At 36.0% G+C, this 288,358-nt stretch overlaps 8 protein-coding genes and 1 long non-coding RNA gene across 11 annotated transcripts; 5 read left to right on the top strand and 4 right to left on the bottom strand.

Annotated features, from left to right (window-relative positions):
* Positions 1 to 37,087: 37,087 nt before the first annotated feature.
* LOC137388765 (uncharacterized) lies at positions 37,088 to 39,784 on the bottom strand. Its single transcript, XR_010978024.1, has 3 exons — positions 39,682 to 39,784; positions 38,423 to 38,578; positions 37,088 to 37,462 (listed from the first exon to the last, which is right to left on the bottom strand). It is a non-coding gene; the product is annotated as an uncharacterized lncRNA (long non-coding RNA).
* A 49,900-nt stretch (positions 39,785 to 89,684) lies between these two features.
* On the top strand, positions 89,685 to 133,126 carry LOC137387390 (putative amine oxidase [copper-containing]). Its single transcript, XM_068073801.1, has 15 exons — positions 89,685 to 89,766; positions 93,541 to 93,702; positions 100,926 to 101,129; positions 103,174 to 103,357; positions 107,809 to 107,964; positions 109,519 to 109,714; positions 112,287 to 112,475; positions 113,689 to 113,789; positions 119,558 to 119,690; positions 122,676 to 122,829; positions 124,161 to 124,328; positions 127,392 to 127,581; positions 128,907 to 129,053; positions 131,059 to 131,199; positions 132,760 to 133,126. Exons 1-15 carry the CDS (start codon positions 89,752 to 89,754, stop codon positions 132,861 to 132,863), a joined length of 2,244 nt encoding a protein of 747 aa, XP_067929902.1. The 5' UTR covers positions 89,685 to 89,751; the 3' UTR covers positions 132,864 to 133,126.
* A 2,432-nt stretch (positions 133,127 to 135,558) lies between these two features.
* Positions 135,559 to 166,340, bottom strand: LOC137387348 (uncharacterized). Of its 3 annotated transcripts, XM_068073741.1 has the most exons (4): positions 166,274 to 166,328; positions 155,392 to 155,461; positions 145,376 to 145,497; positions 135,559 to 137,632 (listed from the first exon to the last, which is right to left on the bottom strand). In XM_068073741.1, exon 4 carries the CDS (start codon positions 137,591 to 137,593, stop codon positions 135,830 to 135,832), a length of 1,764 nt encoding a protein of 587 aa, XP_067929842.1. In that variant the 5' UTR covers positions 137,594 to 137,632; positions 145,376 to 145,497; positions 155,392 to 155,461; positions 166,274 to 166,328; the 3' UTR covers positions 135,559 to 135,829. The 3 variants fall into 3 exon arrangements, with proteins under 3 accessions (XP_067929842.1, XP_067929841.1, XP_067929843.1); XM_068073740.1 differs by lacking the exon at positions 155,392 to 155,461 and having other exon boundaries at positions 166,274 to 166,340; XM_068073742.1 differs by lacking the exons at positions 155,392 to 155,461; positions 166,274 to 166,328 and adding an exon at positions 156,655 to 156,673.
* On the bottom strand, positions 159,324 to 159,701 carry LOC137387968 (general transcription factor II-I repeat domain-containing protein 2B-like). Its single transcript, XM_068074485.1, has one exon. It carries the CDS (start codon positions 159,699 to 159,701, stop codon positions 159,324 to 159,326), a length of 378 nt encoding a protein of 125 aa, XP_067930586.1.
* Positions 166,341 to 169,025: 2,685 nt separating the features above from the next.
* LOC137388780 (importin-9-like) lies at positions 169,026 to 200,507 on the top strand. The gene is made up of 21 exons (XM_068075231.1): positions 169,026 to 169,172; positions 170,459 to 170,607; positions 173,057 to 173,258; positions 175,247 to 175,643; positions 176,936 to 176,994; positions 179,998 to 180,149; positions 181,156 to 181,254; positions 182,006 to 182,112; positions 182,591 to 182,730; positions 184,518 to 184,596; positions 184,692 to 184,920; positions 185,214 to 185,292; positions 187,907 to 188,052; positions 189,049 to 189,174; positions 191,417 to 191,489; positions 193,289 to 193,491; positions 196,156 to 196,322; positions 196,673 to 196,800; positions 198,453 to 198,574; positions 199,822 to 199,909; positions 200,198 to 200,507. Exons 1-21 carry the CDS (start codon positions 169,052 to 169,054, stop codon positions 200,371 to 200,373), a joined length of 3,042 nt encoding a protein of 1,013 aa, XP_067931332.1. The 5' UTR covers positions 169,026 to 169,051; the 3' UTR covers positions 200,374 to 200,507.
* On the bottom strand, positions 200,421 to 225,534 carry LOC137388781 (phospholipase A-2-activating protein-like). The gene is made up of 13 exons (XM_068075232.1): positions 225,355 to 225,534; positions 223,133 to 223,326; positions 222,734 to 222,835; positions 220,547 to 220,666; positions 218,786 to 218,895; positions 218,307 to 218,503; positions 217,331 to 217,491; positions 214,252 to 214,403; positions 211,828 to 212,053; positions 210,118 to 210,279; positions 202,165 to 202,266; positions 201,596 to 201,745; positions 200,421 to 201,087 (listed from the first exon to the last, which is right to left on the bottom strand). The coding sequence occupies exons 1-13, from the start codon at positions 225,495 to 225,497 to the stop codon at positions 200,516 to 200,518; spliced, it is 2,391 nt and encodes a 796-aa protein (XP_067931333.1). The 5' UTR covers positions 225,498 to 225,534; the 3' UTR covers positions 200,421 to 200,515.
* A 369-nt stretch (positions 225,535 to 225,903) lies between these two features.
* On the top strand, positions 225,904 to 236,274 carry LOC137387967 (glutamate rich 3-like). Its single transcript, XM_068074484.1, has 11 exons — positions 225,904 to 225,936; positions 226,342 to 226,435; positions 226,565 to 226,762; positions 227,270 to 227,350; positions 230,859 to 230,944; positions 231,529 to 231,640; positions 232,073 to 232,234; positions 233,097 to 233,286; positions 234,710 to 234,997; positions 235,733 to 235,965; positions 236,209 to 236,274. Exons 1-11 carry the CDS (start codon positions 225,917 to 225,919, stop codon positions 236,272 to 236,274), a joined length of 1,530 nt encoding a protein of 509 aa, XP_067930585.1. The 5' UTR covers positions 225,904 to 225,916.
* Positions 236,275 to 237,841: 1,567 nt separating this feature from the next.
* Positions 237,842 to 244,692, top strand: LOC137387966 (dentin sialophosphoprotein-like). The gene is made up of 9 exons (XM_068074483.1): positions 237,842 to 237,848; positions 238,290 to 238,435; positions 238,839 to 239,447; positions 240,319 to 240,450; positions 241,890 to 241,981; positions 242,734 to 242,840; positions 243,130 to 243,221; positions 243,389 to 244,265; positions 244,395 to 244,692. Exons 1-9 carry the CDS (start codon positions 237,842 to 237,844, stop codon positions 244,529 to 244,531), a joined length of 2,199 nt encoding a protein of 732 aa, XP_067930584.1. The 3' UTR covers positions 244,532 to 244,692.
* Positions 244,559 to 257,440, top strand: LOC137387965 (uncharacterized). The gene is made up of 7 exons (XM_068074482.1): positions 244,559 to 244,601; positions 245,595 to 245,746; positions 251,137 to 251,262; positions 252,026 to 252,120; positions 252,615 to 252,751; positions 255,828 to 255,976; positions 257,057 to 257,440. The coding sequence occupies exons 1-7, from the start codon at positions 244,559 to 244,561 to the stop codon at positions 257,438 to 257,440; spliced, it is 1,086 nt and encodes a 361-aa protein (XP_067930583.1).
* Positions 257,441 to 288,358: the final 30,918 nt, after the last annotated feature.

Below are 288,358 nucleotides of genomic sequence, written 5' to 3'. Positions count from 1 at the left end.
ATAGGCAGCACTCTACAACTCATTATAATAGACAGCACTCCACAAGTCACTATAATAGACAGCACTCTATAAGTCACTATAATAGGCAGCACTTTAAATATCACTATAATAGGCAGCACTCTACAAGTCCCTATAATAGGCAGCACTCTACAAGTCACTATAATAGACAGCACTCTACAAGTCACTATAATAGACAGCACTCTACAAGTCAATATAATAGGCAGCACTCTACAAGTCACTATAATAGGCAGCACTCTACAAGTCACTATAATAGACAGCACTCTACAAGTTACTATAATAGACAGCACTCTATAAGTCACTATAATAGGTAGCACTCTACAAGTCAATATAATAGGCAGCACTCTACAAGTCACTATAATAGACAGCACTCTATAAGTCCCTATAATAGAAAGCACTCTACAAGTCACTATAATAGACAGCACTCTACAAGTTACTATAATAGACAGCACTCTACAACTCATTATAATAGACAGCACTCCACAAGTCACTATAATAGACAGCACTCTATAAGTCACTATAATAGGCAGCACTTTACAAGTTACTATAATAGACAGCACTCTACAAGTCAATACAATAGGCAGCACTCTACAAGTCACTATAATAGACAACACTTTACAAGTTACTATAATAGACAGCACTGTACAAGTCAATATAATAGACAGCACTCTACAAGTCCCTATAATAGACAGCACTGAAAAAGCAGCAACAATAAACAGCATAATGATCTCTACATACCTCGGCTGAATTTACTCAATTTGCTGGTTGAGCCTTGCGTAGATACCCTGTCTAAACATCTGGAATCTACTTGTTCAACATCACTCCCTGAAAAAGTTGCTGTTTTTTTAAACATTTATATTGAAATCATTTTATTACTGCAAAAGTCTAAACCTATGAATAGCCTGTACAATTATATTTCTGTTTGTACGCATACCGCAGGCCAACCTAAACCTACATTAGCAACAAAACATAGAAACGCACTTCATGTAAACCAACTTACTTGATGTTATAAGGGTTTTAGAGTCTCCAGCAGAAATGATAAAGGGTAGAGCAAGAACTCCAAGAAGCACACCATCAGTGTAATCATATCCATCTAAAGAATGATATTAATGGCATAATATGAGTAGCATTGAAACAGATTGTGTCTACAGATCACTTTCTGTTGAGAGATATCTTGTTCATAGAATACTTTGTCTTAACGCTTGTAAAGATCATGCATGTCTGTCATTGCTGACACGCATCTGATAATAAACCAGCAGTAGTACCATCATGGATGTCTCTGGTTAGTCAGTAGTACCATTCAGGCTGTGCCTACCTAGCTCAAGGGTAGCTAGATGTCTCATGCTGACACAACTGCTGCTCAAGTGCTGTGTGAATCCTGCTCATATGCCTTACACTGCTTACTGATTTAAACATAGACAGCAAACAGAGGGTAAAAGGCTACTGAAGGTTGTCTACTAAAAATGCCACAGATTAGATCGAAACCTAAAACTTTTATTCTTAGGGTTAAAGGTCATGTGTTATAATAGGTTTATTTTTAAGGTCATGTGTTCAAATTTTCTTATTTGACTGAGTCAAATCTACAAGTCAGCACAATCTCCTTTATCTAATGGAAAAGGTTTTATTGCTGCCGAGTTAGTCTACGGAACCGAATAACTTCTGAGTTCAACTACAACCTAGAGAATTCTGAGTAATGATGATAATTATAAGTGTATGTTAGTTGTTGGTTAGAGTTGTTGGTATAGCCCATGACATTCAACAAAAACCATGAACTAGTATAGTGAGTCAATGAGTACCAGGCCTGCCAACCCAAGAGTGGGGCAATGCTTGAGATTTGGTTTTGGGGCAATTGATGTATCAATGATAGTATATATAAAATTGTGGAAATTGGGGCAAAATCTCACACATTTCTCACTCGTTGTCATTTTTTATTTGGTGTGATTGCGTGAGTCTCACGCCCCATGCGTGAGAGTTGGCAGGCCTGATGAGTACAGCCAGCAAAGTACGCTAACCCTGAGATGAGATTACGCATTCGCATCCAATTGTCTTCTGTACGTCTCTAGTGAACTCTCCAACAGTCGTGGAACTGTCAAACATGAAGATAGACTGTCGTTCCTTCACGAGGAGTTTAACTGTACTACCTTCAATCTTGCCTGGAATAAATATGTAAATAGAGGAGTAAATGCATAGAGAAGAATCAGTTGACGCATACTGAAGAGAATGTATAATAACAGAAAGTTGTTTGCTCCTCACCAACATGATAGTGAGCGCATTGGAAATAACCGATGCCGGATAGCCGCTGCTAATTGATTGGCCTTGAACGCTGACCAGATGGTTTGTGCCAATTGCTATCTTTTTTTTTATTGTTTTGATGGGAGTTATTTGTATATCTATTAACTACCTTCACTTTTCTACTTACATGTTTGAAGTTGTCTGAGATTAATAAAGGGCAGGCGAAACAGACACATTTTAATTAGGTGTTGTGCTTATTTTTCTGCGAGAAGTTTTTCTTGTTTTGTACCGCAATACTCATATGAGGATAAACACCCAGTAAAAAAACATCAGAAAACTGATTGTGCAAAAGTATTAATTTGGGTGAAACCGTTTGCTCTTGACTATAGAATACAAAACTTTATATTGAAATATAATTACAGTGAACCCTGGGTGACAGCGTCCCTGTTTTACAGTTTTTCACCTTACCAAATAAAATCCTATGTATAACATAATACCATATCCAATCACTTGTTATGACATTTTCCCCATTATATGACATCAACATGTCTCTCCAATAATTGATATTGAAAAGACTCGCTCGGTCTTTCTTGTTGAATTAGAAAAACGTTTTAATAAAGTCGGCTAAAAGTTATAGTAAAAGTGAGGCCAAAAGCACCAATTCAGAAAGAGAAAATAAAGAAATAAGAAAATGACAATGTTTAAAGTCAAGTTTAGGGAAATGTCAAAACATAGCTTCGAGTGTGTGTGTGGTGTGTGTGCATGGTGTGTGCGTGGTGTGTGTTTGGTGTGTTTATGGTGTGTGTGTGGTGTGTGTGTGTGGTGTGTGTGTGGTGTGTGTGTGGTGTGTGTGGTGTGTGTGTGGTGTGTGTGGTGTGTGTGGTGTGTGTGGTGTGTGTGTGGTATGTGTGTGGTGTGTGTGTGGTGTGTTTGGTGTGTGTGGTGTGTGTGTGGTGTGTGTGGTGTGTGTGGTGTGTGTGTGGTATGTGTGTGGTGTGTGTGGTGTGTGTATGGTGTGTGTGGTGTATGTGTTTAATAAGTTTAACTCATTTACGATAACCTCAAAGTTTATGTTATGCAGCCTCACAAAAGTCTAATGCACAGAACGCATTGCTGTACAAGTCTGTCTATGAACGCGGTTAGCAACTATGCGTCTCTCAAAGGTGAGAAAGCCATACAGTACTGTACAATAAGGTTACATTTTATTGCAGATCGTAACTACCGAAAAGGTAGCAATTCGTGCTAATCCTACTAAACTATTTTGTTACTAATTTTTAATATGTACAGTAGCCTACGCATATAAAATTTTGACGTTTTCACTGGGAGAAAGGGAGAGGTTTGCATTGGATAATTAATATAGGTTTCTATACCTCTCCATACAGCATTGCTGCCTTATGATTCCAACACCAGAATGACTTAATGCCATATGGCGGGGTGCACTGTACCGCCAATGAAAATATCATCTGAAGCATTAATTCGTTAAGTCATTTTACTTTCTTATTATTATACTTCAATGTGTGATAAAAATGATAAATACTGAGGTATTTTGATTTGTCTCTGTTTGATTGATAAGAAATAAAAATAGAATTGCAATAATAAAAGTCTATTGATATATGTGATATGCAAAGCTCGGTTTAAAAATAGCCTGCAGTTACTTAGCAAGATTCATTGCCCGATAACGAACAAACGCTTCTGAATATTAGTATGAATGTATGAATTAATATTAGCTGTTTGAATATAAATTATGAGTATATGAGTTACTATTAGCTGTTTGATTATAAATTATGAGTATATGAGTTACTATTAGCTGTTTGATTATAAATTATGAGTATATGAATTACTATTAGCTGTTTGATTATAAATTATGAGTATATGAGTTACTGTTAGCTGTTTGATTATAAATTATGAGTATATGAGTTACTGTTAGCTGCTTGATTATAAATTATGAGTATATGAGTTACTATTAGCTGTTTGATTATAAATCATGAGTATATGAATTACTATTAGCTGTTTGATTATAAAGTATGAGTATATGAATTACTATTAGCTGTTTGATTATAAATTATGAATATATGAGTTACTATTAGCTGTTTGATTATAAATTATGAGTATATGAGTTACTATTAGCTGTTTGATTATAAATTATGAGTATATGAATTACTATTAGCTGTTTGATTATAAATTATGAGTATATGAGTTACTATTAGCTGTTTGGTTATAAAGTATGAGTATATGAGTTACTATTAGCTGTTTGATTATAAATTATGTGTATATGAGTTACTATTAGCTGTTTGGTTATAAAGTATGAGTATATGAATTACTATTAGCTGTTTGATTATAAATTATGAATATATGAGTTACTATTAGCTGTTTGATTATAAATTATGAGTATATGAGTTACTATTAGCTGTTTGATTATAAATTATGAGTATATGAATTACTATTAGCTGTTTGATTATAAATTATGTGTATATGAGTTACTATTAGCTGTTTGGTTATAAAGTATGAGTATATGAGTTACTATTAGCTGTTTGATTATAAATTATGAGTATATGAGTTACTATTAGCTGATTGATTATAAGTTATAAGTATGAGTTACTATTAGCTGTTTGATTATAAATTATGTGTATATGAGTTACTATTAGCTGTTTGATTATAAATTATGAGTATATGAGTTACTATTAGCTGTTTGATTATAAATTATGAGTATATGAGTTACTATTAGCTGTTTGATTATAAATTATGAGTATATGAGTTACTATTAGCTGTTTGATTATAAATTATGAGTATATGAGTTACTATTAGCTGTTTGATTATAAATTATGAGTAGATGAGTTACTATTAGCTGTTTGATTATAAAGTATGAGTATATGAGTTACTATTAGCTGTTTGATTATAAATTATGAGTATATGAGTTACTACTAGCTGTTTGATTATAAATTATGAGTATATGAGTTATTATTAGCTGTTTGATTATAAAGTATGAGTATATGAGTTACTATTAGCTGTTTGATTATAAATTATGAGTATATGAGTTACTATTAGCTGTTTGATTATAAATTATGAGTATATGAGTTATTATTAGCTGTTTGATTATAAATTATGAGTATATGAGTTACTATTAGCTGTTTGATTATAAATTATGAGTATATGAGTTACTATTAGCTGTTTGATTATAAATTATAAGTATATGAGTTACTATTAGCTGTTTGATTATAAATTATGAGTATATGAGTTACTATTAGCTGTTTGATTATAAATTATGAGTATATGAGTTACTATTAGCTGTTTGATTATAAATTATGAGTATATGAGTTACTATTAGCTGTTTGATTATAAATTATGAGTATATGAGTTACTATTAGCTGTTTGATTATAAATTATGAGTAGATGAGTTACTATTAGCTGTTTGATTATAAAGTATGAGTATATGAGTTACTATTAGCTGTTTGATTATAAATTATGAGTATATGAGTTACTACTAGCTGTTTGATTATAAATTATGAGTATATGAGTTATTATTAGCTGTTTGATTATAAATTATGAGTATATGAGTTACTATTAGCTGTTTGATTATAAATTATAAGTATATGAGTTACTATTAGCTGTTTGATTATAAATTATGAGTATATGAGTTACTATTAGCTGTTTGATTATAAATTATGAGTATATGAGTTACTATTAGCTGTTTGATTATAAATTATGAGTATATGAGTTATTATTAGCTGTTTGATTATAAATTATGAGTATATGAGTTACTATTAGCTGTTTGATTATAAATTATGAGTATATGAGTTACTATTAGCTGTTTGATTATAAATTATGAGTATATGAGTTATTATTAGCTGTTTGATTATAAATTATGAGTATATGAGTTACTATTAGCTGTTTGATTATAAATTATAAGTATATGAGTTACTATTAGCTGTTTGATTATAAATTATGAGTATATGAGTTACTATTAGCTGTTTGATTATAAATTATGTGTATATGAGTTACTATTAGCTGTTTGATTATAAATTATGAGTATATGAGTTACTATTAGCTGTTTGATTATAAATTATGAATATATGAGTTACTATTAGCTGTTTGATTATAAATTATGAATATATGAGTTACTATTAGCTGTTTGATTATAAATTATGAGTATATCAGTTACTATTAGCTGTTTGATTATAAATTATGAGTATATGAGTTACTATTAGCTGTTTGATTGTAAATTATGAGTATATGAATTAATATAAGCTGATTGATTATGAATTATGAATACATGAGTTTGATGTGACCTTATGGGTGCCTTATGTAAAACAACTCAACACTGATATAACGAATTACTAGAGAAGTGTATTTAAATCATCATGGTGACCACCTGTTGTAAATGTTCTTGTAAATAATGTGAAGGTATGCCACTTACCTTCATGCTTGAAGATCTGCACATTTGATAGTCCAGGTTCTACTTGGTTAAATAGATTAACAGAAGAAGCCCATTTCCTATTAAGCAATGCAGGAATGCTGGGATTATCTTGTGAAAAAGATGTATGAGATGGTTGAGAGGCAAAAGGAGCCTCTACAGTAGAAGGAACAGTTGTTGCAATGTTATCAAGAATGTTGCATGCAGTAGAATGTTGCGCGGCTGCAGTTGTGAAATGAGAGACTACTGTTGCTGATTGGCTTATAGGAACATAAGTAGTACATGTGCTAACAGGAGTGAAATTGTTAGCATTACAAGTTAGATTTAGTGGGATCATCATAGGGGGAGGAGCCAACACAGACAAATCAGTAGGAGATGAAGTGAAGTCATTTGCAGGTAAGATGGCTGCAGCAGAGTAAGTGTTCTGCAGACTTGAACCAAATGCCTCTTGGTCACTGGATTGGATATCCTGGATAGAACTTTCTAGACTTTAAAAAGGAAAGGAACCAAAGGGTCGCAAATCTGTGCTGCAGAGTTTGTAGCTGTGGATTAAAATGAGGGGATTCTGGGAAGGACACCATGCGGCTGAAAATGTGTGATATTGTATCATTGGCGTGAGCAAGTGGTGTCTTTCCGGTGCTGTCCTGTACCATCAGTGATGAATGTCTATTCTCTGGTGCTATGCATTCGAGTACATATTTCACCATAACTGCATCTCCTGATTGACTAGCATAGTGTAGTGATGTCATTCCTTTGTTATCCTGTACCATAAGTAATGCATGTCTATTCTCTGGTGTTATGGATTCCAGTACAAATTTCACTGTATATGCATATCCTGACTGACTAGCATAGTGTAGTGATGTCATTCCTTTATTATCCTGTACCATAAGTGATGCATGTCTATTCTCTGGTGCTATGGATTCCAGTACATATTTCACTGTATCTGCATCTCGTGACTGACTAGCATAGTGTAGTGATGTCATTCCTTTATTATCCTGTACCATAAGTGATGCATGTCTATTCTCTGGTGCTATGGATTCCAGTACATATTTCACTGTATATGCATATCCTGACTGACTAGCATAGTGTAGTGATGTCATTCCATTATTATCCTGTGCCATAAGTGATGCATGTCTATTCTCTAGTGCTATGGATTCCAGTACATATTTCACTATATCTGAAGAGTATAACCTACTAGCATAGTGTAGTGATGTCATTCCTTTATTATCCTGTACCATAAGTGATGCATGTCTATTCTCTGGTGCTATGGATTCCAGTACATATTTCACTCTATCTGAAGAGTATGAGCTACTAGCATAGTGTAGTGATGTCATTCCTTTATTATCCTGTACCATAAGTGATGCATGTCTATTCTCTGGTGCTATGGATTCCAGTACATATTTCACTGTATCTGCATCTCGTGACTGACTAGCATAGTGTAGTGATGTCATTCCTTTATTATCCTGTACCATAAGTGATGCATGTCTATTCTCTGGTGCTATGGATTCCAGTACATATTTCACTGTAACTGCATCTCGTGACTGACTAGCATAGTGTAGTGATGTCATTCCTTCATTATTCTGTACCATAAGTGATGCATGTCTATTCTCTGGTGCTATGGATTCCAGTACATATTTCACTGTAACTGCATCTCCTGACTGACTAGCATAGTGTAGTGATATCATTCCTTTATTATTCTGTACCATAAGTGATGCATGTATATTCTCTGGTGCTATGGATTCCAGTACATATTTCACTGTATCTGCATCTCCTAACTGACTAGCATAGTGTAGTGATGTCATTCCTTCATTATCCTGTACCATAAGTGATGCATGTCTATTCTCTGGTGCTATGGATTCCAGTACATATTTCACTGTAACTGCATCTCCTAACTGACTAGCATAGTGTAGTGATGTCATTCCTTTATCATCCTGTACCATAAGTGATGCATGTCTATTCTCTGGTGCTATGAATTCCAGTACATAATTCACTGTACATGAAAAGTATAACTGATTAGCATAGTGTAGTGATGTCATTCCTTCATTATCCTGTACCATAAGTGATGCATGTCTATTCTCTGGTGCTATGTATTCCAGTACATATTTCACTGTATCTGCATCTTCTGACTGACTAACATAGTGTAGTGATGTCATTCCTTCATTATCCTGTACCATCAGTGATGCATGTCTATTCTCTGGTGCTATGGATTCCAGTACATATTTCACTGTATCTGCATCTTCTGACTGACTAGCATAGTGTAGTGATGTCATTCCTTTTTTATCCTGTACCATAAGTAATGCTTGTCTATTCTCTGGTGCTATGGATTCCAGTACATATTTCGCTGTATATGCATCTCGTGACTGACTAGCATAGTGTAGTGATGTCATTCCTTTATTATCCTGTACCATAAGTAATGCATGTTTATTATTTGGTGTTATGGACTCCAGTACATATTTCACTTTATCTGCACCTTCTGACTGGCTAGCATGGTGTAGTGATGTCATTCCTTTATTATCCTGTGCCATAAGTGATGCATGTCGATTTTCTGGTGCTATGGATTCCAGTACATACTTCACTATATCTGAAGAGTATGACCTACTAGCATAGTGTAGTGATGTCATTCCATTATTATCCTGTACCATCAGTGATGCGTATCTATTCTCTGGTGCTATGGATTCCAGTACATATTTCACTGTATATGCATCTCCTGACTGAATAGCGTAGTGTAGTGATGTCATTCCATTAATATCCTGTACCATAAGTGATGCATGTCTATTCTCTGGTGCTATGGATTCCAGTACATATTTCGCTGTATCTGCATCTCCTGACTGGCTAGCATAGTGTAGTGATGTCATTCCTTCATCATCCTGTACCATAAGTGATGCATGTCTATTCTCTGGTGCTATGGATTCCAGTGCGTATTTCACTGTATATGCATATCCTGATTGACTAGCATAGTGTAGTGATGTCATTCCTTCATTATCCTGTACCATAAGTGATGCATGTCTATTCTCTGGTGCTATGGATTCCAGTACATATTTCACTCTATCTGAAGAGTATGACCTACTAGCATAGTGTAGTGATGTCATTCCTTTTTTATCCTGTACCATAAGTAATGCTTGTCTATTCTCTGGTGCTATGGATTCCAGTACATATTTCGCTGTATACGCATCTCGTGACTGACTAGCATAGTGTAGTGATGTCATTCCTTCATTATCCTGTACCATAAGTGATGCATGTCTATTCTCTGGTGCTATGGTTTCCAGTGCATATTTCACTGTATATGCATATCCTGACTGACTAGCATAGTGTAGTGATGTCATTCCTTTATTATCCTGTACCATAAGTAATGCTTGTCTATTCTCTGGTGCTATGGATTCCAGTACATATTTCGCTGTATCTGCATTTCCTGACTGACTAGCATAGTGTAGTGATGTCATTCCTTTATTATCCTGTACCATAAGTGATGCATGTCTATTCTCTGGTGCTATGGATTCCAGTGCATATTTCACTGTATATGCATATCCTGATTGACTAGCATAGTGTAGTGATGTCATTCCTTTATTATCCTGTACCATAAGTGATGCATGTCTATTCTCTGGTGCTATGGATTCCAGTACATATTTCACTGTATGTGCATCTCGTGACTGACTAGCATAGTGTAGTGATGTCATTCCTTTATTATCCTGTACCAGAAGTGATGCATGTCTATTCTCTGGTGCTATGGATTCCAGTCCATATTTCGCTGTATCTGCATCTCCTGACTGACTAGCATAGTGTAGTGATGTCATTCCTTCATTATCCTGTACCATAAGTGATGCATGTCTATTCTCTGGCGCTATGTATTCCAGTACATATTTCACTGTAACTGCATCTCCTGACTGACTAGCATAGTGTAGTGATGTCATTCCTTCCTTATCCTGTACCATAAGTGATGCATGTCTATTCTCTGGTGCTATGGATTCCAGTACATATTTCACTGTATCTGAAGAGTATGACCTACTAGCATAGTGTAGTGATGTCATTCCTTTTTTATCCTGTACCATAAGTAATGCTTGTCTATTCTTTGGTGCTATGGATTCCAGTACATATTTCACTGTATCTGCTTCTTTTGACTGACTAGCATAGTGTAGAGATGTCATTCCGTTGTTATCCTGTACCATAAGTAATGCATGTCTATTCTTCAACTGGATGCTATTCACAATGCACATGCACAGCTGTCTGTCAAATACAGCAGTTCGATGCAGGAAACTCACTCCACTTTCAAATCTGCTTAGAGCAAGTAAATAGCGTTTTTCTTCTGAAACCCTTTCTAAGGATCTGCTGAGGTCTGTGACAGTTAGTCGATGATATATGTACTCTTCTTCTGTGTACCTCCTGAGGAGGTCGTAGAGCGACCCTTCAGGCGTCATTCCTTGCCCTTCCATTCCCGCGGAAAAACTGGCTTCGTAATCTTCCATCCTCAGTACACTCTGAATCATAAATTGGTAATAGTTATTTATATTTTGACATACATGTATTACTTCTGTTTTTCACATTATGACCTGCTTTATGGTTATTTGTTTCAAATATGAAATACAAAAGAAATTTTAATTTTCAAACATTTGGTTTGTTCAGGATTGTTTTGCCAAAGGATCTGCAGTCAGTCAAATTAATTTACATAAAACTATTAACTTTAGTAAAACCCAACAAGTGTATCCTTCTAATCACCTCATCATATTATACAAGTTACTATTATCTCTTATTATCAATATGCCCCAAACCCTCCAACTCTGTCTCAGTTACTGCAGGCTAAACTTCTGTGAGTAGTTCTATGTTTTTAACACGGCGGAAAGATAGGTACATGCATATACAGCATTGACCATCTTCAGTGTAGTGTTTCAGCATAAATGTGCCATGGCTTAAGTAAACATGGAGAGATAGATAGATGTTGAGATATACTTCATAAGTGTAAATGTAGACTCGAGTTAGTCGGTAGTCCAAAACCTCCAGGTACATATAACTATCCGCAATTGTCAACTTTAAAATTAATTCTATTTAGATACCATGACCATAAGTTTTGATTAATGAGAGATCTTCTACGGTATAAATATGGTTGGATGTCATTGAGCTTGGTGGCTTTGCACCCTTAACAAACAGAAAAGTCACTAACTGCTGTTGAGAACAATGTCTTTGGAGATAGGAAAAATATTTTTACTTGACAGGATTTGAACTTCTGTTCTCCTAGATATAACCTAGATGTCATATTTAATACTCTCAAGCAGCTTTTCATAAATGTTCTAATCAAAAACAAGCTAAAATGATGCAATTTTTGCATACCGGTGGTACTCCTTTTTCAGAACTGTTGAAATGAACCCAGGTATATTTTATGCACCCATTCATAATTTATGCACTTAGTAAAATAAAACATACACCAGATAAAACAACTCCCACTGTTGTAGTTCGTATTCTAACATGGAATATATTGTTTAGTTTCCCTTGCAAACCCTTGTGTCCTTAAGTACTTCATAGCACTGAAAGGAATGGTCACAGACGTTAATAGTAGGCCTAACTGGCAAAGCAATTAGCGATCAAGCGTTGGCAGATAACAGATTGACGAGAGAATTATATTACTATTTCAACAGCAGTATAAAGCAGCACCCATAAATAGCAAAGAAATGATGGTAAATTGTCATTGTAGGTGATGAGCTCAATAGTGAACAGCAACAAATAATGTTACTATTAATACTGTATACTGTCGTGATTAAAACCTTATTTGCAACAATTCTCATCTGCACCAGTCTAGGAATATTCATCTACATGTAGGTAAAAACAACATAAATATCGATAATGATGACAAGACTATGAATATTGGTAAATAGCGTGCGATGTGTAGCGTGAAAGTTACTTGGGTTTTTTTTCGTGTGTTTTTAGCTTGTAAACTTTCGATGTGCTGCGTACAAGAATAATTTAATCGAGTGTTCGTTGTTTCGATCTCTATAGCAATCGCCTTTCATTCTGCTGTTCTACTTCATCACCCCAATCCTAAATTATAACTCCGTCCTTGGAGTTAGAACAGTTAGTAGAGTAGATATCTAATGACATAGACGATGTAATCTCCCAACCTTTCCAGTAGTCTTCTATTCTCTCTGAGCAGCGTAGAGTAACTGGAGATGTTGCAGTCATTTCCTCCTCATCTTCACTAGCTGAGTGAAAGCTGTTCTGGTCTGATTCAGACCCAACTTTTACTCGTGGGGAGGTCGATAGAGAAAAATCTGAGCCAGAAGGTGTGTCATCTGGTAAATTTGTAAGATCGGGATCTTTCGGGGGTTATGTCATTGTAATGGGGTGGTTACAAAATTTCATATATCATCATGGTGTCGGTCAGAGGGATAGAGGTCCTCTCAGTCCGCATTCATAAGTCAACTTCTGACACAGACTTATCTTCAGTAACGTAAAGCATAATCCCGCCTTCATGTTGGATTGTCTTCTTTTTTATTTTTTCCTCTTCATGCACCTGGTATGGTAACGTCGTCGTGATTCGGTATGGTCCAATAAACTTAGGTGGTAATGTTGCACCTTTTCCTTCGAGGAATGATATCAACTAGGCTCGGTCTGCATTTTTGAACAGTGGTCCAACACCTTCCTTAGCCCTTGCCTCAGTTAGTCGCGCTCTTGTAATTTTTCTGTTCTCTGTATTAGCTCTTGTTGATCAATGACGTACTCATTCTCCATGAACTCAGGGTAATCAGCAGGATGTAACACATCTAGAGGTAATTGTGTTTCTATGCTTAGCATAAAGAAATAGGCCAATCTCTTTGTCATTTGATGTGGGGTTTGACCAAACAGTCCTCATGATTTGTAGATAGTCGGTCCCATGTACTCGTTTCTTATTCTGCCGGTAAAGCTCGCAGATAATTCTCCACAGTCCTGTTTAGGCTTTCTACAATCGAGTTCCCTTGGGGTCGATAGGAAGAAGTCTGTTTCTTATCACACCGCCAGAGTTTACAGCATGCTTGGTATAGTTCTGATTGAAACTGTATGCCTTGGTCGAAATGTATGGACTCAGGTATACCGAAGTATGCGAAGAAGCATTTGTCCAGTACCTCGCCGGTTGTCATAGCCTTCCCATTGGGTAACAGGATCGCATGACTCCACCGAGTGAAATGGTCGGTGCGCACCAGAATTAGAGTGTTTCCATCTTTGGTAGTAGACCTTGATCTACACAGGTCAATGGTGACAACTTGCCAGGGACGGCCTGTGTTCAAATGGTTGTCTGCTCCAAGCCTGATTGGTTTCCTTGAAATACTGACAAACTTTGCATACTTGGACCCATCACTTGACCAGGCTTGTCATTCCTGGCCAGAACCAATCTTAAAGGTTGACTTGCAACAAAATTCACATTACAGTTATTTGGTATCAAAATATTCACCATGTCTTACTCTGCTTTGTTGAAGGTGCAAAATATGTAGAAATGTGATTACAAGCTCTTAAAAGCTCAAAAACGAACAGTTAATCGCAGCCATGACAAAACCGCCGTAGATCGGAATCAGTTTATTTCTCTGACGTAGTCATTACAATCGGTTATTGTTTTGTTACGTGATGTTTTTCCTGGTAAATTGAAAGGCCAATAAAAGGCTCAATATAAAACTTCTCGTAACACTAGTTTATGAAAACACTTCGGGTTTTACCGAAGAGCCCTTACCAAATATAGACGCTCGCTAGTTTACAGTTTCGTTTCAGCTTGGCCATTCCGTCCGACAATTCAAAGTACATGTACATGTCTGACTTACAGTCATAAAAATGTCAAATTCTGGAGAGTTAAGACCCTGGCGTTTCAAGCCTGATGCTCTATCTGAATAAGCTCCTCAACAGAATCAAATTTCCCAGCAAGTGAGCACCGCCACAAGCCAGCTCTTATGCGTCAAGCTAGCTAGTAGTAATAGTTATAGCTAAAGGGTGATAGAGCGAATATTATTATATACATGTATATATATGATTTTAATGATGATAATTATCACACTTTATTTTGTGAAAAAATACATATATATTTCTTTTGAGTGACGACATTAACAATTGTATTATTTAATTTTAAATCTAGTGCTGCACTGATATACCACAGTAAGGTGATGTCTGGAGTATGCAAACAGGTTAGAAAACATGTCGTCCTTGAAATGGCGAAAACAAAGGCAAGAGTAACGAGGCGAATAAATAAAGTTTTTCACATCCAGCTTCACCCAGTTGTTCCACTCCCGGTGAAGGTCTGGCCTTTTCTCTGCACTTGGCCAAAAAAAGGTGCTTCTCAGCAATGCAGTTGGCAGCTGCACAAACAAGTTATTGTGCGCTAGGCATAATGACGAATTGAAATTAACAAGTTTACTACGAGAGAGCGTGTCTGCTATTTGCAATAGGTCAAACTCGAACTGAAACTAACATAATCTGATCATGTGACTTACAATTCCCGCCATATGGCGCGAATAATTTCTACAGCATTTCTCGACCATCACAGGTGACCAACACGCTCATCATATTTATCAGAGGATGATATGCACTCCTTCGAGCTAAGGTTAAAACATTAAACGAATTGTTACAGTGGGTTTTGAGATATTAGTGCTCAGAATGACAGCATTACAATGATGATGAAATAGACGCGTAAGAACAATAGACATGGTTTAATTGAATGGGTGAAGTATATTGAAATATATGCATAAGTATATTGTATGCGAAAGTATATTGCGTGAAAATATTTTGACGAGTGAGGTTGCATGAAAGTGTCAACAGAAGCCATCTTGTACAACTACGTCCCATTTAAGCCGTTTTGGAAAGAGAGTCCGATCTACGGTGGTTTCGTGATAGCTGCGATTAACTGTTCGTTTTTGAGCTTTTAAGAGCTTGTAATCACATTTCCACATATTTTGCACCTACAACACAGCAGAGTAAGACATGGTGAATCTTTTGATACTAAATGACTGTAATGCGAATTTTGTTGCAAGTCAACCTTTCACGAATGGCGGCCATAACCTTATTAGCACCAAAATGCGCCTCCTGATGAGTTGACCCTATTAATGACTTTTGTTGATTACCTGGACAGTTTGTCCTCCTTTTTCCACCAGCTCCGGTGATCTGCACCTCCTCGAGGGTGTTGTAGCTCAAATGATTTCAAAGTCACCAGAGTTGGGTGGCTTCTTGACTCATGACTCTGGTGTCTAGTCTCTCTTGTTTCTGATTGACCTGTATTATCGGTCTCAATTTAGAGTCTTCAAGTTGTCACTGGCCGAAGTTGGACCTCCTGGGCACTCGTACTTGGCAAGTCAATTTCTCCTCCTGTTGAGATATTCGGATGCAAACAACTTTACTCCAAGTTTGACACTCTGGTGCGATGTTTAGAATATGTATTTTCTTTTTTTGCTTCTTGTTTGGGGTGCTGCTGAGCAGAGTATTTCCGGCAGTAGATGGCAGTTTAGTGGAGAAAGCTGGATCTCTCTACAAATTTTAGCTGTGTTGCCAGAATTTGACAAAAGCGGGTGGCTCAGAGGAACACTGCCGAGCTTGGAACCAAGGCGTCTTTACCTTTTGCATCATGCTTCCTTGAGGTTGGGGGGTTTTGAATAGGCTCCCCACGATGCCCATGATATGGGCTCATGTGGCGTATCTGCGATGGTGTGGTCTTGTTTCTTGGGGGAGCTTTGAGTTGATCGACGATTCCCATACACGGATCTGTGTCATCCATGTGGACGCGTTGGCGGCAGTCCTTGCATACTTGTCAGCTGAGTTCATCAACATTTTTTATAAACTTTCCTTTTTTGGTACTCGATCGAGGAATTATAAGGAACCAGAATTTCCATTCACCTAGCCAATGGGCTTGAAGGGTGGACTATTCGAAGCAACCAGGCAAGAGATGCATAGTTTGTGCGAACCACAAAATGTTGTTCAGATAACTGAGGTTTAAAGTGTAGCATTGTGTTGACTATCACCAATAGTTCTCGTTGGGTGACGCAATAGTTATGTTTCTCTGCAGACATCATTTTGGGGAAGTACTCTAAGACTCTCTCTTCTTCCTCTTGTCATTGAGATAGTATAGCTCCAAGGCCAACCGCACTGATGTTGGTGTCCAGTATGAATGGGTTTGTACAATCTGGATAGGTCGAAATCAATGCGGTGACAAGTTTCTGTCTCAGGGTGCCAAATGTCGATTGACATTCCTTATTCCCGCCAAATAGCTTGTTCTTAAAACTCATTTATTAGTGGTCCGAAATTCTCGGAATATCCTTGAATGAACCGTCGGTAATAATTACAGGCGCTGAGAAACAAACGGAGATCCTTCTTATGTTAGTGGCGAGGCCAGCTTTTTATGGTAGTGATTTTATTTTGGTTAGTCTCTACTCTCTTGACGAACACCTTGTGTTCTAAGTATTTGACTCGGACTATGAACAGGGCACATTTTTTGGCTTTGAGTTTAGATGAGCCGCTTTTAACTTTGAGAACCTTTAACCATTTTCAACCATTTTATGTTAGTATCCATATCTGGAGCAAAGAAAATGATATTGTCTAGATTGATTAAAGATGTACTTGTACAAATTTTTAGTTGGTTTTATCACAAGGCATAGTTATTATTCTATCATTTGCGATTGTTTTTCATGTTTGAGATGATCTGATTGCCAGGATGTTTTAAGATTAAAATCAACAAAACTTGATTGCGATTAAAATACTTAGTTTTAAGCGGTTGGTGAATCTACGACGTATCAAGTGACATATGGGGAAAGAGCCTATGAGCGATTAATGTATAGTCTTTTCTTTAGCCAATCATTAGCAAAACTTTTTATTTAGGTCATAATAAATATTACTGCTAATAAACTAGTGGTCTGTGATCATGAAGATTCTCGTTGTTAAAGAATTCACTTTCCGCAGTTAGACTTTGATAAATAAGGCATTAGCATAAGCAAAGATGGTCTCTCAGAAGGGGGGGGGGGCGTTTTAGGAAACTGTCTGGGAAAAACTTGAGGGGTGGAAATAGTAACACTACAGAACCGTTGTAGATTATGGGAGAACTTACTGATTTACTGAATTAGGACCTGCTTTAATCCAGATCTATTGAATAACAACAGAATTACAACCTGGCCTCTAGTTTCGGCGAATAAGCTTCCCATTTTTTTGAGCATCAGGTGGTGAAAGATTGGAGCGGACAGGCTATGGTTAGAGCCGACAGGCGTTATGCTGGTGAGGAAGATATGAACATGTAAGTAACTCTATCTTTGTGTTTGAGTTTCTTCTATCTACTAAACTAAAGTAAAAGGAATAATTTTACTCTTTTTGAATACATATTACTAACAAGAAACATTGCGCAATCGATTGTAGTAAGTTAACTCATTGTTTACTACTCAACATCTCTAGTTTTAACAATTTTTTGATTTTTTATCATTTCAACTGGCTATAATAAATTGCCATGAACAGGTAAGAGGAATGTACTAACAAGAAGCTTAGAGATTTGAGGTCAATAATAGTGATTGTATTAAACGATGTATACCATTTTATGCAGCTATTAATCAAATATTTTTGGGGCCTCCACTTGCTGTCTAAAAACTCAATTTTGACATTAACTAGCTGAAAGCTTTAACTTTAAGCCATGTAACTAGTTTAAATTTTTTTTGGTTATTTTAGCGAGTAAACTAGATTAATTATGAGTATTCAAACTCACTTCGCCGTTATAGAAATTTGAGGAAAATATATTGATCAATGGCCACAAACAAATCAATCCCAGAAACAAAGCTTCAAATTACTGCCTTGACCTACTTATATCTTCGTTAAATATGTGTTTATTTTGTAATTTTTCACTCTTGATCCATTTAATTCCCAATTTGAAAGCTTACAGTAAATACATGTTAGAATACCAACTAAATGCTAAACACGGATGCTTGTTTCTTCATCTGTTGAGCTGTAGTGCCAGTGTGGAAACTACCATGCATGAGGATAGAGAGAGATGAATGTATGATGCACAAACCATGATAGTGGTGTACTGTTCCTCAGATGGGTCTCCAGTGTGTTGCACAAGTGAGAAGATTAAAGACCTTATAACTTGTGAAATCAGGTTCATTGAGAGTGGCCCATTATAACTACCGACACTAACATGGTAAGTTTTGTAACTATATGGATTTAAGTTGCAGCTGTTTTCGCTAAATGTTATATAAATTCCAAACAACGTTCAATAAACTATCAAAAGATCCTAAAAGTTTAATAATTTGTTTGGATTCAAGTATTCAGATGCGGCAGTCTGAAACCTTCAACAAAACAACTTAAAAAAAGATGTACAGCATGGTATGTAAAGACAGCGGATGTCATGCACTTACGGATCATTGGTATTTTGGGCATACTCAGAAGGACTTACAGTAGCGGAGTGGTGATCACTACCAGCCTGCGTATATAACATAGTGAGAGCTAGTGCACATATCCTAGGACCAAAGATGAAGAGGAATATCCAGATACGATACATACAGTTTGAGTTTACTGCAGTAGAGTAATTTTTTGTGAGCACAGTAACTATGTGAGTGGTCACAACTTGGATGCAATTTTTTGATGAAATTTTTTTGCTGAGATGAAACTTCTTTGAAATAGAATAATGTTAAAGATAATGCAAAATGTAGTCTTAAAAATTAATCGCGCAAAATATCAGTTACATAATCATGAATGCAAAATGACTTGCAGCAATTACTAACTACATCTGGTCCTGGTTGTCATCTGTGCCAAAAACTTGTCTGATAGATGGGTTTATAAAGTGTAATCAGAGCTGTATTGGTAAGCATTTTTGCCTAGCTCAACTCAATTCTAATAGACTCTATATTGAGAACTACTCAAAAAATTCTATGCTCCGCACTACTGAATGAAAACAAGTGAGTCCACACCACAAACCACCAAACAGGTGCAGGAAGGGCTTTATTAACTCTTTGCCATAGAAGTTTATTTTCAAAGTTGAGTTAGTGAGTAAATTGATTTAAAATAAATTTTATTCAACTTAAAAAACCATTTGTTCCGTATTTTATCAATTAATCAAGTGATCAGTAAAAAATCTTCTACAAAATGATACTAATAATGAATAAATAACATTGATTATACATTAATTTTATGGATGCTGTTGGCTTCACCATACATGTGAACATATATTTTTTGAAGATCTGGCTTGCTAGTTTTTATCTAGTTACTAGTTTCCCGAGTGGGTAGCAACTGAGAACTTTGCTAAGACAAAGGCCAAGATAAATTAAGTTTACTTGATGACCTAATTACCATAGAATGGTAGAATTGTAGTCTGTTACTCATATGTTTACACGGCATTTAGATTAAACTAACAGGACAAATTTTAATTACCTTATTTGGGACATTTAAGCAATATTGCAATATATATGTAGCTAGATTTAAAATTTCATTCCAACAATCATAAGCAAATGCAAATTAAAATATATGCATGCCAATAGAGCCGCGTAGCACTCGACTTTGATAGCAATAGCCAATGTGAATACGAGCAAGAGACAGGCAGCCTTGCGGCTATGTACATCATTCTAGGCAAGTCTGGGCCCATCTTCTTCTGAGCGTTTTAACCGCAATAAAGTTTTTTTGATTTTAATCTTGAAACAACCTGGCAGTTCAATGAGAGGGACAGGCAGCCGTGATACTAGTGACATCATTATGGCACATATTATCTTACTGAGTATTTTAACTGCAATCAAGTTTTTTGATTTTAATCTTGAAATATCTTACCAGTCAGACCACCTCAAACATCAAAAGCAAATAATAGAATAATACCTGTACTTTTTGATAAAATCAACTAAAATTCTGTGCAAGCACATTTTTAATATGTTCTGTCGATGCCGACCTCTGAGGACTGGTTCCATTAACCTCTCAAATGTAAAAGGAGCCAAAGTTAAGTCAATGTGTAACACCTCCCTTTCGTAGACTCCAGGGCGAGTCGGGATAGCAGCCTCCTCTTTGACGACCTTGTCCAGCTCAACCTGCCAGTAGCCCCTAGTAAGGTCCAGGGTACTGAAGATAGTGTTGCAGAACTGTGTATCAAGGCTGTCATCTATCCTTGGCAATAGGTAAACATCTTTCAAAGTCATTTCATTGAGTTTTCTATAGTCTACACGGAAGCGCCAGCTACCGTCTTTCTTCTGGACTAGCACCACCGGCGAGCTACACTCTCTTTCTTTCAGTAATGAGGCCCTGTACTTGTACTTGTCATTCAATCTCTTCTCCTTGTCTCGGCCCATGTCTGTACAGGCATTGTTTGATGGGTCGTGCCCTTTTGACTAATAGCGTGGCATAGAGGTATAGCTTGGTGGGTCAAGTTGGTCCAGCCTGAGTCAAATTTTGAGGTGCTGAACATGTATTGGTGGCATGTCAGCATCTGCTGGTAGCACGTCTTTCCTTTTCAACTCGCTTTTCCGAAGCAGTTCTTCTAGTGTGGTGGGTCTAATGGGTCTCAGTGAGCTTCTGTGGGTGTGACTGATTCTATTGCTCTTCAAGCCTGCTCAAATTTTGCGATAGTTTTACCAGCTAGTATTTCAGCAATATTGGCTTTTAAATTGCGTACTCGGACTCACAGATGCCCATTTTGTAGCTTGCATATAAACGAGGCTATCCGAATTCGTGGGTTGGTGTTTTTTTCTTCGATAGAAGCTAGTTCTCCCTTCCAGCCTTGGTTCATGTGTCCCTAAATCATTAATTCTAAGAATGGGGTATTCCATTTACAAGCAATGTGTGAACCCCAACCTGTAATGGGCCCCATACTGGTCGCAGCATTTTATTGTTTCACCATTTGAGTCCAGCTGGGCTTTTTTTTAAAGTCGATGTATCAATGAAGAAGTCTGTCCTCGATAAAATATTTGCTTGTAAATTGGCAACGAGGGATTGGTGTGCAAATGATTGTTGGCCTTTGTCTGAGGGTCACAGGTTTCTCCTTCTAGGGGGAGTCTGCTGCCATTGGCTAGGACAACTTGGCATTATATGGGCTTGAGCAGGCTTGTGTGTTTATTTTTAATTTGGTCAAGTATGCTCCTTGTTAATATGGATTCGGGCAATTGATATTCAATAGGAAAGACGTTTTTAGCAGGCCCCACATGGCTCATCACATAGTATGCCCCCGTAAAATCTGTGTTTGACGTTTGGTTGATTATTAGTAGCAATTGTTGCTTTCCAGAGTTCCATGGGCTTAACTCTGAACAAATTTTTTTCTAGGCTTCTGATTTAGTTTCTGGTATGATGATAGGGGTAGCAAGTGGCAGTGTCTTGCCATATGCTCAACTCAGTTGCTGAGCAACAATACCTTGTTTACCTCCTTGGTTCTCGTTTTTTTTGCTTCTAGATTTGCTGCTCTTTGGTTGTGCTGATTCACCATTGACACTATCTGCTTTAGTGATTTTTGGGTTTGCAACTGGGTTTGCATGGGTCCTTCATACATTACTTGTGGCAATGTGTTTGTATCCTGTTCATTGGGGTTGTCTTCTTTCGCGATGTTAATGTATAGTATACCGGGGCTGCTCTGGTCGAATGCCTCTAGTTTATTTTGTAACTCCTTTACACTTTTTGACGATTTTATGGTCATCGTCCACGCAACAGGGTGGTTGGCTGGTAGTAATCGCAAAAATTCTGATATCACCAATTTTTCTTTGTATTGTTCACTCAACGTCATGTGGGCACTTCTTATAAATTCTGAAGTCAACTGGTAAATGCATATATATCCTCGCCAGGCTGAAAACATTTTTTCAGGAATTGATGCGCTTGTCTTTCTTTGATTCCGTATTTTTCTATTTGTGGTGTTTTTAATTTTTGGTAGCTAATTGTAGGTATTCCCTTCGCCACATCCCCTTTTAGTGCCAGTTTAAATGTTGGTTCATTTCTTTCTCATCTCATTGTGTGTCTAATGTTGTGTCTTGTCATTTAATGTTGTATCTGGACATCTCTTTGAATTTTTCCAGAAACTCGGATGCATCTGATAAGCCTCCATAAATTGGGCACTTATCTGTTGGCCTCCAGGTTGCGTTTTTCTTTCTGCTTGAAGTTTAAGGTAGTCCAGGAGTTTTTTGCATTCTTTGGAAGCCAAGGTATGTATTGTTTATAGGTTTGCATTTTAATAATAAACATATAACTTTATGTTTAGTATAGTTATATACTAGCTGAATGCCAGGCGTTGCACAGGTAATAAAAACCGTTGCTGTACTGAAAATTTATTTTTAATCAACATATTCAACATAAAGATTTACCATTCTAACCTTTAAATTGAAGTGTTTGTTTTCCGTGTTCTGCGCTGTTTATGTTTACTGATTATATTTTTGCGCAAGATATACCGTACCAGCTGTAGTGCCTGCTACAGAACTATACTGATGGCAATAGTTTTGTTGGCCATACGAGTTTAAGCATTTTTCTTCGCTTATGAGCAAGAATTTTTCCTCCGGTAAGGCTTCACAGATTTTCCTTCCGGTATGATTTTACACATAACGCTAGCCGCAGTGTTTAACGTGGCGCCATGAAAGATTGGCATGTATTCCAAGTATGTGCCAAATTTATTCCATAGTACAGACAGTTGGACAGTGTAGTGTATTGGATAAAAAGATGTCCGTAGAAATCCGCAGTCGGCAGTGGATTTTTCCTTCTTAAAAGATTATCCCTATAGCTGGACAAATGGAAGTACAGACGGACGGACAAACCTTGAGATATATATTGAACTTCAGAGGTGGCTCCATATTTTTGCACATGACTGTATTTAATTATGCTTTAATATTAACCTATAATATAGACATGAATAGCAACTAGCACAGCCATTAGCGATCAAGCATAGTCAGTGATTTGCAGATTAATGAGAAAATTGTATTACTATCTCAACAGCAGTATGAGGCGTCATTCATAAATAGCAAAAACGGTGATAATTCGTGATTATATGTAATGAACTCAATGGTGAACAGCAACAAGTAATGTTAATATTGATATTATTCGCTATCATGATTGAAACATTTTACAACAACTCTCGACTGCGCGAGTCTAGAAATATTCATCTAAGTAAAAACAACATAACCATCGATAATGATGACAAGTCTATGGATATCCGCAAATAGCATGTGATGTGTATAGTGAAAGTTACTTGGGCTTTTGTTCGTGTGTTTTTAGTTTGGAAACTTTTTATGCTCTGAGTACAATAATGATTTAGTTGAGTTCGTTGCGGTCTGCACAACGATCGCCTTCACTTCTGTTTTGTCAATTCTACTTCATTACCCTCTTCTAGATCATAGCTCCATCCTCGAAGTTAGGATGGTTAACAAGTATCTGACAGCATGGATCACGTAATCTCCCCATTTTTTCCCTCTACTTTAGTATTATTGGTTACTACTGTACATGCTGATAGTTCTACTGAATCCACTCGCAACATTTATAATGTCAACAGTAGTGTTGAACAACGTACATGTATTTACTCAACGCTATATGAAGTGTAAGTACGTAGGTGTGCAACAACATGAAGAGATTGTCTAATGCGAAGCATCTACATACTCCTTTCTTTTCATTGCCTAATTCTTTAACAATCATTACAGTTTTATATTGTTTCACGCAATGTCTATATCATTTGAGCTCTGTTAAGCTAGTGTCTTGCTAGTATGTAATTTAAGTAACACAAATATGAAGATTATACCCACGCGTTGGATGGTGTACCACCAGGAAAATCGATAGCGCGAGTACACTTTTGTAAGAGATAAGTAGTAAGCAGCGACTTCAAGAATGGCTACCTCAAAGCTTAGTCACGTGATAACAACAAGCTATTGTCATGCAAATTTCATGCAGTTTCTAAAGCGGAGAAAGGCATTGGGTATTTCCACTTTCCTTATTCACAAATGCGGTAATGGGAATTTCCAATATTGACAACAGATAATCTCTAATGAAGTTGAAACATGTAAAACTTTTTAGCATCTTTTCTAGTATGTAGAACATCAGGTAGGCCCGTGGGCCCGCTTTTCAGCATTTAAATGCATGTTTCACAGCATTGCAAGGTCTTCTTATAAACATGGTCTTCCTTTATACCCAATGATTTTGCACCTGCCAGCTAGGCTATTGACTGGCAGCAAAACTCCTTTACACAATCATGTGCAAGCATCATCTCTTCATATGCCCTTACTGATGGGTCACTGATTAAAAAATACAAGTGTCATCAGGGAATATATGAATATTTCAACACTAGATATGATATATTTTCACCATGATGCCAATAAAAGCTTTATAGTTGTGGTTAAATGCTACTGACTATCAAAATATAGGAATTACAAAGATTGAAGTAATAGCAGGGGAGATAATATTAAAACGAGTGATGCTATGCATAGCCTCATTGAAGCATGAGACATTTACGAGCTTTTGGATTCTGTGAACAAGTTGAATAGAGAGGTTGTTGTTTACTAGACTATGCTGATTGAGAAACTCAAGATTCCAGTTACCAACTAGTAGCTGATTGTACTTACTATCCTTCTAACCAAGGTCATGCATTGCTAAGATACAGATACTAAACTAGGGTATAGATACTATCAGATTCCTTAGCAAATGTCTTTTTCTATGGAAGCAAGGACTAGAAGGTACCGGCTTTCAAATAATTCATGGCACCTCTTATGACTATCAAATTTAATAAAACAGTTTGATGATTTTATTTTTAACTTTTAAAAGTCTGGCCAAGATTTAGCATTCATATACCAACATCCTTCCAGGCAAAGTAATAACCAATGAAAATTTTTAACAAGTGAGATCTTTGAAACATCTAATCTTGTTGCTTCATCTGAAAACATGAAAAGTTCAAAGATTTGTAAGTGCTCCAACAAATCATGTGTGAGCTTAGGTGACATGAAATCAGAATAGTTTGCCAGTCATCATGGAGTATTAGAGTATATATAGGACATGGTAGGCTTAAAAATAGCAAACTTTTCTATACCAATTTTTCTCATTTACTCAGATTATTCTTTGCTAGTTCACAGGCTATAGTTCACAGGCTACAGTTACAGTCTATAGTTCACAGGCTATAGTTCATGGGCTATAATTCACAGTCTATAGTTCAATGGCTATAGTTCACAGCCTATAGTTCAAAGACTATTGTTCACAGGCTATAGTCACGGGGTGCGGTTCACAGGCTATAGTTCACATGCTATAGTTGGCAGGATGCGGTTCGCAGGCTATAGTTCACATGCTATGGTTCGCAGGCTATGGTTCGCAAGCTATAGTTCATAGGCTATAATTCACAGTCTGTAGTTCCCAGGCTATAGTTCACAGGCTATAAAGTACAGAATCAGTAAACTTAAACTGTAATATCAATATGATATACAATTTAAAAGAGCATCAGTTCTACTGTTTATATTCCAGCTTAAATCCTATGAATTATCAAGTCAGTTGGTACATTAAAGCTTCAGGACTCGCTACCTCCATTCTTTCAGTGTAGCTTTTGGAACCAGGCAAGTGCATTGTTATACTGTTATATTTCTTCTAGTTTTATATCATTACAGCCATACCTCAACATACGAGTGCCCGATTATACAAAAAACTTGATGCGGTTAGTGGACAAGTATGCTAGAGGTCGTTTATGAGGCCAGCATCGCTCGATCTTCCTTTTTGGATCAGTTTTAAAAAGTTTAAAATATGTCTACTAGAGGTGAAAAAGAAAGTGAGGAAAAAAGTGCAGAGTCGGAACGGAAAAGATAATATAAAAAATGAAAATGAAGACAAAATTACAGTGTGATCCAATAAGACACTTCAATTTAGATATTTTTATTTGAATCCTTATCGCATTGTAGTCTCTAGTTTTTTTACATACGCTCCCTTCCATCTCAATACCCTGGTTTCAACTTTTTGCTAGCTTTCTGATGCCATTGAAATAGAAGGTTTTTGGAGTTGTGTGCAGCCAGTTTTGCACATGCTTGTCATCGTCTTCTACAGGTGAAAAGTGATGTCCGCACAAAGCATCCTTCATGGAACCAAACAGATGATTGTCACTATGAGTTAAATCAGGGCTGTAAGGTGAATGTCTGAGAGTATCTCAGTTAATCTTGGTGATCCTTTCTTTAGTGATTTTGGCTGTGTGTGGTCTAGCGATATCATACCAGAGAATGGCACATTTTGATGGGATTCCTCTCTCTTTGAACCTGATTTTAGTGAAAAGTTGGTATAGCACATCACAATATGTATTGCTGGTGACCGAATCAGATTAGAATGAAATATAAATGGGACCCTTCAACTCCCAAAAGATTCTCGACATGACCTTTTATAGATTGGCCTGCCTTTAACTTTTCTCTAGTAGGCGAGTTGGCATGCTTCTGTTCTAAACATTGTCTTTTGCTGTAAGGTTCAAACATGTACAACCAACTTTCATCTTCTGTCATAATCATGCTGAGGAACTAATCTCTCAACTTCTGCAGATACTCTTGACAGACTTCTAACCAGGTAGATTTGTGGACATCAGTAAGCATGTGCGGCACCCTTCTGCAGGACACTTTACTGAGCTCGAGATCCCCCTTCATATTTTTATGTGCTGTGCCAGTGCTTAACTGAGCTGCTACATCTTCAACAGTAAACCTCCTGTCAGTTACCACAAGGGATTCAACTGTGAAACTGTTGCAGAGATACTGGCATTAACAGGCCTCTCAGATCTTGTCATCCACTACATTTTCATGTCCTGCATTGAAGCGTTCTATTCATTTGTAGATATTTCTTCTGTTCATAGACTTACTCCCACACACTTTGGACAATCTGCAGTGTATTCCAGATCCACTTACTCCCTCAGTATTTACAAATCTTATCACAGCCCTCTGCTTTTTCCATGCGCAATGTCCATCTTGGTCATGTGACTACATAAAAAGCTGGGAGATTGTTAGGAGTTGTCTTTACTTGCAGAGATAGCCAAGACCTGCAGTTGGATACTGCTCAAGTTACTATTGTCTAGTCTAAATAGCATATTTATAAAGTCAATAGTGTTTTTACTCATTGAATCACTTCCGTAAAATTAAATTTGGTGTAAGATTAAAACTTATCTTAAATGTTTGGTTAGTAGGCCAAATTCATTTAAGTTAAATTTATAGTTCAGTTTATGTTATGCAATGTAACGAAAATCTACCTTACCAAACTTGTTGCCATCAAGTCTCTCTCACACCTTCATTAGCTGCTGTGTCTATTCCATAAATGAAAATTTGATTTGAAATATGAGATAATTGACCTATGACCTATGAGCTCAGCCCCTGAACGCATTGAGCTCGTATGTCGAGGTATGACTGTATAGTTTTACAGTGTTGTAGCGTTATATATATATATATATATATATATATATATATATATATATATATATATATATATATTTATATATATACAAAATAAACATAATTTTACTTTGTTATTTGTTTTACTATTAACAACCATCTGGGACACCATTCCAGCACAGGCATTGTCACAACATTACAAAGAAAAACTCTCGAATGGATAAAAGCGGAGAAAAATTAACCAATTGCAAGTTATGAGCAAGCATTTCTATAAAAAAATGGAATAACACACTTTATTGGCTATCAAATGATATTTTGAAAATAAGTGACTCTTCAATGCAGCAAGTACAAACTAGAATAATTATAATGAATGTTACTAATATCATATGAAAAAGCAAGATTTATATCTGACTGTAGTGTTACAGCACTCAACCTAAGCAAGGTTTACATCTGACTGTGGGGTTACAGCACTCAACCTAAGCAAGGTTTACATCTGACTGTGGTGTTGCAGCACTCAACCTAAGCAAGGTTTACATCTGACTGTGGTGTTACAGCACTCAACCTAAATGAAATCATCAACTTGCAGAAAGCAACAACAGTTTTTACAACACACCATATTAATATTTTATAACTTTATTTTTAGCAATATTATGCTGTATAATTGTAGGTAAAGTAGGGACTGAGGCTAAATTCAATGGTATGACTAATGTTTTTGCACAACTACACAGAATTGTCTACCTCGCTAAAATAGAACTTTCAACCATACAGCTGTGGCACCTAGCTCTAAAATATTGGCATTCCCGGTGCACTAGTATTTTAAATTTGTGCACTATTAATTAATAGTTGAATACAAATGTGGTACTAACACTAAACGCAGTAAAAAGTTTATAACTTTGCTCGACTTATCAGAAATTCATAAGGCTAAAATTCATAGACTCATAACTGACACTTGTCAACAAGTGGGTTTTCCCTTATTGGGAGTTAGAGTTACCCACTGTGTGTCACATGGTTAGACACATAAAGATACGCATGTTTCTACAATAGTAGCAAGCTGGGGGTGCTGTCAATCATTTCTTAAGCCATATTTAGAGATTGTCAGCTACTGTGAATATCGCCAATGTCACCTATTTCCACCAGTAAGCAAAGTTGTTGTAATGTTTATATGGAGGAGCAACTTTGGCATATTTAATTCTTGTGGCTGTCAAGCTAGGCTGTCACATCAACTAACAATTATGAACTGAAGTCTGTTTTCTTATGAGATATATGTAACTGCATAGACTTACACAGTAGGCAGTGTCTGTTTTAAGAATACTATAAAGTTTCTCACAACAGAAACAAACAAACGATGTTTAATATGATTAACATAATAAGTAATAAACTGTAGAGACTTTATAGTTTAATCTGATAATAGCAGAGCAGCTATACAAGGTTGACTGAAGTTTAACAGGAGGAATCTGAGGTGTGAGAAATATAGTGCCAGATTGACCAACTCAGTAGATTGTCAATGATCTGTTTCCTGTTTTCTGTTTTCTTCCCAGACATTTATTTACTGGACAGTTATCGAAGTATTTTTCATATAAATTAATTCTTGGTTAATTGGCAAAACTTTGACTAAATCGCATGGGTAAGAAATTGTTGCTGTAGAGTCTGATAGCCACAACATCATTAAGATTTTTTGCATGCACAAAAGTTAGTAACATCTAGCTAGTAAAGGGCTCAAACCAGAACTATTATAACTGACCAAAGGAAATCTGAAATGCTCTGAAAGAGAATTAACTGAAAACTTATACACTTTGGTAATCCAGATCTAATACAACATTAAACACAGACCAGAAAACAGTGATTACTTACTATGAAAATGCTTTTCAGCCCTCCTAATGTTTCATTGAGCGATTAATTTAAGGTTGTTGACTGTTAGTAATTAGAGAATGCACACATACAGATAAAAATGATGAAATAAATTTTGCATTAGTAAATTGTCTGCTCATGAAATGGCATGCACAACTTTTTTCAAGAGCAGGTAATTCCGTTAGGAAACTTCATATTGGTTATTTATTTATTATCATTTTACTGATAACTCCGCAACAATGTGATGGTAGATTACTAAATCATTGCTATTGTTGAATCTACTGCTTAAGGACTGCGGAGTGTGCATGAGAAGAAGAAACCTTTTTGAAAAAATCTAGGATTGCTGCCAACCGAGCGCCCTACGAGTAGGTTTCTCCATGTCAACAAACTGATGTGGTCCACATCATTGCTCTTAGTTTATAATACAGCTGTTTACAACTAACCTGCAGCTGAAGACCTCTTTAAATAGACTATTTTATTCAGCTAGAAATGCAACATGTTTTAAGTTACTAATTCTGCCTTACACTTAATGTTGTGGGTTCACCAGCCAATATTCAGTTATTAGCTCTTGCAATTTTTGTGGCTGACACTTTGTTCCGCAAATGAACACGCCGGTTGATCTTCACTACCGACTAATATTCCCAAGGCAATTGTGTTCATCATTTTTATCGGTTTTAAGTATCTGCATGAGAGAAACTTTATCGCTTCTGATTGGCTGTCGCAACCGAATAATCGCTTGCAAATTGAACAAAATTAAACTGTAGTTTAGTCATATTTTAGAATCAACTTTAGTGGAGTGAAAATAGAAATCTTTAAAATTTAACGGTCGGTTAAGGTTTCGACAAAATCAGCCTAAACATTAGCTAGTGTACAGACAGCTGAACCCAGGTGAAAACTCACTATGAAGAGCCATTGCATATGCAATATTTTTACAAATATAATCCTTATAAAAATATTAAATAACCCAGCTCAAAACCACTTGAATTATAAAAGGATTTTTTCTTTGTAGACTACCTAGGCAGCAGCTAACATACATTCCACTACCAAACTTTGAGAAAATATTAAAAATGGTAATCTGCTTGAGAGCTGAACAAATAAATTTTTAAATAAACTGAATTAAATGATTCATCAAAGGTTCAGGCATCCAACAAAAAATTTAAGTTATTCTTTTTATAATGTTTAATCGACACTCTGCTTAATTTTCAAGGTCACAAACACTAGAAATATCAATCCTACTTTATGTGTGTAATAAACTTAGCTGATGCCACTCTAATGACCATAACAACTCTGCAGTTAAAGAATTTATAAACCACATAACATAGTCTTACTGAACCTCATACCCAGTGTGGTGACCTTATAGAAGAAAACTTGCCGGTTGTTTAACAGTCCATGCCAAAACAAAAATATGAGGTCATTGCTAACATAGATTAACTGGGCATGCATACAAAGGTTATAGTTGAGCATTATAGGAATACAAAGAGAAGACAGAAACATAGAAAGACTAAATTAAAAAAGATTAAACTTCTACAACAAAGAAATGGCAGAGTAAAACCTAAACAAGATTGCTAATGCAATTGGTAAGCACTTACTGTCCATTTACAAGCGAACAGTGTTATCTTACATCATACATATGAAATAAATGTTTAGTATGAGACCTGTTGTCACTTAACCTGCTCATGGGAGTCAGGTCAGATCAACATAATCCCCTGTAAATGCTCTATAAGATGAAACTTGTTGAGGTTACACACAAAGCATGTAGGTAGCTGTACCACGAGTAAGCCACATGTCCCATGTGGCTTGTTACCACCAGTAAGACGGTGGTAAGTCGTAACAGTAAGACGTACCACCAGGTAAGTATACCACGAGTAAGCCATGAAAGAGAAAGTGGAGGCTGAGGAGAAAAGTCAAAACAAAGATACCATGTTAGTATGATAGAAAATAAACTAATCCTTATATAACTACAACACCTAACAACTGCAATCAAAATGGCTCCTCGACCTTTGTAAAGCTCACTTAAAATTTATTAGTGGCTTTTGGCTTGTAAGATTTTATTATTTGACAGCTCAGCCAAAATTCTACTAGTTGGTATGAACCCAAGCAAGCGCAGTGACACAAAAATGACAAGTAAAATGAAGCAAGCAAAGTGACACCGCTGTCGTTAGTCTCCTGTCCATGTTACCAACTAGGTCAACACATCACAGTATTGATAGAAATATAGCCATAGATTGTAGACTGACATCGCGCCAGGAATAGATGGAAAGGAAGGTGATCTCTTTATTAAAGATAGTTAGATTCGCTCTACCATAGCCATAGATATATAGTAAACCCTAGATATGCGAATAATCAAAATAAGTGAGACCTATATTTAGCGTGACGCAACGTCACGGTGATGTGTAGAGTCAATCAGCTGATGCATGAATTCCTATTGACTTAGCACTAAAACCAGCACAATTATTCCAGTTTGTGCATCTGAGACTGCATATTTTATTGAAAATATGTAAATCTTATATACAGTAATACTTCGACCTACGAGTGCCCTAACGTATGAGAAACTTGGGGTAGGAGCCAGCTTTTAAGCAAGTTTTAGCACTAACATCCGAGCTAGGTTTGAGATACGAGCACGTGAGTCAGTTGCCAAGTATGTCGGAGGTGTTTTATGAGAACAGCATCACTCTGTATTATTCAACTGCTCAGATTATACTTTTGTACCATGTTTTTTGTGCGCGATTTTCAGGGCAGAATTATGTGAATTAAAAGTACTGTGCGTAGACCGAAAGTTTGCCAGTAAAAGGAAAGATAATGCAAAAAAAAGCGAATGATAACAATTGATATTAAACGGAAAATTATTGAAAAATATGCAAAATGTATTTGCGTGATTGAGCTAGCTCAGCAGTATGACAGAAATACATCCACAATTATCAAACACAAGGATTATATTCAAGGCATTTAGTTTGCAAAAGGACTAACCATAGTTTCTAAACGGCGCAGCGATCTTCATGACCACTGTTGGAGAGACTGCTAAGGCTTTGGATCAAAGACAAACAATTGGCCGGTGACTGCGTAACTGAAAGGATGCTACGTGAAAAGGCCAGTGCTAACTATCAAGACTATAAAAAATAGACATTCGGACAAGTTGGCTAGTGGTCGTGCATTAACCCTTTGTGACGACACCTGTGTTCATCCTAATCGCAACATGTTGAGAGGGCGACAAAGGCAAACGTCATTGGATAGGTTTCTCTTAAAACGGCCATCTGGTCGTGAAAGCGAAACAAAAGAAAAATTAGCTTATCAGCGAGAAACTTAAAACTATGAATGCCGAAGAAATTTTAATTACGTTAAGTTAAAAATGAAAGTTTGCTTTTAGGTTTGCTTTTAAGTTTGTCTTTTCAGACTTAGATTAAATCCAAATTTATCAAAGCCAACTGTTGTAATGAATGCTGTTGTTCAAATACTAGCGTTAGCTGCTAATGTATGTATTTAATTTTACATTTTAATTAATCACATTTCCTTGCATTATTTTTTATTTGTTGCTTTTTGAAAGCATGTGGTAAATTAGGACAATAACTAACATGTTCTTTCTGTTACAATATATTGTTTTGAGTGTTTTATTTGCATGTTTTAGAGCATGGAAACCAATCAATATACATTTAATTGTTCTATATATAAATAAAGTGCACCAACATGCGAGTAAATTGACATACGAGCTCAGTCTCGGAACGCATTAAGCTCGTGAGTCGAAGTATGACTGTAATGACTTTGGATGAGAAAGGCAAGAATCTTGCACACATGGTAATGAATAATACCAATGATTTAGAAGCTTCTATATCATTGATAATAGAAAGAGTGACCAAATAGAAATTAAACTAATAACAAACTGATGAACCAAATGAGATTTAGAAGCAGTTACGCTTGACCACTGTATTAAACACCCATTAGACATGACTGAAAATAACTAGACGAGATAGTTTTTGTCTAAGGTTGGTTGAACTAGATTCCTGCTTTGAAGCAGCATAGTGTATTCTGATTTTAGTATAGCGACTAACTATAGTTTTGAGTAGACTGTTGGCATGCACTGTGCATGTAAAACCTTGATTGAAGTTATGTAATAACACATAATTATATGTTATTGTCTGTGATGTTACTTGTTTAAAAGCTGTCTGTGTGATACCATAGCTCTGCATGTGTGAACGTAAGCACTTTTCTGCAGCAATACATATTCGGCCTATCAATCTGGTCACCAATCCTCTTCTGTTTTAACTGAGATTAGGGTTATGTCATCACTATTGCTACTTCCCACTACTTCTACACCGGTCAAGAACTTGATACAGCCATCACATTTGAGTTAGAAAAAAATCCTCATCACTGAACTCCTCATCTTCACCGTCCTCAGCTTTTGTCTCTTCCTTCTTCTTTTTTCTAGCCAGAGAATGTAGCAGGAGTTGGCCAGTTTTTTCCAGCCCTGCTCACATCCAGATCAATACAGTTAGCATTGGGACTTGGTGTGATATCTGCTTTTATGAGCAGTGCTCGAAGTGCAGATCTAAAGCACTGCACATCCGGGTTATTTTTATAGCCACCCTTAGATCGTATTGTAGAAAACAGAATCTCAATGTGATCCTGGTTGATCCTAAAGGTTAGGAAGTAGTTGATGTAAGGGTAGTTGCTGTAAAGATATTGAGCAATGCCATGTACAGATTTGGCTGCTGACTCAAAATCAATGACGAAATGATGATGATTTTCTTATTATTTTCCACTAGCAGCTTTCAGCTTGGTGTCTTTAATCGGCATAGATAGTTTAGGTATGATATTGTTGAGAACTTCTTGTTTTGAGTTGAAGTCCTGTCTTGTTATGGGCAATTCAGGATATACCTGGGGTGTTGTGGTCTCCTCTGATGACATTTCACTAAGAATATGTCTTATTGTTACGTTTATGACTTAAAAACTAGCATGACAAGCGTGCTTCCACTACTAAACTTATTGCTCAATTGAAGGCTCTCACGCTACGATGCACATCACTGCGACCCACCGTCGTGAAAACAACAGCCAATTATAGGCCTCACTTTTGCTCCATTGTAATGTTAGCTATTCGCCAATTTAGGGCTTACTATATCTATGACCGATAGCTCTCATTCTTTCTGGTTAGGACCAGAAAAAGTCTGTTCAGACACATGTACACACGCACACACGCACATACACACATATACACACACATACGCACACACGTATGTGCGTGCGTAGTGACTTGTAGAGTGCTGTCTATTATAGTGACTTGTGGAGTGCTGTCTATTATAGTGACTTGTAGACTGCTGCGTATTATAGTGACTTGTAGAGTGTTGTCTATTATATTTATAGTGACTTGTAGAGTACTGCCTATGATAGTGATTTGTAAAGTGCTGTCTATTTCAGTGACTTATAGAGTGCTGCCTATTATAGCGACTTGTAGAGTGCTGCCTATTATAGTGACCTGTAGAGTGCTGTCTATTATAGTAATATGTAGAAATATTGCGTACAATTTATCTTTGTCAACTATTAAAGTCAGACATAATGTCCAAAGTAAACAGCAACAATGTGAACAGAATTGTATAAGAAACATGGATAGGTATATTTTGATTATTGATTGCTGCTATAGTAATTTCTTGCAAAGCAGCAATCTACGTACTGCTGTGTTCAGCGCATGGTTTTACCTATTTAACATGGTTGGCTTGCTACATAAAAACGTCTCTTAATGTTTTCTAAATTTGTATGTCGGTCAGATTTGTAAAAAGAAACAGCTCTGAATACTCATATAGTTTTATTGTTCCATTTTGCTCCGTATCATATCTAGTAGTACAACTAAGTTCACGGCTCTTTTCTTAGTCCAACTTATTTTACACAATTAACTTTGCTTCTTTTATTGAATGTATTATTAGTACTGAAAAGTACATGAAAAATTTATAACGTTCCAATTATCTTTGTAAGCAGGCTGCTTCAACATTTGTTGCCTTTTATAAAATGACAAGGTATAGGTGAGCTTATAACAGCAATAGAACATGGTGCGTACACACACATACACATGTACGCACATACGCACGCACATACACGCACATACACACACATACGCACCCACAGATACACGCATGCACATACACACATATACACACGTACGCACATAAGCACACACGCATACACACATGCACATACACACATATACATATACACGCACATAAGCACACACGCATACACACACATACACACACACACGCATACACACACATACACATATACACACATACGCACGCATGCACACACACACATACACAGGGACTAAGTTTGAGATTTATATACATAGAGTTAAGATATATGTGTAACTAAAAATGTATTTCTTTTATCTTGCCTGTTGTGGTGCAATATATCAAACTAGCCTGTTAAAAAAATTCACCAATTAGGTAAGACCTTTCTACCATAAAAATATGTACAAAAGATTCACTACATTTAATCCCAGATGAATGGCACAAGGACAATTTTATCACTCAACTGTAAGTGAATATTATATATCACCTATCATATAATATCATGTATGTATATATGTATTCTAGAAAGTACCACTGTTCTATAGGCTGTGCAAATATGCAATTTAATTAGCGTTCGAGATGAAAGAATCTGAGAAAATCTAATAATATTCCCGATACGTATCGTTAAGGGGTACATATGACAAAATATTGAAAATTACTTGTCACAGAATAAAGTACATGTACATGATAAGAATTTTTTAATCCAAAATTTATTCGTAACTTTGGAGTTATCTTCTACATGTCACTTTCATCAAATAGCAATAAATACAGAAATTATTCTATTGATTACCCTGCAGGAAAACCCAATAAAATCTTTTTTTTAGCCCTGACCCAACACATTTTTATAAGGGGAGTGTTTGGTTATTGTAGCCTACAAGCATTAAATTATTAATAAGGATATCGAGCTGAAGGTATTTACCGATGCATCAGTGTGTATGCACATATCCACTATCATTGGAGCTTAGTTGACATAGTTGACATGTAGTTCTTATGTACCTTCACAGACCAACTCGTGCCTAAAACTACTAAATTCTGCTCTTGCTATGGTTCACAATTGAAATTCCAATGACTCACCTGTACACAATCGTATCACATACTACTACATGTGAGGAATCCAATAGTAACCGTAGTTGTTGATTGTGAACACCTACTTTATGGTTATTTTATGGCTTCATGACATATTGATAGTTTGAGTCAATACATTTATTAATAATGTGTTAAACACACTACATTATACAAAGGTTCAAACATGCGAGTGTATACATACAGAGAACTCAAACCTAGATAAACTAGAGTAGATATATACAAAATATACATATTTATAAAAATATATACACACAATTTAACTTATATGCATAGTACAAACTAGTCATTACATAGATATGCAAAGTCATAAACTCACATAGACAATACACCAATATTAGACAATAACAACAGAATTGATTTGCAGTGCGTGCAGCATATCTGGTGAGATAACACGGGTCCAGACAAATAAATATAATAAAATAAATATAGAACTTGATTCATTGCATAAATCAATAAATTACTTTAAATAGATTGTTCATACACGTCTCAGTGAGTACATCAGATCAGGTAAAATTCTCTCTTTCAAATTTTTGCTGATGAAATTCTTGAGAAGAGCACTTGAATCCCTTTCGGTATCTCAGTTCTTACTATAACGACCAAAATCAAGAATATATCATAATCTTAAAACGGCTATGAATGAAGTGTTGTGTGTTGGTACTTTACAAGTGTTATCTATCCTCTTTTCAATAAAACTCAATGTAAGAGCAAATAACTCCCAAGTATTACCCAATCACAGTTGTTTTAAAGTTCTTTGTGCATTTTGCTTTATAGCTTTGAAAATGCTTCGGATATTCACAATAAGGTGATGCAATTTAAGAAAGTATGCGACAGAAAGGATTATTTCAAAGTATTTGTTATACACGCATGATTTATCAACTTCACCAGACTGTAGGAACTTAAACTAAACAGAGTTAGCAACATTGTATTAGTTTACATCAGTACTGAAGAACAGCTATACCTGGCTATATAGTAAAGTAGGTCCCGTAGCGGATAATTCCAAAATTAACTTCAAATCTGGAGAGCTGGCATAAATATGGGGAGTTATTTTTCCAAGACACATTAAATGCAAAACCAATTTCTGGTGTAGAATATAGCATTGACTGATCTTTAACTAAATACTTAGCAATAATAAGAATGCGCTATTGACAGACTGACATTTTCCTGCTTCACTATTAACATTGTATCTAGCGTTAATGATTGTTTATTGACAATAGATTATATCTGTTTAACTCAATCTATCCTTTGATTACAATAAGTATAACTATATTCACTTCATTTTACCTATTGAACAAAAAATTGTTTAATAGGTATTGAATTGTTTGAGTTGTTTTATTAAACGCTACTCAAGATTTTTACATAAATACTTTAATCAGGTGATCAGCTCACTAATCAGTCTATGACTTCATAAATAATTTGTTTGTCGCAGCTTTTTAGAAAACTAATTGAATCATTTGTAACGTATCAAAATGAGTGAGAGAAGACAACCCTTGAAAAAACAGCTGATTAAGAATTGCATCAATTTCAAAACATTAGTAGTTGACCCTTACTGTATTTTGTCAGTTTTTGTTTATGGCACCAAATAGAGTCACTTTTTTTTCTTCAGCTAGCTTTTTTAGAAGATTCCAGTCTACTTCCTTTTGTGCTAGTTTATCAAAGTCCTGCAGAGTTACCCGCTTGTCCTCACCACGCCACTGTCTCTCAAGCTATGAATAATAGTAACAAATAATCAATAACACATACATGTACATAATGCAGCTTACACCCTAGCCTTTGTTCCATTACAGTATACATGTATATGATAGCGAGATTTGGCTGATGACTTTGTAGATCAATTCATTTCAACAGTACAAGCGATTTGTATAGAAGCTGATTATATATCCTAACTATAGATTTATATAGAAGAAAAATACCCAGATTATTAAAGACCGTATATTGGTCTGATTGTAATCTATACATCGAAAAATCATTCAAATCTTAAACAACTAAATTGCAAGTATATAATAATTATTATTCGGCATATCATTGCTTTCAATGAAAGAATGAAAGACTTCATGAAAAGTCGTAATGACAGTAATGTAAAGTGTTGTTACCTTATTGTCACAGGTTGTTTTGGTATGTAGTGAGTGTTGTATTATGGGATTTGTTATGCTCAGGCTATATTGGCGTCTGAGCTTAACGAAGTACAGGTGATCTTAGCAATTACGGTGAGTGAATAAAGCTAGTGTATAAAGCTACTAGATTAGGCAGTATTGGGAATACATAACAAAGTGGAATGAAAGACAGACTCTCTTCTTCTCCTTTTTTGCTTCAGTTCATGTAAGGTTATTCATTTATACAACGGTGAGAACAGTGATGTATGAGTGTTACCTTACGGTCACAAGATGTTTTTGCATGCATTGAGAACAGTGATATATGAGTGGTACATAACTGTCACAGGATGTTTTGGTACGTAATGAGAACAGTGATATATGAGTGTTTCTTTAATCTCACAGACTGTTTTGGTATATTATAAAAACAGTGATATATGGATGTAACCAGGGTTGTTTAAAAGAATTCACAAGAATACTAAGGAAATTCAATGCATCAGGTTAGTTGAGTTGAAGAAAATTTTTTAAATACAACCTAGCGATAACTCAAAAATTTAGTATAAACTAATAATCGCATCCAGTTTTGACTGGTGTTCAAAGTTCAAACTTTAACTGAGTGAACCTATTAGCTACTCTTTCTAGCTTATACTAAGATATTACATGGGGTTACCAGCTTTAATTCTTCAGTAGAGTATTATAAAGCATAACTATGTACCAACCTCAGCCAACCTGCTGCTATTTGTCATGTTCAGATAATATATGTTCTTGAACCTTTCAATAGTCTTCCTATCCTTGCCAATCTCCTTAAGAGCAGCGTTGATAGTCCTACCACTTTTAACTTGTTCATGTACAGACTCGAATAACTCAATCACCTGTTTGATACTGGTCACTGTAATGGTAGATGCATTCTCATAAAACGGTAACAGTAGATATGAGTGAGACTTACTACAGTTAAACTAAAATTTACTCAAGCAGTAGCACTTGTTTTTCCAAATAAGCAAAAGTGTCTATCATACTATCTGTGTGTTATATGACATGTTTATACTCGTCAGTAGACAAGGTAACACCAACTTCTAAACCTCAAGTGACTGTGCATTTAAATTATTATTATCTGTAAAACACAATATAAAAATAAGGGGCACTTCAGGACTTGAACTGTTTACTGTGACCAACTAAAGAAGGTGATAACTTATCAGCTACTCGCAGTAACATTCTTCTGATACAATAACTAACCATGTTCTATTGCTGATATAAACTCACTTATACCTTGTCATTTTATAAAAGGCAGCAAATGTTTAAGCAGCCTGCTTACAAAGATAATTGGAACGTTATAAATTGTTTATGTACTTTTCAGTACTAATAATACATTCAATAAAAGGAGCAAAGTTAATTGTGTAAAATCAGTTGGACTAAGAAAAGAGCCGTGAACTTAGTTGTACTAGTAGATACCGTATATTATAGAGCAAAATGGAACAACTAAAACTATATGAGTATTCAGAGCTGTTTCTCTTTACAAATCTGACCGACATAAAAAATTTAGAAAACATTAAGAGACGTTTTTATGTAGCAAGCCAACCATGTTAAATAGGTAAAACCTTGCACTGAACACAGCAGTACGTATATTGCTGTTTTGCAAGAAATTACTATAGCAGCAATCAATATATAAAATACAACAATACACTTTTCTTATGCAGTTTGGTTCAATTGTTGCTGTTTACTTTGGACATTATGTCTGACTTTAATAGTTGACAAAGATAAATTGTATGCAATATTTCTAATATTACTATAATAGACAGCACTCTACAAGTTACTATAATAGGCAACACTCTACAAGTCACTATAATAGACAGCACTCTACAAGTCACTATAATAGACAGCACTCTACAAGTGACTATAATAGGCAGCACTCTACAAGTGACTATAATAGTCAGCACTCTACAAGTCACTATAATAGACAGCACTCTAAAAGTCACTATAATAGGCAGCACTCTACAAGTGACTATAATAGGCAGCACTGTACAAGCAGCAACAGTAGGCAGCATAAGGATCTCTACATACCTCTGCTGAATCTACTCAGCTTGCTGGTGGAGCCTTGCGTTGATACCCTGTTCAAACATCTGGCATCTACTTGTTCAATTTCCCTCCCTAAAAATGTTTGTGTTTTTTTGAAACAATTATATTGAAATCATTGGATTACTGCAAAATTCTAAACCTATGAATAGCCTGTACAATTATATTCCTGCTTGTACCCATACGGAAGGCCAACTTAAACCTACATTAGCAACAAAACATAGAAACGCACTTCATGTAAACCAACTTACTTGATGTTATGATGGTTTTAGAGTCTCCAGCAGAAATGATAAAGGGTAGAGCAAGAGCTCCAAGACGCACACCATCAGTGTAATCAAACCCATCTAAAGAATGAGATTTATGGCATAATATGAGCAGCATTGAAACAGATTGTGTCTACAGATCACTTTCTGTTGGGAGATATCTTGTTCATAGAATACTTTCTCTTAAGGCTTGTAAAGTTCATACTGGTCTGTCATTGCTGACATGCATCTGATAATAAACCAGCAGTAGTACCATCATGGATGTCACTGGTTATTCAGTAGTACCATTCAGGCTGTGCCTACCTAGCTCACAGGGCAGCTACATGTCTCATGCTGACACAACTGCTGCTCAACTGCTCTATGAGTCCTGTTCATATGCCTTACACTGCATAGTGATTTGAACACAGACAGCAAACAAAGAGTAAAAGGCTACTGAAAGTTGTCTACTAAAAATGTCACAGATTAGATTGAAACCTAAAACTTATTCATAGGGATCAAGGTCATGTGTTATAATAGGTTTATTTTTAAGGTCATGTGTTATAATAGGTTTATTTTTAAAGTCATGTGTTCAAATTTTCTTATTTGAATGAGTCTAATCTACAAGTCAGCTCAATCTCCTTTATCTAATGGAAAAGGTTTTACTGCTGCCGAGTTGGTCTACAGAGCCGAATAACTTCTGAGTCCAACTACAATCTAGAGAGTCCTGAGTAATGATGATCATTATAAGTGTATGTTAGTTGTTGGTTAGAGTTATTGGTGTAGCCTATGATATTCATTGAAAACCATGAACTAGTATAGTGAGTCAATGAGTACCAGGCCTGCCAACCCAAAAGTGGGGCAATGCAATCTCAAGCAATGCTTGAGATTTGGTTTTGGGGAAATTGATGTATCAATGATAGCATATCTAAAATTGTGGAAATTGGGCCAAAAGTCTCATGCATTTCTCACTCATTGTCATTTTTTATTTGGTGTGATTGCGTGAGTCTCACGCCCAATGCGTGAGAGTTGGCAGGCCTGATGAGTACAGCCAGCAAAGTACGCTAACCCTGAGATGAGATTACGCATTCGCATTCAGTTGTCTTCTGTACTTCTCTAGTGAACTCTCCAACAGTCCTGGAACTTTCAAACATGAAGATAGACCGTCGTTCCTTCACGAGGAGTTTAACTGTACTACCTTCAATCTTGCCTGGAATAAATGTGTAGATTATAGAGTAAATGCATAGAGAAGAATCAGTTGGCGCATACTGATGAAAATGTATGATAACAGAAAGTTGTCTGCTCCTCACCAACATGATAATGAGCGCATTGGAAATAGCCGATGCCGGATAGCCGCTGCTAATTGATTGGCCTTGAATGCTGACCAGATGGTTTGTGCCAATTGCTATCCTCTTTTTGAATGTTTCCATGGAAGTTATTTGTATATCTATTAACTACCTTCACTTTTCTACTTACATGTTTGAAGTTGTTTGAGATTAATAAAGGGCATGCGAAACAAACACATTTTAATCAGGTGGTGTGTGCTTATTTTTCTACGAGCAGTTTTTCTTGTTTTGTAATGCAATACTCATATGAGGCTAAACCCCCGGCCAAAAAATCTCAGAAAACTGATTGTGCAAAAGTATTAATCTGGGTGAAAATGTTTGCTTTTGACTATAGAATACAACATTTTATATTGACGTATAATTACAGTGGACCCCGGGTCACAGCATCCCTGGTTTACAGTTTTTCACCTTACCAAATAAAACCCTAAGTATAATATAATACCATATCCAGCCACTTGTTATGACATTTTTTCCATTATATGACATCAACATGTCTCTCCAATAATTGAATTTGAACAGACTTGCTCGGTCTTTCTTGTTGAATTAGAAAAACGTTTTAACAAAGTCAGTTAAAAGTTATAGTAAAAGCGAGGCAAAAAGCACCAATTCGGAAAAAGGAAATATAAAGTTAAGAAAATGACAATGTTTAAAGTCAAGTTTAGGGAAATATCAAAACATAGCTTTGAGTGTGTGCATGGTGTGCGTGGTGTGTGCGTTGTGTGTGTGTGTTTGTATGGTATGCGTGTGGTGTGTATGTGGTGTGTGTATGGTGCATGTGTGTGTGGTGTGTGTGTGTGTGCGTGTGTGTGCGTGTGGTGTGGTTATGGTGTGTGTGTTTGTATGGTGTGTGTGTGTGGTGTATATGTGGTGTGTGTGGTGTGTGTATGGTGTGTGTGGTGTGTGTGTGGTGTGCGTGTGGTGTGTGCATGGTGTGTGTGTGTTTGTATGGTGTGTGTGTGGTGTGTGTGTGGTGTGTGTGTGGTGTGTGTGTGGTGTGTGTGTGGTGTGTATGTGGTGTGTATGTGGTGTGTGTGTGTGGTGTGTGTGTGTGGTGTGTGTGGTGTGTGTATTTAATAAGTTTAACTCATTTAAGATAACCTCAAAGTTTATATTATGCAGCCTCACAAAAGTCTAATGCACAGAACACGCTGCTGTACAAGTCTGTCTATGAACGCGGTTAGATACTACGCGTCTCTTAAAGGTGAGAATTCCATACAGTACAATAAAGTTACATTTTATTGCAGGTCGTAACCACTGAAAAGGTAACAATTCGTGCTAATGCTACTAAACTATTTTGTTACTATTTTTTATATGTACAGTAGCCTAAGTATAAAAAATTTTGACGTTTCCACTGGGAGAGAGGGAGAAGTTTGCATTGGATAATTAATATAGGTTTCTATACCTCTTCATACAGCATTGCTGCCTTATGATTCCAACACCAGAATAATGACTTAATGCTGTATGGGGAGGGGGGGGGGGTGTGCACTGTACTGCCAATGAAAATATCATCTGAAGCATTAATTAAGTCATTTTACTTTCTTATTATTATACTTCAATGTGTGATAAGAAAATGCTAAATACTGAGGTATTTTGATTTGTCTCTGTTTGATTGATAAAAAAAAAAAAAAAAAATTGCAATAATAAAAATCTATTGATATATGCGATATGTAAAGCTCGGTTTAAAAATAACCTGCAGTTAGTTAGCAGGACTCATTGCCCGATAACCAACGAACGCTTCTGAGTATTAGTATGATTACGAGTATATGAGTTACTATTAGCTGTTTGATTATAATCTATGAGTATATGAGTTACTATTAGCTGTTTGATTATAATTTATGAGTATATGAGTTACTATTAGCTGTTTGATTATAGATTATGAGCATATGAGTTACTATTAGCTGTTTGATTATAAATTATGAGTATATGAGTTACTATTAGCTGTTTGATTATAAATTATGAGTATATGAGTTACTATTAGCTGTTTGATTATAAATTATGAGTATATGAGTTAATATTAGCTGTTTGATTATAAATTATGAGTATATGAATTACTATTAGCTGTTTGATTATAAATTATGAGTATATGAGTTACTATTAGCTGTTTGATTATAAATTATGAGTATATGAGTTACTATTAGCTGTTTGATTATAAATTATGAGTATATGAGTTACTATTAGCTGTTTGATTATAAATTATGAGTATATGAGTTACTATTAGCTGTTTGATTATAAATTATGAGTATATGAGTTACTATTAACTGCTTGATTATAAATTATGAGTATATGGGTTACTATTAGCTGTTTGATTATAAATTCTGAGTATATGGGTTACTATTAGCTGTTTGATTATAAATTATGAGTATATGGGTTACTATTAGCTGTTTGATTATAAATTATGAGTATATGGGTTACTATTAGCTGTTTGATTATAAATTATGAGTATATGAGTTATTATTAGCTGCTTGATAATAAATTATGAGTATATGAGTTACTATTAGCTGTTTGATTATAAGTTATGAGTATATGAATTACTAATAGCTGTTTGATTATAAATTATGAGTATATGAATTACTATTAGCTGTTTGATTATAAATTATGAGTATATGAGTTACTATTAGCTGTTTGATTATAAATTATGAGTATATGAGTTACTATTAGCTGTTTGATTATAAATTATGAGTATATGAGTTAATATTAGCTGTTTGATTATAAATTATGAGTATATGAGTTACTATTAGCTGTTTGATTATAAATTATGAGTATATGAGTTACTATTAGCTGTTTGATTATAAATTATGAGTATATGAGTTACTATTAGCTGTTTGATTATAAATTATGAGTATATGAGTTACTATTAGCTGTTTGATTATAAATTATGAGTATATGAGTTACTATTAGCTGTTTGATTATAAATTATGAGTATATGAGTTACTATTAGCTGTTTGATTATAAATTATGAGTATATCAGTTACTATTAGCTGTTTGATTAGAAATTATGAGTATATGAGTTACTATTAGCTGTTTGATTATAAATTATGAGTATATGAGTTACTATTAGCTGTTTGATTATAAATTATGAGTATATGAGTTACTATTAGCTGTTTGATTATAAATTATGAGTATATGAGTTACTATTAGCTGTTTGATTATAAATTATGAGTATATGAGTTACTATTAGCTGTTTGATTATAAATTATGAGTATATGAGTTACTATTAGCTGTTTGATTATAAATTATGAGTATATCAGTTACTATTAGCTGTTTGATTAGAAATTATGAGTATATGAGTTACTATTAGCTGTTTGATTATAAATTATGAGTATATGAGTTACTATTAGCTGTTTGATTATAAATTATGAGTATATGAGTTACTATTAGCTGTTTGATTATAAATTATGAGTATATGAGTTACTATTAGCTGTTTGATTATAAATTATGAGTATATGAGTTACTATTAGCTGTTTGATTATAAATTATGAGTATATGAGTTACTATTAGCTGTTTGATTATAAATTATGAGTATATGAGTTACTATTAGCTGTTTGATTATAAATTATGAGTATATGAGTTACTATTAGCTGTTTGATTATAAATTATGAGTATATGAGTTACTATTAGCTGTTTGATTATAAATTATGAGTATATGAGTTACTATTAGCTGTTTGATTATAAATTATGAGTATATGAGTTACTATTAGCTGTTTGATTATAAATTATGAGTATATGAGTTACTATTAGCTGTTTGATTATAAATTATGAGTATATGAGTTACTATTAGCTGTTTGATTATAAATTATGAGTATATCAGTTACTATTAGCTGTTTGATTAGAAATTATGAGTATATGAGTTACTATTAGCTGTTTGATTATAAATTATGAGTATATGAGTTACTATTAGCTGTTGGATTATAAATTATGAGTATATGAGTTACTATTAGCTTTTTGATTATAAGTTATGAGTATATGAGTTACTATTAGCTGTTTGATTATAAATTATGAGTATATGGGTTACTATTAGCTGTTTGATTATAAATTATGAGTATATGAGTTACTATTAGCTGTTTGATTATAAATTATGAGTATATGAGTTACTATTAGCTGTTTGATTATAAATTATGAGTATATGAGTTACTATTAGCTGTTTGATTATAAATTATAAGTATATGAGCTACTATTAGCTGTTTGATTATAAATTATGAGTATATGAGTTACTATTAGCTGTTTGATTATAAATTATGAGTATATGAGTTACTATTAGCTGTTTGATTATAAATTATGAGTATATGAGTTACTATTAGCTGTTTGATTATAAATTATGAGTATATGAGTTACTATTAGCTGTTTGATTATAAATTATGAGTATATGGGTTACTATTAGCTGTTTGATTATAAATTATGAGTATATGAGTTACTATTAGCTGTTTGATTATAAATTATGAGTATATGAGTTACTATTAGCTGTTTGATTATAAATTATGAGTATATGAGTTACTATTAGCTGTTTGATTATAAATTATGAGTATATGAGTTACTATTAGCTGTTTGATTATAAATTATGAGTATATGAGTTACTATTAGCTGTTTGATTATAAATTATGAGTATATGAGTTACTATTAGCTGTTTGATTATAAATTATGAGTATATGAGTTACTATTAGCTGTTTGATTATAAAATATGAGTATATGAGTTACTATTAGCTGTTTGATTATAAAATATAAGTATATGAGCTACTATTAGCTGTTTGATTATAAATTATGAGTATATGAGTTACTATTAGCTGTTTGATTATAAATTATGAGTATATGAGTTACTATTAGCTGTTTGATTATAAATTATGAGTATATGAGTTACTATTAGCTGTTTGATTATAAATTATGAGTATATGAGTTACTATTAGCTGTTTGATTATAAATTATGAGTATATGAGTTACTATTAACTGCTTGATTATAAATTATGAGTATATGAGTTACTATTAGCTGTTTGATTATAAATTATGAGTATATGAGTTACTATTAGCTGTTTGATTATAAATTATGAGTATATGGGTTACTATTAGCTGTTTGATTATAAATTATGAGTATATGAGTTACTATTAGCTGTTTGATTATAAATTATGAGTATATGAGTTACTATTAGCTGTCTGATTATAAATTATGAGTATATGAGTTACTATTAGCTGTTTGATTATAAAATATGAGTATATGAGTTACTATTAGCTGTTTGATTATAAATTATGAGTATATGAGTTACTATTAGCTGTTTGATTATAAATTATGAGTATATGAGTTACTATTAGCTGTTTGATTATAAATTATGAGTATATGAGTTACTATTAGCTGTTTGATTATAAATTATGAGTATATGAGTTACTATTAGCTGTTTGATTATAAATTATGAGTATATGACTTACTATTAGCTGTTTGATTATAAATTATGAGTATATGAGTTACTATTAGCTGTTTGATTATAAGTTATGAGTATATGAGTTACTATTAGCTGTTTGATTATAAATTATGAGTATATGGGTTACTATTAGCTGTTTGATTATAAATTATGAATATATGAGTTACTATTAGCTGTTTGATTATAAATTATGAGTATATGAGTTACTATTAGCTGTTTGATTATAAATTATGAGCATATGAATTACTATTAGCTGTTTGATTATAAATTATGAGTATATGAGTTATTATTAGCTGTTTGATTATAAGTTATGAGTATATGAATTACTATTAGCTGTTTGATTATAAATTATGAGTATATGGGTTACTACTAGCTGTTTGATTATAAATTATGAGTATATGGGTTACTATTACCTGTTTGATTATAAATTATGAGTATATGAGTTACTATTAGCTGTTTGATTATAAATTATGAATATATGAGTTACTATTAGCTGTTTGAGTATAAATTATGAGTATATGAGTTACTATTAGCTGTTTGATTATAAATTATGAGCATATGAATTACTATTAGCTGTTTGATTATAAATTATGAGTATATGAATTACTATTAGCTGTTTAATTATAAATTATGAGTAAATGCGTTATTATTAGCTGTTTGATTATAAGTTATGAGTATATGAATTACTATTAGCTGTTTGATTATAAGTTATGAGTATATGAATTACTATTAGCTGTTTGATTATAAATTATGAGTATATGAGTTACTATTAGCTGTTGATTATAAATTATGAGTATATGAATTACTATTAGCTGTTTGATTATAAATTATGAGTATATGAGTTACTATTAGCTGTTTGATTATAAATTATGAGTATATGAGTTACTATTAGCTGCTTGATTATAAATTATGAGTATATGAGTTATTATTAGCTGTTTGATTATAAGTTATGAATATATGAATTACTATTAGCTGTTTGATTATAAGTTATGAGTATATGAATTACTATTAGCTGTTTGATTATAAGTTATAAGTATATGAGTTACTATTAGCTGTTTGAATATAAATTATGAGTAAATGAGTTACTATTAGCTGTTTGATTATAAATTATGAGTATATGAGTTACTATTAGCTGTTTGATTATAAATTATGAGTATATGGGTTACTACTAGCTGTTTGATTATAAATTATGAGTATATGGGTTACTATTAGCTGTTTGATTATAAATTATGAGTATATGGGTTACTATTAGCTGTTTGATTATAAATTATGAGTATATGAGTTACTATTAGCTGTTTGATTATAAATTATGAGTATATGGGTTACTATTAGCTGTTTGAGTATAAATTATGAGTATATGAGTTATTATTAGCTGCTTGATAATAAATTATGAGTATATGAGTTACTATTAGCTGTTTGATTATAAGTTATGAGTATATGAATTACTATTAGCTGTTTGATTATAAATTATGAGTATATGAATTACTATTAGCTGTTTGATTATAAATTATGAGTATATGAGTTACTATTAGCTGTTTGATTATAAATTATGAGTATATGAGTTACTATTAGCTGTTTGATTATAAATTATGAATATATGAGTTACTATTAGCTGTTTGATTATAAATTATGAGTATATGAGTTACTATTAGCTGTTTGATTATAAATTATGAGTATATGAGTTACTATTAGCTGTTTGATTATAAATTATGAATATATGAGTTACTATTAGCTGTTTGATTATAAATTATGAGTATACGAGTTACTATTAGCTGTTTGATTATAAATTATGAGTATATGAGTTACTATTAGCTGTTTGATTATAAATTATGAGTATATGAATTACTATTAGCTGTTTGATTATAAATTATGAGTATATGAGTTACTATTAGCTGTTTGATTATAAATTATGAATATATGAGTTACTATTAGCTGTTTGATTATAAATTATGAATATATGAGTTACTATTAGCTGTTTAATTATAAGTTATGAGTATATGAGTTACTATTAGCTGTTTGATTATAAATTATGAGTATATGAGTTACTATTAGCTGTTTGATTATAAATTATGAGTATATGAGTTACTATTAGCTGTTTGATTATAAATTATGAGTATGTGAGTTACTATTAGCTGTTTGATTATAAATTATGAGTATATGAGTTACTATTAGCTGTTTGATTATAAATTATGAATATATGAGTTACTATTAGCTGTTTGATTATAAATTATGAGTATACGAGTTACTATTAGCTGTTTGATTATAAATTATGAGTATATGAGTTACTATTAGCTGTTTGATTATAAATTATGAGTATATGAATTACTATTAGCTGTTTGATTATAAATTATGAGTATATGAATTACTATTAGCTGTTTGATTATAAATTATGAATATATGAGTTACTATTAGCTGTTTGATTATAAATTATGAGTATGTGAGTTACTATTAGCTGTTTGATAATAAATTATGAGTATATGAGTTACTATTAACTGTTTGATTATAAATTATGAGTATATGAGTTACTATTAGCTGTTTGATTATAAGTTATGAGTACATGAATTACTATTAGCTGTTTGATTATAAATTATGAGTATATGAATTACTATTAGCTGTTTGATTATAAATTATGAGTACATGTATATGAGTTACTATTAGCTGTTTGATTATAAATTATGAGTATATGAGTTACTATTAGCTGTTTGATTATAAATTATGAGTAGGGGTAACGGGGGCACAGTGGGCCGTTTTTGACCTTACTCAAGATTTCTCTGCTCATAGTCGATCAACCAAGTTTAAATTGATAGGAAAGCAAAAGAAATATGTTCTCTAACATATCTGAAAGTCGTTTGGCTCTATGCCAATCCTTGTAAAAAATATTGCGTGTTACACAAGATAAAAATTTTGGACCACTGTGCCCCATGGCTGGGGTACAGTGGTCCATGTCATGGGGCACGCTGGACATCACTTATATTCCGTCATAATGTTATCAAGTCAAAATGATTTTAATGTGATTATTTATCTTTGTCAGTTATATGAAATTCTATTTATTATTTACTGGATAACAAGCAAACGTGTGACAAGAAAAATCAATGTATTCAGCTAAATGTCACTCTCTGTGTCTTTTCAAGTACCCGCTTATTCAATCCTCCCCAGCACATTCGTTGTCATCCCATCTGGGAGGATAGCTACAATGGTTTTGTTTAGCATAGGCCCGTAATAACTTTCTTAGTTGTTTCTCTGTCAGCCCTTGATGATGCCCTAAAGCTGTGAGCCGGTATTCTTTCAGTAACAGTTCTTGATGAACTGTGAAAACGGTTCTATTTGCTTCTTTTTGGTAAAGAACTCAACATTATTTATTCCTTTGTCTTTTGCCTTATTTACATAACGAGCCATGATTATTCTCAAAATTTTCAGGTTCTCAGTGACCCTGTGCGCTGCCAGGCCTTCCTCAAACACCATCTTTACGGCAGTCCTAATTTCAGCAGCAGGGTTCAATTTTTCTTATGGCCATCAGTCATTTTTTTTATGTATGCACCATCTCTCTCTTTTTTCAATAGCAGTATCAATTTTGATGTTTTTATTTAAAAATAATATATATAAACAAATGCCTTTTAAAACCTGTCTCAAATATGAGGGAAAGTAATTTTGAGCAACTAAACTTAGTGGGTTGAGGAGATTATTATTGGTACAAATAGGGCTGGAGATTTGAGGGGAAAGCGTTTCAACGTTAGCCTATTTGTATTTTAGCTTAAAATTGATTTTTCATTACCCTGGCTTTGGTGTAGGAGCATTGAGAATAAAGCGGGGTATAGTGGACCATGTTCACTGTGCCCCACTTCAAATTGTTCACTGTGCCCCAACCATACCTTGTGAGAGAAAATGAGCTGAAATTTACACAGCTTCCATCCATTGTTTATGTTGAATAATGAAAAAAGAAGAGAACATTTATGCCTATGTTTGTTTACATTAAGAGATACATACCTATGACAGTGTAATGTATAGGACCATTTTTAGCTTGCATTTCATACATTACTTTTACCATGAAAAATTACATTTTACTCACCTGAGATTTTCCTCTTTTAGCTATCTATTACCAAATAATAAAAGTAAACCCCTGCCATCATTTCCTATGAACTATAACTAGTGTGAAAACACTAAACTGTTTGTATTTCTGAAAAAAGAGGGGTGTTCACTGTGCCCCTATGTCCACTGTGCCCCCGTTACCCCTATATGGGTTACTATTAGCTGTTTGATTATAAGTTATGAGTATATGAGTTATTATTAGCTGTTTGATTATAAGTTATGAGTATATGAATTACTATTAGCTGTTTGATTATAAATTATGAGTATATGAGTTACTATTAGCTGTTTGATTATAAGTTATGAGTATATGAATTACTATTAGCTGTTTGATTATAAATTATGAGTATATGAATTACTATTAGCTGTTTGATTATAAATTATGAGTATATGAGTTACTATTAGCTGTTTGATTATAAATTATGAGTATATGAGTTACTATTAGCTGTTTGATTATAAATTATGAGTATACGAGTTACTATTAGCTGTTTGATTGTAAATTATGAGTATATGGGTTACTATTAGCTGTTTGATTATAAATTATGAGTATGTGAGTTACTATTAGCTGTTTGATTATAAATTATGAGTATATGAGTTACTATTAGCTGTTTGATTATAAATTATGAATATATGAGTTACTATTAGCTGTTTGATTATAAATTATGAGTATATGAATTAATATTAGCTGTTTGATTATAAATTATGAGTATATGAGTTACTATTAGCTGTTTGATTATAAATTATGAGTATATGGGTTACTATTAGCTGTTTGATTATAAATTATGAATATATGAGTTACTATTAGCTGTTTGATTATAAATTATGAGTATACGAGTTACTATTAGCTGTTTGATTATAAATTATGAGTATATGAGTTACTATTAGCTGTTTGATTATAAATTATGAGTATATGAGTTACTATTAGCTGTTTGATTATAAATTATGAGTATATGAGTTACTATTAGCTGTTTGATTATAAATTATGAGTATATGAGTTACTATTAGCTGTTTGATTATAAATTATGAGTATATGAGTTACTATTAGCTGTTTGATTATAAATTATGAGTATATGAGTTACTATTAGCTGTTTGATTATAAATTATGAGTATATGAGTTACTATTAGCTGTTTGATTATAAATTATGAGTATATGAGTTACTATTAGCTGATTGATTATAAATCATGAGTATATGAGTTACTATTAGCTGTTTGATTATAAATTATGAGTATATGGGTTACTATTAGCTGTTTGATTATAAGTTATAAGTATACGAGTTACTATTAGCTGTTTGATTATAAATTATGAATACATGAGTTACTATTAACTGTTTGATTATAAATTATGAGTATACGAGTTACTATTAGCAGTTTGATTATAAATTATGAGTATATGAGTTACTATTAGCTGTTTGATTATAAATTATGAATATATGGGTTACTATTAGCTGTTTGGTTATAAATTATTATGAGTATATGAGTTACTATTAACTGTTTGATTATAAATTATGAGTATATGAGTTACTATTAGCTGTTTGATTATAAATTATGAGTATATGAGTTACTATTAGCTGTTTGATTATAAATTATGAGTATATGAGTTACTATTAGCTGTTTGATTATAAATTATGAATACATGAGTTACTATTAACTGTTTGATTATAAATTATGAGTATACGAGTTACTATTAGCAGTTTGATTATAAATTATGAGTATATGAGTTACTATTAGCTGTTTGATTATAAATTATGAATATATGGGTTACTATTAGCTGTTTGGTTATAAATTATTATGAGTAAATGAGTTACTATTAACTGTTTGATTATAAATTATGAGTATATGAGTTACTATTAGCTGTTTGATTATAAATTATGAGTATATGGGTTACTATTAGCTGTTTGATTATAAATTATGAATATATGAGTTACTATTAGCTGTTTGATTATAAATTATGAGTATACGAGTTACTATTAGCTGTTTGATTATAAATTATGAGTATATGAGTTACTATTAGCTGTTTGATTATAAATTATGAGTATATGAGTTACTATTAGCTGTTTGATTATAAATTATGAGTATATGAGTTACTATTAGCTGTTTGATTATAAATTATGAGTATATGAGTTACTATTAGCTGTTTGATTATAAATTATGAGTATATGAGTTACTATTAGCTGTTTGATTATAAATTATGAGTATATGAGTTACTATTAGCTGTTTGATTATAAATTATGAGTATATGAGTTACTATTAGCTGTTTGATTATAAATTATGAGTATATGAGTTACTATTAGCTGATTGATTATAAATCATGAGTATATGAGTTACTATTAGCTGTTTGATTATAAATTATGAGTATATGGGTTACTATTAGCTGTTTGATTATAAGTTATAAGTATACGAGTTACTATTAGCTGTTTGATTATAAATTATGAATACATGAGTTACTATTAACTGTTTGATTATAAATTATGAGTATACGAGTTACTATTAGCAGTTTGATTATAAATTATGAGTATATGAGTTACTATTAGCTGTTTGATTATAAATTATGAATATATGGGTTACTATTAGCTGTTTGGTTATAAATTATTATGAGTATATGAGTTACTATTAACTGTTTGATTATAAATTATGAGTATATGAGTTACTATTAGCTGTTTGATTATAAATTATGAGTATATGAGTTACTATTAGCTGTTTGATTATAAATTATGAGTATATGAGTTACTATTAGCTGTTTGATTATAAATTATGAATACATGAGTTACTATTAACTGTTTGATTATAAATTATGAGTATACGAGTTACTATTAGCAGTTTGATTATAAATTATGAGTATATGAGTTACTATTAGCTGTTTGATTATAAATTATGAATATATGGGTTACTATTAGCTGTTTGGTTATAAATTATTATGAGTATATGAGTTACTATTAACTGTTTGATTATAAATTATGAGTATATGAGTTACTATTAGCTGTTTGATTATAAATTATGAGTATATCAGTTACTATTAGCTGTTTGATTAGAAATTATGAATACATGAGTTTAATGTGACCTTATGAGTGCCTTATGTAAAACAACTCGACACTGATATAACGAGGTACTAGAGAAGTGTATTTAAATCAGCATGGTGACCAACTGTTGAAAATGTTTCTTTAAATAATGTGAATATATGCCACTTACCTTCATGCTTGAAGATCTGTTCATTTGATTGTCTAGATTCTACTTGGTTAGAGAGATTAACAGGGGAAGCCCGTTTTCTGTTTGGAAAAATGCTTGGATCCTCTTGAGAAAAAGATGTATGAGATGGTCTAAAGGCAAGAGAAGCCTCTACGGTAGAAGGTGCAGTTGCTCCAAAGTTATCAAGGATATTCCATGCAGTAGAATGTTCCCTGGCAGTAGTTGTGGAATGAGAAGCTACTGTTGCTGATTGGTTTACAGGAACATAAGTAGTACATGCGCTAACAGGAGTGGAATAGTTAGCAGTACAAGTTAGATTTAATGGGATCGTCATAGAGGGAGGAGCCAACACAGACAAATCAGTAGGAGATAAAGTGAGGTCAATTGAAGGTAAGATGGCTGCAGCAGAGAAAGTGTTCTGAAGACTTGAACCAAATGCCTCTTGGTCACTGGATTGGATATCTTGGATAGAACTTTCGAGACTTTGAAAAGGAAAGGAACCAAAGGGTCGCAAATCTGTGTGCTGCAGAGTTTGTAGCTGTGGACTAAAATGAGGGGATTCTGGAAAGGACACCATGCGGCTGAAAATGTGTGATATTGTATCATTGGCGTGAGCAAGTGGTGTCTTTCCGGTGCTGTCCTGTACCATCAGTGATGAATGTCTATTCTCTGGTTCTATGCATTCGAGTACATATTTCACTATAACTGCATCTCCTGATTGACTAGCATAGTGTAGTGATGTCATTCCTTTGTTATCCTGTACAATAAGTAATGCATGTCTTTTCTCTGGTGTTATGGATTCCAGTACAAATTTCACTGTATATGCATCTCCTGACTGACTAGCATAGTGTAGTGATGTCATTCCTTTATTATCCTGTGCCATAAGTGATGCATGTCTATTCTCTGGTGCAATGGATTCCAGTACATATTTCACTGTATCTGCACCTCCTGACTGACTAGCATAGTGTAGTGATGTCATTCCTTCATTATCCTGTACCATAAGTGATGAATGTCTATTCTCTGGTGCTATGGATTCCAGTACATATTTCACTGTATCTGCACCTCCTGACTGACTAGCATAGTGTAGTGACGGCATTCCTTTATTATCTTGTACCATAAGTGATGCATGTCTATTCTCTGGTGCTTTGGATTCCAGTACATATTTCACTCTATCTGCACCTTCTGACTGGCACACATAGTGTAGTGATGTCATTCCTTCATTATTCTGTACCATAAGTGATGCATGTCTGTTCTCTAGTGCTATGGATTCCAGTGCATATTTCACTGTATCTGCATCTCCTGACTGACTACCATAGTGTAGTGATGTCATTCCATTATTATCCTGTACCATAAGTGATGCATGTCTATTCTCTGGTGCTATGGATTCCAGTACATATTTCACTGTATCTGCATCTCCTGACTGACTAGCATAGTGTAGTGATGTCATTCCATTATTATCCTGTACCATAAGTGATGCATGTCTATTCTCTGGTGCTATGGATTCCAGTACATATTTCACTATAACTGCACCTCCTGACTGACTAGCATAGTGTAGTGATGTCATTCCTTCATTATCCTGTACCATAAGTGATGCATGTCTATTCTCTGGTGCTATGGATTCCAGTACATATTTCACTGTATCTGCACCTCCTGACTGGCACACATAGTGTAGTGATGTCATTCCTTTATTATCCTGTACCATAAGTGATGCATGTCTATTCTCTGGTGCTATGGATTCCAGTACATATTTCACTCTATCTGCACCTCCTGACTGACTAGCATAGTGTAGTGATGTAATTCCTTCATTATCCTGTACCATAAGTAATGCTTGTCTATTCTCTGGTGCTATGGATTCCAGTACATATTTCAATATATCTGAAGGGTATGACCTACTAGCATAGTGTAGCAATGTCATTCCTTCATTATCCTGTACCATAAGTAATGCTTGTCTATTCTCTGGTGCTATGGATTCCAGTACATATTTCACTGTATATGGAGAGTATGACCTACTAGCATAGTGTAGCAATGTCATTCCTTCATTATCCTGTACCATAAGTAATGCTTGTCTATTCTCTGGTGCTATGGATTCCAGTACATATTTCACTGTATATGGAGAGTATGACCTACTAGCATAGTGTAGCAATGTCATTCCTTCATTATCCTGTACCATAAGTAATGCTTGTCTATTCTCTGGTGCTATGGATTCCAGTACATATTTCACTCTATGTGCATCTCCTGACTGACTAGCATAGTGTAGTGGTGTCATTCCTTCATTATCCTGTACCATAAGTGATGCATGTCTATTCTCTGGTGCTATGGATTCCAGTACATATTTCACTCTATGTGCATCTCCTGACTGACTAGCATAGTGTAGTGGTGTCATTCCTTCATTATCCTGTACCATAAGTGATGCATGTCTATTCTCTGGTGTTATGGATTCCAATACAAATTTCACTGTAACTGCATCTCCTGACTGACTAGCATAGTGTAGTGATGTCATTCCTTCCTTATCCTGTACCATAAGTATTGCATGTCTATTCTCTGGTGCTATGGATTCCAATACATATTTCACTGTATCTGCATCTCCTGACTGACTAGCATAGTGTAGTGATGTCATTCCTTCCTTATCCTGTACCATAAGTGATGCATGTCTATTCTCTGGTGCTATGGATTCCAGTACAAATTTCACTGTATCTGCATCTCCTGACTGACTAGCATAGTGTAGTGATGTCATTCCTTCCTTATCCTGTACCATAAGTGATGCATGTCTATTCTCTGGTGCTATGGATTCCAGTACATATTTCACTCTATGTGCATCTCCAGACTCACTAGCATAGTGTAGTGGTGTCATTCCTTCATTATCCTGTACCATAAGTGATGCATGTCTATTCTCTGGTGCTATGAATTCCAGTACATATTTCACTGTAACTGCATCTCCTGACTGACTAACATAGTGTAGTGATGTCATTCCTTTATTACCCTCTACCATAAGTGATGAATGTCTATTCTCTGGTGCTATGGATTCCAGTACATATTTCACTGTATCTGCACCTCCTGACTGACTAGCATAGTGTAGTGATGTCATTCCTTCATTATCCTGTACCATAAGTGATGAATGTCTATTCTCTAGTGCTATGGATTCCAGTACATATTTCGCTGTATCTGCATCTCCTGACTGAATAGCATAGTGTAGTGGTGTCATTCCTTCATTATCCTGTACCATAAGTAATGCTTGTCTATTCTCTGGTGCTATGGATTCCAGTACATATTTCACTCTATGTGCATCTCCTGACTGACTAACATAGTGTAGTGATGTCATTCCTTCATTATCCTGTACCATAAGTATTGCATGTCTATTCTCTGGTGCTATGGATTCCAGTACATATTTCACTCTATGTGCATCTCCTGACTGACTAACATAGTGTAGTGGTGTCATTCCTTCATTATCCTGTACCGTAAGTAATGCATGTCTATTCTCTGGTGCTATGGATTCCAGTACATATTTCACTGTATCTGCATCTCCTGACTGACTAACATAGTGTAGTGATGTCATTCCTTTATTATCCTGTACCATAAGTGATGCATGTCTATTCTCTGGTGCTATGGATTCCAGTACATATTTCACTCTATGTGCATCTCCTGACTGACTAACATAGTGTAGTGGTGTCATTCCTTCATTATCCTGTACCATAAGTAATGCTTGTCTATTCTCTGGTGCTATGGATTCCAGTACATATTTCACTCTATGTGCATCTCCTGACTGACTAACATAGTGTAGTGGTGTCATTCCTTCATTATCCTGTACCGTAAGTATTGCATGTCTATTCTCTGGTGCTATGGATTCCAGTACATATTTCACTGTATCTGCATCTCCTGACTGACTACCATAGTGTAGTGGTGTCATTCCATTATTATCCTGTACCATAAGTATTGCATGTCTATTCTCTGGTGCTATGGATTCCAGTACAAATTTCACTGTAACTGCATCTCCTGACTGACTAGCATAGTGTAGTGATGTCATTATTTTATTATCCTGTACCATAAGTGATGCATGTCTATTCTCTGGTGCTATGGATTCCAGTACATATTTCACTCTATCTGCATCTCCTGACTGACTAGCATAGTGTAGTGATGTCATTCCTTTATTATCCTGTACCATAAGTGATGCATGTCTATTCTCTGGTGCTATGGATTCCAATACAAATTTCACTGTATCTGCATCTCCTGACTGACTAGCATAGTGTAGTGATGTCATTATTTTATTATCCTGTACCATAAGTGATGCATGTCTATTCTCTGGTGCTATGGATTCCAGTACATATTTCACTCTATCTGCATCTCCTGACTGACTAGCATAGTGTAGTGATGTCATTCCTTTATTATCCTGTGCCATAAGTGATGCATGTCTATTCTCTGGTGCTATGGATTCCAGTACATATTTCACTATAACTGCACCTCCTGACTGACTAGCATAGTGTAGTGATGTCATTCCTTCATTATCCTGTACCATAAGTGATGCATGTCTATTCTCTGGTGCTATGGATTCCAGTACATATTTCACTGTATCTGCACCTCCTGACTGGCACACATAGTGTAGTGATGTCATTCCTTTATTATCCTGTACCATAAGTGATGCATGTCTATTCTCTGGTGTTATGGATTCCAGTGCATATTTCACTGTATCTGCATCTCCTGACTGACTACCATAGTGTAGTGATGTCATTCCATTATTATCCTGTACCATAAGTGATGCATGTCTATTCTCTGGTGCTATGGATTCCAGTACATATTTCACTCTATCTGCACCTCCTGACTGACTAGCATAGTGTAGTGATGTAATTCCTTCATTATCCTGTACCATAAGTAATGCTTGTCTATTCTCTGGTGCTATGGATTCCAGTACATATTTCAATATATCTGAAGGGTATGACCTACTAGCATAGTGTAGCAATGTCATTCCTTCATTATCCTGTACCATAAGTAATGCTTGTCTATTCTCTGGTGCTATGGATTCCAGTACATATTTCACTGTATATGGAGAGTATGACCTACTAGCATAGTGTAGCAATGTCATTCCTTCATTATCCTGTACCATAAGTAATGCTTGTCTATTCTCTGGTGCTATGGATTCCAGTACATATTTCAATATATCTGAAGGGTATGACCTACTAGCATAGTGTAGCAATGTCATTCCTTCATTATCCTGTACCATAAGTAATGCTTGTCTATTCTCTGGTGCTATGGATTCCAGTACATATTTCACTGTATATGGAGAGTATGACCTACTAGCATAGTGTAGCAATGTCATTCCTTCATTATCCTGTACCATAAGTAATGCTTGTCTATTCTCTGGTGCTATGGATTCCAGTACATATTTCACTCTATGTGCATCTCCTGACTGACTAGCATAGTGTAGTGGTGTCATTCCTTCATTATCCTGTACCATAAGTATTGCATGTCTATTCTCTGGTGCTATGGATTCCAATACAAATTTCACTGTATCTGCATCTCCTGACTGACTAGCATAGTGTAGTGATGTCATTATTTTATTATCCTGTACCATAAGTGATACAGGTCTATTCTCTGGTGTTATGGATTCCAGTACAAATTTCACTGTATCTGCATCTCCTGACTGACTAGCATAGTGTAGTGGTGTCATTCCTTCATTATCCTGTACCATAAGTATTGCATGTCTATTCTCTGGTGCTATGGATTCCAGTACAAATTTCACTGTATCTGCATCTCCTGACTGACTAGCATAGTGTAGTGATGTCATTCCTTTATTATCCTGTGCCATAAGTGATGCATGTCTATTCTCTGGTGCTATGGATTCCAGTACATATTTCACTATAACTGCACCTCCTGACTGGCACACATAGTGTAGTGATGTCATTCCTTTATTATCCTGTACCATAAGTGATGCATGTCTATTCTCTGGTGTTATGGATTCCAGTGCATATTTCACTGTATCTGCATCTCCTGACTGACTACCATAGTGTAGTGATGTCATTCCATTATTATCCTGTACCATAAGTGATGCATGTCTATTCTCTCGTGCTATGGATTCCAGTACATATTTTACTCTATCTGCACCTCCTGACTGACTAGCATAGTGTAGTGATGTAATTCCTTCATTATCCTGTACCATAAGTAATGCTTGTCTATTCTCTAGTGCTATGGATTCCAGTACATATTTCGCTGTATCTGCATCTCCTGACTGACTAGCATAGTGTAGTGGTGTCATTCCATTATTATCCTGCACCATAAGTAATGCTTGTCTATTCTTTGGTGCTATGGATTCCAGTACATATTTCACTCTATCTGCATCTCCTGACTGACTAGCATAGTGTAGTGATGTCATTCCTTTATTATCCTGTACCATAAGTAATGCTTGTCTATTCTCTGGTGCTATGGATTCCAGTTCATATTTCACTGTATCTGAAGAGTATGACCTACTAGCATAGTGTAGCAATGTCATTCCTTTATTATCCTGTACCATAAGTAATGCTTGTCTATTCTCTGGTGCTATGGATTCCAGTGCATATTTCACTGTATATGCATCTTCTGGCTGACTAGCATAGTGTAGTGATGTCATTCCTTTATTATCCTGTACCATAAGTGATGCATGTCTATTCTCTGGTGCTATGGATTCCAGTACATATTTCAATATATCTGCTTCTCCAGACTCACTAGCATAGTGTAGTGATGTCATTCCTTCATTATCCTGTACCATAAGTGATGCATGTCTATTCTCTGGTGCTATGAATTCCAGTACATATTTCACTGTATCTGCATCTCCTGACTGAATAGCATAGTGTAGTGATGTCATTCCTTTATTACCCTCTACCATAAGTAATGCATGTCTATTCTTCAACTGAATGCTATTCACAATGCACATGAACAGCTGTCCGTCAAATACAGCAGTTCGATGCAGGAAACTCACTCCACTTTCAAATTTGCTTAGAGCAAGTAAATAGCGTTTTTCTTCTGAAACGCTTTCTAAGGATCTGCTCAGGTCTGTGACTGTTAGTCGATGATATATGTACTCTTCTTCCGTGTACCTTTTGAGGAGGTCGTAGAGCGACTCTTCAGGCGTCATTCCTTGCCCTTCCATTCCCGCTGAACAACTGGCTTTGCAGTCTTCCATCCTCAGTACACTCTAGATCATAAATTAGTAATAGTTATTTATATTTAGACATACATGTATTACTTGCGATTTTCACATTATGACCTGCTTTATGGTTATCTGTTTCAAATATGAAATACAAAAGAAATTTTAATTTTCAAACATTTGGTTTGTTCAGGATTGTTTTATCAAAGGTTCTGCAGTCAAATTAATTTACATAAAACTATTAAGTTTAGTAAAAACCCAACAAGTGCATCCTTCTAATTACCTCATCATATTTTACAAGTTACTATTATCTCTTATTATAAATATGCTCCAAACTCTCTAACTCTGTCTCAGTTACTGCAGGCTGAACTTTTGTGAGTAGTTCTGTTTTTAACACGGCGGACAGATAGGTACATGCATATACAGCATTGACCATCTTCAGTGTATTATTACAGCATAGGTGTGCCATGATTTAAGTAAACATGGAGAGATAGATAGCTGTTGAGATGCACTTCATAAGTGTAAATGTAAACTTGAGTTTGTTTGTGGTCCAAAACCTTCAGGTAGGCCCTACATAAAACTGTCTGTAATTGTCCAACTTTAAAAATATTTCTATTTAGTGACCATGACCATAAGTTGTGATTAATGAGAGGTCTACTGGGTATAAATTTGGTGTGGTGTCACTGAGCTTGATGGCTCTGCAGCCTTAATAAAAAGCCGTCACTAACTGCTGTTGAGAACAATGTCTTTAGAAATAGGAAAAGTATTTTTACTCAGCAGGCTTTGAACCTCTATTCTCCTAGAGGTAACGTAGATGTCATATCAAATATTCTCAAGTAGCTCTTCATAAGTGATCCAATCAAAAACAAGATAGAGTGATACGATTTTTGTATACTCCTTTTTGAGAACTGTTGAAATGGACACAAATATATTTATGCACCCATTCATAAATGATACATTTAGTAAAGTAAAACACACCAGATAAAACAATGCCCACTGTTGCATTTTGTGTTCTAACATGGAATATATGTTCTGTTTCCTTTGCAAAATTTTTTGTCCTTAGGTACTTAGCACTGAAAGGAATGTGTCACAGACTTTAATAGCGACTGGCATAGCAGTTAGCGATCAAGCGTAGTCAGTGATTAACAGATAAATGAGAGAATTATATTCAACAGAAGTATGAGTCATCACTCATAAATAGCAAAAAGATGGGGATAGTTCGGGATTATTGGTGATACACTCCATAGTGAACAGCAAAAAATAATGGTAATATATCAATCATATGCTATTGTGATTAAAATATTTGTCTACTATAACTCTTGTTTGCGCCAGTCTAGGAATATTCATCTAGGTAAAAACAACATAAACATCAATAATTATGGCAAGTCTATGAACATCGGTAAATAGCGTGCGATGTGTCTAATGAAAGTTACTTGGACATTTGTTTGTGTGTTTTTAGTTTGTAAACTTTCGATGTGCTGCATACAGAAATAATTTAATCGAGTGTTTGTTGCTACAATCTCCTCAGCGATCGTCTTCACTTTTGTTTGGTCATTCCACTTCATCACTGCTTCTTACATCGTAACTCTGTCCTCGGAGTTAGGACGGTAAATTAGACCGATGGCGGAATAGATATCTGACGACATGGAAAACGTAATCTCCCCATCTTTATGGAGAGCTTCTATTTCTCTCTAAGCAGTGTAAAGTAAACAAAATTTTGGCGTTGTCTCCTTTTCATCTTCACTATAGCTGAGTGAAAGCTGTCCTAGTCTGACTCGAAGCCAACCTCTAACCGTGGAGACGTCGGTAGGACAATATCTGAGCTAAAGAGTGTGTCATCGGGTATGTTTGCAAGAATGGGATCTTCTGGGATTACGTCGTTGTTAGGGGTGGTCGGAAGATTTCCTTCGTTGTGATGGTGTCGATCAAAGGAGTGGGGTCCTTTTGGTTCGGAGTCGTGGGTCAACTTCTGACACAGACTTATTTTCAGTAACCTAAAGCTTAATCTGACCTTCTTGCTAGATTGTTTTCTTTCCTCCTTTCTTTATTTCATACACCTGGTAAGGTCTTCATGGTTCGGTATGGCTCAATAAATTTAGGTGGTAGTTTTGTACCGTTTCCTTTTTCTTTGAAAAATGATTTCAACCAGACTTGATCTGCAACTTTGAGCAATGGTACAATCCCTCTCTCAGTCCTTGCCCCAGTTTGTTGCGCTCTAAGCAATTCTCCTGTCCTCTGCATTCACTCTTGTAGATCAATGATGCACTCATTCGCTGTGAACTCAGGGTGGTCAACAGGGTGTATAACACATCGGGAGGTAATTGTGTTTTTATGCTCAACATCTAGAAATTGGTTGATGTCCATGTCTTTCAATGTGGGATTGACCGGACATCCGCATAATTTGTGAGAGTAGTCGGTCTCATGTACTCATCTCATGGCCTGGCAAGAACTCTCGCAGTGATTTTCCCACAGCACTGTTTAGTTTCTCTTGGAGTTTCCTTGGGGTCGATAGGGAGAGAGTTAGGTGTCTTATCACACCACTAGAGGTCACAGCATGTTTAGAACAGTTCTGATGAGAATTGTGCGCCCTGGGCGGAATGTATAGTCTCAGGTATACTGAAATATGCAAAGACGCACTCGTCCAGTGCTCGAGAGATTGTCGTAGCCTTTCCATTGGATAGCAAGATCACACCGAATGAAATGGTCAGTGAGCACCAGAATTAGAGTGTTTTCATTTTAGTGATAGAAAGATGTTGTACAGGCCAAAGGCAACAACTTGCCAGAAACGGTCTGTGTATAAATGGTTGTCTGCTGCGAGTCTGGTTGGTTTTTTGGGTCTGCTAACAATCTTTTCACACTCGGACCTGTCGCTTGACCAGGCTCAGCATTCCTGGCCAGAACCAGCCTTGAATGATGGCCATAACCTTGTTGGAGCCCAATGAAAAGACTCTATCAATGACTTCTGTTGATTACCCGGACAGATTGTCCTCCTTTTTCACCAGCTCCTGTCCTCTGCAGTTCTTCGAAGGTGTTGAGACTCAAATGAATTCTTTGTGGCCAGAGTTAGGTGGTTTCTTGATGCACGACTCTGGTGTCTGGTCTCTCTTGTTTCTGAATGGCCTGTATTATCGGCCTCCAATCATAGTCCTTGAGTTGTCCTTGGGCACTCGTACTTGATGAATGGGTTGTTCCTCCTGTCAAGGTATTCAGGAGCAAATGACTTCACTCTATGTTCTACACTGGTGTGATGTTAAAAGTTTGCATTTTCTTTTTTTGCATCTTCTTGGAGTGCTGCCAAGCAGGGTATCTTTCGGTAGTAGAAGGTGGTGTAGTGGGGAAGCTGGACCTTTCAGCGAATGTTAGCTGTGTTGCCAAGGTTTGTTGGTTTGGCAAGAGCAAGTGGCTCAGGAGACCACTGCAGAGCTTATGACCAAGAGATCTTTGCTTTTTGCATCATGCTTCTTTGAGGTTGGAAGTTCTGATTTTATCGAAAGGTATAGCTATCATTCTATCATTAGATATTGTTGTTTTTTAAGTGATCTGACGGATGTTTTAGGATTAAAATTGACAAAACTTTATTGCGATTAAAATGCTTAGTTTTAAGTGGCCAGTGCAATCGTGATGCATAGAGGTGCATATAGGAAAAGAGCCCATAAGCGATAAACATACAGTCCCTTCTTTAGGCTTTCATCAGCACAAGTTTTTTATTTAGTTTGTAATAAATGTTATCGCTAACGAACTAGTTGTTAGTGATCTTGAAAATTCTTGTTGCTAAAGAATTCACTATGCGCAGTTAGACTTTTATAAGTTAGGCAGTAGCGTAAGCGAAGACAATCCCACAGGATGGGGGTGTATTTTAGTAAACTCTCTGGACAAAACTTGAGGAATGGTAGTAGTAACACTACGAAACCGTTGTAGATTATGGGAGAATTCACTGATTTACCGATTGACGATCTGCTTCAATCTGAATCTCCTTCAATCACTGAATTGACATGATCTATTGAATAACAACAGAATTACAACCTGGCCTTTAGTTCCAGTAAAAATGTCTCAGACATTTTTGAGCATCGGGTGATAAAGATTGGAGCAAACAGCCCATGGTTACAGCTGACAGGCCTTATGCTGCTGAGGAAGATATGAGCATATATGTAAGTATATTTATCTTTGTGTTTGAGTCGTTTCTATCTACTAAAGTAAAAGGAATAATTTTACTACTCATGAATACATACGTGTATACTAACAAGAAACATTGCACAATTTATTGTAGTAAGTCAACTCGTTTTTTATAGTTATAACCCCAAATTTTTCATTTTTATCATTCTACCGGGCTATAATAAATTGCCATGAACAGGTAAAAAGGATGTACTAACAAGAAGTCTAGAGATTCAAGATCAATAATAATAATGATTGTTTTTAGTATCAAATTATGTGTACGATATTATGCAGAAACTATTTATCAATTATTTTTGGGGCCTCCACTTGCTGTCCAAAGGCTCGGTTTCAACATTATCTAACTGAAAGCTTTAACTATAGCCCATGTAACCAGTTTAGATTCTTTTGGTTGTTTTAGCTAGTATATTAGATTAATTATTAGAATTCATACGCACTTCTCAATTATAGAAATTTGAAGAAAACACATTGATCTATGCTCACCTTTTAATCCCCCAAACAAAGCTTCAATTTATTGGCTTGGCCTACTTATGCCTCTGTTAAACATGCATTTATTTTGTAATTTTTCATTGTCGATCCGCCTAACTCCCAGATTGAAAGCTCACAGTAGATATATGCTAGAACAAAAACTAAAAATCAGTAGATTTAGTTTTCTAGGAGTGAGCCTTCATCAAATAGGTCCCTTGTAAAATACAGTATTCTGATAACAAATTTGTTTTATTGATACAGAATGTTTGTTTCTCCATATGTGGAGCCAGTGTAGAAACTACCATGGATGGGAATAGAGAGAGATGAATGTATGATGTGCAAACCATGATAGTGGCATTTTGTTTCGCAGATAGGTCTCTAGTGTGTTGCAGAAGGGGGAGATTAAAGACCTTGTGTAACCTTAAATAACTTGTGAAATCAGGTTCATTGAGAGTGATCCATTATAACTACCGACACATGGTAAGTTTTGCAACTGTATGGATTTAGGTGGTAGCAGTTTTCACTAGATGTTATATAAATTCCAAACAACATTCAATGAACTCTGGACATTTCCTAAAAGTTTAATAATCTGTTAGTAATCAAGTATCCAGATGCATGAGTCTGAAACTATCAGAACGACTGAAGGAAATGAGATGTACAACATGGTGTGTAAAGACAGAGGATGTCATTCACCTACAGATCATTGGTACTTTGGAAATACCCAGGACTTACAAGAGCAGAGTGGTGACCACTACCAACCTGGATATACAACATACTGAGAGCTACATATCCTAGGACTAAGGATGAGGAGGAATATCCAGATAACAAAATAAAACAAATATAAAAGTGTTTAAATGTAAAGGTGAAATAATTAGCACGTAATAGCTAAATTAAGTCTGTTTTGTTATGATTACATTAAAAGCTGAGTTGGTAATAATACAATTAATACAAACAGAGAAAACAAAATAAAAACCCTAAATATGTTGAATTTATAATAAGAATTCGTGCATAGAAGTATGTGTGTGCATAAAAAGGTTACTGTTCCAGTAGAAGCTATCCATCAAAACTTTGAATACGACGATAATGGTACCTCTCGATACTGGTACAAATGTAAGAATGAGATATCGGACTTTCTTTGTCTGAACGAACGAAAAGAGAATGTAGAAGCTATTCCTACTCAAGATAATACAATCATACAAGCGAAAGGTATTGGCTTTGACCACGATTTAGCAATTGAACCTTACAAAAAACCGAAAATAGAAGTTCGCAGAAACACGAAAAAGATCGTTTTTCATAGAGTTATTAGAGTTAATAGAGTTTCAATTAATATAATACACCATTCAGTGTGTGAAATCGAGAAAAGAGTGTATACAGTACATGTATATAGTAAGGGCTACGAATCGTAAGAGCTTCGTAGCTAAGGGCATCGTAACCCGTAGTTGCTATGTATCAACTAATATATCATTTAGCGAGTGAAATCGAGAAAAGGGTATAAAGTATATAGTAAAAGCAATGATATCGTAAGAGCTTTGTAGACTTGTGGTTAGACGACTGGTTTGCAAACATGTGGTTGCAAACTTTGTGAGTTCAAATTTAGCTGGATACGAGATATTAGTTCCAAGATTGTTATAGCTATAGCCGGACATCCCGAAGTACATACATACACACATACACAAACTTTGAGATTTATTTTTATAATATTGGCTTTTAAATTACATACCCAGATCTAGAGATGCCCACTTTGTGGCATGTGTCTAGACAAGGCTACCCGGAGTTGTGGGTTAGTGTCTTTTTCTTCGATAAGGGTTTTTGTTTCAGCCTTGGTTCACACTTCTTGGAATCATTATTCCTGAGAATGTTTATTCCATTTATACGCATTGTTTGAACCCGACCTGGACCTCATACTGGTCGCAGTATTTTATTGTTTCATCATTTGATCACAGATGAGCTTTCTTAAAGTTGATGTGACACCTTTTATCAGTGAAGAAGTTCATGGCCAATAAAATATTTGCTTGTTAGTTGACAACGAAGAATTGGTGTGCAAATGATTGTTGGCCTAGTCTGATGGTGACATAGATTTTTCCTTCCAGGGGGAGTGTGTTGCCGTTGGCTAGGACACCTTGGGATCGCGCAAGCTTGAGCCAGCTTGTGTGTTTATTTTAGATTTGATTAAATATGCTCCTTTGGAGCATATTGGAGCATATGCTCCTTTGCAGGCCCGTATTCCCTGGGGCGGCTGGCCGGCTGTGCTGCTCCAACTTTTTAGGAATTTTCCACGGCTAAGTACAGTCAAACTCAAATAACTCGCCTTCGAATAAAATATAACATTTCATCTCGAACACGAGGTTAACTCGAACGGATTTGTTTGGTCCGTTCCCCCGCAATGATAAATTGCTTCAGATAACTCGACTTCAACATCATTTACTCGAACGGTTATTTGGCCAACGGCTATGGAGACGCTTTTTATCGCTGTAGAATATCACTTTATTCCAAGCCATATAGACAAACATCAACTTTTAGTAGTTCTTAGGTGTCATTATTATCATCAGCGGCAAAATATTCTTGTTAATGACTTTTATAAAGGTTTGCAAAAGGTCAAGTTTTACCAAACATCTGCTTGGTCTGTCCCATCGAAAGCGTAGAAACTTCCGAAAGAATTTAAAATAAAATCGGCAAAATTGGTCATTGTTAAAACGCTCAAAAGAAAAAGATGACTTTTTTCTGAGCGTTTTAACTGCGGTCAAGTTTTGCCTATTTTAACCTAAAAACGTCCCGGCAGTCACATCACCTAAAACCAAACAAATCTCAAAAAATAGAAAAATGTTGATACTTTCCGATAAAATTTTTAAAACTTCGCATGCCCGGCTGAGGCCCTACATGAAAGAAACCTGTTGAGGGCTTACACCGCCCCCTCCACACCCCAAGTGTTCATAACTAGTCGCCTAACATTAGCCGCCCCAACTTGCAACCAGTGAATACAGGCCTGATTACATGTCTAGCGGCGCAATCGCTAATACTGACATAATCAGGTCAACACCAACGAGTCATTGAGAATAAATTGTTCTTCTTCATTGAGATGTCTTCATATCTTATGTCCATCGTATAGCAGCGAGGCTGCTTATTTGGCATACATACAGGTTGGCAGTATGGACTGCGTTGAGATTGGTGACAACATTCTGTATTGCTGTGCTGGCAAAGAGAAAATTGGTGTGCCATCGCAGCAGCTTGGTGCTGCATAGCAACATCTTTGTTGACTTGCTGACACTTTAAGCTATTAAAATGTTTTCAAGTCAAGTATGACTACAATTAACATTAAAATAACTATTCTGTATTTGCATAACTACCTGAACATGGGTTTGCTCTATCAAGTAATCTCTTCTACTTTGCAACTTCTGACTGGTGTGACTTCACCACTCCGTAGGTTCAACACTTCAACCACCAGGAGAGTGAATAGAGCCGTACGCTTTTGTATGAGATAAGTAGTAAGTAGTCACTTCGAGGATGGCTACCTCAAAGCTTAGTCACGTGATAACAACAAGCTATTGTCTGCAGTTTCTAAAGAGCATTGGGTATTCCCACTTTCCTTTTACACGAATGGGGTAATGGGAATTTCCAATATTGACAAGAGATAATCTCTAATGAAGTTGGAACATACAAAACCTTTTGGGCGTCTATTCTAGTAAGTAAAACATCAAGTAGGCCCGTGAGCCTGCTTTTCAGCATATAAATGCATGTTTTACACCCCCTACGACCTTCTACGACTATCAAATTTAATAATACTGTTTGATGGTTTTATTTTTAATCTTTAAAAGCCTAACCAAGATTTTGCCTTCGTACACCAACATCCTTTATGACAAAGTAATAACCAATGAAATAGCAAACATGCAAGATCTGTGAAACATCTAAATTTGTTGCCTCAACTGAAAACATAAAAAACCAAAAGACCTGTTAGAGCTCCTACAACCTTGTGTGAGTTTAGGTGACCTTATATAACTTAGGGACCCCTTCATCTCCCAATATATTCTCAACATGACTTTTTCATAGATCTGCTGGTCTTGAACGTTTCTCTAGTAGGCGATTCATCTTCTGTCATAATCATGCTGAGGAACTCACCTCTCTCATCTTAAAATCTCTGCAGACACTCTCGACGACTTGTCGATCTGGTAGAATTGTGGACATCAGTAAGTACACACGGTACCCATCTGCAGGACACTTTACTGAGCACGAGATGCTCTTTCAGAATTTTATGTGCTGTGCCAATGCTTAACCGAGTTGCTACATCTTCCACAGTAAACCTCCTGTCAGTTACCATAAGTGATTCAACTTTGGAAACTGTAGCAGGTGTACTGACAGTAACAGGCCTCCCAGATCTTGTCACCCACTACAGTTTTATGTCCTGTGTTGAAGCGTTCTATTCGTTTGTAGATATTTCTTCTGTTCATAGACTTACTCCCACACACTTTGGACAATCTGCTGTGTATTCCAGATCCACTCACTCCTTCAGTATTTACAAATCTTATCGCAGCCTTCTGCTTTTTTCATGCGCAATGTTCATCTTGGTCATGTGACTATAAAAAGCAGGGAGATTGTTAGGAGTTGTCTTTACTTGCAGATATAGCCAAGACCTGTAGTTGGATACTGCTCAAATTACTATTGTCAAGTCTAAATAGCATATTTATAAAGTCAATAGTGTTTTTACTCATTGAATCACTTTTGTTAAATTAATTTTGGTGTAAGATTAAAACTTATTTTAAATGTTTGGTTAGTAGGCTAAATTCATTTAAGTTAAATTTATAGTTCAGTTTATGTTATGCAATGTCACGAAAGTCTACCTTACCAAACTTGTTGCCATCAAGTCTCTCTCACACCTTCATTAGCTGCTGCGTCTATTCTATAAATGAAAATTTGATTTGAGATATGAGATAATTGACCTAATAGTAGCTCAGTCCCTGAACGCATTGAGCTCGTATGTCGAGGTATGACTGTATAGTTTTACAGTGTTGTAGTGTTATATAAATATATATATATATATATTTATATACATGTATATATATTTATATACATGTATATATATATATTTATATACATGTATATATATATATTTATATACATGTATATATATATATATTTATATACATGTATATATATATAAAACCAATGTATACAAAATAAACTTAATTTCACTTTGTTGTTTGTTTTACTATTAACAACTTGCCATTTTGTTTATTTTCTACTAAACTACTTTGATACAATGTCCGACTAATGCTGCCATGAAGATGTGAATATCTGGGACACCATTCCAGCACAGGCATTGTCAGAACATTACAAAGAAAAACTCTCGAATGGATAAAAGCGGAGAAAAACTAACCAATTGCAAGTTATGAGCAACGATTTCTATAAAAAATGGAATAAAACACTTTATTGGCTATTAAATGATATTTTGAAAATAAGTGACTCCTCAATTCAGCAAGTACAAACTAGAATAATTATAATGAATGTTACTATTTATCATATGAAAAAGCAAGATTTTCATCTGACTGTGGTGTTACAGCAATAACCCAAATTAAATCATCATCTTGCAGAAAGCAACACAGTTTTTACAACACTTTAATTTAACACACCATAGTAATATTTTATAACTTTATTATTAGCAATATTATGCTGTATAATTGTAGGTAAAGTAGGGACTGAGGCTAAATTCAATGGTACAACTAATTTTTTTGCACAACTACACAGAACTGTCTGACTACCTCACTAAAATAGAACTTTCATCCATACAGCTGTGGCACCTAGCTCTAAAATACTGGCATTCTCGGTGCATTAGTGTTTTAAATTTGTATTAATTAATAGTTGAATACAAATGTGGTATTAACTCTAAACGCAGTAAAAAGTTTATAACTTTGCTGACTTATCAGAACTTCATAAGACTAAACTTCATAGACTCATAACTCACTCTTGTCAACATGTGGGTTTTCTCTTTTAGTGAGTTAGAATTAACCACTGGGTGTCCCATAGTTACACATACAAAGAACACCTGTTTCTACAATAATAGCAAACTGGGGGTGCTGTCAATCATTTCATCAGTCATTTTTAGCCAATGGCAGCTACTGTGATATTGGTGACAATGACAGCTACTGCCATTGTCTAGCATGGGCTCAAAACCAGAACTATTATAACTGACCAAAGGGAATATGTAATGCTCTGAAAGAGAATTAGCTGAAGACTTATACACTTTGGTAATCCAGACCAAATACAATATTAACATTAAACAAGGGAGTAAAAACAGTGATTGCTTACTATGAAAATGCTTTTCAGCCCTCCTAGTGTTTCATTGAGGAAATAATTTAAGGTTGTTAGCTGTTAGTAATTAGAGAATGCACACATACAGATAAAAATGATGAAATAAATTTTGCATTAGTAAGTTGTCTGCTCATGAAATGGCATGCACAACTTTTTTCAAGAGCGGATAATTCCGTTAGGAAACTTCATATTGGTTATTTACTTTATTATCATTTTACTGATAACTCAGCAACAATGTGATGGTAGATTACTAAATCATTGCTATTGTTGAATCTACTGCTTAAGGACGGCGGAGTGTGCATGGGAAGAAGAAACCTTTTTGAAGAAGTCAAGGATTGCTGCTAACCGAGAGCCCTACGAGTAGGTTTCTCCATGTCAACAAACTGATGTGGTCCACACCATTGCTCTTCGTTTATAAGACAGCTGTTTACACTTAACCTCCAGCTGAAGACCTCTTAAGAGACTACTTTATTCAGCTAGAAATGCAACATGTTTTAAGTTGCTAATTCTGCCTTACACTTAATGTTGTGGGTTCACCAGCCGATATTCAGTTGTTAGCTTTTGCAATTTTTGTGGCTGACACTTTGTTCTGCAAATGAACACGCCGGTTGGTCTCCACTACCTACTAGTATTCCCATCGCAAATACGTTCATCATTCTTGTCGGTTTTAAGTATCTGCATGAGAGAAACTTTATCGCTTCTGATTGGCTGTCGCAACCGAATAATTGTTTGCAAATTGAACAAAATCAAACTGTAGTTTGGCCATATCTTGGGAACAACTTTAGTAGAGTGAAAATAGAGATCTTTGAAATTTAACGGCTGGTTAAGGTTTCAGCAAAATCAGCTTAATCGTTAGCTAGTGTACACTGCTGAACCCAGGTGAAAACTCACCATTGCATATGTAGTATTTTTACAAATATAATTATTTAAAAAAATATTAAATAGTCCAGCTCAAAACCACTTAAGTTATAAAATGATTTTTTTTTTTGGAGAATACTTAAGCAGCAGCTAACATAAATTCCACTATCAAACTTTGAAAAAATATTAAAAATGTTAATCTGTTTGTGGGCTGAGTGAATAAATTTTAAAATAAAAAAATTAAATGACTCATCGAAGGTTCAGTCATCTAACAAGAAATTTAAGGCATTCTCTTTCTAATGTTTAATCGACACTCAACTTAATTTTCAAGATCAAATAAACTCTAGAAATATCAATCCTAATTTATGTGTGTAATAAACTTAGCTGATCCCACTCTAATGACCATAACAACTCTGCAGTTGAAGATTTTATAAACCACATACCATAGTCTTACTGAACCTCATACCCAATGTGGTGACCTTAGAAGAAAACTTGCCGGCTGTTCAACAGTCCAAATCAAAACAAAAATTTGAGGTCATTGTTTGCAGAGATTAACTGGTCAACCGGTCAACCGGTCAACTGGTCAACTATAACCTACAAAGGTTATAGTTGAGCATTATAGTGATACAAAGAGGAGACACCGAATAGAAAGACTAGATTAAATTTCTATAACAAGAGAAATGACAGAGTAAAACCTAACTAAGATTGCTCATGCGATTGGTAAGGACTTTCACCACCTCACATTTTGTTTTTCCGCCTATTTACAAGCGAACAGTGTTATCTTACATCATACATTTGAAATAAATGTTTAGCATGAGACCTGTTATCACTTAGCCTGCTCATGGAAGGCAGATCAGATCAACATAATCCCCTGTAAATGCTCTGTGAGATGAAACTTGTCACGGTTACACGCAAAGCAGTCCCATCTGGGTAGCTATACCATGAGTAAGCCAAAAAAGAAAAAATGGAGGCTGAGGAGAAAGATCAAAACAACGATGTCATGTTATTACGATAGAAAATAAGTTAATCCATAATTAACTGCAACACCTAACAAGTGCATTTGTATAGCTCCATAACAGCCGTAAAGCTCGCTTAAAATTTATTAGTGGCTATCGGCTTGTAAAATGTTTATTACTTGACAGTTCTGCCAAAAATCTTTTAGCTGGTATAAACCCAAGCAAGCGCAGTGGCACAAAAATGACAAGAAAAATGAAGCAAACAAAGTGACACTGCTGTCTTTAGTCTCCTGTCCATATTACCAACTAGGTCAACATATAATGATATTAATAAAAATATAGCCATAGATTATAGACTGTCATCGCGACAGAAAAGATCAAGTGAAATTAGATTGACAGAATTGAATCGATACAATTCGTAAGATTGATCCTGCTGAGAGAATATTGCTGAATAAATAAATCGACCCTGGAAAACAGACTTATTTGTGCAAAATGATGTCACAAAGTAGGGAATGAGGTTGAGGAATGCCTTGTTGCTATTGACTCTGACAAAATGTTGTCTCAACCTCTACTGCTATTACTTTGATGTTCATCGACTCACAGTAAGTGACGTCACAGTTTACTGTCACAGTAAGTGATGTCACAGTTTACTGTCACAGTAAGTGACGTCACAGTTTGAATTAAAATGAGATTGATATACTGACGTGTCTTCGACCAACTGATAAATACCGCAACTTGATATTTTAGCAAAATCAATTATTTAGAAAATTAATTCAATCATAAACTGCCATAGACTGTGGCTAATAGTTTGGATGTTTGACGGCGTCTGTCTTAAACATGCTCATAAACTGAATTATTACTTCAGATGAGCAGAACCATTATTTGATCACGTTGCAAATGTGCCTTGCCAGATATCATCCGCTGTAGTATTTAATGGACTGATTTCAGTTACAAAACACAACAACCTGTAAACATCAGTATTTAACTCTGTTATATTCAATAACAGAAATCAAGCTAGAATAAGGATCTATAAACAAGTAGCTAAAGGCTGGCTGAAACCAGGCTAGTAAAGAGTCACTAGAATGCCAATAGAACCATTGATGATTATCTCAATAAAAAATTAGGGCATGACCTATTGACACATGATGACAAGTAACAACTGCATGAAAGAATGCCGTGGACTGCTAGTGCCAATCTCTGCTACATAAATTGTGCACCCTTAGCTCTGATTGGTTAATTGATTTTATAGTTGTTCCTTTTTTATTGGTATTGTAGTCTGGCAAGAGTTCTGAGAAACTGCTTGCATTCTCACTTTCAGGTATAAAAGTGCTGAATTTTTCACAGTGAACTCAAGATCATTTTGAACATATATAAGTAAATAAAGGCATTGCTACAGCATCCCGTCTCTTATGTTCAACCTGCAAAGGAATAATTACTGCTTCCTATGTCATGTGTTCAACCGTACAAAGGCATGGCTATTGCTTTCTGCCTCACATGTTCAACCCCATAAAGGCATGGCTACTATTTGCTGTCTCATGTGTTAAACCCCACAAAGGCAAGGTCACTGCACCCTGCCTCATGTGTTCGACACTACGAAGGTATGGCTGCTGCTTGCTGTCTCTTGTCATCTAGCCTTCAACCTTTATAACTAAGTTCAAATTTAATACCAATAGCAGGTATCCTGCAGTACCATCCAATGCCACTGCAGGACCATCTCCTGCAGGGCATAGAGTAGTATGAACAATGAGTGTTGCTGTATATTGATATGAACAGTATTATATTGTTATTGTTTTCTATGTTAAAAACTAAAAAGAAGGTGTGAAGTTCTTAAAACTTCCCTTATAAAAAGCGACAACAACTGTGCTGACTAGAAGAGAATAAGGGCTTCTACTGGTGATGCTCTAGTTGTGTAACTTTATTACTATATGTATCTAACATCAGCATCTGCCGTGAAGTCTGTAATAGACGATACTAAGATAAAACTACAAGCTAACCTTAATAGAATTAAATACAATTACATGATATAATGAACACAATAATAAAACATATGAATGAATGTATGATTGAAGCCAAATAATAACAATAATATACAAGAAAGTATAGAAATATGCATTTGTAGTTGACTGACATTTTGCCTCCAATGTCAGGCACATTGTTGAATATAAGCTGAATATAAAGTAATGCAATATGATTGAAACAAAATATTGATATGTTGATTGCATGAAGGCAAACAGTAAACTAACTAAGAAAGAACAAAAAACTGCTGATCTGGTTGTAGGTGTTGTGATACGGTGTTTTCTCTAAATTTTATTAGTGTGTGTTACATCTGGTCATATTTCTAGACCAATTGGGACCGGACACACCACGCCACAAAGGTTAGGGGTTGGCTTGACCACCCACTGGCAGCAATAAAAAATGAGGACAAAGGCATGCCGTCTGTGGAGCCATCTCAGGTCAAATATTTCCTTCACAGGCTCAATACATGAAATGGCATATGTGTAAGTAAAGGGAAACAATTCAAAGACCCTATGATTTGTTGACGAATTAAACTTGTTTCAGCTTCTTGTCTGTTTTCTACTTATTCTTTTCAGGGTTACCCGGTGGCTCAAGCCAGAAAACATGTTGTACCAAGTAGATGGCTTTTTACCTGGCTTTCAACCAAGTAATAAGTAATACTTCATAAACCAAAGTTTAAAATAAATTACTATTAGTTCCATAATAACAAGCATGTCACTAGTATTTGTTGTCTATCAAAAGAAAAAGAGAGGATGACTTTAACAGGTCAGTTGACATACTTATACCATATGTATAATTATACTATATTGAGTAGTAATTTACTAATATGTATTATGTTATTAGTTATAGCGAACTGGGTCTTTTGGTTGCTTAATCATTCACATGTTGCCTGGTTGATTATTTTATTATTATCCTTTTCTTCACCATCATAACTGTTTTACACATTTATCCATTTAACTGACAAAACTTAACATGACTTAAATGATAGTAAAACGCTGTTCAAATCACCGACAAACTTGGTGAATTTTTTCAAAGTTCTACATAAACAACCACAAATAGAAAACAACAAATAAACGCAACTTTGTAGTAGACATTACAGATTCACACAAGTCTTCATGTATATTGTTATGTGAGGTATTCAAGAAAATCCCTTATTTAAAATGCCACGATAATCGTGCGCTCTCTCGGGTTATGATGACCACGTTATATGATGTTTTTGCCTTACAATGTACAGCACCAAGATTTTTGCCCTCTCCATACAAAATACATGTATTTTTCGCCATACGATATCAACAAAAGATTTTCTTGAAATTTAAATTTGGCAATCAGTGTGCTGATTATGTCGAAATAACAAATATGCCGATATGCTATTTGTCAAAATTCCTCTAGCAACGAATGAAAGAGATACGATCCTCAATCTTGCTCAGTTCGGCATTACTTATTTTTAGTTATTGTACAAACGAAACCAGAAACAGATGTGATAAAATTTTAGCGATGAAAAAGTTGAAGTTCAGCATAATAGTTAAAAATACATCTTAAAACTTAGCTTCATGTATGTGTTTAGTAAGCTAAATTCATTTAAGTTAAATTCAACGTTTATCTTATATATCCACCTCAAAGGTAAGAAATTCCTACAGTATGTAGGCTACTACACACAGTACTTTGCAATGTTACATTGTATTGCGATCATAACCGCTAAATACGCTAAAGCCACTGTAGGTAGCTATAGTTACTAAGGTTAACATACTATTCTGTTACTAATTGTTAACATGTACAGAACGTATATAAAATTGTGATGATTTTTACCAGAGAGAGTTTGCATTAGATAATTTCTATGGGTTTCTATACCCCTCTGTACGCCATTGTCGCCTCATGCGGCCAACACTGGAACTAAATTCATAAGGTGAGGGCTCCTATCAATGATTAATAACTCTTGCTTTCCTGTTTTATTCTGTCTATGCTGAGTATTTGTGATTGATTTGTGTATGACAGTTAGGCATTGGTAATTTAATGCTTGACCTAGTTCTGCAAGCAAGTGCTACTGTGTTACCCTTAGATACTTTAGAGTAGCAATAGAAGTACATGTATTCTTTATTCTCATAAACCAACGCCTAATTCAAAATAATAGCAAAATTCTAGAATAAAGTAAAGATAATAACAAGTAGTAAAAGCTAGATAGCATAAAATATGGGCCTACAAATGTAAAATATAACAAAATATTTTAAAATATTCTGCGTAAAATATAAAATCTCTTTATATTTAAGTTTAAGAGATGATACAGCCGAACCGCTGTATCATCTCTTAAACTTTGTCTTGCACGTCTGCAAGGACTCAACTACTATGTTTCCATGACGCGCTAAACTCACATCATGCGGATTTGGAATTGCGCACAAGTTGCGTTACTGTGCGAATTGAGTGTTTCTATGGAGATTTGAATGATGCGGATTGACTATGGCGCCTTGTTTATAAAAGGTAAGGAATTATACGCTTTAACTTGATAATTAATGACGCAGTTAACCACACGTTAGCGACGTGAACACATGAAACTCGATTGAGAAGGGACGACTGAAGTATTAAAAGTGTTTAAAATGGAATAGCTGGCGCACTATTTTAATGTGTGTCATTCGCCAGTGCTGCTTCCAATATTCGCAAGTATGATAGATTCGATAAGCTTTTGCGAATCGCAAAACTCACTTAGCTTGCGGATTTATGCTATTTCCATGATGCGGTTAACTTGCAGATTGACTCAAATTTGCGAATCACGGAAACATAGTGACCGTCCAAAGAGGATGAGCTATTAAAACTGCTCTCTTTTATAGATATTTTGGTTAGTCTGAGTGTAATCAGAGTGTCTGAGTTTAATCTGCAACGCCGGGTGGCACAGCTAGTACATAAATATACATACTAGCTGAGATATATATATATATAGATATATATATATATATGTAACAACTCCCGGATTGTCAAGCTTTAAGGTTAACTGATGTAAGCTGGTAGAAAGGTGTGTGGTTGTATATTTTGTTCAATATGTATTTCTACCATGTAGTAGGCTACACCGTGACACTAAAAATTATAACATAGTACAGTTGGTAAATTGAAAACGTAAATGATATTGTAATATATTAGAGTAAGTCAGCAGCATGCATATGCAAATAGTATAAAATTGATTATAACAACAATCTTAACGTGCAGTAAAATGCCAGGTTCGTGGTTGCAGAAAAGATACAAATACAATAAAATTGCAACATTGAATTTATAAACTTAAATACCTTAATGCGGCCTTCTAATCCTGAGAGTTATTATGTTAGTTGATTGAATGTCCAAGCAGAATTAATTGTTCTTTGTATATCAAGTTTATTCTATTACATGTACTTCGTTTATATGCGTACTGTCTCTCTTGAAATCTGAGCTGTAACTGTCTGGCATTGGTGAACTCAAAGGTAGATGTGCTGACCTTAGTTATGATTGTTTGGTAGGCCAACAAATATGAGGTAAACACAGGTGTAAAACACTAAGTCTAAAGCAACTAATCGACTTGCCATATTATTGCCATTCAAAGACCACAGATTTATGTATTTTTTATTATGTGACAGCCCAATGATTAATCATTCTGGCAGCAGCTGCCATCACGTTTTTACTAGTAAAACAAATCCTTTACACTCCCCCCTTTAATTTGACACAGGGAGGTGGCAAATTAACCTTTTAGTAATTATTTTAAAAAGTAAACTGAACCACGAAATATCAAGGGCTAATTTATGGAGTTGTTCGTCATACTGCTCACATGGCGTATATGTATGTATATTATGTTCATGAGGGTATATGTGTATATATATATGTATATATATGTGTATGTGATGTATGGGTTAGTATATGTGGTTAACGTGCATATGTTTTTGTAAGTAGTATTGAGTATGTATGATGTGAGTATACTTGGCACTATGCTTGTTCTGGTCTGTAAATTAAAACTACCTTGTGAGCTGGTCGCTCGTAGAAGGATTGTTCGTTATCCTTTTTGTTTCGTTTGTCAGCTTGTTTGTTTGCTTGTTGCAGCTTGACTTTCCTTACTAGCCCGTCAGCACTAGGCATAACTTCTTCAATCTTTCCTAGGGGCCAGTGATTGCGGTTTGTGTCAGGCTCTTTCACTATAAATGGTCCAAATACGTCATACCCTACGTAGGTGAATAGTGAAAAAGGTTCTGTTCTCTTCTCAGGGATTGGAGCCATTTGCTGTCCTTGAAGGTTTGCTCTGAGTCTTTTGCAGATTGTGCATGAGTTGATAACTGATGATATGATCGAGTGTCCTATGGCCCAATATCCTCTGAGGTGCAGTTGTGCTAGTGTTGATCGTCGTCCCTGGTGGCCCGTGAGAACATGGTAGTGCCTCACCAGTGGCATGGTTATGGGGTCCTTCGGTAGAATTATAGGGTGTTTTTCACCATATTCTAGATGATGACCATACTTTAGTCGGCCTCCAACTCTGAGGAGTCCATCAGAGTCCACAAATGGGTGTAATTTGTGAAGTTGCTTGGTTGCTCCTGAGTGTTCTAGATCTTTTTCATCTTGGTAGGTCTCCTTGGTAAGCATAGACAAGTAAAGTTTGTCATCAATAGACAATCCTGTAGTTTCATTAGTGGGCTGAAAATCCGATTCCAAAATGTTCAGGATCTGCTGTGGTGTGGGCACAGATGAGTCTGGTGCAAACACGACTTCTTTTTTTAATAGGTTGTCATCTTGCACCTCTTTAGTGATAATTCTGTGAGTAAAGCATTTGCTAGTTTGATCTGTGTTTACTTGATGGTTGCCGGTGATGCTCCAGCCTAGTACAGTTCTCTTGGCATAAGGTTCTTCTGGTGTGTTGACGATGACTTCCAGTGGTGTGTGTGCAGCATTAACATTTGCTCCCAAAAGGATTCCAACATCGATGTCCATGAGAGGAGGGAGCTCGTCTGAAATGTGTCTAAGATGTTTCCATTTCTTTGCTGCTTCTTGGGTAGAGATATGACCTTTGTTAATAGGTATTTCGGTAGCAGTTGTTGTCATTGAAGGCAGTTTAACAGTGTATTGCTTTTTATAGCAATGTAACTTAAGCCCTTGTATTTGCTTGTTTGTTACCTCGGTTTGTTGAGTCATTGTGTGTAGCATCATAGATCGCTCTACTGTATCAGATGAGAATAAATTAAGTTTTTTCACCAGATTTTCGCTGATAAATGATCGATCTGACATTGAATCCACTAGAGCATAAGTGAGCAGTTTTTTCGATGACCCTTTGTATCCAACATAGACGGGCATGATGAACATACTCATTGATTCTTCAACACTACGTATACTGTGACATGCTGCTTTCTTAGATTGAGTGTTTCGAGATGTTGGCTCAGTGGCATTAGTTTCTGTCGCATCAGCGGCTTTTTGTGGTTTTGGTTGTTCGTTCTTTAGTTGAACAGTTTTACTTGGTTGAGATGGTTTGCTTTGTGCCTGTTGATTATCTTTTTGTTGTTCTTTATCTTGCTGTGGTTGACTGTAGCATGCCCTTCTTTGCAGCCAGGAACTTAGCACTTTATTGGCGTTTTGCATTCTCTGTAGCAGTGCCCTGTGTTCAAACAATAGAAGCACAAACTGTTGCTTGCTGTAAACTGCTGTTTGTCTTCTTCGGACATTCTAACTAGAAATCCACAGTCTGATGTAAAGTGGTTTTGCTCTCGCACTTTATGCAATGTTTGCCCTTGTTGGGTGTCGTCTTTGACTCTATAGCGTGACACGTTCCTCTTGAACGGGAGTTGTCAGTTTCTTTATTCCTTCTCTCTCCTTTCTTGTTGTTATCTGTGTCATTGAGGGGGTTGCATGCAACCTTTACTTCATACTTGAGGAATGTGCAGAGATCTGATAGATTTGGCCATTCTCCATGTGATTCATGGTATTTCGTTGTTTTATGTATCCATTTTCTTCCAAGGTGCACAGGTAGCTTCTTGATAATCTTTTGCTGTTTTGACAATGTGTTTAACTCCCTTAGGCTCGCCACTTTGACCATCGCAGCTGAACACTGCTTCAGAACTCCCAAGTACTCTTTCAAAGCTTGTGGATCATTAGCAGCCACTTGTGGCCATTGATAGAGCTTTTGTTTGTAAGCTTTCCCAACTTGGAACTCATCTCCAAATTCTTCATCCAGAGCCTCCAAAGCCTCTTTCAGTGCATTTTCATTTCCTACAGTGCAGTATGCATTGAGAGGTTTGTGATGGTCCGTACTGAGATATGTGCGTAAAAGAGCTAATTTGTCTTCCGGTCTGCCTTTTCTGTCCAGAATAAATATATTCACTGATGTTTTCCAATCAGGATAGTCTGTGAGTTTTCCTGTGTATATGAAGGGTTTTGGTACTTTGAGTTTTGGGTGTTCATTAGCATAGTTAATTGCCTCCACAATGGCTCCTGCTAGTGATGAGTGTTCCGAATTTGGAGTGGGTTGTCTTTGAGGATTATCTATCTGCATCTCTTGAAGGTGGCTATGTAGACTCGGTAAGGGGGTTGATTGTTGTTGATCTGTAGTGTGCTGGACTTCGTGGTCACTGGTAGTCAAGTTAAAATTTGCTCTTGTAGCCTTTAGCCTAACAGGTTCACTTGATTTTGTTGCTCTATGTACTTGGGCGTCTGTTTGCGTTTCTGAGCTAATTAAAACCACAGAAGGTGCTTTTGGTGTTGGTAATCTCAACGAACTTGTTGCTTCAACTTCTTCTTCTGTTGCTGCTAGTTCTAACACTTGTCGTTTTATTTGTTCGGCTGTGATTTCGCCTTGAAGTTTTGCCCGTTTTATCTCTTGTTGCTTTTTAGTGAGTTGTAGCTCTTGTTGCAGTTTGAGCTCGGCTAGTTCTGTTTCTAGTTCTTCTTGTATAGCTAACATTTGTAATTCAGCCCTTTTAGCTTCTTCTGCGGCTCTTGCTTCATGAGCTTTACGACGTAGCTTTTATGAGCTGCTAGAGTTGGTGGATGTTCCACTGGTGCTAGTCCGTGTTGACCGAGAATTTAAGGAATATGCCTTCTGTGGTTCATTTCCATTGCGGAGTTTAGCACTAAGATGGCTCATCAACTCTTCTACTTTGTCTACTAAATTTCTGTTACCATGTGTGAGCCTATCAACTTCAAGGCCAATAGGTTTAGGTGCACTAGATAGTTCGTCGTTCAATTTAGTGTATTCTGTGTGAATTTCAGCAATGGACTTTTCAAGTTCAGTTTTTACTTGTGCCAAGCGATCGTAGTTTGTGTTTACAAAAGTGCTTTGTATTTTACGAAGCATTAGTTCATGATATTGACTTTGTGCATCAGTTTTAGCTTGAAAATTTTCAACCTTAACTTTGTTTACATTCCTTTGTGAGATTCTAACACTACTTGCATGGTCTGCTCTTGCATTATTAGTTGCTTCTGTGAGGTGGTTTGATTCACCTAGTTGTGTATGCTTGTCACTTGCTGCAATGTTTTCTGTTTCAGTTTCTTGTTGAGTACTAACAATTCCACTTTCATTTGCTTCTGCACCATGATTGGGTTCATTCATCTGTGGGTGTGTGTCTGTTTCACTGCTGCCCTTTGCAGCCATTTCAAGTCAATTTGTGTGATTACTCATGAACTCTGAGTGGTGTAAATGTTAGCAGTAATAGAGAACAACTCCCTGTAGTGGATTATAACTGTAATGCCCAAAGATTAAAATGAATTGCTCCTCACAGTGTCAAATAAACAGCATATGAAATGACCCCCTGTAATTTCAATTAATTATCTGATGGCAGCTGCTCTCAGAGTCACTCTACTAATGAAGCAGTGACATCATGTAAAACCAAAGTAATTTCTATTAATTAAACGAGGTCTTTAAATGGCAATGCAATGGGTGGGCAAGTCTATTAAAAAATAGACCTGGCTCTTAAAAGGTGCAAAAAGAATGCGATACATATAAAACATGTGAAACACCATGCTACCTAACTATGAAAAACCTGACTAACTAGACAAGAAGTGATGATATCATGTCTGGGTTGAGGTGTGTTGTAGTTCTTAGCCATAAGTTTCGCTAGCCATAAGTGTCACTGTAACAACTCCCAGATTGTCATGCTTTAAGGTTAACTGATGTAAGCTGGTAGAAAGGTGTGTGGTTGTATATTTTGTTCAATATGTATTTCTACCATGTAGTAGGCTACACCGTGACACTAAAAATTATAACATAGTACAGTTGGTAAATTGAAAACGTAAACGATATTGTAATATATTAGAGAAAGTCAGCAGCATGCATATGCAAATAGTATAAAACTGATAATAACAACAATCTTAACATGCAGTAAAATGCCAGGTTCGTGGTTGCAGAAAAGATACAAATACAATAAAATTGCAATATTGAATTTATAAACGTAAATACCTTAATGCGGCCTTCTAATCCTGAGAGTTATTATGTTAGTTGATTGAATGTCCAAGCAGAATTAATTGTTCTTTGTATATCAAGTTTATTCTATTACATGTACTTCGTTTATATGCGTACTGTCTCTCTTGAAATCTGAGCTGTAACTGTCTGGCATTGGTGAACTCAAAGGTAGATGTGCTGACCTTAGTTATGATTGTTTGGTAGGCCAACAAATATGAGGTAAACACAGGTGTAAAACACTAAGTCTAAAGCAACTAATCGACTTGCCATATTATTGCCATTCAAAGACCACAGATTTATGTATTTTTTATTATGTGACAGCCCAATGATTAATCATTCTGGCAGCAGCTGCCATCACGTTTTTACTAGTAAAACAAATCCTTTACAATATATATATATATATATATATATATATATATATATATATATATATATATATATATATATATAGCTATATACAGTCAAACATGGATAACTCGCCCACGGATAGCTCGAACACATGGTTAACTCGAACGGTTTCTTTGGTCCATTCCCACGTAATGATAAATTGCTTTAGATAACTCGACCTCAACTCTGTTAACTCGAACAGTTTTTTGCCCAACGGCTACCGAGACGGTTGTTATCGCTTTAGAAAATCACTTTATTCCAAGTCATAGAGGTAAACCTCAACTTTTCGTAAATTATAGGCGTTGTTATTACCACCGTCGGCAAAATATTTTTGTCAACGACTTTTCTAAAGGTTTGGTGAATTTTGATTTTTACCAAACATCCGCTTAGCGATCGCCTTTCGGAAGCATGGAAAAGTGAGGTGACCTTCGCATAAACTTCAAGAAAAATCGGCAAAATTGATCTCGGTTAAAACGCTCAAAAGAAAAAGATGTCTTTTCTTCTGAGCATTTCAACAACGATCAAGTTTTGCCAATGTCAATCTAAAAAACGTCCTAGCAATAACATCACCTCAAACAACAACAATCTCAAGTGATAGAAAAATCTCCTATACTTTTTGATAAAAAAGTTTTAAACTTTACATTAGAAGCATTTAATTTGAACTTAGCCATTTATGCTTTTGATTTCTATTATAGTTTGTATATGTGCATGTATCTACTAATAAATAAATAAATACATGGACTTGTGACAGTGCTCTGATAACTTGAACGCTCTGATAACTCGAACACTTTCGCTCGGTCCCGTGAAGTTCGAGTTATCCATGTTTGACTGTAGGTGTTCAGGGTTGTATGGGCACGCTGTAGGAATTCATCATTGTAGGAGCACTGTCTAGGATACATCATCTGAAAAAACGCTGCTCTTGCAGGCTAGGATGCCATAATTGCATAACATCGCTCACGTTGGGGAGGATGGCACTTCTGTATGCCAGGGAAGTACACTGGAACAAGGTGATGGTAAATTCATTTATTTTTGGTAATGTCTGGTGGTGGTTAGTAGATATCATTGTTTCTGATTCCCTTGGCGGTTTCTCCAGCTGAGGTTGATGCCGTGGATTGCCGTGATTCCTCCTATTTGAAGTTTCTAATTTGCTTTCAAGGTTTTCTAATTATTGGATCTTTTGATGTCTTTGGGCATCTCGGGCTTGTATGTATTGTATGCATATCTTGTGGTCTGGCTCCATTCTCTGTGGTATTTTGTTTTTGTGATATTTCCATAAAACAATATACATATGTATTAGGCATGTCAATATGAAAAAGGAGATAATTACATACCTGTTTGCTCTTCACAGTTACCAGCTCATCAGTTCTATTATGGATTTTAAAAAGATATATTGAAACAACAGTATCATCGTTGATACCATGCTATTGTTGTGTTGATTATTGATAGTATTGGATTATCCTACCAAGTAATCTTACAACTGTTAGGGAGTAAGCTCAGGTTTATTGTCACGAGCAGATGTACTGCTAAATTATTATAATAAACTCAGATAGGCCTAGTCCTGACTAATGACTGTTAACCAATGTTTTGTTGATTAAGTATTCAGGATCTTATAACAGACCTTCCTAGATGTGAGAATCTAAGACTATGCTCTGAGATAGGAATCACTAAGGTATGCGAAGAGGGTTTCGCAATACCTTATGTTTATTTAAGAACAAGAAAAATATATAAGTTGCACTCTAGACTAAACTTATAAAAGTATACAAATAAATTTCTAGAGACTCAGAAAATAGTCACCCCCTATTGTTCTCCTAAAGTTGACTCTTCCATTTCTTCTGCTGACACGTCTGACCGTTGTGAAGAAGCTTGTATTGAAGAGTGAAGTATATGGGTAAATATGCGTCATTATATATCGATTAGGAGTTAGCCTGGGTGTCCAAGAGTGAAGCTATATCTTCCAGATCTCCAATTTTGGGTATAGTAGTTTTTGGGATTCCTGGCTACATCCTGTTGTATTTACGTAAGCGGGGTTTCATATTATTTAATCTCTAGTTTTAATCCCTGTCTGGGGTAGCTTGGTACCAGATGCGGATCTTCATACCGCATGACGAAAGTTGTTATCGTCTGGGTGCGATGCCATTTTTAGGATTTTAATCTGGGTTTCAATTACTGGCTTTTTGCAATAATCATGAATCTTCCAATGTAGCATTCTTAATGTTCAGACAGTGGAATGGGTGGGCTGTCATGTGATGGCACTAATCCCAAAGATGGGTTTGCGGGTGTCATAACTCTGGGAGTTTGTCAAGTAAGCCATATGGGTGATGTAACTTATTATTTTCTTTACGTCTATCTGTACATGGCTGATATCAGATATAACACTATTTCATCAATATCAAAAGCACAACTGGCTGCAGACAAGCAGTTAGCCAAAAAACGTCTACGGCTAGTCCAGGAAGTGTCAACCCCTGGCAGTTTGCCAGCACACTGGGCATGGTCACCTGTACTTCATAGGCTACTTTCTCTACAAGAACACTGATCAACCTCAAAGATTACTCTAGCCGCAGTAGTCATGTAGTTTGATTTGAGAGTGGTGTAAGAGATGATTGTGATTTCCTATACCAAACCACTTAATCACTGTTAGACACATACAATAAGGTGCAATAAAAATACAATAAAAACGCTAACTAATTTGCAGTGCCATCTTAGTACATATATAGTTATTGTGTATGACTACTTCAACCTTATGAACGGGCGAAACCACATGAAAGCATTATTTTGCATGAGTGCTATGACCTAGTTTACAACACACTGTCTGGGGCCAAGTGTTTTTGGTTTGGCATCGGCCTTCAAGGTTCTGTCCAGATATTGTATGGCTGAGGCAGCTGATGGAGATATCATAGAGACAGTGAATAAGTTGTTGTGTTCATTTCAAGCTTTTCAAATATGACTCTGCTGCAGCTCCTGCCATTGTCATTACACTGGTCTGAACTGCTACAAATCTACCACAAATACTTCTGCTACAAGTTGCTTACATTATGTAAAAAATTAAAGTAAAAAATCCCTCGAAGATTGAGTAGACAGAAGTTGTTCTCTGCTTGCAGATAGCGGTGCAAACAGAGGCTATGTTTTAAAAAGCTTGTTTTTAAGATTTGTACTATCAATGGCTATCGATTTTGGCTGGACAGATGGAGTCTAGTGGCACAAATGCCTTGACAGCTGGTGACATGCCAGATTACAAAGAGCAATTTAAGGTGGTTGAATGTAGTTCCTGTTACCCCTAGGGCTTTCCAAGAATTGAACCCAACCTGATGTATGCAGGCCTGATGTATGCCACGGCTGATCTCATTGTCAATACACTGGCACTAAAAGCTTACTCTAGTAGGTTGAACATGCAGTGTTTCTACAGCTCTGAGCAAAATACATAACAATGTTATAGAGTTCCTTGATGGCTCTGTTTACATTCTGCTTGAGTTCAGCAAATTACAATAGAGACTTGTAGGCTGCGATGAACAATTGAAACTGCACATTTATCGACCTACCTGATAAAACTTGTTACAAATGATCTCTTGTGTGTAATCTGTGTTTCATATCAATGTAACAAACTTATTCTGTTAAAAACCTAGTTTTGAATACGTAACATTTTTATATATTTATCTTGATTAATAGTCTGTGTTTAAAGGCTCTAAAGCCAACAGGCTGCTTTAAAACGTTTCCTTCACTAGGAGCATGCCCAGTCAGGTCGTGCAACTGCGACAGGCGATTCAACTGATTTTCAATCCACTAAGCGGCTCAGCGGTACGTAGGAGGGGACAGCATGGCTGTGAAGAAAGTGAGTATTTGTTAGTTAGAAGGTTATTATATTTACCTGTTTTTTTAGTAAAACAATTGTTAGGAAAAGTTATTATTGACGCTAAAGTGCGACTTAACACTCTCTTTAAGTCTTCGTAATACGGAATGAGAATGACAAATTTGTGGAAAGTTTTTGAATGGGTATGGCCGATGTAGATCTTTACCGGAAATAGTTTTTAATGCTCTGCAGCGCATTTACGTGTACATATACATGTATCAGCAGACCAAGCCAGTGAATTATCAGGTGCCACTATTTACAGCAACAATAAGACAACGGTCAGGCTATACAAATACACTAACATTGGAGCAGGTGCCAACATGCACAACGAAAATAAGATAAACATCAGTGCATACACAGAGCCAGGAGTAGGAGTATTCATTTTACAATGAGACAAAGGTATAAAGCTGCAATGAGACACTGTTAGAAAATACAACTAGAGTAATACAGGTGCTAGTATGTGCCACTACACTGAGCCGGTTATCATCGTGTGCAAATACAATAATATAGACATCGAAATGTACAAGTACAGTAAGGCGAGTATCACCATGTACAATTACAGTGGGCAGATGTCAGTATGTACAGCTCCTGTGAAACAGGTGTCGGCATATACAACTACTGGGAGATATGTGTCAGCATAGACAACTACTGTGAGACATGTGTCAGCATACATGTACAACTACAGTGAGACAGGTTCCAACATGTACAGCTACAGCGAGACAGATTTTAGCACATACAACTACTGTGAGACATGTGTCAGCATGTACAACTACAGTGAGACAGATTTTAGCACATGCAACTACTGTGAGACATATGTCAGCATGTACAGTTACAATGAGACAGGTGTCAGCATGTACAGTTACAATGAGACAGGTGTCAGCATGTACAGTTACAATGAGACAGGTGTCAGCATGTACAGTTACAATGAGACAGGTGACAATGTCTCACCTATTCCAAGTAGTGCATTAATTTTTTTAGGGCGATTTGCAAAGCGAAATAGACTGTTCATCTTGCAAAAAACCACAACTTACATTCTACGCATGTTTATAATCAGTCAAGCATATAGGATAATGTGGGCCACTTGATTTCATTGACGAATGGAGTCAAGTATTAGAATGTAAGGTGCTACCATTGCTGAGGCTATCGATCGATACACGCAACCAGTTGAACACAAACAATGAACTCTACCAGCCATTGTAGTTTGTATTCCGCTTCCCTACATGCTGGTATTCAACTGGCATGAGTCTGTACAACTGCCTATGTTCCTGACTACCAGCCACTTTTAGATCACCTTGCTGTAGTGTCTTAGTTCCCACATATTGTATGTTTTCATTAGCATGCCGAGAAAACCATTATGTTGGTCATTATGTTTAGTCAGCCTATTTACCTTGGTTGCATTATTGTCTCATCAAGTTTTATGGCACATTGTATGCCTTGGATATATGTACATAATACAGTTCTTGTATAGACATCAACCAAGCAAGCGCCTCTCTAGTTCTGATTATCATGCACAATACTTGCCACTTGTCGGGCACTTGCATGTGTAATTGGTGAATATATACGTTTCATTTATGTTTTATTACAAACTTTTTATGTACCATGATAGTATATAGTAATTGACTGTTTTTGTCGTCCGTAGACAAACTCTCTCATGCATTAGAAAAAACTGTATCCATCATCCATAGACAAACTCTCTCTATCATCCTTAGATGAACTGTGTCTATCATTTCTTGACAAACTGTCTCTATCATGTATTGACAAACTGTCTCTATCATGCATTGACAAACTGTCTCTATGATGCATTGACAAACTGTCTCTATCATGTACTGACAAACCGTCTCTATCATGTATTGACAAACTGTCTCTATCATGCATTGACAAACTGTCTCTATCATGTATTGACAAACTGACTTCATCATGCATCGACATACTGTCTCTATCATGTATTGACAAACTGACTTCATCATGCATCGACAAACTGTCTCTATCATGTATTGACAAACTGACTTCATCATGCATCGACAAACTGTCTCTATCATGTATTGACAAACTGACTTCATCATGCATCGACAAACTGTCTCTATCATATATTGACAAACTGTCTTCATCATGTATTGTATAACAATTTGCATTGCTAGAACTGTTGACGAGGGTTTGACTTTACTTTGGCATTAATATAGACACATCTGAAGTCTGAAATAATAGAATAAGACTCTACAGCGATCTACATATATTACTTATTGGGTTTAGAAAATTCCATGCAATGTAGAGGCATAATGCAAAACTTCAGAATTATAATAGACCAAAAACATGGTACAAATAGTACAATATTGTTAAACCGCTGTGAACACACGAAATGAAATATGATAGTGATACGGGATAAAAGTTACATACCTTTTGCCTCCTCTATTCTAGCATGAAGTATGTAGGATAAAACATTAGTGAAAAAGTTATGGGGGAAAGGGGCGGGGGGGGGGGGGGGGGTTACATTTAAACACACTAAATACAAACTAGAATAGTTTGTATTTAGTGTGTTTAAGCTATTTATAGACCTAGCTCCATACTTCATTTTGAACACTCTTTGTTTACTTTACTTAAGTAATTAATTTTTAGATAAATATTTACCTCTGTACATGTAGTAAGATAGGGTGGCTGGCTGTTTTTAAATTCACCTTCCACATCTAATGGCAGACCAAGGGAGGCAAATCTAAAATAAGTTTTAACATACAGTTATCTGTCGCCACTTCCCAGCTCAACTTTCACGGTTTCAGTATTTTATGGTTAAAAATGTTCATAAAAAGTATAAAAAAAAATAAAAATGTTAAAATAAAAATAGATAAAAATACGCACATAAAATACATTTACAAACATGTGACTTCCTCACAACGAACCCGGTTAATCACAAGTACGAGTATTCAAACTAAACCAAGTCCAAACTGCACCCGGACTACGCAAGCGCATTCTCTGTCTAAATTACTTCTACTGAAGTTGAAAGATAAACTGAAAGTCAATCAAGATAACTTCAATTTACTTACTTCTTATACACAAAATAAATACAATACAAAATACATTACAAGTACGAATATTCAGACCAGATAAAGCCCAAACTACACCAGTACTACGTAAGTATATTCTCAGGCTTAAATTACTTCTGCTGAAGTTGAAATATAAACTGAAACTCAATCAAGAAAATTCAATTTACTTACTTCTTATACACAAAATAAATACAATACAAAATACATTACAAGTACGAATATTCAGACCAGATAAAGTCTAAACTACACCAGTACTACGTAAGTGTATTCTCAGGCTTAAATTACTTCTACTGAAGTTGAAATATAAACTGAAACTCAATCAAGATAACTTCAATTTACTTCCTATATAGGAAATCAATACAATATGTTTAAAAAGCAGTTTAAGTGGTCCGGTGTTAAATTTTGGCTCAAACTTATACTTTGGAATATTAATTTTTATTTCGTGGATTTCACTATCAAAGGAGGAGGCTGGTCCTCATTAACCGTGAAAAGAGAGAGATTACTGTACACTTTTGCTCATCATGGCACTGAGATAAGAGAATAAAACTACGCTTTTTGAAATTTGGCAACTGAGTAGTTAACCGTGGTTTCTCAGCACAAGAGCCCACCAGTCTTGAACAGATTTGTAACAGTAGATTTGAGCTCAGGACTTATTAATGAACTAGGTAGCTAATACTTGTTCGCAATTCAAATGTTAATATATTATTATAATTATTTGTAGTCAAACAGGAAATGGATTGCTGCCGTTGTGGTACTAGCGCTGCTTGCACTCATATTCCTGATTCTAACGATAGTGTTTGCTGTGAGAAACAAGAAGATTGTTGGATCCTCCAAATATGACGATGTTAAAGCTCAAACTGCTAAAAACAAGCGAGCGAATGAGGTAGGTGATATTTTGTATTAAAATACCTTTATGAGATGGGAATGGTCAAGACTTACCATCAAGACTTGAGGTTAAAGTTTTTGACAAACCTTAATAGTTGCTTCACCAGCTTTTACTATGATAATTTTGCATATTAAACTATATTATAGGGTAATATAGTTTAATAAGGCATATTTTTTATTTATAATATAATATGTATTTTTCTATATTTATTTTATATATATAAATACAGTCAAACTTGGATAACTCAAACTTCACGGGACTGAGCGAAAGTGTTTGAGTTATCCAAGCGTTCAAGTTTTCAGAGCAATGTCACAAGTCCATGTATTTATCAATAGGTAGTACATATACAAACTATATACAAATCAAAAGCATAGATGGCTTGTTGCAAATTAAAAGGTTTCTAATGTAAAGTTTAAAAACCTTTCTCAGAAGGTATAGAGATTTTTTTATCACTTGAGATTCGTTTGTTGTTTGAGGTGATGTGACTGCCAGAATGTTTTTAGATTAAAATTGGCAAACCTTGATCGCTGTTGAAATGCTCAAAAGGAAATACATATTTTTCTTTTGAGTGCTTGTACCAAGATCAATTTTGCCGAATTTTCTTCAAGTTTATCCGAAGGTTACTACGCTTTTCCTAGCTTTCCCTAAGCGATTGTTTGGTAAATTTGATTTTTGCCAGCCTTTAGTAAAGTCGTTAACGAAAATATTTGACAGATGATGGTGATAACGATGTCAAAGAACTACTAAAAGTAGCTGTTTATCTCCATGGATGGGAATAAAGTTTTTCTAAAGCGATAACAACCATCTCGGTAGCCGTTGGGCAAAAAACTGTTCGAGTTAACGATGTTGAGGTCGAGTTATCTAAAGCAATTTATCATTGCGTGGGAACGGACCAAACAAGTCCGTTCGAGTTAACCATGTGTTCGAGCTATTCGAGGGCGAGTTATTCGAGTTTGACTGCATATATATTATATAGCATAATTTATACATATTCTGTGAAAATCTAAAGATATGGTTTGTTGCTAAGGTACTTTATTGATACTAAATAATGCATTTTTATTTATTATTTTCTCTATTTGTTGATTGCGATAATTTTATTTTTTTTCTGTAATTCGAACAAATGATTGAAAATGCCGTTCATTTGTAATTGATGCAAATATCTAAAGCATCAACAAAATTGAAAATCTCGCAGTGTTGTCAGCCACGCCATGTAACCAGTCTGTCAGTTTAAGATCATTATATTGAGTATTTATCCTCTCTTACTCTTTAGTTCTCTTCTAATAGATGAAAGCAGGGAAAATGTTTATTAACGATATTCATTTTAAACAATTGAACAATTTTTAGTGTTTAAAATTTCCTATATGGACTATAGTGCACCTTCAAAAGAAGGTTAGACAACTCCTTAATTTTATAGTTGAAACTATCCTATATAATCCAAGTATGGGATATATTTGTGTGTGTTTGCTTCCTTTGTGACCTTTTGTTGTCAATATGTAGGATAAAACTTTGTGTACTCGAAGTCGAATATTTACCTGCTTGTTGAAAAGTTTGGCCCTGGAAATAACTTGAATAATATAGCCTTGATTCAACTAAATGAACCATTTATGCTGTTCCTTAGTGTCTCCATTTTGACTAGAATGAGTTTTCTTTGATACGTTGGTGATAAATGTTGTAAGTTTCATTTCCATGATAAGTGAAGTAAACTGAAAACTTGAGTTGAAATTATCTTCTTTTCTAATTAATTGAAATTTGAAATTATCTTCTGTCTAAACTGACAGCAAAAAGTTTTATTACTTTAACAATAATGAAAAAATATAATAGTGAGTTCCATTTACTGTTAAGTGGAGAGTTAATGCATGACTCTGAATTAGCCATTAATATCTTGTCAGCCTTCTTGTTGAATACATGACGCTGAACAGACCACACAAGGTAGTAATTTGAGCTGCCTTCATGGCTGTATGAGCAGTGGTTACATAACACTGGAAGTTGCTATGGTTTGTCAGCTAAAATGCCCTTGTACAATGTACATGTATATACCAGTCAGTTTAATTTGCTTGTTATCACATTTTTGTTTGTGATGGACCGCTGCTTGGGGACTGAGATAAGGTTCTGGCATCATTTTTTGATATACAAGCTATATATACAAGTTAATATATGTGAATATGTTGATCTTTTGCCTGAATTTTTCTTCAAAGATTGCAGCTTTTAAAACAATCAAATGTACGTGTATTATGCAAAAAATGTAATGTATGTATGTGAATACGAGAAGGAAATAGGTGTTACGGTTTCCACTGCTGCCAGTGCCAACAAATGTACAATTTTTCTGTTTCCATGTTCGTAAATTTATTCTACTCATCTCTGTACAACTAATGAAAGATTTCCCTACAAAAGCAGCTCCTATGAAGGTTCATTTGATAGGTGGATTCAAAGAATTCACCTTCTGCAATAAGCTGAAAGTCAGCATTCAGTAAGATATTACAAACATTCACCTGGACATAGCAACATTTGATTTCAATGTAATTTGAATTCAAAACTGAAAATGCTAACTATTAGAAATTGATAATTACAAAAATTGTAAATATTTTGAAAAGCAGGTCACAGATGTACACTGATGACTAACTTTGTGAAACAATTTATTTTCAGGCCAACAGTCTTTTTACTTTAAATTTAATTACTTTGAGTACACATGAATTAACGATGATCTACTGCGAGTATTCTTCAGAGGAAGAACAACTACCAAATTATCATTTAAAAAGCTTCCTAAAAGTCATCATTTAGACTGACACTCAACTGGTGGCCTTGACAAACAAACAATTTTTTCATTATTCTTGTCTGAAGGCGATTAAACTATATTTTTAGCCAAATAAACCTTAGCTACCAGCTGTCAATGTTTATTTTATATAATGGTTACTAGCTGTACTACCCGGCGTTACCCGGGTAATAAAAGTCTTTGGGCAAAAAATTGATTTGTATTTAACATATAACAACATTTGCCATTTGGACTTTCCAACTACATATCATGAGAAAAGTTTTTTGTGTAATTGAAATAAATTAGGAGAGAAAATAAAAACAACTGTAAAGGTTTTCAAACTTAGTCAAACTTTGAATATGGCGATACTGGTACTTCTCAGTATCAGTACAGATGTAAAAATGAGATCTTGTACTGTCTTTGTCTGACCGCACAGAGAGAGAATGTCGAGGCTCTTCCCATGAAGATAATATAATTGTCCGTGTGAAAAGAATTGGCCTTGACCGCAGATATAGCAATTTAACCTTACGAAAAACCAAAAGTAGAAGTTCAAGAAAACACGAAAAGCATCGTGTTTCATAGAGTTACCATACTTTTCAGACTATTAACCGCACCCCTGTATAAGCTGCATCTGCTTCATTTTCAAAAAACGATAATAAAACGATACATAGGCCGCACCTTTTGTATAGGCCGCAGAACTTATGATGGTGCTTTTTAACACGGCAGCAACTTTGCTGGTTAAAACGGAACAGTGCCTAACGGCACTGTTCCGTATTAACCGACGCTTTTTAACCTAGTGCCTAACGGAACAGTGCCGTTAGGCATTGTTTCATTTTTTCTTTCACCACTAGAGGCGCACTAACCGGAGATTCCAGTTAATGCGCCCTAGCGGTGAAAGAAAAAACCACAAAATAGCTGCACCTTTATATAAGCCGCATGGCTCAAAACATCAGAAAAAAGTAGCGGCTAATAGTCCGAAAAGTATGGTAATAGAATTCATAGAGTTTCAAATAATATGTCATTTAGTGTGTTCATACGCTATACCGTATATGATAACTGATAACGCTGAACTCGCCATAGCGAGCAACGTATATCTCTTAATAACATATGTAATCAGTACACAAATCACCAAATTTTAATTTCGAGAAATTATTGTTGATATCATTCGGCAAAAAAAATTCGCCCTAACGAAAAAGCACCGTGTTTCCTATAGTTAGGTGAAAAATATTTCATATCAGGGGCATCGTAACGCAAACACAATGCTCAAACAATACCGTCATTTAGCGTGTGCATACACTATACGGTATATGATAACGTCTATGATTAATATACCTTGTATAGCTCAGTGGTAAAGCGCGTAGATTTTAAAACTTGTGATTGCAATCTCTGTGAGTTCAAATCCAGAAGAATCAGCCTTGACCCCAGATATAGTAATCGAACCTTTTGAAAAATCTTTCTTAACAGGGGCATTGTAACGCGTGGCCGCATTGGTAAAATAATCAGCTATAACTATAGACGGAATGACCGACAGACAGATAGATCCACACACATATTTTGAGAAATATATATATATATATAAATTGGGGAATCTGAATATATATAGATTGGGGACTAGATTTATTATCTTATCATGTCTGTACTTTAATGAAATGATACAATCTGCTGGCTACATTGAGCGATTGGAAAACATGTCTACAACCAACCCACTTTGCAAGAACTTTATTGTTTTATTTCAAGTTCTTCCAATAACCTGCTATGTCAGACTCGTTACAGCTATCGAGGCTTCACAAATCATCAATAAATGGACTTCTTATGATTATTTAGGAATAGTACTAATGACATATTTTATTATTTTACTTCTTGCAGTAATAATAATAATTCTGTAACCCTTAGTAATAGAGATGACTCTTCTAACTCACAGCAGGGAAAGTCCGAGCTTAATCTGTTCACTCTTTTATGTCACTCTTCTGAATAATTTAGTGTCAGAATATTTTTCGTAGACCTTGTGCTTCAAAAGTTACGGCGACTTATACAGGCCATTGTAAAATATTAGGTTTTACTGAATATTTATTTATGTTCCAGTAAAAACCTTGAGTGGGTAACGACCGAATTAAGGACCTCTGTAGCAATCATGGAAACAGTGCGTGACAAACTTACTGTTTTTGACCTTAGTGTCGATAAAATGGAATTGCTCTAGCTGTCCATTTTTATTGGCTGCTGTAACAGAATATCTGTGGGACAAGCGGATAAGTGAATATTCAATGGAATCTTTGCCAAACGTATAGCCAATATGCCAATAGTATAGTTTTGGCTAAGTTTATAGAATAGTATGGATTTTGGCACATCTCTCTCATACATAAATAAGCACAAATGATCATCAAAAATGAATCCAAACTAACTTGAAGTGATGTTAAAACTATTATCATTGTTCTGCTCACAGCTATTGCAATTCATAGCTTCTCACTGACTGTCTGTCCCATCAGCCTTTAGTGACCTTGAAACTATAACAGACCATTTGTAAAGCAGTAATTATTAAAATTAATTTATTTATGAAATTTATTGCAAACATAAAAAACTTATAAATCAAAATAAATTTTTCATATAAATGGTGAGAAGCTTGACTTTGAATTGCGATATCACTAGACTGTAAGTGAGTTAGTGAGAACAAAGTGAGCTGGCAGTCATAAGAACGTAATAGCGCAAAGCCGAGTCGACCAATCCAGAGACATGATTACAGAATCGCAAGTTTTGATTGGTCATTCCTAAAATTTTTAGCATAACAACTTTTCAGTTGCTAAGCTACGAAGTAAGACATTTCTCGTCATTGAATTTATGGAAGAATTGTCTCCTATTTTGCCGGAGTTGTCATACACTGAATAAAACTGGAACTTGCGCCACAATTTACTTCGTAGCCATGAAAAATTTTTAGCCTAAGTTTTTGCAGTAGAATCTCATTAAAGCTCGCAACGCAAGCTGGTACAAAACTCTCTTATTCCTTATAGCAGTATGTTTATTGTTGGTGTTGGCCAATAGAATTCACTATAGAAACAGTAATTGTAATAAATTGTAAATGATTTACATATGATGGTCTTCTTAAAGTTTCGACTATGTGCCAACAATCGTGGTCTCAGGGCGGGTCTTCAGTTTGTTATTAGTCAGCAGGCTGTGATGCATCGCTGCTATCCGGTGCATGCATGATGTCAAAGAACACTGTTCGTTTAGTTGGCCAAGTATACACGCATGAATGTTTGTTGTCGATTATTTTGAACAGCAAAATCACTTGAAAAATTGTTTAGCTTAACACTTTGAAGCGTAATCGTGTATATGCAAGCACGTAATATGTTAATATATTAATATTAACTTATTAACATTAGCTATATGTTCCATCGACTGTGAAAGCACTTAAAATTGCACAATTCATCTTGACCAATGTGCCTAGAACACTATGAAAAACCAGAAATCAAAAAGCGTGAAAGTTTTTTTTCACACTCTTGAGAAAGCGATGTTCAGAGGTAACTGAAGAAAAATAATGGTTGCAGTACAACAAGTCTGACAGTGTTTGCATATTTGTTATGAGTAGGTAAACAAATTCTTCGGTTTTTCGGGACCGGAAACCGAAAAACGCAGTTGGTTTTTCGGGACCGGCGGGGGTTTTTCGGGTTTTTTGTTCGCCATCTTTGTAGACCTTTACTGTTGAAAACACAAAGCTTCTGCAATTAATTTTGCGAACGACACTGTTGTTTGCAATTGTTCAGCGAAGCTGAACACTTTCTTTCAGAGAACCCTGATATAAACTCGACATAACACCGAAAATACTGCAAAGTATTTTCGGTGTTATGTCGATAACACCGAAAATATCAATAATGCAAAGTGAGCGAGAATGACGCTTGTTTGTCTACAAACCTGGCAGTGTTTCCGCAAACGAGCGCATGTGCAGATGAATTGATGACATAAAAAAAACGAAGTATGGTTTTAGTTTAAATCTCTTGTTGTTTAAGAGAAGAAGCTTTCTAGTTTTGTCTATTTTATCCTTCCTTACCAAGATTTCAATCCATGTGATTAGATACTAGTGCTCTGCCAGCAGCCATTTTTCATTTCTTGGTCAATTGTAAGCGCCTTCGGTATTTCGGCGATATTCCGAGGACTACTCATCCAATCAGTTTGAAACTTCAAAATTACACTGGGAACGTACTACGGAATAATTGTTATGTATTCACAAAGAGCGACCAAAACTTTGTAATCTAATGTAAACCACAAATGTACAAAAAAGCAAAATAACACAGCCAAGTTTACTCGGACATAAAATCAGATGGGAAACAACTCCCCGAAGTATCCTCGGCCCCAGGCTTCAAAGCACCAAAGACATGTTAGCAATTTTAGGGTTTAGTAGTATTTTATTGAACAGTCGGACTATCTTGAAGTTCGTAAACGATATGTGGAGTTATCTTATGGTGATCTTTTGAATCTTCAGGTTTTTGCTGATCTGACTAAAGCCCAATATAAAGCAGTCCTGAAGTACATCAAAAAGGAAACCGACTTTAACGTTGTGGATTCAGACGATGCTAAAATCAGTGACAACTATGTCTACAGCATAGAGGCATTGGTACCACCTAAAGCTGATGTTCTGGAGTACCTGGACACTGGCGCTGATGTAGAGCTTGTTTACAAGGCCAAGGTGATTACATCTCAGCATTGAGAGATATTTTTCTTAAGTTGCGTTGCCTCTGTAATTGTATGCTGTAGAAGTATTTGTGTAATGAAAAGCTCCCTTCAACTAAGCTAATAAAGATGATAAAGATTTATAAATGATAATATTAATAACAATAATAGCAATTAATAATAATATTATTATTACTAGTACGCGGGCAGTCCTGCGTGTCATGAAAGATTGTCAAGTGTAATGACTAATGACTGTGCACAATTATTCTTTGCTGTGGTTAGGTGATCGAGTGGCTTAGATGATAGTGTGCATGGCTGGTGAGCCAAATCTCTGAGCTCTATTCCTGGATAGGGCAATTCTTTTTCCTAACTCTATTCGCCTGGCTCCGACTCACAGACGGATGGACGCAGCATTTATTATAGTAAAGATTATTATTAAAACCGATAATAATAACAACAGTAATAATATTGATAATATTAATAACGTTAATAACACGATGTAGAGATATGTTTAGCTTTAGGATCTTTGTGTATGCAATTGTGTAAAAACATCTTTGTAACTCAGATGTTCGACAGGTTCATCTATACTTCAGCTCTGGGGAATGGTATAAGTTCTCAGATGAGAGAATAGAACTAGTCACCAGAAGCGTATTAAAGTATTACCTTTATGAAAAATTGTCTAGTAATATGATATGATGCCACAATGTTGACCGTTTCAAACCAATTTCCATTTTAGTTGAGTATTTGTTGTGAAAATGTCCTTGTTTCAGCAAGTAGTAAAGTGTATTTGTTGGAAGATATTAGCAAAATATATATCACCTTTTGGAGCATTATAAAAAAGCTAGTATCCTGGTTGTCTAGAGTACCGTTAGAGATCATCAGGTGTGTTGATAAAGCAGAGTTCAACGATCTGCACAACAATTCGGAAATCCAGGAAAGTGGTCAATTGACCCAAGTGTCAGGGTGTTAGGGTTGTAGGGTTGTAGGGTGTCAAGGGGTTAGGGTGTCCGAGGTTAGGGTGTCAGGGAGTTTGGGTGTCAGGGGGTTAGGGTGTCAGAGTATCAGGGGTTAGGGTGTCAGGCGGTTAGGGTGTCAGGGGGTTAGGGTGTCAAGGTTGTAGGGTGTCAGGGGGTTAGGGTGTCAGGGTTGTAGGGTGTCAGGGGGTTAGGGTGTCAGGGGGTTAGGGTGTCAGGGTTGTAGGGTGTCAAGGGGTTAGGGTGTCAGGGGGTTAGGGTGTCAGGGTTGTAGGGTGTCAAGGGGTTAGGGTGTCAGGGGGTTAGGGTATCAGGGGGTTAGGGTGCCAGGGGGTTAGGGTGCCAGGGTGTCAGACTACAAAGCTGAATGTCATGAGTTCGAATCTTGTAGGAAACAATGTTTATCCCAAACTTAAACCACGCTTCAGACAAATGGAGACACATCTTAGTATAGTACGAATTAGGTGAATGCTAGGTGTTGCATGAGTGATAAAAAAACAGCTTATAAACAGTGGCAAGTAATGTAGTTGTCATTGGCTAATTTGAGTAAGCTAGTATACTATTGCTAAACTTACTAATAATAGCCGTGAGAGCAAGCTTTAGTGACAGTCGCGCATGACACAGCATCGTTATGCATATTTTAACCCATGTAGTGACTATCTGCTCAATGAATCCATTGCATCTCGTGTAGCTTGATGGCTTAGATTGTTGCCTTGTGAATGAAAGGTTCTGAAGTTGAATCTTCTGCAATGCGGATTTTTCATTCATAGATTTTAATTGCTACAGCTGGACATACACACGACAGACTCCACGACTTATATACAGATTATAAATTTTCGTTTGCCCGCTGTTTGTCTAAATAATTTCTCAAGAATAAATGTGTGAAGTTGTTAGTGAGTCATATGCATGACTCTCCTTCCAATATGGAAATTATGTCTCATGTTCTGAAACTCGTTCTATGATGGAATAAGTTTCTATTCTAGAAACTATAGAGTTATAGAATGAATAAAGTTATCCATAGACATTTGAATGGTTGAGATCCCTCCACCCTTTCACCGTGTTGTTTTTACTGCTCTGCGCATTCAGGTAACACTCTACATGGGAGCTGAGGAACCTAAGTCAGTTAAGGAGGTCATTGTGTACCCTGTTGATAATCCTACCATGATGGAGAACTTTGTGAACCCAGGCAACAGGGTTCACACGTGGCAAAGCAGAGCACTATGTCCAAATGTTGAGACGACATTACTTGTAGAGACTCTTTATGATATTTGTAAGTTATTACAGGCTCAGTACCATGTATAGCTACTCTTGTTACAATGACGACTAGCTGCACAATAAGTTTCATAGAAATGCTAAGGCTAGTATATGATTCCTACTTATTGATTCCTTGTGCACAATCCTTTTGGTAATTGGAGAAAAAATGTATCAACGAGTTATCATTGAACCAGTCTGAATATTTGTGCCCATAAGCTTGGAGTCATCCTCTCGATGCAGCAAAATACCGTATGTAATAAACATTAAAGAACTACGTGCCAGCGAACCTATTAATTTCATTTATGTGATTTACTAAACACAGTTTTGTATGGCCCAAGGATCAGTTACTGGAGCCTACAAGCATTAAATATCTTGATTATCTCAGGCCTCTGCAATTAGGACCTCATGTACCTTTACCTCCTCTCATATTTACAAAATCTACTGTTACTTCTTCTACTGTCATGTAATTATCACGGTTGGGACCAACTGCCTTATGCACAATGAATAATCATACCTGTTATGAATGGAAAATCTACAAATGTTCCACAATGTACATTTCATCATGGATAGATGTATGAGCAAAACTGAAGCTCAGCCGCCCCAGTCCTTGATTTTAGAAGTATTAGTTGGGGTAATCGAATCTCAGCAAAAAGAGTATCACGTTTAACACCTGTAGCATGAGGACCTGAGCTAGAGCTGGGTCACGCTTTCAACCTTTAGAGTCAGCACAATTTGTAACAATCTTTGGGTCATCACGATCGCTGCAAAGTATGGTCGCCTTTTGGTGTTGCGTTAGACTAGTCTAATTTTGTAGTGTTACCATAACCATCAGAACGTTGTGATGCTTAGTGCAAACGCATGGTGCAAAGGCTTTTTTGTTTTTATCAATCATGAAATTGTCAGTGTATTGTAGGTTGAAGCAGTTTAAAATATCAGGGTTTTCTGGGATAGAACAACTCAAAATAAAATATCATTACATATGAACTATGTTAAATGCTTGCCTGCGACTATAAAACTTCCTTTCGTTATATTTTTCATAATATTTTATATTTAAAACTATATTTTCTTACTAATCTTAAACCTGCAGAATTCGTCTTTTCACAGTAGTCACCAAGGCCTGTGTATTAGTCCAATGCTGAGAAAGAGCGAACAAAGCTGCATGCGTAATAAAAGCTCCGCTGAAATTCCAGTAATAAATACCATGTGCAGCCAAAAGGTCACTAACCTGCAGAAATATGTGCAATCCATCTTGCAATAGCGATGAGCTATGAGCTATTGGTATGACCTTAGTCGAACTGTCTCAGCTGTCACGCATGACATAACATGATCAGTGCTCGCTTTTCATACTTATAACAAAGGATCAAATACCTGGTTGCATCACATACTATGGCAGTAGAAACTCTACCTCCGAAAGACTCTGCAGCCGAAATTTTGATGTTACGAAACGAAAGATGGTTCTATATCCGAAACACGCTGCCGGTCGTTTAACGGATGGGTGATTCGGTTCGAAAGTGGGGGCCATGGAGCTCTACCTTTGGCTGATGCCTGCTACTTCCTGTCATCCCTTCGGCCTCTTCGTTTCTGTATTGGGAAGATTTTATTTATTAGGTCAAACCTGCTCTTTGCTAGATTTGCTTAACTTCACTGCTGTTTCTTACATTAGTCAATATCCATCATTATCGAGCTTCTGTTTTACACTGTTGTTTTTCACATTAACAAATGCCGGGGTAAACCACATTCTAAGTTTCTAACCCATTGTGACTGCATCTATCACGAGCAATATCTACAATTGACGTAATTTTCATCCCTGGCAATACGATTAATTTGGAGAGTAGCGAGCATTCCCATTGAATGAGGACTTTATTGTGTGCAGCGAGCCAGGATGTTGACTAGGAGCGTCTGCGTAGAGAAATCCATATCGGAGCATATGATGCTAAAGCGAACAAAGAACGAACATTATAAAGAGTTTGCAATAATCAATAATTTGTAAAATGACTAGTAATTTTTGTAAGTTGAAACTAATTTTCTTAGTTTTGTTTTGGAATTCACATAAGTCTAAATATTCTGGAGACTTTCAGAGCTCCCGATACAGTTTCTCACTCACTTTCAGTTGCTTTTAAAATTTAGGGACCACCTAGTTTAGTCAGCCAACGCATAAGGTAAACAAACATACCATAAAACCTCTACTTGAATGCCATGCCCTCTATTTTTCAACCCTCCCCTATAATGGTGGTCAAATAAAGATGGCATCCAAATAGAGGCTGGCATTGTGTATTTTTCAAATAGCTCATCAGAATTTTGAGAAGATAAATTTAACTCTTTGACATGTGAAGCTAATTTGGCCTATATTTGCATTCTTCTTGGGGCAGAGCAGCATTACCCCTTAAATTAGATACAAGAAGTCTGCTAATTCACCTCCAACCTGTCAGAGATTTTAAAATAAATATGCATTGGGAATCTGGTAAATATCTCTACCAGTTGATATCTATTGCTTGCAATTAACCTGCGATGATAATATAGCCTGCGCCCTGTTTTACAATTTGTTGAGGCATTCAATTTTTTATCCCATTCAAAATTTGAAAGCATAGTTTTATTTTATAACTATATTTAACAATGTTGCATAAAATCTCATTGCGCTCATTGATATGTTTTCTACGGTTTGCAGCCAAAACTGGCTTTTTATGTGCAATAGAAGTGGAGTTATGGTTGTCGATCCAACATAAGCCAAGTTGACAAAACTGCTAGGATGCTATCAAAAATATGCTATAAATCTGCAAAATTATAAGTTATACAATAACAATCTACAATAATCAGATAATGTATCAAATGCTTCAATTATATATTAAAAAACAAATGACATAAGCAATCATACTTATAATACAAAGCAAACAAAGTTTAACATTACGGAAACAAAGCTTAACATTTTTATAACAAAAATATTTGCATCGTTCGCTCGGTAAATTGCGTTCTGATTGTTGCTTTTGTTTAGAACGATTTAATTTTTTTCTGGCTGTTCAATACCTTCCACAATGTCTTCTGACCTCAACTCTTCATCTGCACAGCTGATGAACTAGTCAATATTAGCTTCCAAACAATGTTTTAGCAAAGCAAAACGTTTACGTGTTGCATTTCGCACAAATAATGATAAACGTTTAGCTGCATGTCCGCTAAAGACAACTTTTAGTCTAAAGCTAGTCGTTCTTATACCAATGTAAATCGAAGTATCAAGACCGTGTTAAACAATGAGCTACTAGTAGCCTGATACAGTTGCTAACTATTTCAACGGTGTTGCTTTCAAAGTTTTAACGAAAAAACCGAAAAGCTTTGGAGTTGGAAAACTGATTTTGACACAAATAGAAACAATGAAAGAATTAACTGTTATTAATGTAACCGAGTCATTTATAATGAATTTGTGGACACTTTTTTACTGATCACTTGCTGCTATGGATTTGTAAATATCAAAGCCTGTCAAAGTGGCGGTCAAATGTCAAAGGTCAAATGAAGATGGCGCTCTAATTTTTAATCCTACTATCTTGGCTGTCAAATAGAAGTGGTGTTCAAATAAAGGTACTTTTGATAGTTTTTAGTCATTATTTCTCTGTCAATATTAGTATTATTATAAACAAACATACTGTTATTTCTCCGTTATTTTTTCCATGCGTACTTTTTATTTATAAAGCTGCAAGATAATTTTAATATGTATTTGTTACAGGCTTCACCAGTACTTATAATTTATACAAATGCAACCTCTAGGTTCTGTGGAGGCTTGGAACAGATTAGGTCATAATTAGGGCATATAAAGGGTAAAATACATTCCTACTTTTGAAGTGTATGAAATGGCTTTTGGAGGCCATGTAACTTCGGAAGCTGAGTTTTTTACTTTTCTATTACCATGAATTCTACTCTCTCTTCTATTCTACTCTCACACGTTTACTTAATAATATATCATGTACCTCTGTATACATGTATATTTATCTATGTTAGTATGTGTGTCATTTTAGCTTTAGCTATTAAAATCTTGGAATAAATAATCGGAATTGCAGATGATTTGATCTTGGACCCTCCGGTTTACCAGCTCCGGCACCACATATTTCAGCCACCAATTCAGCCACACAAACTTGATGAATATAATAGGCCGATATACGTCGATATATGGGATCAAATAGGCTACTGCTTTCGGTCACGACGCAAAATTATGGTGTAACGTCATGAGAAGCGGTAGCTCTTATTAGTAAGCTTACTCCAATTATCTATTGGCAATGTGACAGGCTAATAGCAAGTGGCAGGCAACTCGCATTACCTATCATTGTTTATAAGCTGATATTTAATATCAGGGCAAAGCCAGGTAGGACAGCTAGTTTATCATATATTTATCTATGTTTACGATACAGCACACAGTACGGTACATCTAGACTCATTTCAGTTTCTTTAAAATTTGTGTAAAACTTCTCTGTGTTTATTTTGTAGTGGCCCCCTTGAATCCCATGCTTAAAGGTCAGTTTGGACTGTCATTTGAACGGAATTGTGATGTAGCGACCACCTGTCTATTTCCTCTTGGTGTGCCAAAAGTTGTGCCTGGTGAAACTGACCGAACAATTCTGATGGCATTGTGGTACCCGCCAGGTATGAAAATTTATTTTTCTTATTTTCTGAAGCAGTCTATTTTAGAAATTGAAATTATAATTTGAAAAGAAATTTGCTGTTTTATTGAGAATAAGAGTAGTGATACCTGCTGTCTTGCAACGACCATCTTTCTCTTTTTTCTTTGGCAAATCATGATTTACCAAATAAAAAAGGGAAAGAGTTTGTTTTCATTGGCAAATCATGATAACAGCTCAGACAGAAAGATTTCTTTGGTAACCAATTGGCATTGCATTTCAATCCTATTTGCAATTGCTTTGTTTAAATTGTTGCTGACTCGGTGACTAAAGCTAAGGAATTAGTGACTAAGGCTAAGGACTCGGTGACTAAGGCTAAGGAATTAGTGACTAAGGCTAAGGACTCGGTGACTAAGGCTAAGGAATTAGTGACTAAGGCTAAGGACTCGGTGACTAAGGCTAAGGAATTAGTGACTAAGGCTAAGGACTCGGTGACTAAGGCTAAGGAATTAGTGACTAAGGCTAAGGACTCGGTGACTAAGGCTAAGGAATTAGTGACTAAAGCTGAGGACTCGGTGACTAAGGCTAAGGAATTAGTGACTAAGGCTAAGGACTCGGTGACTAAGGCTAAGGAATTAGTGACTAAAGCTGAGGACTCGGTGACTAAGGTGAAGGAATTGGTGACTAAGGCTAAGGACTCGGTGACTAAGGCTAAGGAATTAGTGACTAAGGCTAAGGACTCGGTGACTAAGGCTAAGGAATTAGTGACTAAAGCTGAGGACTCGGTGACTAAGGTGAAGGAATTGGTGACTAAGGCTAAGGACTCGGTGACTAAGGCTAAGGAATTAGTGACTAAGGCTAAGGACTCGGTGACTAAGGCTAAGGAATTAGTGACTAAGGCTAAGGACTCGGTGACTAAGGCTAAGAACTCGGTGACTAAGGCTAAGAACTTAGTAACTGAGGCTGCAGATGAAATGAACCAGTATTTTTTATACTAACTATTGAATTTAACTTTTAATTTAAACTGGTAATTTTTTTGTTTCTATGAATGTTTGCACAGTTCTGAATGAAAAAACCAAAGTGCCTTTTTACACAGAACTTCCACAAAATTTTACCAGATTTTATCGGAAAGTATCAGTATTTTTCTATCCATTTGTAATCGTTTTGGATGTTTGAGCTGATATGATTGCCAGGATGTTTCAAGATTAAAATCGACAAAACTTGATCGCGGTTAAAATGCGCTGATCAAGCGAAGTTGCGATTATGACATCTGTAGTTGCAAAGATATTGACAAGAGTAAAGTGATAATACATAAGTAAGTATAAAAGTTGAAGTTTTCTTTCCTTGAATGTGTGCATAGTTGTGAATGAAAATACCAAAATGCCTTTTTGGTAGTTTCCTGTTCTAAACTCAAAAACAATAATGTTGCTTTGATTTTTTACGTGACCATCTATTAACATAGTGAATGTTAATGATGAGATTAGGTAATTATGAAACTGACAATTCCATAAGTTATTAGAATTAATCGCGTTGTGTTTTTTCGAAATTTGCAAGTTGGGTATTTGATTGGCTGTTTTAGGAATCATAGATTATTACCTTTGGCCAATCCCCATGACAGTCATCGTTTACACACCAGGAAATGGTAACAACTTTGTGCTGAGGAAAGTAATATTTGATAACGTAGAGTATGACTCGATTGATGCCTTGGTCGAAGCCTATGATTCTGGAAACCTCAGGGATTTCTCTTCACACGCTCAGACAGCTAAAGAGGAAGGGTAAGAGACACAGACATAGTGGAAATATTATCATCCAATCACAAAACACCTTCCATTATATGAGTCATGTGGAGAATGTTGCCATGGCTGCAATGTAAACTTGCTTGTTGAAGTAGCTACAGTCATACCTCGACTTATGAATGTAATGCATTCTAGGACTGAGCTCGTATGCCAATGTTCTCAAAAGTCAAGGCAATATTTCCTATATAAAATAACTAAATACAAATTAATGTGTTACGTATTATGAAAAACCTGCGAAAAACAGGATATTACGATGAAAAAAAGTATATTTAACTGCTGTACTTCAATACCTACTCTCAGGAAGTAACATATACCTATTTAGTTGATATGATCTGTATAACTGTAACATTACTATGTGCAGTACTTGTATGAAGTTTTCACCTTTGAAACAGATTTAGTGGTTAACGGCGGTGTGAGAGAGACTTGACAGCTATGAGTTTGATACACTAGACTTTTGTGACGCTACGTAACACAACAAACGTTGAATTTAACTTACACGAATTTACCTTACTAAACACCTGCTTAAAGCTAAAGTTTAATCTTTTACTAAATATAACTCTAGTTTTGTCTTCGTCTTAATTTGTTATTAACTGTTTCTGGGTCGGCCCTTTTTGCCCCGCTTGCGCTATAAATTTTAGCCAACCTTTTTAAAACTTTTTTTAAACTAAGTTGATGAGAAAGACTGTGTGACGCTGTTCTCAAAAGCGACCTCTCGCTAACCTTGACCTCTTGTCAACCGAAATTTACCTCATTTGCTCAGATTTCAAAGATTTCTTGTATATTAAAACAGAAACTCACTCGGAATTTTGCTTGTAACTCGATTTTCTCATATATTTGTGCACTCGTATGTCAAGATATGACTGTATTAGCAATAGCAGTCCATTTTCTTTTGACTATATCTCAGTTAAATGCAGTAATCAAGCTGTCTGCAGGAAAGAATGACAAACCACATTTTCTAAACTGCAGAATAACAGCAGCATTAAGTTATACAATGGCGATGATATTATTATGTTGTATGATTTGGTGATGTAACTTTTGATTACGTTACTTTTTATGGTATTTTATTACAAGCTTAATAAGTAGTAACTAGGATTCTCTATTCCTAGTAATAAGCGATTGGAGCACACTTGAGGCATTCATATTCCAATCGCGAGTCTCCTATCGTTTTAGGAAAATTGCTTTAGTTTTTGTCTTGGTTGGGGAATAGCAGGGTATAGCCGAATCGATTAGTTTCCATTGGTTATAGATAAACCCAAGCATGCCGCAACTTTGTTAAAATTCATAGCCTCAGATCCTTATAAATAGTTTAGTGTTTTTACACCACAATAACCAAACATAATAAATAATTATTATGGTTGACTTGTAATAAATGTCTTGTATGCTAAAATGTTTTATTAGATTGATTCATTGACAGGCCATCAATAGAGTATTGACCCTGTCGGCTGCGCCTCACTGTAGGCGGCTGGTAGATGATAACTCCAAGTTTATAGAAATATAAAGAAAGGTATTGCAATATCTTGAGATTGCATGTCTTGAAATTGCCATGTCTTGCGGCTTCTATAAATATTTGTCATTTATGATAACCAAACACCTACCTTGTGACAAACGAGTTGAATATATACTATAGAGGTTTTATTTGACTTATATATATATATATAGTACTTTATTGGCAATAATTTCATTTCACAATTAGAAATGTTTTTCAAATTAGGCCATACAACAATAGTAAAACAAAAAAGGGAAAAAGCAACAGTTAGCCATTAAAATTGAATAAATAGTCTGACAAATAGTGTTTAAAATGCCTTACTCTGCTAAGAGAACGGATATTTGGTGGAAGATTGTTAAAGCAGCTGGCAATGACATTTTCAAAATGACTGTTAGTGATTGTATGCAATTTGTTCATATCACGTAAGTTGAAATGAGTTAAGAACCTGTAATTGTCGTGTAAAAAACGAGGACACAAACCATGAAAAATCTTGAAACATTGAATTGAAGTAAAATAAATATTTAGCATAGGCAGAGTAAGAAGACGCAGAGATTTGGAAAGATCATTTGTTGGAATAATATATGCAGGCGTATGATGTAAATATGACTTGTCCACTTGACTTGTTGACTTGGCGTATGACTTGTCCACAGGTCATCAATAGAGTAATGATCATTTTGGCTACACATGACTGTATTTGACAGGTTAAAAATTAACGTCACGTTTTCAAATATGTGCAGGATTAAATGAATGCTTTTTAACTTTCCATTCTATGATAAATTTTTTTATAATATTTCATATGGATTCAAAAGCATCCTATCTAGCTAGGTGAAAGGCATCAACCTTGTTATGATTGGTCAGCACTCTTTAATGGCCAAAGCATAACATACTGTCAATTATTTAAAATCGCGTTAACTACACCTTTGCACTCATAAAAGTAAAAAGAATATTCTCATTATTTCATTTAATTCATTTTTAAATTTAGTACCTCGTAGTTTTTACAAGTTTTAATATTATGTTACCTTTGAATTGATTGCAATTTGTTGCATGCATTTCCATACATTTTAGCATGGGAAGCCCCTACAGACGAGGTACGGATGTAAACCCAGATGAGTTGCCTCCACCTGTGCAGGAAGCAGTGGTAAAGCGATTCAATGTTGATGGCCACCATGTTGAATGGCTTGGTTGGCAGTTTGACATGACATTCTCTCCAAAGACTGCTGCTCAGCTCTATAATATCGGCTTCAATGGCAATCGGTGAGAGGAAGATTCCAGCTATATAAGGAATGCTAGCTCTGTGTAGCATTCCTTCTGTAGTGTTGATCATCGTTATTGTCGATTATTAGTAGTTTTAAAGAATCTGATGGTCTGTGTGGTTCAATTGAGGCTTATAATTGGAGGAATCTGTTCATTTTAGCAATGCGAATATTGATCTCAGATCTGGAGCTCAGTCTAAACATTAGTATAATACAGTATTTTCTGCACCATAGTGCTCGCTGCATCATAGGGGGCAGTCTCAATTCAGTGGTCTATTCTTGTACTTGACCTATATATAAGGAGCACCATACTGTAAGAGACATTTTAAAATAATTATAAAAAAACAGCAACGGCGAAACAGTGAGATTAGTCAACTTTATGGGATAAAATAATTACTCTTCTTCCACAAAACCCTCCAAGTTTTTGTCGGCATTCAAATTAACCAGCCGAGCTATTTCACTGTCCAATATTCAAGGTTCGTCCTCGTCATTGATGCTAGCTTTCTCGAAAGCTTTAACAATAGAGACTGGCTTTACCTTAGCCCGTGTGTTCACAATCCATTCACACACAGCGGAGCAACTTACCAGCCACGATTGCAGTTGAAACTGAGCCTCATAAGCATGTCACTTTACTGATGCCGTTTCACGGGGTTTCTTAAACTAGTAAACAGCATGACTGACAAGTCATATATTTATTATTTATTTATATTATATTTATTTATTTATTGTTCACATTCAAAGTCTTGATTTGTGCAGTTTTGAAAGGTAATATGTATTTTAAGCAAAAAGGTTTTTACAGCTTCTTTAATTTACAAAGAAAGAACAATGAAACTATATCGTAGGTGGGGTAATTACTTTGCCTGTTATTATCATTTTTGTCTGCACTAAAAACTATTATGTGGAGAGTGAAACAAATAAACAATTTCTATTAGTAAAAGAATAAAATTATTATATGTGAAAGTACTGTTTTCCTTAGTCAAAACAAACAGCGAGCAACTGCCAGTTCTTTTGTTTGTGTCTCTAACCTTTTGATTCATAAAAGTTGCTGTCGACAAAGAGGTGATAACTTTAAAGGCGACTGTAAATGAATGTAGCCTATTTGTATCAGTTACTCCAACATGTTGATTTTGCGTAAGATTGTTCTAAATCGATGTATGAAAATCTGTTGCTTTACACTGGTATTACAGTCAACCGTGTCTTGCTTTCATTCGCAGCATTGCCTACCAGCTCGGAATTCAAGATATCATGGTTAAGTATACTGGGCCTGTACCAAATGTGGCTTTCCGCAACTACATGGATGTCAGTTGGAACCTAGGTAACTCTATTTTTGTAAATAGTTTGAATATCAAACAGCTTTCGCAGATTACAGTGGTTGCTTTTCATCTCTGCTGTAAAACTCAGTGGAACACCAACTGTAAAACACCGATTGTAAAGCACCAACTGCAAAACATCGACTGTAAAACACTGACAATAAAACACCGACTCTTAAACATCGACTGTAAAATACCGACTGTAAAATATCGACTGTAAAACATCGACTATTAGACAATGACTGTGAAACACTGACTATATCGACACACTTCATTTTCTCTCTCGAGTGCGGCAAGAGAGAATGACATTTTTTTAGGCGAACTTTGAGATTCACTTCATTCAAATCAAGTTTGAGAACTGGTGCTGACTTCACACTTTACTTTATCTAGAAATTTTACTTAGCACAAAGCAAAAACTTTCCATACACTTTAGGTGTACGTTATAGGAGTGTCTACTGTTCTTGCAACAAAACCCTGGCAGTCAAAAGCTGATGATAAAACACTGGCAGAAAATGCTCTAGTCTAAAACCTTTTTCTCTGTTTTAGCACTTTTAGTGCAAACACAAACATCTGACCGTATATATAAGACTATAAAATAAAATTCTTGAATCTATTTTAGACTTTACTAAGATGACTCTGCTAAGACACTGACATGCTCTTCAGAAAGCTTTCACCTAAAACCTGAGATAATATACAATGCAATATGACCACCTGTATAACCATAGTATAACTACTAATATCATATAATATATACGTATATATAACTAACAATATCATATAATATATACATATTATAAATGTATATGCTATATGTACCATACCTATATGGTATATATATACCATACATGCATGTTATATATACAGGACCGTATCCTCCTATTCTGCAGCTACTGCCATGGCAGTACCATTTTTTGAGGCTAAAAATCCCGGAATTCACATCATTTTTGCTGGATTTTAACGCTTTGGCTGGGGAAACGACCAAAATGTTGTTTATCGGTTGCGTGGGGAAACGACATTCATGTCACTTTCGGTAGACGTTTATAAAGCTGCTGTCTCGTAACATTAAACAAAGGATATGAATGCTAGTAAGTTTTAAATATCATCAACAAGATATTAGTCGATGAATTACAATATGAAACGATTATTTGAAAGGCATTGCTTTGTGCTAAAAGCTAAAGAAGTCGCGCCTCCTTGAAAAGAATAAAAGTTGGAAAAACCAGACAACATCGGCTCGACTTTCAAAACGGTAAAATAAAATATTATTTGATCTTGCGATCGTTAGTGATTTTGTGTGTGATCAGAATAAAAATAATTCAGATGATAGAAGTGGTGTAAACTTTTTAGACTTTTATTATACTTGGAACATACAGAGAAAAACGATCGTTGTGGTAGCTCGCACGGCAATGTTATAGCGTTAGACTCTACCGAAAGGAATGCTTCCAAGCTTTTCATATAGAGACAATTGTACATGGTTGTATTTTTTGTAGTAGTAGATATGTAAATGAATGCTTATGTACAACAGATTTTGTTCATAGAAATAAATTTGAGTTTGAGCTATGCATGTAACATGCATAGCTCAAACTTAAATCTACTACTTGCTCTGTATTATAGACTATAGTATAAGTGCATTATTTTTAACATGGTGCGCTATTAATTTTAGTTTTTAACTCTACAATATTATTTAACTAGAAATTACCCTGTCATACAGCCCACGACCTGATAATGACGAATAGAAGACGAAATATTGACATTGTAGTATTAACCTGAGCAATGAGTAACTGTTCTATAAGTGTAAGAGAAGATAAAAATTATAAAAATTCAACAGATGGACCATATTGTTGGCTGCGCTGAATTTATTAACAGTGTCAGGTCTAACTTGTTGGCATGTATGACATAGTTGTATTTGAGTATTTTATGTAATGAAATGTTTCTCATTACATCCAGTACATGTGAGCTCTGATATGTTGTTGTCAAGCCTGCCTAGAAAGTTGTTACGCAGTTCTTGAAAATCAGGACAATCTAAAGATTGAAAATAGGAATGTGATGAAGGGGGGGGGGGACAGCATTGGGAGGAGCAATATTGTTTTGTGCAATATTTTCATGGTCAATGATGTCCATAAAATCATGATCATCATTTGGAAACAAAGGGGCTGCCAAGTCAATGTCATTTACATCGCCTACAACATCTACTAAAGAATTATCTGAATCAGATGAGTTGTTGTTATTAATTTGAGTAACGTGTTGTTGAACATTAGCATTTGATGTTGATGGTTGCTGTGAGGACCTATTTATCCTCCTATTTATCCTCCTATTGCGCTGTAATAATTGAGAGACACGTGGACGGCCACTGCGTCGGCCGCGATGTGGTGTTCTGGGAAGTTGTATGTTCATGGTAGTTGTCAAGTTGTTTTGAAATTAAATTCAAAAAGTCAATTATGCAAAACAAAAGGTTGTAAAAAAATTACACCTAATCTACTACTATCTCAAAACTATGTTTTACAACAATAAATCACACCTAATCACACAAAAAATCACACCTAATCTACTACTATCTCAAATCTATGTTTTACAACAATAAAATAAATATTAATTAAAGCTGTAGGCCTAACCTACTGTAATGTATGTAATTTAACAACAACAATAAGAAAATATGTTTATTATAACTCTGAAATGCAAAATTAGAAGTAAGATAGCAAGCTACTGTGTACTATACACAGTTTGAAAGTTGGTTGTGTTGAATGTAGAATGGTTTTGATAGCGATCTTTAACAGAAAGCAAGTATGAGCGTTCACGCGTCTGGAAGTTTTCTGCAAACTGCAGCAAAATAAAAAATTGTTCTCGTCTTAAAGGGGCATTGTAGTTTGGCCCTAGCTTGTACATAAGTTGTAAAGAATCTCGGCTAACGTTTTAAATAATTTAATGAAACCTTCAGTGATTGAACAAAAAAAGCAGGCTGATAAACTGTGTACCACAATTTCGTACCTGTAAATCGGTCTACGCCTCAAACGGTCTACGCTTATTACAGAAACCTTCGGATAAATTCGATTACAAGTAAACAATGCCATAGTCTGGTAAAATGAGCACGGTTTTCTCGTGAAATGCGCACTGCTAAATAGTTCTACTATCTGTCGCACGGCTTTATTGGTGTATCGTAGGCCGGTCTTAACTTTTATTAAACCAAGCTTTTCAAGCGTTTTGTCACGATTTTCGGCCAAATTAATCTGTCTATTTGTGTATAATCCGATCAGATGGGTAAGTTTTAAGATACTGTCGACAATTTACAAAGACTTGGTAACATATTTAAATAGGCTTATATGTGTTTTGTATCGTTATTATACTTTAACGACTCTACAAAACGATGGTTAAATTTGTTGATGAGATTTTGAAACAAGGGTTTGCGACGTTGTTGATGAATACTTTTCGTAAGTTGTGTGCACATGCATTTATCATAAAAGCTTTCAAACTTCGCTCTGCTCGTTTGGTCGTGGAATTAAATTATTTCATAAAAGACTACTCGTCTCCTACACCATTCAGCATTGTACCCGGTGATAATTCTACCTCATGCTAGCTGTGGCCAACCCCTTTAGCAGCTCTCATTCACATTATATTTTTAATAAGCGTTGTTAGAGACAATATCAATAAACAGTTTTATATTTAGAATACTAAATTATATAATGTCTTTATAATCTATATGTCTATATAATGGATTATAATGTCAAATTTGCTGTTAGAACATTTGCCCATCAGGAGCCAAGTGTGCTAGATTTGCACCATTTTGACTAGTTATACTAAAAAATTTCCCGGGGAGAATCCTCGGACCCCCCACCGAGAGGGCGCTCGGCACCCCTCTTGGTGGATACGGCCCTGTATATATACCATACCTACAGGTATATGTTATATACCGTAAAACCTCTAATTGAACGCCACCTCTATTTGAATGCCACCTCCAATTGATCGCCATCCTGAGAGAAGGGTTGAAAAATAGACCACCACTCCCCAATTGAACACCACTTCCATTTGACCGCCAACTCCATTTAACTGCCACTTCGACATTATTTGATCTTTCCGAGTCCATATTATCAACTGATCAGTAGAAAAGTGTACGCAAAATCATATTAATAATGAATCGTTTATATCAATAACAGTTAATTCTCTCATTGTCCAATTCCAAAGCTTTTCGTTTTTTTTCGTTAAAACTTTAAAAGCAACACCGTAGCAATAATCAATAACTGTCTCAGGCTAGTAGTAGCTCTCTGTTTAACTTTCTGTTTCGCTGTCTTTCCACTTCGAATTAGCCTACATACCTATATACAAAATCTGCTTATATTCACGATGGTAGATGGAACTTGAATAGCAACGCCATAGAAATAACTACTATCTCAGGCTAATAGTAGATGCTTGTTTAACGCGGTCCTAATACTTCGAAGGAAATGCATATAAAAACCGGTTCGCAAATTTTGGACCAAAGGTTATAGGTTTAATGAGCAAACTTTTAGCACTGCATCAGTGCTAAATGCAGCGCTTGAAAGTTTTGTTCTGCCGATAAATTGTTTGGATGCTAATATCGACTGGTTCAGCAGTGCAAAAGAAGAATTGAAACCAGAAGATATTTGGAATGTATTGGACAACTAGAAGATGTCCATTCCGTCGAAAGCAACAATCAGAACGCAGCTATCCGAGCAAACGATGGAAATATATTTTAGTTTTAAAGACGTTAGTTCTTATTTCTGCATGTAATATAAGTGTGGTTCTTTTATGTCACTTGTTCATATATATATTTGTATCATTTGATAGATTATTGTTGTATAACTTATAAATATGCAGATTTATAGCATGTTATTTAATAGCATTTTGGGGCTATCTTAACATGGCTTACAATGGATCCACGCTCATAATTCCACTTCTATTGCACACGGAAAGCTAGTTTTGGCTGAAAACTGTAGCAAACATATCAGTGAGTGCAATCAGCTTTTATGCAAAATTGCTAAATATAGAAATAAAATAAAAATATGTCTTCAACTTTAGAATGAAATAAAAATTGAAAATGCCAACAAATTGCAAAAAAGGACAGGCTATAATATCATTGCAGGTCAATTGCAAGCAATAGGTATCAACTGGTAGAGATATTTTTTAGTTTCTTGATGCATATTTATTAAAAGATCTTTGACAAGTTAGAGGAAAGTTAGCATATTTATTGCATTCAAAATGTTTTATATCGGTCCACCCGAAAAAGAGGGCAAATATATAGGCGACATTCGCTTCGCTCGTAATAGGGCTAAATTTATTTTGCGAAATTTCTGACGAGCTATTTGAAAAATATACCGCCAGTCTCTATTTGAACGCCGCCTCCAATTGACTGCCACCTTGGCGAAGAGGTTGAAAAATAGACCGCCATGGTGTTCAATTAGAGGTTTTACGGTATATATACCTACATGTATATACTTACGTGTTGCTACAGCATGACACAGTTTGTTGTAGTTGGCTGTTTTTTAAGAATTGTAACCTGCAAAAGTGTAAAATAAAGGTCATTACAGTTACGTAATAACCTTTATTTTAATTAGATTCATGATCAATACATGAAATACATAAAGTTCCACCTCCATTGGTGTAAAAAACTTTTAGACGCCCTCAACTTAAAGTAAATTAAGCAATTTTTCAGCGAAAGTCTCATGGCTACTTGCTACAGAGTTAGTTATTTAATTCTGTAGATTATTCAGCTTTGTGAATGTTGGTGTTGTAGTTTTTATCATTTTAACTCTTCCTTTTGCTTCAGGACTTACATCCACTACTCTTACAAAAGGCTATGATTGCCCAGAGTCTGCCGAGTACATTTCTGCTACCGTATTCAACAATGGGTTTGGGGAGGCGATTGAACAGGAGAACATTGCTTGCGTCTTTGAATACAGGTAACAGCTGTAAGAAAGGGGCGTAACTGTAGCAAGATAAGGTAAATGTGAAGTAATGAAGGTACCAACTGTAAGAGAAGAACATGACTATAGTGAGATGAGTGAAATAATAAAGGTACCAACTGTAAGAAGATGGCATAACTGTAGTGAAATGTGAAATAATAAAGGTACCAACTGTAAGAAGATGGCATAACTGTAGTGAGATGAGTGAAATGTAAAATCATAAAGGTACCAACTGTAAAAAGAAGGCGTAACTGTAGTGAGATGAGTGAAATGTGAAATAATAAAGGTACCAACTGTAAGAAAAGGGCATACCTGTAGTGAAATGTGAAATAATAAAGGTACCAACTGTAAGAAAAGGGCATACCTGTAGTGAGATTGGTGACCAATGAAATAAAAACGGTGGAGGTAAAGAAGCAAGTAGTTTACCTGACCCATTGTAGTGCGATGACAGCGTTTGTCATGACGCGCTCTCTGGCTGTATTGAGCAAGGAGCTTGTTGCAATAGCAAAGGCTATGATTCCAGTAACAGCTGCGCTACTCAAAGGAATGACTGTACCAAACACTCTGATACCTATATTCAAAGGGTGTTGACTGTAATGAAAGATAAGTTTTGTGCTAGGAATATATATGAGAGACTAGCTGCATTACCCGCCTGCAGTAACAGATTCACGGGCAGCATAAGGTTTATTGAGAGTTGGCTTTCATACTGTAAAACAACTCCAAATATGCAGTAAAATCTCCCTTTCTCCTCTCCCTCTTTCCCCTCTCTCCGTCTCTCCCCTCTCTCTCTCTCTCCCCTCTCTCTCCCTCCCTCTTCCCCCTCTCCCTCCCTCTTCCCCCTCTCTCCGTCTTTCCCCTCTCTCTCCCTCTTTCTCTCCCCCCTCTCTTCCTCGCTCTCCCTCTCTCTCCCCTTCTCTCTCTCCCTCTCCCCCTCTCTCCCTCTCCCCCCCCCCTCTCCCTCTCTCTCACTTTCTTTCTCTCTCTCTTCCTCTCTTCCCCCTCTCCTCCTCGCTCTCTCCCTCTCTCTCCCCTTCTCTCCCTCTCTCTCTCCTCTCTCTCCCTTTCTCCCCCCGCTCCCTCTCTCTCTCTCTCCCTTAGTTCAACGCAACACTCGCGGATAGTCAACATTTTTGGTTTTTCTGTCGGGCGTATGAAGAAACAGTTTTCGGCGTGTGCCTACTTTTGAGCAGGCGACGTATAGCTGGTCATGGCTGATGCAGGGTGACAGTAAGTCGATAGCAGCTGCTCTCTTTCTTTTCACAATAGCGTATCGCAGCCCTCGGAGTACTCGTGAAAGTTCTGTAATAGTAAGTTACAGTAGGCCTACTCGTAGCTGGAAAAAAATTAGTAACTCGGCTGCTGAAGGAAATGAACATGACCCACTATCACGAACAGCGGCAAATCCAACGTTATTAAGTAGTGGAGATGTGGCAATTCATATACAATACAACATCGTATAAGAAACACTTACCTTTTTGATGTGGAAATTTAGTAGGTGAGAAATGCGTTTTTTCAGTGGCTCCAAGAAACAAACGTTTACGTGACCTTCTCGGTACACGTTGGCAGTAAATATTAATTGCATGTAAATAACTACTTGTTAATTTATTTTATTTAATAGATAGTACATTTGTATAGCTGTATAGACACCTTTGTATAGGCCGCAGAACTCAGGAAGGCGCTTTTTAACACGGCAGAAAATTTGCTGTTTAAAAAGCGTGCTAACCAGGGATTTCGGTTAATGCGCCCGAGCGGTGAAAGAAAAACAACAGAATCGCCACACCTTTATATAAGCCGCTTGTCTCAAATCGTCAGAGAAAAGTAGCGGCTAATAGTCCATATTACGAAATTACGATATTTAGTATTCATATTAGTTCGGTTGGCTTCGTTCGACCGAATGGAAAAAGAAAGACCGCTCTATAATTTATTTACTGTTACTACACATATTAATTCAGCTCGCTTCGTACGACCGAAATTCGTACGACGATAAAAGGAAAGACCGTTCTATAAGGCGAACACTCAATCAAACAGACAGACAACGATTGCCGTTTATATAGTAGATAGAGAACAGCGTTTTTCTAGTGGTTGCAAGAAACAAATGTTCACATGACCTTCCCGGTACACGTTGGCAGTAAATATTAATTAGATGTAATTTACTACTCATTAATTTATTTAAAGAGTAGTAAATTTTATTTAATTCACTACTAATATTTACTACTAATTTAATTTTACTACTTACTCATATTAATTAAGTTTGCTTCGTACGATCGAATCGAAAAAAAAGACCGCCATATAATTTATTTATACTGCTCATATTTGGAAGTTATCGGTGACTCAATATATCGAGAAGACAACTCATACTATTAGCATATCAGTATTTATCGTCCATCCCTACGATGAATAGCAGGTTACGTATTATAATAGAGGCGTGTACTAACCGGAGATTCCCGTTAATGCGCCCTAGCGGTGAAAAAAACCACAGAATAGACACGCCCTTATATAAAAGTAGCGGCTAATAGTCCGAAAAGTACGGTACTCTATAAAGCGGACAGACAGATAGATAGACAGACAGACAGACAACGATTGCCGTTTATATAGTAGAAGTAGATGTAACAACTGTACAAGGAAGTTAACAGCCGTGATTGGTCTGCGTAATCAATTTCTGCAAGGTCCTAAGGGATGCAATGTCAGGCCCGAAGAGACATGTATTGCCTTTTTGTGTACCAGTTTATGTCAGCTTGTTCATTCTTGCACAAAGGTTTGAAAAGCAAGACTTGGTAACGAAAGTTACTATGTTAATTTTTGGTACATCGCTTGGTAAATGCAGCTTGAGGGCCACTTGACATGCCTTTAACATATTAAGAACACAAATTTACTCGCCAATCCCTATGGCACACATTGTTACTCCTCAAACTTCAGATTCAAGTCGCTGTCTATAGAGTTGTTGCACTCAGTCTATACTACATACAACTATTTGTATTTTAGGAATCATGCTCCCCTGAGAAGACACTATTCTTACTATAGATTTACGATGAGTATGAATGACATAGTGCTTGTATTTCGGCAGATAGCGACAGTTTTCAACTATGATTATGTCATAGACATGGAAATTCATCAAACTGGAGTTATAACTTATAGCGTAAGTATATTTCATTCTGTCTGAGTTGGCCCATTCATCTGTAAACTAGCAATAATTCCGGCGATGCCTGAAGTTTTTTTGGTTTTTAATCAGGTAACTCGCAGGTAGGTAGGTAACTCGCAGGTAGGTAGGTAACTCGCAGGTAGGTAACTCGCAGGTAGGTAGGTAACTCGCAGGTAGGTAGGTAACTCGCAGGTAGGTAGGTAACTCGCAGGTAGGTAGGTAACTCGCAGGTAGGTAGGTAACTCGCAGGTAGGTAGGTAACTCGCAGGTAGGTAGGTAACTCGCAGGTAGGTGTTTACAAGGCTTTGAAAAGTTTAAGAGTTTTCAAACCAAATAATTTAACTACATGTCGGAAAGCATGGATCATATGCGTGTGGAGTTTGGATGGAATCAGCCAAAAATATGTGGAAACGCTTGGCTTTTACACAGACAAACAAACACACGCAGTGAAAGCTTGGGATTTATTAATATAAATAATAATTAAAAGAACTTTTGAGAACATTTGGGATTAAACAGTTACGCTATTAATTATTATGCTATAATATTATTGTCTTATTCTGCACAGTGAGGCATGTTCTTGGAGCGAAAAGAACAAATTTCTCTCAAAATTTTTACATATGATGGGGGTATTATTGAAGCCAAAAATATTATTTAATACAATACAATTATTATTAATATTTTTAAGTGATATTCTCTTTAGTTGTTGTTTTAAGACTATTTTACTTATGTTTTTACACATTCTTGCAATAAACATTACAAGTTGATGTCACTAAAAATTGATCCACACAAACTTTTACCAGCAAAATATATTATTATTGATGAATTTTCTAATTCTATAAAAATAAACTTCCATCGAGTAGATAATTAGTCAAAATGAGTCTCTGCCTATCAGGTACTCTGCCTATAGTTAGTGGCATTAACAAGATGTCGGCTGGAACCAGAATGTAGGTTGAAGTCTCACAATCTCCCCAAAACACCTGTGGTCTCTTTTATGGTCAGTCTCTTTAGCAGACATAATCCACTGCAATAATTAGAGTAATCATATTAATAGTAATAGTAATAATTATATTTGTAACTATTAATGTTTAGTTTTTGCAATGATATTTAGGCCTGTTATACTTGCTTGTTGTTAAATTAAAATATATTATTATTAAATTAAAATATATTATTAAATTAAAATATATTATTATTAAATTAAAATATATTATTATTAAATTAAAATATATTATTATTAAATTAAAATTATATTGTTGAAGCGTTACAATTAGTGTAGCTGAAAACAAAACTATTTTACTCTCATATTCTCACTATTCAATTTATATTTTCAGATCCTTCCTACTGGATACATACAGACTTTCCTGCCAGCGGGTGGTGATGGCATCAAATATGGATATGATCTACTACCAGATGTTGGGAACACAGGAATATTTCACACACATCTTTTCGATGTCAAGGTCGATCTTGACATTGGAGGTGCTAGCTCCAACCGCTTCATGGTAATCACGACCTACATATATGCTTCTTGGTTGAATCTTTAGATAGTTGGAATGTCACTATAGGAACAATAAAGAGGAGACAAATACCTTTTGTGTATGGATACTCTTTTTTAACAAAAAATGCGGTTGTATTGTGAATTTTGTTGCTACTGAAAACTGAAGACAGCAAAAGGCTGGAGATGAAGTCACCCTTTTTGTTTCCTAAGTAAACAGAGTTTGTAGAGTCTTCTACAATGCGAGCACTGTTCACTACCTTATTATTACTATTGTTCACTACCTTATTGTTATTATTGTTCACTAACTTATTATTATTGTTGTTCACTAACTTATTATTATTATTGTTCACTAAATTATTATTATTATTGTTCACTACCTTATTATTATTATTATTCACTAACTTATTATTATTATTGTTCACTAACTTATTATTATTATTGTTCACTACCTTATTATTATTATTATTCACTAACTTATTATTATTATTGTTCACTAACTTATTATTATTATTGTTCACTAACTTATTATTATTGTTCACTACCTTATTATTATTATTGTACACTAACTTATTATTGTTCACTAACTTATTATTATTATTGTTCACTAACTTATTATTATTGTTCACTAATTTATTATTATTATTGTTCACTACCTTATTGTTATTATTGTTCACTAACTTATTGTTATTATTGTTCACTAACTTATTATTATTATTGTTCACTAACTTATTATTATTATTGTTCACTACCTTATTATTATTATTGTTCACTACCTTATTATTATTATTGTTCACTAACTTATTATTATTATTGTTCACTAACTTATTATTATTATTGTTCACTAACTTATTGTTATTATTGTTCACTAACTTATTATTATTATTGTTCACTAACTTATTATTATTATTGTTCACTAACTTATTATTATTATTGTTCACTAACTTATTATTATTATTGTTCACTACCTTATTATTATTATTGTTCACTAACTTATTATTATTATTGTTCACTAATTTATTATTATTATTGTTCACTACCTTATTATTATTATTGTTCACTAACTTATTATTATTATTGTTCACTAACTTATTATTATTATTGTTCACTAACTTATTGTTATTATTGTTCACTAACTTATTATTATTGTTCACTAACTTATTATTATTATTGTTCACTACCTTATTATTATTATTGTTCACTAACTTATTGTTATTATTGTTCACTAACTTATTATTATTATTGTTCACTAACTTATTATTATTATTACTCACTAACTTATTATTATTATTGTTCACTACCTTATTATTACTATTGTTCACTAACTTATTATTATTATTGTTCACTAACTTATTATTATTATTATTGTTCACTAACTTATTATTACTATTATTGTTCACTAACTTATTATTATTATTGTTTACTAACTTATTATTATTATTGTTCACTAATTTATTATTATTATTGTTCACTACCATATTATTACTATTGTTCACTAACTTATTATTATTATTACTCACTAACTTATTATTATTATTGTTCACTACCTTATTATTACTATTGTTCACTAACTTATTATTATTATTGTTCACTAACTTATTATTATTATTGTTCACTAACTTATTATTACTATTATTGTTCACTAACTTATTATTATTATTGTTTACTAACTTATTATTATTATTGTTCACTAATTTATTATTATTATTGTTCACTAACTTATTATTATTATTGTTCACTAACTTATTATTATTATTGTTCACTAACTTATTATTATTATTGTTCACTAATTTATTATTATTATTGTTCACTACCTTATTATTATTATTGTTCACTAACTTATTATTATTATTGTTCACTAACTTATTATTATTATTGTTCACTAACTTATTGTTATTATTGTTCACTAACTTATTATTATTATTGTTTACTAACTTATTATTATTATTGTTCACTAACTTATTATTATTGTTCACTAACTTATTATTACTATTATTGTTCACTAACTTATTATTATTATTGTTTACTAACTTATTATTATTATTGTTCACTAACTTATTATTACTATTATTGTTCACTTATTATTATTATTGTTTACTAACTTATTATTACTATTGTTCACTAACTTATTATTATTATTGTTCATTAACTTATTATTATTATTATTGTTCACTAACTTATTATGTTAGTATTTGAGGAATTCTAGATTACTAGTGACAAAGATCACTTTTCAGTAGCAATAAACAAGAAAAAACCAGATTTAACCAGCACATGTTCTCTATAATGTGTTAACAAGTGTAGACAAGTTTTATGAATTACATAAGAGGTGTTGGTAGAGGAGCACATTGTTCAGGTCAACAGTAAGTAACTCATCATGAGTAAGAACTCTATCTGACTCAGTAAGTGAAGTTTTACTCTACTGTTCATACATGAGTAGGAGAGTACTATAACGGTTGCGGAAGAGTAAAACGTGTAAACAGTAAGACTATTATATGATTGCTCCGGTCTCATAATGGAATTATTGTGATAGTATTATAATATTATCATCATATAATTAATATGATGATGTTATAGTATCATACTATAATATTATTAATATGATAATATTATAATATGATTATATTAATATAATCATATTGATATAATAACATTACAATATTATCGTACTATAATCTTATCATATTATTTATATGATAATATTATCATATTAATAATATAATATTGTTAATATTATAATATATTATCGCTTTAGTGATAATATATTATGTAAAATGGCAGTTGGTGAGATTATCACTTTAGTTATAATATAATTCAGTAGTTAATCTTTTGGTTACAAAATTCAGTTTATAAATATTCAAATTCATTACAGCAAACTTATGTTCATTGCTTTGATCTCGGTTTGCTTCAACATCAAGTGTAGTGACTCATTGACATTCTGTTATTTTTCACATATTCTAATTGAAGTTAGTGAAAACTGAAAACTGTTGCCTCCTTAGAGAAGTGTTCATCTATGTGTTTTGACTATAATGTAATCAAACATTTACATTGGCCACTTTGTGCCTATTTGCAGACTGTAGATATGGAAGCGGAGAGTCGTCCCCACCCACTAAATTCTTCTGTTATTCTATCTTATGCTGTGCTCAAGCAATCTATGAAGTCTACTGAGCAAGAAGCTATCATAAACTACGACTTCACAAAGCCCAAGGAATATGTTGTTTATAATGAAAATGAGCTGAATTCCAGAAATAACCAACCAATAGGCAAGGCAATATTCTGCTCTAATGTGATTTTGTACAGAAAACATTGTTGTTTTGTGAATAGTTTTTGCAAAACCTGCTAAACGCTATGATACTTAATAGAACAATAGTATTTTTAAAACTTTTTAAAGTTTGAAAAATCCGGTCTGAGAGAGTTCAATAGTTGCTGTTATTTTAACTAATGTCTACTATACGTTGTCAAAGTGTTTGATAAACAAACGCTGACAATTAATACCGTCGGCCTCGGCATTTTAAAAAAATTGTTTTTCATACACATTGAAGTATCAAGATCACGTTAAACAAGAAACTACTATGACTAAAAACATATTAGCTAGATGTAGTTATTAATTATTTCAAAGTTTTAAAGAAAAACTGTAAAGCTTTGGTGTTACAAATTGGTTTTCAATACTCCACAACAAACACCATTACGTCGAATGGTCTTTCTGAACAGTATTCTTATCATTCATCAAAACGCTTTAAAATCTTCAGGTCAGATTGTAAACTACATTATGAACAAATCTGAATACAATAAATATGATTTAGACCTTGGTGACTTTGAATCAGAGTGTAGTTCTGATGATTGTGACGATCCACTTGCTCAAGTACACCATCACTAAAACCATGGCAACCACTATAGCAACAACGAAAAACATTATTTCTTGTCTAATACTAATATTATTTCTAGTACTACTTTGTGGACACTTTTCTACTGATCACGTTCTATTATGGGTTCATAAAGATCAAAGATTGTCAAAGAGAGGTGGCGTTCAATTAAAGAGTGATGCTGTATGTTTCGACCCTTTTCTTATAGTGGCGTTTTATTAGAGGTTTTAAATAAAGATGGTATTCATATAAAAGTTTTACTGTAAGTGTATACATAGATTTAAGACATTTTTCAGTTTCCTGGAAAAAAACAACAATTCGGTTTCACAGGTTTGACCAGCTGTGGAACTGACGCAATTGTTTAAAGGACAATGATTCGAGTCACAGTCAAAGTTATAAGACTGTACGCTTGATAACAAAAGTAGAAGTTTTGCAAAAACTCCTAAAGCCAACCTGGCGGCTCCAAAAATAAATGGTTGCTAGTTGGTGATATTTTATCAGGAAATGCTGAAAGAGTCAACAACATTCTGGGCTTATCAGCATCATTAGGCCATGTAGAATGTATACTCGTAGTACAGACTTGTCACTTGTGCCCTTACTGTTTCTGCTAACTGTATCCATAATGCTGTATATGCAATATATATATCTCAGATTGTGATAAAGCTGTTGATAATGTTGTGATATATCTTTGATAAATATTCAGTATGGTTTGTATATCTGTGCAGGTTACCGTATCCAGTCTTCCAGTTTTGTGTACCCCATCGTACCAGCCTCTGACCCCTTGTCCAACCTCGCCAGCTGGATACACCATCAGATAGCAGTCACAAAGTACAAGGAAGATGAGCTGACCACTGTTACATACACTGCGCAAGGTGGGTGCACAGTACACACCAAATCACCTTTCCAATACAGTCACACCTGGGAATACGACATTTATTTATACCGAGATTTCCTTCATGTCATAGAAAACAATCTTATAAGAATAAACTATAATTTATTTGATAGCCCACAAGCACTTGAAAATTATGCGTAGCTTTAAAAAAGAACTTGAAACTTGCTAAAAAACCAAAACTACAAATCTGAATTTTATGTAAGACATTTGGTTTAATCCATTAATCCATTCAATCCATTTACAGTGCACCTTCAGCATACTATTTTGAGCTGTTCCAGGGTTGGCATCGTATGGTGAAAGATTCAGATGTAGGGGTATAGAAACCCATAGTAATTATTCAATGGAAACATCCCAGGGTAAAAATCATCAAACTTTTATATTAGTGCTCTACATATTAAAAATTAGTAATAAAATAGTACGTTAACCTTAGTAACTATAATTACCAACAGTAACTTTGTTGTATTTAGTCTATTTAGTGGTTTTGATCTGTAATAAAATGTAACATTACACTGTGTATGTGCAGTAGCAGCAGTACATATGGTAGAAAGTTCTTGCCTTGGAGAAGGACTCATAAAATAAACTTTGAATTTACCTTCAATGAATTCAACATACTGAACACACACTTGAAGCCAAGTTTTATTATGCATTTTACTAAACTAACCTGTAATTTTGTCACAATCTAAAATTTATCTCCTATTGGTTTTCTGCTTCATCTGCATCGTAACCTCTAGCCGACCCCATTAAAACTGTTTCAACCTAATTCGACAAAAAAGCTCGAGCCATGCTTTTCTCACATACTTCACCATTTAATGGCCATCAAAAGGAAAAAATGAAATTTTATATATTGTACCGTTAGAGTGACATGACTTGAGCTGGTACATGTAGTGGGTGGAGCAGAGAGACGGCAAAAATGTATTAATGCTAATTATGTTACTGTACGTATACTTGAAAATAAATTTAGTAAGTAGTGAAATGGTTTTTTGTTAGCAGGCTAAGGAAAGTTGTCTGTTCCCTGAACCTCCGAAGTGATTGTAACTCCAACTTTGCTACTGGTTTTAACGGGAAAATATTACTATGTTTCACATGAGGAATGCTGAACTGAGAGAAATTGGTTATCATATTTTTTTCAGGCGTAGTGAGATGGTTTTCGGCGAACTTCATATCGACGTCTTTATTATTTCGACGTAATGAGCACACCGACTGCCAAATTTGAAGTTCGAGCGAAGCTTTTGTTGAATTCTTATGACGGAATAGGATTTATATGGCGATGACGAATAACCATCAAGTTCCACTTTGTAAGGCGAAAAAATTGTATAACAGGGACATTGTAACCAGAGGTCGCACTGTATATGCAACAAAATATATATGTGTTATGATATATATATGCTAAAATGTATATACAACAAAATATATATGCTATGATGTATATACTACGATATATATATCCTACGATATAACCCGAGAGCACTATGTTCATGTATGTTAAGATAATCGTTTAACTGTATCCTTACCAAATTTCACACAATTTTTTCTCTTCAATAACTTATGATATTAACAGAAGAGCATATTAACACTATTGCGACATCACACATGCTGCATCTTGACACCTGTTGCAACTTGACATCCGTTAAATCTTGACACCTGTTGCAACTTGACATCCGCTAATTCTTGACACCCACGACAATGGCAGATTGTGGTAGACATGATGAGTTGTTTAAAACATCTGGATCTGGGCTTGATTACCGTGCTGCCACATCTCTTGGCATTAGTCTTAGACATTCTTTAAAAAATTTGGAAAAATGTTGAGCATCCTTCTCCTTTACTATCTTACCAAACCTGTAGATATTCTCCATAGTAATTAAAATAATCCATGTTATAACAACAGTGCAAAAAGCTTGTTATTAAAATCTTCCTGGCTGTGAATTTACAATTTTGTTGATATTGTCCTGTATTTCACTGGCTTCAAAAGGCATCTGTATTTTCAGCTGATCCATATGATCCTCTAATATCCCTCAAATATTTCCAAGAAGACAATGAATCCATAGTGGATGAGGATCTTGTGTGTTGGGTCACACTAGGGGTCAACCACGTGCCGACAGCTGAGGATATTCCTGTCACAACTACAGGTAAGGAACTACATGCGTGACCTATTAAAATACATTCATCTTTCTATTTCATGATTCGCTAATAATAAACTAACATCTAGCTGTGAAAAGGTGTTGTCTACAGAATTAATCAGAAAATTTATTGCCTCTATAAAATAAAATTCACTTGATCACAAATATGACTGCTGGTTCCGCCAGGCAGAAAGGAAAAGGGTTGCTTGATAACCAATATGTTTCCATTAATCGATTGAAAATTTTATCATTAAATAGTGTGTCCATCAATATAATGATTTTTTATTTTTGAAGATGGATGACAATAATTTTAGTATGAATGGTACTTTATATAGAACTATCTATTTTTAGAGATTATATTATTTTATTATAATCTCATTAAAATATAGGGCAGTAAAGATAAAATATTTGAAGGTTGACTTGCAACAGAATTCACATTACAGTTATTTGGTATTAAAAGATTCACCATGTCTTACTTTGTTGTGTTGTAGGTGCAAAACATGTGGAAATGTGATTACAAGCTCTTAAAAGCTCAAAAACGAACAGTTGATCGCAGCCATCACGAAACCGCTGTAGATCGGAATCAGTTTATTTTTCTGATGTAGTCATTACATTTGGTTATTGTTTTGTCACGTGATGTTCTCACGTGAATTGAAAGGCCAATAAAAGGCTCAATATAAAACTTCTCGTAGCACAAGTTTATGACAAACACTTCGGGTTTTACCGAAGACTCGTATCAAATATAGATGCTCGCTATTTTACAGTTTTGTTTCGGCATTATTCAATCATCAAGTCGTAATCTGATCATGTGACCCAATACTTCGCAAATAATTTTTGCAGCACTTTTCGATTATCACAGGTGACCAACAGGCTCGTCATGTTTATTAGACAATGATATGTAATCCTTCGAGCTAAGGTTGAAAAATTGAACGAATTTTTACGATAGGTTATAGGATATCAGTTTGTCTAGCTATAGTTATTAAAATTTAGGAATGAAATATCCGCTTCATGCTGGATTTGATCTTAATACCTCCCACTCACCAGGCAAATATCTTACCAATAAAGCTATGAGAGATTGATGGATTCATTGGGCGATATATGCTGCTATGTGGGTGAAAATATGCATACCACACTGCGTTACTGCACAACATTTGTTTATGCTTGCCCTCACTGCTCTTTTTAGTAAGTTTAAATTGCTAGCTTACTCAAATTAGCCATTGGCAATGTGCCAGGCTAATGGCCAGTGGCAAGCAACTACATTACCTGTCACTGTTTTTAAGCTGATTTTTATCAACCGTGCAACACCGGGCATTCCGTTGGTATTAGCATAAGTTCAAGTGTAGAATCTAGCAAATGAGAATACCTGCAGTTTTACAAAAGAGATTATCCTATGCATAAACTTGCTCTGTGAAGGTTTTACTGTTCCAGTATCCCATGGTCAATATTTATAATACACAAGTGATGTTGTGCTTCACATTACACAATAACATTTCAACTTTTGCATAACAGGAGTATGGAAATAAACACCACGGCTATAAATGAAATGACACAAATTATGACTATTTTTAGCTGGGAAAAAGATGTCTCTTGATCTGATACCACACAACTACTACAAAGAGGACATCAGCATGGCTAGTAGGGATGCTTTTTTAAAGAGCAATTTTGATGAGTAACAGGCTGTTATGTCATAAGTATGTTAGATTACAACCATTGGATATACAAGTGACCACTCCAGCAGATCTTCAGTACTTGCTTGATTTGCTTTCTATCATTATGTAGTTTCTTATATGATCTGTGCTTGGACACTTTGGGCAGAAATTGTCGCCCTTTCATTTTAAGCGCTTTTACCTTGTTTTTTTTGTACAACCATTGCACTATTATATTGCTGAATAATGTGCATTTTCAGTTGCAATATATTTAGTATCTTCACTATAAATACCTCTATTCAACACCATATTGTACCATTAAAGTTTTTATGCTTTTAGATAGTGTTTCAGAACTTATCTAGTGGTCAAGAACAATGACTTGGGTCAGCGACGTATGATTATAATATTATAACGTCAAATGTGGGGATAGTCGTTGCACGAAGAGCCAGAATTATCATCCATACAAATAAGGCCAGTCGAAAAGTAGCGCCCATTGTTAGTCAGAATATTGGTAATAAGTCGGTGTATACTCTAGACATAGACATGATAGCTCCATCTATATGGCTGCAGAGGTGAGCAATAGCAGTATATCTTTTCATGAAACGTCGGACCTAGGCATAATAATCTTTGTCTAGATTTGAGATATTTTGTTACACCTGGTCTAGATGTTGTTAGTCTAATGTTGTTAGTCATTTTTGTTATTTTTTTATAAGTGAGAAAAATTTGGTGATGAATTGTTCTCACTTGTAAAAAAATGCTAATTAGCATATTTCCCATTTACATATTTAGCAATTACCTCTAAGCTAAATTAAAAATAACTTATAACCATTTGAGTGTGACTTACAAAAATGCGGTAAAAACCTAAGGATTTCAAAATGCTGAGCAATTACCTCAAATCTGAGCGTATTACATTACGAATAAATTCGAGGTCGTCCTGCGCATGATGCACTTTGCAATTAAGAGAGATATGCCAGGCTGTAGTGCTTAGATCTAGATACGATAATCATAGATCAGTTAATCATCAATGTAGAGTAAGCAAGAATAAGCTTTATGAATAGACAAGAAATGTAAATACAAGCATTAATTGCCAATGACTAGAAGGCAACAGATATGGCTGAGGGTGAACTTATGGGAGCAAGTTTATTAAACTAATATACAAACTGACACAAATCATTGTTTCCACACATTCTCAATGTGCAGATTCTCACTGATGTTTATGTCTGGCTGAAATGAACTGTTTGATTAACTAGTGAAGTTAGTGACTGGTTGATAATGCAGGTCATTGATTATTAATCTAAGTCTAACTCTAAGTCACTCAGTATTGCAGCAGCAACAAGCAGTTCTCTTGCTGCACACATGTTTGGGTACGTAACATAACTTTCTTGTATGTTACACCAGGTTAAAGTGACTCGGTAAAATTTCCACAAATGCTGTCTCATACAATTATATTGACAGTTCTACACCAAAAAAACTGGCAATTATTATGCATCTTCTGCATGCATTGAAATCATTCCTCATCTGAAATTGCATCAAAACAGCATCTAGCAGACGATATACTTGAGTGCGTCAAACTTGTTACCGAGAGTAAGTTTGGCATGAATAATGTAGATGTACTACTTATCCCGACTAGCCTATCATTCAACAATAGATTCAAGAAAACCTGTATGCATTTGGCTGAGGAAGACATGAAGACACAATAGAGACTGACGGTGGACATTCAAATTCATGAGTTGCATCTATACCAGTACATGTTGCTAAGGATATGCTGAAGGACTGGAATGGTGAGTTTTATGAATGGGGACTCTACGCAAATAAGCAATTTCATAATTAATCTTAGTAGGTGATGTACCCACACACGGGAATGAAAAATTAGGAACTGGATGAAACCAACGACAAGCATATCAGCAGTATAAGACACAAAATTTGCTCATCTAGCAAGTAAAGCTTTTGGTCATGGCAAAGGCATTTATATCAAAGACCGGTTTGCCAGTGGACAAGTTATATACTTTATTTTCCTTTTGAAGTGCCTATTGATTCATTTCTTTCTAATTCTTTTCTACACATTCTCATCAATCAATCCTAATCAACTTAAATTTTTATCATTACTCACTATTACTCTGAAATATACTTACATCTGTCCATAAGCGCCATTGAATTCATCATAATAACCCACGTATTAACTCCTGTGTCTATGTCCTGTGTTTATGTACAGATGTAAGTATATTTCAAAATAATAGTGAGTAAGATAGGTAGAAATTTAAGTTGATTCAAATTGATGAGAATATCTAGAAAAGAAGTAAAAGAAATGAATGAATAGGCACTTCAGAAGGAAAATAAAGTATATAACTTTTCCACTGGCAAGTCGCAAATGGCGCACCAGTCTTTGTACCATTTACACCATTCACCAAAAGAGCTCACAGCCAGAAAAACAATGTAAAATACTACAAAAGGTTGCTCACAGGATCATAATGAAACCAATAGTCTAGAAAGTTGTACACAACCTAAAGACTCAACTTTAGATTAGCTTTGTAGCAGATTATTACTTAATTGCATATCAGTTAGATGGCAATCATATAGGCTCCTACTCATTTTGACCCCTATATATATGAATTTAAATATTTTCTATCAAGTTTCATATTAAGGCCTGCAGGCAATGCACCATACTTTAGCAAACCCTTACGATAAGGAACCTGAGCATCATGCGGTATTACAGCATAGTAAATCAGGACTGTGAACATATATTTTAAAGACAAACGAGAACATACAACTACAAAATGATGATCACATAGCACTCGGCTAATTGTCCAATGTTACATGTTAAGAAATGTATTTAATGCAGACCATTTTCAAAACAATTATTTGAGAAACACTATCTTACAAAAATAGCCACATCGATCAATGAATGCAGCTACTTGGTACAGCCAATGTTATTGTCAGATATACTTGGAACGTCTTCCAGGAGTATAAGCTGTAGACGTATTACCAATGCAACATTATGGATTATTTGAAAAACCTTTCACACCATATGTAGATTTAACCACATCTTTCACAGTTGTTTCGGATGTTGTCAGTCCAACAACGTTGCTACCATAATCGACAAAATATTGTGGTTCAGAACGGCATGAAATAAGCTCATCAGCCAGAGAAAATGCCATGTCAGAGGTGTTTTCATATTTAGCGGTAGTTGTACGGTAATGTAATGTTGCTTGTGGCTGATCGAACCGAAGCGGTTCTTCAACTTGTGCAGGAAAAGCACGATAGGAATCGGGCGACACCGCAGCTGTTCTCCGCACTCTTTTAGCCATTCTCTTTTGGATTTCTTGAAGATGTGTTACAGCTAGCTTACAATCCCGTTCATTAGCCAACTCCTCCTCAAATTGTCTTTCCCCTTCTAGGATTGCAGTCATTTCGTTCCTGTAGTTAGCCTCAACTTGTTTTCTGCGTTCCGTGAAAGACTTGCGGCACATCTCAATGCGCTCACTTGATAGTGTATCATTGGACTTGAGACCATTAACGAGGTTATGGACTTGAGATATCAAACTGTTCATCGCGTCAATGGTTTGGTCATTACTTGAATTTGTGTTCTTAGGAACAATTGATGGCTGGTCTATTTGAGTTTTTTGATTTGAGACACTCAATCTAGTCTTATGACGCTTCACGGTGGTGGAAAACTTGTTCACACTTTGGCTTAGGACTCTACAAACGCTACAATCTCCATCGGAGCAATAATCGATATAATCGTTCTTTCGCTTTTTGGACTGATTGTTAAAATCTCCGGAAACCACATGATTTTTCCACTTACGACATACTTTACAGTTTAAGTGATCAGGTTTGCCACAAAAATTTTGACTTTGCTTTGTAGCCTTGGAAGATTTTTTTTTCTTAGTGCTAACACTTCCTTGACCTTTTAAGTTGGTAGCATTACCACTAGCTTGACTCTTTTTCTTTGTCTTTGCTGTGTTAACATTTGCATGACTTTGATCTTTCGCCTTGGTAGTGCTAACGCACATTTGACCTTTTTTTGTAGCCCTTGCGTTACTAATGTTCTCTTGACTCTGATAGTTAGCTTTGGTAGCAGTAACATCCAGTTGATCTATTCTCACAGCCTTTGCAGCGCTATTATTTGCTTGATCTTGTTCATTCGCCTTGTCAGAGCCAACAAGTGTTTGACCTATTATCATGGACATTGCAGCATTCCCATTCGCTTGATCCTGCTCCTTTGCATCGGTAGTACAAACACTCACTTGACATATTTCTATTTCTTTAGCTTCTACCGTGTTAGCATTCCCTTGACCTTGTTTAATAGCCTGTGTTGCGTCAACACTTGTTTTGCCTATTTTTTCATACTCTATGGGGTTCGCACTTGGTCGACCTTGCTCAATAGTAGCGGTAGTAGGCCTACTGACACTGGCTTGACATATTTTGTCTGGCTCTGCAGAGCTAGCATTAGCACCATCTTGTTTTACAACCTTAAGAGTGCAGACACCTTGATCTCTTTTCTCATCTTTTGTATGATATGCTTTTATAACCTTTGCACTGCGAAAGTTATATCGATGAAACTTGCGGTTCCCCTTTCCCTTCCAATTCCCAGCAGCTACATTCTCATTGAATTTGTTGGTCGTCTTCTCTTTGCTACTGCCCGTAACCAAGTTGTTGCTACTGTTTCCTGTAATAGTATCATTTGCTCTTTCTGCATACCTCGCAGCAATTGTATCTACTGCGTGTCGGATTCTGCTCATTATGAGATCGTCACCCATCGTTAGTGCTGTCTCTGAGCACCACTTGACCAGAGATGTCTAAAATTTATATAGACAGTACAAAAATTCAAATATAAAGCCAGGAAAAATTACACAAGAACTTTTACCTGGGAAATTGCCATCATAGGAACTTTATTCAGCTAGATGCTAACAATCATCTTCATCTATATATATATTTCTCAAAATATGTCGTATGTGTGTAGGTTTTTCGGCTATAGCTATTATTAGAACAGCTGAGCTGGACAACAATGCAGACTTAAAGTCATGGCTTACCGTCATTGGAAGCATAACCTTATTAACTAGCTTAGTGGAATTTTCCATTGGTAATATGCCAGGCTACTAGCTTGAAGGGTACAGTTGTTTGACAAAGTTTTAAAACCTTGACAGTTGTTTTTATTTTTCTCTTAATTTATTTCAACTACACGACACACTTCTCTCATGATATGTAGTTTGAAAGTTAGAATGGCAAATGTTGTTATATGTTAAATACAAATCAATTTTCTGTCCAAAGACTCTTCAATTACACGGGCAACGCCGGGTGGCACAGCTAGTTATACATATATATACATCACTTGATACAAAAATATATTTGTCAAACTATATCAACTGACAAGATATTATGAATCTAGTTATAATAAAAAATGTTGCTTTTGTAAGACTATCCGACTACTGGGAAATGTTAAGACATAAAAACACCTAAATTTTGAATACTTATGAGATTTTACTTGTGATATAAAACATGATTGGTAAATCATTGCTCTTGAGCATACATGTCCGCATACATCACTTTATTATCCATTACAATCACCGTAACAGAGATAATACAACTAGCACTATAATATAACTAGCACTATAATATAACTAGCACTATAATATAACTAGCACTATAATATAACTAGCACTATAATATAACACACTATAATATAACTAACACTATAATATAACTAACACTATAATATAACTAACACTATAATATAATTAACACTATAATATAACTAACACTATAATATAACTAACACGATAGTATAACTAACACTAATATAGCTAACAATATAACATAACTAACACTATAATATAACTAACACTATAATATAACTAATTTGTTGAATGTTATTAATAAATGAAATTATAATGCTATTTGGAAACTGAACAAATTCGCCTTCCTATGCCTCTAAAATGTAAACCTACCCGTTTCCTTCAGTATATGGAAAATGGCAGCCACCAAATTCTAATAAGATTAAAACTATACTTTTAATAGTGTAAGTTTTTGTGATGAAATAAAAGGTTGCAGCACCATGGTTGCATATTCTCACCGCATAACATTCATACAGCTTCAGGATATTTCCACAACTACCTCTACAACTAAAGCAGCGTTATTAACTTATCTCAGTGATTTAACTGATCTAACTTATGAGTGATCACAATATTATGCAAGTGTCATATTTCTAGTTCATACATACATACACGTATATCAGATACCTAACCCTTGTTTTAAGTACCAGAGCAATTTAGTTGCGCCTTGGGGTTGTTGATAACTTTACAAATAGCTTCCAAGGGTGATCATAATATTCAAAGTATATATGAGTATACTAATATATATACCAATATAATAATAATATATAATAATCATATATACCAATAAAATGAGCTATTGGTTGATCACGATAGACATTAAAATAAGGAACTTGAAATATGTTATAACAGATTTATTCACCATAAATATTTCTGAAATAGAACCCGACTAAACATATTACCACATTTATAATGGATCTGAACAATAAAAAAACAACCTATAACCTGCAGGAAAAATATGTAAGGAACGAGAACTCCGCAATGCTAGAGAGAAACACAGCCTCACAGTTAACAATAACAATTACTTGTGGTCAAATGCTTGTTGAAATGCTAGCATATTGCAGCAAAAACTATTACAAGTAGACTTTATAGCAAATGAATCAATTTAATGAGCAAAGCCGTAGTTTTAAACCATAAGATATACTCATATATTTCATCTGATTTTTACAGCTAGTACTTTATGATAAATATACACAATATGACAAGCATCTTTTAATGTTGAAAAATATATTTGTGAAAATGGTAAGGTGACTCAATCTGCTAACTAGTAAAGATTATTTGTCACTATTATGCATATTCCTGTATTTCATTGCTCGTAATTAAAGCGGGTCTTCGCTTACAACCATCAGCAGCCGGCTTCATAGGTGTACATTAAGGATAAAGATTTTAAAACTGCTGATGAAACCTTTCCTGCTAAACATGTTGTTATTAATCAGAGGTAAATAGTTACTTTGTCACTGCGTCACATACTGTAGAAATCTAAGTTCAACTTGAATTTAATGAGGAAATATTTCCATTTGGGGATAAAACTACCCTTGTTAATTTTCAAGACAATTTTACTAAATGTATTACCTTAATCCACGAGTAAAAGCTCCTTGCATCAATAGTCACTAACCTAAACATTTATGTTTGCGAAAAGCTGATTACTGAATTTTAGTAGTACGGCCTAAATGTTTATGACAGAAAACTTGTGCATAACCTTAACTGCATTCATGCTTATTTATATAGCTATAAACAGTGTGCATGAAACGTAGGAGAAAAATTCATTGACACGGGAATACAATGACGCCATACCGCATCGACGCCATACCGCATCGACGCCATACCGCATCGACGCCATACCGCATCGACGCCATACCGCATCGACGCCATACCGCATCGACGCCATACCGCATCGACGCCATACCGCATCGACGCCATACCGCATCGACGCCATACCGCATCGACGCCATACCGCATCGACGCCATACCGCATCGACGCCATACCGCATCGACGCCATACCGCATCGACGCCATACCGCATCGACGCCATACCGCATCGACGCCATACCGCATCGACGCCATACCGCATCGACGCCATACCGCATCGACGCAATACCGCATCGACGCAATACCGCATCGACGCAATAATACATTGAAGCAATAATACATTGAAGCAATAATACATTGACACAATACTGCATCGAAGTAATAATGCATGGACGCAATACTGCATGGACGCAATAATGCATTGAAGCAATAATGCATTGAAGCAATAATACATTGAAGCAATAATACATTAAAGCAATAATACATTGACACAATACTGCATTGAATCAATAATGCATCGAAGTAATAATGCATTGACACCACAATGCAGCAACATAATAGTGCATTGACACAATGCATACATATAGTAAGGCACTGAAACATTAATGCATTGGCACAAGAAAGTTTTTCAAACAACCCTTCCTGTGGTTATGGCTCATCAAGTACATATTTGTATGTATAATGAACAAGAACATAACGTGTGTTCTATATGAAGTTAGAACAATTTTGCGCTCAGCCCACGATAAGTAGTGTGTATATACTAGTGCTGGACACGAGTACTTCTTGGCCAACGAGTTTTGACTCGCATCTTTCAGTTCGAGTTTTCCAAGTATCGGGTAGATGGTAGCGCTTGGCACGAGTACTTCTTGGCCCACAGGTTTTTCAGGTATTGGGTTTATTGATATGGGTTTTATGTCTAAAATTTCCTAACATCGGACATATCTTAAAATTTACAATGCAATTATAATTCTATTCAATTTATTTATTATGTTTTACTATTTTTCTATCGACCGATATACCTTGTTAATCAGTGCTTAGAGCGCAAGACGCAATAGACTGAGTTTTTGTCCATTCAACTCGACGGATCTGTGCATGAAAGCCTGAACTCGGAAGTCAAAACCCGAATGCACATGATCGAAATGCTCAAAGGTATGTTACCTGAGACTCGAGAGAAGATAAACCAGCGAGTTCAATGAGTTTTATTACCCGTGTCCAGCACTAGTATATACGCATGACGAGCACAAACTTTTGACCAAAAATAGTAACAAGAGGCGTAAGCACAGAATTGCAACTAAGAGAACACAACTAGAACCGATTCTTTTGTAGTCACCTAAACCTGGAATGAGTCTACAGCAATGTTCACATAAGTGGGCAATATTACCAATTGGCAATATATATAATAACTGAGTCATTAACATTCTTTTGTAGTCACCTAAACCTGGAATGAGTCTACAGCAATGTTCACATAAGTGGGCAATATTACCAATTGGCAATATATATAATAACTGAGTCGTTAACATTCTTTTGTAGTCACCTAAACCTGGAATGAGTCTACAGCAATGTTCACATAAGTGGGCAATATTACCAATTGGCAATATATATAATAACTGAGTCGTTAACATTCTTTTGTAGTCACCTAAACCTGGAATGAGTCTACAGCAATGTTCACATAAGTGGGCAATATTACCAATTGGCAATATATATAATAACTGAGTCATTAACATTCTTTTGTAGTCACCTAAACCTGGAATGAGTCTACAGCAATGTTCACATAAGTGGGCAATATTACCAATTGGCAATATATATAATAACTGAGTCGTTAACATTCTTTTGTAGTCACCTAAACCTGGAATGAGTCTACAGCAATGTTCACATAAGTGGGCAATATTACCAATTGGCAATATATATAATAACTGAGTCGTTAACATTCTTTTGTAGTCACCTAAACCTGGAATGAGTCTACAGCAATGTTCACATAAGTGGGCAATATTACCAATTGGCAATATATATAATAACTGAGTCATTAACATTCTTTTGTAGTCACCTAAACCTGGAATGAGCCTACAGCAATGTTCACATAAGTGGGCAATATTACCAATTGGCAATATATATAATAACTGAGTCGTTAACATTCTTTTGTAGTCACCTAAACCTGGAATGAGTCTACAGCAATGTTCACATAAGTGGGCAATATTACCAATTGGCAATATATATAATAACTGAGTCATTAACATTCTTTTGTAGTCACCTAAACCTGGAATGAGTCTACAGCAATGTTCACATAAGTGGGCAATATTACCAATTGGCAATATATATAATAACTGAGTCATTAACATTCTTTTGTAGTCACCTAAACCTGGAATGAGTCTACAGCAATGTTCACATAAGTGGGCAATATTACCAATTGGCAATATATATAATAACTGAGTCGTTAACATTCTTTTGTAGTCACCTAAACCTGGAATGAGTCTACAGCAATGTTCACATAAGTGGGCAATATTACCAATTGGCAATATATATAATAACTGAGTCATTAACATTCTTTTGTAGTCACCTAAACCTGGAATGAGTCTACAGCAATGTTCACATAAGTGGGCAATATTACCAATTGGCAATATATATAATAACTGAGTCATTAACATTCTTTTGTAGTCACCTAAACCTGGAATGAGTCTACAGCAATGTTCACATAAGTGGGCAATATTACCAATTGGCAATATATATAATAACTGAGTCGTTAACAGCTGTTAAATCAAAATTCCTAGATTTTTATACTGGATATTGCTACTCACGATTGGGTTGATCTCCAAATGCAACTTGTCATCACACTTGCTAAGCTCAAATGCTGATTGTTCCATAGTTGCAGCATTAACTTTCAAGCTCTTTAGAACAGTGTGTAATTATATATAGCTAAAAACTTGGCATTGGGCTTTCATGTCTAATCTCATTAGAAGGCTATATTTCATATAGCCTTCTAATGAGATTAGACATGAAATAGAACATTAATAGCCTTCTGATTTATGACATCACACTCCAGCTATATTTCATATAGCTGGATTGTGATGTCATAAAAGTGAAAAATTTAAAAATGGAGATTTTTTCAGAAATAGAAAATTCCCTGTGACTATTGAGACACGGAGTAGTAAGACATAATAATAGAGCTAAATAATAGAGCTAAATAATAGAGCTGAATAAAAGAGCTAAATAAGAGCTAAATAATAGAGCTAAATAATAGAGCTACATAATAGAGCTAAATAATTTTTTCACTAGTTTGATGTAGTTTTGTGTGTAGATTTGCATGAGCAAAAATGGGTTGCGAAAAAACTTTACCTTTTGCTAGTTCTTTATCATATAAAACTCATGTGTAATAAAGCACAACAATGGACTTTCATTCAACTCATGAGCGAGTAGTGATGAAATCATGAGCAATTTGTGTATACTTGCAGATTTAATAAATATCGAAGTAAGGTTTGATCTCCACAAGTTCATAAGTACATGTGGAGATCTTTTTTTTGAATCCAAAGACCTTCACAAGCAAATGCATTTGATAAATAAAGACTTAAAAAGCCTTCACAGTTGGTGCAACCAAAATAAACTAACAATTAATTTCAACAAAACTTGCTACATTTTATTAAAAAACCCACAGAACTCGTACCACTTTAATGAACAATCCCTACTAATTAATGGTCATGCAATAAATAAATCTGACAATATAAAATTTTTGGGAGTACTTATTGACCCTCAGCTGAATTGGAGCAATCATATATCCAAACTGTTAAAAGACTTTAGACCTTATGCTGGGTTGTTTTTTCGATTGTCTCAGTACCTCTCTAAGGATGTTTTGCTAATTCTGTACAATTCCTTCAATTCCAAACTCTCGTATTGTGTTGAGGCATGGGGAAATGCTCCAGACTGCTACTTAAACAAAATTAAAGTTTTTCAAAACCGTTTACTCAGAATAATTAACAAGAAAGCTTACGATTTTTCTGCTAATCCGCTATTCAACCTAAATAGAATTTTAACTATCAAAAAGTTATACAAATACAAAGTACTGATAAAAGCACACAACACATTTTACGAAACAAACAATAACAGGACGATAACACATTTAACTACTCGTCAAACACACATAAACCTAAAAATACCATTGTTTAAATCAAAAGCTGGTCTATGTTGTTTGGATTATCAAGAGTCATTGCTATGGAATCTACTACCGGTTACACTGCGTAAAATTGTAAATGCTAATTCTTTCAGAAATGAACTGAAGCGCTACCTCAGACAACCAGACGACTAAACCAACTAGACATACTCCTGCTGACTCTACTTTCAGGTTCCGCGCCTTGATTAGCCTTGCTATTGCACACAGGGACCTCATCATCACCTTCCCTGGACATTTTTTTTTTCTATTTCTCTTGTCTTTTTATACTGTTAGAAACACTCTTCATATTATTTTTTGTGGTTATATTATAGATGAAAATAAACAGACAAACAAACATGTATATAGACATACACTTGTCCACGGTTATAAGAAGTAGAACGAAATATAATAAAATATATTATAAAATAAAGCGACACTATGATACACTATAGTACATGGTTTAGTAAATACAAGTCACAATTTTATATCTTTTATATAATTTTTATATCGTTTTCAATATTGGGTTTTAGTGTAAAAAGTTACAGCCAGGTTATGAAACACACATGTGCACACACAATGAATATCATCTTACACTCATACTAATAGAAGTATTAATATATATTAATACTATCTTATATATTATCTTATCATTTCGTGTTTGATAAAACCTTAGGTGAACCATTGTAGAAGCATTGCAATGCCTATTCCAATTTTCTAGGTATGCTCTAGATATGTCATCAAGCCAAACTAATCATAACTAAAACAATGCTAAAAAAGTGGTATGTCCAAACTTATTTAAACGATGATCAGGTGGAGCTGACTAGTTTCAAAAATTAAACTCAAGTTTGGTTAATGTAGCCTAATAAATTAGCAAGCACTAATTGCATTTAATGCATTCACTCACCTACGTGCGAATTACCCAAACTTGCTCTGCATTGTACAAGAATATGTGTGACTAGTTTTCCCTTACGTAGTTGACTCACCTCTATGATATGGCCTGACAAGCGGAGACCGACTATTTTCAATGGAAGTGCATGCGGATGGCCAATTTCCCAGTGAGCCCTTATACATATATGGTCTCACAGTTCATCTTAGGTTGGAGTAACTGAAAGTTGTTGAATGAAGAACAGGTCAGTCACTTGCATGTTGTTTGAAGAATTAATGTCATTAGTATAATTAGTATTATTATGCTCTGCCCTGTGTACACTTGTGTGTTGGATAAGAATTGATATAAATAGAACCATAACTGCTTTGCCTTTTGTTTGCCATATACTGTAAGCTATTAGAATATGAATTATACCTAATTAGTATAACATGTTTGCAGGCTTTACTATATATATACATATATATATTTTTTCCAAAATATTTATTCGATTTTAGTAGCTAACCGTTGTCCCTTTTTTGTTTTATTATTGTTTTATGGTGTCATTTGAAACACATTTATATTTGAAATATAATTATTGCCGATAAAGTTTGGGAGCCTTATGATAAATGCATATGTGTACACGACTCACGAAAATTATTCATCAACACCGTCGCAAACCCTTGTACCGAAATCTCATCAACAAATTTAACCATTTTTCAATGAAGTCGTTTAAGTATAATAACGATACAAGACACATATAAACCTATTTAAATATGTTACCAAGTCTTTGAAATTTGTAGAAAATATCCTAAACCTTACTCATCTGATCAGATTATACATAAATAGACAGATTAATTTGGCCTAAAATCGTTATTAAAACTTGACAAGCCTGTTTTAAACAAAATCAAGACCGGCCAACGAAACGCCGACAAGGCCGTGCGACCGAGAATAGAACCATTAAGTCGTGCACATTGCACAAGAAAAACGTGCACATTTCACAAGAAAAACGTGCACATTTCACAAGAAAAACGCGCACATTTCACCAGTCTATGGCATTGTCCAATTGCCGAAGGTTTCTGTAATTAACGTAGAAGTACTGAAAAGTAATCGTTTTTTTTGACGTTTTTAATATCTGCAAAATTAAATTATAGGTTTACACTTTCTTATAGATACATAGCTATTTCTATGACAACCAACTAAAATCTGTTTAGATTTTTAAATTCAGCATAATTTTTTGCATATAACATATAATTATGAAAATCTAGATGAATATCACAACTTCTTGATATTGGTTGCTATGACGTTTTGAAATGTAAACAAAATTGTGCATTGGTTTTCGTTTCTCAAACTTTAACACCAGTTTTTCCAAAATTATGTTTTCGCACTAATGGTAAACATGCATTCAGTTTATTGACCATAAAATCTGCTGTAACTAAGCTGGAATCAAATTGTTTTTGCAAAATAACTGAGAATTATCTGCTTCTGCTAGTGTAGATAACTCTAAATCTCCCACACCCATGGTTTCTGTGATCATGACCCATGTCTTCACTTTCGTTACAGATCGCAGTCAAAACCATTCTGCATTCAACACAACCAACTTTCAAACTGTATATTACACAACAGCTTGCCATTTTACTTCTAATGCATTTCTCCTATTGCAGGGGAGAGATATAAACATATAATCTTTTCCTTTCATTATTGCTGTTTGTTGTAAATAATAACACCCAGTACATTACAGCTACCATTGCAGCTACTATTGCACTGCAGTGCCATTTAACTGCTAATATTGCATTTCTCAACCAGCAGTACCCTTTCTTTTTCCAAATATCACTTTGGTCGTGGGCTGTATGACAGGGGAATTTCTAGTTTATATATATAAATTATTATATATATAAATTACTTTATACATATAAAGTAATTTATATATATATAAATTACTTTATATATATACAAAGTAATTTATATATATATATATAAATTACACCAGAACAATAGTACAGTATGCCATACAACAATAATAAAACGTAAAAAGTAAAAGAGGGCAACAATTAGTAAACAAAATCAAATAAATAGTTTGACAAATAGTGTTTAAAATACCTATCTCTGTCAAGAAGACGGATATTAGGTGAAACATTATTAAAGGAGCTAGCAATGATATTTTCCAAATAATTGGTAATGGTTGGATTCAGTTTGTTCATATCAAATAAGATAAAATGGGTTGAAAACCTGTAACTGTCATGTAAAAACGGGGACAAAAGCCATGAAAGCAAAAAACATGAAGGTTATCTGGTTTGGTGTATAAAACCATGTATAAAACCTAAAGCCATGTTGAACAGAAGTTCATTGATAGGCAATCTAGTCACAAAAACGGCTATAAAAGACCCATGAAACTAGAAATACAAATGTTACAAGCATAATCACTAATGATGATCTAACAAATGATTTCAGCAATCAAGTTACATACGCCTGATTCAGACAAATATCGTATGTTTGGCATGTGAGGTGCTGCACCCTGCTATGCAAACTTATGCAAGTGTGTGATAAATGGGAACCGAATAGCTAGGAAATCGCAAGATGACGCAACTAAATTGTGACGGCAGTCCACAAGAGCATTGCTACGCTAGGATTGATGTGAATCGAGTGTGCAACATAACCTCAGACTCGTGTGAGTTCGTCCCTCCACTGCAAAGGAGATGGATCAAGGACTTGGTTTGCTTACTAACAATGTTAGTTTTTTTGTTCACTTGTTTGGTGTGGTGTTTATATATTGTAAGAATGTGGAAAATTTTGCTACTGTCGATGAACTACAATATTATGGAATAAATGCAAAAATATCGAGTATTATATGACACAAGCATTAAATAATACAGAAACAACAACAAAAAATAATTCCCGGTCGAATGCTGCTGCCAAGTTCAATACCAAGGTTGAGGATTGTGAAACGAGGTGAGTATAAGTAACTACAATATCAATAATTAATTATGCTGTTAACTTTTTGCTGTTGCTGTAAGTGCCTGTTAGGGTGTCCATATGTCCTGATTTCTGGCAGTCAATTAGTCAAAATAAATTGTTCTGCTGTCAGCAGCACACGTCCAGCTAAATCACATTCAACAATAGCAGAGTAGCTCATGTTGTATTGAAGTAGCAACCTACTACGATTAAACACATAATATACTTGGGGAGTGTATGTACATCCAAAAGGCCTATGGCAACGATTATCAGCTAAAACCACTTGAAAATGCTCACAGACCTAAAGAGCAATACTACTGAATTAAATGGCTGCATGGAGTTTCCTTTGAAAAAAATGAATAATATTCAGCAAGCCCTAAAAATTCAGTTTTGACTGTGTAGCCATCTCTATTTTGCTTCTAGGATTTTTCTTTAATGCTTCATTAAATATATGTTGTTCCTGCTTATTACATTCCCCAGGTACAAAACTACTCAAAGGTTTTGGCGCTATTTGAACTCCGCTAGACCATCTGGCGGTGGCACAGACGATTTCACTCCAGCACCAGAATGTAGGAACCTGGCTTGGCTGTTCCCATATATTAAAACTTTGATGAAAATACCACCTAGTGCCCCTTAACACGATACTTTACAGACAGCAAAAGTGGACTCGGGTGTGTTGTATTACCAAAGCTTGTCACATCATTACTAAATTATTCCTACTTACAGTTAATTTACCAGCTAATCTAACGTAGTGTCCAATTTTGTAATTTCATGATAGATGTGGGAGTTCAGGAACAAGAAGTCTGTTGCTGTTTCTGACTCCGAGGATGTTATGCTCGTCATGCAAAGTCCGCAGCATCCTTCAATCAGCGCTGTCGCAATTATCCCTCATCCTACTCAATATCTGTTACCCAATATGATATGATATACAATATCAGTTGGTACGAAAACTTTAATTCTGGTCTCATCATAACACGAGGATAACAATGCTGTTGTTTGTTTGTAAAGGTATGTTTTTCTAAGATTGAACGTGTTCTTTTCGATTCTATTAATACCCCTACTAACACTGCGTGTCAACGGATAGCCCGCTTAAATTTAAATGCAACATGCTTTTTGTATAGTATTTGTTATTCTCGATTCCATACATTTGTAATTTATATTTCAGCCTCACGAACTCAAAAAAAGCCTAGACAAGAACTAAGTGTTAATACAAGTGCAGCAGTTGAACAGCAGCTACTAAAACATATAATGGCGAATGACGATAACGTCATACTTTCTTCCTTTGGAGTCTTGCTTCAGAATGGAGTAAGGTATTCACTGCATCGCAATTCCAGCTGCGTATGGAGGTGAAGCTGTGTTGTTATGCATCACCAGCACCAAACACCATTCTGCCACCCATGACTGTCCATTTAGTCCTACCACCTCAAATACTATCTTCGATGATCAGGGTTATGAATATGGAAAACATAGATATATGTGAAGACATCTATCTAAATTTTGATTGAATAGTGAGTTAGTAACCCATTCACAACCCAATCATGACTTGTGGAAAGTATGTATATTGTTCAAGTTGATTGTTCAAGCTATACCTTTCCAGTTGAAATGTGACCGGAGTATTGATTTAGTCATCAATATTGCTTTATGTACTGAATAAGCACTTGTAAAAAAGAAAGAAAATATGATGCAAGCTACATTCAATACATATTTCAAAGTCTAGTTAGCAATGGTGAAAAGAAACCACAATGTGTGTTATGCATAAAACTATTGAACAATGACATCTAACAAATTGAAGCAGCATCTCTGATCGATACATCCTTAACATTTAGAGAAGAATCAGAACTTCTTTGAGCGACATAGACAACAGCCAGCCAGCCTAGAAATTTTTATGAATTCAACTCCTAACTACTGTAGGCCTCACACAAAGTAGCACAGGAAATGGCTAATCAAAAAAATCAACAGACTATCGGAGGGTTAGTATAACCATGTACACTTATGATGCAGAGCTGGTCTTGGGAAAGGAGGCAGAAACGAAGCTGGCTGCAGAGCTGTCATCTGAACACACAATCCCGGAACATCTGACAAGCTATTATGTATATACATGTATCAAGTATACCTTCTATATATAAATCTCAAAGTTTGTGGGTCTGTGAACCGGTGTGTCCAGCTCTAGCTATTAAGATCTTGGAATAAAAAGTTCGCTTCGTACTGCATTTGAACTCACGAAGATTGCAACTGCAAGTTTTTAACCGAGCATTTAACCACCGAGCTACAGTCCTTAGAATTCTATCGCTATCATCATATACCGTATACCCTTTTCTCGATTGCACACACTAAATGACGTATTAATTGACACATTGCGCCCACGGGTTCTGATGCTCCTGTTATAAATTTTTTTGTCTAACTCTATGAAACAATGCTTTTTCGTCCTCGCCATACTGGGGCGAATTTGTTTTCCACCATACAATATCAACAACAATTTTTCTTGAAATTAAACTATTAGCCTAAACTAAACTATTAAACGTAGTATTATGTAATGTTACATTGTCTTGCAGATCATAACCACAAAATGCACTTAAGTTATTGTAGGTAACTATAGTTACTAAGGTTAACATATCGTTTTGTTACTATTTTTTAATGATGATTTGATGATTTTTACCTGGAAGTGATTGGATTAAATAATTACTATGGGCTTCTATACTACTCTATATTTCTATACGCCTATACGATATTTTCGCCTTACGAAGCCAACACTGAAACGAACTAAAACCACATAATTGTATACCAAATAATTTTTGATTGTAAACAGCAAAACAGGCTATATTTAGCCATTATTTGCTAATGATTTCACATTTACATTTAAACACCTTTACAGTTTTATTTTTCCTCCTAAATTATTTCAACGAAACACTTGTTTTATGATTTGAAATTTATGTTACAGTTGTTTGAAAAAGTTTGAAAACCTTTACAGTCGTTTTATTTTTTCTTTCAGTTCATTTCAACTGCACAAGAAACCTTTTTCTCATGATTTGAAGTTTAAAAGTTAAAATGGTAAATGTTGTATATGTTGAATGAAAATAAATTTTCTGCCCAAAGACCTTTTCATTACAAGCGCAATGCCGGGCATTCATCCAGTACATGTATATATATATTGTATATACATGAATATATATACATGTATATACAATATATATACATGTACATATATTTACATGCATATATATATACAATTACTCTATGGTAATTTACAATGGGTATGTGTGTAGGAACAGTTTTATTTATTTTTATAAAAAAACAATGAATAAATGGTCCTCTTCAGCAAAGGGGGTAGCCGCTGTAGTGACTCTCTTAGCAAAAGGATCTGGTTGCCTTGGATAGTGGACCGTCATCCATAAATGACCCCCAACAATCTAACTCCTCTGACACTGTTTAGAACTCAATCCACATTTTTCACCCAAGCCCAGACAGTAAATACAAACTGATAGCTTTCAGCAAAGGCAAATCTGAAGCGTGTCATTGCTTTCTAGACCACAGGATGATTGTAACTCGCATCTAACTACGCTATCAGTTTCAGCAGTGACAGCTGCTAAAACTGTCACTGCCATAATGACCCTTCAGATGATGAAATTTTGGAAGCTGTGGGTTAAGACACTCAAGAAATCCAAAGTAAAATTCAAACTCCTGAAAACCTATTCACATATGCTGTGAAGTTTTAGCGTATGAATTTGTGCAGAAATAGCATATTTTTCCAACACGAAAACCATATAAACCATATCTCTGATGTGCTGCAGATTTAGTCCATTTGAACAGCCGTGCCATAGTAGAATACTTGGGTTTTTTTAATCGCGATTTGACAAGAATGATTGAATTGCCTGTCAGAATTTTGCTTTGAGAAACATTCACGAATTATTTACTGCTGGCAGGTTGATGCTAATGATCTGGTAACAAAAGACCTGATATCAGCTATGAGCTGTAATAGTCAAGCCAAAATCATTTACAATACGAATGTTTACACAAGGCAATAATTCTAGATCTCACTTCAAAAACTGTGTAGGTATTCCAGCTTACCAGATTGTTACTATGTTTATGCAGTGAATTGCCCATATCAAAAACAGATGCTATTCAATGAAAAAGGTTAAAAAATGTTGAAAATCCTAAAGCTCACCCACCGGCTTTTTGTTTGTGGGATTCCATCAAGCTGGACACACATTTTCTACTTAGTATGTTACACCAAATGTGCGTAACTCTAATCCATCTGCATTAAAATGCAGTCTGGATATCGTTATGTATGGATACTTTGTTGTTTTATGCTATTTTAACAATGGTTCGATATCTTTCCTGGTAGCCTTAGACGGTTGGATGATGCATTATCGATGCTCTTTGTATCACAATATTACAACGCTTATCATCTGGAGGTTACAATTGATTGGAAAGTAGAAAAAGTCAGTTGAGGTACATGATGAGCAGAGCTGTGAAATAAAAGTACAGAGTGTAGCATTAAAATACTATGTATATTTGTACGCTAATGTCATGTTACATATTAGCTGTGCAGTCATGCTTTCTTTTAGCTGTGCTATAATATCATAATTGTCTAATGACCCATAGCTATGGGCTTGCTAACTAAGTCAGTTCCTGTATGTGCTTCTTACCTGTTAGCTGTGTTTTCTGTGATACAAGACTTATTGTGATAATACAATACAACAACTACAATACAACAACTGGTGTCAGGAACGAACATTGTGGACTCACAGCCAGCATTTTTCTATTGTCTTGCTATGGATCCTAACATAAAAGCTTTGATCGATGCTATGCAGAAACAGCAACAACAGTTCCAGCAGCAAAACACTGATCTACAGAAGCAGTTTATCTCCTTGTTTGAAGCTACCAAGAGTGATAGTGCTGCATCAGTACCAGTAGCTGTCGCCATACCCAAGTTTGAAGCATACGACAGGGGTAAAGAAAAATGGAACCAGTACCTTCAACGTTTCAATCAGCACTTTGATGTGTATCGGGTGGTAGATGACAGTCAGAAACGAGCATGCTTACTATCTTGGGTAGAAGCTGAGACATACGACTTGTTGTCAAACTTATTTGGTGCAGAGGATATCACAAGCAAGTCATTTACTGAGTTGTCGGAGAAACTTAATGAACACTTTGCAGATACCATACATGTTCAGGCAGCAAGATTTGAATTTTCTCAATGTAAGATGAAGACTGGTCAGTCCTATGTTGATTGGGCTGCAGAACTTCGTGGACTCGCACGGCACTGTGCTTTCATGTGCAAAAGCACAGGCTGTGGCACTAGTTATGTTGATGAACAAATTCGTGACATAATCATTAAAGAGACGCCACATGCTGATGTACGTCGCCAGTGTCTACTTGATGCTGATCCCTCTCTTAATGATGTTCTTAAGAAGGCTGCAGCATTCATCAAGACAACAGAGACCGATAAAATTCTCAAGGGGGAGACAACTTCTCCAGCTATTGAAGACACAGTAAATAAAATGTCAGGTCAGTACAAGCAAAGATCACGCCGAGGTCAACAAACCATTGGAAAGCAACAAGTTAATGCACAGAACACAGGTATGTTGAAGTCTTGCCCTAGCTGTTACATTAAACATGACAGAAAAAAGTGTCCCTGCAGAGCATTTGTCTGCAGGAAATGTGAGGTCAAAGGTCACATTGAGGCTGTCTGTATGGCTAAGACAGCAGCACAAAGTCAGACAGAACAGTCGGCTAGGACAGTTGAAAACTCTGTGTTAAGTGTGCTCACTGATGCAAGTGAACCTTATCATTCAGTACATGCAGTTTCAGATAATCTTTTCCAACGAGTCAATAGAAAGGTTTGGATCAAAACTGTTGTCAATGGTCATGATGCAATGTTTCAATGGGACACAGGGGCTACTTGGTCTATAGTTGATTTGCAAGGCTACCGAAGTCTTGGATCACCCCCCCCCTCTTACCTGTCAGTACCCATCTTAAAGAGTATGGGCAAAGTGAGTTACAGATTAAAGGACAATGTTCAGTTAGTGTGAAGGTAGGAGATGTGGAAAAACAAAATCTCAAACTTCTTGTTGTAAACACAACACAAGGTTCAAACTTTTTTGGTCTAGATTGGAGTGACAAATTCAGTCTCTCGCAGCAGGGGCTAGCTGTATTGACACAGGGTAGTTGTGATGTTACCTGTACTGTCACAGGAAGTAACCCTATTGGATTTAAGGACCAAATCGCTGCACTCTCCTCTAAGTACTCTGATGTCTTTAAGACAGGTCTTGGCCGATGTAAAAAGGTAAAAGTACCAGTACGCTTGAAACCAGGAAGCACACCAAGCTTTTCTAAACCTCGTGTAGTGCCATTCTCTAGATGCCAAGCTGTAAAAGAAGAGCTAGAGCGATTAGTTAAAGCTGGTGTTTTGGAACATGTGGACTTTAGTGATTATGCTGCTCCAATAGTAGCAGTTTCCAAACCAAATGGAAGAGTGCGTATATGTGGTGATTTCAAGATGTTGAACCAACAAATATCAATTGATCAACACCCATTACCAAGCCTTGAAGAGTTGCTAGAAAAGTTGAGAGGCGGGGTACACTTTTCCAAGATAGACTTGGCAGATGCCTACTTGCAACTAGAGTTAGATGATAATGCAAAGAAGTTGTGTGTCATCAACACTCAATGTGGTTTGTATCGCTACAACAGGATGTGTTTTGGATTGGCATCAAGCCCTGCACAGTTTCAGCGATGCATGGACTCAATGATTGCTGACTTACCTGGTGTTGCAGCATACTTGGATGATCTGATTGTAACTGGTAGCAGTGAGAGTGAGCACTGGTCTAATCTTGACAAACTCTTAGCTAGACTACAGGAGTATGGGCTCCGCATACAGAGAGAGAAATGCGAGTTCTTTAAGAACGCTGTTGAATACCTAGGTCACATAATAGACAAAAGCGGCAAGACTCCCTCGACCTCTGCAATAGAGGCTATTGAACAGCTTCCACGACCACAGAACTTACAACAGCTACAGGCGTTTTTGGGCAAGATCAACTACTATGGCTCATACATTGCTGACCTGTCTAGCAAAGCAGCCCCCCTCTACAAGTTTCTTCGTGAAAATGTCGAGTTTGACTGGACTGACGAGTGTGACAAGGCCTTCCATGTTCTTAAAGAAAGTGTCATCGAGGCTACCAAACTTACCCATTTTGACCAGAGTAAACCGCTGGTTCTAGCAACAGACGCATCTAACTTTGGAATTGGGGCAGTACTCCTACAAGAGGAAAATGGAGCTGAAAGACCACTAGCACATGCATCAAAGACATTGAGCGTGCACCAAAAGAATTACTCACAGATAGAGAAAGAAGCGCTTTCTATCATCTATGGAGTGACTAAGTTTAGACAGTATCTATATGGGAGACGTTTTACACTCATTACTGATCATAAACCCCTGGTTGCCATGTTTTCACCAGAAAAGAATATCCCCGTTTTAACAGCTCAGCGACTGCAGAGATGGGCCCTCACACTGATGGCTTATCAGTATGACCAGTATGACAAGATGAGCAGAGCTGTGAAATAAAAGTACAGAGTGTAGCATTAAAATACTATGTATATTTGTACGCTAATGTCACAAATCTTTTCAATAAGTTTTTCAGTAGTTATCTTATCCTATGACAGATATGTCGTGTCAATTTGAATTTTTTAGTTTTGTGTAAACGCGGCAAGTTACACATCATACTTATTGCGCAACATGAGTTTCGCAGAGTGCGAGCTGGTTTTCCGTCTTGTTAAACTTTTATTGGTGGATTCTCAGAATCAGTGGTACTTGATAGGGTTATGAGAACATTGTTTGTGTGAAAGTTTGTGTGGCATTTTTAGCCTTTTCTACTGAGAGACCTACCTTCTACACGAAGTAGACACACGAATCTCAACCGACCTTTCATTTCAAACCCCGAATGAAACACCAAACAAGTGTGGTCAGAATTAAAGGTTAATTTCAGCGCCGGCAAAGCAATTTGCTTTACTAATTTTTCTTTACATAAATCGAACATCAGCCGATATGTAACAAAAAATCAATAGACATGTACAAAACTCAACTTTAAAAGCGTTTCCTAAACATGAAGGAAACATACATGAAGGTGATGAGCATATAAAACATTTTTTTACAATTTGGTCATACCTAGAAAGATCTAATGATCAAGCACTGCTTGATTTTAACATGTTATCAGCCTTTTTATGTTACAGTCCTATCATATGATTAAAACAGTTCTGACTGAAGTTCTTTCATAATGATTGACACAAATGGACAAGATTGATATAATATGTTGCCCGTCGCGTGTCCGACATTTTGTAAATACTCTCATCGCAGATCAACCGAGACTGTTTAACAGTTTTCTTTTTGCTATAAGAGACTATTTCTCAAGACTACTTCTCAAAGCGTCTACTGTAACTATGTCTAAAGCTCACCATAGCAAGTCTGGAGGATGAGGATAATGAGTGACCCCAGTCAACTACAAGCAAAGGATCTAACGCTCAACAAATGAATAACGAAAATAAGATCCCTAACCCATATGAGACATGCGCAACCCATGAATACACGGAGCGCTATATTGTAGAAACAGGTAGAAACCAAAAAAGCAAGTCTGATTTTAATTGGATTAAGTGTGATGTATGTCAGTCATGGTATCATAATACATGCCAAGCTCACAAAACCACTGATGTAAACATTTATCTACTATTTATTTAACATGTATTTTCCGAATACTTCTGGAAAGCATTCGGGTATAAAACTGTGTTGTAGCCTTTGTTGATGGATTCAATTCCTAACACAAAACCTGAAAGCAAACAGGGTATCAGAGAATCAAATATCATTTCTCATGATTATTATTAATTCTTAACAGTTAGTTCAACGCTTCAATTAATAACTCTTTTCATGTTGTTAAGGTCAAACTCAAGGGTCACCTCAAACTCCTCCATCGGCAAGTGAAAGGCCTCGAGGGATCAATTCTGTTTCGCATACTCAGAAGGAGGCAGCTTCACCAGCTCAACATCTCAACACTCCACTTAAGCTTGCAGGTTTGAAAAACTTATTAGATTTGGCTAATCTAAAGGATTCCAAATGATTACTTCATGATTACTAAACTACAAATAGCACCGAAAGGTATCAAAAGGTTCTGTAGTATGTGTACTGAGCTGACAAAGTAAGATCAACTAACATCTGTGATTCCAAATGTCCAAGCTGTGTGGCATTGAAAAGATGATCATGTCAATTGACATGAAATTCGATAACTCTTGTAAGAAATCTGATGTGCAAATCGAAACCATGAAAAATTCCTGGGCTGATGTGACAAATGAGTCAACTTGCCACAAACATGAAGCTTGCCCTAGAAGCATCAACATCGATAAATGGAATGCTTTCAGCCGAGTTAGAAAAAAAGCGTACTGTATGGTCCCCTAAACAAAAACTGCTATGGAAGGTGCTGAGGAGATGCTGAAAAAAGACCTCCTCAAAAATTTTGATAAGCCAATCTCTGTTTTCAGACTGGGTCATAAGTATGAGAAATCACCCTATCAAGCTCAAGATCAGAGATGAAACTGAGACATGGAAATTCCTGAAAAGAGCTAACTTCCTTAACACAGAACAAAAATTCTGTAAATCAAATGTAAACAAAGAAACAAGAGACAAAAAATACAAGCTCAAAGAAAAATCTTGGGCCTTCAAAGCTGACAACAGCTATACACAGTATTGTATAAAAGATCTCAAAATACAAAAGAAAAAATCGGGAAACTGGGAAAAAAGCAAAACTAACATTTACAATAAGCCAGGGAAATCACTAAGCCTCTTTCTTACCAGCTGTAGAACTGCTAAAAGAAAAGCAACCCAAATCCCAGCCTCAACAAATGATTATGACATTATATGCTTGACTAAAACTCATATTGACTCAAGTATTGATAGTGAACATGTAATAGAAAAGACATGAGATATAAATGCGCATATCGGAGGAGTACTGATAGTCACAAAACATAATCGTCATGCTACAAAACTCAACTTGAACGCATATGATCTAGAAATGGTTGAAGTAATGGTGCCTCCTAACATAGTACTATGTTGTTTATCGTCCCCATGTGTTGTTACGAAATGGTGATGGTTAAACTGTGCTCGCTCAAAAATCTACAGGAAATCTCCTGACCACACTACAGTGATTGTCGGTGACCTGGAACCTTCTGGTATAAATTGGGAGAAAAACTTTTAGTAGACACTACTCATAAATCGTTACACAAAGTCTTATGGAAGTATTACCAGATAATCTGCAGTGTGCCGAAATGCTAAATGATATTTCCAGTCAGCTTTGTAATGATGAGAGTATAAGCAAACTACCGCTCCGACCCACTGACAACTCTTTAGAGATCATTTCGGAAGGTATTGTCAAACTCATACATGACATCCAAAATAAGAAATCCCCCGGACCTGACCAGATAAGCAAGTGTAAACACCTTATAGACCCGACATTGACAGCTGAATGTTTAGCATACAGAACACATTCCAAGTACTAATAGACAGCGATGTGTTACCTCATCAGTGGAAATCTGCCATGGTTGCTAATATAAACAAAAGAAAAAACAGAGGAGTGTTACCATCCGTGTTACTTTGGACTATTTTTTAACGAGTATCCCAAACAAAATGCTAGAACATATTTTTCTCTACTATCTCAACTACACCCTAGATCAGGGGTGAATAACTATTTCTCTCCAGGGGGCAAATGAGAAACAGAAAATATTGTGGAGGGTTGGACCAAGTTTGAAATCTACTCAAGTTATTAATTTCATTTCTACATTGAAATAAGTAAATTGTATTGTTTACAGAAGTTAGGAAGGGTACATGTATGTGTTATTGTTAGATAATGAAAGAGTGAGGCTGTTTTTTACGACAACTAAGTTATTGATTTAATCAATTTATGCAGTAAAACAAAAGTAAGTTTGCCACATTTTTGACTGTTTGTCTTTCACATCACCTTAAAGCTTTGTATTTAACATAACTTTCTAGTAAGATAACACAACAATGTAACATAACTCGAAACATTTTTATCAAACTGCCAAATCAATGCAGAAAAAACATAATTCAACATTTTTCTTGTTTATTGAGAGAAATCTAGCCTCTTTTGAGCTTTAACGAGAGCATCAAGGTCAAGTTGAATGTTTGAAGTGGAAATGTGAAATACATCTGACAGATGGTCATCAGTAAGAAAGGACCTGTGCTTGGATTTGCTAAACTTCATTACTGAGAATGCTTGCTCACATGTATCAGTAGATCCAAAAAGAACCAACATCTTCTGAGCGTGTGTCTTCATGTTTGAAAAATTCTTCTTCCTGCGAGATGAATAGCAATCCAGCAGTGATGCTGACTTGAAATGCTCTGCCAATACTGTATCTGACTGCAAGTCTATGAGTTCCAACTGAACATCAGTAGGCGCATTATCCACATCGCATGCAAAGGGAAAAGAAATCGGGTGCATTTCTTCCTCAATGTTTTTAAAATCATCAAATCATCTTGAAAACTCACTGTACAGGTCTCCTAACATCGATGAGTACCTACAGAGATGACTGGCTGATGGTTTGACTTCTTAAAGGCTTGACGAGTGAGTGAGAATTTTGTTCTCTAGTTGATTTGAAAGAAACTACAACTCTCTCATAAAAGCCTTGACCTGGTTACGCATTTCATGGAATAAAAAAGGCCCTTGCCTTACAGTTTAGTGTTCAGTTCGTTCAACAGTGCAATCACATCAACAGCAAATGCTAAATCTGCAATCCAGTCTACATCTAAGAGTTCAGGGATGTTTTGCCATTAATCTCACAAAACTCTTGAATCTCTGCTTTTAGGTCCCAAAACCTTTTTAACACTTTGCCCAAGCTGAGCCATCTGACAGCTGTATAGTACCGGATGTCACCGTGTTCGTTATCATGCTCTTCTAAAAGTTAAAAATAAAGTTAACTGTCTTAGGTACAACATCAATACAGTAATACTTCAACTTACGAGTGCTCCAACGTACGAGAAACTTGAGATACGAGCCAGCTTTCGAGCAAGTTTTAGCACCAACATACGAGCCATGTTTGAGATACGAGCACTTGAGTCAGTTGCCAAGTATGCCGGAGGTGTTTTATGAGAACAGCATCACTCTGTAATTTTCAACTGCTCAAGTTATACTGTTGTACCGTGTTTTTTGTGCACGATTTTCTGTGCAGAATTATGTGAATTAAACGTACTGTGCGTAGACCGAAAGTTTGCCAGTAAAATGAAAGATAATACAAAAAGCAAATGATAACAATTGATATTAAACGGAAAAATATTGAAAAATATGCAAAATGTGTATGCGTGATTGAGCTAGTTCGGCAATATGACAAAAATACATTCATAATTATCAAACAGAAGGATTATATTCAGGGCATTTAGTTCGCAAAAGGACTAACCATAGTTTCCAAGCGGTGCAGCGATCTTCACGACTGCTGGTGGCATTGGACAAACAATTGGCCAATGACAGCGTAACTGAAACGATGCTATGTGAAAAGGCCGGCGCTATCTATCCAAACTGTTTAATAGACATTCGGACAAGCTGGCTAGTGGTCGTGCATTAACCATTTGTGACGACACCTGTGTTCGTCCTAATCGCAACATGTTGCAAGGGCGACAAAGGCAAACGCCCTTAGATAGGCTTATCTTAAAACGGCCGGCTAGTCGTGAAAGCGAAAAAAGGAAAAATTTCTCACTAACCAGCAAGAAACTTCACACTATGAACGCCGAAGAAATTTTAATTACGTTTAGTTGAAAATGAAAGTTTGCTTTTAGGTTTGCTTCTAAGTTTGTCTTTTAACACTTTGATAAAATCCAAATTCATCAAAGTCAAATGTTGTAACGAAGGATAACTTATATCTCCCTCCCTGGCAAATGCGAGTGTTAACTGCTATTGTATGTATTTAATTTTACATTTTAATTTAACACATTTCCTTGCATTATTTTTTATTTGTTGCTTTTTGAAAGCAAGTGGTAAGTTAGGACAATAACCAACATGTTCTTTCTGTTACAATATCTTGTTTTGAGTGTTTTATTTGCATTTTACAGAGTATGGAAACCAATAAATATATATTTAATTGTTCTATATATAAATAAATTGCACCAACATGCGAGTAAATTGACATACGAGCTCAGTCTCGGAACGCATTAAGCTCGTAAGTTGAAGTATGACTGTAACATGGTTAAGTTTCAGCATTGACTTACACAACACATGCTGATGAATAATACAATGAATGAACACTAATTTAGGCTCTGCGTCAAATCACTTTATCTTGCATCCGTTTCAAAAGTCCTACATTTTTCCCGGTCAGATTAAGACAACCATCTGTAGTGACTCCTACCAGTTTGTCCCATTTCAGTTCAAGCTTGTCCATGCATGCAATTACTTCTGTGAACAAATCCCTCCCCACGATTGTTCCTTTCATAATTTAGCAAAAGATTCGGAAAAGGCTCAACCTTTCACAGCGTAATTCTTGATTTCAAGAAGGCTTTCAACAAGGTACCGCATACTTTTTCTCCAAAAATTAGACAGATAGATGGTGTAGACCTAAACATATGCCAATAGATACAAAGTTTTTTAAACAGATAGAAATAAGAAAGTGGCTATTATAAGGGCGCTATCTCATAGTATGGCAGTGACTTTTGGAGTCCCACAAGGCTTGATACTAGGGCCAACATTATTTCTTAGATGTATAAATGACCTCCCAAATGCTGTGTCGTGTAAAGTCAGTCTGTATACGGATGGTGTTTTTTAATTTGAAGTCAACAATGACAGAAAATCACAACGCTTTCAAAATTACATTGAGCAGCTCTATGAATGGTTTGTCAGATGGAAAATGCCCTTCAATGTTGATACATGTGACGTTATGGTTTTTGGCAAGGAACCAACCGATCAGCCAGCTTATACATTGGGCTGGTCGGAACTCCGTGAAGAAACAAAAACCAGACATCTTGGCATTCAAATACAATCAAATATAAGATTTGACAAACACATAGACAAGAAGATTGGGTCTGCCTGCAAGGTTCTAGGCTCTATCAAATACTCTCTCCACGAAGCACTTGAAAAGTACAAACTGTGAGAATACACCAATCTATGCAGACATTGAGTGTGGGATCTTGAGTATGGACACACTCTATGGGATCCTGCAGACAAAACCACTGTTAAATCGCTAGAATCAGTACAAAACAAAACTGTCAGCCTTATCACAAACATGAAGACAAAAGTGCAAGCTCAACTATAATTGTCATCACTAAGTGAGAGACATAAATTATACCGAATAACCCTACTTGTTTGGTATTACACATATATAGCGTTACACCACTAGTTCCGGTACATGCGCTAAATTGTACTATATTATTATTTTTCTGTTATCGAAGATTACAAGTATAAACAAAAAGACCGGTCTCTTCTGGTTTATGTTTCCAAATTGTAACACGCATTTTCTCATGCTATCAAATTGGAGCAACACTTAACATAGTGCCCCGAGTGAGGAAGCGACCATAAAACTTACAGAGATCAATACACCACACTATGGAGCAACTGTTAGCACCAAAACCGTTGGCGGATGGCCCTAACCTACCCAAAAAATGGCAGATCTTTAAATGAGATTTCGAAACCTTTCTCACGGCAACATCAAAGGACGCCGTTGAGAACAAAATCAAGATGGCTTACCTATTGAGAACTATAGGCCGTAGAGGCAATCAAATATAAGATTTTTTTAATTGGACAAATTGGCTACTGACAAATTAGTTTACAGCGAAATCATGACGAAATTTAATAACTACTGCAAACTGAGAATCAATCTCGTCGCCAAGACACACTCATTGCTGACATACAAACAGGGGAAAAAAACGATAAACAAATTCCTCACTAAACTACACGCTATTGAAAGACTAGGTGACTTGAAGGAGCTATATGACAGACTAGTGCTGTAAGCACTCATATTAGGTATTGACAATGACAAGATAAAAAGAAACTTTTTGATTTAAATGACACTGACTTAGACAGAGCTGTTGAATTATGTAGACGTGAGATGACTGCTATTGACTCCAGATTTATGACTGCGATATTAGAACCATCAACAGAACATGCTAACATAGACCGTAACACCGCTGAGAATAAGACTGACAAACCCAGACTGAGGAACACTTCTTGCTTCAGTAAAACAAACACCACAAGACCGTCAATGAACTCAAACTGTAGAAGTTTTGGAGACACTCACCGGCCGCGGTCATGCCCAGCATATGGCAAGACGTGCAACTATTACAAGAGTTCAACCACTTTGCTGCCTACTGCACATGCTGGAGACGTTCATCCAACCACATTGACAATCACACAGAGACCGGCAATCACGTGACTTGGAATTACTCATCAGACAATGACGTTGAATTACACAATGTATGTGCTATATTTACATCAATACGAGACCGTAAACTACTAGCCACTCTTACGATCGACCGTAAACTACTAGCCACTCTTACGATCAAACCGACTGAAACTGATTCTGAGTGCAGACTGGAATTTCAACTAGACACAGCAGCTACTTGCAATACCCTAAACTCATGTGACTATGACAAACTGGGCAGACCAAGAATAGAGCCCACTAAGACCATTCTGACTTTGTATGACCAAAGTCCTTGCACTCCTTTAGGCTGGAAACATATGGCAGTACAAAACAAACAGGGACAGTACATGACTCTGAGATTTCCAATTGTTAAAACAAGGCAGCATAGTCTTCTATAGTGGAAGGCGTGCCAAGAACTCAACCTACATGTACTTCAAATGGTACCAAACGACAATCAAGAGAATTTCAACTCTACGACTACTGACGAACACATTGACACGTTACTGACGGACTATGATGTCATTTTTACTGGACTTATATGACTCAAACAAAAGTATAAAATAGAACTCACACCTGATTCTCGACCAATACAAGTATGCCCTCGTAAAATGCCATTGTCTATGAAAGATGACCTCATAGATACCATTAATGATTTGGAGCAGCATGGAGTCTTTGCTAAAGGGGGATGAACCAACCGAATGGATCAGCCATTTACAGCCTGTATGCAAACCAAACGGCAAAACCAGGATATGTATAGATCCACAAAACCTCAACCAATGTATCAAACGCAATCATTCTGTTATGCCAACTCTAGATGTCATCTTACCACACCTGAACAATGCCAAATATTTCTCACTATGCGATGCTAAAGAAGGGTTTTACCATATTCTCCTGGCTGACGAATCTACTGATCTGACCACTTTCTGGACAAAAAAAAAATAAGTACTTGAGGAAGCCGTTTGGAATTGCCTCAGCACCAGCGGAATTTCAAAGATGACTGACGGAGGCTCTCGTAGGACTAGATGGCTTAACGGTAGTGGCTGACGACATTATTATCTATGGAACCACCAGAAAACAGCATGACTGTAGCTTACAAACCCTATTTGAACGTGCTCGGCAAACTGAACTCAAACTCAACAAATCCAAATTTTTTCAAGATGAACCACCATAAATTAGACACCTACTCACAACAGCGGGGCTTCGACCTGATCCTAACAAAGTGGCCGCTATCAGTAGAACGAAACCACCTACAACCCAGCAAGGGGTGAAACGTTCTCTAGGGCATGTGACATATATGTCTAAATTCATCAACAACCTGGCTGCAGAATTTGAACCTCTACGACGTTTACCCAAACATAACAACGAACATGACTTTCAATGGACTGATGACCAAACAAATGCTGTCAACCGACTTCAGACTTTGCTAACGGACTCCAAAACTTGACAGCCCTTTGACTGCAACAAACCTATCACTGTACAGACGAATGCTTCGACGGGTGGAATTGGGGTAGCACTTATGTAGCACACTTATGTAGTATATGTGTCCGCGCAGTCTGACTGATTTAGAACAGAATTATGTACCCCTTGAGCTCGAATGCCTGGCTATAGTATTTAGCACAGAATGTTTCGACTAGTATATTTTTGGACAGTGTAATGTAACTATCCACACAGACCATAAACCTTTAGTTCCTATTTTTTTAAATCCATACAGAAGGCTTCAAGGAGACTACAATGATACTGTACCTGCAACGATACCTTAAATAAAAGAGATTTGGCAAAAAGGGACTGAACAGGTGACTGCTGACTTACTACCACGTGACTCATACTTTGACTCGTCAAACCACCAGAGACTACCCGAACACATCTTTCAGATTGACACACAAACGACTGACTTTCCTGTTGACGAAGACTTGACTCACAAAATTCGAACAGCTACTTCACAGGACAATGAACTCAAAACAACTTATCCACTGTGGCTGGAATGCTCCTAAATGCACTATGTATTACAACTATTATCACTTCAGAGAGGAATTAACCGTTGAGAACAACATTGTACTCAAGAGAACGAATAATTATACCGAAGGTGTTGCAATGATGACTCCTTAAACTCTTGCACACTGGGCACAAAGGTATAAATCACACACAGTCTTTTGGCTAGGTATCACCAATGACAGTAGGGACTATATTGCAACACAACAATGACCACCCGTTCAGCTACAAGGGGTGAACCAACTTCCATATATGCATCCAACCTTGTATACTATTACAGTTTTCTCTCACGAAGTGTTAAAGATAGAAGGGTGGGTCAACAAATAATGAAGAATAACCTCAGCAGCATGCTGTAGTACTGTCTCAAACAATACACCATAGACATTTTCCCTTTTACACGGTCGGTGTTATCAGAGTGTTTTATGCTCCACGAGAGAAAAAAGAAAATCACATCTTGAACATAATAACAATGAAAACCGCTAGAATTTCGTTTATTTTTCAACGGTGACCTCGAGACGGTTGACTTGGTCTCCTACTGAAGGTGAGTGATTTTATATGGCAAGCGTGGAAGCAGCTAGTTAACGTGACCCGATAGTACACAACATCAATTTATGCAGAATATTGTGCTATTTGCTAAAACGTTTGCATAAGTCGTGACTGCATGAATGTTGAATTGTACCATTACTTTGCTAGTAGTCTTTGTCCAAGGCATAGGCTTTAGTACACCGCGCGACTTTCTGCCCATGTGATCGAGGGCCGATGATTTTGTTTTAAATAGCCTTAGATTGTTAACGCTGGCTAAAAGCCCTCACGGCGTGCTAATCGGTAAACTCCATTCGCGGTCTCAGGCAACTGTCAAACTCGTGTTGAGTTCTCCAGGTCTGATGAAGCAAAATACTGTAGTGATATGCAGTATTTTTGTGTCTGTTAGATTGGAAATTAATATGTACATCACGCGATATATACGTACATGTAAAAACGTTTGTAAGAAAATAATAACTGACAAGTTTTAGCTGTTCGAATGTTAGATGTCGCTGAAAGCTCGAATATCTTTTGTTGGTGTAGCCTATATAATAAAAAGATTCGTTATATAAATATTCTATATTGTGTCGTAATGATAAAATGCTCATTTTTCTTTGTGTCAAATGTTAACAACAAAGTCATAGGTTGCTGGCATTTTTTGGCTGTTTTTAAACGAGGAATACACAAGTATAAGTGCGTTATAAATGATGGTATAATAATGAATAGGATGGAGACAGAGTATCATTATAATATTAAGTATGGTAGAACAAGTATGAATCTTAACCATATTCAACATCTATAAATGTTTTGCACCTACTTACACAGATGTCAATATCGCTAAACAAAAGGATTGTTGCTCTGATGTAGCTCTCAATAGAAAAATGAAAAGCCGTACCATCGTAGATGTCATTTCTTAATATTGTTGCTATGAATCGAAAAAGACGATTGTAAGATTATGCATATACAATTTTGTAGACCACTGTTTGTCTGGCTCGCCCATATTCAAAGTTTTGTCAGCAGTTTCAAATTCCTGCTAATTTAAAATGCATTGATATGACCTGTTCCTTCACCCCCTTTTAAACGTCTTTTGCATTTGAACAATCTTAAAATTAACCAATTACAGTTATAAAAACTATCAAAGTTTGTATTTGTATATTTTAATCACAAAATACCTATTTAATTATGTTTGGTTTAATGTAAGACCACTTAAGAGCAACTTAATTTCGTATATTTCATGTTCTTCCAGTAATTTCTCTTTACAGGTGGTGCCTTATACTTCACAACAACAATCGTGACAAAACCATTTATATGGGCCAACATGGTTGCCTGAAATTTCCAGGTGGCCTTGAATTGATGAAAAAAATTCAAAGCCAAGAGAGCTGATGAAGTTTTATTAAAATTTTTCACTATATAGGATACTTAGCCTAATATATTTATAGCATTTTGCAATAAAAAAAATTTCAGTTTTGCAGCAAACAAAGGCCTACTTGTATATCTGATTTTTCCGTTAACAGCTATGGTAAATATGGCTATTCATAAGTTTTTAAAATTCTAGTTGTTTTACTAGGCATCGAAACACTGTAATTCTTATAATCCCATTCATTCATGTTTTCATCTCAGCTCATTAAGACTCCAATTTAAAACATAGCAATAATGTTGATATTGAGAGAAAATACACAAATATCTTCCTGTACATCTTTTGATACAAATGGGATGTATTAAACTACACTCAATTTTATTTTATATACAGATACTGTTTAGTAGACAAAATTCATATAAAGCAAAATCATCTAAGTGCAGGAGCGCAACTGTACTCACTAAAACAACTGCATTATATCAAACGATATGAAAAATTCAATGTATAAACAAAATTTTACGTAATAAACTTAAGGAGCTACACCTCGGGGCTTTCCTCAATGAAACTTTTTTATTTGTTTCTCTCTGCTACCAAGATTTCTGGTTGCTTAATTTATGGTGAATAAACCATGAATTAAGCAACCAGAATAACAAGCAACTAGAATAATCTAAATGGAAAGTTTCATAAACTTACTCAAACAGTCTACATGAAGTTTAAAGTCATTCAGAAGAGGATCTATTATTATTTTAATATTCGGCCAGGTGATGCCATGATTTCTTTCAGTTTCAATCAGGTAGCCTGCAAGTAGGTGTTAAAGAAGCTGGTTCTCAGCAACCAGAAATCAAATATGCCTGGGAAGTTTGAACATAATTGGACCAAAAAAGTGGAAACGCATAGCGTTTATGTTGAATAACAGGCACACACAAATAGTGACAAAGTGTGATCTGTTAATATAGATTTTTAATTACTTCGTTTTGTCTTACACCTTGAAGCATGAATACCATATGCCAAAGATTACCGTATTTTTTTGATAATAGTTTGGCCTGGGGTGCACCTTATACTCTGAAGCAACCTTTCGTGAAATTTTTAAAACGTTATTAATGAAAAGGCTGTTGGTGGTGTTTGATTTTATCAAATAAGTTTCCCAAAAAGATTTGATCTATATTCTACTGCGACTTATATATGTTTTTTTTTCCTAATCATATGGTAAGTGTGACCTGTACTCCAGGTCGACCTGCAGTTTGAAAAGTATGGGGTTCCAGCCGTTGAGAATAATATTTGTAGAAAGTTTACTTCATCATTTGTTTAAAACAATGGTATTGTGAGATCATCTAAGGGCGAGGTTGGAGTGTACTATTTCTTTTATCACTTGAACATCCAGCTTTTAGGAAGTCTCGGTAAGAAATTGATTCGTTTTGATTTTTGTATGTAATTTTTTTGGAAGGTGAATTTTGAAAGTAGAAGCTGCAAGCAACTGCACTCGTGGAAACTACTGTGCGACTATTTTATGTAGCCTTTTTGCATCATTGTCTCAAGAGAATGGATTCTTTTAGTGAAAGAAAATTCTTCTCGATATCCCAAGACATGACGACTCAAGTCTCTATAAGGTCGGCAGTGTTTGAGAGCCTCCATTCTATACTCTCCGCCAACAAGGAGGAAAGAGATGCCGGTGAGGAGAAGCTCAAGGTCTTGGAGGTCACTGAAGGTCAGCTTGTATGATTCTATTTGCCATAGTAATAGAAGTATTATGTTCAAACAGTGCCAGCTTTGACTAGCATAACTTTTATAATTTCTTTGGCATCTGACTTGATTTGGTCCCTTGTAATAAGAGTTCTTTTAAATACAGCAGACACTCCAATAATGTAAATTCCACTTAACGTAAGTTTTATGTAGGGTTTCAAATTCTGCCTCGTAATACGTAGAAAGTTCCATATAACTTGAAGCGTTATATAGATCGAAGCCCTCAAATTCGGATTAAAAAACAAGAGCCTCATAATTAGGATTGAAAATATTGTTTTTCCCTTGCCGCTTAAGACAGGAAATAACATATAGAAGTATCTCTATTATATTTATACGCTACTAGTATCTAGTACTACCTAAATACTAGTACTTTGGTACTAGTACCAAAGTACTAGTGTTACCAAAGTAGTATGTTGGTAGTACTAGATACTAGTACTACCAAGTACTATCCAAGTACTAACCAAGATATCTTCGGATATCGAGAAGAATCCTCCTTTGCTAAAATAATTTGTTCACTTGTGAAACTCATGAAAAAAAACTACATGCGAAGTAGTTTTCCATGTGATGCAGTTGCTTGCAGCCTCTATTCAGGTACAAGTACCAAAATACTAGTACTTTGGTAGTCTAGTGTGCTGTGAGAGAGTGTAATTTCAATTGACATAATCATGGACCATAAACCAAGTGAAAGTGATAAAAGAGTAAAGTTGTCAAGACAAACCAGTAATATCACAGTTACTGTACAGTCAGTAAATTACAATTAAAGTTTATTGTCTTCCTTTTTGAAGGGCCAAAGTGGTGAGTTTGGTAAGATCTTGGAATGGATTAGGAAATTTACATTTATCTTACTGGTCATATAACATAAAATCCCACTAGCGTAACTTTAGGATATTGTAACACAGGTGGATGTTTGAGAGGCTGGTTTCAGGAATCAGATAGTTTAGAAAATAAATATTTTTAGCTACTTGGCGGAAAGCACGAGGCGTATGCGTGTGAAGTTTAAATGAAATCCGCCAAAAAATTTGGGAATGCATGATTACAAATGTTTACAAACAGACACACAATGACAATGTAGGATAACATAGATTACATTACACATTGCACATTTTGGAGAGATCATTTGCTCTAACGAAGCTCCCTATTACAATGTTGCCAACAGTTCATCAATTACCATCTAACGGTTTCAAGTTTCAAAATTCTGATCATTGGCATTCCCTTACCTCCAGATTCTGGAATTGTCTTCAACAATTTTAGATTATGGACTGGTGCTTACGGAGATCTGCATCGATGTTAATGAATCGGCAGCGATGAAACAGTTAGCGGCAGTGATTTTGAGACAGTATGTCGATGTTCATTGGTCAGAGGATGCTGAGAAGTTTGCACTTCCAGAAACCCCACCTCATGTGAATATTTCGTTGTCAGCTCCTCAAATTGTTGCTTGCGTATTGCTTGTGGTGACAGCCGCCATTGATCTGGTGATAATTAGCTGCTATGTACTTTTGGATTGCCGGCAGCTTCCTTAGCAACTGTTTCACTAGTAATAGTACTTCTAGGTGTACTTGATACTTTTACATGCTGCGAAAGTGTTAGTAACTGTTAGGGTTACTTCTATATAGTCTCTAAAACAAGGTTTCCATTTTAGACCTAGTTTATTGCAGTCATAGCGGGTTGTTGAGGCCCTGCGATAAGCACCCACCCTGAGATTGTATAGCAAAGTCAACCTTCATCGCATTCAACCAACTAAGTCTGCGCTTTTAATTTTTGCGCTTAATATTTGGTAAGGTGCAACCAATATATGTAGAATACAGCACGGTTGGGTGACAGCCAAATTGCAATAAATTAACAATCAATATCTGAACTTTCCGAACTTCTATTGATAATTGAATTAAACAATTATTTTCAGTTCAAATTCAATTAAGTATGGAATTACCAAATTAGTGTGAAGATTAACTGCATCAGTAATTAAATTAACAAATTAATTCATATTCAAAATATCTTATTAAATTACTGTAAAACCTCTAATTGAATGCCACCTCTATTTGACCGCCACCTTGACAATCTTTGATTTTTATGAACCCATAATATCAAGTGATCAGTAGAAAAGTGTCCACAAAATCGTATTAATAATGAATTTTTCACATCAATAACAGTAAATTTTCTCATTGTCCAACTCTTGTAAAGCTTTTTGCTTATTTCTCCGTTAAAACATTGAAAGCAACACCATAGAAATAATTAATAACTGTCTCAAGCTAATAGTAGTTCATTGTTTAATGCGGTCTTGATATTTCAAAGTACATGTATAAAAAGTACGATTTAAATTCACGATGGTAGATGAACGACCAGTTTTAGGCCAAAGGTTATGTTTACTGAGCAAAGCTTTTACGCATTGCATTTGTGCTAAATGCAGCGTGTAAAGGTTTTGCTCTGCCAAAAAATTGTTTGCACACTAGTATCGACTAGTTCAACAGTGCAGAAGGAAAGTTGAAGCCAAAAGACATTGTGGAAGGTGTTGGACAACCAGAAGATGTTCGTTCCATCGAAAGCAATAATCAGAACGTATCTTAGCAAACGATGCAAATATTTTCGCTTTAAAACGTTAATTTTGGTTTGTGCAGTTATTATAAGTATGGTTCGTTTATGTCACTTGATCATGAATATATATTTGTAGAATTTGATAGGTTACCATTATATAACTTGTAAATTTGCAAATTTATAGCATTATTATTTGTTAGCATCATTGCGGTAATCTACTCTTACAATATATTGTTGCTTGTAAATTATCTTTTATTGCATATAAAAAGCTATTTTTGGCTGCAAACTGCAGCAAACATATCAATCAGTGCAATAGGCTTTTATGCAGCATCTGTAAATATAGATATAAAATAAAAATATGTCTCCAAATTTAGAATTAAATAAAAATTGAATGCTCCAATCAATTGAAAAGCAGGACACAGGCTATAATATGATCGCAGGTTAATCGCAAGCAATTGATATCAACTGGTAGAGATATTTCTCGGTTTTTCAATGTGTATTTATTAAGAGATCTTTGAAAAGTTGGAAATAAGTTAGCAGATTTATTACATCAAAAATTTTTAATATCTCTCCATCAGAAAAAGAGCAAAATATAGGTGACATGCGCTTCGCCCGTAAGAGGACTAAGTTTATCTTATAAAAATTCTAACGAGCCATTTGAAAAATACAACGCCAGCCTTTATTTGAACCACCGCCTCCAATTGACAGCCACCATAGAGGAAGGGTTGAAAATTAGAGTGCCATGGTGTTCAATTAGAGGTTTTACTGTAATAAATTACTTTGTAAAATAATTGTATTAGTAATTAAATTAATGAATTGAATAGGGATTAAATTGAATTATGAATTAAATTGTCAAATTACTTTGTTAAATAAGGGCACTAATATTTAAATTAGTAAATTAATATTTTTTCAAAAGCTGAATTTCTCACTAAATTATCAAATGAGCATCTGAAAAACTGCATCACTAGTTAAATTAATAAGTTATTTGCAGGAATAACTGCATTTATCATTAAATTTGGACTTAACATACGTACTTAAGGAGTTTGCATTCAGTTAAAATAAAACTGCTAATTAATAATATAATGAGTAATTTAATGCAATTGTTAATTCACATTATCAGTTGACCACAACCATGGAATGCCAAAGGCAGAGCAGTCATATGCAATTACCTCAGTAATGAATATACATAATACAAGTAATACTATTGTTTAAATAAGAAAACTAGATATTTTAGACAAAAGTATAAAATTTTACTGATAATTAATATTGTGTCTTATACCAGTAATTAGTGTAGGAATTAAACCCTTGTTCCTCTTTCAGATAAAAGTGGCCATTCGTTCACTGATATTACGGGGCCTGACTGAGCTGGATAGTAGAGTGAGGTCCATCGTAGCATATGTGGTCTCATCGATAGCTCACTGGGACTGGCCCGACCAGTGGCCAGAGCTATTTGATCTTCTTATGCAAGCTTTGCGTAGTGGAAACAAAGACGCTGTACACGGAACTATGAGGGTCTTGACAGGTACTGTAACATTGACGGGGTCTTTGGTTCCGGGCATAGATATAATAAACCCTTATTATATCTATTATTATATCTATGGTTGCGGGTCTCTTTTCTGGGTTGTCTCTGAAACATACCGTACTTTTCGGACGATTAGCCGCTACTTATTTCGGATAATTTGAGCCATGCGGCTTATATAAGGGTGCGGCTATTCTTTGGTTTTTTCTTTCATCGCTAGGGAGCACTAGCCAGAATCTCTGGTTAGTGCGCCACTAGCAGTGAAAGAAAATACGAAACAATGCCTAACAGTACTGTTCCGTTAGGCACTAGGTTAAAAAGCGTCGGTTAATACGAAACAGTGCCGTTAGACACTGTTCTGTTTTAAAACGGAAAGTTGCTGCCGTGTTAAAAAGCACCGTCCTGAGTTCTGCGGCCTATACAAAGGTGTGGCCTATGTATTGCTTTATTATCGCTTTTTGGAAAATAAAGCATATGCGGCTTATATAGGGGTGCGGTTTATAGTCCGAAAAGTACGGTACGCGCTTAACATGTGAATTAAAGGTTGCAACATATTGAAAAAGTATAGAGTGAATTCATTGTCAAATCTGCAGGCATGTATTAGTATATTTATCCCTTATTTATGACATTTATTTATTACATGTATTTGTTGTGGTCGACTAGCTGATCATCTGGTGGTAGTCTTTATTATAATAATATCTGTCTGTCTGTCCAGAGCCACACTAAGAACATTAAAATAATAATTGAACCGAGATATCAGGTTTCCCAGCTAAGCTACCATCTGCACCACTCCATCACCTTTTGACGTTTAAGAATAATTGTGCACACACTTATTACAAATGATGATCTCTCTGGGTGCACCTTACTGCCTGGCTAACAGTGCTCATAATGCAATCCGAGGTACATTGTGAGAAGGTAGTTCTACTTAGAATGAAAGCTTGGTCGCTTCAAAGTAATATAATGCTATTTAGAGTAAAAATTGTTTTAATAGTATCATTATTAAAATGAATATTTTATATACTTGTATCGGGCAGTTCATAATCATTTTTAAAGGCAAAAATGTTTTACATTTGGTACCAAATGAAGTATATATATGAATAAACAAAAGGAAAGGTATTGCCATGGGGTGTCCATAAACGCACAACAAAGGTTTATACAAGGACTTTAAACTGGTAAGCTTAGATATAGATTTTTTCGATATTAAAAATATACAATTATATTACGAGCACAGTTATAAAATTTATTTGTATGAATGCCAAACTAATGTATGCTCAGGTTTGACACCTCCCATTTATTGCATGGCTGACGTTAGTATTCGCATTTCACTATGTCTATGGGTTTTCTCCACTGCTTTAGCACTGGCTCTCAAGTTTGCTGTTGGCTTGGAAACTCGTTGCTTTGAATAGATCTTCTTTTTGTTCCCATTTAGCTCGAGCTGCAAATCTCATCTGATCATAGTGGGATGGGGCACGACTTGGAGTTTCCCATAATTTTTTATATTGATGAATAAGTTCTTAGGTTTTGTAATGTTAAAAAACTTGCAAAGATTTAATGGCATGAAACTCTATTTGACACAGAATAATTTTTTATAGTAGTTGAGATATGAATTGATATATTATTTTATCTGAAATTTATAACTTTGCTTGCATTAAAACATGAGAAAGCAACTCTGCACTCTAAAGGAAAGGAGTGTCTGTCCATGCAGAACTGACATATCTGCTATCTTGTTAAGACGTGTCAGAGTTTTTTGCATTCTTCCATGCGGTTGTATTCTAAGGATTATATTTCAGTAATTTAGCGACGAAAAAACATTATTCCATAAAGGTAAACATTGTTTATGAAAGCAAAAAGAATTAATGTTGCTGGCTGGAAGAGAAACCCAACTATGCACACTCTCAATGCCCAGGTATCATTCATATATTAACACACTATTAGAGTAACTACATTGCTTTCAATGCACTGCTAGTCTTCAGTTTTTTCCCATTTTGCAGAGTTCACAAGAGAAATCAGTGACACTCAGATGACTCAGGTAGCCCCTGTTCTCTTACCTGAGCTATATCAGGTGTTCGTAGCCACAGGGCAGTACAGCAATAGATCGAGATCTCGGGCTGTAGTTATCTTCACCACATGCGCCAATGTCATCGTAACCTTGAGTCAGATTGACAAAGGCTATATGAAGCAGCTGCTCGTGCCGGTGCTCTCAAGGTTTATTGAGGCGTTCATTGAGGCTCTCACCTCTAGGAATGTTGAGGTTACAGACACTGGGATTAAGACTGAGATAATGAAAGCTCTCGTAGTCCTGATCAAGAACTGCAGGCAACAAATCGCTCAGCATTTCAAGGCTATCGTTGCGAGTGTGTGGCAGACTCTGGTTGACTCTTCTGCTAGGTAAGTTATTTAGTTGTCACTATGGAGGTGCCGGTCATAGGAGTCAGGTAACGATGGTCAGGACTATTTGCCATCTAAATTACATAACAAATAGTGCCTTTTTATGTTTTTGGCTTTCTTTCATACTTTGAGTGAAACTGCTAGTAAGCTCTACTAACTTATATGTAGTTTGCACATAGTAACTTTATATAGCTGTTGAATGCAAGAAATATAAGAATTTGTCAAATTGTCGGGATGTGCAATGCAATACACAGACAATTGTACCTGATAAAAAATATGTGAAAAAATCAAATTTATCAAAAATATCATTAAAATAATCAAGAAAATTGATTTAAATCGAAAAAATTCGACTTTTTCAAAACATGATTTTTTTCTAACCCTGCATGTAAATCTTTTTGATTCACCTTTATACTCTAGTTTACTATAAAAAAGGTTTTGATGCATTGAAGAAACCTAACTGGCTTTATCGTACTCCAGTTGAAGCACTTGTGTTCATTTGATACAAATTGCAATATCCAATAAAAATGCTAAATCAAATTAAAGTTGGCAATTTCTTACATGAAGTTGTTTAATGCAGTCCCACTGAGCAGATAACTCCGCAAATTCTCCGATTTTGTTGCTAACTCGTTTTTTATTTAGAGTCCACAATTGTGGTTTGTAAATTGTGAAAAGACATTTTATGTGAGCCTAGGTCAGATTTTATGATGCAGTTAGAGTATGTTTAGATTTCTTCAAATATTTTCTGACTCCTCTTTTAATATTTTTATTTTTTGATATTTCTCGGCTCGATTTCTGAGTTATCATTCAATCTTGCTTAGATTTGTTTATTTTCTTTCACTAGCTAATTCAGAGATGACTTACACTTATTAAATCTCATTTTGATATCCATTTCTTATAATTACTCCCTGTAGCTGTCACTCGGTGCTATTCTCTAAGTCATTATCATTGTCGTATTATGCATTGTTTTCATATTGTAATCATCCATATTTTTGCTCCAAGTTAGGCATGTACGAATAACTTATCTTTTATGCTGGAAAATTGAATATTCTTCTGAGTGAGAAATCATGGTTGAAGCAATGTCGAATGATTCCATAATTTTAGCCTGTGATCCTCCTTTCGTTGATCCCAGGTTGAGATACTACTGTTCTTTGTGAATATTTTTTGACGTATTTCCAACTTCCGCATGCTTTTGTAATTACTATATATCAGTGCTTATGAAGTACAGTAGCAGAGTATATGTTACGGTACTTCATAAACACTATTACTGTTACTATCTGTTACTGTTTGAATAGGTACCTTCAAAACAATGTCTATGACGGTGCAGAAGGAGACGATCCTGTAGATTCAGATGGTAAGTTCTCTATAATTTTACAGTCTTGCAACTCTCGCAGCTCTTTCAATATTTGTCGTTTCTAAGTCTACAATTGTGATGGTACGGTGTTGCCATATGATGCTCTCACATGTTTGAATAGCTAGTTAGCGTAAATATTCCTTTAGATAAGTAGTTTTTAGTATTCTCAGGTTTGTCCGCAGATTAGAACAATTACGACTGCAAGCTCAAGTAGAACTAGCACCTGTTTGTTGCAGAGTCACTTTAAAGTTATTGGAATTTATTAATTATATGATTACATCATAATTTAGATTACCGTAAGTCCTCATGCTCAAGCCGCGCGGCTTGTGCTCAAAACCAGATGATTCACGAAAGAAAAAATAATCCTCCAACAAGCCGCGTATGCCCACAGACCGCGGCTAATGACCGAGGTTTTGTCATCCTAGACCCCCTTCAGGAGCGAGAGTGTTGAGAAGGGTTTCGTGATACCCAGTACTCTTGAATAAGAAAACAGGCTACATCAGTACATGTGAAAAGAATTTTCTTTTACTTCCAAGTTCGAATTAAAATTTCTAAACCCTTGCATCAACAACTTTTTGTCATGTCTCAGCTAAATTTTTATTGCGCTGTTAGAGGGCTTCACGTTTATGGAAATATGCGGTCAGGAATGAAATGGTTTTAATGACCTACGACTGTGGTGAGTTAAACATTAGCAATAAATTCTTCGCTAGTCTAAAGTATTCCATAAACATGACCCTGAAAATAAACGAGTAGGTCGCCAAAATCCCGTACATAAAATTGTATCATGACTGCGGTTTTATGGTTATAGCGCGGAACTGAGCAAAGACCGCATTTATCGAGAAGCCGCCCTAAGCCTTACGTAAGTTTTAAAAACTTGGATTTAGCCGCGGCTTATTACCTTGAACCAGAAGCCGTGCTCAACGACAAGCCGCGCGGCTTGAGCATGAGGACTTCGGTACAAACAGCAGTTGCATGGTTGATTTCATTTTTAAGTTGGCATTTTCGCACTCTACTGTTCATTGGTCGGAGCAGGAATCATTTTGCTACGTCTAAAAAAGATGGCTTGTAATGGTTCAAACAATCTGTATGAACCATTTTAAGCAGTGGTACATGGAAACAAACCATCTGTTTCTTTTCATGTACAATTCCCAACATTTTGTTACAATGAATAGAAACTACAAAAGCAGGTCAGTTCCTTTGAGAAAGGCTTGTATACAGCAGAACTGAAAATAGTTGTATCCATATATATCTAGTAGAGTTTCTAGGTTCTGTAGTCGGAATTCGAATTGAAATCAAATGATGATCCAAAAGTTGGATGACAAGTTAGTCACTAGAAACATATCTTCCTCACTAAAAGCATCATTAGGCAATCAACTACAGCAAACTCGTCTTTAGCCTTAGTTCCACTTAAAACTTAATTTGTCTTATATTCATTTATTGCAGATGGTGAGTTCTTCTTGAAAGCTTTGCCATAGTAATTTTGTGTTTTTAAATACCTTTCTCTTTGGTTTATCTGTTAACATTGTCTTCTCCATAACTATTTACCTATATGTTTGTAAATGTTTGCATGAGAGATAATGTCACTGGTCAATAGTCAGAGTTCTACGTATGTTGAAAATTATTGAAATATGGTTCGCCCCATTCTGTGTTATAGCACTTATGGTAAGCTTTCTTTGCCAATGCATCAGGATTTAAAACACCCCTTTCTCTCTCACATTTTCTTGTCTGATGAGATACTTTTTATGACTTGTGGGTTGTAACTAAAGTTGAACTTTCACATCTGATCAGGCTTAATTCACAGAAATTGATATCCGAGTGATATTTTAAAATTATATCTGAAATGTGCTTTAACTTTTCTGTCTACATCTATTGGACCTGTTGGATGCTGTCATCAACCTCTGTGTCTCATCTATCTTTTTAATTGCATTTTATAACAATAAGACATGAGATGCTGCTATAAAAGATTGGTATGGTATAAAGCTGGTTTGTCATATTGTTTTCCTTAACCCCTGAGTACCCAGACTGTGAGATCTGATTGTCTGATAAGCTGAGCAATTCTTTTGGCCTCTCACTGAGCTCGTCTCTGTATTTTTTTTTATCTTAATCTTTAAAATAAAAAAATTATTTCAATTTTTACAAAAAAAAATTAATTTTGTATTTTTGAAAATCTTACTCCTAATTTCATTCTTTCATTTTTAAAGATCTTCATGCCTTCCTGAGTCGGAGGTCTCCATCTGATTCTCTTGGTAGCATTCCATGCCCACTTTTTTTCTGATATGACATCGTTCAAGGTTATCTTTGTGACGGTCTTTGAATCGCTTCTGGCTGCCTTGAGGTCATTTCTCATTCATCAGTTTGGCATACAAGATCTGTTTCGATAATCGGTGGTTTGGCATTCTAACCACCAATAGTGTTTTACGACTGGAAATTAAGATTTTGAATGTTTCAAATCAATTTGCGCTGATATGTTATAATATAAGAGCAGAAAATAGATTTTTACATTATTATGTGTCTATTATGTTGTTTCGAGCTTTGTAGTTTTGGTGTGCCTGTCTAGCCGCTTCAAATTGGAGGAAGCTATATAAAAAATGGCCTCCAGATCACAAACCAACTAAATTTGGTATTATTTATAGCTAAAAGATTAATCTTTCTAACCCAAGTGAGAGTGTTTTTACTTGCCTATTTATGGTAGGGCAACTCTACAAAACTGTTGGTACATGTAGGTATGTTACATTTGGTATTGCAGTTCTGTCTATTTCCTCACCTTGCTGTGTTATCAATTGAAAGCATCCATTATTGGAAGTTCACTGCAGTAACCATAGACCTATTAACTACACTATTAACTATGGTATAGTTAATAGTGTAGATCTATGGCAGTAACCCAATATCTTCATACATCACCAACTTTATTGGGTATTTCTATCTGTCGGTCTATTGGCAACACTAACTGGTCTTGACATCTGACCACTTATTCATATAAATCTTGTTTGAAACTAATTGCAGGAGAAGAACTGGGTACAGATGCTCTTATCTACGCGGTCTTTGAGTTCATTAATGCCTTAGTGGATCTGCCTAAGTTTCACGGAGTTATCAAAGAGAATATAAAACAGCTGATATACTATATCACAGTCTACACACAGATGACCACCGAACAGGTTGGTTGAAATATCAACACGAGACATTCTCTGTCTAACTTGGGTGCTTTATAATGTTCTACGGGATGCATATTTCTAGGATTCGAGAGAATTTCATATATTAGGCATCGGATGATGGACTTGTCTGATTTGGTCTTTCTTTTTTTTTGTTACAGTTGGACTGCACTGACCTTTTTGTCAGCGTGTATCTGCCTTGCGGAAGGAATAGAGATTAAAAATGAACTCACACATAAATTTTAGTACATTTTATTAGGAAGTACCGGTATTTTTCTATCATTTGTGATTGTTTTTGATGTTTGAGGTGATCTGACTGCCAGGATGTTTCAAGAATAAAATCGGCTAAATTCGGTTGCGGTTTAAACGCTTGTTACAATCATGGTCGCTTGCTACCTTTTTATACACGTATGTACATATAGTATAAAGTGCATGAGTGTGTGCTCTCTATAAAATGCCAACTTCCTGAAAACAGAATGAATTGAAATTTTTCATGCGGTTTTTTTGATACTCACTCAGATTTTCAGTTGGAAAAGTTTCACCAAACTCATCACCCGTAATTGGCCTTTGACAGTAAATGAAAATAGCCCTAAATACGATTTCGTAGTACTATGGGCTGAGAGTAGAGGGAAAGTATAATAATACAATGGAGTTCTATCATGACAATAACAAAGCATTTGTAATTCTTGACTTTGTTTACTTCTATAAAAAAAATGTTGATAGATTAAAAAATTGTATTTGAGTTGTTTATGTTATTTATATTTCGTCTTGTTTATATGTTTAAAAATTACTAGAAAATAAAATCTTGAAATCCAAGTTGTATGTTTCACCGAGGCAGCGTCAGGTATTTCTGCTTGTTCATAACATAGTTCTTTATAGGACTGGTGACTATGTTAGTAATTGATGTCTGAAAATCAACATTTGACAAGTTTATAAACATGTGGTCGGGATATGCATTGATATTCATTGATTCGTAGAAGATCTGTGTATATCGTAAGTGTCTCACTGACAGGAAGAAAGCTGGACACAGTCTCCAAATCAGTTTGTCGAAGACGAGGATGATGATAGCTTTTCTTTCTCAGTGAGAATCTCTGCCCAAGAACTCCTGCAGGTTTGTGATTTTGTCATATGTATTGAGTGTGGAGACAACTTCTACAATGTCTTATGGTACCAACTAATGTTATCTAGACAGAGAGTAATGTTTACTCAGAGTTTAAAGTTACATTGTTGCAATAGTGTAGTTGTCTGCATTACTGAGGAGTATTTATCCTGTCTGTTCAAATACGTGAAGGTCATGCGAGTGTCATGTCACCAATAAGCCACTTGACATTCCCCATAGTCATATAAAACTGAGATCTTCAACTAAAACCTGTTTCCTTTTGATCAATTTCACTATAACAAGATATCCAGATGTTGTCTTTTTTAATAGTTTTCTTTTCAATAGCCTTGAATTGATGAATAAACTCCAGATATTTGTGATGTCATGCACAGAATTAAGATATTTAATATTTTATAAACTGTGTTTATTGAAGTCTTAATAGTAGGTTGCTGTTAACCCTGAGCTAAATGAACTCATTATTCAGTATTGTAAGTTTTTGCTATGGCCCTTCCGTATCCTGACCTGACTTGAGTTTACAACCTTCTCAAGAAATTGAATTGAATATAATTGCTTCAGTTTGCAGTTCTAGTCATCATATACACCTAGTAGTCGTTTCTACTCACAGCTAATATTATCAGTGTTTATAAAAGCCGTGGTTTTTGTGGAAAGACTGTACGCAGGTAATAATCTGCAAGTAGTGATCGACCCTATTCGCTAGTAATGAGAGTTTGCATTCGCAAGTAATGACAGTTTCCGTTCGCAGGTAATAATAGGCGAGTTCGATGACATTGGTTTACTAGCGCTGGCAGAGAACATTCCTACTCACATACAGCAGGCAGGAGAATTAAAACAATCAAATAATTCTAGCTGGTGAGTTGGAAATAGTGTGGTTGTGTATGAGACAAGATCTTAGGCGATTGTCTCTCTAGAACCACATTCTTGTAAAAGTGTAAAAATGCAGACTGTAGGACGCAAGAAGGCTGGAAAGATGAAAACTGGATAAAAAAATCATCAGTGTAGGCTTACATTAGACTATCACCTTAGTCTGTGGTACAACTAGATTATTGTCGGGTACTGAGTCTAAAAAATATTTTTAGTCGCTGTCAATCCTTTCCAAAGAGCTACACTAGTTGGTGCATTAGAGTAATAACGAGATTGAGACAATTAAAATGGTTTCTCAAGGTTGCCATAAGGTCAAGCCCAGGTGCTAGCAATTGTAGACTTGCATGTGCTTCAGAAATGAAGATAGAGCACAGATAAACATCATTATTGATCTGCTACTAGTATGAACCTTGCCTTAGTTTCTGTTGAGTGGGTAGGGCATTTAATCATCTCTTCTATGATCTAGGTGGAAGGTGCATGAGGCTATTTTGCTGGCACTTGGAAAGGTTCCCCAAATGTTTGCCGCTGCTGTCCGAAGTGGTAATATCAACTTCAATCTCACTGACTTCTTGCGCGATGTTGTGCTCTCTGACCTCTTACATCAAGGTAAAACTAGACATGTTTAAGTATAGAATAGCATCTAAGATAAGTACAGTCATACCTCGACCTACGAGTGCCCTAACGTATGAGAAAATCGAGATGCGAGAAAAATTTCGAGCAAGTCCCTGCCTTGAGATATGAGTAAGATACGAGCTGGTTGTCGATGGCCATTAAACGGCCAAGTATGCAAGAAGCCATTTTTAAGAACAGCGTCGCTCGGTCTTTCTTATCGAAGTAGTTTGAAAAAAGATTTAATAAGGTCGCTGAAAGTCACAGTAAAAGTGATGCAGAAACCGCCAAGCTAGAAACAGATGGTTAATAAAGAATTAAAAAGATCACAAAATTAAAGTTAAGTTTTGTAAAAGATTAAAACAGCTGCAAATCTGTGTTTAGTAACCTAAATTCATTTAAACTATATTCAAGGTTTCTGTAGTGTAGCGTCACAAAAGTCTAGCATACCGAACACGTTGATGTCAAGTCTCTCTCACACTGTGGTTAGTCACGTCATCTGTCTTGAAGGAAAGAACTCCATACAGTACTGTACATAGCAATGTTACATTTTGTTGCAGACCATAACCACCAAATTAATTCATTGTTTCACTTTGTAAGCATAGGTACTGAATTACAACAATTAAAAACACGTTTTCCACCATAATATCCTTATTTAGGTGGTTTTTCTTAGCATCAGAACGTATTAATTTGTGTTTAGTTATTTAGAAAATATTGCATTGAGATCCGGGCACATTGATATATGAGCTCAATCCCAGAACGCAATAAGCTAGTATGTCGAGGTATGACTGTATAATGACCTTACCTTTCCCACTGCTGGCATTGTGAAAGCTGGACTCACCAAATGCGCAGTAGTATCTTTGTCAATCATAGTTTCTGTATGACTTGTTTTAATTTATGTGATCAAACATCCATGTATCCTTCAGGTATATTCATGTACAACTGAGATAATCAACTAGGCGTGTATATTCATGTACAGCTGAGATAATCAACCATGCATGTATATTCATGAACAGCTGAGATAATCAACTAGGCATGTATATTCATGTACAGCTGAGATAATCAACCATACACGTATATTCATGTACAGCTGAGATAATCAACTAGGCATGTATATTCATGTACAACTGAAATAATCAACCAGACATGTATATTCATGTACAGCTGAGATAATCAACCAGACATGTATATTCATGTACAGCTGAGATAATCAACTAGGCATGTATATTCATGTACAGCTAAAATAATCAACCATACATGTATATTCATGTACAACTGAGATAGTATCACCTTTGGTGTTAATTAGTGACCCGCGTTGCACTGGTAATAAGAAGTTTTTGCACAGAAAATTTATTTTTACCTGGCCAAGTTTCTTTACTCAATGAATCTGAGTAACGTAAGTTAGTCTAAATCTTTGCTATAATAAGAGCTGTGTCTGTCCCTCCGAAGCCAGTGGTAGGAAAAAGAATGCATCATGATCTCTCACGCAATCATGATCTTTAAATGTGCTAAAGTGGGCTATTTAAGCAATCGGCATTAAAGATTGGCGGGTGTAATACGTATGATATGCACAATTACTCTAGTATGGCTCGTTGTATGCGTAGTGTAATAGATGGTATACCAGTGCTATGCAGACTCCAGTATGGCCAGTTGTACATGTAGTGTAATAAATGGTAAACCAGCGCTAAGCGGATTTCTTGTTCCTACAACTTTATCGCTATAGACACATAAACATCAAACAAACACTCAGATTTATATATACAGATAAGTATGTGGTATTGTAGGCACTCCTTTTCTCACCGGTCGCTGTATCTGGCTCGGTAGTCGAATGTCCCACCAAATGGATGCGCAGCTGCTGCAAAAGTAAGTTGTGGCTAATTTCTATCGACTCCCACTCGCACACTTAAAAATTTGACTGTATTCTGCCAATTTTCTGGAGCCCTGGTCTAAACTTGCAGGTTTTTAGAAGTGACCGTTACAGGCTTGTCCGAGTCTCAGCCAGCATCTGTTAGAATCTCATCTATTAGAGCCACCTTCTACTTCTGTGATAATCTGATGCAATCTAAACAGACGGAACTGCTTAACCCGGTTCTGCCACTACTGTTTGATGGGGCCATGTCTATAGCCCAAGCGTATGGTACGGAGGTGTTGACACTCTGTCTAGAGACTATGGAGATTCTCTTAAGGGTGAGTCGCGATCATTCAAGTGTGAAAGAGAAGTGTAGATGCAATCAGTTCTCAGCAATAATAACGAGGTTGGCTAGAGATTCAAGCTCACAAGTTTCATGCCTAGTTTAGTTCACCAGTCGTTGAGAGCATAACTCCTAATCTTTGAGAGCATTAGCGATAAAGTATTTTACGAATAATTCAGTTAGAGGCATATCATTTTACTTGGCTCTTCTGACTGTTGTCAAATGTCATGTTTGTGTTGACTCTCAGTTGAGAGCATAACTCCTACACTCCACCTTTTTGTCCTACAGGTTAACAGTGAATTCACTGCTTCTATAGCTGAAAAGTCTTTACCCCTGTTTATGGCTGTCTTTCTCAAGTACAGTCATGGTAAGTGCTTGGATGGACTGATTCTCCTCTAGCTGTTATATCTCTCAAGGCTATTCTCTACTCGGTTGTGATTATTTTTTAGTTTTTACCTGCCTTCTCTATGAATTATATAATCCATTACCTATCCTATCTAGGGATTATTTCTCTATGGCGTGTTGCCTGCCCTTTGTAGAATATTCACTTCTATACAACCTTACTAGGGTTCTTCTGTGATTACTCCTCTGCTAGGTACCGAGTACACCTCTTTAAGTTACGATATGTTTATGATCTATTGCCTGCTCTTTAAGTTTTATATTCTATTATCTATTGATTGCCCACTTTCTAACGATTACGGTCATACCTCGACATACAAGCTTAATGCGTTCCGTAACTGAGCTCATATGTTAATCTTCTCGTATCTCAAAGCAAAATTTGCCATCGCAATTAATTAGATACAAGTTTATCCGTTAAAAATCACCTGAAAAACCACCTAAAACAGGATATTATGCTAGAAAATGGGTTTTAATTGCTCTAATTCGCTACCTACGCCCATAGAGCAACAAGCATCTATCTAGTGATTATGGTCTGCGATAAAGTGTAACATTATCATATACAGTACTGTATGGAGTTCCTGCCTTCAAGACAGACAGCGGTGGCTAACAACGGTGTGAAAGACTTCATCGCAACACATTCGGTACACTACACTTTTGTGATATTACGTAATACAACCAGCTTTAATTTGAACTTAATGAATTTAGCAACTCACACACTCAAAAATAAGTTTTAATCTTGCACTAATTTTAATTCTAATTTTGTTTTCATTTTTATTATCTTCCGGCTTATCGCTTTGCTCTCCCTTTTGATCGGCTTTTTGAAAACTTTAAACTCATCCTAAGAGAAAGATCGAGCGATGCTGTTCTTGAAAGCAGCCTCTCACATACTCGGCCACGTAGCAGCCATATTGACAAATGTCTCGTATGCTTGCATCTCAAATTTGTCTCGTATTTTGAGGCAAAATCTTGCTCAAAATTCTGCTTGTATCTCAAATTTCTCATGTTGGGGTATGGCTATATATTTATGAGCTGACTATCTGTTTCATTACTAAACTATTACATGCTCTCTAGAGAAAGTAATGTCTATTGTTTACTGTTTAGGTATTAAATCTCTGACATCTACTGTTCTTGCTCCTGTCTTCCCTTCCTTTTTCTCTCTCCTCTCTTTCCCTTCTCACTCCTGTCTCCCCCTCCTCTTTCTCTCTCCTCTCCTGCTCTCTTTCCCTCGTTAAAGAATAGAGAAAGCATAATATTATTATGCTTTATTAGTTATCTTGAGGTGTTGACTTATGTTCTAAAAAAGGAATCAAGGAGATTGACCCACTAGAAGCTGAGATATAGCCAGCCAAACACAGGTCTACCTAATAAAGAATCAGAGGACAACCCTTCGAAAATCCCGAAAACTGTGACGTATAAAATTGACTTAATGTTCATGTGCCGGAGTTGTGCACCCTTACCACCGTTACGTATAATGATTGTTTTGGCTACGAGATGTGAAACGCTTCTCGCGATAGTAAATAATTTACAGACTATCTCTGGTTTCTCAAAAAAATCAAGCAAACATTGTGTGGTAAAGGCATTTGCTCACAACCCCTCGCCGTGATTTTTCAAAACAGAAGAGCAGATTTTGACTATTGTCCTTCAAATTTTAACTCGATCTCCACGGATATGCTCCGAAGATCCTCTGTTCAACGAACGGCGCGTGTATAGTCTATATGCGACATCCGCGATTGCAGTTAGTTTAGAATAAGAAATGAGAATGTGAATTTTTGTTCATTCATCATTTTTCTATTGTGTATTTACTGCAGCATTTAGTTGATTTTCATGATTATCGTCACTATTAACAGACTGTAAGTTCACTACAGCCATAATCTTAAAAAGAATAACTTGACCGTGCTGCTCTTGCTGTAAGAAAAGAAAACGATAACTTTTGATTTGATTTTTCTATTGATCTATTATTTTATCTATGATTATTTTTTATGATTAATATAATAATCATAATGCATATTATACAAAATAATAATATAACTGCGGATAGAATAAATGATGTAACTAATATAATTTGTAGAAAGTGATAGCAGAATGTTGTGAAATAATAGATGTGTGTAATTATTTTATTCTAAAACTAATCTACACGTCAAAGGGACTGGTTCGGAATTCTCAGAGCAATGATTGTTAGGCCCAATTTGATTGTTCTATACTTCCAGGGATTAAACCAATTAAAACGCCGTGATTGTTATAGGAGAGCGCATTAGTTGGCTTAATTGACCAATGGCACACAAGTCGATTTCATATGTCATATATTGATGATTACCAAAACACTTATGTTTTTTGGTAGACCTGTGTTTGGCTGGCTATATCTCAGCTTCTGGTTGGTCAATCTCCGTGATTCTTTTTTTAGAACATCAGTCAACACCTCAAGATAAATAATAAAGCATAAAAATATTATGCTTACTCTATTCTTTAAGACATTTCTAAGGACTATTGTCTATCCTCTAGTGTCAACTAACATGGTATTTGCTAAGGTCTAGGAGTTCTCACACCCTCCATCACTCCATAATATTCCAAACTTTCTTTTACAGACCAGCACATAATTGAGTTCTGTAAGGAGCTGATAATGCACCTAGCCGTCGGAAGCAATGAGCTAATACAGCAGAGAATGCTGCCTACACTTGTCAGCATAATACAACAGCAGGCCCCGGAGAGCCTTCCCTACAGTCTTCATCCGGTCTGTTGTTTTCCTTCGTAGTGCATCATCCATCAAACTCGAGGAGCATTTTCATACTGCTTGTCTTTTTTCATCAATTCAATATCTGTCTCTTTTTATTCCTTATGTTTTATTCTTCACGCTGTAGTGAAGGCAATATAATTTTGAATGAATTCTATTTTCCTATCAAGCAAAATATTAAAACCCAGTTTCTTCACACTGAATATCGTAGCTAACCGTCACCATATAGGCCCTAGCAAGTTGTGATCAATTAACAGTTGCATTTCTTTAATTTGATAATATATATAATAATAATATTAGTATATAACTCTATAGAATATAAAATATTAATATGTAATATTAATAAATATAATAATCCGATAATTGCATTAGATTACTCATTAAATTATTAATTAGCAATTTAATTTATTCCAAAATTCTTTAGTATGTTAATTTGAAATTTAATGATTAGTGCAGTAATTTTTTCCTTCAAATAATTTATTAATTTAATTATTAATGCAGTTTTCCAAGTGCTAATTTGATAATTTAGTTAGCTTTTGGAAAATAAATTCACTAGTCAAATTATAATTTGGGAAAGTAATTTGATAATTTAATGCATAATACAGTGTAATCATTATTTAAGTGCATTAATTTAATTATAAATTTTTTCAAATTAAACAATGTAATCCATTATTTAATCCGATAATGAATTAATGGGTCAATTTAATTATCAGTACAATCTATCTTCAAACTAATTTGATAAGTTAATGCTTGATTGAATTTAAACTGAAAATAACTTCCTAATGAAGTTATTAATACAAGTTCACAAACCCGACATTAATTAATTGAATTATTAACTCAATTTTAGACTATCAGTTAATTTTTAATTGAATTTTAATTTCTGCTGTCATCCCAGCCCTGGGTGCTAGTAACATTTGTGTTTGTTGAATAATTAGTGAAAGGCAGTAACAAATCTATGAATGTTGTGTTACTCAGAAGTGGCGGTTCTATGTGTAGGGAAGTCTTGAGATGATTGAGACACTGGTACGCAGCAGTGGCGAGTCTATTTCCCCTGGGTTGATGGCTGTTTTTCCCATAATAGCCAACCTTACGATTGCGACAGAGGACAGCTCAATCATGCAGGTAAAACTTGCTGCGACTTTCTCACCCTCTTATTAACCTTGACCTTGCTAGATTTATTTTCTGATTTCAATTTTCAACCCCCTGCTGCTGCATTATACAGTCATTGAGACATGCAATATGTTGATAATCATGGTGTAATAGCTAATCTATTAGTTTCTTCACTGTCTATTGATGAATTCTTGAAACTATTTGAACTGTATAGTGATGAATATCCAAATTATGGTAAATGTACACACTGTAGTTACACACAGTTATGTTAGACCATTTTTGGTCACTATGTTTTTGCACTGGCACTTTGCTAGCCACTTTTAATGATCATTGTCTATTACTGAATCGAACACTAAGAATAGGCTGTCCGTGAAGGTGTCAGTCAGTACAGTGTAGCAATCTGAAATAGCTCTAGTTCTCTATCCTCTACTTTTGCTGTGATCGCCTTTGACTCAGACGCCTTTTTTTCAAACAACACCATTAGCCTCAAAAAATGAAAACATTTTATGCATGAGCGGACAACTCAGAATATATCAATGAGCAAAATGTAGAATTGCCTTTATATAATATATCCAGGCTTGGGGCCACTAGTGAGTATTGAGCGCACTGCACTATTTGCTGGCTAGACGACAGTAAGGTGCACTAGGCACTGCACTAGCACTAGTGCATGGCATAGTAATAATATAAAATGCACTAGGCACTGCACTAGCAGAAATTCTTGTGCACTAGGCACAGCACTAGCACTAGTGCATGGCATAGTAATAATATAAAATGCACTAGGCACAGCACTAGCAGAAATTCTTGTGCACTAGGCACTGCACTAGCACTAGTGCATGGCATAGTAATAATATAAAGTGCACTAGGCACTGCACTAGCAGAAATCCTTGTGCACTAGGCACTGCACTAGTGCATCGAAAAGTGAAGTAAAAAATGCACTAGGCACTGCAATAGCAAAAATTCTTGTGCACTAGACATTGCACTAGCACTAGTGCAGTGTAAAATCGTAAATGCACTAGGCACTTCACTATTAAACTTCACTAGGCACTAGACCAATGAGCTTTTTTGCTATAGCAGCTGCAAGAATTGCTTGCTAATCAACAGATATCTACTGCTATCCGCTGCAATAGCACAATTATAGCCATGCAAAGGATGTCAGCCATGTATTTGTCAAATAAACTAGCCTCACCTAAAATTTCAAACAAACCATAGACCTACAATAATGCTCAATATTAAATAATGCAGATGACAACAGATATCAAATAGTGCAATGTATTACAATTACAATAACTAAATATACTAAGCAAGCATGGAATGGAAGAATTCACTTCTTATTACATAAATGTACTATGTACAACAAGAAAATCTACCCTTGAATAAACCAGTATCATGTAAACAGTAAGTCATATTGATGGCAAAATTGATAAGCAATATTGTTCAGAGAAGATGTTTATTAGACCGAAGGAACATTAGCCTTTCAAAGTTGGCGTCAGTCAGTTTAGATCTAGTTTAGACTAGTGCATACTATGTCGCACTAGGCACTGCAATTGCACTAGTGCATTTATGAAAAAGTTTCCAATCCGCACTAGGCATTGTACTAGAGCATTTTATGTTGCACTGTGCACTGCACTTGTGCATTTATGGGAATTTTCTAATCCGCACTAGGCACTGCACTAGTACATACCATGTCACACTAAGCACTGCACTTGCACTAGTGCACCCAGGCACTCATGTCAAATTTGCACTAGCATTGCACTAGACATTTCTATTTTTAAATTGTACTGCACTAGTGCAGTGCACTATTGCAGTGCAGCGCGCACTGCACTGCTAGTGGCCCCAAGCCTGATTTATATATCCTAATCAAAATGTTGGCTCTTAGTCAACTGTGTATGAAATACTTACATAGTAAAAGATTATTTTCTGTTCAGTTTATGCTAATGACTGACTCTTCTTTATTAGTCAAATATTATTTAATAATTTGAAGTTGCCTTTCCATTGGTTGGGGTCGTTAGTTTGTTCATTGCCCTATCAAGCCCATGACTGCCATAATTTAAATGAATTTATTATGTAAAAGTTTCTAATACTCATTTTTTCTATGAAATAAGCTGATTTGGTAACCTTATTTTGAAAAACATAAGTACTAGACACTTAAATAAAGACTATATGGTTATTGAAGGCTGGCTTAAAATACTGCTCGTAACAAGTCTTATTTAGAACTGAAGCTAAGTGTTAAAGTTTAAGATGAAATATATTATAGAACGGTGGCGAGTGTCTGAGAGCCTATATCTCAAAGTCGGCTCAGCAGGTGGTCATGTGGCAGGATGAACAAGGTCAGACTTCTCATACATCTTTTTTCTTTGTTGTAACTCTTCTCTCATCTTATTCTAGTATATTATGGTGGCTAGTCAGCTCTCCATCTCTACCTTTCCTACATATTTTTAATTAATAACGATTTTCTCTTGAATTTCTCTGTATCTGTGATCCAAATTGAGACCACGCTGAGACCAAGCTAAAATGACTATTCCAGCACTTTTAAATATGTCCACTTCATCTTCAAACTGTTTTTAAACTCCGCCTGATAAGATCGTTATCTTTAATCAAAATTTGGGTTGGAACCAATCACCAGTATTTCAAATGCTAGTTGAAGTTACATTTAGTTTTAAAATGTTGCTTGTCCATTTCTGGTTCTTAGTCTCAGAGGCAAAAAACGGTTGACATATTTCATATTTGTACATCATAGCAAATTTTATCGAATCTTTTGGCTTCTTTTGTGACTTCTTTTGTTTTTGCAAACAATATACATTTGGTTACTAGTATTTCACTTTAATTTGTTTTTAGCCCTAAACTTGGTCGTAACATCTAATACAGCAATACAATTTGGTTTAAAAGTTGACATGCAACAAATTTCACATTACAGTTATTTGGTATCAAAAAGTTCACTTTGTCTCACTCTGAGAGCTGTGTTGCAGGTGCAAAATATGCGGAAATGTGATTACAAGCTCTTAACAGCTCAATAAGGAACAGTTAATCACAGCCATCACGAGAACGCAGTAGTTTGGAATCTTTTTCCAAAACGGCTCAATTTGGACGTAGCTGAACAAGATGGTTTCTGTTTACACTTTCATGCAACCTCATTCGTAAAAATATTTTCACAAATCTACTTCACGCATTCAATAAAACCATGTCTATTGTCCTTACGCGTCTATTTCATCATCATTGTAATGCTGTCACTTTGTAACTGTCATCTCAAAATCTAACCTAAAAATTAGTTTAATTTTTTAACCTTAGCTCGAAGGAGTGCATATCATCCTCTGATAAACATGAGGAGCTTGTTGGTCACTTGTGATAGTCGAAAAATGCTGCAGAGCTTGTTCGTGCCATTTGGCAGGAAGTATGGGTCACATGACCAGATTATGACTAGATGATTAGACCAAGCTGAAACGAAACTGTAAAGTAGCAAGCATCTATATTTGACAAGTGCTTTCTGGTAGAAACTAAAGTGTCTGTCATAAACTAGTGCTATGAAACGTTTTATATTGGGCCTTTTATTGGCCTTTCATTTCACATGATAACATCATGTGTCAAAACAATAACCACGTCGAGTTGAGTACGTCGTAAAAATAAAGGGATTCCAACCTGCGCTTTCGTGACGGCTGTGATTAACTGCTCGTTTCTGAGCTTTCAAGAGCTTGTAATCACAATTCCACATATTTTGCACCTGCAACACAGCAGAGTAAGACATGGTGAATGTTTTGATACCAAATAAGTGTAATGTGAATTTTGTTACCGGCAAACCTTTAAGCTTCTCCTGAATGATTTTTATTAAATGAAAAAAGATTAGTTTACCACCCTCAAAATGCACCTCTTTGTTAGAGTTACTTGGATAAGAGTCTTCATGAACAAAGTTTTCAACACTTTTGTATGTGCACTATTCGTTTGTTGGTGTAAACTAGATTAGAAATATGGTCACCTTAAATATAGTGCAGTATAAATTTTATGTTGCTCCACTTTGTTTTGCCTAGATTTTGTTTTGCGCGCACACAGTTGTAAAGATTTAAGCCTAATCTGTTGTATATGTTGTTCAAAGCTTGAATTGATCGCTTCCTAGGTCTACCTTTTTAATTTTTAGGTCACACAGGATTATCTATTATTGGTTCAGTAGTCTCTAAACTTCTCGACCCAAAAGCCCCAGAATGCAGTGCGGCTTATGTGGGCAAACTCGTTTCTCTTCTCATTACAAAGCTCAGCGATTCCATAGGTGCGGATCTAGATTTAATGTTGCGAGCGGTTCTCAGCAAGCTACAACGAACTGATACCCCGACCATTGTACAGGTAGGAATTCAGTCTAAATTCAAAAACCGTAAAATGGTGTTGTTTCTAAAGGTTCTGCTACCTCTAGCCAACTTACATCAAGATATTGGGATAAGCAAACTGCCAGTGGACAGTGTAGAAACATTTCTTGCTAGTTTATTGGCAGGTGTTAAAAAATTCTTTGGCGGTTTAAAAAGGAGATTTTAAAGATGTAGTTGCGTCAAAATTTAAGTTGATCTTAAAAGAAAGCATTTTTTTTTCTCTATCAGTTGATATGTTGTTTGTTGTGTTACGCGATCGCATTGCCAAGATATTTGAAGATTAAAACCGAAAAAATCTGATCATCGTAAAAACGCTCAGGCCACAAAAACGTGCCCAGCCTCGCCAAAAATGATGTCACGCGTTTGGCAACCTCTCTCTATCTCTCGTATTCACATCGGCTATTTGCGATAAAAGTCTAGTCTTACGCGGCTCTATTGGCATATATCTTATTTTGTATTTGCTCGTGTTGGCTAGAATAAAATTTTAAATCCTGCTACAGATGCATTATTATGAATGTTTAAAAGGCCTCAAATAACGAAAATTGAAAGTTTGTTCTACTCACTTTCTCCAAATGTTGTGTAAACATTTGGGTACCGACTACCAATTCTACCGGTCTACGGTAATTCTGTCTAGTCACTTTATGTAGAACGCGGTCTTTGTATCAGCACAGTTGAGCAGCTACCCATATAAACGATATACAGCCTCCCATAAGCCCCGCCCACATTATGTCGCCTATTACCTATTGCCTACGTACTAGTTTCTTACTAGTTATAAGCAAGCCACCTCTTTGAAAAGAATATAGACAGGGATAGAGTTTTAAGGATGAGAAGTCTGCTGCAAACTGGATTTGAACTCACATTCTCCAGTTCTGCGGACACCCATATACCATATCCGATTCACTACAATATTCTGCAAATCATGTTTTGCATTATCTTCAACAATATTATTTTATTATATAATTTTTACAAGCAAAAATATTTTCATCTCGGCATAAAGCTTTTATTAAAAATATTCATCATGTCGTGGCCACTCACATAGTATTAGCTGATACAATAAGACAAATTCATCTACTGCAACAAACTCAAACAAAACATCATCCAGCACGCAATCAAGTCTCGCTTTCTCCTTTATGGCAGTTTCCACACAATGACAAAGCTTCTTCGGCTGGTGGGACGACATAAACATTCTGTAATCAGTAAAACAAGTAAATGTAAACAAAGTAGATGCAATAAATATGTCATTCATAGATATGTCATTCTAAAGCGTATCTATTGACAGCTTCCAAATCGGGAGTTAAATAGATTGCGAGTGTAATTTTAAAAACGAATAAACATTTAATAAAGGCACAAGTACGCCAAGCCAACGATTTGAAGCTTTGGTTCTGGAAATTAAAGATTTGCAATGATCAATCGATTTTACCCACTTCATACGAGTGAAAATAATTTGTAATCATGACTCTAATTTACCAAAGAAAATTCGAAAAAAATATTATAGCTAGGTAAAACGGCAGATAAGCTATGAAACGATGATTGGAGATAGCAAAGAATTATCATTTTATTAATTAGTATATGTATTTATGACTATAAAAAATATTACATTTACTAAAGTATAGAAGACTCTAAGTTAATTTACCTCCATTCTGTCTTCTTCTGCAGCAAAATGCTGCTGACGCCTGTCAGCTTTGGCCATAGGCTGTCTACTCTAATCTTTTACTAAAAGTTGCTCAGATAACTCTGAGTAGCAGTCGCTCGAACTTGAAGCCATTTTAAAACTATGTATAACTTAGTAATTGTTGAAACGCGTTGAATCAGTAACGATGAGAATTAATTCTCTAGCGATGAGACTCTTCGAGATCATAGACAACGCGTTTTACGAGTGATAACATTTATTACGGCCTATATAAAAATTTCGCACGCATGATTGGCTAACGAATCGACCTCATATTTATCGCTTGTGGTTTCGTTTCAGATAACAAGCTTGTGACGTCACGAAATTGCCACCCGCTGGAACGTGAGCTTTTTAAAAGAGGGCCTCATTCAAACGCATATATCTCTGGACAGGGTTGGTCTACAAAGACAAAAATGGCATCAAATTGTAGCTGATGTTTTAGCCTTTTATGGGTCCTAATTTCATTTTTGACGCAACTACATCTTTAAGTTCAAACCTCTCGAGGGCAGATTAGTCTTCACAAGTGTTAATCATATGCTGAAGTTTCATATATACTAGTAACCTTGCAGTCTCGAGACATGAGAGATCATCAGGTGTAGTAGAAAAGCGCAGAGAATAGGTATGTGCACAATTATTCTGTAATCATGCAAAGTAAGTGATTGGCGCAGATGCTTGCCATGTGGTGAAGATGAAAGTCATGGGTTCGAATCCCATACGATTCAGTCTTTTCTCAACCTCTAATCATGGCTCTGGACAGGCAGACACGGCTCTTATTATAGTAAAGATTGCATTAAATTGGCACCTGTGTTGAAGTGGCGTGTCAAAAAGACGTCCAAGCATTTAATGCATATTTGCTTGTTGTCGTAATATCTTAGCATACACAAAATACAGCTCCTGTGTACTGCTAGTGATGTCAGCCATTGTTAATACAAAAGTTAAGATTCTCATAATATGGTTTACGTGTTACCATCGCAGGAGTTGATTATGGTGTTTGCCAGACTTGTCATAAGCAAGGTGGAGGCTCTCCTTCACTTCCTGACAGTCACTCCCGGGCCTGATGGTGGGTCAGCACTCAAGTTTGTTCTCACCCAGTGGTGCTCTCGACAGCACCTTTTCTACGGAAACTATGAAATCAAAGTTTCGTAAGTCAGTTTTTTCTTTTTTCTCTTGCCCTTAGCATTTTATAATCAACTGCTGTCGTATCTATCATTCATTTAATGATTTGCCTGAGTATTCTCAATGCTTATGATTGGTTGAATCTCATCACCTTTGCTTTTCGCACTTGTTTCAGGTAACATTGTTGCTGTTGCTGGAGAGCAAGTCAGCTCGCTATGTTTTTGCTCTTGATACATGAAAGCTTTGAGCTTTGCAAAAGATCTCTAGTTTTAATCATTTCATCTAATTTATTGGCCAACTACTCAACACACTCAGCAACTGCTGAATGTCACTCTTGCTCGTATCACTCACATGTTTTCAAATGCTAAACTTACAGTTCAGTGGCGTTGTCAAAGTTACTAGAGCATGCCATAAACACTAATGACCTCAGGCTTCAGGAGATAACTCTCAAGGAGGAAGTAGTGGTCCCGACAAATTCAATCAGGACTCGAGCTAAAGCAAAAGGTAAGTATATTTTGGTAAATGTTTTTTACTGATGAGCAATAATCTTAAAATATCCGTCAGCCTTATTAGATCCGTGAAAGAAGCCTGGTGAGTGAATGAGCAGCTTTTGTAGCACTGTTTGTAATATTTACTACAACGGAAGCCCTGTTCGCCTGTCTGTCCGAAGTCACAAAACAAATGTATCGCATGAGAATCAAACTCAGATATTCAGCTTCACAGGCAGGCACACTACCAACTGCACCGCGCAGCCGCCTCGCTACTTCCTGATTTCAGAATACTTGTGCACATAGTTATTACACACATTGATCTCTAACAGTGCACGGAACTGTCAGCGTGTTGGTACTATTGGAAAGAAAATATTCAAAACCCATTGAACATCTTAGAGGTATTTTCTGTTATTATCGAATAATAATAATAACCTGCGTTATGTAAGTTATCTTTTCAATTTCTCTCCTTGAACTGATGACATGTGAATATACTGATGGTAAGCCCAGCATTGCCCGGGAGTTCTTTTATTATCAATCGGAGAATCCACAGCAAGTGTTTAGATCATCCACAGAAATTGCTACACTTTCCTAACAGCAATCCAGAAAAAGGTTCACTGAGGGCAATTGTCCTTAGAGAATGTGAAGGCACTTTCTTGAGTTGTTAATCAGATGGGTGTTTAAAGATGCTTAGTACTGTATGCTTTAAGGCGCAAACCCACAGACGATTTTATCGCTTGCGTCATGAATAGCCCGGAGATATCACATATAAGATAAACACAACAGGAGATAAACACACTCTGGCGATTCACCAGCGAGCGATAATGTGGGCAGGCTTTATACAGCCAGTAAAATTACGTATCACCAGTCTTTTTGAGGCTGTTAATAAATTTAATATGGCGCCTTCCAGACAACTACGTAAACAACTTCTGCTTTTGTTAGGCCTATCTCATTTACACTCTGCATACTACAAGAATACATAAGAAAAAACAATTATCATTTTTTTAACAATAATATTTATTTAATAATTTATTTATTATAATTATTTACTTTATAATAGTTGTTAATTTTTAGTATAGTAAATATTTACCATTCTCAAGATGTTCAACCTGCTCAACGATTGACCCCCAAATGTTGGTGTTCAACTGGGTATCTTTGTAATTGCTGTGTGTTGTATCGTATAGTACAATTCAGTGTTCAATTTGATGATTTTTCAATCGTAACAAAATAGCAAAATGTTGCTCTACGTTGGTGAACATTGATGCAAAAAAATTAGCAGTCAGAGCATTGCATTCTGGGGAAAAACAACCAATCAAAATGCACCTCTTGTGCGATAAAGTACTGATTGAGCAAGTTTGGTGTTATCTCTCAGCATCAACTTGCTGGGCGAGTTCCAGCGCAGATTGGCACCGTGCAGCCCAATATTGCACTACATATCGCCATGTGTGTTTGGGCCTTTAGCCTTAAATTTGAAAGCAAAATTCTATCATCCAGTTGTTCATAGACCATACGTGTTTACTCCTTCCAGCTTAGTAGAAGAGTTCGTAGTCGAAACTTTTCATCGTCAACGTCAAAGAAAGGCGAATGTTATCTGTCTGTTCATGAGAACCTTACTCATATTTATTTAAGCATTGATTTATTACCTGTCACGCACTCACTGTTTTACAGCTGCTCCACAACAGTGGACTGACACACCGGTGCTCATCAAGATATACAAACTGCTCATCAACGAACTCGCCCACCAGTTAGAAGAAAGTCAGTTTATTCCAGGAAGCAATGGTATTGGCGAGGTTGGTGTGCGCCATCTTGGTATTTTGATACACATCTATCTCCCTGTCCCATTCATGCAAGATATTTGTACATGGACTTTTGTTCAATAGTTAAGAGTTATATATAAAGATTTCTAGTGATTTGATTGGTAGATATTCCTGGCAAAAAGCAGTCTAGTAACTATGATGAATTTTTGAGTAGTATAAATTATCAGCACTAAATACCATTTTTAGTATAAATTACCAGCAATTTGACAGCCTCGATGTTACATTGTAGTTTAATTCAATGTATTCACCTTCACAATTCACATTCATGTGTGTATCATGGTGTGGTTGCCGGATAGTCATTCACGCGTGCATTTTCTCTGTTTTCATAATATCAACTAGCAATTCGAAGTTACAAACTTCACATCGCCTAAGTTTAAATCTTCAAAGATTGTCTCCACATGGAACAGCTTTATATATGCTATTGGTCTGCTAATGTAGTTTTTTATTATTGTCTCTTTAGCGGTAGTGTTCGTTTATTGTCAGGCTCTTTCTGAAGATGAAGTTGTACTAGATGTACAGTTTATTGTTACTACGATCAGTGTCTAATCTCTTCAGTCTCCATTTCCATTGCCAATCTTGACAGCAAGTTGATCGCTGTCGCTATTAGCTGAACGGATTTGATAAATAAGACTTTTTTACTGCTCTAGCTGAATACGTTTTTGGTAAAATCGCAACTAAAAGCACTCGCAACTGCTAACAGATCTAAAGCATGGATCACGTTCAAATTATGACTATATAAAATGCGTCCTTGACATTGTCTGGGTAGTTTATAACATGCTTGTTACACGAATTGCATGTGTGTATCCCTATGCCTTGTATTTCTAAATAATAATGGCTCTTAGGTGACGTTATTGGACTCTACGTTGTTTTAGTGAATAGTGTAACTGTAGCTAAGCATGTGTGCAATGTAATGTTAATTTAGCATTACCTACAACTGCAGCGTAATGACTATATGTAGCATATTGACTGTATATGTAGCGTATAGGGTGTGACCACAGCATATAAAAAATTAGTGTAGAATCTAGCCCGATTTCAGTGTACGATATATGTTTACTCTGACAGGATGGCAAAGTAGTGTGAGTCATGTGCGCAGAGCACACTATGTGAGTTTACAGCGCGACATGGGAGGGTGATTATGCAAGTCGTACGTGTAGCCATACAAACAAGTGGTAGTTTCTCTGGTTTCCACTTGGTCTCATATACAGTAGTATCTGTCGTAGGATGGAGATTATGAAACTGATGATGACGATGATGACGGGCAAGAGTGGCTTTCAAATCTTGTAGACGCAAATCTCTTGGATGAGGAAGGTAATAACAGGAACCTATTTGTTTAAAGTAATAACCCTACAAGATGATGTTTACATGCTACAATAATTGTACATAATAATGATAATAATGCTAAAATAATACAGATTTTGTAACTTTTGACCTTCTTAAAAGGTCAAAACTACTCAAGTAGACAATTATTGTCTACTTGAGTAGTTTTGACCTTTCAAAAAGGTCAAAAGTTACAAAACTTGTATTATCCAGTCAAATGTTTCTTCACTACTATCATCTCACATTAAGACAAATATCATGGTGTGTTCCTTTTTACAGATGGCGATGAAACGGATCCTGATGTGTTAGCTGACCCACTCTACCAACTCAATCTTAAAGAATATCTCATTAACTTCATCGAGCACTTTACCAAAACACAGCACTATGAGACTTTCAGAACTAGCCTCAATTCTAAAGAGGAATCAGTACTCAAAGCTGTTGGGGCTGCCGCTTGACCTCCCATGTATGTTTATCACAAGCTATTTAAACCGTGCAATAATGATATCACCAAATCAATATTTTATTGAAGAAAAGTTTTTCTAGCTACAATCCAATACTGTTGTAGTGATCTCCATAAATTAACTAAACACTAATAAACTAGCTGGAAAGTAATTCAGCGACATGTTTGGCACATTTCTCTAGCTTTTCCATGTCAGATTTCCTAGTCCATTTTTGGATAACGGCCATTGCATTCAAGGATTGCAAGATGGCTGTGCATGCTTCATCTTTCCACAAGAGAGTGCCTAGAGCAGTACAGATCCTAAAATTGGCCTCATCGTGTGTTACATCGGCTGCTGCTGTCAGCAAAGCAGATAATAGTTGTGACTTAATCTCTGTGTTTTCTGTCGTTCTAAGTAGAATAGCGATGTTCATAAGTACAGTACTAGCCGCTATCTGAAGGTTTTTATCTGTGCATTTTATACACACAAGTACCAATGGTACAAGGTTCTCGTAGTTAGACAGCAGGAGATCCTTTCCAGAATTCTGTGACATCATGTTTGCAATGGCTCTGAGGGAAAGTGTTTGATTTATAATCAATTGCTGTGAGTCAAGGAATTTGACAAGGTGCGCCAGGAATTCTGGTCCTCTCTTGTCATTGCAGAAATGCTCATTGATGGTGGGGTTGCGTAATGCTACTCTTGCTACGTCTATGCATGGAAAAACTTGATCTACAACAGCGAACAACGGCATGATATGTTATCGATGTTTTGAGTTCTCATCCATATCTTCAACTACTGAACTTAAGCTTTCTATGCTCACACTTTCGTTTACAGTAAAATCTACACAACTGTGTCACTACTTCATGTGAAACAGTATGGATAGCAAATGACTGAGTCACCACAGGCCCATAATAAGAAGTTATCCCTGTTAACATTTATCAGTTTGCAAGCAATTCCTAGTAAATGGGCAGTCAGGCAGATGTGAATGTAGCATATTGAATTGCTTTATAAGACTGCTTAAAAAATAAACCAATGACTGAGTCACCACGGGCTCATAAGAAGAAGTTATCCTTGTTACCATATTATTATCCATTATCATTTTATCAGTTTGCAAGCAATTCCTATTAAATGGGCAGTCAGGCAGATGTGACTGTAGCATATTGAATTGCTTTACAACATTGTTTAGAAAATAAACTAAAAAGCGAATAATTGGATAGCCAAGATAGATTTCTCATACCATTGGGCCACTGAAGCAGTCTCCATAAATATGCCATCATTGGAGCAGTAGGTGCCTTATCCACATTGCAAAGCTCTGTCACAATATCCAAGTCGGCTTCAACACATTTCATGCTGCCAGGTATCTGCCGGTTGAGCTCCTTCAATTTTTCTACAGTCGAACAAACTATTGCAAAAGGCAATAGATATACAGCGGTGTGCAAAATACTCTGAAACTCCTTTGTTGGAAAACTAAAATTCTCATTTACAATATTGTTACTCGTCGTGAATTTAATCAATAGCCATAAATTATATATTAAATTAATCCTTAATTTGTCCTGATTTCAAATATGTAAACCAAAAAGCTGTGAAATTATGTTTTTGAACGATTAGGTAAGTTAAATTCTGAACATTTCATTTGTTTAATAGTTGAAGATAATAATTTGTACAATTTTGATCACACCACATCTTTATTTGCTCACTTCAAGTCATATAATGATATGAAATAAGCCAATAATAATGTTTCTAAGTAATAAAATAGTTTCACTACATAATTTGTATTTAGAATAGAAAGAAAAGAAAGAAACTCACTGATAACTGCACCGGTGTTGATTGTATTGAAAGTGAGGACAACACTCAAAGGAAAGTACGGATTTGTCGCTGGCTGATTGGCTGGTCTGTAGCTGCAATCGCCTAACAATTAGACAACAAACATACGGTTACTAGTAACTACAACATATCAACATACATATATCAATGAAATATTTTTCACATTTGGTGCAAGCTATGATTACGACTGATTCCCAGTAAAAGATAATTACAGGAGTAGAACACATCAGATGAAAGGATGCTTCTGGTAGTCGAAATAAAAGAGTGATTTGAACACATTCGCTTGGAATCATGATTTTCACAAAACAATATATCAGATTCACGATTTATATTTCGTCTTTGATCTTACATAATTTATAGTTAGCATTTATGTATTATTACACATATTGCAGCTATGAACGGAATGTCATAAAATAATTATAAAGACTCCATTAAATGTGGACAAATTCAGGATAAAGCATGATAGCATAAAAAGGAAACTTATTACTTTGACTTCACATAATGGGAATGAGCTAATGCATCACTTGTTGCTGTACAAGTTATGGCTTTACTTAAATTTTAAAAAATAAAGGTTTTTGTGTTCAGTTTTTAATCACCATTTTCAAATTATTTTTCATGCGAGTCAGAATTGCAACATCAATGTTAAAACATGACCATGTAGATCTGCAACAGGGCCTGGTAATGGTTTCAAGTCAATGTGATTGTTGTAAGGTACTATTATAGCATGGTATATCAGTGAGGTGAGAAAATGTCTGTAGTTCCATACTGATTGTGACAATCTGATGACCAGTTAAAATATAGTTACACCCGAGCAGTGCAATGTATGTCAACAGTTGAACAATATTATTTAGAAGCATGGACATTTCTTGAGAGAGCTCAATCACAATGGATTGTTAAATACTACATGTATTACAAAAACCACGAGAATAAAAAATGAATAGAAAATAAGATAGAAAGATGAGATCGACAAGGCAGCCAACAATACCAGATATTAATGATGCGACTTCAAAAAATTAAAAAAGGTAAAATGAGTTTGGGGAGTTTTTTGTCACGCGATGGATAGCAGCTAATTATATTTGAAAATCGAAACTTTTTACTCTACCAGGCGCCGAAAAGTGGTGGACTAGCAGGCTATACCAGATGGTATTTGCATGGTGCTATCAATTTCCAAAGCTACAAAAAAAGATTAACTCTATGTATAAAAAACTACGGTTGTAATAGGTACTGTGACATAATAGGTAATAATCCACAGGTGGATAAAACTCCAATAAAGCTCAATTTCCACTAGCTAGAGTTTACCCTTATAGCTTGATTGACTACGGAGCACCTGATAGATTTATTGCTAAGTGAGAGAGATTTGTGTTGGAGTTCCTCATGCCTTCTCTTTGCTGCTCTTAATGTATACACATTTAGTTGTCTATGCAAACGCAATACGGAGATCATTGCTTGGATTTGTTGATGTCGGTCTATTTGAAATGCCAACATGGTTTTAGAAAAATACTGATCTCTAAAAAAATCTCTAATATAAAATCTCTAAAATATTGGCGCCTACCCAGTTTTACTTCCATAAAAATTCAAATAGCGATCGTATCGTTCAACAATTTAACAATGCGATCACAGAAAAAATCAACATTACTTCCAAACCTCTTTTCTAAATAGAGTTAATGCTGGACAACTTCACATTTAAATTCAACATGGACAAGTATGCATGTGCTGGACTTGATTGAAATTACCCAAAAGTGGATGCAAGGAGTAAACATAGAAGATGAACAAGTGATGTAGATGATGTGCAGATAGCAGTTTCAAACAGGATGACATAATAAAATGGAACAAACAATATGTACCTTGGCTAGGCTCTGCAATATAGAAATCACAAGGAAATCTTGAAGCAATAATGAAATGTGTCTATAATATATATTATTTTTTACATAAAAGAAGATTATCGCATAACAGTATGCAGTCAACCCTCAATATACGAGTTTAATTTGTTTTGTGATCGAACTTGCATATCAAGCAATCCTGTATGTGAATCAAATTATTCCCAGCTAAAAGGGCTAAAATTGAATTAGTGCTTTCGGAACCTGTAAAAACATCCAGTAATCACTGAAAATTATGGACATGTTTTTCAATTATAATTACTGCATATACTTAATCAAAGTAAGATAAAATAAAAGAACAGGCTATTTTAATTAAAATAAGTGTGTTATTTAGCTTTCTTAACTCAAAGGTAAGGTAGAAATACCGCAAAGATAGAGGTGGCTGAGTAGGAGCTTTTTCTTAATTTTAAAAGCAAAAATAAATTTCCAAAATGACATGAACAACAATAGCGATGAATTCTTCATTTGGTGAATGAACAAAAGGAGCTACTTATATATGCAAAAAAAAACAAAGAACTTTTAAACTTTCACTTTTAATAATCACTAGATTTTGCCTTTTTAGCCACCCTCACATCCGTTTCACTCTAAGTGGAATAAACAAGTGGCATGTGACAAACCTCGTTTGCCATGCGCGCCATATACGTGGTAGTGGCAGCTTCCCTGTAACAGTAGCTCGCTTATCGAAAGGTTTGACTTGAAAGACAAACAAAAATCTGGCATGAATCAAACTTTTTATTTACCTATGTCTAGTTAAATAAAACCAACTCATATATTGAGCTGCTTATATTAAAGATGTGGTTGCGTCAAAAAAATCCATTTAATGAAATTAAGACCCATAAAAGGCTAAAACATCAGCTACAATTTGATGCCAATTTTGTCTTTGTAGACCAACCCTGTCCAGAGATATATGCGTTTGAATGAGGCCCCCTTTTAAAAAGCTCACGTTCCAGCGAGTGCTTCTTTCGTGACGTCACTAGTAATACATCTGAAAAGAAACCACGAGCGATAAATATGAGGTCACTTCATTAGCCAATCATCAGCGCAAAATTTTTATATAGGCCGTAATAAATGTTATCACTCGTAAAACGCGTTGTCTGTGATCTCAAATTTAGGGATTTTACTCTATTATTAAATCGCATGGCCATCGATATTTACTAAATTAATTAACATCGTTACTTTGATGAATTACTCGATCGACACGTTTTATTGGCAAACAATATAATTGTAAAAATTGCTGTGAAGTTACTGCGAAGGTGACTCCGAGTTTTCTGGGCATCAGGTGGTTAAAGTTCTACGGAGGAAGATCGGAGAATGGAGGTAAATTTATCTTTTGCTTTGAGTCTCCTATAGAGTTTTCTGTTGAGTTTACATTCAGATTATATTTCCCTGTTTGAGGCTAAAATGTAATTTCCTGCGCGTGCGAGATACGTATGTACAGTGAGTTCTTGACGGCTTCTCTTTAATTCATGGCATCTAGCAATACAATGGCTTAGATTGATGAATATACTAAAGGTAATATTTTAGTACTCATTAATACATGTACTAATTAATGAAATTATAACTTTTTGCTATCACTAATCATCGTTTTATATTTTTTATCGGTTCACCTAGCTACATTTGCTTCAAATTTCCTGTGGCAGTTTTATCTAGAAAATTAGATTTATGATTTGACTTTGGATGTTCACTTCTCACTTGTAGAAAGTGAAGAAAATCGATTCATCAATGCAAATCTTTAACTTCCAGAACCAAAGCTCCGAATCGTTGGCTTGGCGTACTTGTGCCTTTGTTAAACATTTATTCGTTTTTAAAATTACACTCGCAATCTATCAAACTCCCAATTTGAAAGCTTTCAGTAGATACGCTTTAGAATGACATATCTATGAATGACATATACTTATTGCATTTGTAATACTGATTACAGGATGTTTATGTCGTTCCACCAGCCGAAGCAGCTTTGTCAGTGTGGAAACTGCCATAGGCCTAAAGGGGAAAGAAAGACTTGAATGTGTGGTGCATAAACCATGATGTTTTGTTTGAGTTTGCTGCAGTAGATGAATTTGTCTTATTGTATCAGCTAAAACTATGTGAGTGGCCACGACTTGATGAATATTTTTAATAAAAGCTTTATGCCGAGATGAAAATTTTTTGCTTGTAAAAATTATATAAATATAATAAAACTAGAAATTCCACTGTCATACAGCCCACGACCAAAGTAATAATGGAAAAAAGAAAGTTTTACTGTTGGTTGTTGAAAAAGTAGTTCTCAGCAGGAATTGACAGAGTATAATGTAAATGAGACTTGTTTGAGATGATATAAAATAAATTTGAGGGAGCACGACTTTAAAAAGGCGACGACATAATGTTCTGGGAGGTTGCATGTCCATGGTAGTTGTCAAGTAGTTTTGAAATGAAATTTAAAAGGTCAATTATGCAAAACAAAAAGTTGTATAAAAATCAGACCTAATCTACTACTATCTCAAACTCATGTTTTACAACAATAAAATAAATATTAATTCAAGCTGTAGACCTAAACTACTGTAAGTAATTAAACTAACAACAGCAATAATGAAATATGTTTATTATATCTCTGAAATGCGATATTAAAAGTAAAATATATTGTAATATACAGTTTGAAAGTTGGTTGTGTTGAATGTAGAACGGTTTTGACAGCGATATGTAACAGAAACAAATATTAATAAAATAAATATTTAATTACCTCAAACTTATGTTTTACAATAATAAAATAAATATTAATTCAAGCTGTAGACCCAACCTACTGTACGTAATTTAACTAACAACAACAATAAAGAAATATGTTTATTATATCTCTGAAATGCAATATTAAAAGATAAACGGCAAGCTGATGTGTAATATACAGTTTGAAAGTTGGTTGTGTTGTGAATGTAGAATGGTTTTTACAGCGATATGTAACAGAAAGCAAGCGTTGGCATTTACGTGTCTGGAGGTTTTATGCAAACTGGAGTGAAATAAAGAAATATTCTTGTCATAAAAGAGCGTTGTAGTAACGCCCTATCTTGTAGATAAGATGTAAAGAAATCTGGCTGATGTTCTGGATAATTTGAAAAACCTTCGGTAATTGGACAAAAACGTAGGCTGATAAACTGTGTACCACATTTTCGTACCTGTAAATCGGTCTACACCTCAAACAGTACACAAACCTTCTTGGCAATTAAACAATGCCATAGACTGGTGAAATGAGCACGTTTTTCTCGTGCTGAATTGCGCACTGCTAAATAGTTCTACTATCTGTCGCACGGCTTTGTTGGCGTTTCGTAGGTCGGTCGAAACTATTAATAAACCAAGCTTTTCAAGCGTTTTGTGGCGATTTTCGTCCAAATTAATCTGTCTATTTGTGTATAATCCGATCAGATGGGTTAGTTTTAGGAATTTGCGGTAACCTTTCAAAGACTTGGTGACATATTTAAATAGGTTTATATGCGTTTTGTGTCATTATTATACTTAAACGACTTTACTGAAAAATAGTTAAATTTGTTGATAGGATTTCGTTGCAAGGGTTTGGTGACGGCCGTTAACGGATAATTTTTCGGGAGTTGTGTGCACATGTGCATTTATCATAAATCTCCCAATCAATCGCTTCGCTCTTGTTTGGTCGTGGGATAATATTGTTGAAGATAATGCAAAACATGATTTGCAGAATATTGTAGTGAATTGGATACGGTATATGGATGTCAGCAGAACTGGAGAATGGGAGTTCAAATCCAGCTTGCAGCAGACTTCTCATCCTTAAAACTATCTCTATGTATATTCTTTTCAAAGACGCAGCTTGCTTATTTTACTTACGGTAGTAAGAAACTAGTTTTCGGTGTGGGCAATGATATACAGCCCCGCCCCAAGGATAGGCGAAGGACATAATGTTTGCAGGGCTTTTGGGAGGCTGTATATCGTTAGTGTGGGTAGCGGCGAAACTGTACCGATACGAAGACCTTATTCTACATAGTTTGCTTGACAAAATTACGGTAGACCGGTAGAATTGGTAGTTGGTACTCAAATGTTTACACAGCATTTGGAGAAAGTGAGTAAGACAAATTTTCAATTTTCGTTATTTGAGGCCTTTGAAACATTCATAATAATGTCTCTGTAGCGGGATTTAAAATTTTATTCCAACCAACATGAGCAAATACAAAATAAAATATATGCCAATAGAGCCGCGTAGGACTAGACTTTTATCGCAAATAGCCGATGTGAATACGAGATATATTGACAGATAAATCACATGTGACATCATTTTGGGCAAGTCTGGGCAGGTTTTTTGACGTGAGCGTTTTGACCGCGATCAGATTTTTTCGATTTTAATCTTCAAATATCTTGGCAATGAGATCGCCTAACACAACAAACAACATATCAACTGATAGAAAAAAAATGCTTTCTTTTAAGATCAACTCAAATTTGACGCAACCACATCTTTAACAGGTTTAACTGTACATTAATAGTATATATTCCAGGTTTAACTGTATATTATTAGCATATATTCCAGGTTTAACTGTATATTATCAGTACATATTCCAGATTTAACTGTACATTAATAGTATATATTCCAGGTTTAACTGTATATTAATAGTATATATTCCAGGTTTAACTGTATATTATTAGTATATATTCCAGGTTTAACTGCACATTAATAGTATATATTCCAGGTTTAACTGTATATTAATAGTATATATTCCAGGTTTAACTGTATATTAATAGTATATATTCCAGGTTTAACTGTATATTAATAGTATATATTCCAGGTTTAACTGTATATTAATAGTATGTATTCCAGGTTTAACTGTATATTATTAGTATATATTCCAGGTTAAACTGTACATTAATAGTATATATTCCAGGTTTAACTGTACATTAATAGTATATATTCCAGGTTTAACTGTACATTAATAGTACACATATTTCAAGTTTAACTGTACATTAATAGTACACATATTTCAAGTTTAACTGTACATTAATAGTATATATTCCAGGTTTAACTGTACATTAATAGTACACATATTTCAAGTTTAACTGTATATTAATAGTATATATTCCAGGTTTAACTGTACATTAATAGTACACATATTTCAAGTTTAACTGTACATTAATAGTATATATTCCAGGTTTAACTGTATATTAATAGTATATATTCCAGGTTTAACTGTATATTATTAGTACATATTCCAGGTTTAACTGTACATTAATAGTATATATTCCAGGATTAACTGTATATTATTAGTATATATTCCAGGTTTAACTGCACATTAATAGTATATATTCCAGGTTTAACTGTACATTAATAGTATATATTCCAGGTTTAACTGTACATTAATAGTACACATATTTCAAGTTTAACTATACATTAATAGTACACATATTTCAAGTTTAACTGTACATTAATAGTATATATTCCAGGTTTAACTGTACATTAATAGTACACATATTTCAAGTTTAACTGTACATTAATAGTATATATTCCAGGTTTAACTGTACATTAATAGTATATATTCCAAGTTTAACTGTACATTAATAGCATATATTCCTGGTTTGTACTTTACATTAATAGTATGTATTCCAAGTAAATTCAAGAGCTTGTATAGACTGGGGCAAGGAGAATAGCATGAAATAAATTCTTGCAACTCTGCTTACTCCTTTTTAAGGAGGCAAATCAATTAATACAAACATTTAATAAATTTCATTAATAAATAGTTTGGTTTTTTATAAATCATAGGGGCGAGTTCTTTTTTCACCATGTACGCAATTTTAGTATTGACATCCCATTGAGTAATCTATGATATGATAACCCATTTACACGCTGAATGAGAAGACCTTTCATAGCTCAATACAGGACTGTATTTTTGGGTGAAGTCAAGAAGTATCTTTCAAAATACAGTTCACATCGATAATATAAACAGAAAATATTGCAGTCTGAATATCAGCTTTGGGAAATTTTGTAAGAAAATCTTAAAATGTTAATCTAACTTCCTTAGGAGGTGAGAAATATAAAATGCTGAGAGCATATAAACTGAATGAAACACAACTGAATTACCTGTGAATGGGTCTGCGCCTCCTTGGCTTGCACTGTTTGAGTGAGACCCAGTGCTATTGGTTGAGCTGGATGGTAAATACCTGTGTTCTCCAGTAAAGGGATCGCTGTATCCACCTCCTGAAGTATCCACAGAAGCTGCCCTTGGCAAATAACTAGATTCACCTGTTACAACACAACCTGATGGTTCATAGCAGCCAACAGTATCAACTTTAAAACTTGTTCACTAAAATAGACTTCACCATTTTCTTCAACAGTTTGTACTATTAGGTGACGATATCTGTCACCTGACCAACTGCTAATATCTGTCACCTGACCAACTGCTAATATCTGTCACCTGACCAACTGCTAATATCTGTCACCTGACCAACTGCTAATATCTGTCACCTGACCAACTGCTAATATCTGTCACCTGACCAACTGCTAATATCTGTCACCAACTATTTGTAAGCTGGAATGCACAAACTATCTCAATATCTGAGATCCTTCAAGCGACCACCATCTTACAACTCTCCAATCCAAAATGAAACCCACGAAACTTCTACCAAAAAGCCTGCTTGACTCCATGGTTAAAAATTATGAGCTGTCTACTCTCGCAAAAATGTAGTGACAGTCCATAAACTTGAATACCGGTACCCTACAGGATGAAAATATTTGCGGAAATAAATTTTGCGAAAATTGTCTTTTCATGCATATTCGCGGACTAAATTATTCGTGGATGAACACATTCGTGAATAAATTAATCCGTGAAAGCTGCTAGCAATAGAGTAAAACCTTTGTGAGCGTATACCACGTGTTTAGGTTTCTATTTAGCTGAGAAATTTATGTTGACCATGCTAAACTATACATTTTTGGCTGCATCCACAGCCTTTCATAAATTTTCATCGTTTTGGAGGCCTTTGATAAACCAACAAATTGTGGTGAGTTATGAGTTTTTTTAACGTAAAGAACTGCCGGAGATTTTTTCAATAACGATGCCGTGCCGAATTCTGAATAACTAGTGACAACCTTGAATAATTTTGTAAAGAAGTGTGATGCATTGGCAATGGGTTCAACTCAAAGCCCCGGCAATGATTTTAAAAGAGTTTGGAACTCAGCTACTTGTACTAACTCTGCCTAGCAGCTAGTTTTTAATTTGAGATGGTAGTTGTTTTTCCTTGGGTTAAAAATAAAACTGTTTATTTGGGGATTTTAATAATTCACGTAATTGACTGTACGCGAACTCACGAATTATTAAATCCATCGAATAGTTTAGTCCTGTAGGGCATTTCGCATGTGAGAACTACTTTATTAAAAACATCATTTGATGATGAACAAAGGAATTTTTTAAACTAGGTCTGTCTAGTTTGAAATGAGCAAATCTATATGTTTAGGCAATCTCGAGTAGAGATTATCCTGTATTACAGCCGATCATCTCATCAAGGGTATAATATAAAAACTACAAAGACAAGAAGCCATCTCAACAATGCATGATTTTGAATGCAGGCTAAAGTTGAGAAGTTAATAGACAGACAATGAAACCACCGGGCTAGTCAGGTGACCTTAATAACAATAATGCAACCAAGCAATTCTTTGTTCTCAGCCTGGGCACTAGTAGCTTATACACCTGCCTTTAACTGTCTGAAACGGAGATGTGAAGATGTTACTCGTTGTTATAGTTATAAAAAAGAAGCAAATAAGGCATAACTAGTTGGGCAATCAAAATGGACATACCTGTGTAGGGGTCGCGGTAGCTACTTCCCGCAGGCATCTGGTTCATAGAAACACTTTTGCTGTTTTCAACTATGAAGTCATGCACTTGCTCCAGAAAGGCTTGCTCCAGTCCATGCTTTGTTATGAAACTCTGCGCTGCCATCCAGGGGTCCTCAGTTATATTATAGGGCAGCTTGAGAGGTGGTTGCCCCTCAGCTATGTCTACACTAAACACAAAGTCGTACTCCTGCAAAAATAAATCGGTAGATAATGAACAGCGTATGCATGAAAGAGGCGTAGCTTGAAAACAAACCTTAGCATGTGCTCTTACTCGAACGCCCTTGCTATTTCCCTCACTTAAATATGCTACTATAAGAGGATATACACTACACCTTTGGAGGCTAATATCATCATCCTATTACAACAAGATTTGCGCCGACAACATTTTTGCTGTCCTTTTTTGATGTTAATCATCAACAACTTAACGGTTAATTCACCGCATTTTAAATTTATATCTACCGTAAGTCCTGATGCACAAGCCGCGTGGCTTGTGCTCAAAAACAGATGACTTACGAAGGAAAAAATAATCCTCGAACAAGCCGTCTGTGGTATCTAGCCGCCCTTACCAACAAGCCGCATATGCCCACAGACCGCGGCTAAAGACTGAGGTTTTGTCGTCCGTGACCCCTTTGGGAGCGAGAGTGTTGAGACGAGTTTCGCTATATCCCCGTCCTCTTGAATAAGAAAACAGGCTACACCAGTGCATGTGAAAAGAATTTTCTTTTACTTCCAAGTTCGAATCAAAATTCCTGAACCCTTGCATCAAGAACTTACTTGCCATGTCTCAGCTAGATTTTTATTGCGCTGTTAGAGGGCTTCATGTTTATGGAAAGATGCCGGTTAATAATGAAAAGGTATTAATAGCCTATGACTGTGGTGAGTTAAACATACCTCATCATCTTCATAGATAGAAGTTTCGTTTGCAATTTAAATTTATCTAAAAATTTACAAAAAAAACACTCAAGAAATTTAATGTCATGAATTCAAACTAAATAGAATCATCACTGATAATTTGAATAAGATTGTGAGGTTAGCTTATCCGGTTTGCCTCTGTCGTTTGACAGAAAGAAAAATCCAATATTTTAATGAAAACTAAAAGAAAAAAACATACCGGTGATAATATGATCGAATATAAATTAGATAAATTTTCAAAAAACAATCTGGTCATTTCGCAGTTGGGAAGCAAATTCTTCTTTAGTCTAAAGTATTCCATAAACATAACCTTGAAAATAAACGAGTAGGTCCCCAAAACCCCCGTACATAAAAGTGTATCATGAATGAGATTCTATGGTTATAACACGGAAGCTGAGCAGAGATCGCATTTATCGAGAAGCCGCCCTAAGCCCATCTGAGTTTTAAAAAAATAGCTTTAGCCGCGATCTATTACCTTGAACCAGAAGCCGCGCCCATCGACGAGCCGCGCGGCTTGAGCATGAGGACTTACGGTACACGTATTTATACCAATATAATCATGATATTCCAGTTTTCAGCAAAGACCAAAAAACAGGTTTTGAAGAGGAAAACACTCGTGATGCAAGAGAAGTGAGAGGTCAATTGTTTAGCACAACATAGGCATATGATATATCATGTCAAAGCCGATGACTAGCCAATATGTGAAAGGGAGACGCAGGCGCTTCCATTGGCTGTCCTTCTCATGTATTTACCTCATCTAATCGCCACGCTGCACTGTTGTTTACCAACATGACAGATAATTACACCGTAAAGTCGAAACAGAATACACAAATATCGAAAATGTTTGCACCGTATTTGTACGTACCGTATTAAATTTTTACCAGTGAATATAGAATTATACCAACAGACTTGAGCATACACCATATGGAGTGTGCCAGCATGAAATTCTTCATTCACACAATTAGGAAATAAAAAATTGTTCGTAAAAATTAGATATTCGCAGAAGCCATCCATTTATAACATATTAAAGAGTGTTTTGCTTTCATAAATAAGGGTTTTCAATGGACAAGTTTTAGATAACCTAGTTCAAAATATGAATGATTATAATATAATTATATAGCATCGCAGCTGCTTTCGGTTAATTTTTGAGAAAATTTATGCAAATCGTTCTGTCCATTTTCATGACTTGAAAATGTTGAGGAAACCTGATCTCCAGACGAGAATAGTGTTCATACACCAACCCGCTACTTGCAACGCAGCCACATTCTGTGCCGTCAGTTAAACTTTATAACATACTCGTTACATTATATAGAATATAATTCATCTACTGTCAAATACATACCAATTGTTCAAGCTTTTGAAAATAATAATAATATATTTGTGAAGAAAAATTTGAAAAGATTTGAGAACTTGGAAGTTTATTTCAGAGTGTTACGAAAGAGTTATGACAACGTAAAGAGTGCCGTCTGATACCTTTCCCTCATGCAGAGTCCTACTGGAAGACTTGCCACCACTCGAACCAACCACTTGACCAACCTTCAGCCATTTCCGCTCCCCAGAACTCCATTGATGAGCCTCCACTTCAGTTCCTACTTTAATCATCTGCACCGCCCCATCCTTCTTGCCTAACATAAATAACTAGAAACCTAAGCTATTTGACAATGCATTGCAAAACTACCTAGCAACACTTCTCAGTAAATGGCTGGTGAAGAGGTACAAATGAGTGGAACCAGAACAAGCTTTATAAGTTACAGATTTTAGATAAGGTTATAAGGTTAGTTATAAGGTTATAGTATATAAGATTAGTAGGTAGAAGAGTTATAACGTAGTAGTAGCAATTCTACATATACGCTAAACTTCATATACAGATAGTCCTTGTTCAACGAGCTAGAGTAGGTTAATGACAACTCGGAGCAAAGATGTACTTTAAAACTGTCCCAATATTCCTTTAACACAACTCCCTTATAATCACAAAGGTGACACAACTCCCTTATAATTACAAAGGCGACACAACTCCCTTATAATTACAAAGGTGACACAACTTCCTTATCATAACAAGGGTGCACACAACTCCCTTATAATTTAATATTGTACAGTACAATATAAAAGAGGAAAGAACAAAAATAAAAATACATTTGTATCGGTTGGCTATTCAGTCCTGAAAGTCCAATAGAAAAAATCTAACTGGTAAATATAATCCATAATCTATCTATCCAATGAATGATTTGAACTAAATATAGGTGCTGCGTACATACGGTAGGACACTACAGTACATATTGTCGAATGATGATGAAATGGCTAGGCCACTTCTGATATTCTAGTCTAGCCAAGGTTTTTAAAATCTTGAAATTTATGACTAACATATTAAATAATACTTCAATATATTACCAAAACAGTAAATAAGGTTTTAATGTATAAAAGAGAAAAAAAGTAAAAAATAACATATCGCTGAGTGATGATAAAATGACCTAACCTATTTATCGATGAATTTATTTATCGACAGGTTTCCTGGAACGAATTGGTGTCATTAAACGAGGACTACCTGTATACCTCATCATATCAATAACACACGGTGATTACTAGAGCAGTGGTTGAGTTATTCGCTGTATGAAACAGACTGTATAGCACTACAGCCAACATATAGTTAATATAAGCAAAATATACAAATCTAAACAGAATGAAAATATTACAAACCCTTGTACATCACTTTACTCTGCAATGGCATATTTACATATAGTAGATGGTGCCAACATAACATGTCTGTTATTGCCGGTCAAATACTTCATATAAACATGACTGACTTGTAATTTAAAAACAAATGGACTGCTTTCACTTATCTACTGCAGCTTAAAATGAGGAATGCTTCACATTTAAACACAGTTGATAAAAACATAAGTTCATGTGCAGTCTAACATCGGTTTTCACTCATAACCCGCTGTTCTATAAGCCAATTGATAGCTCATAAGAGGGAATTGATCGTTCGTCCAAGCGAATTGAAGCAAACGAATTGATAAATTTTCAAAAATTTTTACTATGAAAATATAATGTAAGTAATTTAAACAGGTTCCAACACTAGTCGAGACTTTTTAGTTATTTTCACATTATTTTACACCATAAAATGTATGCTGACAAAGGAGGTAATATATGAGTTGCACTGATTTGTTACATGGTTACTCTATTAATAGACTACTACAGACTGGTAAATGCATGACCATAGCAACTCATACCCCAGCCTCGTTGTCTCAGAAGTTTTTTGTGTAAAATAAAAGGATATAAACATAATTTAACTACTATTTTGCAGACATTTTTTGGAAAGCATAATTAGGGGGTTAAACATTAGACCAACCACGAAACATAGTCCGCATTTCACAAACCATAATAAACAAGTATAACATAGGGCTTTTAAACGCTAAAGACATAACCAAAGCGTCGTTCTCTTAAAAATCATCTTTTGTTTGAACTCTGATCTGAAATGTTCGAGAATTGAGATTAGATCAAATCATCAATTCTTTCAAAACCCAATATTTGTTTTTACCCGGACATAATTGGGTGTTCATCAAAACCTAATACATGTTGACATATTTGATAACGGAGCATATATATTGTCCCAATTTTTTTATATCATAAGGTCTATGAAAAAAGCTTTGATATCAAATTAATCAGCATAAAATTTTAACATCAGTTGATGCCAGGAACAAGTTTACAAATGGGTTGCAGAATGAACTCGGACACTTTTTCAGCCTTTTTTTTACTACCGTGACTAACAACACATGTGATCCGAGTTCTAAGATTTATTATTATTACAGCTTACAACATTATTATTATTAAACAAGGTTATCACTATGGCTAATACTATTATCAGTAGATGATCATCAAAAATCCATTCAGCTACAAATTGTGAAGCCTGTGATGCATCTGACACGAATGGTCATTGCGAAGAAAAAACGGTGATAAAAACTAAAGTTTTTGCAAAGTGAAACTCAGCTTAGCGTGGGCTGTAAACATATTTTCTATTGGGTCAAAACAACAAAATGATTGTTCCTTTTCATTTAAGTACAAACTAGATTGGCTAATCAATCAACTACCCACTAATCAGAAATGTTCTGTATGAAGCTTACTAAAGCCACACCTCGAGGATCTTGGCCACAAGCGAACGCTGTAAGGAGTTTTGCCCTATTGCAGTAAAAACAAAGCACTGCTTCTACCAGGTGACACACAATAAACTCTGCATTCTTACCAAAAAATCCCTAAAAATAAGCACATAATTATATTTATAATAATACTTTGTTTTATGACAAAGTTCTATAAAATTCTTTGTCAAAACGAAGAAGTTATACAGCCATTAGACAGTGATCTGCATAAATAGAACAACGATAATCTGTGTTTGTTGTTCACCTTGAGTACTGCTCGCGTGCAGGCCTGATGGAAAATTGTAAATTGTTACACGGTAAAATTACTCCTAATTTTAATAAATTTGTCAGAAATATAATGTTTACAAAATGCATCCCAGACACCATAATCAACATATACGCATCTGAACACTGAAACTGACCAGGGTTAAAGAGAGCCTCTGGTCCAGGTAAGCTGTTGCTGTCTATGTCTCCAACCTGCGTTGGTATTTCTGTTGCAGAAACCTGCTCCTCGAACGCCTTAATATCCTCACTTGATGCCATTCTGTCTTCACTGTTTGTGAACACTCGAATGACACCGTCACTACAAGCAACAAAAGTTGAAATAAGTTGATCAGAACAAAACAATAACTAAACTTTGCCGACTTCCTTGACCTTAAAACAAAAATTAAATGTTGCTCAACTTTTTGCGATAGCAATATACTGTTGCTCATACCCATAGATAGTAGCACGTAGCATGCCTAAATTGCTTCCGCAATACATCACCGAAACAACATGGCTGGAATGACAAATACCCTAATTATATTATAACAAGGATTTTCTTGATAAATATATGGCTGTCTTAAACAAAGTTGGTCAAAAGCTTTGGTCGGAAGAAAACAGAGCAATTATGCAGCATCCAAAGCATGCAATTTATTAGTGAGTCGAGTAGATAATTGGCTGCGTATCTGAAAAACAGGATTTCATGTTTATTATTAACCTGTGCTACTGATTGTATTGCAGGATATTTCAAAAATAAATCATTCTTGACTAATGTAAAGTTGTCTGCCCTCTAACCGTGTTTGTAAGATGCGTAGACTTAGTTACCGCCACACCAGCTTTAAAGAGAGGCTATGAATGAAAGTTGGTAATTTTGTGTTTAAAAATGTGTAAAAATCACTATTTTCAACGGCGACTAGTAAGTACCTGTATATAAGTACTTGAGTCAGTGTATTATTCTGTAAACCTATAATATAATATAGTTTATCAGCCATATATGACAAATGCTGCCTTTCTAAGAACAGCCGAGTAAAAATGATATGAATTTTATACTAATCTAGAGCTTGGATACAATATGCCAGATAAGATTTGGATATATTTTCTCTCTGCTTCAGTTGAAAATCACCAGAATGCTCCTACCTTGAGCCAGTGACGATGTCTCCGGTAGGTAGAACACAAACACTCCAAACGCTGGTGGCGGGATGAGTTATAGTCTGTACACAGTCTCCATTCCTCCAGACCTTCAGAGACCGGTCCTCACCAACAGACACAAAGTCTGCCATCGAGCCAGGCATCATGGCGACAGAGTAAACATAATTCATATGGCTGTAGAATACCTGGATATGACAAATATTAGAAATGCTTCCTAATAATGCTTGCGTGTTAGATAAAAATTAGAGTCAAATGAGGCCAAATCTCTTCTGTCAACAGCTCAAACTCTCTTCTCAGAGATTTCTAAGGATAATTGTGGGAGAACAATATTCATGCTGTACATACAATGCATTTTGCAAATTTCTGATTTATAATATCTAAAAAGGGCTTGTCAACTAAACATTCAGTTTTTTTATTTTTTCAAAAACACTCACTAAAGCTATCAATCCAATTTACAGCTGATCTACCTGTAAGATATGACCCTTTAAAGACCATTTCCGGACTGTGCTGTCATTGGAACAAGAGAGAAACTCCCGAGGGTTGACGACGGCAAATCCCCTTACACAATCATCATGACCTAGAACAGTATGGACCGAGCTATAACAACCACTCAACAACATAGTTAGAAACAATTGAAGACAAAGTATTATATAAGAGCTTGGAAACATTTCTATTAAAAACTAGATAAAAGCTCAGTTTTAGTGAGCATTTGATAGTGAATATGAAAGGTAAACATGTGTCAGTCAGAAATAAGTAGCATCACTGCTGTGTATGCCACAAACATCGTCATATCTGTATAGTTATTCAACTTATACCAAATTAGCTGTTTTATCAATTTACATTCACAGGACATACTGGAGGTCTCTACTCAAAAAAGCTTTACCCAACCTCTTGTGGTACACATGTCTATCTATGCACAAGAGAAAAAGAGAGAGAGAGGAATTTGTAGAAGGCTCGCAAGAGATAAAAAACACTTGGGTGACTAACAGAATAAGTCTCAGTAGAGAAGACATCAAAAGTTGTATAGCTTGTCAACCTATAAATGCAGTACTTGTATATACGGTACATATGGAACCGTTACTAGGTCACCAACACCCTAAAAATAATATTGACATTTATGCTTCCATCTGTTACATACTGTAAAACCTCTATTTGAATGCCGCCTCTAATAGAGCGCCGCTTTAGAAAAAGGGTTGAAAAATACAACGTCACCCTTTAATTGAACGTCAACCTCTATTAGCCTGCCACTTTGACATTCTTCGGTCTTTACAATCCAATAATATAAAGTGATCAGTAGAAAAGTGTCCACAAAATAGTACTAACAATGACTAAGTTACATCAATAACAATTAATTGTTGGTGTTAGTGTAGTGGTTGCCATAGTTTTAGTGATGGTGTACTTGAGAAGATCGATAGACACAATCATCAGAACTACCGTCTGATTAAAAGTTACTGAGGTGTAAATCATATCCCTTGTTTTCAGATTCGTTCATAATGTGGTTTACAATTTTACCTGAAGACTTTAAAATGTTTTTTATGAACGATGAGAATACTCTTCAGGAATACTGTAGGAAGTAATAGCAGTCATTATTATGGTGTTTCTAACTTTAAAACGTTAAAAACGTCTTTAAAAATGTTATGTCCGTTTTATAATTCCAAACTTTACATTTTTTTCTTTAACAGTTTTAAACCGACACAATCAAAATACTTGATAGCAGCACTACGCGAATATTTTATAATCAAAGTAGTTCTTGTCTAATTCGATCTGATATTTCGACGTATATGAAAACCGTTTTAGAAACATTTCTAAGGCCGACGGCATCAATGTTGATTCGCTCAAAGAAGAGTGTAAAATATAGGCAACATTAACATTGCTTCGCCCTTTTAAGGGTCAAATTTATCATCCCGAAAATCTTATGAGCTGATTGAAAATACAGCGCCCCGTTATTGGACCGACGTTTATAATTATACACTAATATAAAAGAAGAGATGAAAAATAGAGCGCCATGGCGTTCAAATAGAGGTTTTAGAGTAATGTATTTTGACTACTTTCACACTAAATGTTTTTGACAACCCATTACTAACACGGTTTTATTTATATTTTTATAACCTTTATATATGTTACACAAAAGTACTTATTGGCAGCGTATTATAGAAAATCACACTACACTAATAACTCTCTGAACTGTATGTTTGGTGAAAAGAAAACGTTATAGCAGACAAACACACCTTTCAATGTTTGCTCACATTTACCAGCCCTCCATATCTTGATGAGCTTATCTGCAGATCCTGTGATCATGTATCCATTCTCAGGCATGACAGCCACACACCAAACAGCCAACTCATGCCCTATAATAGTATACTCCATTGAGGGTGGAATACCACACCAAGTGTAAAATGGAGATGTGGCATGCAGGGATAACAGTTAATAGTGATAGTAGAAATAGTAGTAGTAATAGTTAGTAGTAGTAGGAGCAGTAGTGATAGCAGTAGTAGTAGTAATATTAGTAGGAGTAATAGTAGTAGTAGTAATAGTAGTAGTAGTAATAGTAGTATAGCAGTGGTACAAGTAAAAGCACTAAAAGCGTACATAAAAGTCAAGTATAAAGAGTTGTTGTATAAACCTGGTACATTTCTGAAGAAGTATTCTCTGTACCTGCCTCACCAAACTAGTTGTAACGGTATATGGCCTTTACTTTATGCGTGTCTAGTATTAATTTATATACAATTTTTGTTAATCTGATTAAATTACGTACAAGAATAATAATACCCAGTATAGTCAGCATGAACTTAACCTTTAATATAGATTTATACCTTAGAGACTCTGTGAAAGATATTTTCACAAAAAGTTAAATTCACTGATTTTCATGAGCGTGAAAAACAGTTAATAGCATCATTTGCTAGATCTATAAATTTAGTGATAAAGCTTCTTATATGAAGAGGCAAATCTAAAAATGACGCCTTTCTTACGGTGTTTCAAACTTGTTGATGATTTTTTCCACGTTACTGGGTTTACTTTAAAAGATCATGGATAAGTTAAAACAGCAAAAGTAAGTTGTTACTTGCAAAATGTTAGCACAAACACTTCATTTTAATAAGAATATGATTACTCAACTTAAGCACCCTCTGGTCACATGTAAATAACGCATTCTCTTCAAGCTTGTCAAACAAAACATTTGTATGTTTTACAATTGACAACAGACACGCAATAAATATATGAACACTCACCAAGAATTGAGTAAACTCAATATGGCCTACACCTGTTGTACCATAGTTATGTTAGTTTGTATGTATGTATTATTCAGCAATGGGCCCAAATCAGTGGTAATTTGAATACCTGAAACAAATCTTTTTTGAAAGCTCGAGTTAATTTTCAGTTGAATTGCACAAATACAGAAGTGATTTAAGATTTGGTTTTGAAAACAAGTAATTGAGGTTTTGAATTTTACAAACGCATCAGATTAATAAGGCACAATCTCCCATGTAATTGTGTCAATTGACAAATTTATCAGTTATGCAGCAACAATATAGAGTAGCACAGTTTGTTTAGACTTATTATTGTAAAATGATGCTGAAACACAGCTTCAGTAATGTGCTTATTACAAAATGAAAAGATCCATGTAATGATAAACACTGTGCTGTGTCAATGATATCTTCAGATAGACAGTAATGATAAAAAGTCAAGTCATTACCAGCTATTCTTGTCTTCAATCCTATCTATGCTTTTAAATGATGATTTATCTGGCTAACATTGATTTATAGCTACACAACATCATAATTACAGTTAAAGCAGTCCAAGAATATATATACACTCATCATCTAATAAAGACCCTTGAGTTATTCTAACATCATTACTCAATTGATAAATGAAAATAAAAACCTGATAATGACCTCACCTATCGTGTTGAGCATTCGTGTCGTTTCCTAGGTCCTTTTTCACTCAATGATTTGTCAAATATTTCCAAAACAGCATTTAATTTCTTTAGGATTTATATGGGAAGGCACATTTTTCTGGATAATTCAACCTATTAGACATTACTTTGAGACATACAGGTGAATAAATTTTAGTAAAATCAGTTTTTAAATCATTAGACTTGACATAAAAAATGCGTATAATTCAGTCAGTTTTGTTTTCCATGAACTTTACTTCTGGTAAAATGTAGTTGTCCCCTCTTGAGAAACAACATTTAATGTGAAGATAACTCTCAATATGAGAGTAATAAAAGTATTGCTACTTTTTCCATTAAGTCTATTATCGCTATTACTAGTAGTTCTATTACTACTATGACCGCCACTACTATTACTACCAATACCACCACTACTATTACTACTATTATTGTACTAAAATGTTGTGCTAGCATAAGATTGTAAAGATAAACCAGGAGTAAAGTACAAAGGCATGAGTATATTAATAACCTGTCAGCGTCATCAGGGCCTTATCCTGTAGCCAGACCTTGGCAGTCTTGTCCCAGGAGCCACTCATCAGGGTGCCATGTTTACCAGCAGAAAGAGTACATACTACAGCACATGACAAGTTATGTGGTTTATATTGGAACATATTGCAAATGCGAGCTAACATGAATTTAAAACCAGTCAAAAAATCTTTCACAGTTGTTACATGATAAGAATGATTTCACCAATCAACTTTACCAAAATCACCATAAATATGAATATGGCTGAATCTAGCGACATGGAGGTTGAACTGAAATCAAGCAGATAAAAGAGGGATGCCCAAAGTTTCATTTCTCTCACACATATGCAAGCCATAAGCGAATCATCACCAACCATATTCAGAAAGATCAGAAGTTTTCTCACCTGTCTCTGTGTGACCTTCCAACTTGAGCACTGGAATAGGCGAATCAAAACTATATATGCGAATCGCTTTATCGTTGCTTCCTGTGGCTATCAACCCCTCGGGATATTCTTCTGTTTCCGGCAAAAAGCAAACAGCCGCAACAAAGCCATTATGTCCACTAAGCAAGTTGCCTTCCAGAAAGCCATTTCCATCACTGCATTACACCGGAATCAAGAATAGCTTGGCAAACAGAACTATACGAGATGAAATGCTAGTGCAACATCTCAAAACCAGTGAACATGTTGATGTGCCTGAGGTATGAGCAGTAAATAAATGTCAACAATGTCACAGCCAAATACAATTGCGCAAGCCGTGATGAATGTTTTGAAAGACATTCAGGGAAACATCATAAGAGAGAAATATATGGCGCCTTACAGTGCCTCGCGTTCCGTGTTCTCAACTCGAGTTGCTGTTCACAGAAACCGGCCTAGGTTTTTGATGAACTCGAGTTGTGTTACGCAAAACTAATGCGGGTTTGTGAAAAAAAGCAAAGTGAGTAATTAAGGTGTCTCGTTTACAGAACTGCATTTGTGCATATTATATAAAATTTAATAATTGATTAATAATAATTTAAATATATATCCACATATTTAAATTATATATATTGGCGATATTTGCTCATATTTATTTATATAAATATAATGTGACGAAAACAATTGTAGAATGTAAAAAGCAAACTAAAAAACAATCTATGTGGGGGTCAGGCCACTTCTTTTTCAAATGAAAAAAAGAGTTATCTTTCTAGAGCCTGACAAGAAACTGAATGAACACCGAAAATGAACAAACATAGAAATTATGTCAGCGACGTTTAATGATGCACCAAAAAAATTCCATATAAAAAATATAGCTAAAGAAAATGAAATGATGAGCTGTTTAGTATGGCGCCTTACAATGCTTCGCGTCCCATGTTCTCAAGCCAAGTTGTTGAACTCGAGTTGCTGTTGAAAGAAATCAGCTTGGGTTTTCGATGAACTGGAGTTGTGTAACTCGAGTTATACAACTCAAGTTATATATAGATACAAACTCGAGTTTGTAAAGTACAACTCGAGTTGGAAACTTGGGACACTCTAATTCGCCAGTAGCTATAGTTTTACAGTACATACATAGTTTAATTTCTATTAGCTAACGGGTGCCTATTGATGTATCCTTGTTAATATAACCAGATCTACGGTTATGCTACCGTAATACTGGTCAATATATTGCACCTTAGTTTTACAAACTCGCATTTGTAAATACAACTCAAGTTCAACAACTCGAATTGAGAACACAAAACGCGAGGCACTGTAAGGCGCTATAGAAATACCCTTCAAGTTCGTGTGATTCTGGAAATGTAAACTTTCAAGTGATCTGACCAATTTGGGACGAGCACGACCATAAGCAGTGAATTACATATGTGCTGCAAGTATGCACTTGTAAGATACACTGACAATTATGCTTTTGTCCAGGTCACTGGACTTCCTAAGGGTAGGCAAAAGGACTTCCAAAGCAATCAAATCATGTTATTCATTTTAATTGTTAATAACAATTAGACATTTGCCTAAAGTTATAGGTGTTTTATAATTTAGTGTCACCGATGACTTATATTTGTGCATTGACAAAGATGTTTAAAAAGTTTTTTGGCTATTATAGTAAAATTGGAGACGTACATAGAGTGTGCAGGAGTGTAAAAATGCTTTAAAACCTGGACTACCCATCTATTTAAAACAAAATAGATTAAGTTCTAATAAGGCAAAAGCAGAAGGCCAGCTTGGAGAAGGTCACTAATAACTACACAAGAATCTTGAGTGGGTTATGTCAGTTAGTATCCCTATATGCTATACTTGCTACTAAATCTGCTGTCTTAAAAATCTTTCAAAATTTTCATTTTTTGCATGGTACACGGCAATATGCTGGTTAGCCTAACAAGAAGTATGAATGTAGAATATTATTCGGATGATAGTGTACTAGTAAGACAGTGTAAGAGATTGTACTTCTAACATGACTAATGGAAAAAAACACCATAGAATCAGTTACGACCAAATTTTGACTAGCTATCTTATATGCACACTGTTAACAGGGGGTAACATTAAAATGTCACTAGTAAAAATAGGTTAAGCAAGCAGGAAATTTCCAGTTTTGTACGTGAAGTCTGTGTAGCAGCTTGGCAACTGTTTTCCGTCGACGTATTATCACGTGTACTCACCCGCTGGACGTCCAAATACGAGCAGTAACATCTCTAGAACCAGAAACAATAATTTCTTTAGAATCGTGGCCATTACATAACGTTCTGACATCTTTATCGTGTCCAAGTATATTACATCGCAATTTATACGAAGATTGCGACATGATAATGCTTTTGTCGACCGAGTCTCAGGCTGTTTAATATAAAACTCTGACTGCAAAATTTATTTATTACTATTTCCGGTAGCGTTTACGAAACAGTGCATAAAATGTGTTTTTCTTATAATTAATATAAATTATTGTTAACAATTAATTTACAATATAAATATTTTTTTTTGTTTAATAAAAATAATTTCACTAAAAAATATTGGCAATTAAAAAATAACTACACGCGCAACTGCGTATGGTCACGTGCCTTAGTAACAGGTGGGTTGCCATATAGAAAAACAACATGGTTCAATAACTGCCAGCTCCTACGTATCGTAGAAATCTTTATTCCTCATCAGTGTTCATTAGAGACGCAGAAGCAGTATGTGCTAAAATAGCAGTTTTTACTTCAATCAAAATATTTAACATTTTGCAAGATGAGTCACGTTCACGAAGGGTAAGTTGAATACAGAGTTTTCTATTTAAATTGAAGAACATAGTAAAGCTTTGCAACCGTATAGTAGGTATGTTTTTTCGATAGCTTAGCTTGTAGCTACGCGTCACACTGTCAATGTGCTTCATACGTTTAAGTTGAAATAAGTTTTATCATTAATTATAGCTATTACACCAAGTCATGTAAATTGTTACATCAAAGCTTTGCTAGAGTATCAAGTACATGTTTGTTCTTTGTAGGGATTATGGTCAGTTTTTTAGACAACGATAATAAGAACACAACGCATAATATAAAATTTAGAAATCGTTGTTGCAGATTATCAAAAAAAAATTTTATGAACCATAATAAGCACTCAATAACTGTCTAATTTTTGCATTTCTTACTAAATATGACAACTCTTGCTTTTAGCCCTTTGGCCACCTACAACAGCCTGTTAGATCCACATCTCTCTGGATATTTCAGCAATACACACATCAGGAAACATCTGAAAAAGTCTAAGCTTGTAAGTTGTTTTCAAGTTGTCAAGTAGGTTACCAAGCCTATAAGCAGATTTAAAAACAATAAACTGCGCATTTGTTTACTTTTCTGATTTATTAAGAATTTGTGTTTGCAAAGAATCAACTGTTTGTAGGTTTCAAGAAAAGGAGTGGTAATTTCAGAAAGTAAATACAGGCTGTTAAATGCTAAAGCCAACCATCGCAAAGAAGTGCGCAACATGTTGGCACAAGCGATTGTCCACAAAACTCTTGACATTGAAAGAATGAGGCAGGCGGAAATAAGGAATCGGCTCGAAAAGATTCGTAAAATTGAACTTGTCAAGAAAGTCAGGGTTAGTTAAGAAAAACTCATTGTTTATTACAATTACGCTTCTTTTTGCTACAACAAGTAGCCACAAGTAGACTTTCACATGTACGAGGTGTTTACATGTTTCTACACTGATACCTCAATGCCTTTGTAGTTGCTATAAATTCCACTATCATTGTGTGTAGGTGTGGGGTTGTTACTCTTTATAAACTCTAAATGTTTTCCCATTTTTTGACCAAATTCCTCCAAACCTCCACAAGCATCTACTCTGTTTCTTAGGCCAGATTGTTAAAAATATTTGGTTTCAAATCTTTGTCTAGATATTGAGAACCACCGTCTTAAACACCTGCCTTGTTTACCGCTTGCACGGTAATAAAAATAGTTACACGGCTCAAAACTTTCCTGGATTTACATTTTGCATCAACCACTAAAATGTTTTGCTTTAGTAGTATGGAATAAAGTTCTTGTCAGTGAAAACACGGAGCTACCATATTGATCTATAGAGTCGAACAAGTTTTGTTGATCATTGCAGGCTGAGAGGAAGTTTGGATACGAGGACACAATAATGGATCTTCTCAGATCACCTAGTGAAGTGAGGAGCCGTCGCCGTGATGTATGTTCATTTTTAGGATATGATTAGATTGCTTGCTTTAATTGACAGTTTAATTTGCAGTTTAAACCAGTATCATACTTTCAAGCCTCCCAATAGAGAGAGCATTAATTCCTTACTGTCAATTGAACTCACATCAATAATAACCACTTCATGCTGTCCCTTATTCAGTTTTGTAATAGCTGCAGTATTTGACACACTTGAGAATGCTATTAGCCTTTAAGATTAGTGATGATTGCTAGGATACAGATAAACAAAATCTAATTTATTGTTTGGTTTGTACATGGCGTAAAGATAAAAATGCAGTATCACTAAAATCTAAGCAGCCATTGTTGCGGTGAGAGAATTGGTAAAAGGCTACATATGGCACTGCCTTCCTTTTTCATCACCCTGTTGAACTCATAGAAAAACCAAGCTAGTCAGTCGCCCACTTATGCTGTTTGTTGTTATACCATTATTGATATGTTAGCTTTATGAATAGCGTACAGTTTATAGACATTGTATTTGGTTAGGCTGATCAGGTGCAGACAAAGAGTGACATTACTAATGCTCTTTTACAAAAGCCTTAATCAGTCAACTCACTCTATAATCCAAGCAAACGATTATCATGACAATCGATTAAGCCACAACGCGGTCTTATTACTGAACAGGTCATTCCAGTTTTCATCTATATACATATAATCTCAGTCTTTGTCTTTCATCTGTCCAGTTACAGCGATTGAGTTATAGTGATCAAGTTGTTGCACGAAAAATCGCTTTCCTACTGGATTTGAACTCACGACTTTCAAATCGCAAGTCTACTAACAATCGCGTGTAACCACAAGGCTAAGCTACTTTTACCATTCCCATTACTCTTACCATATACTGCAGGAAAATATTTTTTAAATTGCACACGCTGAATGTACACTTTATATTATTAATTATTATTACCTTTTTGCATTTCTTTTTTTTTATAATTTTTTAAAAAGCTTTTTGTACCTTTTTTTTAATCTGTAATTTTCAAATGTGCCATTACATTCATTTTCCCGGTTTTGGTAAATCTGTAAAAGCTAAATACTTTTCACGTGGGCAATTGTATTATCTAGAGTAGGAAATGCCTCTACATTTTCTTTCCGCTCAGTCAGACGAAGTATCAGACAAATAAGTGCGATATTTCATTTTTTTGTACCGGTATCGAGTAGGTAGCAGTATGGTAATGGTAATGGTAAATGTTGTACATGCTAAATAAAAATAAGTTTTCTGCGCAGGCTTTTTTATTACTCGTTCATCAAAACTTTGAATACGATGAGCTTCTGCTGCGACAGGAACCTTTTTTCATACACTCACCATCATGTATTCATCATTTATGTTTTCACTTAATTTGTTTGAACTTCACAAAAACACTTTTCTCCCAATATTAAGTTTAAAAATTAGAATAGTAAATGTTGTATATGTTAAATAAAAATAAGTTGTCTGCGTGAAGATTTTTTTATTATTCGGGCGTTCATCTAGTCTTAACTATAATAAAAGCCGTGTCTATCTGTCCGAAGCCATGCTAAGAGCATTAGGAAAAAATATTGCTCCTCACAGGAATTGAACCTAGATATTTGGCCTTTCAGCGAAGCACTCTACCAACTGCATCATGCACCCGCCTTGATTCATTGGCAATAATTGTGCAGATATTTAACTGAATGATCTCTCAAAGTGCACGATACTGCCAATGTATCAAAGATCGGTGCCCCATTTGTGATTTGCCAGTGGACAAGTTATATTCTTTATTTTCCTTCTGAAGTGCCTATTCATTTATTTCTTTCTAATTATTTTCTAGACATTCTTATCAATCAATCTGAATCAATATAAATTTCTATCATTCTCTTACTATTACTCTGAAATATACTTACATCTGTCCGTAAACACCCTCGAATCCATCATCATAATCCACATACTAATTCATGTGTCTATGTCCTGTGTTTATGGACAGATGTAAGTATATTTCAGAGTAATAGTGAGTAAGAGAATGATAGAAATTTAAATTAATTCAGATTGATGAGAATGTCTAGAAAATAATTAGAAAAAAATGACTAAATAGGCTCTTCAGAAGGAAAATAAAGAATATAACTTTTCCACTGGCACATCGCAAATGGCGCACCGGTTTTTAATACCAACGTTCTAATTCAACATTATTTTCAAAAAGTTTATTTTGCAGAGTACAAATTTCATTCTTTTACAATGAGCTCTCAAACTTTCTGCATACTTTGATAACAAGTGACTTCAAGCATGCACAACAAGCTGCGATGCTTCACATATCACCATTTCTGACAATACAAGTTGAGAAATATTAAATAAAAACTTGATTAGCAATTGGAAGCGACAGAAATTACTAACTATAGCTTTCTATGTTAAACTTGTAGTCTGTGAGAAGTGTTCAATCCCTTCCACTGGTTGATAGAGCTTCTAGGAAAAGCAGGCAAGACAGGCTCCTGGTACGTTCCCTAACTTTATAACCAGACTCTCAAGCAATAGTAAGTTAGAACTTGATTATGCAAAATAAAAATAGGTTGATGGATTGGTGTACAGAGTAGTAGACAGTCAGACTACACACTACAAACAGATGAAGACGCACTCATATATTTAGAGAATATACAAGCGAGTCTCATATATTCTAACATATTTTTTACTACACTACTATTATATTTGTCATTTCTCCGTATATTATATTATAATATATTATATACGGAAAATATATTATGTATTATAATATAATATATTATTATATTATAATATATTATTATATTATAATATATTATTATATTATAATATATTATTATATTATAATATATTATAATATATTATATATATTATTAAATTATAATATATTAGCATATCATAATATATTATATATAATATATATCAAGTCATGACATTATCAATAAATCACTTTTTCAGCATGTGTTTACAGTTTGTGCCATATTTATCCAAACTTCACATGCATATGCTCCGTGCCTTCCGCTAGATAGCTAAAATATTTAATTTGAAAACTCCATCTTGTTCCTAAGAATCAGTCCCTTAAACACGCTGCTGCTGACTATCTGACTGAAAATGAAACAAATCCTGGCATGGCCAGTCCTACTGCTAGTCTCATATATTTAGAGAACTTGTGTGTTGTGTGTGACATAAGATATCTCTAATCTCATTAGTATTGATTTAATCTACCATTTTAAGTAACTGATATGTTTAAAATATTGCAACGTGCTTTCTAGCTAAAATCAAGAGCAAAGCAAACTAGAGGAATGTTTACATGTCAAATATTTCAGGTCTAATATGTTAAAGCAAATAAGACTATTGAACGGTTAGACAACTCCAAATATACCTGTTTATAGTAGAAAATGTAGAGCTGGTGACAGCAGTGGGAGAGTTACTTTCATATCTCATTCATTGTATCCAGTCTGCTTGCTATGGCTGGAAATTCTTGTTTTATAAGAAGGCAAGTTAAATCATACTTGTGTGTAATCATGTTTGTGATGGTGAACAGGGAAGGAGACATGATTCAGGTGGAAGAAATGAAAGACTGTATAGTTCCCACAGCGCATCTGAAAGGCGCCCTCGTTCACGTTCAAGGTCAGAGAGCATATAAATAGGTTTGCTGGCAGTAATTCAGTTTAAGTACAAGTAGGCAGCTACAGGTTCGATGTATCTGAGCTCACAGAGATCTGAACCAACCTTTTAAAGTTTCTCTCATTCGTTGATTTATTATTGGGTATGACGAGCATACTTGGGTGTAGATGAGTAAGCTTTAGAAGTCTTGTACTAGCATGATCTTTATTCCTCTACAAACTGTATTGAGAGTAAATTAGGCATTTAGTCAGAAATTAGGTTTAGATAGACATTAACTTTATTTACACCGGTTATTAATTTTAAAGCAAATTAGGCCATGAGACAAAAATGAAAAGTAGTAAAGTGAATTATGTTTATTGAAAGAAAACGCTTTTTTCGTATAGTGGTGTTTTATAATGTAAATCGGTAAGGTGTTGGTGTCAGTTACAAGGTGTAGATTTTTTGGCGGAGCAGGAATGTAATTGATCGTCAGGCAGATTGGAGACGCGATTGGAGTATTTTAAACAGCAAATATCTAATAACAATAATCAGCTTTAAGGGCATTTAGACATATTTATATAGCTTATATACTATATGATTGTGTACAGCGAAAGGAGACGAAGGAGTGGTTCAAGGTCATCCTCATTTGACACAGAGTCGAGTGAGTCAGTGAGAGAGGGTCACCACATCACTCCGCACCGAGCCTCTTCTCAGGAACGGGTAAGTATACTACTTCTCTGGTGTCTTCATTTAACGAGCATATTTTGTTGAATATCTCTGTCATGGTGGATATGTTGAGCAGGAGAAGGCAACTCTAGCTATCGACCTATCGTACACAATATTGATCATTCTTTTTACCATTCATTAGTCATACCTCTCTGGGTTTCGGTTTAATGAATACATATAAAAAGGTTGGAAACTGAAATGATTGTATAGATCTATGCAATTTATTTCTGTAACTTTTTACCAAAATATTACAAAGGGGATGCAAACACCTTTTGTAATAACATTTTCCAGCAATAGCCAAGAAGTGTTGTGATGTATTGTAGTTCACAAAATTGTCATTATCTGGTTACACTTAGGTAGCATGTTAGAAGGCAGCATTCATGGTAATCTACGTTTGTTTCTCACCTTAATATATATTCTTTACAGAAGAAGCAACATCAAAGGTCTCCCTATACCAACGATATGGACAATGATTATGAACCCCAACCACCTTTAGCCTGGACACCCAATCCTCCATCTAAAAAGCCTCCACCAGGAACTCCTAGAGATGAACACGGTCGACCAATTGTGATGAAAAAACATGTTAGGGTAAGTTACGCGCTCACTAGATACAGTACAATCTTTACTATGAGAAGAGCCACGTTCAGCTGTCTGTTCGAAGCAACACTCAGAAGTTAGGAAAACAAATCCTCTGAAAAACAGATCCTTTTAAAAACAGATCCTCTAAAAAACAGATCTTCTAAAAAACAGATCCTTTGAAAAACAAATCCTCTAAAAAACAGATCCTCTGAAAACAGATCCAGATAGGATAACAATCTCCGCTTTCAGCAGAATTCAAACTCTTAGCTTGGTAGACCGACACTCCCTCCTCTGTGTCAATCAACTGCCTTGCCATATTTCAGAACAATTATGCACATAGTTATTACATTACATCTGACAACCTCTCTCAGCGCATTGAACTGCCAGGCCACTAGTACAAATAATTTAAACATCTATGAACAGACTGCCTCCAGTCCAATACCGTACATGCATGTACAAGCCTACAGTGTAATACAGTGTATATGCATGTACAAGCCTACATAGTAATACAGTATACATGCGTGTACAAGCCTACAGGGTAATACAAATGTAATGCAAGCCAGTACTAGCAAGTTGTGTATTTGCTGTTAATATTACAGTACTAGTAACTGGTACTAGCCAACTCTAATAGCGAGATTTTGTTGTGTAATCCTTAATGATCATTTCTATTTGCCTTTAATTACCTGCAAATCTTTGACTTATTGGTTTAATTTTACCTCTGTGGGTCTTCACATTTGTCATTTAAACCTGCCAAACTTTTTTTTTGGTCAGAGCTCACAGAAATATACATCATGCGACCAGCATTGCATCTAGATGATTTTTAAACATTAATGTGGACAGAATCTCAAATTATTCTGACATGCTACAACAGGGCAGAGTAATCCTGCACAGACAGGAGCCAGCTTTCAAACATGAGAAGGAAGTGCAGACATTCTGTGAGGTGACACTGAAGTACCTTGGCGGTACCTACAATCACCAGATGCAGCAGCAGATCATAGTCGAACAGCAGCACTGCGGGGGAAACACGCTGACAGTCTTCAAAGAATTTGTCAAGCCCAAATGTGAGTATCACATTTGCAATAGCAATCATATAACTATTTGGATTTGGCAATCCATATCTATCGAGTATTTGGAGTTGTCTAAAAGCAGAAGCAATAATTATAAGTACATCCATAGTATATCTAACTATTAACAAGCAGCGTTAATGTAACTCAAGGGATTTGGAATGTGTGCTTTGCTTGTTCATAACCTGTACCAGATAGGGAGAAAAGGACAAATAGGAAACCCGACTACTGACTGAAGTCATTTTTGGAGGTGCATTTTTAACCGCGATCAAGTTTTGTCGATTTTAATCTTGAAACATCCTGGCAGTCAGATCACATCAAACATTAAAAAAATTGGAAATAACAGAACAATACTGATACTTTCTGATAAAACCTACTAATGTTTTGCTTAAGTTTGTCTTCAAGCTATGACAGATTTCTGCCATAGGTTACCAGAGATCTAATAACCTATGGCAAATATTTAATAGCCTTTAGCAGCCTTTTGTGAAATCAATAACATGCTAATCTAAAAGAGCTAAGCTTTGTTTGAACAAATATAATTATTGTTTACCAAGTTCTGATATATAAAAATACTAAATGCTAACCGAAGCCGTATGAACTATGAGAATAGCCTCGGTAAAGAACTCATGCTATGGCGATGTACATATACCACAAAACTTATTTGAACGCCACATCACTAGGAGTTTTAAAACACAGTGGCACCCTTTAATTGAACTCCACCTCTATTAGACCTCCACTGTGACAGTCATTATGTTTGATCTTTTTGAACCCGTAATAAAAGTGATCAGTATAAAATTGTCAACAAAATCGTACTAATAACAACTCGGTTACATAAGTAACAATTAGTTCTTTCATTGTTGTTATTGTGGTTGCTATAGTTTTCGTGACCTAAATAGATCAATTGTCACAATCATCAGAACTACACTCCGATTCAAAGTCACAAAGGTTTAAATCCGATATGGTTTCAAATAAAGGTTTTGCAGTACCCGAAAAGTGCAGTTTTACACTCCGTGCTAATATGCCTTTCAATAGTCACATTCGGCTCTTGTAGAAGCATTCCAGCTTCGTGCGTTACCTGGCTACTGAGAGGCTTTATACGCCTGGCTCCAATACATTGCAAAACAACATTAGATAAACCCTGAAAGAAAAGGACCGGCAGTACTGTAGTATAAGATTCATTGAATACTTTAATTACTGTTTGACAAGTAAAATCAACAATAGCCATGATTTATCTTCTTCCACATCCTTCTCATACATAACTTGAATTAGACCACCAATTGTTAATAATGAGGTCAACTAACAGTAATCGATAATTAGGTCAAGTTTCATGATTGAGGTACGTGGCGATAATCAGATCAATTGTCAGTACGCAAGTTTTATAATGATATTAATAAATATTAATGTTATTATAATGTTGTAGCCAACTTCAGTTTCACATCCAAGCGGCACAGAGGTTATCCATTTGGACTGACTCTCTACATAGATGGCAGCCAAGATGCCACAGTGAGCACATGCTGCGAATACAAGCACAGCAAGGGTAACCTTCTTGGCAGCAAATCAAGTCATTTTCTCTTTGTGGGAGTCAAAGGCGCTGAACCTTGTTACAAATGCAAAGTAGAGAAAGAACTCTCCAGAGAGGCTAATAAAGAGCAGAAGAAACGGGAAGAAAGAAAGCAAAAGGCTAAGAAAGAGGAGGAGGCAGCAGAAGGTCTGCCTAAAATTAATATACATGTATTTAGATTAATAATAAAATATATAATTTATATTATATAATTAATAATAATACTACTAAGACTAATTAGCACTGATTAAACAAAAGGGAATGACGTTAAACAGTGGTAGCTTTAATATTCTGGGCAAGTTTATTATACTGATATAAAACATTTGTTTCTCATGCTAGATGACACAATCAAAGTTCACTCTAAGGAGCAAACCTGAAAAAGGAAGTTCAAAATTGAGACATTGGTGGTCAAAATATACATGTAATGCACAGAAGAGAAAAATATTTTTCAACATTTTCTGTTTTACATCTGACCACTAAATTTATGATTGTATATACCTGTTGGTTGAACATAATGTCAGGAAAACTTTGGATTTGTCTCTCACTCAATAAGGAAGATAACTCAAATAATACAAGAGTCGTTTTATGGTTGCTATCAATTTGCAATCAATATACAATTGAAAATGTAGATTTTGGCGAAACCTAATTGTAAACAATAATGGAGTTTATGCCAATAGGTCATAAACTTGCAAAGTGTCAATTTATCAGCCTAACATGGTGCTGACTTTTACGTGCGGACTTTTGAAAAACTTGTCGGCTCGTGTCTTATATTTAAGCAGGAAAGCGCACTAGCTCTTTTTTCGAGCCAAAATTTTGGTTTTAAATATATAGCATGGTAAAGCGATTATTAGAGAATTGAAGGAAGTTTGTAATATATTGCAGATAAGTATGATGAAGACTTCGAGGAAAGCGATGCAGAGAAGGAGGAAAAATATGAAGATGATTTCGATGAGACAGACAGAGAAGAGACCAAGTCTGCAAGAAGTTCTAACTCCAAGTCACCTAGTAACAAATCAAGTCGAAGTGAGAAATCAATTACCAAAGTCAAATTGACCGAGGAGACAACTAAGCAGAGCTATTCGGATGATGATGACAATGACAAGACAGCAAGAGAGGTTAGCTCTTGTTTTGCTCTAAATTTTCCTTTGAGTCACAAATTTTTTCACTACATATTTACACATCACCATTTTTCAAATAAATACGCGATAACCTATTTTTGTTTAATTGTATGGAATTTTTTCATATGAGCTTGAAAAATGCTAGACCTGTATGCCTCACTAGTAACATGTTAACACAGTTGCATACAATCCAAACAAATATAGTTTAGTAGTAGACTTTGATTCTAGTACATGTAATAGGCTAAGTTCATGCCTTTCTTCATCTACGCTTCAAGCTTCAATAACCGCCTTCCCAAAGCTCTATGAAATAAATAGATAATCAATTGATATGATTGATATGATGTTGTACCACTTTATAAAGATATCCTTTATTGTTCATTAACAAGTTAGAAGAGTTTGTGAAAGCATCCATTATTATTAAAGATAATGAGCTATGAAGATGATCTGGAGCCAAAAACTGGGACTGCGTCAGATTCAGAGCCTCCCAGATCTCAGTCCTCATTGGGCCGAAGTGACAAAAGGGAAGGAAGTCTGTCGTCTCGACATCCTGTTGAGATTGCAATCCAGGACAGTGATGATGAAAGTAGGTTGAACCTTAAAAATAAAAACTTGTACATCCTTTTTAGATCGTGAGTTATAATAGGCCTAATCAAAACAAAAGTTTATATTATAAAAGTTCTCAACTTTAACGCTAACTTCTCTGAAAACTTAACCCTCTTTTGTTCCGACTATAACAAAGCAAGGGACCTGTTCCAGCGTACCAAACCCATGTAAGCCTGTTTGAACTCAAATCTTTGCAAGCTATCTACAAGAAAAGAATGCGAGCTTGTATACAAGTTTCTTAACTTTCATATGCATAATAATCTAGGTATCTACTGCAATTTTGATGTAAGGTATTACAGCTTTCATGCAGCCATGTCGACGGCACAAATAAGCTAAAAATTGGCTTGATGCGATGGGCATTTCCCAGCTGTATGAGATCATTAGCAAAAGGGTCAAGTTGGTAGAGGTTTCCATTATTTGTGTTAGTTCTATCCATAGACCTATTAACTATACTTAATTGTATAGCTAACAGTATAGTTAATATATCTAATAGGTCTATGGTTCTATCATTAAAAAGCCAAGGTACTAAAAAAAAGTGCTGTGGTGATTCTTTTTACCAATACAAACTTCCAATACTATGACGGTTATAACACATGCTGTGTAAGCATCGTTAATTGGTCAAAATGAATATATAAATTTTAGATGGAATGTTAATTTTATGTTGCGTAGGGTAATGCTACCCGATAGGATATCCACATGTAATGATATCTAAGGCTATCTGTCTTTATATTTAGAGAGTACTGTCACTAGCCTCAGTTTTCCTTGCTGCTTAGTTGTAATTGCCTTTCACTTTCCTTCTTATCCCGGATGATCTCTAATGCCAAGTCCCAATACTGTGCTAAATACCCGTTAAAATTTGTGATACATTACCAGTAAGACATAAAAGCAACGCTTTGAATTCAAAACTAAAATACCTCTAGTGTTTAAAAATATGTTGTTCTCCGTTTAATACCGATTAAGACTAAACTCTAGAGGTCAACATTACAGTTCTTGACTGTTAATAACGACCATTATGTGTTTCACTCCAGTCACTACTAAAGAGATTGTTGAGCACTATTTGGAAAGCATGAGCAGGGATTCACCTGCAAAAAATGCTGCCAAGACATCGTCCCCAAAAGCTGGTTTGTATGGTGGCAGGCCTAAATCATTGTGCTTTCCCTCACATTTCCAGCTTCTTTTCTAAGATTGATCAGCTCTTATCCTATAATTTAAGCACACTTCACCTATTTTACTCACTGCAATACTCTTTACTCGCAACATATGCATCAATATGCCCGGTTAGTCTATGGATATCCCTTTGTATATATTTTTATTAGTGTTTTCTCTTTTCTTTAATTTTGTTTTTTCTGTATTTCTTCAGTAATTCAGTTTTCAAACATTGTCTAACCTTATTCTTGCTTTCACGTTGTAAAGCCTAAATAAATGCACAATAATAATCAACGTTTGGCCCTACAGCTGTCTATCCACCACGTAGTTAAAAGTTGCAATGCGAAGGTAATAAAACATTTGCGTTCAAATTTTTTGTTCATAGCTGAAGTCTATCTCATCCTTCCTAATGGCCGTGGTGCTAGATTGCCTTATTTACATAAATTCTTGCTAAATTAGAAAAAAATTTAAAACTACCATAGATGGTTCTGGAGTGGATTTTGAAGACGAATAATACGCTTTAAATTACATTTTATCTTTTCTGTTCTTTTAGTTTGATTCCATCTTTTTAGCTGATAAAGATGGTAGTGCATCCTCAAGGTCATCAAAGTCTGCACGTTCTGACCGATCTGACAACTCCCGAAGGTCTGAAAACTCAAAAAAGTCTGGTAGCTCCACTAAATCGCGAGAGTCATTCATAGAACAAAGAACAAGCTTAGTAAGTCAACAGTCTGGTGTATCAGAAACCTTAGGAAATCTTCAAGAAGGTTACGTTGACCGGCTGTACTAAAATTGATGGTTGTGAAAATTACCTGATTAGTTTCTGTTTGCTGAACAAATTAGCCTTGACTATTCCTCAGGTCTTTTACAGTAAATTCGTAAGAAGTTTATTAACCATACCGCAGACCATGACTGAATCAAGAAGACTAGATTTTACTGACTTAATCTTAAAGTGTACAAAACATGATGAAAAAAGAGATCACTTGAAGGCTCTTTCTTTGTACTTGAATAGTAATAGTAATGATTAAGATTTTAATATATGGTGGCTTATTGCACTTTTGAGTGCCTCATACCACCCTGATCACTTATGTCATTCTCACAGCGCAGTTTATGGTTTTTAGTATGAAGAAGGCTCCGTAAAGTCAGGCAGATCAGATAAGTCTAAAAAGTCAAAAGGTTCCAAGAAGTCAGATCGATCCGGTAGGTCTGACAAGTCGACAAGTTCCATTAAGTCCAACCACTTCGACACATCACACAAGTCGACAAGTTCCATAAAGTCCGACCGCTCCGATACATCACACAAGTCCAAAGACTCCGTAATGTCTGACAGATCCGATAAGTCTGACAAGTCAAGTGATTCCATGAGGTCTGATCGATCAGCCAAGTCAAACAAGTCGACAAGTTCCAACATGTCTCAGCGGTCTATCAGGTCGGATGGTTCAGAAGAGTCCCACCATTCCAAAACATCAATCCAATCAGCAAGCTCAAAAAAATCAGCCAAATCCACCTCGTCAAGTAGCTCTAACGACACTGTAAAATCGACTGGGACCGTTGAAGCTAAGGCAACAGAGGAACCAATTGAACTGAAACCTTCAGTAGAAACAGAAGAAGCACCCAAAATGCAAGTGCCACCAATCGAAGCCAATAGTTTTTATAAGCTATCCACCGCTCTTGCTATGGAATGTTCTAGAACAGGAGACAAGCTTGTTGTGAAAGGATGCATGGGTACAGTAAGTATTTACAATTAATCGCCTGGAATGGAGTAGTCAACAAAAATCTAACAGCTATGAAGATTGTTCAGTTTGTAAAAGAGTTGCAGCCTACTTGGCGACAGCTTGCACTTTTTGACTTACCACGCAGAACTTCTTGCACTTTGAATGTCAGATAAAATGGTATTCAAACTTTACATAACTATCAGATATTTTAGTATAATTGTTTCAAATAATAATACACACAAACATTTTTTTCCAATTGGCTTATGATTTGAATTTACAACTACAATAGAAATTTCAAATAAATGTTTGAATGTTAAACAGAATTGATTTTTAAAAATATGATTTTCAAAGTTTCTTAAAGCATCACAGCTTGAGACAGTAAAACGGCAGAAGAAAACAATTTCAAAGAAAAGTGTAAATAATATAATAAAATTGAGTGTAAACTGTCCAATTTAGGTTAAAGTAAGTTAATGTCCGTTACTCCGGGTGTCTCTACCACCCCTTTACCACCATATACTTCCGGCATCGTCACGCCTACGCTTTCATACGACTGGCTAGAAGCTAAATAAGATTAACAACTATTTATTTATCGATGACCTCTTTCAAATCTTCTCACATCTCTCTGATATAGTGCGTTTAGTGCATAATTATCTAATATATTTATTAAAAGTTATCATAGATTTTCGATCTGCAGTTTGGTGTAAACAAATTTCAGTATGTTTAAAAATGATCTTTCATCCAAAATAGGCTTTGGATTGAATTAATTGTATAGGAGTTTGGCTGTAGTTAATTTATTTTACGCAATGGCCACAACAAACAATTGAGATACTCGAAAGCGCGGATCTTTTTCTCTTGTGATTTTTGATGCGCCACTTTCTGACTTCAGGTTAGAGAGCTCATAGAGATCTTGTCACACAATCATGACTTGATGAAACTTGCCATGCCTGCCTGCGGACTCAACTCTCAAGAGTTTACAGAAATCGCACACGCATTGATAAAATCTGGGTGCCCATTGCAGGTATGTCCGATTGATAGCAACTTCAATGGACAACATAACATGTGTAGGTTTCAACCAGTGCCACTCAAAATCAGGAGAACTTCAAGACAGGAACAATCATAGGCCTATGCTATAATCACCAAGCTGTTTTAATCTTTGCTATAATAAGAGTCGTGTTCACTTGTCTGTCTGTCTGTCTGTAGCCACGCAAAGAGCATTAGGAAAAAAGATTGCACCACACGAAAATCAAACCTGGATATTTAAAATCTCAGTCAAGCACGCTACCATCTGCCCCACTCAACCACATTTTAACATCTAAGAATAATTGTGCACAGAGTTATTACACATGACAATCTCTTATGGCGTGCGGGTCTGCCAGGGTACTAGTACCTATAATATAAAAATGTTGAGTATTCAGCTTTTGATAAGTAAAGTAGTAATATGGGACTGAAATTGTATGATTAATGGGAGCTTTCATGCTGACCCTCAACCAGCCAATTGATTGGCACCAAAACTCATTGCTGAATTTGGCCATTAGTATGTGCTTAAAAATGGTAGCTATCAGTTTCTAAAAAGCATCTGTAATTCAAAACAGATTCTATTTAAAAACTTCAGAATCAACATTTAACTATTAATTCAGGAATGTTCAGCTTCTATTCAACTGATTGAATTGATATTTTAAATCTTTGTTATACATTATAGTAGCATACAACAGTATTCCGTAGTTCTAGGTAAACACAATAATTCCGTTTTGGTGTAAAAAAAACCCATTGATGAAGAAAATACATGAGTAGGCAACTCTTATTTTAGTGCCATTACAAAAAAGAGTGAATATGCTCGAAATGTTGAACAAGTACATGTAGCATAGCATTTAAAACTTACTCTAAGGACTCATAAAATGTTTATTTCGTGAACATCATCATATCATTACCAATTCTCAGGTTTTTAAAATAAATCTCAGATTTGAGAAATATTAAATTCAGGAACATCGCTGCTTTGCAGAAGCATACTAAAAACCAAGCAACAGTGTGAAAAATCTTTCTTTTAGGTGTTCTTACAAATTCCTTTTTTAAATGATAATTTTATCATTCGTATTTTGGATAGCATAAGCTTTAAGACAGTAACTAGTTTTTCATTTTGAAAGTTGAATGATGAAAACTATTGAGCTATCCAAATAAAGAGGCACGCGAAGTCCTGCTCAATTCATTATCCTTTCCGCCAGTATATCAACCCTTCCCAAATCGGTGTAATATTTTCAGCGTACTCTAGTCCTGGTATTATGTGCTATGTTCTCACTGCCAAAAGAACCAAACGCTGTCATTATTTCCAAAGATTTTACAGAGTTTAAGCAGTCTAAATGTCTATTTACCTAACAGAAAAGCTCACTCGTGTTCACCATTGAAACCTATGCTTGTGTACCAACTCCAATTCTGTGAATAATTTCTATTGTTGTTTTTTAGGAATTGGATATAACGGACAACAAGATCGAGCTGAGTGGAGGGCTAGCATTGCCAAACCTAATTTCTTCTAAGAAGATGCTTATGAGCCTCAGGTAAAATATTCTCACGTTTTAGGGTTGCGCAACAAATCAGCTAGTAAATTTCGGGTGAGGAGACGACTTCACTTTTTGACTGGTCTTCCAATGGAAGACATTCTAAAGTGGTTTCCAGTAATTTGTTATACAGCACTCACCAAAACATGATTTAAGCGTTGGGGCTATTCAACAGAAAGCTACAAATCCTTTGTTTTTTCGTGATGTCATTTTATCGTTGTCGGCCATCTTTATAGACAATTTTTTCGTTAGAAACACGAAGCTTTTGCAATGATAATTTGAAAACGATGTTTTTGTTTGCAATTTTTTATTATAGTATCAAAACATCACTTAAAAGTACAAATAAATCAAAGAAAGATGATCGTTTTCTACAAAAATGGCGGCTTTTTCGTGAACGTGCACATGCGCAAACGACTTGATGACGTCAAAAAAAACGATGGATAGTAGTGTGATGACAAGGTGGCTTGGAACAAGATTTCTTTTGCGGTTTATTAAGTTTTGGCATGATTGGTCTATCAATGTTAAAAACACCATACAATTCCCTAAAATTTGTACACAATAAAAATTACTTAGTAAAAATTACCTACAGTAGTTGCAAGTTTGCAAAATCACTTTTCTCATCCTCATGGCTACATAATTTTGTAAATATTCAACCTAATGTTTAAAACATATAATGAGTGAACATAACTTGACTAATGTAATGACATTAATAATGAAAAGTAGAACATATAACAAAACCTTGAATGTTACAGGCTAACTGGAACAGATATAACACCTGTTGGTGTCTCACCGGTACTGCAAGCCTTAAAGGAAAGTGAAGTACGATTGACTTCCCTGTACTTGAGCAATTGCACTGTTGGTGAGTTTTATCTAAGCTCAGATTTTAATCAGCGAGGAAAGTATTTTCAGTAGGCAAGCATATTTTGAGTTGGTGTTTAAAGGTTTTGAATTTGATCTATTGATTGGATCTTTTGATTGATTGGATCGAAGCTGTTAAATTCAGTGCTGAGTTGATGGTATTTATATTCGCCGAAGTGATATTTCATAAGCATGTCTGATGCTTTTTAGAAGTTCAAAATTTGTTATCTAGTTGTATTGATTGCAATATGTCATCTCGCATAGCGTTATTTGCATTAATTTGATTAAAGGTGAGACATTGAACCCCGGTGATGGCCTGGAGCACCTCGCCCACCTTATCCGAACCCAAGGGAGCAGGCTGAAGCAAATGGCTATTAGCCACGTGAGTGCATTTGCTAGATCAACTGGGAACTACTTATTAACAGAAATACATATTCAACAATGACTACAACTCTAGAGCAATTATCATGTCTTAGCAAACTATTCAAATGATTTGTTTCAAAATGTTTCGCAAGTTTTCTCTACAACAATTACAACTTTTTGCTACAGATAACAACAGATTCATTGCGAATGCTGTGCGAGGCCATCTCAAGTTCATGGCGAACTTTCTCATCTGTTGAGTTTTCCTTCGTAAAGGAATTGTTTGGCGCAGAAGTCTCTTCTTTAAAATTTTCATCAGGAGTTGTTATAAACAACCTCTCACTTATAAATAACCATCTCACAGATGATAGCATTACTGCTATTGTGAAGCAGTGGTACGCAGACCGACCAACCCTAAGAGCAGTCATCATCGAACCTGGAAATCCGCTAATAACAGATGTCGGCAGAAACATCCTCAATAGGTTTCTGCGTGGTGAACCAGAAACAGATGCAACTACATCTTCAGATGAAACATCTTCAGCTGCCTCTTCTCCAACGCGATCAAAAACACCTATTGTCAGCAAACCTCCACTGCCGCCGAGAAGTTTGTCCTTTCAGTCTTCTGTTAGTGCGAGGTCAGACAAGGATTCCGAAAAAGCAGATTCCGAAAATGGAGATTTGGAAAAGCCCGCTTCAGAGAAAACCGATTCAGAAAAAGAAGATTCAGAAAAGACAGTTTCAGAGAAATCAGATTCAAAAGAAGATTTGGATAATGGAGATTTTAAAAAAGATGCAGAGAAGACGGAGTCGGAACATGGTGATTCGACATCATCGGAAAGTTCAGAATCCAAAAAGTCTGAGTCAAAGACAAATTTGGAAAAAGCGGATGTAAAAAAAGCAAACGCAGAAAAGGATTCAGAACCAGAGGAGTCGTCATGGTCCGAAAGTGATTCACAAAAATCGGAAACGCAACTGGCAGAATCTAAAGAACCCATGACAAAGAAATCAGTTTCTGAAGAGTTTGATCGAAAGAGTCAAGAAAAGCTAGAATCAAACAAAGCTTTAGGTATTATTTTAATTCAAAATTTTTAAATGTCATTTTAGCACTATAAAATATTTGAACAATATAATTAAGAGTCTAAAGGACCATACCTCAATTCACAATAATAAGCTTAGTTTGTGCCGATCGTTGTAGATCCTGAAACACCGCGCAGTCAAACTACAAAAACGACTTCAAGTGATGATGATGATATAGATACTGACACGGATGATCAGGCAGGATTGCTAGGATTAAGTAGCACAGAATCAGAGACTACAACTCCCAGAGGTTAATAATCATTTATCTGTGAGCTTTCCAGAATGACAAGCATATGTTCTGTAAGCTATGTAGCCATAGCTGCCAGTTTGCATGCAGAATACCTGTTTAGATGCTATTAGAAAGTCAGTTTAATCATTTCTTACTTAGTTGGCTACCGTGGACTCTTCTATCCTTATTACAGACAGACACCTATCTTTTGTACAACATAAGGCCATTGCTGACCAAGGAGCTTTTGATATGGTTTCTTATTATTGTTGCTTTTTTATGTATAATGTTTTTCATCTCTCAATTTAGGTCAATATTTAATATCTAAATATAATGTACAAAATTAGAATTCTGCTCTTCTGATATTTGCCAGAGTTTTACAGCACATCAAGGTAAAGGCAGCTTTCATGAATTTTTGTGCATAGTAATATTCGATATGACGCTCTTCGTTGATTAATTGCGCCTCATGACAGTGGCTCAAGATTGGTGAGTATGACAGTATCACGGAAGCCTTCAAGGCTGTATGGCAACATACTACTTTTTTACGTCTGTTTGTAGATATCAAGATTGCTTTTGATATACATCTTACGAACTTTGGTGCAAAATCTCCGACCTTGCATAACCTTTTGGTAACCATCATAGATATTAGGATTAGACATTACATTATCGACACAAAAATTCAGGACAGGTTTGATTTAATGACTAAATATTTGTTTAAAAAATTAACACATTTGTATGGCAGCATTTCAAGTAATTTTGTACATTTCTAATTATCTTCTCTCAGTTGTTGTTTTTAGACTTGTTTCAATATGATTGGTATATCAGCGATGCTTCCACATAATTTTCTGTGTGAAATAATGCTTCGCTTGCAATAAATGTTGTATAAAGTTGCACTGTATTCTAGTTATGGCTTTACTCTTCTATTCTTTCTTTCAAAGAATTGCTTGATTGCAGCATATGAGCTCAATGCTTAACAACCAAGCAATTCATGTATTTCATGTGCTTCTGTTTCTTCCTATCTTCCTTCTTATTATGGCGAATAGTGAGTAGAAAAGGCTTATAATTGTTGTGCTTTGTGTTTGTGGTTTGCAGCTTCACTTACATTATCAAGCAGCGATGAAAGTCTTCATGAAGATGTTAGAGACACGGCAGGTGAACTTAGACTGCCACAAGGTTCTTCATTAGAGGAATCTCTGAAAAATTGTGGGTCTGAGATTCACCTAGTTGGCCTAAATCAGGATGAGGTGTGTATAATGCTTGGATGGCATTAGTTTTGATCAAATAAAATCATTTTTACTATAACCATTGAAATTAATTTGAGAAAAAAATTAAAATTTGTCTAAATTTGAAAAAAATGAAAACTTACTAAAAACTAAAATTTATTACAATTGTTTGATACATTGTAAAATTTTTTTATGAGTTTTCAATAATATCAATTTATTCTACAGCGTCTTGTGTTTAAAACTATCAGTAAACAGGTTTACTTGCATTTTGTAAAGGAAAGACCTTCGCCTTGTTAAGAAAAACGCCTACTATGTATTATAAAATGCAAGCAGAACATATTATTCATGCTGGTTCCTGGCATGATATATTTTTAAACATACTTTCCAAGTCTGACAAGATACCTTTCGGTATAACACAAGAAAACATTGCTTCATCACCTCATGGTAAAAAAGCGTGATATCCTTATTTAACAAAATCAGATAAACAAAATTAAATGTGCTTCTTAATAACATATTACATCTTGAACGTCACAGCGCATTACACAAATAAATTTATGTTTTGTTGCCAACCTATTACCGTATTTAATAGGCAACTATGAAAAGGTTTTTAACACATTTAGCTTGATAAGACAGCAAAATGATGGGCCATAGAGTATATTCTATAGCCTTTTTAGTTTAATCGAGGATGCTACAGCCAAAAACCTATTTTAACTAAAAGTGACATAGGACTTAGAGACTTGAAATTTTGCACTAGTTGGAAGATGGGTACTAACAAACCACACAAAAAATCAGTGTTTGATGCAGCAGCTTTCAAGATTTTTTATGAAAAATTTTAGAGCTTCGGAAATTTCAGTTTAGTAAATGAGCTTCTACACCAAAATGATGGTTCTCTGTGTCGGAGTAGGTTGGTTAGGGAGTAGGTACATTAGGGAGTATGTTAGGAAGTGAGTAGGTTAGGGAGTAGGTAAATTATGGAGTAGGTACGTTAGGGCCTTAGGAGGCAGGTTAGGGAGTAGGTAAGTTGCACGCTAAATACGTGTGCAGAATAAAAATACGGAAACAGTTCGGTGAGTGAAGGCGTATCAGAGACTTCACCTTACAGTGTCCAGCAGTAAGCTCGGATGTCGTTTTAAGTTAGGGTATATAAAATTTACGTGTTCTGAAATCCTTCAAAGTACTCGACCGGATGAGGAGTTGCTTTCACAACCCTCACCTAGGTATTTTCTTGACCGTTATAGCCACATAGACCGTTGAAGGCGGACTTCATAACCTAGCTATCTGTTTAGGTATGTTTTTGTTTTATTAAAAACAAACTGCTGATAACAAGTGTGTTAACTCACACCGAGCAGCCTACACCTGATGGTTTGACTTTGGCAGAAACTGCGTGTAAGCAATGATATACAGGGGAGCTGTATGTCATTGGTGTAAGACAGCATATAATTTGTTTAACAAACTGTCTTCTCCAAGCAACCGTAGCAAAAACAAACTCCTTTTACATAATTTTAAACAATCTATAAGTTTGAGGAAGCCTCCTCAGAGACTACCACAAAATTTCCAGTCTTATGAGATGGCAATAAATTGGGTCTCTGCTGAGAAAGTGTATTCAGATTAAAGCAATCAGCACTTGATGTTTCCAGGTCTTGATTGCCAGCCCTTTGTATAGCAGACCATTAGTAACCATGGTAACAAGGAATGCTCAAAGAGCGCGCCACTGAAAAAAATCTTACACATTTACAATTAAATTTTGATTAAGCTGTGTGAATAGTCCAAAATTTTTTCGTCGATAGACTTCAGCCTGTTTTTCTTTTATTGTAACAGAGTAACTTTTACAGAGTATTTATTATTATTATTTACAGAGTAACATTGTTATTTTCGCTATTGCTTTCTTACGCTTTCACTGAAACCCTGAGCTTTCAATTGTGATTAGGAATAAAAAATAACATGCAGTCCTCAATAAAACTGCCTTATATTCAAAAAGGCAACATAGCGCAACACATGATATCACCCACTAGTTGTATGTGCCTTTTGGCATGCACCTCATGGCTGGCACACTCTATAAAAGTTTCTTCTGATGTGGCCTCCCAATCTGATCAGCTCCTGTTGCATACATGTAGCAAAAATTATATTCTCAGTGACACAAAAAATACGGCTGTTTGTTTACACCAAACCACTGTGCAAACAGTAATAATGGGACTAATATAATTGCCAAACAGTAGATGTTGATCAATACTAATTATTACATAATCAAACAGAATTATCCGTCTGATTATAGACCTCACGTATGATGCAAGGGTGTGCGCCAGCTAAAAACCATTTGCCCAAGTCACTAACTTACAGCAAGTGAGCCACTATTAAATTTCAAACAATAATGCAATAATGGCATAGGACTAATTTTAATAGAAACTCTGACCAGTAAATATATTTTGGCCCGTCTTGTAATTGACAATTAAAAACTTTGAAGCATAGTTAGAAATATACGTCAATACCATGTGGGTGTCAAAAAAACTATCTCGTCACCTAAAGAGTAAAATTATTCCTTCTTTCTTTTCCACATGGAGGAGTCACTCTCCCTTTACCAATATCTCTGTAAAATATTTTATAAAACAAGTCAGTCGCATGCTAGCATGTGACCAATCCTTAGATATAGTGGTAGGCAAAATGTCTGCGCTAAATAAGTATTTCGTTTTAAGAAAATAGTGCATTAATATGTATATGAATGCCATCTAGAAACTTCTTCGTAGACTTTCCGTTTCTTACAAATTTCAGTATTATTAGAAGAGGTGTAATGACAAGAATGTCTCGCTAAAAAGATTTCGGGCAGGTTCGTTCATTTTTTACTAAAGTAATTGGCCTGTAAAACAAGTTATAATCGTTTGGCATGCTGTTGACAGATCAATAACCAACACAAAGTCTTGTCACCTCAGTTATGCAACTGACTACCAATGAAACTGACTACAAAAGTTGAAACAGCGGGCAATGCATTGTTGCCCAGCAAATTTAAAGGATTTTTAAAGAACTTTGTTTAAGACAGCCTAATATCCCTTTAATGTAATAGCCAGTGTGTCATCATTCTTTTTTAATTTTTTTGATAGGCTTACGTACGTATTGCTAAAACCTATTAATCAGTAAAATGTCATGACAGTAAAGTTGAATTGTGGTTTCTACCAAATTAGCATGGATACTCAGCATTTTCTGTAAGACCATAACAGCGACACTGATTCTTAATTATGTTTAATTTTAGTAAAGATACAATCCTTACAATTCTAAATGAACATGTTCAAATCACATTCCATTCAAACAACAACAAATAATACATAATAATAAAACATGATAACAATAGCAACATGGTAATTACGAAGCTTTCATTTAGACTTAATCACAATCTAAAATTTTAAGTAACATCTTCGTAATTTAAATATAAAATCTGAAAAAGTTTGTTTTTATATTCAACTGACATGTTAATCAAATTATTGAACATCAAAAGTCCATAAAGACAAATGAGATTTTTGTTGTAATAATAATAATGGTGTGAATAAGTGCTGAACTTTTGAACTTTTAACTTGAGAACATCCAGCATATATAAAACATAATTTTTCTAAATGTAAAGCAGTATCGGAGATATGTTATAGACATTGCAAAACTCAATCTGACAGAAAACTATCTCCTCTTGAATATAAATGGTAAATCTGATGGAATTAAATATACTCTTTAAATGAATGTTGATTTTATTTGCGAATACGCGAATATCATTGTTCCTTTAGGGATGTGAAACAGCATCATTTTAACTGAGAATCTGACATCATTATAACTGAACTTCGAACTGACTACCCAAGCTGCTTTTTTATGAATTTGGCATTTAAATCAAATGTATTTAAATAAAGTGAATTTCACTTACTAATAGATCTTGTTATAGAAAAGAGAAAGTAAATATATCACTCTCTAATTAGATTATGTTTCTTTAACCTTCCCTATTAGGTTTCACCTTAATCGGTCAAACTATTTTGCTTTCACACAGAAAAAGCATATAATACCCGTGTATAAAGTTAATAGTATAGGAATACACCCTGGAAATTCCTAGATTAAAAAACAAAACAGGCAAGAAGGCAAAATCTCCTATTTTAGCGGCACAAAAATTATAAAATTTTTACAATGTTCTACTATACAGTAGGCGCTCCTACAATGTAAATAATTCGTTCCACGAATGTTTACGTTATAGGGATTTTACGTTATGAAAACAGTAAAATACATGTAAATTGCCTAATCCATGCCAAGATTTTTCTAAACCCAGCTGTTTCGGCATACAAAATGGAAAAACTTGACTTAACCTTTTGATTTGTGTGCTGTACCGTAACTGCAGCAATATTATTTTGCATCGACAACTTTTCTCCTTTTTATGATCAATCTTACTGGTTTTTTAAACCATGATTGAGGTAATTTCACAATAAATTGATCACACCTTCGACATTGATTCACAATGATTCACTTATTTTTTTCTAAACATCAAAGTCTACCCTGCAAAGTTAAACTAATAACAGTTATTTTATACATCTACAAAAAAGCAAATCAAAGTAATTCACAAAAAGTGGTACTACCCGCTTGTCGTCTACCTGTACCCAGGGTTCAAGGTTAGGATAAAAGAGAGTTTGACGATACTTCAACTCATGACATTCAGATTGGTAGACCGACGATGTTACCCTTGCACCAATTGATCGCCTTTGTATTTGTGAACAATTGTATTTGCAATATGTATTTGCGCAGCTATCCTACTCTCTGGTTTGCCGAAACACCTGAAAATCTATCCCGACAAATTAGATTTTTGCGAAAGTTGTATATATAATATATATATATGACGGTACACGTATGTCGGTTTTTCTTTTGCCAATGCTGCGAGATAAATTAACATTCAAATCGAATTTGAGAACTCGCCCGACTTGACACTTTACGTTATATAGAATTTTTTACGTAGTAGGAAGCGAAAACTTCATATAAATTATTTATCAGGATATATATAAATATATATATATCCTGTTAAATAAATAAATATATTTATATATAAATTTATCATGAGTTTGCGTTATAGGAGGTATAAGTTATAGGAGCGTCTACTGTACATCCTTATAAGAGGCATTGCTTAGTCAGCAAGTAAAATGAGTAATCATAGGCATTCTGGCAGTTCATCTCAGATCGCATAGATCAGCAGAGACAAATTCATCTCTGGTTTTGGCATGAACCCAAGCATGAAACCTTTAAAATTTTGTGTCCAACTTGTACAAATTTGCCATTTCTGATCAACCTTATACGTTGATGGAGAATTATTAGGACAATAGTCTGATAGTCTAATTATGGGACCTACTAAAGCTGCAAAATAAGACTGGACTCTGTACCATACAGGAGGTTCTAAATGATTTTAGGTAAAGAAGCTTTGCACACTACTGAAAAGTAAGATGAAGACAACAGCAATAAAGCTGACGGATTGTAACTTGGCAGGAGTAGTTGAGTTGCTCTCAGCCGCTACTGAAATGAATGAATCCTTGGAGGTAACTTTAAGAATTCATTTGTAACAGCACAATGCTGGTGGTTTTAATCTATTAAACACGAGTTTGACAAAAGTTTGTAAAATATACTGTTAAATGAATAACAAGTTAAAATAATATTAGAAGAAAAATACTGAAGCCTTCATTCGAGCTTGTAAGCAAATGGTTGGTCGACAGCGAAAAACAGATATGGGCTGAACATGATGATGAAGCGATAGGTCCAAAAGAAGTTGAAGTAATAAAAAGGCAACAATGCAAATCAAAAGGAGAGAAACTCACTAAGGTCCATGATTACTAGGGTCCATGATTACTAGGGTCCATGATTACTAGGGTCCATGATTACTAGGGTCCATGATTATTAGGGTCCATGATTACTAGGGTCCATGATTACTGTAGCAAAATAAAAGTTCGAGATGAAGGATTGCAAAGAGGAAAGATTAGAAGGGACCGATAAGACCAGAAATGTTTAGGTGTAAAGTTGGTCGAGGAGAAATATTCCTATTCAGACATGGTAATATAAACACCGTACAGGAACAATAAGATTTCTAAGTTATAGAACATAAGCAGCAGTCTATGGAATCCGCCTACAAAAACTTAGTTTGAGTTAACAGATGATGAAAAGGCTACAAATTTAACTAGAATCGCTATTGTCTCTATTAAACTCTGACGCAAAATTCTGACAATGAAAATATATGGTTTTCCTGAGAATTTGGTGAATTGAGGTGTAGTTTTTAGGAGCCAACCTTTCTCTATGTACTTCTTGTAGGAGCTGCTATTAGCAGACTGTAAGCTCACAAGCAATGATGTGCAGCATTTGGTCGCTATGGTGTCAAAACACGCTCCAACACTCAGAATATTCTCGTAAGTGCTGTACTCTTCTCTTAGTTTAATCTTTATGTGTATTCACAATTTTTGGTATCAACTGTGATGAATCGTTAGACAAAACCTCCTTTCAAGTAGGGGGGGGGCAAAGGCTCCAGTTTAAGTGACTTATGATACCAAATATGTGACAGAAACTAAAGATTAAACCGATATAAGCCAATATTCATGTAAAACTAAAAAAAACCACAGGTAGTGATGGGCTGGCTTAATGATCACTCAGTGTTACGAAGTCATGTTAAAAATCGTGAAAGTTGTCAAAAATATGTTTGAAGAAGCTAAGTCAAAATAAAATATATTTCTTAAAGTCATTAAAGTAACCATGAATGTATAGCTATTACTCATGTACACTAGCGATGACCTTGTTTTTATGCACTTATGGTATCAGAGATTAGGCTAAAATCTGTCATTTATACACCTACGGTACCGGGCGTTAGACTAATATCAGCCATTTCTTTTGCACGCTCATTGAATAGACTGAGAGACAATGAAGATCTTAGAGATGCAGCTGTGGCAAGCATAGTCACTGAGTTTTCAACTCGTGCAGAGAAAGCATTTCTGAATTCTAATCTTCACAGGCAAGCAAAGGAGTTGGCCACCACAAGCATCAAAGGTAATACAGTAAATAGTTTACTGCAAACTAACTTATTTTGTCATTCTCTATCAATCTCTATCAAAACTGTCAATCTCCATCAAACTAGTGTTTATACCGCAGTAGACTAAATTTATTATAACATAGAAATTGTCTGTTCATGAGAGGTTAAGACGTTTGTTTACTATGGACAGAAAATTGTCATTTACTTTCATTCAATTTGGTATCATACTATTTTTCACTCACACTGTATATTCTCGGATATAAACCGACCCTAAAAACAGCCATAAAATGGCAAATTTATAAACATTTGATTACATGCCAGCTCTACAAACTGTAGCACTATGTACACACTTGTTACAGCAAAAGATTGCAGAAGAGGATTAATGAAAATGATGGCCATTATCATTATTTTACTTTATTAATAATAGTAAATTTTTTCAAATTTTCTAATGTTACTATTAATGCAAATAAACTGCATGTAAAGTTTTGTGAAGAGCGTAAACACGCAAACGATTTTGTGTAAGACCAAATCAATCAAAAACTGTTATTGCTGTCATAGCGTACTATTATTAACCAAGTGCTGCTATGGATGTGTGCATGCAATGCTCTTATCATGAAAACAATAGTTGGACAAAAAGAGGCAAAATGAGACAGATCGTTGCTTTTTTTAACCCTTACACGTGGCTTTTATTCAAGCGCAAGCACTCAATCAGAATTTTAGGGAAATAAATTTAACCCTTGTACAGGCGAAGCAATGCTGATGTCGCCTAGATTTTGCACTTTCCTTTGGGCAGAGCGACATCATCCACACCTCTTTTCTCAAACAGTTTTTCATTTACCTCAAAGTATCAGACTGGTTTAAACAAGAAACTACTATTAGCCGGATGTAGTTATTATTTCGATGGTATTGCTTTTAAAGTTTAAAAATAAATAGGCTACTGTATAAAGCTTTTGGAGTTCAAAATCGGAATTCAATCCGCCATAATGACAGGTGCTATGACGCCATAATGACAGGTGCTATGACGCCATAATTAAAGGTGCTATGACGCCATAATGACAGGCGCTATGACGCCATAATGACAGGTGCTGTGACGCCATACGGTGTTTCTGAAGAGTATCTTATCGTTCATTTAAACGTTTTAAAGTCTTCATGGCAGATTGTGAATGATGAGACACGGTTGTAAAGTGGCGACAGACATGCTGCATGTGCATCTAGTACGGTATAAAACAAACTGTAAACAAACGGGCTACCAGCTGTATGCTTAGTATGATTCAAGTTATAAAGGTGGAATTAAGTTAGCATAATGATGTTTTATTTTAGTAGGAGCAGAGTTATGCACGTTTAAGACGACCCCTTAGTTTGGTAACTGTTTTTTTAGTTTCAAACTCGGCTTATATTCGAGGATGTACTGTAAGTGAAACAAAATTGAAAAACAAACCAAATAAAAAAAGAAATACGAATAATCTCTATCTATACGTAGTTTATTTGTTTTTAAAGATTCAATACGGATTGTCTATGGTCCAGGTGAGTGCTATGTTAGAATATAACATGCAAAGAATAACTAGACGCTACACAACTAATAGCTTTAAAGATGTTGTCCGTAGATCCCAAGCTATATTCTTAACATGAATAGCTTTCTCTCAAACTACCCTTTGGATCGATTATAGCTTGCTTATTCTACACAGTTAACAGAATCACTCGCTTCACCTCGTAGAGTAGTTGCTACTAACAACCCTTTCTTGTTTACAAATCAAAAACCCCCAAATTTTAGCTTGAAGTAAAATGATTGCACTGAGCTTTTTGAACAATATTTTTATTATGTTTATGTATCTGCATTGTACCGCCAATATCCATGGATCTTTCAGTAGGTATGAATTTAACTCTTTCGCTACCACGAGCCACGTAGTACAGCTTGGCAAGGTGTTTGCGTATAACCAAGAGTCGCTTGGTATGGCTTTAGTAGGCTTCATACAAGCTGTTTCCTATTAGTGAGTAGTTAATTAACTAGCCTATCGTACTTGTACTTACATTGTAAATGAAAGAAAACAATTATCTGCATGCGTTAAGCCAATATCAAAGATGTTTACAACCCATCTTGAGCGTAGTTTCATTTTGCAAAAGAATTATTTTTTCACCCAATCTTTTCTTCCAAAGACCAGTTGTGTCAGATGCAGTGCAGTTACAAAGATTTCACTAATTGTAGATCCATATACTTTGGGTAATTTTTATTAAACAATGATACTACTGGGAGTAACTATTTTATATGTAGCAGTAATAATAATGCAGTAAGCTGTAATGATATTGATAGATTGACTGACTCGGACATACTCGCGGCTGTAGCAAAAATGGCCGAAAAAGTGTCCGAGCTCATCCCGTAACACATTTGTGACTTTATTTGCGATATTCAGTGGTGTAAGATTTTATGCTGACGAATTTGATATCAAAACATTTTTTATACACTGTATGGTTCAAATGTTATGACAATGTATACGAAGCCTTGCTAAATGTTAAGTTTACCAAATATTTAATTATGGTAATCTAATTATTTCGGTAGCGAAAGAGTTGTGAGATCTAAATAGAATGTTGGATGAAGTACTTTTAGATATTATGGCTAAAAAGTGCCACAGCAATATTAAGCAGTTTTTTAATTCAGTCGGCGTTGGCCAGTGATATAACTTTAAAATCAAATCAGATCTCATTCAGACTCAGTCGATTTTTGATGTACATGCATATCAAACATCGACATGATATTAAAAAGGTTTTAGTATCATGAACATATGCATGTTTATCAAAACCTTTACCGAGATCAAACTATAGGAAAGGGGATTTAAAATATGTCATGCTGCATGTTATTATAATTCTCAGCTTTGTAGCTCATAAAGATTTCTTCTTACTGTGGTAAAAAAAATTTTGATTGGGCTAAAACAAAATCAAAAGTTCGTAACCATTACAATGAAATGTTTTAATTTTAATTCAAAATCAAAATGTTTAATTTTAGTGGCCTATCAATAGAGTTGGCTTTCATAAGCCTTATCTACTGCACACAGACAAAATTAATGTCAGAGTTCCACTATCTAATCTGTGTTTCCATAGATGCCGTGAGGTCTGACTCACTGGCTTCCATAGCCACGGAAGGATCAGATGACACGGAGGTGGCTCCGATGCAGACCCAATTAAAGCAGCTAGCACTAAAAACTCTAGACCTATCCAACTGCGGGGTCGGGAATGCAACGTGTGAGAAGGTAAGTGTTCAATACCTTGATCACATGAAGCAACTTTGGGGCCAACTTTGTACTTGCTGAGTCAGCTATTTCAATATCATGCATATGTAATATACTGCATCTGATTGGTAGTTATTAATTATACAGGCTGATTAGTATATTACAGGAAGTGATATACCGATGTTCATTTACAATAAACCTCTGACAGTAAAATTCTCTGGCTGTTACGTTGTTATAGCTATGCTAGAAAACTATCATACAATCAATACTACAGATATTCATTATTACTTATTAATTTACTAAGTAATATAAATTAAATAATAATGCAGCTTGTTTACATGAACATTTTCACTCATTTAGCAAAAAACTATTTTATATTAAACTGTTATTTGACTTAACAGTTAACAATGTTTATTAGTGTAAAAGAAATCAGTTTGTGATTGGTTTACTATAAAACTGCTATTGATTACAACTTTTGAAACAGTTTCTAGCACTTCAACATTAATTTTTATAGAATTATAATAACAAAATTAAATACTGGCTCGATTGATCACTTAATTCGGTGCTTTGTCATCTCTCACTCATACCTAGGAGTGGCAGTTTACAAACTTCGTAGATATCTTTTGTCATGTGAATATTAAGTCCCGCTATAAAAAGGTGATGCAGTCTGCTAGCAAAATGACATGTTTAAATACGCATAGTTTAAGGCTGCAGTAGATCCACTGGCTACCTAAATCCTGTTAGTTACTCAGATCCAATGTTTCTGTGAAAAACTTGGATATTATGGTCACGGATGGTAAATAGATATCAAATGAATGTACTGGCTAATCAGACATGAGAAAATACATCTTCATAGTGAATACATCTTTATACTGAAATTTACAACAAATTATTTGACAAATCTATTAGAATGTATCAAGTTTATTTCATTACATAAAAAACACAATTTCAGATGTGTTGAGCATTTTTTGTAAACAGACTTTTCTTTCACTTCTGTTTTATTTAAAGATAGTTAATGAGGCATTGTTTTCACAAGCATAATTAATAAAGAGTAAAATTTTAACAATATAATAGGTAAAAGAGATGTTGGTATTTTATTAGGTAAGGAAGCTGATGTTGTATGGAGAAGATGTAGAAGAGCTTAAGCTATCTCAGAACAAGGACATAACGATGTATGCCTGGAAAGATCTTTTGAGTACAATCACCAAGCCTCAATGTCATCTAAAATGTTTGGATATCAGTTCTAATCCTATCGGTGGTACCTGGTTAGCCACGGGAAGCCCTTTGCAGTCGTTGGCGGGTTTAAAATTAGATCACTTAGATTTGTCAGGGTGCCAATTGTCTGACAGCTATGCGAAACCGCTAGCACAGGAGCTATCCAAGAAGGGAAGAACTTGCATAGGCAATCTCAAGTTGGAACCAGGAAATAATCTATCACCTGAGAGTATCAATGATCTTGTCGACTCGTGCCGTCCAAAACATTGAGAATTTTACACTAGAGACTGACTTCACATAGCCCTTAATCCATTCATATAATGAAAAGTAAGATGCCCATAGAGCAAAAAAAAACTATGTAGAAACCTAAAAACCAAGAATGGCGTATTTTATATCAGTTTCAGAGGTAATGAGCTCAAACTAAAGAAAAGAAATGTGAAATATCTATATGAGGTTGTAAAGCTTCACACTTTTATTAACGCTTTGGTGTTGCCAGTGCGATTTGCTTTGTGATATACAAACTGCTTTTTAATCGTTTGTTTATTCTTTATTTATTTATTATTTCGTTGCCGTCTTTTTATTGAGAGTGAATATAGTCTGATAACAAACTGTAGTAGTAGCTGCCCACTTGTGGTTTTGATGAATCGGTCCCATAAAGCCAAAGATAAAAACTAGATTCATAATGTTCTACAGTTCTGGGTTTCAACTAACTTATATGTGTTTTGTAAGCTTTATACAAAGTACATTTTTTGTTCAATCATCACATGGTAGATGGCACTGGATAATTGCTGTTGTCACCAACTGCTACTGGGCTGCTCCTGAAAAATTACTAAGTTTTAATATATATTTACATGAAATCCAAGTTTGTTGTGACGTAAGTGCTTACCAAAAACAAGAAAAAATTGGCTCACTTAAGAGAAACTAATTCATTAAGTCTACAGAGTGATTTTGAGTAATGACGTTACACGGTTGCAGATTATATTTTCTCAAAAGAATCATAATCTGTTGGTTGTTATTACTAGCCTGCTACTAAGTTTGGTAGATACTTTATATTTGAACCATTCTGAAAACATAAACACTAGTTTTTATACATTATATGCACAGCAGGATACTTGCTAATAAGAGAATTAAGCATCTAGATAATGATAATAGTAAACTGAGAACAAAAGCTGCAGAGTCAAGCCAAACCCAAAGAATAAAGAAGAGTGTAAAAAGGAAGAGAGAAAGGAAACCAAAGGTAAATAACATAGTCAAAACGCTAAAAACAAACAGGAGAAAACTACAAATGTTTTGATGCCCGGCATTTTAATGTTTTAGATTATATAAGCAAAGATTTAAAAAAAAATTGTTACATTATATCTATAGTGTTAGCGTATTTGCAGGTTGTTTTTCTAAAGTTTCCGTTTCTACAAAGGCGCAAGCTGGTCGCACCAGTTACATTAACCACTTTCATACATTAAATATGGATAAATATAGAGTGCAAGGCATGAAATGTTCAATAACATTTATAAGCTATAATTTTTTCTTTAATATCAGTTTCGTAAAACCCACTACAGTCAATTATTTCTCAACATAATTACAAAGCTCTCAATTTGAGACTGTGAGTGCATTCACTACTAGGAGATAGCATTCAACCGTGTTGTGTACTTCGTGCTCTGAGGTGGTTGGTTACTGAGCTGAACATTGACCCTGTTTTCTATCTATAAGGCAGGTTCCATTTATTCTTCTTGTATGTGGCTTTGGAAACAAAGTTGATTAGATCACTCTTAACCAGCTAATATAAGCTGAGCTAAATGTATAGATTTGCAACCAAAAATTGTGATGGTTTTGTTTTTGGTTGAGTGTAAATCAAGCTTTAGTTTTTAAGTCTGCATGAAAATTTTACCCAGGTATCTCATGTGATTGCAGGTGGATGCTTGTAATCCTATCTTAGCACAGTTCTGTGGTGTGATTCCATGCAGCCAACAAACTTATTCCATTGTTTCTGGGTCGCATACTGCAGGTTGCCTGACAGAAAACGAATACATGTGTAGTTCTTCCATGCCCACCAATCCAGTTAAGTGGTGTATGTTGAACAACATTGCACTGAGCCATTGCACGATTGGCTTGTTGTTCCTATCAATGTTATTTCATTGATCAGAATCTTATATACATGTACAGTGTATATTATACTAATGCATGCATTTTGTTTGCATTGTAGATGTCTGATGTTAGTGATGTTGAGAGACCTCCAGTTTCCCATGAGAAGAAAAATGATGTGGCTGGAAATACTGGCACTAATGATGGTGCTACAGGCTCTTCATCTAATGCTGGGCTGAAACTGGAGGACGTGGCAAAGTTGTTCCAAATGACGCAGGATGCAAAGTCCAAGCAAACGAAAAAAAGCTTCAAAATAAGACCAGGTATGCAGGTGATGAAACAAAAATTTCAGATGTGTATTGGTGCATCGATGAGGATGATGATTTAATCCCAGAAATAGCGGGCTCAAGAGCTTGCTCTATAGATAAGAGAATGACAACTCGTGTGGCGTCAAACAAGTTGAAGGCAAAGCTGGAGAAAATAAAACCACCAAGTAACACAAAGTATCTGAGAGATGTCAAGGTTAATGCTACAATTAACAACAAACTGCCACCACTGTCAAAAAGATACCGGATTAGGAAGAATTCGGGGCTTGGTCAGCAAAAGTATTATGGCGATGGCTACTGTGACGGATATGTGTTCCAACAAAGCAAGAACATAAAGGACCCTGAGTTGGAGAGACTCTATGAAGCATCATTTGACGCCTTAACACTAATAGAACAATCATTCTACAGCTTGAACATGTATAGGGTGAGTAAAATTATATTAGTAATACATACATGTAGATGAAAAGCAACACCAGCTTCCAATGATGGTGTTTATCAAGCTTCTTACTTGCTTATTAATTGCTGTGCTTGACTGTGCGTTTCAGAGAGAAAGCTTGAAGCGTGACATAGCACCGTCGTTCAAAAAACTCTGTGGTGCTGATGTACCTTTGACTGATTTGCTATTCGGAGATGACAAGAAGTTGACCAATGCTATGAAGCAAGCGGAGCTTGGTGACAAACTAGCAAATAATAGGTCAAAAAACTGGAACGGTATAGAATCTCCCAGTCATTTTGACATTAGGTATAGGTTACAGTCAATCTATTTATTAATGTCATTGTTTTGTGCTGTTTGACTGTTGCCAATCCTGGCACTGCATTGTTTCAAGATCCGAGTCAGAACAAACATTTTCTGAGCAAAAATTACCAGAACAATTTCAAGAGGGGAAAAAGAAAGTTTCTACTGAAGTCATATCAGCCCAATGGCAACAGCAGCAACCACAACAACAGCACAAAAAATTAAACAATGTAAGAAAAGAAAACATTGTCTCTGGAAACCTGAGAAAAAAGAAAGTTTCTACTGAAGTCATATCAGACCAATGGCAACAGCAGCAACCACAACAACAGCACAAAAAATTAAACAATGTAAGAAAAGAAAACATTGTCTCTGGAAACCTGAAAAACTGTTATCAATTTTGGTCCACTTTAACTCATGACCAATATGTACTGGAGGAAGTGCAAACTTGAACTTGGTTTTTGCCATATCAAGCTTCGTATGTGTCTAATACTGGGGACCTTTATACATTAAGGTTTGAAACCAGCAAACTAGTGAATTTAGATACAGCTAGAGAAGTGTATTCTGTTCAAGGCAAAGTTATATCCTCTGTGTTTCTTGTTCCTAAGAAAGATAGTACGAGTCCTATGATTTTAAATCTTAAATGTCTCAATGAATCCATCGCGTATGATCATTTTAAAATGTAATCTGTTCATGACGCTAGGATATTGATTCAGAAAAATTTCTTTCTGGCCTCTGTTGATCTTGAGAAAGCTTACTATAGTATACCAATACATGACTATTTTAAGAAATATTTGCGATTCAAGCTGGATGAAAAAGTTTCTGAGTATCAGGTCTTGCCTAATGGTCTTGCTAGTGCAACCAAATTATTCACTTGTACTATGAAAGTGCTTTTTAGTCATTTGCCATCTTCAGGGTTTTCATCAGTGGCCTATATTGATGACTGTTTGCTTGTGGAGCACTCTTATCATAAGTGTTCGGCTGATATTAAAGCTTTTGTGGCATTGTTTCAGAAAGCTGGCTTTTTTTAAACTGGGACAAATCTGTCTTGCAACCTGTTCAGACAATTGAGCTCTTAGGCTTTAAGTTTAGCACTGGTAATTATATCTTGACTCTGCCCGAAGATAAAATTGGAAAGATCACACGACTTGCCTCTGACATGCTGAATTGTTTAAGTATTCTTATTAAAAAACTTGCGCAAGTAATTGGCTATATAATATCAGTTCTTCCTGCCTATCATTATTGTAGGCTACATTACCGTGGTTTAGAGGCATGTAAAATCAATGCACTTTCACTAAACAAAGGAAACTTCGACAGACAATGCAGCTTACCAGAAGCAGCAAAGTTGGATATGAGGTTTTAGGCATTTGAGTCCAGGGTTGGTGTTAGAGTGCCCATTAGTGATTCAGTCAGTTATGACTTTACTGTCCAATCTGATGCAAGCCTAGTTGGGTTTGGGTTTGTTCATGTGGGGGCTGTATATCATTGGTTGAATTTTGTCTAATATGGTACTCACAATGTGACTGTCAATGTGACTGTGACTGACACAATCTCATATTGATAGCCTTGTAAATATGTTGAGAAATGATTTAAAAATTGAATGATATTTAATCAAAATTTAATTGTAATTATTTCGATTACATAATGAAAAAGAGATCAATTTCCCGACGCATCCCCCTTGGGTTTGTGATGACAACCTTTGGTAATGATATCTTGGTGTAAACAAAGACACTGTATGTTTTTAGTGTAAATTCCTTGGTGTGATGGTGTTACCGTTGATTTGGTTTTGCGAATGACTGATGTATAAGCCAAGAGTAAAAAGTTGGTATTTGTCTTTCCTCTCGGTTTTTGGCCGCCACATTGCTCATACAAGTTGAATAACTTGAATATTGAACGCTAATACGCTATCTCCTAGTAGTTGAGCTGAAATGTGCTGTACACTATATGACTTTATTGTACCACTGCGAGTGAAGAAGTGAGTGCCTACATAATCTCAAACAACACAAGATAGACAAAAGGGGCACAGCCAATGACATAAGAGTAAGGCTCATTGCCAGTAATGAACACATTCCAAAGGCAAACCACAACTATGTAACAATGCCCGCTACAAGCGCGAGCTGTATGTCATGACTCTCTTCTCTCACCACAGCTCCCCCTGATCCTATAGATCACAGAACCCTTTTTTCCTTTTACTCTACGTAAAAATCTGCTAGCCACTTTGGCTGCCTACGATCTCGTGTTTCACTTCTACTGGTAACTGTGTTATCTACCACCGATACTGGCGGGTGACTATTACTGCGTACAGCCAAATCACTATGCCTTTCAACATCTGCCAAATCTGCTTCTACACATTCAGCATTCTGGATAATCTCAATTTTCCTGCTATCGTCGTCCTCACTTTCTCTGCAAGCGTGACGCAGATGTGCAACATGACGAGTCATCTTGTCAACTTCCACAGCTGTGTTTGATACTAGTGCAGTCACTGTACCTAACTTCTACACAGATGTGCACTTTCCATTTGCTGGCTTGACATATACCTGATCACCTACTCTAAATGGGTTACATGTCACGTCTCGCTGTCGTCGCATACCATCTCCCTCTTCAACTAATCTATGCAGCCTAGGCACATACGCATACAACTTCTTTGCCGGCACCACTCCTTCAGCATTATGTGAATTGTTGTAGTAGAATACCATGTCACTGCTACTACCACCCGAGCGTGCAGCCATACGCTTGATTGTCCTGTGGATTCTCTCAACTATTCCGTTACCAGATGCACGATATGCACAACTATATATGTGTTCTACTCCCCATGTTTGCAACAATGACTCAAAACGATTGCCACGAAAGCAGGGTCCATTGTCTGAAAGCACTTCGACAGGAGGCCCTCTTTCTCTAAACACACAAGCTAGCTGTAGTGACACTGCATCTGCTGTATCATTTTGTAGTCTTACCCATATTGAAAATCTGCTTGGACCACAATCTATAATAGTTAGGTATGGTATATTCCTGTAGTGACATATATCTGTAGCAAGCCATTCCCAAACTCCTTCTACCTCCAAATTTCCCTTAGTCCATCGCATGGGGGCAGGATCCACCCTTTGACATGCCGGGTAATTTTCAACAATGTTTTTACAGCCTTCCTGCTCACGCGTTTACCTAACCTTTGCTCAGCAATATACAAGGTTCTGTCGATCCCAAAATGGTGCAGGTCATGGGTTTTTCTCACATCGTCATAACTAGCGCCATTATCCACTACTGCTACATTGGCCACTTTAGTAGTATTCACTAACCATTTCTGCCTCACCCTGGTTAACACGTCAGCTTTGTTGCTGGATGAGTTAACCAATTTGATGGTTAACTCCACCTCACACTCATCAATCAGCTGTGCAATTAGCCCCAACCTACGCCTCACTATCATTTCGCACAACCCGCTAACCTTCGGTCGATGACTATCCGTTATAACAGACTGCACCCATGCACAAACTGACTTGGAATCGGTTACTACAGTTAATCTTTTCAGGTTCCATTTCATGGCCAAATTTAATCCCTTTACCACAGCATCCAATTCTGCTACATTTATGTGTGCTCCATCATCCTCTTTCCTTAACCAAGACGCATCCTCGACCACAACATCACCTACTTTTATACAAACCTCAATAGCAATGCTACTAGCATCATACCAAACTGTTCCATGGTCACAGCCTGGCACCATCCATACACCTCCGACGGGATCATGTTCCTCTATGTATTTCAATGTCTCATGAAGCATCCTTACCACATCATTTGGTATGTCGCTATCCCACTCAACTACATTTGCTAAACGCTTCATATAACTGCATGACACGCGCAGCCAGCCCGCTACTGGATAATGGCCGGTTAGCTTGCCACAAACAGAAAACAGCTCTCGCTTTGTAACTTTAGTGCCCACTGCTGGCAAGGGTCCATCTCTCGACCATCTCACTTCAGCACCATTTGTAGTCACCCTCAACCCTAATACCCGTGCATCAGACAATGGTACAGGTTCCTTTGTGACTAACCCAAAACTTGAAAAATGGTGCTGCACTCGCTTTGCAGACACAACAGCCTCATTGACAAAAATGTCGTCGACATAGTGATCAGTACCTTTGGCCACAATTTCGTCTAACGCTTCAACTTTTTGTAGTATAACTGACATAATTTTTGGAGCCACACTTAACCCAAACCCCATTCGAGTCATGACATACAACTTACCCTTGTAGTTCACAGCCTGAAACCTATGGATGTCTCCATGTACATGTAACTGCAGGTACGCTTTCTTTAAATCCAAAACACATGCATTGTCACCAAGTTTACGCCAATTCTTTAGTTTATCCTGGCACGGTGCGACATCACACCCTGGATGATTGCTAATGTAACTGTTTAATTCTTTGCTATAGTTCATCACAGGGTGAACTTTGGTTGGTTTGTTTGGCTGGGCGGCAGCCATTAGCTGTATGACTCCTGTTACCTTTCCATGTAATTTCTCATTGTGAGGCTGTAGCCATCCATTGTTAATCCATTGTTCTACTTCCACTCGACACACTCGGCACAATTGTTTCGCAACACAGGCTCTTTTGCCAACCACTTCCAGCTTACTGCCCACTTTGAGCCATCGAAGACAGCGCTAAAGTCTCTGTCGTTGATTACTACTGTTTCCTTTTCGTTCATAAGTAACTTTTGTTGATTTTCAACTACTCCAACATTGATCACTCTGGTAGATGCCATAAAACTCATATCACAGCTTTGGGAGACCACCATGCCACCAAGTCTTATAATGGCATCCATACCGAGAATCATGGAACAGCCTCACAACAAATACGGCGCCACGAGACACTTTAGCTCAATTGTTTGACTCTTGGCTGTCACTTGTAATAATGCTTCTCCTGCACATTTACCAACATGTTCGTTTAGCATAGTCACTAGCTGAGGTGGCCCTTGCAATTGTAACCCTAGTCGGCGAATCAAATCTTGGCGTATAACAGACTGTTCACATCTGCAATCAACTAATGCCACATTGTCATGTCTTTGAATTTTAACAGATTTGAATGGTAACATTCTGCTTACTTTAGGGCAGGGGGGAGCATCCAGCAACGATACTCCCCCTTTGTCGTTTCCCTGTTCTTGTTTACAGTGTCGGCTGATGTGACCAAATTTCTGGCATCTGTAACATTGAACCTGCCGCCTTGCATTGTTGCGGTTGCTCGCACCACCCTGGTGATAGGTATGCCCAACCTTAGAACATCCGTAGCAAGTACTGTCCTTCTTTGTATAGCCAATAGCACAAGAACCAGCATCTGTTGCTCTGCTGGACATCATCATTCTCGCTCAGCTAACCAGATCCGTCAAGCTTAGCTTCTCCACAGATGCTACAGATTTTAACTGGGTAGTGATCTCATCGGGTAGCCCAGCAACAAAAGCGCATTTTAAAAGTGGTTCCGGTTCTGTCTGGCCAATTAAGGCCACTAACCTTCGTAAATCGGCCAAGTACACATCCACAGTTTCCCCATCAACCAATGTCCGTGCTCGTAACTGTTCGTATGCACTAAAACTATTATCACTGAATGCTTAGAGTAGCTCTTCTTTTAGCTTCGTATAATTGCCTTTAGTACTGTCATCTAGCTGTTTATAGACAGCAAATGCTGGTCCGGAAAGAAATAACGGCAAGAATGATACCAAATCCTCTACTTTTTGGAGCTTTGCTATCAACTCGAGTTTGTTGCACCACTCTCCAAAGTCCCCACTAGTTTTATCTTCATAACGCTGTCCTAAATCTGAAAGCTTCACTGTCATAATGCCGAAATAGCTTGAGCTGAAATGCGCTGTACACTATATGACTTTATTGTACCACTGCGAGTGAAGAAGTGAGTGCCTACATAATCTCAAACAACACAAAATAGACAAAAGAGGCACAGCCAATGACATAAGAGTAAGGCTTACTGCCAGTAATGAACACATTCCAAAGGCAAACCACAACTATGTAACAATGCCCGCTACAAGCGCAAGCTGTATGTCATGACTCTCTTCTCTCACCACAGTAGTGAATGCACTCACAGTCTCAAATTGATCTTTTTTTCATTATGTAATCAAGATAGTTACAATTAAATCTCATTTAATTTCTAAATCCTACAAACAACTATCTACATAGTATCTTTGCGGGAGCTTTCGCATCGGATCAGTAGCAGGCACCGGATTTGTTCGTCGAATGTGATTGAATGGAGCAGCTATAACTGATACCAACGATTATGTTAGCACGCGTAGGTACGTTATGATCTGCTGCCGACCCACTGTTTGCCTGTCAATCAATAAGATATTAGTTTATGCCATCGGGCATGTTGTTTCCGTTGCCAAGAGCGCTTTCCATTGCTAACATCTATTTTAGCAAAAACCTTGATGGTTGTTTTTGAAAGAGCACGTTAAATGAACACATTATCACAACTGGTTGGTAAAAGTTTATAATATATTGTTCATATATGTTAAACTATGTCAGTCAGGTGTTGAAAGTAATTGTAGTAACGGATAAAATTTCATCAGGCTTTCGACCTACTCATTCAAAGCTATCATTGTACAATATTGTTGAATGTCTATTTGTGCCTTCAGATTCTTACCTTGTATCTTTGGGATGACGCTTTAAGTAATTTTAGTAGTTGGTTATATGCTAAACCGTGGAATTATGTTAGGGACAACTAAGCAATCGTGCTTAGTTGTCCCTAACATGTCCCTAGATAGTCGTGCTTTTCAGAGCTCTTCGAAGATTTCTAGATTTCTTTTTACAATTTCTCTCACATACCTTTTATTACCCCTTTTTATTATCCTTTATTTATCCTGATTTATATTTTATACTAACATAACACATTAAGGGTAGCTCGGCCGTTTCAGGCGCTACCAGGTATATGACACTGAGTGGGATCTTTTTAAATTTTAAGTCCCAAGTTTTTAATATTTATTACTAAACTCGGTGATCATCATGGCAGGTGGAAAACACACTATAAGGAAAAAAGCCATGTCAACATCAGGTCCTGGCTGTGGTTATGCTAATGCAGAGCTGTGTGGCAAGTGTAAAAAAGCCATAGATGAAAGTTCAGGGTCATCCATTGAGTGTGAGATTTGCCATTTTTGGTTCCACGGTTTATGTGTTGATGTTCCTGAGAGTCTCTTGGATCTGTTGAGTACTAAAGGTTTGCACTGGTTCTGTGCAAGGTGTGATATTCATGCTGATAGGCTAGAGCAGATTGAGGTTAAAGTAGATAAAATACATGAGCTTATTAGCAATTCAATAGATAGTAAGATCAATAACATTCAGAAAACATACGCTGAGGCAGTCTCCCAATTGGAGACCAACTCAGCAGTCATAGCCAAGGCAGCTAGTACCTCGATCAAAAAAGAGGAAACCGAGTCTAAGAACATTCGCGACAAAAATGTTATTATCTTTGGTATACAAGAATCCAATATTGATGAGACCATGGAAAGTGTTAAATCCATATTAGATGAATGTCACCTAACAACCACAGTAAACAAAGATTCTTTGTTCAGACTTGGTCAATATGACCAAAAGGAAAAAACTAATAAGTGTAGGCCCGTGAAACTGTGCACAGAAGGCAAACATAAAAAATGGGACATCTTGAAAGCCATTAATGATTTGAAAAAACCTGGGATCTTTGCTCGACTAGATTTAAATAAATCTGAACAAGAAGAGGATTTTCGTCTTCGACAAGAGCTAAAACAGATCAGGAGCAAAGAACCAACCAAAACTTTCAAAATCAAAAACAAGGAAATCGTGGAAGTAAGAAAATAACTGTAGTGTTAGCGAATTGCAGATCGGTTAAGGGGAAAATAAACGAGATTCAGGTTCTGTCTTACCAGCATGATATTCTTTGTTTAACAGAGACTCACTTGGACAGCTCAATTGATGATAATTTAATACTTTTCCACACTGATAAGCAAATATATAGACAAGATCGAAATCTTCATGGTGGTGGAGTCTTGGTGGCAGTAAATTCGGAAATTGATTCGAGATTGATTCCTTTGAGTTTGTCGATATACCCTGTTGAAGTTGTCGCAGTGCACATACCCAAGCAATCTATTTTTATTCTAGACTTGGTCATCGTATGCGTATATATGCCACCCGGGAACTCATCTAGATCTGTTGAAGGCCTGAATCAGCTTTTTGAGTTTGTTTTTTCACATTTTCCGTTATCACAGATATTAGTCATGGGTGATTTTAATTTTCCCGATATTGATTGGGAGTCTTATTCGACAAAAATAAGCTCAAACAATAAAGGTTGTCATCAAATTTTTTTGAACTGCTTGGCGGAGTATAATCTTAGACAAATGGTCAATAGGCCGACACATTTTAAAGGAAATATTTTAGACTTGGTCTTAACATCGGACTCAGAATTTATTGAAAAAGTTGAGGTTGTGGAACCTGGTCTGAGTGATCATTTTTTAGTAGAAGTTGAGCTCAACATATCAAAAACTGACAAGGTAGCTAGCAAAGATTTTTATTTTGTATATGAAAAAGCAGATACCATGGCAATCAGGAAATTTTTACTTCAAGCTTTGGAAGACATCAAGGACGCGATAAAAACAGGACACAATATTGACCAATTGTGGAATATTTTTGAGAAAGCCGTTAAATCTGCTGTCAATGATTTTGTTCCTAAAAAGACAATAAAACAACGAAATAACAGGGAACCAGTATGGTTCAACTCTCAGGCACGTAAGGCTGTGTGCAAACAACGAAAACTATACAATAAGTTTAAAAAAACACACTCTCCTGACTTGATGGCCGAATACAAAATTATGAGACGCGAAAATAAAAAGATGTTTCGCAAAATTGAGCAGGATTATTATAATCGAGTTTTGTACGAACCACTCCGGGCTGGCATAAGCAAACCTTTTTTCTCTTTTATGAGGCGCACTCAGGGTCGCAAGAACAGCCCCTCCGCCCTACTAGCTAATATGCAATCAGAGTCGGAGATGGTTAATAATTTTAACATGTTTTTTCAAAGTGTTTTCACAAAAGCAGATGAATTTTTTCCTGAATACGATTTACCGGATACCAGCACCAGTCCAATAATAGTCACTTGTGAGGCGGGTTTAGTAAAACGCGTGACGCGTGACGAGGCGTGATGGTCAAAAACACTTATAAATAACGTAGAAGCATTCTAGAACACTCATAGATGATAATTTGATGGTTTTCAGTAGGGTCAAAAAATTTTCGTGACAACGCGTGATGGCTAAAATCGTCCAGAATCGTCATAAAATCGTTCCCAATGGCTAACCGGATGCATTCTACGTAATATCTCGACTGACCAAAAAAATTTTTGAGAAAAAAATTTGATCAAAATGTATTAAAATTGTTTAGAAACACTTAAAAATTGATTCTACATAGTCAGAAGACATATTTACCGTGCTTAGAAAAAAATTCGACCTGTATTAGCCTGAAAATATTCAACCGTCACGCGTTTTACTACCGTTTAGTACGGCGACCGTTTAGTACGATGACGGCCACGTTATAGTAAAAACGGCAACCGTTTCGCACACGTTTTACTAAACGGGTTGCCGTTTTAGTAAAACGCGTGATGATTTAAAACACTTCAAAATGACATCAAATCTTTCTAAAACATTCTTAGATAATATTTTGATGGTTTTTGGTTGGGTCAAAAATTTGACCAAAAATGGCGTGACAACGCGTGACGGCTAAAATCATGCCAAATCGTCGTGAAATCGCTCCCTATGGCTTACTGGATGCGTTTTACGTAATATTTCGACAAACTTTGAAAAACGCGTGATGGTCAAAGTCGGTTTAAAACGACTTTAAAAGACTTACAAATGTAGTCTACATCGTCAGGAGTCATATTCACGCATGCCTGACAAAAACTTCGACCTGTATTAGCTTGTAAACCGTCACGCGTTATACTATGCGGCTACCGATATAGTAAAACGGCGACCGTTTTGCACACGTTTTACTAAACGGGTTGCCGTTTTAGTAAAACGCGTGATGAGTTAAAATACTTCAAAATGACATCAAATCTTTCTAAAACACTCTTAGATGATATTTTGATGGTTTTTGGTTGGGTCAAAAATTTGACCAAAAATGGCGTGACAACGCGTGACGGCTAAAATCATGCCAAATCGTCGTGAAATCGCTCCTAATGGCTTACTGGATGCGTTTTACGTAATATTTCGACAAACTTTGAAAAACGCGTGATGGTCAGTCGGTTTAAAACGACTTTAAAAGACTTACAAATGTAGTCTACATCGTCAGGAGTCATATTCACGCATGCCTGACAAAAACTTCGACCTGTATTAGCTTGTAAACCGTCACGCGTTATACTATGCGGCTACCGATATAGTAAAACGGCGACCGTTTCGCACACGTTTTACTAAACGGGTTGCCGTTTTAGTAAAACGCGTGATGAGTTAAAATACTTCAAAATGACATCAAATCTTTCTAAAACACTCTTAGATGATATTTTGATGGTTTTTGGTTGGGTCAAAAAATTTTACCCAAAATTGCGTGACAACGCGTGACGGCTAAAATCATGCCAAATCATCGTGAAATCGCTCCTAATGGCTTACTAGATGCGTTTTACGTAATATTTCGACAAACTTTGAAAAACGCGTGATGGTCAAAGTCGGTTTAAAACAACTTTAAAATATTTACAAATGTATTCTACATCGTCAGGAGTCATATTCACTCATGCATGACAAAAATTTCGACCTGTATTAGCTTGTAAATCGTCACGCGTTATACTATGCGGCTACCGATATAGTAAAACGGCGACCGTTTCGCACACGTTTTTTGCCGTTTTAGTAAAACGCGTGATGAGTTAAAATACTTCAAAATGACATCAAATCTTTCTAAAACACTCTTAGATGATATTTTGATGGTTTTTGGTTGGGTCAAAAAATTTACCAAAAATTGCGTGACAACGCGTGACGGCTAAAATCATGCCAAATCATCGTGAAATCGCTCCTAATGGCTTACTGGATGCGTTTTACGTAATATTTCAACAAATTTTGAAAAACGCGTGATGGTCAAAGTCGGTTTACAACGGTGGTTCTTGTTAGTAGTCACGCGGTGCCCGATGGTCGCTCGGAAGGGTTCGTGGTAGTGCTGGGCACGGGTAGTAATACTCGTTGAACTCGCAGGTTTATTTTCTCTCGAGTATCGGGTAATAGAGATTTCAGGTATTCCGGTCCTTCGGGTTCGGGTTTTGACTTTCGAGTTCGGGTTTTGGTACACGGATCCGTGGGGTAGTGTGAACAAAAACTCGGTCTATTGCACCTTGCGCTTTTAGTCTGGGCCCACAGGGCATTTCTGGGTCATTTTTGCTAAGGAGGCACGACAATGGGGTATAACGAGTCTTTAATTTAATAGATAGAATAAAGCATCTCATACTTTATTTACCGTACCTACCGGAGATATTGTAGTCAAGCAGTGATTACTTGTCATTAAAAGGTGAGTAGAAATACTTACATCAAATTTTATTTGCGCAATTAGCCAAATCGGCCAATCTATGCCTTTTTTAATACAGCGCGTGTTTGCTTTCGCCGATAACACATAGGTCCTTAGCCTGTTTCCGCTATCGCCTTGTTAGAAACTGCCATCAGTTTCGCGATCGTAGCAGTGAAAATTTAATAACTCTGTTTAAATTTATTACCACAGCTAGCTATTATGGATTACATAATTAATTATAACCAAGTTTTACTAAGCCAACAAGCCTTACTAACGGAAAAAGCCGATAATGAAAAGTTTTTTATGAGATTTGGAACACCATCTACAAAAGGTTAGAGAGGTCCATAGAACATGCTTAAGTTTTAAGCTACCATAGACCCTATCTTCTGCCACCTGTTGAAACGAAAATTCCCTGTGGCCCAGACTATCTTGACTGTTTAACAATCCGCCTGTTAACGCTGCGAGTACGAATGTCAGTCGATAAAAACTGTGGAAAATGATAAATAAATTGAAAAGAAATATAATTGCTTTGTAAATTTGAAAATATATCTGTTTGGAAAATTTAAACATAAAATCCATATCAACAACCCGATACTCGAAAAACCTGAAGGCAAAGAAATATCCGAGCTTAGCACTACTAGCTACCCGATACTCGAAAAACCCGAACAGAAGGGGGCGGGTCTAAACCCGTTGACCAAAAAGTACTCGTGCCCAGCACTAGTTCGTAGGCATACACCACCGGACGAGCAGAATCGGCCATGTTGGCATTGTGAATCAGAGCTCCGTTCGCTCAGCTCGTGACTCTTGCGCTCTTCGTGAGTTGTGTTACGTTTTGAGGATCATAAAAGTCTGTCTGAGTCTTGGTGACTCGTGAGTAAACTTACTGGTGTAGTCTGGCACGACGGTGTTTTCTGGGAAAACGTGCAGGTAGAGTAGGAGTGACACAAGGGGAGGTTTGGAGTGTCACGGCTGGCAGTGTGGTACTGCGTAATCTTTACTTAGCAGCTTCCAAGCTATTTTGGCCTATATATTGTATTTGTTTTGCCTTGTTGTTAAGTGGTGCCACTCAGCTGGGCTGAGGTAAGCACGAGCGAGCCATGAGTGAAAGCCAAAAGGCTGAGCCATCTACCGAAGGCGGAGGTGGTCAGCCACCTGAGGGCGCCCCGAGCGCTGGAACAGTACCGTTGATTCTAGATGCCGCTTTTTTAACGAATCTGATGAACTAGCCACGAGGGCCTATTCTAAAAAGGCTGAGCCGGCAGATGCAGCCATTTGCCGGAGATGGTGCGGTTGAGGTAACCGCATGGCTCTCACGGTACGAGCGACTGTGTGAGTTGGAGCACATTGCTCCGTGCGTGCTGATTGCATACATGCTCGATGGCACTGCTGCCAGAGTGCATGGACGCATGAGGGTGGGCGAGGCATCTCAGTGGAACGTCGTGGAGGCAGTGCTGACTGCTGATTACGCCATGCCTCGACAGGAGGCATGGCGTTGCTTTGTCAGCTGTCGACTCGAACCCGGAGAGACAGTTTACGTGTACCTGGATCGCTTAGATCAGCTCGGTGGTAGACTGGGGGTGGCGCTGGAGGACATGGTATTTAAGACCAAGTTCTATGAAGGGCTGCCCGAGTCAGTCTACGAGTGAGCAGTTACGCATGATCAGGCGTATACTGCTGATTTTGGCTCGGTGCTGAACCGAGTGAGGGGGAAGTTGGTTTCCCGGAGAGCGGTTGAGGGTCGCCCCTCAACAATTAGCTCAGCGGCCAGCTCTGGTTACCGGCCGGTGACTGCTTCTGGCAAGCAGTTGGGAGCTGCTTCTAGCTAGCAGCCGGAAAGCAAAGATAGTTGCTTTCAATGTGGGGGTCCACACAGGGTGAAGGACTGCCCACAGATTAAGCGGCCTTTGTCTGGTACGGGGCGAAAAAGACCTCTTCTGGCAAGAGGGTCGGGTGTTTCCGGTGCAGTAGCGCGGAGCACTTTGTATGGGACTGTCCTGTACGGCCACTGACTGGGGCGGCAGCATAGCTCACTGAGGATGAGCCGGGTTTTCATCAGGAGGATGCAACTCGGGGCGCCCCATCCTCTCATATAGACACCATGTAAGCCAGGCTTACGGGGGCTCCCATAACATCAGGGGGACCCGAGGTGGCGTTGGCGTGACAGAGGGAGGCTACAGGTCACATGCAAGCAGTGAGAGTGTACTGCGGGACAGTCCTTGGCTATCCGGGGCAACTGGTGCGCCTATGACGAGCAGTCGTATGCCAGTCGTTCGAGCAATGCTGAATGGTTGCGGTTTTCAGTGTCTGGTTGACACTGGAAGCGAGCAGACTCAGGTAAGTCTGCAGGTGCTGACAGGCTCAACTTGACTTAGGCCGAGCCACTCGCTGTTGACAACGGATGGTAAGGCGTCTCATGTGAAGGGTCAGTGTCGGGTGGTCGTCGGTGTACAGGGACACTGTTTCGGCGTTACGGCACTTGTTATGAACAAGTTGTGCTATCTTGGGGTTGACTGCTTGCTGGGTGGTGACGTCATTGACCACATGGGAGGCGTCACTGTCTGTAGAGGAAGTGAGGAAGTATTCGGTCAGGTGGGGGAAACCCTATCAGAATGGATGCTGTAAAGTACCTGCAGGGCAGGATACTGGGGCTGGCTGTACATGCGGGGCAGCGAGGGTTCTGCCGTTGTCGGGGTTGGGTAGTGATCTGGTGTCACTGCGAGTCGACAACCCTGATTTTATTGCCACTTTCGCCAAAGGCCGGTGGACCGTTAGCTGGCGGTGGTTTGAGGAATCTCCAAAAGGATTGCAGACCCGAATCGCGGAGTACAAGTGTACTCGGGCACCTAACTTGCATGAGTGGTACTGTGCTGAGATTGAGCGCTGGATCTCAAAAGGTTGGTTGAAAAGGTGGAGTCGGCCCGTTGAGGGTATTATTCTCCTTTTGGCGGTGTTTCAACCAATGAAGGACAAAGTGTGACCAGTCATGGACTACCATGAACTGAACGTGTTTGTCAAGAGTCACACGGGAGGTGACGCGGTCGCTGTGTGCAGCGAGAAAATCCGGAAGTGGAGACAGTTGCGTGGCAAACTTGGGGTAGTCGACCTCAAGTTCGCATACCTACAGATCCAAGTTTCGGAGGACCTGTGGAAATACCAGATCGTGAAGTATAAGGGGGTCCCCTAGTGCTGACACATTTAGGCTTCGGGCTTTCGTGTGCGCCTAGGATCATGACCAAAATCCTAGGCAAGATTCTTTTGCTCGACGAGCGGGTCCAACGAGGGACTGACCCCTATATCGACGATATAGTAGTGCAGGAGTCTGTGCTTGGCGTGGAGGAGCTGAGGAAGCACCTTGTTAAGTATGGACTGGCGACGAAAGAGCCGGAGGGCCTTGATGGAGGTCGGTTGTTGGGCATTTCTCTGAAGGGAAATACTCGTGGACATTTGCAAATGTCGAGGGAAACTGCACCCTCCGATATGCATCTTGAGCCAGCTGGGCTGACTAAGAGAGAGCTTTTCTCGTTTTGTGGCTGACTTGTCGGTCATTACCAAGTGGCTGGTTGGTTGCGGCCCTATTGCAGCTTCTTGAAGCGGATGGGATGCAACGGAGCTTGGGATGCCCCTGTTGAAAAGGAGGTCAGCTTGCTGGCTAGTGAGCTTTTCATGAGGGTATGTCAAAAGGACCCTGCTAGGGGTCCGTGGCACGTAAGACCGAATGGTTCGGTCATTGTGTGGACGGATGCCAGCTCTCTGGGCCTCGGTGTGGCAGTTGAGGTTGATGGCAGCGTTGTTGAGGATGCGTCGTGGCTGATGAAGGAGTCTGACCATTCACACATCAATGTTGCCGAGCTGGAAGCTGTGGGACAATGTGTTAACCCGGCTATTGCGTGGGGGTTCAAGACTTTCATCTTGGCGGTTGACTCTCTCACAGTTGTCAATTGGATGTCAAATACAATTGACGGGCGCCATCGTGTCCGCACGAATGGTGCTGCAGAGATGCTGGTGAAGCGTCGGCTAGGGGTGATCCGTGACACGATCACCGAGTACGGATTATCGGTCACTATGCGTCTTGTACCTACTGTGGAGAACAAGGCGGATAGAATGATGAGGGTGCCCAAGAAGTGGCTTGGGCATCGAGGGATGAGTAGAGGTGAGGCCGAGAGCTGCCATCTTTACTGGCGAGAGCCTCGGGGAAGCTGTCAAAGATGCTACCAAATTTCGTGGTTACGTCATTGGAATAAAGAGATTCCAATCTACGGCGGCTTTTTGTTTTTGAGCTTTCAAGAGCTTGCAATCACATTGAAAGTGTAAACAGAAGCCATCTTGTACAACTACATCCCAATTGAGCCATTTTGGAAAGAGATTCTAATCTACTGCGGTCTCGTGATGGCGGCGATTAACTGTTTATTCTGAACTTTCAAGTGCTTGTAATCACAATTCCACATTTTTGGCACTTGCAACACAGCAGACTAAAACATAGTGAATCTTTTGATGCCAAATAACTGTAACCTGAATTGTGTTCCAAGACAACTTTAAGGGTATTAGCTTTTATATGAATAAGACATTCATTTTGGTTGATTATATGTAAATGTTATAATTGATGCTTTTGTTTAGGTGGTTGGTATAATAATCCTAGTGTTACACAGTTTAAGGCTACCTGTCGCAAATTTATCAACAAATGTGGCGCAAAATCAGATGCATGTAAGTCAGGTAATGTTAGTGCTCGAGACGAGATTCTCATCATACAGGCTACTCCAGAAGTTAATTGGTTTTTGGAGCTCACAACGATTACAGATGTCAAATTTCTGTTATAGGTAACAGTACATTCAATACAGCTGGGTACACTGTGCGAATGCTAACTAGAGTGCTGTCATGTAACATTGGCCGTCAGTCCCTAGTTACGACTAAGTCAAGTATCCATTACCGACATTTCTATACTCTACTCGAGCTACAAAACAATGGAGGATTGGTGCGTCCATCAGACGGTGTCATATCATTTTTCACGGTTTGTTTGCATACGAAACTAGAACACAATTAGCTCTCCAATATGGCGCTTACTTTACATTTCGCTATCAAAGTAAAAGTCACGTAATTACCATTCCAGGGGTTTGTGAAGTTCAAAGGTCATAAAATTACTCCCAATGGCATTCTATGTGCTTTTTAAATAATGTCTTAACAAACCGGAGAGTTTGTTTTCAAGGTAAAATTATTTGAAGGCTGATTTAGAAAGACTTGATGTCATTTTGAAAAATGTTCTCATCACGCGTTTTACTAAAACGGCAACCCGTTTAGTAAAACGTGTGCGAAACGGTCACCGTTTTACTATATCGGTAGCCGCATAGTATAACGCGTGACGATTTACAAGCTAATACAGGTCGAAATTTTTGTCAGGCATGCGTGAATATGACTCCTGACGATGTAGAATACATTTTTAAATATTTTAAAGTTGTTTTAAACCGACTTTGACCATCACGCGTTTTTCAAAGTTTGTCGAAATATTACGTAAAACGCATCCAGTAAGCCATTAGGAGCGATTTCACGATGATTTGGCATGATTTTAGCCGTCACGCGTTGTCACGAAATTTTTGGTCAATTTTTTGATTTCGCCAAAAACTATCAAAATATCATCTAGAAGTGTTTTAGAAAGATTTGATGTCATTTTGAAGTATTTTAAATCATCACGCGTTTTACTAAAACGGCAACCCGTTTAGTAAAACGTGTGCGAAACGGTCGCCGTTTTACAATATCGGTTGCCGCATAGTATAACGCGTGACGATTTACAAGCTAATACAGGTCGATATTTTTGTCAAGCATGAGTGAATATGACTCCTGACGATGTAGAATTCATTTGTAAGTCTTTTAAAGTCGTTTCAAACCGACTGACCATCACGCGTTTTTCAAAGTTTGTCGAAATATTACGTAAAACGCATCCAGTAAGCCATTAGGAGCGATTTCACGATGATTTGGCATGATTTTAGCCGTCACGCGTTGTCACGCAATTTTGGGTAAATTTTTTTGACCCAACCAAAAACCATCAAAATATCATCTAAGAGTGTTTTAGAAAGATTTTATGTCATTTTGAAATATTTTAACTCATCACGCGTTTTACTAAAACGGCAACCCGTTTAGTAAAACGTGTGCAAAACGGTCGCCGTTTTACTATATCGGTAGCCGCATAGTATAACGCGTGACGGTTTACAAGCTAATACAGGTCGAAGTTTTTGTCAGGCATGCGTGAATATGACTCCTGACGATGTAGACTACATTTTTAAGTCTTTTAAAGTCGTTTTAAACCGACTTTGACCATCACGCGTTTTTCAAAGTTTGTCGAAATATTACGTAAAACGCATCCAGTAAGCCATAGGGAGCGATTTCACGACGATTTGGCATGATTTTAGCCGTCACGCGTTGTCACGCAATTTTTGGTCAAATTTTTGACCTAACCAAAAACCATCAAAATATCATCTAGGAGTGTTTTAGAAAGATTTGATGTCATTTTGAAGTATTTTAACTCATCACGCGTTTTACTAAAACGGCAACCCGTTTAGTAAAACGTGTGCAAAACGGTCGCCGCTTTACTATATCGGTAGCCGCATCGTATAACGCGTGACGATTTACAAGCTAATACAGGTCGAAAATGTTATATATATATATCGAACTATATTATTAGCGTCACATATAAGCTACTTAGTTACTGTTTCCGTTTCCTGGGATTCTCGAGGGCTAGGAGAGAATCATAGGGCACTTCCGTTCCGAGGAAGAGAATTGCTAACACGTGTAAATACTATAAGCTTAGCTATAAATGCTTTAATCGATCGTTGGGCTGGCCAGCCACGACAATCCGTCTTAGTCAGGACGACAACGCATCTTGATCTTCATTATGATATAATCCAGGTAAACTGAGTGTGCGTATACGATATTCATCTAAGAACATTATTCCTATTAATTTCACATGGTGGCAGCGGTTTCTATGATCGAATAATGGAAGGAATTCACCCTCCGCAACAGTTAAACTTGCGGGCTGTCGACTTGTCTGGGGAATGGCGCCGTTGGGTTCGTTCTTTCAGAGATTACTTGCTAGCTATCAATTTGGTTGCGGCTGACCAGGTTTCAGAGCGACGCAAGCTAGCTTTGTTCCGCCACGTGGGTGGGGAAGATGTTAGAGAGATCTACAGCCAAATGGAGTTTGTTGGAGAGGATGGAGATGGAAATCCTGTTGATGTGGCAGAAGGTCAGGAGGGTAGGACACTAGAAGCGGTGTTAGAAAGGTTCCAAACCTATTGTAACCCTAGATCTGGTGAGGTAGTGAGCCGCTTTGAATTTCATGGTAGCTCTCAGAGTGGCGAATCAGTTGATGTGTATTTAATGAGGCTTAGACGCTTGGCTGAGAACTGCAATTTTGGAGTTCAACGTGACTCATTGATTAGGGATAAACTTTTGTTTGGGCTGGATAATGTGAAGCTCAGAGATCGTTTAATAACCCGTGAGAGAGATGAAGTGCTCACTCTGGACTATGTCATTAGAGCAGTTAGAGTTGAGGAGGCTTCTAAGGCACTAAATCCAGGTCCGTCAGAGATAAACTCTGTCAGCAGGAATGTAGGTCACAAAAAGCAACCAAGGATGAATACTAGCTTTGACGATAGTGCCACAAAATGTCCAAAATGCGGGCGTAATCATGAACCTCGGCGGTGCCCGGCTTATAATCAGAAATGTAATAAGTGTGGTATGAAGGGACATTGGGCCGCAATGTGCAAGTCGAAGGCATCTCAGGCGAATAGAGTTAGTGAGGTGGTAGATGAGGAAACGGCCAATGCCAGTTTAGAGGAGTTGTATTTAGGTGAGGTTGCTGATATTGGTGAGATTGCAGCTAGAAAATCATGGTTTGCTAAGGTGAAAGTAACAAGTGAGAGTAGCCCAGACCAGGTTATTAGGTTCAAATTGGATACGGGCGCTTCACTGACCGTTTGTGGATTGGGCCATTGTGAGGGAAAAATTCAACCCACAACCGTCAAACTGTATGGCCCAGGACGAACCCCTCTGAGGTGCAGAGGGATGATTGAAACACAACTGCAGGTGGATGACATCTGTGTTGAGGAAAATATTTATGTATTAGAGGGGCAGAAGACCCCACTCCTCAGTCGCAAGGCCTGTGAACTCCTTCAGCTGGTGTCAATGGATAAAGAAAAATGTGAAATTGGCCAGGTTATTCATGTAGAGAAAAAGTTGTTTGAGGGATTAGGCCGAGTTGAGAGACCTTATAGTATACTACTCAAGAAGGGCGCCACACCATATGCAATTCATGTGCCTCGCCCTGTAGCTTTTCCATTAAGGCGAAAAACTAATGAGGCTTTAGATCGCATGGTTGAGGAAGGTGTAATCACTCCTGTCACCGAACCAACATCTTGGGTCGCGCCTATGGTGGTGGTCCCTAAACCTAATGGCGCAGTTCGCATTTGCACTGACTACACTGAGCTAAACAAGTTTGTGGTCAGAGAGATACATCCCATGGCCACAGTTGAGAGTAGTTTGGCTGCTTTGGGTACAGCAAAAATTTTCTCGAAAATTGATGCCAACAGTGGTTTTTGGCAGATCCCATTAACCCCGAGTTCTAGCCACCTAACTACTTTTTTGACTCATAGAGGACGGTACAGATACCTTTGTATGCCACAGGGTTTGTGTAGCGCTCCGGAAATTTTCCAGGCAGAGATGAGTAGGATTCTTGAGGGTGTCGAAGGTGTAATCGTTCATATGGATGATATACTTGTATTTGGAGAGACGGAGGATAAGCACGCTACCCGTTTACGATTGGTCCTAGAAAGAATACGCAAAGCCGGAATGACCCTGAATGAATCGAAATGTCGGTTCGGTGTTCAAGAAGTGGAATTTCTAGGCTATGTCATTGACAAGGACGGCATCCATGCTGGTCCTCGGATCCAAGGCATTTTGGATTTTCCTGCACTGACCAACATAAAAGCAGTGCGAAGTTTCTTGGGCCTGGCGAATCAGTTTGCCCGGTTCTCATGTCAGCTAGCTGAGGTTAGCAAGCCTCTAAGAGATCTGCTGAAGAAAGACACTGAGTGGTATTGGGGAGATACTCAAAAGAGGGCATTCCAATCTGTCAAGGACATTTTCAGAAAGCCTCCTGTATTGGCTGTATATTCTCCCTCGTGGGAGACATTTGTGACCACAGATGCCAGTAATCAAGGTATTGGTGCTACGTTGAGCCAGACTCAGCCGGATGGTTCACGTCGACTGGTTGCTGCTGCGAGTAGATCGCTTCTGGACTGTGAGCAGCGTTATGCTGCTATTGAGAAGGAAGCCCTTGCGGTGTGTTGGGCCATGGAAAAATTTTCCCAGTACGTGTTGGGCATGGAGTCAGTCACTGTGGAGACTGACCATAAGCCCTTGATCCCCTTGTTAGGAGGTATGTTTCTGGACAGGCTACCTCCAAGAATTCAGAGATTTAAACTGCGGTTGCAGAGATTCCAATACATTATGAGGCATGTTCCAGGAAAAGGTAACATAGCTGCGGACGCCCTATCTCGTTACACTCGGGTAAAGAGGAATGCTTTGGGCCAGGAAAGTGCTTCCGAGATCGATTTTCAGATTGAGGAGATGTTTACTTTTCAGGGATTGAATGGGCGTTTGGAGGCTATGAAACTAGAACAACAAAACGATGAGGTTTTGTCAAAGGTCATGAGTTTTGTCAGGGACGGGTGGCCCAGTTATCTATCCTCCAATGACACATTGATCAGGCCTTATTTTGAGAGGAGGGGTTTGCTTGCTGTGAATAAAGGCTTCCTGACCTTGGGGACGCGTTTAGTTATACCCTTTAGCCAAAGAGACCAGGTTCTTAGAGACATTCATAGCGGACACCTAGGCATCAATAAGTGTATTGCCAAGGCACAGAGGTCTGTCTGGTGGCCATCTATGACTAAAGTTGTAGAGGAGATGGTTCGTCGATGCAGAACCTGTAATGTGGAATCGCGGAAACCTGTCGAGCCGCTTAGGCCGACAGCGACGCCTGAGAGACCATGGCAGATGTTAGGGTCAGACCTGTTTCATTTCAGAGGCCAGAGTTATTTACTGGTCATAGACTACTATTCACGTTACCCTGAAATAGCATTGCTTGGACAAGATTCTTCTTCTGCTAACGTTATCAACCATCTGAAGAGTATATTCTCAAGGCATGGAATCCCTGACTGTTTGATTTCAGACAATGGGCCGCAGTATGCGTGTGGACAATTTACAGAGTTTGCCCAGTCTTATCGATTCTCGCACGTTACTAGCAGTCCCCGCTACCCGAGGGGTAATGGTGCTGCCGAGAGAGCGGTGCAGACTATTAAGAATTTGTTGAAGAAGGAATCGGATCCGTATTTAGCATTGCTTGCCTATCGTACCTCTCCTTTGGAAGGTGGCTATTCGCCAGCCCAATTGTTGATGGGCCGTAATTTGCGCTCACCTCTGCTGAGTCATCCTGATACTCTTGCTCCCTGCCTTCCTGATCATGAGACTTTTCGGCTGAGGAATGATAACTACAAAGAGCGGATGAAGAGACACCATGACAATTCATATGCCAAGAACCTGCGTCCCTTACTGAAGGGAGAGCATGTTAGAATCAGAGACACTGGAGATGAAGGAGTGGTGATAAATGGATCTGACGACACCACGAGAACTTGCGCTATATCGAAAGAGGATAGCCGAGTAGTACGCCGCAACCGATCCGCAGTCATACCTATACCCAGTCACCAACCTTTGATTCATGAAGACATCCCCGGCGAGGATGGGTTAGTAGGAATGACGCCGAGGAAAACCACAAAGAGCGGCCGAGAAATCCGACCCCCAAAGAGATTTGATGACTTTGTTTGTTAGTCGGAGATAATCTCCTCATTGTATATAGATATATAATCAGTCTTAGGACAATCATCACAATACTCACTTTACAACATACTCGAATCGAAATACTCGGGGATGTTATCTCAATATATATTATACTCAGTTACAGGGTGCTGTTTTGGCTCAAGGGGAGATGTTATATATATATATCGAACTATATTATTAGCGTCACATATAAGCTACTTAGTTACTGTTTCCGTTTCCTGGGATTCTCGAGGGCTAGGAGAGAATCATAGGGCACTTCCGTTCCGAGGAAGAGAATTGCTAACACGTGTAAATACTATAAGCTTAGCTATAAATGCTTTAATCGATCGTTGGGCTGGCCAGCCACGACAATCCGTCTTAGTCAGGACGACAACGCATCTTGATCTTCATTATGATATAATCCAGGTAAACTGAGTGTGCGTATACGATATTCATCTAAGAACATTATTCCTATTAATTTCACAGAAAATTTTGTCAGGCATGCGTGAATATGACTCCTGACGATGTAGAATACATTTGTAAATATTTTAAAGTCGTTTTAAACCGACTTTGACCATCACGCGTTTTTCAAAGTTTGTCGAAATATTACGTAAAACGCATCCAGTAAGCCATTAGGAGCGATTTCACGATGATTTGGCATGATTTTAGTCGTCACGCGTTGTCACGCAATTTTGGGTAAATTTTTTTGACCCAACCAAAAACCATCAAAATATCATCTAAGAGTGTTTTAGAAAGATTTGATGTCATTTTGAAATATTTTAACTCACCACGCGTTTTACTAAAACGGCAACCCGTTTAGTAAAACGTGTGCAAAACGGTCGCCGTTTTACTATATCGGTAGCCGCATAGTATAACGCGTGACGGTTTACAAGCTAATACAGGTCGAAGTTTTTGTCAGGCATGCGTGAATATGACTCCTGACGATGTAGAATACATTTGTAAATATTTTAAAGTTGTTTTAAACCGACTTTGACCATCACGCGTTTTTCAAAGTTTGTCGAAATATTACGTAAAACGCATCCAGTAAGCCATTAGGAGCGATTTCACGACGATTTGGCATGATTTTAGCCGTCACGCGTTGTCACGCAATTTTTGGTCAAATTTTTGACCCAACCAAAAACCATCAAAATATCATCTAGGAGTGTTTTAGAAAGATTTGATGTCATTTTGAAGTGTTTTAAATCATCACGCGTTTTACTAAAACGGCAACCCGTTTAGTAAAACGTGTGCGAAACGGTTGCCGTTTTTACTATAACGTGGCCGTCATCGTACTAAACGGTCGCCGTTTTTTACTAAAACGGTAGTAAAACGCGTGACGGTTGAATATTTTCAGGCTAATACAGGTCGAATTTTTTTCTAAGCACGGTAAATATGTCTCCTGACTATGTAGAATCAATTTTTAAGTGTTTCTAAACAATTTTAATACATTTTGATCAAATTTTTTTCTCAAAAAAATTTTTGGGCAGTCGAGATATTACGTAGAATGCATCCGGTTAGCCATTGGGAACGATTTTATGACGATTCTGGACGATTTTAGCCATCACGCGTTGTCACGAAAATTTTTTGACCCTACTGAAAACCATCAAAATATCATCTATGAGTGTTCTAGAATGCTTCTACGTTATTTATAAGTGTTTTTGACCATCACGCCTCGTCACGCGTCACGCGTTTTACTAAACCCGCTTGTGAGGGCGTGGAGAAAATGATCGTAGGTCTTGTAAAGGGCAAAGCCCCTGGGCCCGACGGCTTAAGAAAAGAGGACTTCATGGTTGACGTCAGCACAGTGTCAGCAATGCTCACACTGGTTTACCAATACTCTTTAAATACCGGAAGTTTACCTTCTGCATGGAAATTAGCCAATGTCACACCAGTTTATAAAAAAGGCGATAAGACTCTCGCCGGAAATTATCGCCCTGTCTCACTAACATCAATAGCGTGCAAGATGCTTGAACACATCATTTTGAGCTATATCAATAAGAGCCTAAATCTTTCCTCGCATCAGCACGGCTTTAGGCATGGACTGTCGTGTACCACTCAACTGGTCACTGTTGTCCATGATCTTATGGATGCAAATAATGAAAATCAGCAAATACACGCTGCAGTTCTTGACTTTTCGAAGGCCTTTGATAAGGTATCACATTCTCTGCTTATAGTTAAACTTTTAGGTGCTGGGGTCCATCATTCGATTGTTTATTGGATTCAAAATTTTTTAAGCAACCGATTTCAAAAAGTTATTATAAACGGTCATGCATCAGCACCCTTAAAAGTCCACTCTGGAGTGCCGCAGGGCTCCGTTTTGGGGCCCACACTCTTTTTAATATATATTGACAATGTCGGATCAGTTTTAAAACACTCCACCATCAGACTGTTTGCTGATGACGCTCTTCTGTACAGTCGAATTGATAATCACCATGATTGCATAAATTTTCAGTCTGACCTCACTGCCTTGGAAAATTGGGCCTCTGAGTCCAAAATGATTTTTAATGTAACAAAGTGTCAAATTGTAAATTTTAATTTCACGTCAGACTCTGGCGTCCCAGCTGAGTACAACCTTTATAATACCAATCTGGAAGTTGTGGATAGCTTTAAATATTTGGGCGTGATTATTACAAATACATTGAGCTGGGACCACCATATAACATCGATTTGTACCAAAGCATTACAAACCTTGGGAATGATAAAACGGGTTCTTTTTAATGCTCCTAATAAAGTAAAGAAAATCGCATATTTGACTTTATGTAGACCCGCCTTGGAGTACGCTTGTGAGGTCTGGGACCCTTTTTTAGTCAAACACATATCTCAAATTGAATTTATACAAAGAAGAGCCGTGAGATTTATATGTAATTTGAAAGGAGTTGCTAGTGTAACGGAAGCTCGAGAGAATATCCAGTTGGAAGTTTTAGAGATCAGAAGAAAACGAGCAAGACTCAACCTTTTAATAAACATTTTATCTAATAGCACACACTCAGCGCTAATTGAAAGTTTTAATTTTTTAATGTCCCAACCACACCAGTATGACACCAGATCATCTCGGTCTAACGCTCCAAAGGCAATCGCCTGCAACACAAACACATATTTTAACAGCTTCATTCCACGAACTTCTCGGGATATTAGATTGGGAGATCATTAGAACAGGAAAGTTTTATTAATTGATGTTTTAAATTCACTTGTTCAAATAGATAAATTTTTATTCTTATACAATCTATGCAAACGGTCTCCACTTCCTCCTTTTGAGGTCTCGAGACTCTTTTTAATCAGAATCAGAATCAGAATCAGCAAACAGTTCCATTACAATCAAAATATTGAAAAGTGGCGTTGCTGTGCCCCCGTAGTTTAGGGAAACTGTCAGATGTGTAGACTATTCTGTTAATGTATTTGATTAAACATGAGTGGTTGTTTGTTATAGCACAATACTTTCTGCAATACTCTGATTTTTGGCAACTTGAAAGCAGTGTTGGCTCGGTTTGAACCAGTCGAAAAAAAACGGGTTTTATGGTTTTTTTTAAATTTTTGTGTGTGAAAAACATAATATTTTAAGCTCCTAGTGGTTTCTGTGTGGCAGAAATGCAATTCTATGTGTTTATCAGCTGTGGAAGTTTATTTAGGACACAGTAGTAAAGTGATGGCAGAGCGCAAGTTGAAGCTACATGATATCCTAACACAACAATGAATTAGGGAATTTCATTTTCAATTGGTTTTATCAAGTGATATGAGGATCCCTTTACTGATGAAATATAAAAACCTTGTGAAATATACTAATCCCATCATCGTTTCCAATAATGAATGAATACTTTCTCAAGTCTGGCCAGTGAAAAAGATTGCTTATAATTAGAAATTAAAACAATAACACCCTTTTAGGCAAAAGCTTTGATTTTGCAAACTAATATTTCATTTATTGGGCACAAGCCAAAATAGTTAGATTGTTAGAATTCAGTTTATTAAGTGTTTTGTGTTTTGCGCCTCAAATTTCCAACATGCCTCGCAAACAGGATCTCGTTTGACAGTTTTTCACTCAAACTGCAGAAGGCAAAGGTTTTAAAGCAAAATGTAATAGGTGTGCTGTCGTAACGCAAGGTCACACAGATAGGCTTAAAGTTCACGTAGCAAAATGTCAAGCTGACAATACCAATTTAGACAGTGATGATAGAAGGTAAATCATCTGCCACTGCTCCAATCACTAGCAATGCATCTGCATTATGCTCTGCTCTTCCCCAACGATCGTTGGGGAAGAGCCACACAACTAATCGTTGGGATTAGAATTTCTACTTATACATAGAGCTGTATGTAATATATTCACTTTATGTGATAAGATTTTTGCTCTGTATTTCCTCAATCATGTTTGATTATAATGATACAATAAGTAATAATAAATACAATAAATGAAATATTCATTCATTCTGAACTTTCCATGTTTTTTCTCTTTTTTCCCACAATAACTCCCACAGTACCATCTTTACCAGATGATTCCACATATGTATGTTCAATCCTCAATCATGCAGCTATAGTAAGTGATGTTAATTAGACTTGAAATTGCAAAAACCTTGGTCAAATTATAAAAACCGGTTTAAACCAAATAAATCTAGTTTTTTAGGTTTTTTCATAAAAACCGTGGTTTTTTTCCAATCCTGCTTAAAAGATAAATGACGAAGATACAATGCAATTTGTTCAATCAACTTCAATGAACAGAAAATTATTTTTTGCAACCTTCTCACACCTGACTTTGCATGTACTTCTGCAGTGTAAGACCAATAAATGTTTGTGTGAATGTAAGATTCCATTACGGTCTAAAATGATTACTTAATCATCATTGAACATCTCTGGGTCTGCAAATTAGCATCACAAGATAATATGCGGCATATTATTGAGATGCAAGCTTGCATGCAGTAAATTAAGCAATAAAGGCATGTTTATGAAACCCATGGTCACTATAGTGTGTATGGGAAGGTGCTATATACTGATTGCATTTTTCAAAAGATAATTTTTTGGATTATCAGAATTGGTAAAAAATCATGTCATAGCTGGGGGTTTGAAAGAAAATTATATTAAAATGCTTATTCGTGAAACAATGAAATCATTTTATTTGTTTATCTCTTAGCCTTCATTTACTCACTTGCTCTCCAAGACTTTACACAGTACAGTGAGTGCCACAAGTGGATTTGTTTTATTTCTGTGTCATTGAACTAAAATATCTTCTATCTGTTATAAAATCGCATTTATTATTTATAGCATTGGACTTTCCCTTGTCAAAATAGGGTGTTAAAGCTTTGAGATTGTTTGAAAATGCATAATGGTAAAAGGAAAAATTTTGGCTAATGCAACATCAACATTTGGCATGTAATTCTATATTAAATTGTTGCTCAACCTGAATAGGATAAGGAGTAAGAATGGGGTGCCAGGCCAGTGTTGCAGCACAGACTAATAAAGCTTCTTCTGGTGCCAACACTCCCAAAGATCTCTCAAATTCATCATCCTTAGGCTGCTCCCGAGCTGATGACCATCAGTTTGTTATCAGGACATTAAAACTTTCGGTAAGTACACATGTAAGTCAAACGGTTTCGGTAAGTACACATATAGGTTATCAGGGTGTTAAAACTTTTGATAAGTACACGTGTAGGTTATCAGGATGTTAAAACTTTCGGTAAGTACACATGTAAGTTATCAGGATGTTAAAACTTTCGGTAAGTACA

The sequence above is a fragment of the Watersipora subatra genome, chromosome 2 (genome assembly GCF_963576615.1).
Source record: "Watersipora subatra chromosome 2, tzWatSuba1.1, whole genome shotgun sequence".
In the NCBI taxonomy this organism is placed as follows: Eukaryota; Metazoa; Bryozoa; class Gymnolaemata; order Cheilostomatida; family Watersiporidae; genus Watersipora; species Watersipora subatra.
Note: the sequence above shows the minus strand (reverse complement) of the source record. Positions and strands in the feature narration are given on the sequence as shown.

Bases quoted from the DNA above. Each gene is read 5' to 3' on its own strand.
- LOC137388780 (XM_068075231.1), top strand. From the start codon at position 169,052: ATGACGACTCAAGTCTCTATAAGGTCGGCAGTGTTTGAGAGCCTCCAT. The intron at 184,921-185,213 runs GTGAGTCGCGAT...TTTGTCCTACAG, and splicing joins CTATGGAGATTCTCTTAAGG to GTTAACAGTGAATTCACTGC. The intron at 198,575-199,821 runs GTTGGTGTGCGC...TATCTGTCGTAG, and splicing joins GAAGCAATGGTATTGGCGAG to GATGGAGATTATGAAACTGA.
- LOC137387390 (XM_068073801.1), top strand. The intron at 109,715-112,286 runs GTAAGAGACACA...CATACATTTTAG, and splicing joins CAGACAGCTAAAGAGGAAGG to CATGGGAAGCCCCTACAGAC. The intron at 119,691-122,675 runs GTAACAGCTGTA...TTTGTATTTTAG, and splicing joins GCTTGCGTCTTTGAATACAG to GAATCATGCTCCCCTGAGAA.
- LOC137387967 (XM_068074484.1), top strand. From the start codon at position 225,917: ATGAGTCACGTTCACGAAGG. The intron at 230,945-231,528 runs GTCAGAGAGCAT...GATTGTGTACAG, and splicing joins CGCCCTCGTTCACGTTCAAG to CGAAAGGAGACGAAGGAGTG. The intron at 234,998-235,732 runs GTCTGCCTAAAA...AATATATTGCAG, and splicing joins AGAGGAGGAGGCAGCAGAAG to ATAAGTATGATGAAGACTTC.
- LOC137387965 (XM_068074482.1), top strand. From the start codon at position 244,559: ATGACAAGCATATGTTCTGTAAGCTATGTAGCCATAGCTGCCA. The intron at 251,263-252,025 runs GTAACTTTAAGA...TACTTCTTGTAG, and splicing joins AAATGAATGAATCCTTGGAG to GAGCTGCTATTAGCAGACTG. The intron at 255,977-257,056 runs GTAAGTGTTCAA...GTATTTTATTAG, and splicing joins GGAATGCAACGTGTGAGAAG to GTAAGGAAGCTGATGTTGTA.
- LOC137387968 (XM_068074485.1), bottom strand. From the start codon at position 159,701: ATGCACCCGATTTCTTTTCCCTTTGCATGCGATGTGGATAATGCGCCT.
- LOC137388781 (XM_068075232.1), bottom strand. From the start codon at position 225,497: ATGTCGCAATCTTCGTATAAATTGCGATGTAATATACTTGGACACGAT. The intron at 220,667-222,733 runs GTTATTAATATA...ATACTATTATAG, and splicing joins GGCCCTGATGACGCTGACAG to GGCATGAGTTGGCTGTTTGG. The intron at 202,267-210,117 runs GTAATTCAGTTG...TCTAATTGTTAG, and splicing joins AGGCGCAGACCCATTCACAG to GCGATTGCAGCTACAGACCA.
- LOC137387966 (XM_068074483.1), top strand. The intron at 238,436-238,838 runs GTAAGTCAACAG...TATGGTTTTTAG, and splicing joins TAGAACAAAGAACAAGCTTA to TATGAAGAAGGCTCCGTAAA. The intron at 242,841-243,129 runs GTGAGTTTTATC...ATTTGATTAAAG, and splicing joins CTTGAGCAATTGCACTGTTG to GTGAGACATTGAACCCCGGT.
- LOC137387348 (XM_068073740.1), bottom strand. From the start codon at position 137,593: ATGGGTGACGATCTCATAATGAGCAGAATCCGACACGCAGTAGATACA.